This window comes from Podarcis gaigeae (assembly GCF_964106915.1).
Source record: "Podarcis gaigeae genome assembly, chromosome: 11".
Classification (NCBI taxonomy): Eukaryota; Metazoa; Chordata; class Lepidosauria; order Squamata; family Lacertidae; genus Podarcis; species Podarcis gaigeae.
In genome coordinates, this window is record NC_139687.1 from 4,924,645 (window position 1) to 5,213,002 (window position 288,358).

General features: G+C 42.6%; 2 protein-coding genes and 2 long non-coding RNA genes across 16 annotated transcripts in view; 3 read left to right on the forward strand and 1 right to left on the reverse strand.

Annotated features, from left to right (window-relative positions):
- The window catches only part of LOC310827262 (uncharacterized protein), a 7,855-nt gene extending 1,433 nt beyond the window's left edge, over positions 1–6,422 (forward strand). The window contains exons 1-9 of one of the 6 annotated variants that reach the window (XM_083703029.1): positions 1–843; positions 1,198–1,339; positions 1,415–1,524; positions 1,638–1,787; positions 4,730–4,834; positions 4,952–5,057; positions 5,302–5,364; positions 5,793–5,975; positions 6,065–6,422. The exon at positions 1–843 is cut by the window's left edge and continues 1,433 nt beyond it. In XM_083703029.1, coding sequence (XP_083559155.1) covers positions 766–843; positions 1,198–1,339; positions 1,415–1,524; positions 1,638–1,787; positions 4,730–4,834; positions 4,952–5,057; positions 5,302–5,364; positions 5,793–5,975; positions 6,065–6,189 — 1,062 coding nt within the window. In that variant the 5' untranslated portion in view covers positions 1–765 and the 3' untranslated portion in view covers positions 6,190–6,422. Of the gene's footprint in view, positions 844–1,197; positions 1,340–1,414; positions 1,525–1,637; positions 1,788–2,196; positions 2,340–2,492; positions 3,405–3,780; positions 3,916–4,067; positions 4,233–4,460; positions 4,620–4,729; positions 5,058–5,301; positions 5,365–5,792; positions 5,976–6,064 lie in introns of those variants that run through there. The other 5 variants (XM_083703030.1, XM_083703031.1, XR_014556263.1 and 2 more) reach the window with 5 other exon arrangements.
- Positions 6,423–7,518: 1,096 nt separating this feature from the next.
- Positions 7,519–9,911, forward strand: LOC310826836. Of its 2 annotated transcripts, none has more exons than XR_014556011.1 (2): positions 7,519–8,565; positions 9,551–9,911. It is a non-coding gene; the product is annotated as an uncharacterized lncRNA (long non-coding RNA). The 2 variants fall into 2 exon arrangements; XR_014556012.1 differs by having other exon boundaries at positions 7,519–7,835.
- A 17,013-nt stretch (positions 9,912–26,924) lies between these two features.
- Positions 26,925–157,756, forward strand: TLE4 (TLE family member 4, transcriptional corepressor). 7 transcript variants are annotated; one of them, XR_014555953.1, is made up of 21 exons: positions 26,925–28,077; positions 28,960–29,057; positions 30,327–30,390; positions 31,833–31,877; positions 67,261–67,323; positions 88,562–88,636; positions 103,882–104,086; positions 105,793–105,809; positions 141,864–141,983; positions 142,844–142,897; positions 143,180–143,332; positions 145,421–145,553; positions 146,483–146,676; positions 147,065–147,141; positions 148,624–148,873; positions 151,734–151,981; positions 153,539–153,686; positions 154,101–154,251; positions 154,506–154,582; positions 155,352–155,803; positions 156,928–157,756. XR_014555953.1 is itself a non-coding variant. In XM_083702011.1 (20 exons), exons 1-20 carry the CDS (start codon positions 28,033–28,035, stop codon positions 155,457–155,459), a joined length of 2,325 nt encoding a protein of 774 aa, XP_083558137.1. In that variant the 5' UTR covers positions 26,925–28,032; the 3' UTR covers positions 155,460–155,806. The 7 variants fall into 7 exon arrangements, 1 of the variants encoding a protein (XP_083558137.1); XR_014555954.1 differs by having other exon boundaries at positions 103,885–104,086; XR_014555955.1 differs by lacking the exon at positions 88,562–88,636.
- Positions 111,908–120,619, reverse strand: LOC310826874. Its single transcript, XR_014556055.1, has 2 exons — positions 113,727–120,619; positions 111,908–113,350 (listed from the first exon to the last, which is right to left on the reverse strand). It is a non-coding gene; the product is annotated as an uncharacterized lncRNA (long non-coding RNA).
- Positions 157,757–288,358: the final 130,602 nt, after the last annotated feature.

Below are 288,358 nucleotides of genomic sequence, written 5' to 3' on the forward strand. Positions count from 1 at the left end.
CTGCAGAGCTAATGCCCACCTGTCCCCCAACTGTCATGTGGCGGCAGCCATTTCATCAGGCTGCCTCAGTGGGAGATATGAGAACAGCATTCTAGACCCTGGGGCCTGAGCTTGTGAGTTGTCTTTTCCTCTGCCCTCCTTGCCCCCTTTCCTTGTGTGTTATATTTCTGTTGGTCAGATTGTTTATTACAATAGAAGTCTGCGATTAGGGAGTTTCTTACATTTGATTTCATGGAAGGCTCTCTTCGAGCCTTTTTGGCTTAGGAGAGGGGTACAAATGCTCTAAAGTAATGAATGGATGAATAAGGTCTCTAAGGAAATTGAGGACAGAGATTTTCAGTTTCTTTCCCAACCTACCTTGCCTGCACTTTCCTGATCAACACAAAAACATGAATGGGTCTGATCCACTCCTCACATTCTGACGTTCCTGTTTCTCTTTTCTTGTGGACAGGGAATTGATTTCGACGAGGATCAAATATCAGAAATCAGCCTGGAAGAAGGGGAGGATCTTCCTCCAAGGTAATGCTGTGCTAATCCCCTCCCACCAATCATCAATTGCTTTCAAAAGCCCCCCCCCATCCATTTCTATGGTGGTGGTGCTTGGGGTCTTTGAAGGATGGGAGGCAATAAAACTTTTTTACACAAGTGCTACTCCTCTCTCCCCTCAGGATCCCAACCACAGGTTCACCGGATGCGGCTGACGTTCCTCCCGAAGGCTTCAGCAAGGACCAGCTGAAGGCCAGACTTACAGATGTCGTCACCACGATGAAGAGTGGGAAAAAGATGGTCCGAAGGAAGGTGCTCCGAGAGCTTTCCAACCTCCTGCAGAAGATCCAGGAATATGTGAGTTACTGAAGCAAAGCACTGCAATCATGCAGGGCTGTCAAGGCCTTCAGGCTGCTCCTTCTAGGCCCACCCTGCAAGGTGCCCAAGGGACAATCAGGCATCCCAGCACATACCCAATTTTAAGAACAGAGCTGGGCCATAGCAGAATGAATCCTAGTGAGTAAAACAGCTGATAAAAGAAGTAAAAAGCAAACATCAGGAAAAGAGGGGTGGGAAGTCAAAAAGAAATTGATATTTTCTGTATAGGATGCTAAGTGTTTTGGAATGTTTTGAAGATTTAATAAAAATGTTTTATGAAAAATGGTGAAGGGTTGCTTCTCTTATCAGTCCCTTCTCTGGGTTTCTTCTCAGCCATTGGTAGTGCTTCCTGCATCCTCCCTTGGCCAACTGGTTGCGATTTCCTATCTGTGTGCATTGGATCCAGACCTGGAGTGCAGGCAGCGGGCAGCAGAGGCCCTCTGCCATCTTCTGCCCATCCTGCGGCGCAACGAAGGTAAGATTGGAAGAATGCATCACAGCATGGGGTGGGGTGAGCAAAACCCAAACTAACTTTGGCTTTCTTTTGCAGAGATGCTGGCACGAACGTCAAGGAACCAAACACTCATCATTAGAGCTCAGAATTCCACCGGAGGACCGGTTCCTGAATTGTTCGTGAATAATTGTTACTCTCTTGCCAGGGTAAGTCGCTGTCTCTCAAGCCACATGTTCTGGGTTCCTCAGAGAAAGCACCTGGGCTTTCTGCTCCCCAGCCCTGCCCTGTGGGCATCTCTGACCTTCCTCTCTTGCTTCAGGTCTTTGGCGCCTTTCTCCCTGCGGAGCAGCTCTTGGAGGCCATGTGCTTCCTGGCCAGCAACCTGGTTCTTGAGAACAGCTTTGACCCCTTGGATATCTCCCACCTGCTGCAAGAGTTCATCAAGCAGTTTAGCGGCAAAGCAGTAGAGGTAAGGTGTCTTCAAAGGTAGGAGAGAAGAATCTCCAATTTGGTGTAGGGGAGGCAACCTAATGCCATTGGGTAGCCAGGAGACATGTTTGTTGAGAGGGGCCTGGCAATGTCAGGACAAGAAGCTCAGCCAAGGGTCCTGAGAAACATGGGTTCAGGAATGGGGAATCCTCCTCCTCCTGGGAGCAGACTGGTAAGCTTTTCTCTTGACCCACAATGGAGAGGGGAACTGGTTCCCTGGAGCTGCCTGTGTGTAATACTCCCAAGGACCCTGATTGGTACCTTTGAAGGAAGATGGCTGTGGTGGCACAGGTCAAGGGTCCCTCTTTCTATGAGGGATGGAGGGATCCGCCTGCAGACAGCCCTGCTTCCTTGTACTCTCCAAGCAACCCTCTCCTTTTCTCTGACAGGTGGAGGTACTGTTGGAGGCCTTCTACAAAATCACCCAGGGGCCTACAGTGGAGGGCAGAAACATGGCCGTCTTCACTTTCTCCATCTTGTTACACCACCACCTGGTGAAAGTGGTTGAATACCTCCTCCAGTTTCCCTTCGGGTATGGAGCCCTCCAGGTTCTACTGGGCTAAGGGGAAGGTTGGCAAGCTGCAGGGCTTGTTCAGAAAGCCCTAGGTGCCATTTCCTCTCTCTGGAGCATGGCAGCAAGCAGAAGATTTGAATCTGACCATTGCTCTTGTTTTTGCATTCACAGAGACTGCGAGAGAGTATGGAAGGAGGTTTTGGCATCGGCCAACCAAGAACAACTGCTCCATCTCATGGCCGAGCAGCTTTACCAAAGCCCCTTGGCAGAAACTGCCACCCAAGTGGTAAGAACAAACCATTTGCTTTCTGGCTTCCTTCTTCCCAGGGTAATATCGAGGGGTTTCTGTATTCTGCAGAAAAGCATGGAAAGTGACTTGCACCTCTCTCTTCTACAACAACATCTCACCAGCCTGTTCCACGCCATCCTCAGGATAGAGGAATACAAGGCAGCTGTGCGCCAGAATTTCCCACAGCTGCTGATCGCTCTCCTGGGGATGGTTGTCAACTTCCACTACGACCAGGAATTCCTTTGGTGAGTAGTGTGTTGCAAAGGGGCCAATGGAGTTGTTTTCCCTTCAGCCTCTGGGGGCTTCCAGTCCAACTTGGTTTTTTAAGGGAGGCTCTCCTTCAGGCGGCTGTTAGGGAGGAAGGATGGGGAAGGAATGTGAGTGTGTGGCAATGACCCTCCTGGTAAAACTGGTCTTGCTCTTGTTACAGAGGGGCTAAGGAAGTTCTGTACCTCCTTCTCGGCACCACTGGAGAGGAAGTAGAGACAGCCACCATAGACCAACTTTTCTGACTGGAGAATTTCAGCCAGGGGTTGTCTGCCATGGTGAGGCAAGAGGAAGAACAGGGTGACCTTCCAATGGTCTGGCAAATGGAGTTGAAGGCACAGGATCGGACTGTGCCCGTTTGCTTCCTGCGGTGTCTCTCCCTTCCTTACCAATATCTGCTTCTCCATTTCAGAGCTGTCAGAAAGCGACGCTGGTGGATCCCTCTCATGGTAGAAAACATCACTGCTGCTCTTGAGGACCAGGAGTTTGCCGGAATGCCATAAGTAGCGGCAGCTATCTACATCGAGGTGAGGGGGACTGACGCGGGAGGAAATGGGTGCAGCAAGGAGGCCCTGGCTTGGTTTCTGCCAAGTGTTGGGCTTTGTGTTCCTTAGCTCCCTTTGTGTCATTGGTTCCCCAACCAGCCTTCATCAGAAATTGGACCTTGCAGTTGTCTTTAGCTTCCATATTCTGTGGCTTTTGTCAAGGCTACTTTGAGCCTAAGGACTGTTGCCTGTTTTAGTGTTCCTCGGAGTAGACCCATTGGATTTGATGTCCATGACAAACGTGGGTCCATTCACTTCAGTGGCTTTGCTCTGTGCAGAACTACAGATGGTGGATAAAAAGAGAACCTGCCTCAACCTTTCATCACTGAAGAGTTTCTTTCTCTTTGGGCCTCTTTAGCTGCTCAGCTGCCGTCTGCAGATCTATCCCTGTGAGGATACACTGGAGCAGCTCCTCACCTGGCTGGAACATGACCACCTGCAAGTCCGGAAGCTCAGCGTCAGAGGGATAGTCCTGCTTCTGGACTCTGACATGGCAAGTGATGCTCAGAGGGAGGGAGGGGGGTACAGATCCCATTTCTAATCATGGCCCAGCACTCTTTTGCTGACATAATGCTGAAGGGCCTGTGCTAAAAGAAAAAACGTGGGGCCTTTCAGACCTTTGAAAAGATGCTCTCTTTTGTGTAGGACCCTTCGCTTCTGCGGCTGTTGCTGCTGGATTCCCTCCCTTGTGCAGACGCCAATGTCCTCCCAGACTTGATGCACCTGGTAGACCAAGCTTACCTCTCCAGGGAGCTGGGAGAGGAAGAGATGAAGATGCTGGCAGCAACCTACTGCGGTCTGGCTGCCCATGTGAGTATTAGGGAAACATGACATCACACACTGTGGAGGAGGAATGCTTTGGAAGAGGGTGGTGTTTAGACTGGCATGCAGTGGAGATCTGGCTTCAGGAGGGTGTTCGTCTGGAAATCACACGGGGGAGGAGGATAGGGGGCTGAGCAGCCTCAAAACACCCGGGTGGGCAGGCGAAAGGAAACTGCTCTGATGAGAAACACAATCTCTGATGTTTTCTGCCTACAGGAGGAAGACTCTGTCCGGGCCTCAGCCATCCAACATCTGGGGCTGCTTCGGGGCTGGGTGAGAGACCAAAGGCTTCCCATAACAACAACAGAAGAAGAAGCCATTCATGAACTGGTCGTCATCCTCATTCACCTCGAAGACGAGGATGAGGTGGCCAAGGTGAGGGCCAAGGAGGTGGACTTACACAGTAGGAGGGAGGGATTGTTCTTAGGAGCTTCTGAGATTTCTTTTACGGCAATTTGTAACCCTCTTCTCTTCTTGTGTTGCAGGCCGCAAGGAGGGCTCTTTCCCATCTAGCCCCACAAGTCAAGTGGTGGGTGCATCCCAACAAATTTAGCCTCCACTTTGCTCTCCACCAGGCAGCCAAGCATCTGGTAAGGTCCCTCTGCTTCGTTGGCAACTTTGCCCAGGGATGTCCTTGGGGGTGCAAGGCTCTTCTGCTGCACTCTCAAGCCTGTCTGATGCCACTTCTCCTTTGTCTTTGCCAACAGAGCAAGACCTTCAGCAAGAACATCCTTCGGAGTGCTGCCTTGACATGTACAAAGCCGTCTGCCAACAGGCTGCCAGCAGTCTCCAGGGTGGCAGCTCTGCTTCTGGGTAAGTCAAGCAATGTCCTTCCCTGGTAGGGATGGACAGAAACGTCTTGGAAACAATGGCAGGGAGGATGGGCATGTCCCCAGGCCGCTTGCTAGATCCCTATCTGCGCCCAGATTTTGCTCTGAGTGCTCCATGAGGGTGGAGGCCTCTAGAGGCATCAGAGCATACCTGTCCCCGTCAAGCTGCCTCTGTCTCCACTGCTTTGCCCCAAGATGATGTCCCTTTTCTTGCCCTGTCTCTCTAGGTCATCTGGCTTTCCGGGATGCCAGTTTCATCCAGAGCCAAGACATGGCATCCTATGGCACATGTAAGTGAGATGTACGGAGGCCAGGGAGGGAAGCTTCTACTGAGAAAGGGCTTTAGGAGAAGGCAGATTCCCAGATGTATGTGCAGACAGAGGTGCCACAAGATGAACATGCAAAGAAGATTGGAATGCTCTCTCTCACACACAAATATTCCCCTACCCCATACCCTGGTCCTGGGAGGAGCTCTGGTGGGGGTGCTTTGCAAGTTTTTGCCTTGTGAAAAGCTGATTCCTCCTCCTCAAGGGGAACCACCACTGCTTGTGTCCTGGTTGGGGTGGATACCCTGTGGACTCCTTCATCCCCACCTACAACCAGCACACCTCCCCGCCCCGATTGCTGGGGCCACCCAACGGCTGTCTTAATATTTTTGATGGATGGCTCTTTTCCTATGCATCTCCACCTTGCTCAACCTTTCTCCCTTGCCACTCAGGGCTGGAAGAGATGCAGCAGCATGAGGAAGAAGGGCTCAGGAGGACAGGGAGGAGCTGCCTGAACATCATGCAGCGGGCCTGTAAACATCGGCAGAAAGGCAGGGTCCAGCGCCTTGTGAGGAGGCTGCTCCGCTGTGTTCACAGGGAACCTTACCCGCTGGACTTCCTGAACTGCATGCCAGGTGAATGAGGCATCTGGTGGGCTATTTGGACATCTGGTGGGCTGTTTGGATGTGATGCTTCTCAAGGAGCCCCTTTTTCCTCCTGGCAGAACATCCAGCGCTAGGCCAAGGCAACGTGGACATCAGAGTTGTGCTGCAGAGATTCCATCTTCTGCTCTCCGCGGGATCCAGTCTGGACCAGCACCAGGAACATCAACGCCATCAGGATGGATGAAGAGGAGTGGTGCTGCCCTCACGTACATAGCGGTAGGAAACCTTTTTGTTGTTGTTGTGTTTCTTGTTGATGTTGTTCTTGATTGTTGTTTTTACTGATGGATTTTGAATCTCAGGGTGGTTCACAACAGCAAGCTGCAGTATACAAAGCACAAAATACATAATAAAAATAATCACTGCACAAAATTAATGATAAAAATATCAGAACATAATAAAAATTAAAATAATAAAAAACATATGCACAACGAATAAACAATACAAAAGCCCCGAAAACAACACTCCAGCCCACAAATACAAAATCTAAATCAACATATCACATTTAACAACCGTTTAGAACAACCCCGCCCTGCAAATCAAACAGCACCCGCCCAATATAAAACCCCATCTTTGTTAAAACAGTCATGTTAACACAAGGGGGCTGGCCCACGATCTGGTCCCACCCCCTAAGTTTAGGGATGATTTATGTTTAGGCAGCCCTGTTTAGGGAAGCTTTTAATGTTTAATAGGTTACTGTATTTTAGTGTTTTGTTGGAACCTGCCCAGAGTGGCTGGGGAAACCCAGCCAGATGGGCGGGTATAATAAATTATTATTATTATTATTATTATTATTATTATTATTATTATTATGATTATTAGAGTGCTAGCATGGCAAGTTGTTTGACTTCTATAGGCCAGTGTGGTTAACATGAAGGAATATTCAACCATCTGAAGAAGTATCTGAAGAAGTGTGCATGCACACAAAAGCTCATACCAAGAACTAACTTAGTTGGTCTTTAAGGTGCTACTGGAAGGAATTTTTTTTGTTTTGACTATGGCAGACCAACACGGCTACCTATCTGTAACTGCAACATTATCAGAGATTCTAACCTTTGAACAAGGAGCCTCATAGCTAAGGGTTGGGATCTGGCCTAGCAAAGGACTTGGGAGTCCTCTTCAAGCTTGAAAAAGAAGTATGTTGGTTACTAGCAGGCCTGGCATTATGAAAGTGGCTTCGTCTGGGATAAATAACTTGCTTCCTTAATGCAAAATTTTCTTTTCAGGTATTGCTGGAGACCAACTCGGATAGGCCCAAGCCAGATGACGGGAGTCCTCTTTCCCACAATTCCTCACAGCTCCAGCCACAAACTTCAGGTACTTTGGACCCCGTGGGTGACGTGCAGCGGAAATTAATAATGCAGAGTTTTTAAGTGGAAGAAGAAGAGCTTTGCTGAGTTAAAATAAACTTCTCCATGGTTCCAAACAGCTTGGCTGAGATTGCATCCTGCCTCTGCTCATAGCTGAGGCAGACTGACTCTAACTGAAAACTTACTGAGAGAAAATGGCCGCCAAGTCCCATGTCAGAGTGACTCAGCAGTTAGCAGTTAGGCCTGGAGAACTTTAGTAGGCCCAAATGACTGGGCAGGCCCAGCACTTCCCAGCCTGCTTTGCTGCTTCTGCTCTCATGTGTCTTTGTCACATGACACTCCCCAAAGACCTAAAGAGCAGAAATATAAACAGGCTGGGAAGTGCTGGGCCTACTAAAGTTATTCAGGCCTAACGGCTAACTGACATGTGTCTCATTCTCCTTATAAGTGGCAGCCATTTTCTCTCTGTGTTCTCTGTAAGATTTCAGTCAGAGTCAGTCTGCCTCAGTTATGAGCAGAGTCAGTATGTAATCTCAGTCAATGTTGTTTATGGAGAAGTTTATTTTAACTCAGCAAAGCTCTTATTTTTTCACTTAAAAACTCTGCATTATAGTCATACCTTGGGTTAAAGGTGCTTCAGGTTAAGCGTTTTCAAGTTACACTCTGCAGCGACCCAGAAGTAATGGAGTGTGTTACTTCCGGGTTTCGCCACTCGCGCATGCGCAGACGCTCAAAATTACATCACGCGCATGTGCGGAAGCGGCAAAACGTGACATGCGCAGTCGTGTCTTACGTTCTACTCAGGATGCAAACGGGGCTCCGGAACGGATCCCGTTCGCATCCAGAGGTACCACTGTGTTAATTTACGCTGCGCGTCAGTGGGTTGTATGTTTGGCTCACTGAACTTAGCAGACATGGCTAACTTAGACCCAGTAATTTCATTGGGTCTACTCTGAGCAGGGCTTAGTTGGGTACAACCCTTTAGGCCTGAACTGGCCTGCACATTGCATTCAACCATAGGGTGGCCACATGCCCTACTTTACAGAGGACAGGTCTGTATCTGAAGGGCTGTCAGAGGACAGTCCTTTATTTGAAAAAGTGTTTTTATTGACTGACTTGTCCAAGCCTAGTTTAAATATAAGGAACCAAAAGCGGGGTGACCAGGGGTATTCAATTTGCCGATCAAGAGTGACCACCTTGACAGTAGACGGAGCAGGCACACAATTCAGCTGACCACAGTCTTCCCCACTATGGTGAGATGTGTTTAAATTTAAATTGTAGCAATCATTTGTATATTTGCGTTTATACATATATATATTAGCATATTTAAATTTTATTAAAGTAGTTCTCGTCCTTTTTTGGTGATGAATGTCCCCTTTTCTGGTGATTTGTAATGGAGCATCAGACTCCAAAATCAGGTCGATGTGTAGTGAATGTGAGGCAGAGGGAAGTTCTGCTTTCCTAGTCAAACTGCTCTATCGACGACAGGCATATCAGTGGACATACCAGCAGTGAGAAAGAAATACTTTCTGAGGTATGCACAACCAACAGAACAATCTTGGCATGTTTACTGCCATACTATTGCACACAATCTTAGTTCCAGGTAAGTGTGTGCAGGATTTCAGTCAAAATGACCATTTGTGCTATACCACCTCCAGTAGAAATACAATTTGTAACTTCAAATGTCATCCTGGAAAAATGCTGCTTTTTGTGACAATTGGCTAGCTGGTCTTTGGGAAGGAATTTATGTTCAGTCAGTGCTGTTCTCTCTAGAAAGGAGGATTTCTGAACAAAAACCTCCACCTCTTCATGCCCAAAGGCATATAATAAATTGAGTCTGATTTGCCAATATGGACAAGTGACCTGCAGCTGTACAGTACCAATTTTGTTATGATCCTTGCTGCTTTACCAGGAGGTGGGAGACACAATGTGGGCCTGGCTGAGCTTGCATTTGGATGTGGGTCAAAAGAATTTAATGCACAACCAGTGAATTTCTTAAGGCCTCGTTCAGGAAGAACTTGAGGCCACAAATGCTGTGAAAATGCTGTAAAAATATCTACCACTGTACTTCTTTACACCTACACAGACACAGACACATTTCTTATGAAGTTTCAAGCATTGCTTGTGTGTGTGTTCAGCAATACAAAATGCAAAGAAATAATACTATCACATAGCATCCAGTGACAGAAACGTTGGACAAAAACTTATTTATTCATTTATTTATTGCATATAATCTAGGACTGCCATACACCTGGATTTTCCTGGACATTGCTGGGATTTCAATGGGCGGAACTGATGTCCGAGCTCAACAACTCTGGCGTTTGTCAATAATGTAGGCGTCTCTCCTTTAAAAGCTCAACCATTTCGGTGGTTTCCTTTAAAAAAGCTCTGCAACTTTCAGGATGTTTTGGCAACTCTAATATAATCAGGGTGATGCTCTAACATGGAGGGTGGCGGAGATAGGTTGATTGTTGCAGTCCAGGATTTGAAATACCAGAAGCAGCTTCATGTTAAGAAGACAATTGGTTTAAACTTTGTGTGTGTAAGAAAATGTATTTTAATAGCTTGCTAAAACTTCTAATAAAATAAAATCCAAACATGTCTTTCTTCACAGAATCATAGAATCTTAGAGCTGGAAGGGACCCCGAGGGTCATCTAGTCCAACCCCCTGCGATGCAGGAATCTCAGCTAAAGTGTCCATGGCAGATGGCCATCCAACCTCTGCTTAACAACCCCCAAGGAAGGAGAGTCCATGAGCTCTCGTGGGAGTCTCTTGCACTGCTGAAGGCCTCTTACTATCAGAAAATTTTTTCGAATGTTTAGTCAGAGTCTTCTTTCTTGCAACCTGAAGCCATTGGTTCGAGTCCTACCCTCCAGAGCCGGAGAAAACAAGCTTGCTCCCTTCTCCATCCTTAAGATGGAGCCCTTAAGATATTTGAAGATGGCTATCATATCTCCTCTCAGTCTCCTCTCCCCAGGCTAAGCATACCCAGCTCCTTCAAAGGCTCCTCATAAGCCTTGGTTTCCAGACCCTTGATCATCTTGGTTGCCCTCCTCTGCACATGTTCCAGCTTGTAAATATCCATTTTAAATTGTGGTGCCTAGAATTGGACACAGTATTCCAGGTCTGACCAAGGCAGAATAGAGCGGGACTATTACTTCCCCTAATCCAAACACTAGACTTCTGTTGATGAAGCCTAGAGTAGCATTAGCTTTTTTTGCAGCTGCATCACACTGTTGACTCATGTTAAGCTTGTGGCCCGCCAAGACCCCAAGATCCTTTTCACATGTACTTCTAGTAAGCCAGGTGCCCCCCATCCTATATTTCTGCATCTGGTTCTTCCTGTCTAAGTGCAGAACCTTACATTTGTCCCTATTGAAATTCATTTTGTTAGCTTGGCCCCAGTTCTCCAATATGTTTATGTCATTTTGAATTCTGATTCTGTCTTCTACAGCATTAGTAACCCCTCCCAGTTTGATGTCATCTGCTAATTTGATGAGCATCCCCTCAATTCCTTCATCTAAGTCATTTATAAAGATATTGAACAACAAAGGGCCCAGGACAGAATCCTGCAGCACCCCACTTGTTCCTTTTTTCCAGGATGATGAGGAACCATTAATGGGTACTCTTTGGGTTCTGTCAGTCAACCAGCTACAAATCCACCTAACAGTTACCTTGTCCAAACCACATTTTACCAGCTTCCTCATGAGAATATCATGGGGGACTTTGTCAAAAGCCTTACTGCAACGGATGTTGAAAAGGATGTTGACTCAATTTATCTGACCAATCTCAAATTCTGAACACTAATTCATGTTTTTTCTAGAGTCTCTTTGCTACCTCATTTGGAGACAATATTGTTCCTAGCTGGAACTCTTAGATAGAATTACCTGGGCACTATTCAACAGCTGCTCCCTTTTGCTTCAATGACAGATATAAATAATTCTCAGATTTATTTAGTTTTTGTCTTATTCACATTCAGGAAACAAATTAGAATGGTACATTATTTGATCAGAATCTGCTCCTCCTGTATGTTAAGAAGTACAAGGCACCACTAATTTCATTGGTGAAACTGGCTTGTTTCAATGGTGAGACTATTAGCTGGTATATTTGCAAAAATAATCTCATTCCTGCTAGGAAACCGAACCCTTTCCCTTCCGCCCCCCTGTCATTTACCTCTGTGTAACCCCCTCCCCACAGGGATTTTTCTCCCAGTTTAATTTACTTCTGGTATCAGAGGAAAAAGGAGTTTAGATAATGAAGGCAAATCTTTCAGCTCTCTGTACCCATGCAATCCTTTTAAAAAGTCTAATTCCCCTTTTCTTAAAATTTGAATTTTTCCACTTTTCATCCTGACCTGTCTGACAATACCCATTGCCACCTACATTGTAGAGCTGGCAAAGAAAAAGGCCTTTCTAACACAGTCATTTCTTGCCAATGTGAACTGTTAGCAGAACTGCATATTGTGCTATAAAAATACTAAAACTGTTATTTATTTTCCAGTTTGTTTACCTATGGCGCAGGCAGGTTAATATGGCTAATCTAGGATTGTGCTTAGTTGGCTTCTTCAGAGATAACTTCAAGGAATGTTTAACATGTGCCCCTGGTTGTCAGTCACAAGCTTGGAAGGTAATGCAAAAGGGTACCTTTACATTCTGGTATAGTGCAGAATTCATATACTTTGCATTGCGCCTCATCCTTTACGCAGGATGAGATGCAATGCAAAGTAGCTGCATTCTGAACTATACCATTTCAGGTCATAGTTTTTGAATACTCCCCCAGTACCCTACAAGTACTTTAACAAAACTTCTCTTTAATGTTTTAGGATTTTTTTTCCTTAGGAAAACACTCAAAACTATGACCCCCCCCACCTCCACCAATTGCAATCTAAAATGGTACAGCCTAGAATTTTATCACCTAATTTGTGTAATGTGTCAGAGGAGCTCTTATCCCATTCATTGAGGGAGTGTCCAGCCAGGTTATTCCAAGAACGGCAAAGTTTCTTACACAGTTATCTCTTCTGCACATTATTTCTGCCAAATGGCCTTTATTACCTTGTCACGATCTCTGGGTCTCTCTTTCTATAGTGTTGTGGTGATTATTAATGTACAGCATCATAAATATCATTAGAAGGAAAGCTTAAACTATTCCTTTCGACCCACCGATCTCTTGATTACATCATTTGCAAATGTTTTCACTGAGCGCATTATGAATTTCTCTAAGGACTATAAAATGTGTTTTAAAGTAAGCACAAAATGCTCTGATAAATAAAAACACTTGAATGATCTTCCTATTGGGTAGGGATGTCTATTTTAAAAATTACACCCCTCTTTTAAAGAAGTAATTGTAATAAAAAACAGGTATCCCAAATGGCTAAGTTACATTCGATATTCCTTGTCCCTGTGGTATGCACACTTTCTGAAAAGCTAAACTGACATAAACATTACTTTAAAAACTAATCAGGGTATATGGAAATGACATAAAATATCAGCACTGGTACTTAGAGCTAATCAGAAAATATTGCTTTGAGCAATCCGAAATCATAATATTTTATTGTGATTATTACCCACTGTGGTATCTCAAGTCTATGTGATCCTGATTGACTAAGGCAGACAGAGGCAGCACCACAAGCCTCTCCAGATTGGCTGAGGGCTGCCTTGCCAAATAACTTGAGAGCCACCCTTCCTCATGGATATCAGCTTCCCTAGGGTCCTTACAGAGGGAATAGCCCCCTTCTTGCCAACTATGGCATTGCTGGACCGAGTTGTCAACATTGTGCGGCTGATATATTCATAAAGGCTTGATATATTCATAAAGGCTCCTATTGCTTTGTGATAGGAGTTCATTGTTTTCATGGGATAAATGAAGAACAGAGAACCAGATCAGATATTCCATTTTTCCCCTCATGTGTTTTGATAGCCCTGCAGGGTGCCTTCACATATTGGGCAGATTTTATAAGTTAAAATGTATAATCAAGCCATAAAGTGAGACAATTGTGTTATGCAGAAATCTTAAAGTTCCTCTTAGGAGTTAATTCACTGTAAAGAAGACATTTGATTTTATATTATTAGCATATGAGCCTGCAATGTAAATCTGCAATGTTTTCGGCAACCTGATATTTGTGATTTCTAACATTTACTGGAAACTCTTCTTACTCTGATAGGTCAATTATTATCCTCCTGAGGGGGAAGAGGGGAAGATGTAGAAATTTGACAATGCCGGAGAATGCTCCCTGTTATTTTTCACTACTTGTTCTGTTAGATAGTATCAGGGAAACACATTATTCCTTGCATCTAGAGTTTAAGGCTGTTAGGCTGATGCCAAAGATAAGTAAGAGAGATGAACTATAGCAAAAGTCTAAATGCCATCTGAAAGCAAGATGCCTCTGTTCAGTTACAGAATACCCCCCCCCCCTGCAATGGCTACTTGTAATGGGTTATTGTGTTAGGAGCCACAGAGCTGCCTCCAGTTTACTTTAATTTATTGTTGCAATAGCTCATGTGCTTCAACAGCCTAAAGAGCATTTCCCACAGATTAGTTAATAAGATGCAGCCCCGAGAAAGGCCCAGTGACTCTGTTTGTTACCGTCTGCTTAGCACTGCTCTGGCTACAATATGCCAGTGCTGAAGTCAGTGAAACGGCAAAGGCATCATCAGCACACCATCGTCCAAGGAGAAGGCAAGCTGATACAGCAGGAGAGATACTTTGTTTAGAGGCAGCAGAAGCTTCCAGCAAATGACCCAAGCGATTAGAAAAGAAAAATAGACAGGAATGCGATGAAAGGACAACCCCAAGCAGAGAATCATTATGAATGAACAGAAGGGCACTTTTTTTTTTAGTTTTCAAAAATGCACACACTTAAATGTAAAGGAAGGTCCTGACAAAGATAAAACACTATAAAAGAGTGGCACATTTGATGGATGTGTCATAAGCCTTGAAACAAACACACACACTCATCAATTGCTTCCTTGGCTTCAGTCCAGTGATTTTTATTTGGGAAAGCCACACGCTAGTGCGGTTTTGATTGCAGGAAGTGAGTGGTTGTGAAGATACTGTTTTATTGATGCGCTTAGTTCCCCCCCCCTTCCACCCCCGATAGGGATGCTGATATGATGGGAACTGTTCTGTTTCTTGGAAAGAAGGGCTAGCAAAGCTTCTCAGTTTGTTTTCAGTAATCTGTCATCCAGCCCAATAAACTTCCCCAATGCTTTTATTTTAAAATAACACACATACAACTCCCTGGCAATCCCACAACTGTGTGTGTATTTACGTGTGTGCATCTGCCAAAGCATCTGCGGGAAGCCTGTTGTGCTGCTATTAAAGCCAGTGATGGCCTTTTTAGACTGCCCCTTTCTTAAAACATTTGATTTGCACTAGCCATTTCCAAGTAATGAGAGGGAGTAGGCCTGGCCTTCCTTCAGTGGATACATGAGGATTATCCTGCTTCCCTATTTTAAGAGATGTGCTCTCCACTGCTGGAGAGAAGGAGTACAAAACATCCCAAGTGAAGAGAGACAAAGATTGCAAGGGCCAGATGAAACAGGCCAGAAAGTTAGTTGTGTTTATGCCTTATCTGATGCCAGTTACACATTGCCAAAAAAGAGGAATTCCATCAACAAAACAATTGACATGAATCTGCACAAATTTTGCATGCACTAATGTATTTGTATAGATGCAAATTTAGAAATGTTTACTACAATCTAAACAGAAATATGCAATGAATCTCACCTTAGTGGAAAAGACTGTGGCTGAGTAACTAACTATTGATGGGCAACTTCAAGGCTCTGGTCTCCCTTATTCTGGTTCTTTTAACTGGATTTGGACCAGACAACCCTTCAAAGAGAGGATGCCTTCAAACAGAGGACTGTAATTTGATAGTCTTTTAAGGAGAGGCCTTTTAAAACTTGGCCACATAGCCAGCCTATATCATTGGCACCATCCTGTAGGTGCTCAAAGCAAGTACTACTGTTTTTACTGTCCTAAAACAAACAAACAAATCACTGTGTTTCTTGCTTGGGCAACAATCACCATTTCTAAGCAATTGGAATACAGTTTTAGCAGTGGGAAATAGTGAGTTCACTCCTGATAAACCACCTGTTGATGGGATGTGATCTGAGCAATCACTGTTTAGTCTCTTCTCACCTTAATAAACTAACATCTGCAAGGTCCAGAGATACTTTTCGTATCTAAATGGATTAAGAGTCAAATATAGTTCAGATTCAATCATGTCTCCCTATCCATTTGATTCATTGGATTTCCCATGCCCCAATGTATTCCCATATAAATAGTGATGTAAGACCTGTGTTCACAAATAACCAAATGGTGTCATCCAAAATCAACACATTCAAAACTAGATAAGCACCAGCCAGGTACACAATGCTGACTCCTGCCCAAAGGGGCTTGCAGCATATCAGCATAAAACAAGTGAAAAGAAAAACAAAGGAGAATAAAAAGTCCCAGAAATCTATTTGGGAACAGGCGCTCACTTGTAACCTGAGAGTCCTTCTAAAGGGGCTTCATATTATCTCTGAAAACTCCATGCATCCACCCCGTATGTGCACATGCTTCACTTTCATGCTTCACTTTCAACCAGGATTTTGGGGATATGAAAAAAATATTTATAGAGAAAGCATTAAATTGTTCATTAGAACATGAAAAAATGTAGATGGATTGGAAGTCACACCACCTTTTGCACACAGCAGTAAATAAGAGTGGAGCAACCACTTTTCAAATCAGTCCTTGATAGCTAAACTCCTTTCATGAATAACTTTTCCATAACAAAGATACATATATATATATTCTTACTTATATATGATATTCTCACCAAAGGAAGCAATAAGGACAAAAAAACCCTCTCGCCTAATGCAGCTATCAACAGGAGCAAAACTTTTTAAAAAATACACAAACATTTTCCTAACTAGTGTCTTGAACTTCTTGCTGAGTTAGCAGACCCATAATAACATGTAAGTCAACTTCAATATGGAATTGAAGATTAAAAGAGAAATGGTGTCTTTACACTGTTAAGAGAAACCAGGAAATCTGCAGCAAGCGGCGTGAGCAAAAGAAGTTTGAAATCTTATCTATACTTTCAAAGTAAGTTCCATATCTTTCTTTTTTACAAAGAACATTTGTCCTAGTTTGGTGTCTATGTGTGTTTATGTTTTCTCCCCTTCTCGCTTCAGAATTAGAGAGCCAAAGCAAAAAATGGGTGGGGTGGGGGGAAGCATTCTTTTGTTTAAAAACCCCCGTTTTAGAACTGATTCTGATGCTTGGTTTTATGTGGTACTAATGCAGTCCTTACACAGAGTCAGTTTGGGGCATAAGGTAAAGGGACCCCTGATCATTAGGTCCAGTCGTGACCGACTCTGGGGTTGCGGCGCTCATCTCGCTTTATTGGCCGAGGGAGCCGGCGTACAGCTTCCGGGTCATGTGGCCAACAAGTTTGGGGCATACTTCCCTGGTAAAACTATAGAAACTTACTTCATTTGAGTCGTTACCAGTTTTAGAGAACATCCTGCTGTGTTTCTACATTGACTGTGCATATAGAGTCTCATTTCCTCATGTAGATCTATATTGCTAAGTTGAGGTGAGCACTTCTGAAGAATCTGGGTATGGCCAAATAACTATTACAATACTGTTATATAGAATATTTAATATACTGCCATTCCATCTTAGGTGGTAAGGCTAAATGGTCCATAATGGTAATTCAATTCTTTTTTGAACTTGTGACTCACTCCCTACTTTCCTCTGACTGTTCCTACCTCCTGGATAATATCTTTCAGAAGAAAGCAACAGGGTGAGAACAATATGGGTGAAACCAATTCTGCAAAGGTCAGATAGATTTGCTTAATTGATGTGACAAAGGGATTGCAGCTCTCAATATCCTTAACCATTGGCCAGGTTGCCTAGGGATGATGGGAGTTAGAGTCCAACAGCATCTGGAGTGACAGAAATCCACACTCTGAATCCCAAAATTATTTCCCACTTTTTCTTTCACAGTGGATGCCATGAAGGTGAAAATGGAATGGTAGCTGAATGAACATGCTGGTCTTGCAGTGTATGTTCAATACTGGCTGGCACCCTCACCGCAAGGTGGTGCTCAGAGTTCTATCCTCCCACCAGGTTCTTCTCAACTGCCTTGTTTCCAAGGTCTCCTGCTGCTCTGTTTTCTAGCTGCACTATTAATACAGATGAATGTTCACCTCTAAATGAGGTTGTTTAGTTCTCAGATAGTTAAATGTGAATTAGTATGGACCTATGGAGGCTGATTTCTATTACATTTCAAATCCATAGGGAATTCCTTGCATGGGTTTGCTCAAAGGCACCCATTAATACATGCTTCAAATGGTTTTATGTTTGGATGCAGAGTTCAACTGAATTCATACTGTCACTGCAAAAGCCAGGGGTGATTCCTATTCCCGACAGAGATGCAGTGGCAGCCCAGCTAGCTCTAATGATGAACGGATCACCATATTTCTGGTCCATGGTCCATATTCATGTCCATTCTGTCTTTTTTTTTTTGCATTTATCTGTTATTTGTTTTTAAAGAAAGACCAGCTACATGAGATTGTACATTTAAATATGTACCGGTAATTAAACAAAACTTTTGAAAGAATTTTCTGATAAAATATTGGAAGATGTTTTATTTTAAAAAGTATCTATGTGCCACAAATTCAATGTAACATGGTGATGTACAAAAGTAGAGATAATAGTACAAAATGCTTAGGTTCAGTGGTTGAACAAAAAATCCAAAGAGTTGTATAGACATAAAAAGGTCTTCAAGAGACACCTGCAAATCAAAAGCAAAGGTGCCTGCTGAATCTTTCCTAGAAGAGCATTACACAGCATGGGACCAGTGACACTAAATACCCAACTTCTAGTGGAGACCATTCAAGCCCCTGTAAACATAGGGGACAGTTAGCAACACTCGTCCAGATGATTTCAGTGATCAAGCTGGGATATAAGGTAGTCTGTAAGGCATCCTGGACCCAAGTGGTTCAGGGATTTGTATATTAATACAAGAGCCTGGAACCAGGCCCAGTAGCATATGGGCAACCAGGGGTTACCTGCTGTTGGCTACCTGCAGTCTAGTCACTCTAGCTAGAACTTGCAGCCAGGCCTACAGGCAGCCCCACCCAGAGCACACTGCAGTAATACAGTTCCAATATTACCAATGCATGGGCCACAGTGACTAGATTATTCCTGTCCACAGGTGGTGTATCAGATGAAACTGGCATCATCATCGTTGTTGTACCCCACCCATTTGACTGAGTTGTCCCAATCACTCTGGGCGGCTTCCAACAGAATATAAAAGAACACAATGAGACACCAGGCCTAAAAGCTTCCTGATACAGGACTGTACTCCTAGCCACAGAGTTATGACAAAGATCCGTCCAAAAGCACCAGCAGGCAAGACTATCTAAATAAATTGTATCTAAAAATATGCATTTTAAACACATTTTGATATGTGTCTTAGCCAACAGCTGCACCACAAAATTCAGAGATGTGCATGCAAAATCCATTCCAGCACTTGGTGAGGCGGATCGGTGACTTTGCCTCCGAATTCACAAAGAATTTGTAGTTCCTCAAGCTTCCCTAGCTAGAACAAGCTATCTATATTGATCTGTGCTTTAGAACTGATTCTTCCTTCAAGGTGCTGAAAGAGTGAAGCCTTTGTATCCTGATTTGTGTTCCAGCTGTGACAAATGTGAGGTAGTGCTAAAGAAGAGCAGGTCTCCGCACGGTGTGGTGTGCCTTTGTTGCCACTGAGTAACCACAGCTAAGTCTTCCCCATTTGAGATTATGAAAGGATGCTTTCTCCCCAGTGTGCATCTTCCAGGTACAAGGTTGATGCTGGACCAGTAGATTTCACTGCAGAAATGAACCACTCCCCTCTTTCCAAAGTTTGGCCCTGTATAAAAAGAGGAAGCTAGTGGGCAATTTGTTCAACAATACTGCTTCTGGTCACTTCCTAGACAGAAATTTTGGCGCTACCGCTGCTGCTCTTTCTCTGGAATGTGTGTATGGAAAGCCTCCAGCCACACTGCTCTGACTTTAGTATAATTGCTGACATTCCTCTTCATTATTAAAGGCTCACTCTTCTGAAAATGAGACCACAGCTGATAAAAATGGCCGTAATAAAATGACTCATTTTGCAGAATTGGGAAATCTCAGTGGTAAAGTCCTCGCTGTGCATGCAGAAGGTCTGAGGTTCAGTGTCTAGCATCTTCCGTTTCAAAGGACCAGGGGGATTGGGACATGGAAGCCCTCTGCCAGAGAACCTGGAGAACCAATGCCAGCAAGAGCCAACGGTATTGTGCTGGTGGACAAACAGTGTGTGTCCTGGCCTAAGGCAGCTTATACTAGAGTCTATGTTTGTGTGTGTGTGTGTTTATCCTGTTGGCAGTGCATTGCAGGGTTGGACTAGATGCCTCTATGGGCCCCTTCAAACTCTCTAATTATGTGATTCTATGATTCTACGCTACTCTTGCACAAGCAGCCTCTAATGCTCTGTGATTAGACAAAGGTTTCTTGGACAAGACAGCACTCTGATTTCCTTTCTTAGAGACACACTATGACTCCCATCTACACCTGAAGCCCCAATGCATGGAATGCAGTGCAAAGATATAAATATATATAATTATTTTGACTTTTAGAAAACATCTGAAGGCAGCCAAGTATAGGGAAGTTTTTAATGTTTGATGTTTTATTGTGGTTTTTGTTGGGAGCTGCCTAGAGTGGCTGGGACAACCAGTCAGATGGGCAGGATATAAAATAATAATAACTATCATCATCATCATCATCATCATTATTTTATTTTATTTATATCTCATACTTTCTCCCCGAGGAGCTCAGGGTTGTCTCACAGTTCCTCAATGAAAACAAGAGAAAGAGGTAGAAAACTATAGAGCGTGCACAGTTGTTGTTGCTATTGTTGTATTATTATTATTATTATTATTATTATTATTATTATTATCGTATTGACCTGAATATTATTATCGTATTGACCTACCTCACTTTTCCCCCAAATTCCGATCGTGAAAAGTTAAAGTGCAGCTTATATTCGTGACCTTAGCTATTTAAACACATTCAAAGTTCTGAAGAGATCATAGAATCATAGAATTGCAGAGTCGGAAGGGTCCCCAAGAATCATTCTAGTCAGGGGCGTCTTGCCCATAGAGGCAAGTGGCATGGGGCGCCGGGGCGCCAAGTTCTGGAGGGCGCCAGGGAAGAGGTGGAGGCTGGGCCCCGGCAGCGCTGTAAAAAGGTTGGTAACTCTGGGAAGGGGGGGGGGCGCCGGAGGGATGTTTACACCATGGCGCTGGATATACTTAAGACGGCCCAGATTCTACTCCAACTGATTCTCTTCTTCAGTTTCCCACCCCTCCCTCTGTATCTCCATAATTTCTTTCTCACACAGTAGCAAACCCACAGGGCATCCTATCTTCTGCTTCACTGGGGAGAGCCATGCAGCCTCTGCCACTCACTTTTTCATCTTTCTTCCAGGCTGGGAGCCTCAGTGGCGCCCCTCTGGAGGCTTCACCAGGGGCAGAAACCCTGGTTAGATGCCCCCTAGCTACAGCTCTGCCAAAGTTAAGCACTTCAGTACCAGAGGTTTCAATAGGAAAACAGTATTTACCTTACTTATGAGTGTTCTACTTGTGCACAACCACATATAGACATGGTGCTGGGAAATAATTAAATACGTAATTCAATTCATACCCGGAAATGGTGGAAGAGTGCTGGAGAGCCCTCATGGCTCATGAGGAGATCCTCTCTGGAGTCCAAAGAGAACATCAATGAGGGCGGAGGAAGCACAGTGAGGGTTTGTTTACGCTGCTCAGCCTCCCCGCCTAACAGCTGATGTGCTGATGTGCAGCAGCAACGAATTTTCCACTTGTCCTCCAACTTCCTGCAGGTCCCAGAGCTTCAGTTCCAACTGTGGACATATTTGGATAGAGTATTTTAGGTTTGGATTGAAGACAGTGGCAGAGAGGGCATTTTAAGGGCGTTTCCCACTTTATGCAATTTCGCTTGGGGGGAGAGGGCAGAACGTAACCCCTGTGTAAGTGGGAGTCACCTGTGGTTAAGCATATGATCAGATCTACATTCAACTCCCCTCCCCCTGGACCCATGTAGACTTTAGAGTTAAATATCATCTGAAATAGTTTGCTTATTATTTGCAATCACAAATTCTGGCTTTTCACTTTGCAATCTTTTAATTCCCAATTAATTAATTTGTGGCTTCTCAGTTTGCAGTTCTTGACTTCATAATTTGTACTTCAAAAATTGTGATGTGGTGGCTTATTATTTAGCAAATTAACCTTTATGGTGCGGATTTGAAATACGGAAATAAATTACTATCTAATATGTCATAAATAGCTGGTCATGAATTACAAAATGTCAACTAAATAATTAAACTGTGACTTCATGACATCACCAGCAGACCCCTGTTCATGACTACCATGTTTTTGCAGGATGTTACTACCTATGTTCAGTGAGAGAAAATGGGTGTCACATCTGAGCATGCACCATGTTTATTTTTGTTTCGCAAACATTTTGCACGGTGTATGTGTGTTGTTGCCTGGGACTGCTACCCAACAATTGCCTAATTACTACAAAAGTTATCTGGCTTGCAATTACTGCTTCTCCCTCTGCAACTTGGAATTCCTTCTGTGGTATTTTCATAACAACGTCAGTCATGAAAAGGCAGGAATGTTTGTAGGCAATTCTGTAATGATGCTCAGATTAGAAATCGAGTGCCCTGAATGAATTCCACAAATGCCACCCTAAACTCCTCAGAGTTTCAGCCAAATTATGACTTCCCCTATCCTATATACTCATAAGTGGTGAGGAACATTTTTCTGGCCAGCAGGCCAGATCCTTATCTCCTCAACCATGGCAGATCAAAGTTGACAAGTGGGCGAGACTGTTCATCTGCCAAGCACCTCATGTCATTACGACATCAGGTGATGCTGTTCTTTGAAGCCCTGGTTGTTGGTACTTCAAAGCACAACGCAGGGCTGCTTGCAAAAGGGCTTTCAAGCAGCCCTGGGCCGCTTTCTGAACTTCCTAGAAGTCTTACAGCAAACTCTGTTCTCTAAGTTCCAATCTTTATGCAGCCAAAATGAGACCATCTGCACAAAGTAAATTAGGTTTGGGGAGGACTGAGTAGGTTGACTGACCTTTCTGGCTGGCTTTACAATGTAGCATTATGTTAGAAGTCTCATATGTTCTAAAAAATGGAGGCTATCACTAAAGGTAACTTAGTTGCGGCCTCTCTGGCCACCTGTGAATGGAACACTCTCCTGCACAAGATGAACACCTTTCCCCCCCAATGCTGGCCAATGGATTTTTGATAAGGAAAACGAGGGTTACCTGATATGGGGAAGGATTTGCCCTGTCTTCCAGTGCAAAAGGGTGGAATACTCTCCCTGCTGGCTCTAGAATGTCTAATGAAATACCTGGAGGGGAACACTCCTCTGATGTTTAGGTGATGAAGGGAGTTGCCTCCTCAAAGGCATCATTTGGAGGTTTTAAATGTTTGCATTAATGGGAAGAGGCCTTTACTGTGGGAGTGTTACCGCTGCCAAAACTACTAATTACTCATACAGAAGACTCAAGAACACACCCTCAATTATTGTACTGCATGAAGTAACTGCTTACTTTGTATGTCTCGACTTGCCAAGGCCCAGTTGTGGGACACTGTAATTAGGATCAGTCGGTAGATAATAATGCAGGAGGCTTTCAGCGGTGTGGGATGGCTTTCTTTGTACTTGCTTGATAAACTCAGTTTCATGGCTTAGAAAGATTTCTCAGGTTAATGACTTACATTAAAAGTATATGATGCCTGGCTGAGAAGGCGTCTTTGGCAGAGGAGAGGTTTGTTCATGAGGCATCATTTCAGTACTGAAGAATCAGAAGTCTAATTTTATCTTGCTACAATGAGGGGGAAGATTCCCGGATGAACTTGTATTTAAGCTCTGTAGAATTTTGTGTGTCAATTTGAAATTCAGTTTCAAATTGCCATTACTTATGTAACACCGTCCCTAGAACAGAGCAGTGCAAGTGTGTATACAACAGAAAGCTCCAGATTGATCATGAAAGGGAGAAACTTGCAAAGGCTGTTCTAGATCCTGGGCACAATCCAAAAGAAAATTATGGGATAGTCACATAGAAAGGAATGGGAGTTGTACGAGGGTAGCTGTGTGCTTAGCCGTGTGCAATGGGGTGTGCTTGGGGATACTATTGAGAAATAAACCACAATGGTGATAATAATGACTAGTGTGCACAAGAGCATGGGTAGGCAAACTAAGGCCCAGGGGCCCAATTCAGCCCAATCACCTTCTAAATCCGGCCCGTGGACGGTCTGGGAATCAGTGTGTTTTTACATGAGTAGAATGTGTCCTTTTATTTAAAATGCATCTCTGGGTTATTTGTGGGGCCTGCCTGGTGTTTTTACATGAACAGAATGTGTCCTTTTATTTAAAATGCATCTCTGGGTTATTTGTGGGGCTTAGAAATTCATTCTCTTCCCCCCCCCCATATAGTCCAGTCCCCCACAAGGTCTGAGGGGCAGTGGACTGGCCCCCTGCTAAAAAAAAAAAAATGCTGACCCCTGCACAAGAGCATTTCCCTGATATAAATGCTCACACACCAATAGTGACAAAAGAAGACCACTGGTGTCTTATCTTAGAGCACAATTCTAACTATGTCTAATCAGAAATAACTCCTATTGAATTCAGTGTGATTACTCCCAGGTAAGTGGGGGTTACAACTGCAGTCTTAATCATCAGGGGTATTATTCTACTGGTAATATCTTTTCTGCCACCTCCTATAATTCACAAGTGCTTACTGGTACTCCTAAAAAGCTGAAATAGCTACTCAGGAGTGTTGGCTTGGCAAGAAAAAAAAGATCACCAGTGCTATTTAATTGTGCACATGCTCGCTGTGCAGTACTAACACCATTCTTGCTTTTTACTCGTGGTGTGTGGTGCTGGTGCCCGCTTGTATCTGCTCCACATGAGCTGTGCAGCCTTACAATGTTCTCTTTGTTCACATTCTGTTGTGTGCCTGCACATGGATACGGACAAGAAGTGTACCTACAGTGGGCTAGAGATGCTTTCTTTTTTTGGTTATGATTGTATTGATTTTTGAGGCCCAAATAAAGATGTATACTTCACCAGTAGCATTCGCTAGGTGGCCTGGGGTGCACATTGTCTGCAATATATTTTACTGTGGTGTTCTGGCCCCCTATTCTTCCTCCCATGTTATCACCCTTGATGGAGGAATCAGGAACAGTAATCTGGGCCTAGTTTTAAATCAGTCCTGTGAGCTTAGGTTATTCTGGACAAGGAGTGTTGGCGACTGAATAGCATCCTACCTCTGTCAGATGAAAGCAGGCACACTTGTTTTACACTAAATGGGATGATTATCGTGGTGGTGGGGAGCTGCCCCTCCCTGCCCTCCTTGGCTTCATCCATGCCTGGAAGTCTTCCTTGGGTCAGAGGGCATGGTCTGACATTACCTGAGGCCACCACCTTGTCAAAGTCAGGCTGATCCGGGTCTGGTAGGGGGACGACTTGTAAAGTAGTTGTAACGACAGAAGAACAGCAGAATATGAATGTGGCACAAGAGTGCCAAATCTGCTTTAACTGCACGACCTGAATTTGCTGGTACTGTATGTGCCATTACTTAAAATGGAGACATTGTGCGTAATACACATGGGAGTAATTGCATCGTCATAAACACTACATGCATTTAGGAATCACTTGGCATGTATATAAGGCATGTACATATGTTGTGAGCAGCCCTGGTGTTAACAGCTGTATGCATGCAGCAATCCTATGTGCTGCGTAAAGTTTGAAGCTGCACTAATTCCCTGCACCATTGCACTTCCTTAAGAAGCCGAATTATGTGCTCTTCTGCTTACTCCCATAGAACTGCAACCCTAAGGCTCTCAGAGCAATGCGTTTGCCGGCGGTACAGCTCAGAGTCCACTGCAGATGTACACTCGGCTCAGCCACGGCGTCTTGTCCCTGCTCTAGCACTTAAACTACAGCGTTTGCCAATATTCCCCTTACCCCGCAGTCTCCAAACAGTTTGTTTTTCACCGTAGCCTGCACAATGCAGTCGTGTTCCATCTGGGTTTTCTGTGCATATAAGCAAAACTACCAGGGTGTTGTTTTTTTTCGGGGAGGGGGGGCGTTGCTTGGTTGCTGTTGGAGTCAAGGCAAACCACCCTCACTTCACCCGCTTATCAGAAAGGGAGGGCGACCCGACTTCGTCGCAACGCCCTCGGATTTCGAAAGGAGCATCGGCGTTCGGGGTGATGGCGGCGAAGGAAAAGCGATGCAATGTGCGATGATTTCCCAATTAACCTCGCGCAAAGCCTCTCTGGCACGGGGGGGGGAGTCCCGGCCCGTTTCGCCCAGCCTAGGTATTTCTCTCCCTCTTCCCCGCCCCGAAATTACTGCTCGCCTGCGCCGCCGCCGCTCTGGACAGAGGTCAGGGGCGCAGAGTAAATCATCGCCGGATAAATTATCCGTTTGAACAGCCTTCATTTCCTTCTGCCGTCTCTCCCTCTCCGTGCCAGGCGTCTTGGTGCCCAATTAGCAGCCAGCCTTTTTATACCGAGGGAAATCCTGACATATCCCTAAATGGAAGAAAATGAAAAGATCGCAATCTCTCCCGCCCCCCCTCCTCCTCCCTTCCCTGGGCGTCTGTGTCCCCATCTCTCTCTCTCTCTCTCTGCAGCGTTTCAGTCCCGTTCACATGAAAATTATGCCAGCTCCAGTGGCGCGTAAAATTGATGTGAACTGAAAGAAGTGGGATCAGCGTGCTCTCCCCTCGCTCCTCGTCTCAACAGGGGTTTCGGCGCGTTGCACAAGGCCGAGCTTGTCTCTTTAAGGAGACATTGGCCCCTAATTAGTCCGCATTCCTCCCGGGGTGGGCGATCCGGCGGCGCTGAGTGGCACCGGGCGCGGGGGGGCGGCGGGGAGGTTCCGCGGATCCCCCGCTCCTCCAGCCGCGCACCTCCCTTGTTGTGCCACCACCCAGCGCACAAGAGCCGGCAGCGGCGGCGGCGGCGGCGGCAGCAGCAAGCACCCCACGTTACTTTGATTGACAGCTGAACAAATGTTTCCCCTGTTCGAACGCCGGCGCAATCGAACGTCAGCAATCTCAAAGCTCCACCTCGGGCAGAGCGGAGGAGGGAGGGGCGGGGGCGTGGCCTTTCAGACGGAGCCTCCCGGTTGGTCGCCGCGCCGGGCCACGTCGGGTCCCCACGTGGGGGAGACGGAGCGGAGCCGCCCCCCCACCTCAGAGCCGTGAGCCCATTTGTCAGCGGCGAAATGATGGGCATTAATACAGAACGGCGATTAATGAGTGGCCGTCGCTGATTGGTCGTTGGCGACGCCCTCCGTAGGAGGAGCTGTCGCGGCGGGGGAAATAGACAAGCGGCTAAAGAGGCTGCGCGGCGGCCGACGGGAGCGGTAGTTTATTTTCCCTACCTCGCGCGCGTAAAGGCGGGGGGATGGCTCCGCCAAGGACTCCACTTCCCAGGGTGCTTTGCAGCCACCTTGTCTTCCGATTGTTGTGAATATGTATCAGAATGTTAATGATTTGCTGCTGCTAAATTTGGTCAAAGGAGTCACCTCGCCAGAGCGCGTTGTTAGAGCTGCTCGGAGCGGTGGGTTTGGGTTGCCGCTGCGGTTTGGTGCGAGATTGTTCCGTCTTGCTCTCTGCAAGAGTTTGGAAGGCAAAGGAGAGGATAAAAAAGAGGGAAATAAACAACTCCATCAACCGAGATCGCATTTCTCCTTTTTTAATTTTTAATTTTTTTTTCATTCAAGGGGAGGGAGAACAAGAGCCATTTAAAGGGGAAGAAGAAAAACAAAACCACAACAAAAGGGTTCTTGCACTTAGACCTTGGAAGACGCGTGTAATTTACTCGGTGGGGAGAAAAGAGACGGGAGTGAAAACAACACGTTCTTTTCATCTCGGGAGTTCCTGGTGGCTTTCAAGAAAAAAGGATTCCTTCTCTTCCTCCCCCCCCCCCCGCCTCCTCCCTCCCTCTCCCTCCCTCTCTCTCATCTGCCTCGTCGCGAAGGGCCAACAACTAAGATCAATAAAAGTTTTCAAACGGAAGAGGCGGCTGCGAGAAGCGGCATCTGCTGCGGGAAGGATCGCGCTTGGTATGAGCGGAGTTTTCCTCTCCCTTGGCTTCGCTCGCCACCGAGGGGCACAGGCGGGTCAGCCGCGGTGAAGGCAGCGCAGCGTCGACCCTCGGACCGCCGGAGAGCGAGCGAGCGAGAGCCCGAGCCCGGAGGGAGCCGCGAATGAGCAGCCTGCCGCCCGCCGCCGGGACAGCATCGCAAGCGGCACTTGCTGCGCCTGGACCTTCGGAGTGCGCCTAGGGCCCTGGGCGTGGGAGCGGCGGGCAGTGGCCGCAGCCTCGCCGGCGCGGCTGGTCGTTGGCCAGGGACGCCCCCGGGGAATGTTGCACGGGTCCCCTTCTGCCGGGGACTCAGACGCCGCCGCCGCCGCCTCTCGCGTGTCCCCCCCGGGGTGGGAAGGTGCGGGCAGAGCCGGAGACGCTCCTGGCAGCGCCGGGCAGCCCCGTCCTCCTCCTCCGCCTCCATCCCCTCCTTTGCATCGCTGCCATTCAAATCCATGAACCGAGTTTTCTTCCTGGCCCAGAGCACCCACTAAATCGGTTTGGATGATTCGCGATCTGAGCAAGATGTACCCTCAAAGCAGACACCCGGTGAGTAGCGGGCTGGGGGCGAGGCTGGGGGTCCAGCAGCATCTCTCCCCCCCCCCCGCGACCCTCCTCCTCCTCCCCCGAAAGTCTTGTTTACCAAATGGGAGGGGCGGAACTGTGCGGTCGGTCCGGGGAGCGGGGGGGGGGAGGCTGGGGCCGGTGGACGAGAATAAAGACCGATCTCTCTCCCCCCCCCCCCGCTTTGCCTCCCGCTTGGAGAAGGCAAATGAGCGAGGGAGGAGGAGGAGGGTGAAGAGGTGGGAGGGAGAGTTGGGTGAAACAATTGAGTTGTAGCCATTTTCTTATTGTTGTCTTTGGCTTTCGAGGCTTGACGGTGTCGGGGGCTGGGTTCCTAGTACTTTCCGGCTTGCTTAGCCTTTGCAAGAGTCACAGGCAAATGAAGCGGAGAGGGAGCGGAGGAGCCGTCCTCTTAATTCGGTTTAGCTGCCCAGTGCCTTGCTGCTGCCCATTTGTACCTTGCGGTTCCCTTTCCCCGCCCTCTGCCCCCTTTCATCTCCCTCCGTGGGGCAACACAAGCCTCCCCCCCCCCCTCTGAGCCCTTGGTCCTGCTGTGGGTTGGCTATAATGCTGGAGCGGGGAGATGAGCCGAGGAGCCGCCGCCGCCGCCGCCTCCCTGGGAGGCTCCTGGAGGTGCGGACGAGGCTCCGCCGGGTGGGCGCGGGAGGCGAGCCGGACGGGCAGGATTGAAAGACAAAAACACTCGGCGTGTCCGTGCGCGCGCGCGCCCCGAGTGAGTTTTAATTGCTCTTTTCCTGACTGATGTCTGGGTGACCTCGGCAGGCATGTTTGCATGTGTTGTGCGCGCCAATGGCGAGGCTGGGCTGAGGAGTAATTAAAACATTTCCTTCTGATGACCGCTTCTAGGCACCGCATCAGCCTGCTCAACCCTTCAAATTCACCATTTCCGAATCCTGTGATCGGATTAAGGAGGAGTTTCAGTTTTTACAGGCTCAGTACCACAGGTAATGATGTTTACTTTCCCTGATCCTTGTGTTTGCTTATCTCTTGTCGCTACCCCTCCAGGCATGGGCATGTGTCTCTCTTCTCCTTTTAAAAAATCATACTCTTGTCTTCATTGCAAAGAGACGGCATCTTCCCCGCCACTCTGCCAAACAAAACAAAGCGCAGCCTTCCCGGGTCACAGCCCTGATAGAACGGTGTCATTTCATCTCCTTTATCTTGGCAAGGAGCTGTGCCCACTTGACTGAGGGAGGTTTCAAATGCTAGGAGTGTGCTTTTAAACATATCCCTGAATCTGTTCATAAACACTTCATCAAAGGAATTTTTTTTACAAGTTCTTCTGAATTAATCCAGGTGGAGGAAACACACCTTTAAAAGGTTAGTCTTGGCAAATCTAAAAGCAAAACGCAAATCAAAGTGCTCCTATGGATTGGGCAAAGCATCAGGAGCAAAGTGTTTGCGAATCAGGAGGTTTGGAAGCTGCTGGGCAAGGATTCCTCCCCCTCCCAGCCAGGGGTGTAAGCTAACAGGATTTGAAATCTTGCCCCCGCCCACCCATGCACATCTTTGCTTAAATTAAATGTTTTGACCCCCACTCCTTCGTATCTTGTGTGACAGTGTCAGGTGCTGATAGAATGGAATTGGAGCTGGAGTGTTCTCTCATTATCCTTAGGGTAGAAGTACTTTTATACTCTTCTTGACAAACAACTCTCAAGATTGTTGCAACCTTAAGTGTGTGTGTGTTGGGGGTGGGGGACTGCAAAGAAGGCTTTATTGCTCAGAAGATGTCACTTGTAGATGCTGTTGTGCTGCTTCCTTTAAAAGCCTAAAACCTTTCAACCCTTTATATCTTGAGTGGTTACTCAAAGTTATATTGCCCGTTTAAGGGCAAGCGAGATCACACGTAAAGGCAGCTTAAGTAGTGGTCTTTTTGAAAGAATTCTACAATAGCAGGTGATATTTATCCCTCGAAGACAGTCAAGCCGTCTGCCTAAGAATTCCATTTTCTGACCTGTTTCCCTACCACCACCTCACCCACGCAAGATGCATTTGCCTGAAAACTTTCCTGCCTTTTGTTTTGAGCAAAGGACAAGTGGATCTTATCGACAAGGGAAATCATAGATTTGCTCTAACTACTTGAATTTGGCTTCTTATTAATATTACAGAGGATAACCTGCAGGGACTTTTCATATATCGAGAGGCTATGCAGAGGGGCGTTATTAAATACTCATGGATGTGTGTGTGCCTGTTTCTTTTTTTTTCTTGAACAGTTTAAAGCTAGAATGTGAAAAACTGGCCAGTGAAAAGACAGAGATGCAGCGACATTATGTCATGGTAAGCAAGCGGCATAACGAATTCAAAATGTCTATTAGGCTGGTATACGAACAGAGAGGAACGCGAAGGTTGCTGGAGGCAGTCAGCTAGCTAGCGATAAGAGGCACTGTTGTGATGAAGGTTTCATTAGGAAACCTTGGCCCTGAAGGTTTTGCGCCTGCTTGTTATTAGGCGCTTTGACATAATTTTTCCTGCTCAGTGGAACAATCCACTTGGACTTTCTTATGTGAAATGAGTGTGTTCACTCCAGCACCCAATGGGTCCTGCATGGCAGAAGGTCCTTGAAGATTCTTGGTGCTTTAAGTATAAAGAATTCCTTACCCTTTGACATATTGATGAAAATATGATTAGCTGGTCAGAGGCGTATCTGAGTTTGCATGTAGTCTTCAAGACAAAAGCTTCCAATCTATGCTTCCACCTGCCATTGATTTGCAGAATAAATTTGTCCTTTCAGAGAAAGATATTTACATTTTAAGAGGCAAGACAAAGAGAACCAGCACTCTAATAAAAAGTCTTAGTTCTTAAACCTGTTGCTTAAGAGCTGCCAATTAAAGGCTTCATGGTTAATTGAGGACGTTGGTGACCAGAATTTTTGTAGAAAGGACCTCTCCCCTCCCCAGTATGTATTTGTGGACTCCCTGCAGCAATGATTGGCATATGATGAAGTCTCTAAACACCTAATTTTCTGATGGATTGTGATGACACCCAAAGAGCTGTTTTCTATCTGCTCATCTGTTTATATGAGGAAATAATTGCTTTCTTTATGTGATGGAGTGACTGTTTTAAGGAGGACAGTAACCTTGAGATATGCCGCCTTCTAGCCAGAGCAAAAGCTATCCATCAAAGCTTCTATTCTGGCCTTCACATGTTCTGGTGTTGCTTGTGCATATGGTACTAACTGGCGAAGCCGAGCTATCCTGCAATACAGGAACGCAGGGTTTTCCTTTTCTTTTTTTAACCACACACACAATTGTGTGTCTGCTTTGAATCTGAAACGCTCTGCTGTTTTATTTCTTTGCAAAGCCTATATTTGCTTGTAGTCATTTCATGTTTTTAATTTAAAATATCGAAGGAAAAGTCTCCTCTACATTGCTGATTTATGACCCTGTCTGCTTTCTAGCATTTCCAACATTTTACCATCTTAAATTGGTGCTGTGGAACAAAATGTATACTTGAGCTCTGTCTGATCTTTAATAATTGTATTTGTCATTTTTCCTTTCTGGTATGCATGTGTGTGATTTCCTTCACCCCCTCCTTTTTTTGAGTGGTAGTTTAAACAAATGTAGAATTAAAAGCAGACTAACACAAATTAGGAATGTGTATGATTTGAGGAGATTCAGCTTAGTTACATTATGCTGCATATGCTTTCAAAAGATTGCAAATTGTGTGTGTTTGTATGATTACATATTCTAAAATGAGTTCATTTTTTTCTTTCTTCTTAGTATTATGAAATGTCCTACGGGTTGAACATAGAAATGCATAAACAGGTAGGCAACACATTCCTTCTTTTTGTAAAGTTACAGTTTTTTCCAATTTTTAATCCACTTAAACTACAGCACTTCTTTCATTCAATTGTAGACAAGACTTTGATATTTTTTTTGCTCACCGGGACAAACTGTGATTCTTTGAACGTGCCATAAGAGCCTATGCAGGCAGGTGTAGGTGGTCTTAATATTTTGTGAACATTCCCTGCGTTGGATTTGTGTTGGATAAATGCTGTTGGATTTGGTAACAGTTGTGTGAATAATCTCTGCCTGCAAGTAGTCCAGTTGTTGCCTGTTGATGACAAAATCAGAATTTTAGGTTTGAGCTGTCTGAGTTGAAGCCTACTGCCTTGTAGATGAGCTGATGGGCAGTGGACCTGAGACCAGTCTGTGTATGGTGAAGGGGCCAGTTGTCTTTTAAAGTTGTTGGATGTGTAAGTTGGTGAACTTCTTGAGATCTGTAGAATGAAAAAAGGAAGTTGATGCGGAATGAGAAAGCATGCCTCTGGGTCCTTTTATGTGGACCACCTCAGGAAATCCTGCGCTTCAGTGCTAAACACTCCATGGCAGATGAGCTTATACTGAGGTGCCGCCCTGGTTGTAGACACCAGCAGTTAGGCTACTACTGGTAGGTTAATTTTTGTTTTTAGGTAAGTCACTGAATGAGGCTAACCTTTCCTGGTGAAGAAGTGTGATTAAACAAAGTTTTTTTAGAATTGTGTATTGCTGAAAGTTATGGCAAGGTGGTAATGGAAATCCTATAGCACTGCAGCATAATTCTGATCAAGTGTTGAATTCTGTACAGTATGTGAGAAAATTTGACTTCAGAATTTTGGTAACGGCTTCGTAGTTTGTTCCTGTATTTACACTTCTACGGGTTTGTCGCAATAGTCAACCTGCTAAACTGGGCATAATAGTAACACACTGTCTAGTGTCTACTAGCTTAAATTTCCTATTCTGTGGCATAACAGGTTTTGCCTGCAATTCAGTTCATTTTAATTGCGCCAATTCAGATGTTGAGGACATGTGCAAGTATCCATAGGATTAATGGTTAATATTAAAATTAATTAGTGCTGTGAGCTATTGGGAAGAATTGTTAGCGTCCATCGCGAGGAATTGTTCCAAACCTTTTGAAGTCGGAAAAACTTTGTTATGTCTTGAATTTGATATAAAAACTCATCCATCTACCTTTTTTAAGGACAATAGAGTATTTTTGTATCTAAACAAAATTGGTAACCAAAATCCTCATGGATTAGCTTATGTGGTTTCTGGTATGTGTACCGAAAGGGCCATTAGCCGTTTGTTCAGGAACACATTGAGAATAATTTAATATATGTATGTAATTTTTTTCTTCTTCTTCTGGGCATGGGGAACCTAGAAGGTGGAAAAGTCTAGATATAAAGTCTGTAATTGCACCGCCTCAGTTTAAAACAAAGAAAAGTGGGCTTTAATTTTATTTCAAATATTTCACATTGAAAACTGCTTGCATCAGGGTGCTCTGAGTAAATTTTATATTTAATTTGAAAATGTGCTGATCTTGAAGGATTGAGTTTAATTAGAGTATCATTTTTCCATCGCTGTCATTTCTGTTCAGATTAGTAGTGTCAACACTCCACCTTTGCAGAAAACACTTCTTTTAATACTTTTTATCACATGCTGCTGACTCTAATGAAATGCAACAAAGAAAGTTCTTTGCAGAATTATCATTCTGAAGAATCTTATTGTCTTATCTCTGTTCCTCTGCAGTGTAATATGTGGGCTTGGTAATGTGGATCATAGCATTTCCCCACCCGCCTACAACCCCGTCCAGTATAGTTCCCCATCTGAGATCATGGAAATATTGAAAGCCTCCCTTGCTTAAAGCCACCTTCTTCAAAGGGGACAAAGCCTTCAGACCTCCGCCTCTTTGTCCTGCCCTCCCCCACCGCCCAAATTTTACCCAGTTGAGGCAGAGTGATCTGCTTTGGGGATTATTTGTGGGTTTTGCTCTTATATTCAATCACACAAAAATCCTGAGGGCAGTTTATCACATTATGGAATACAGACAGCTCTGCAAGCCACCTACTTATTATATTTCCTTTATTCCTGCCCCTCCTCCATTTCTCCCCCCGCCCCAAAGAAAAAAGCACAGAGGCCTATCTATCTTTATTTGTTTTCCTAGGCAGACAGCCTTGGTTTCTCCTAGCTCCTTTTCCAGATGTAGTTGCTGGATGCCCTTGTAATGGAAAGCAGGCAATAATGGAGCGAAGTTGCCCTGCGGCATAATTGGGCCTAGTTCTCAAGATCAGGTTAGGCTTATTCGCTTATTAGATTTGTGTCTCGGCGGGTTCAAAAGTAGGGCTCCCTGGAGTCCCTGGAAGTACCCTAGTAATTGGTGGCCCTGGTATTTGAAACCTTTGTGTATTTTTCTGTTAAAACGTCTGTTCTTCTTGGTTGCTCCCAGCCACCAAGTATTTATTTTTAGAGAATTTTTTCATTGGAACAGAAAATGATGGCTGTGATGGAGTCATGACTCTGTGATTTAGCAAATTGATAAAAGGATAAATGCACATAGCTGGCTGGCGCTGTGTGTGTGCCTTGAGGGTGGGGGCGAAGAGGATGTGGCAGGGTCCCCCCCCTTCTTTCTCCTCCCCTTTCGCAAGGCTGATCATCAGTCATCCTGTGTTGATTTTGATAGAAGACTATTAAAGTGAAACCTATGGGGAATTTGTCATTCTGAAAGGAAAGCTAATGTAATTAGTACCAATTAAAGTACATTTAGCAAATTGGATTTAATCTTAATTAAGCCTGCATAATGTTGCCAATTTTTAACAATTATGTTTGAGAACATAATTAATTTAGATTTTGGTAACTGAGTAAATAGCATTAGACTGATAGAATTAGTTTTCTGAATTATTTAGGTTTATTAAAAAACAGACACCCAACACCAACAACCCTGGTGTGTGGCACAGAATTGTTGTTGTTTGTTGTTTTGCAATCTCTGCTAAAATCAAGAGAGTAGGGTAAGTGTGTTGGGAGATGCCAGATTAAAATGTGGTGTTCGCCCCCCTTTTGGTTTTGCCTTGGGATGTGAAAAAAAATGTAAGCATTGCTCTCTATGGTATGATGCTATTGATAAAGCTATGGTCCTGAATATTACTAAGAAGAAAATGCCTTGTATTCAGTAGGATTTATTTCCAATCAAGCATGCATGCAATTGTGTTGTTAACAGCATTAGTGTCCTGAAAAATGTTTGGATTTTTTAATGGGCCAAACCTTCTTAAAAGCACATACACACACTAGCACTTCTACATAAATTCAAAAACATATGGATGTGCTATTTCTCTGACTCTTTGGATTGTATTTTTGTTATTTTAATTAGTTGATAATGATAGGGTATAATGATCTCATCGTTTTAGTCAATCGGGAATTGAAGTGCTTTTACTCCAATATTCACTATTAAAATAAGAATTAGCCCTTGGCTGCAGATAAGACAGTTATGAATAGTACCAGTGGGAAGTTAAATAGGAGGCAAATATCATTCTCTGCATGTGTTTTTTCTGAGTTGAGATTACAGTGGCCCTTTTGTTTTTCAGCAAAGCTCTTCCTAGTTGAAAGCATTCTCAGATAAACTGACTCCTTTTCCTATGGATATTTTCAGGAGATCAGACCTTGGAGCTGGACACAGGGACATGAATGGCATGATTTGTTTTCGTGCGTGCGTTTTCAGAACCATCACTGTACTCCCCCCTTTCCTTCCTCCCTTACATTGTAATCCATGTAAATTTTATTACAAGTCTTAGGCAACAACCATTTGAGTGCTTCTAAAATATTAATTGAGTAGAAATGAAAGGGCTCTGGCCAGCTGATAGGATATCATAATCGTAGCTGCAGTAGTCGATGGTAAATGATGATAAATGGCATTAGGAACCTTTTAGCAAACTGTAATAACTACAAGGAGGGAAGCGGTATGGATTTGCATTATATCTGATACCCTCTGGTACCAAGTGGATTGCCAATACTGCTTGTTTAGCATTTTCTAAGGGCAATAGGATATTGATTTCTGACTTACAAGGAACAGCTCTATTTTCACCATTGAAAAGTATTGCAGGTTGTTAAGAAGAAATTGACTTGAAGAGGCCTGACTGCTGCCCATCATGGAGCAAATAAAGCAAAACTGCCGAAGCATGGTGGTGCAGTGAGATGGGGCCCTCAGCAATTTGTTGCTATTAATTTACCATGCTCGACAGCAAATCAATCGGCATCTACTTCATCTGCTGGAGAAAATGCTGTCCAGGGCAGATAAAAGGCCCCGCATAGTACAGGGAATAAGGCTGGATTGGCCAAACAGAGGCTGCAGTTAATGTGTAAATAAGTGAAATCAAGGCAGCTCTTGCAGAGGAAGCTGTTTTTAATTAGGTTGGGGCTTTATAGTGAGCTATTTAAGAAAGTAGCATAGAGCTTGGAGGGGAGGAGCGGATTTATTGCCGACTGGGTTGATATATGGTTCGTATGACATCCTAGCCTTGAGCCTGCTTACTGCTGGAGCTTCAGTAAATTACTTTGGTAAAAGACCAAAGATGGAAATCCATTTGTTTAATTTAGAGCTGGATTTTGACTGTTTTTCATCTCTGGGGCCACAGAATGCTCATATTGTTGAGAGCTGCTGGTATATTCTCTAATGTAATGAAGGGTCAGTGGGTTGCTGAGGTCTCTGACTTAAAGGAGGGCTCACGTCAACCCCTGTTATTGCCAGTTATTGTCTCGGTACCAGATCAGGGCTGCTCACCACCCCATCCTCAGGTATGCACATTTCCCTCTTTTTCCTAGAGGGGACAAAAGAGAGATCTGCCACCACATTCTGTGTGTCTGTCTGACAAGCAAACTGGAGCTGTTCCCAGCCATTCTTGGTGGCCTGTTGTCCTGAGTGGCAGAGTGTGTCTACCTGAGCAGGTGAGCGAAGCAGCTGCTGTTTGTTGGTTTGCAGCCTCTTCTTGCAAGTAGTAGCTGCCTCCACTTATACTCTGTACAGGCTTCCTTATTCACTTAAGTGTTGAGAACAGCTCGGTGTTCAGATTGGGACAGAACTCGCACGTGATCAAGGATCCTCTCTGTTGGGATGAGCGTATCTCTCTTTACATTCTGAACACACAACTCTGTGATCTGTGGAAATTAAGGAAAAGGAGTGTAACTGTTTAAATGACATTTCTCTCTGTTTATCTTTCTGATTACCTGAAATGTTTTTGGATTGCACAAGGTTGCACAATGTATGTGTACTATATTGATCCGTAGCTGGAGAGATGCTGCCCGCTATTCTGGAGGAAAGCTGGGGAACCCACTAGAATTGCACCTCTTGAGTTTTCTCTCCATTTATAGACAGTAGGAAAGATTTGATTGAGATACCAGCAATGTAGTAGGAGCTGGCAGAAGAACTGGGAGGTTTAACATCAGATACACTAGAAGTGAAAATGTAAAAGATTGTGGTGTCTCACAGTGTTAAGGTTCTAACCGTGTGATTTTTCTAACCTTGAATTCTAACCTTGAGATTTTCCATCAAGTTTTAAAATATAAAATGGGTTGACAAATCAGTATGAAGGCCAGACTTCATGCGTCCTAGTTTAAGATTATTAAGCATGTATTGTGAAACTGATTAAGCCAAAATAGCGCATTTTGGACCACACCTTCCTATCTGTGACATTTGGATCACAGAGCCCTCCTATGGCCATAGCTCTTTGGACATGGGAGGATGGGGGAAGCAAGGGTTTGTCAGCAGGAGGAGATTCTTGTAAACAGAGCCCATACACTTGGGAACAGGAGCAGAGAATTTGAGAATGGGATATTCTTATTTGGTTTTTTTTATGAAGTTGTATTGTTCCAAATTTAAAATAAAATGTACGTCTTTAATAAAATGAGGTTTGCTGTTGCAGGACCTCAGTTGCAGAGGCCTTAGTAGTTCCATAGTATCTTTCATTGCTGTAGCAGGAAAGGGATCAGTTACTCTTGGGATAGCTGCATTGAGGCTGATATGCTCTAAATACCAATTTGTTCTCCCCCTCCCCCCACTTTTTTGAAAGGCACTAATTTCCGCGCTGTATCACTCAGTTTAGCATAAGCCTCATTTACCTGCACTGCCTGGAAAGAACAGAATCATTTGTATAATTAGATTTTCATATATTTGAGAAATAATAAATAAATAATAGTTAAAAAAGACTGCTTATACAACGTTCCATTGCCCCACAGGTATGCATGGCGAATGGGATACCTATTTTGCCTTGATTCAGTTACCCTGACATTTTGCAAAGCAAAAACATATGACATGGGTTAACATGGCCACATCCTTAAACATCCACAATCCAGATGTCTAAAGATTTAGCTCTTTTATCCGCACTTCACATACCGTGAGGGAGAAAAACTGATGTGGCAGCAGCAGCGTACCAGTAGCAATTGGGCCCATTTGGTAAAAAGTTGGCTCATGCTACTTTTTAGGCTGCACGCAAGGCATTTTCCATAGTAAACACACAGAGTATGAACAGCAGCACACCTTGAAACAGCAATATGATGTTTGCCTCTGTCAAACGTGATGGCTATGTACAGTCTGGGATGTTCTTGATGATACGAGTGAGTTTTCCATCATGTTTACCTATGTTCTTATTAATTGCTGCGTATTCATAAATAGAAATATTAGGGCTGTTTGAGTTTGATTTCTTCTAATTATTCTGGTGCAATTAAACTCCATACTTGAAAAGTAAGAGAGACGAGTTTGTGTGACTATATGAGCTCAGTGCCCATTTGGAACTTAATAGTTCTGAGCGCACCATTTGCTTCAGAAAGTGTTTGGCTACACGTTGGGAGAAAGTCAGGCTATTGGCTCTCTGAAAAATTTGATGTCAGTGACGTGTAGTGAATGCCATTTATTCCATGCTTTTTTTTGCACTACAAAGCAGAACTGATCTCAGCAGGTCTGATGCTAATTGGCAAACATAGGTCAGCTTGTAATGGTGAGCCTCTAATCAACAAAGCCTCTAATATTCCTCTTAATTGAAGAGTGTAAACACTGGACCAATTGTCAGTCCATTGAAGTTAAGACCTAAATATTTATGCCAGCGTTGCAGCCTGTGAGTAACAGCCCATGAGGCTGGCATAATATCATATTACTATATTGCACTGTTGCAACAATTGGTGACCACCATTCATTCTTCTAAACATTTATTCTACTGTGTAGCAAGTCTTTGGATTTGGATGCTACATTTATAATCAACAGCTAGAAAAGCCATATTAAGAATCATTTTGTTTTTTGTTTACCTGGTGTCCTATGTTGTGATTTTTAACCAAGAAAAAGAAAATAGACTCTCTTCTAATATTTCTGAACAGTTAAGGCCCTCTCCCTACTTTTTTCTTTCTCTGATTTCCTTTGCAGACATGTGGGCTGGAGTCCTCCAGGTTAATATCCAGAGTGGTTTCGCCAGAGCAGCTGGTCATATTCCAGAGCAGGGTGGCCAATTAGGGATTTGTGGATCACAGTACAGATTTATCTGTCCTTCAGCAGTTCCTGTGAAATTTTTGATGAAGAAAACATACTGCATGCTATTTAACTCAGTGATCAGGAAATTTTTGTTTTTTGAAAGTATTCATGTGTACATTTCCCTCTTTTAGCTTATAGAACCATAGAAATCTGGAACTGGAAGGAACTCTGAGGGTCATTTAATCCAGTGTTTCCCAACCTTGTGCCTCCAGATGTTTTTGGCCTACAACTCCCATCATCCCTAGCTAGCAAGACCAGTGGTCAGGGATGATGGGAGTTGTAGGCCAAAAACATCTGGAGGCACAAGGTTGGGAAACACTGAATTTTAATCCAACCAGCTGCAATGCACACACTAGTCTCCCATCCAACAGGAAACCATACTGGACCCTGCTTAGCTTTGCAAATGTCATGGTCATTCATTTCAATTAGTCTGGTACAAATTAGAATGTGCTTGACTTCAACCCAAACTCAAGTTGTCCTTTCATAGTCCTTTTGTGTGGGGTTTGATGTATCACTAAAAATAAATGTAGGAAGTTTACTTTGTTTTCCTTTATAGACTCCAAATATTTACACATTTATTCCTACTAACTTAAACTATTTTGGAACATCTTCAGCTTATCATTCACTTGATAATTCAAATATTTATAGCCTGGACTGCTTTCAGTTTTTGGCTCTGTTAATGGTAAAAGACTAGAAATTAAGCCTTATGAGGAGCACTTGAAGGAGATTGGGTATGTTTTGCGTGGAAAAGAGGAGATTGAGTGGAGATATGATAGCCATATTTAAATATCTTAAGGACTGTCACATGGAAGAGGGAGCATGCTTGTTTTATTCTGCTCTGGAGGGGAGGACTCAGACCAATAGCTTCAAGTTATAAGGAGATTCTGACTAAACATTCAGAAAAAGCTTCTGGCATTAAGAGCTGTTCAACAGTGGAACAGACTCTCAATAGAGATGGTGGACTCTCCTTCCTTGGAGGTTTTTAAGCAGAGGCTGGATGGCCACCTGTCATGGATGCTTTAGCTGAGATTCCTGAATTGCAGGGGGCTGGACTAGATGACCCTTGGAGTCCATGATTGTTCCTCATAGCCATATCTAAAGTTACATTTCTGTTCTGACATTTTGAGAGATTTTAGGAAGTAGGTAGAATATGACTAACAATACTCATCTTGATAATGCAAAAGTAGCCAGATGTGATCTGAATTGTAGACTGTGGTAGATAAAATCTGGGGAGGTTAACCAGGCACTTTCTCAGGCTTCCATTTGACTGCTCATGTGTTCCCAAGTTGTGCATCTTTGGTCATTATCTGATTGGTTTGTGGTGCCCCAGTTGTGGAATCTCCCCTAGGAGATAAGGATTAAGGATCTCTGGACCGTTAAGTCCAGTCAAAGGTGATTATGGGGTTGCAGTGCTCATCTTGCTCATCTGGCGTTTGCAGAGAGATTTCCGGGTCATGTGGCCAGCATGACCAAACCGCTTGTGGTGCAACGGGACACTGTAACGAGCGCCAGAGTGCATGGAAACATAGTTTATCTTCCTGCCACAGCAGTACAGTGGTATCTCGGGTTAAGTACTTAATTTGTTCTGGAGGTCCGTTCTTAACCTGAAACTGTTCTTAACTTGAGGTACCACCTTAGCTAATGGGGCCTCCTGCTGCTGCCGTGTTGCAGGAGCACAATTTCTGTTCTCATCCTGAAGCAAAGTTCTTAACCTGAGGTACTATTTCTGGGTTGGCGGAGTCTGTAACCTGAAGCATACGTAAGCTGAGGTACCACTGTACCTATTTATCTACTCGCATTGGTATGCTTTTGAACTGCTAGGTTGGAGCTGGTACAGAGCCACGGGAGCTCTTTCCGATTGGTAAGTTCAAGAGGTTCAGTGGTTTGGACCACAGTGCCACCCACAACCCCAGGACATTTTGGCACCTACCAGGCCTTTCCAAGTTGCTTCTGGCATTAGTGTTTATTGTTTGGAAAGCATTGAGTTGGTCCCAGAAGATGGTTTCTATGATGGTTCTTTAATTTATTTTAGGCATGTTTCTTATTTGTTCTTGTTTGTCTGTTAGGTTTCTAGCATTTTTATTAATTTGTAGGCCGCCTTGAGATCCTAGGATGGATAAAAATAGATGAAATAAATAACTCAAAATCATGAAAGTGTTGCCTGCTAAAATGAAGTCTTTTCAGGTTCTAAAATCATTTCTGACATGAGTTTGGAAATACTTGATTCGTTTCAAGGTCCCCTATGGTGATTGTGTGTTAGTCTGAAGGGCTCTGATGATGAACAAAATGGAGCCTTCCTTCCTTCCTTCATTTCATTCTTGTTTTCAGTAGTTGCTTTAGCACTGAAGGCATGAATACTCTGAGTGTGTTTTGTGTATCTATATTCGCTCAAAAGCCTCTCCTTGTCTGTGGTTACCTGATGTGTGAATACACCCCATGCTTACATACCACAAAAGAAGTTCTCATGTAAGTTTTTTTTTCTAAATAGGGATTTTATTGCAGGTTTAAAAAACCCATAGAGATACTAGTTCTGATTTTGGTGATGCTTCTCCTTTTGAGGCCACATTTCCTGAACTTGTGTTCTCCCTTCCTGCTTTATACCAAAGGCAAGGTTGAGTTGGACCTGGTCAGCTGGGCTTGGCTACCCGCATCCTGGGCTGTAGTAATCACTGAACTTGATTGTCAAGGTCAGAAGCTTTTAGATAGATAGATAGATAGATAGATAGATAGATGGATGGATGGATGGATAGATAGATAGATAGTTTCATTTTGGGTTCTTTGACTTGTTGCAATCAGGTTTTCTCCATACATGAAAATTTGGAAGTATGCTGATGTAACCAAAAATGCAGTTTGGTGTCGTCTGTGTCAGGAGTGCTCATGTAAATTCTGGGCCAGGCTGTTCTTAGGTTTGGCGCAGTGGTGAACTGAATGAGGTTGGATCCTGTTAAGACAAAGACCTTGTGGGTGGTGGTGGGTTCCTGGGTCTGAGAATTGGGTAATTTGCTTGTTCTAGACAGGGTTGAAGGAACAAGTGATTTTCATTTCAAAGTCACCACTGGGGGCTGAAGTGACTCGGAACACCTTTCACCAGCTTTAGATGTGGTAGCTCTCACCATGCCTGTATTGCAATAGCCTTGCAACTCATGCATTAGTGCTTTATAAAGCCCTGGAGGCTGCAGCTAGAGTAGGATGCCATGGCTGGGTTGCTAAGTGCAGCCATTTACAGCAAGCATGAAACACTGCTTTTAAAAGAATTGCATTGGCTGCCAGCTGGCTACTGGGCCAGGTTTAGGGCAGTGATGTGTTTGCAGCACTTGTTGAAAACCAACTTCTTGACTCAGGCCTTGGAGCTCATTAGTATGCCTTGTTGCATTTTAGTTAATTATGTATGTGACTGTATTTATTGCTCTTGTTTTCAATGCACTGTTGTTAATGAACTTCTATTTTAGTTGGCTGTAAACTGCCTTACTGTTTTCAAATAATGGGTGGTGCCTGAATAGTTTTAAATAAATAAATAGGAACAAGGGTAAGAAGTATTTCCTCTCCAGTGAATACACTTGATAATAACCATCTCAAAATGCTTTCAATGCCTGCTTTTGCACTGAAGAATTGAGCCCTTCTTAGAAGGATGATAAAAGACTGCCACTATATTATACAACTATGCAGGGCTTTTTTTCAGCTGGAACTCACCGGAACTCAGTTCCACCACCTCTCATGTGGGTACTGGCACCTGTCAGGTGGGCGCCAATGCCATTCTAAGAGAATGAGGGAGAAGTTCATGGTGAGTTCTGGCACCTCTTTTTCTAGAAAAATAGCACTGCAAGAATCAGTACGCAGGCTTGCTCCTCATACAGATTTATGCATGTATGTTTAAATGGAACTTACTCACAGGTAAGTGTGAAAAAGCTTGGCGCCTTAACTCAATCAAACTAGATAATTTATTCAACTGCACGACTGCATTCTTATTACTTAACTCTCTACGGTTTCCACACTTGCCTTCTGGGGTAGCATGATGGGCCAACATACATTCTCCTTGGCTTTTTATACCATGACTGTTCTGTTTCCTCTTGGGGTGTGCAGTGTAGAATATCACACATGCCAGTTCTCTTTGTGGCTGTTAGGCCAGAGCCTCCACCCCACCGACCCCCCACGTATTACTGTGTGCAATGCATCCCTGTGTGCCATAAGCTTTACTGCAACCTTCTAGAGAAATGTTCTCCTTGGTGGTATGTTTCTCTTTTCAACTTGTATGCCTGAGTCTCCAAATCCCCATATTCATTTTAGCTTGCAATTCCCCTTGCCACTTTATTTAGGAAGGTATTGAACAAAAATGAAAGGCTAACTAGATGATGAGAAGCCACTAACCCACTACTGGCCTCTAGCATCACCAGTATAGAAACAGTAAATAAGGCATATGGTAATGCTGTGGTTAATCCATCAACTGTGCTTTCAATTGCATCCTCAGGCCAGGGATGCAGATTTACTGTCTTAGAAAAGCATTTCTGAAAGCTGAGGGACCCGTTTCCCCTTGCCTTTTCAGAGTTTGGACCCAGAATCAACAAATCAAAATACAACAAGAGCAGCATATGCTCTCTGCAAAGACTTAATAAAACATTTTGGTACTTGTAGGCACTGACAGAAAAAAGCTGTGTGGAAATTTAATACTGCAGAGGGATGGTGAAATAGAATGAAAAAAAGAGTAATAAAAAAAAAATCCACCAGCTATAGGTTGAGGCTGTGTGTTGATGATAGAAGTGCAATTGGGGGGTGTTATGAGTTGTGATTGCTACCTATTGAGGGGAGAGCAGATAGAGCTGAAGGCCACTGGGCCTTGTCAGTGTTTTTGTGTTGCACAGATAAAATGGGCCACAGAAGATTAATGTCATCACCGAGAGTCTGAGCCACTCAGTTTGATGACACTTGGCCTTCAGCCGTGCTTCAGTTCTTCCTCCTCTTCTTCCTTTTTTCAGGTGAGAAGTTCAGCGAGTGCAGTTTCTCCCGTAACGGTACTATTGTGTGAAATCCTGATGCTAGATGAAAGGAAGTCTGTAAAAATATTTATTTAGTGGCCAGACTTGTCACAGCTTGCGTCTATTAGGGAAGGGCCATGGCGTAGTGGTAGAGCATGATGTGCTTTGCATGCAGAAGGTGCCAGGTTCATTCCTTGGCATGCCCAGGTAGGGCGGGGGGAGACTCCTGTCTGAAATCCTGGAAAGCCATTCCTAGTGGGTGTGTTCTGTGCTGGGCCTTGGAGCCTGATTTGGCATAAGGCAGGTTCCTGTGTTCCTACGAATTAGCAACCTTTTGGAACTTAAATGAGCCCCACTTAATGCAGCTTTCTGAAGCCCAGTTTGTTTGGCTTAATTGCTTTTCTTCATTGGAAGTATCTTTTTTATACTGGTGAGGAGACGGTGTCTTAACATTGTAGGAAAAGAGAGTTTAGCTAAGAAGTGACTGAAGGTGTAGTTTCAGCACAGAAGAAGAGAGGAGCAACACCAAAAAATAAAAAAACTGCAAAGCTCAACAGTGAAATTTATTTGCATGGCTTAATGTTCAAACATGAAATCTTCACCAGAAGCATCTTGCATTCCCTGTAGACGTAGGCCAGTCAGTAACCACAGCAGTTTGCTCAGCCCCATTCAAGCATAAAACAAGTTGCAATCTCTTTGCCTCCGGTGAAAGACAACGGCTATGTTCAGATTACCATATTTCAACTTGTGCACAAGTCATTTTGCTTTGCATGTAGTCCCTTCTCTTCTTCCTTCATGTGTACTTGAATGAAATAAGTCTCCAGTTAGGGTCGTAAACCAAGGGGAACCTTGATGCCACAGATGTTGCTGGACTCCCATCGCCACTTGCCATTGGCCACACTGGCTGCGGTTGATGAGAGTTGTAGTCCAACAACATCTGGAGGTCCACTGTCTTAAAAAATCATTCAAACTATGATTTAAGATCCTGGCTAACCATAGTTTCCAAGTTTGCTTGAAATGGTTCGGTGGAGACTTCTCATTTCATATAGATGAGGAGAGAACATATTGTGCGTGTTGGCAAAAGACTCTAGCATATCTTGGTTTATTAAATTGAGATAGGATCTTTTGAACCCAACCCTATATGTTGAAATGCATTGAGTACATTAAGTATTGTAAGTCAGTGCTACTTTTGAGTCCTGGCTTGAGACTTTGCTGCTTCTGTGTTTGTTTTTTTAAAATGTAGTTTCTTGTTGGCCACAGAAAAAATATTTCAACATGCATAGTAGAATTCTAGTTCCAATGATGATGATTGTTCTCATCTCATGTATTAATCCTTTGAGGAACTACTTCTGTAGCCAGCAAAATACCTGAGAACACAATCATGGGGTATTCTTGTTTTTACTGTATTCTAGTTCAAAAAAACATAGAAATTGCAACTGGATTTAGAAAGTGTGGAGAAAAGCACTTGAGGGAATGGTTTGGCAAGAAAGGAGAATCTGATCAGGGAAGAATATTGTAGTTTGACGGTTGTGAATGAAAAGATAAAAATAACCCATCAGTTGAAATAACAAGGATGGAGGAGTCTAGGTTGATGTGAGGAGTAGGAGTGTTAAGTGATACTATTCAAGCTTAAAACAAGATCTGAAACAAATATTGGCAGAGATCTTTGATAAATTAGGAGTTTTTATTCAAGTAAATGAATATTTTGACTATGAGTGAAAAGCAGTGTTTGCTTTATCTCTACAATTAAAGTAGTATGTGTAGGACTTTTCTGCAATAAGTGATTCTGTGCAGATCACAGTGTTCCCAGGTACTTAAGTGCATTGTCTCTTTGTGTGTTTGCATATGTGAATTATGTTTAGTGCAATGTAATTATATATTTATGCCTTATTAGTCATGATAAAAGACAAAATGGGCCTTGTTAACTCACTGGGGTGGTGATTTGGTCCTTGCGCCATCAGCCTTTACCTGACACAGCTGTCTTGTAATTAACAATTGCTGCAGGGGGGGGGTGGGCTTTGTGCTTCCTTACTGCAGACACACACCCAACTTGTGGATGGCAACTGGGGAGGAGGCTAGCATGGGATGTGACTGCAGGGGTGGGGGCCAGTGGGGAATTGCTAATCCCTGGTGGTTCTCTAACTAAGCCATGGCAGGTTTCTACAAGTGTGAAATGCAGACCAGAAGACACTGTCAGAATGGACACTGAATAGCACAAGTGAGAAATCTGTGGCCCAAGGCAGCAATTTATAGGTTGGCAAATAGTAATAATTTTCAACCTGTTTCTCAAATGTTACTTTTTTGTTGCACACAAGCTCTACATGATTGGCACATAGGTAGCAATTTAACATGCTATTTCTAAATGCCCCCAAAGGCTTCTGTGAGCCGGTATTAGGGCCAAGTGGTTTTTCCTCTGTGCTTAACAGCCATGCCAGAACCGGCCAGTTGGAAGAAGCTTGGCTAGGAACTGGCCTAGCAGAAAAAAAGCAGAGCCCAAAGTTAGGAAATTGTGAATGTGGAAATGGATGCAGACACCAAACAGGGGGAAATGGGGGGGGGAGTCTCAGACAAATGGGAGGATCCTAATCTCACAGGAGTGACCAAAGAACTTTAGGATTTCTGTGAGGGGGGAGAGACAATGTGCTTAAGATGCATTACCTCCCTGCCTACCCACAACCCCAGTTTCTGGCGAACTGATGGAGGACGACTTGCTCCTCAAGTATTTGTAATCAGCAGTGCAAGATCTGGCAGCTGATGAGTCTCATTGCCCACTGAGATCCAGTGAGAAAGATGCAGCTGCGCTTGCATGCTCCCATTCAATGTATCAAAGCCATTTGAGGCATGGCTGTCGCTGTAGCAGGGATGCTGTGGCCTTCACCTTTCATTACTCTTACGCTGCGATTTGCACCTTCCCGATGTTTCATAGTGCTACTGCTGGTGAAATAAGTTGTGGGTAAGGATAGAGTAAATGGAGAGGAGGGGGAGGGAAAGAGAAAAGGGGGATAGATAGTGGGTGCAGGAGAGAGAGCCACATGCATTGTACAGGGGATGAGGGAACCTAGAAGAACAGGAGAAAGTAGGAGAGCGATTGGACGGATGCGGAAGAAGACCCACCCCTTTCTCTGTACCTGAAAGCGCTCTTTTCCCACCCCATTCTGTGTTCATGAGAATGCCATGGAGATAAGCAGCATGGTGGGTGGGTGGTCAAGAGAGAAATAAAACCTTCTATTTATTGATTTTGGGCCTGTGCGCTTCCTTGCGCCACTCTAAGCATTTTTGGCAAACTAGCCCCCATAGTTATGCAGGCACAAAAGGCAGCGCGCATCAGGCGTAAGTCAATCAAAGTCTACACTGGAGTTGTGGTCTGAGGGAGGCTTGCAGAGAACAAGGAACAATGGGGAGAAATTACTTAATTAGTTTTCTCTACACGTCTCCGATTTCCCCGCAGTACCATTCACTCTGTATGACAGCCTTCCCATTTCACAGTACTCCCTTTGAAAGATGGCAGTGTATTAGCATGTGAGACAACTGAGTGCAAGGGGGAGAGAGTTCACCACAGCAGTGACACTGTCTGCATTCTTCTTCTTCTTTTTAAAGAGAGAGGGGATATATCTACATATATATATATGTATACTAGATCTAGATCACATATGACGCGGCACAAAGTAAGACAGCTACTGTGAAGATAAAAGCTCGGAGCTGGACAAGGCCGCGGTGGCAGGCAAAAACAGTTCAAGCACATATATATCTATTTCAAATCTACCACATGCAGAGTTTAAAATGACTGTGTGCGTCTAAAGTTTAAGTCTACATCTTTGTCATGTTTATTAAGAGAGGCGTTGTATGCGTGGTTGACTTCCAATTTTGTGGCTTATTCACATGTTTTTGAAATAAATGATTAAGAGTCTCTCCAGGGAACTTGGCAATGACTCCACAGCCTTCCCAGGCTTGTTTTGTGGGAAATGTCAGCTTTGGCCATCTGCAAGTTGGGTTCAACTTATAGGTCTTGGCCATGTGTGTGGGCTTCAGGAAGTCTTCCTGTTCCAGTCACAGCACCCAGAGGGAGAGAGACTCGCTGGTGTCAATCTCTGGGCCACCCACACTATTGTCCTTCTGCGGCTGGATGAGCACCTTCCTGTCCTCCCAGGCCTTTGAATAGCAATCCACCAGGTGCCTCATTTCTTGCACCAAGTTCCCCCTTGCTGGCTTTTGTGGTTTCAGGTGGTGTAGATAGTTTTCATGGCTGGGTTTTATGCTTATTTTAAGTTGTATTTTATTTTGGTTCTGAATCATATTTTTTTCTGAATCACTTAACTTTATTGTTTGTGTGAACAGCCCAGTGAACTTGGTTGGATGGGCGGTGTGCAGATATAATTAAGAATAAGAATATAATTAAGAATAAGTTGGGGATCATAATGTGACTTGCCACATTGAGCTCTTGGGGACCAAACTGGTAAGGGAAGAATTATTATTACCCATCCTCTGTCCACCAGGTAACGTGGGAAGGAACTGAGAAACTTGAGAGCATTACACCTGCAGGTAATCTGAAGGTAGCAGGCCTCACAGGAAGGCCTGCAGTAAGTCTCAGTTTGCGTAGTAGCAGAAATCACAGCGGCAGTTAAAAACATTAAACAAGCAATAATGTGGTTTTCTGATTGCCTGTCTTCTCATCTCTGGATGCCTCATGGTTAGTGTGACCAAAGTCTGACGAAAGTGGTTCTTTCTTCCCCTCCCATACCTCCATCCATTTTGATGTTATGGTGAATTATAATGCTTCGAGCCCACATGCCCCTCCCTTTTATCTGTTTTTAAGTCATAAAGATAAATTTGTTTTTGACTTTTGGGAGGATCAGCAGAAGGAGACTCGTGCATGATCAGAGCTGCTTTTGTGTCTGCCTCGTTGACATGTAAAGAGATTTCGGTGTTATACTTGCAGCTGCTCTTGGGGCCGCAGTGGTTACGACAGGAAGGAAGTCTTCCCCATTCTAAGAAGAGGCAAGAAATTTTTCAACAAGGCGGTAGCAGAGGATCTGTGAGTGATGTGTACTTTAACTTGCAAAGGAGGAATTCACGTATCTCTGCTGCAGGTGGAGCAGAGATGCTAGTTTTCCTCCTTTCTGTGCCAGGCTGGAAAACACAGAGCAATTTGCCTATCCTGTCACCGCTTCTCTGCATATCTACGCTCGCCCTGAGTAAGTGACTGAAGTAAGTGATCTGCCATCTACTGTCACAAGAGAACTGGTGTGCTCCAGTGGTGAGAGCCAGTGTGGTGTAGTGGTTAAGAGCAGTGGACTCGTAATCTGGTGAACTGGGTTTGCGTCTCCGCTCCTCCACATGCAGCTGCCTGGGTGACCTTGGGCCAGTCACACTGCTTTGAAGTCTCTCAGCCTCCCTCACCTCACAGAGTGTTTGTTGTGGGGGAGGAAGGGAAAGGAGAATGTTAGCCGCTTTGAGACTCCTGAAGGGGGGAGTGAAAGGCGGGATATCAAATCCAAACTCTTCTTCTTCTCTTCTATTTGGAACTGGGAAGTTAAACCAGGGTTCAAGCAGGAAGTTCCCTGGATGGCCTTGAGTGGAACTGATTGCATTCCTATCCCACCTTCTTCTCCAAGGAACTCAAGGTGGCGAACCTGGTTCTCCCCATTGCTGTTTTTCTGGCAGTAGTAAACAGTACAGTCATACCTCGGGTTGAATGTGCTTCAGGTTAAGCACTTTCGTGTTGCGCTCTGTGGCGACCTGGAAGTAACGGAGCACATTACTTCTGGGTTTCGCCACTTGTGTATGCGCAGACGCTCAAAATGATGTCATGCTCGGAAGCGGCAAATCGCGACCCACGCAGACGCGGGTTGCATTCGCTTCGGGATGCGAACGGGGCTCTGGAACAGGTCTCATTCGCATCTAGAGGTACCACTGTACATAGAACTGGCACTTACCACCCCCCACCCCATCAAATCTTGTGATAAGGTAATGGAGGGTTGGGAGAGCATGCAAGCAACAGTGGCTGAAAGGAGGATTGTGAAAAGCAGGAGTGGTGGCTGTGGCGAGGAAAAGGAGGCCCTTGTTTGGGGCTGCGGTTTCCGCTCTCAGTCTCCCCCTCGTCTGCCTCGCAATGTACTCTTCTCCCCCTGGGCAAGTTGCTGTGGCGCTGCCTCACTTTCCTCACTGCTCTGTGAACAGCTGGGCAAGTGCAAGAGCTGGCTTTCCTTTCATCTCTACTTGCTCTTTCCATGTCTGTGGGGAGGAGAGACAGAGAAGTGGGAGAAGACAGGGGCCTCTGTTTCTAGCACTACCGCCCTCCACTCCAGTGGAGAGGGGCACGCAAAGTGGGGCAGAGGAGAGAGAGAGAGAGAGAGAGAGAGAGAGAGAGAGAGAGAGAGAGAAACGAGGGGGAAGAGTAGGCATGGCCAAACTTGGCTCGTCAGCTTTTTTGGGACTACAGTTCCCATCATTCCTGACCACTGGTCCCGTTAGCTAGGGATGATGGGAGTTGTAGTCCCAAAACAGCTGGAGGGCCAAGTTTGGTCATGCCTGGGGAAGAGGATCATGGTGAGTACTGGTACCCCCCAACTTAGTCCCCATGACAACACTGTGAAGCAGGTTAACCCAAGAGGCAGTAACTGGCCCAAGGTGAGCTTCACAGCTGAGTTCACTACACCACACACCTGTCTAGTGTGCAGGCAGGAGGGCCTTTTTAAAAATGTGGATGACCGTGACACCTGCTGGATATTCCTTGAATAAACTAGAGCTGAGCCAAAATGCGTCCTTTTGCGGAGGACTGGAGGAGCATCACTCTCCCCATCCCCTCCAATGGCCCAAATTACGTTAGGACTGGGGCAATAAATGAGTGCCACCTGAGAAATTGTTTGAGAATGTATTCTCCCCATTTAGCTGTGGTTTGCTGGGGCAGGTGAACTGGGCCAACGTTGACCAAAACGCCCTCATCCCTTTGTGACCTGAGGCAGTTCAGCCAGTCACTGCCAGTAACGTTATCACCGCCAGAAAGCCTTACGGTATATTGCTGCCTCTGCCCGGGCATATTCATGTTTATGGACATCTTATGCAAGGGAATTATGTAATGGGCCTCTGTCTTAAGTATTTCTTACGTGAACTTTGCTGTTGAGTCAGTTTCTCATCTGTGCATGAATGTGACCACTTTCCAGGAGCATGTACTCCTTAAGCCCTCCTCATTTCTTTGTGTGGCTGGCATCTGGTCATCATAACAGATATATTGTTGTCAATCCCTTGCTATCTTAAAGAGCAAGAAACAGCACCTTATGAGTAGATGGCAGTAATAGGATCCACGGCTGATACTGATAGAATAGGCTCTTCCCTCTCACACCTGTCAGCAAGCCTACTGTTTTTTAGTTAGTTCTAAGATACATAAAAGCTGTACACTCTTAACAGAGGCGGGACATGGTCTGTGTAGCCCATCTCACATGTTTAAGGAATCCCTGTGTGCTTGAAGGTGCATGACCCCCCTCCCCTATTAATGACTGCTACAGCCTTAGTTTGCCTCTGCTCCAATTGAAAATGAGTTATAAAAAAGGATAGTTAGAGCTATCTTACTCTCGGTTGCTTTGTTCAGGATAACAGTGTTGGGTATTCGTTGATCCTATAATGTTGACCCAAGTTTGTAGAGAGGTTTAGGGTACATATGCTCTGGCTGAGGGGGCCGTGGGCCTATCCCCAGGCACATTTTTGGGAGGGGGCGCAACCAGGCGTCCCCACAACCGGCTCCTGCACATGAGGCAGTTTCCTGGTACTGAGAGCCAGAGTATTATCTGCGTTTGTGATTCCCAGCAATTGGCGTTAAGAAGTATCCTGCCTCTCCTAAGTTATCCAAAATGTATAGAACAAGCACCAATATTTGTTGAAAGTGTAAAGAAAAGGAGGGTACCTTTTATTATATGTGGTGGTCATGTAGGATAACAAAGTCTTTTTGGGAACTGATATATAAAGAATTGGAAAAAAAATGTTTAAAATAACATTTGTTAAAAAACCCTAGAAGCATTTCCGTTAGGAATTATAGGTTCCGATATCCCAAAAGACCAGAAAAGACTATTTATGTATGTGACAACAGCTGCAAGGATGCTACTAGCCCAAAGATGGAAAGAACCAACAGTTCCAACCAAGGAAGAATGACAAGCCAAATTGCTGGACTATGCTGAAATGGCAAAACTGACTGGGAGACTCGGGAATCAAGAAGATAATGACTTTAAAAAATAATGGGGGAAATTTATAACTTACTTAGGAGACCATTGTAAACAAATAAAAACGATAGCTGGACTTTAAAAACAACTTGTAAAGAAACAAAAAATATGGATAATTTAGAGAGATGAAAACTGGAGAACGTAATGACATGTAGTTTTAGAAAAATTATGTTAAAGACCCATGCAGGGACTGGTGGGAAGTCATGAGATTCATAGATGGAAGTAATCTAATTAGACACAACAATACAGTAAGAGTAAATTTTTTGAGGTCTTAGAACAAAGGAAGGAAGTCAATATGTGTATATGTATGTAATGACTAGATTATAATGATGATATGGTTTTCTTCTGTAGATGTGTGCCTTTTCGTTTTTGTTTTGTTTCCTCTGCTTTTTTTTTTGTATGTTCCGTTTTTGTTTGTTTGTATAGTATTATTTTGGATTCAATGTTTGTGATTTTTGTTATCATTCTGCATTGAAAATAATTTTTTTTTTTAAAAAAAGAAGAGATTCAGAGAATCTCATATATGGATATGGTAAAAGTTTTTTCTTTTTATTAATTGGAATATGTTCTTGTAAAAGCCAATAAAAATATTTATATTAAAATAAAATAAAGGTGAGCTTTCACATAAAAAAGTCGTATCCTGCCTCCAACAGTGGAGGTAGAACATAAACATAATGGCTAGTAGCCACAGATGAAATTTCATCCCTTTTTTTCTGAATTTAAGCATGGTAGATTTCATCTTTGTGAGATGCATTTGATCGCCCATAGACCAGAGTATATATAGTCATACCTTCGGTTGAATGTGCTTCGGGTTGAGCATGTTTGAGTTGCGCTCCATGGCAACCCGGAAGTAATGGAGCGTGTTACTTCCGGGTTTTGCTGATCGTGCATGCGCGGACGCTCAAAATGATGTCACACGCATGCACGGAAGCGGCAAAACACGACTGTCACTTGTTACGTTCGCTTCAGGATGCAAACGGGGCACCGGAACAGATCCCGTTCACATCCCAGGTACCACTGTACTAACAAACTGGAGCAATGCTTGCACACCCTGTAACAGACGCAGATAACCTCCAAGCAATATAGTGAGTTATCAGCTGTCCAACCTTGTAGCAAGTATGTGAAATGATGTCCTGGTCAGTGTGTGCTGTCATGTCTTCTGCAGAATTTCAGTGCAAACCCTAACTTTCTGTAGTATTCTTCAGAGATTGCTGTGTAATGTAGGCTGCATTGTACAGAAGCTGCTTGTTCAGGTGGAAATTGTGTGTGGCACAGGTGATATAATCGTATAAGAAGGCTAAGAACCAAGACACTAAAGATCAGAGCATTACAGCTGGGAAGGTGTAGACATGCAAAGTTTGAATAGCAGCCCAACCAATAAAGAAAACCCTAATAAACATAATTTGTCCTTTGGAGAGAGATCTGTTTTTTCAAATTATAGTGTTTTAATTGTGGAACCTGAGCTTTTGGAATACTAAGGTGATCGTTGTGATTTCAAACTTCTTAAGTTGATTGTTTTGGCCAGATTTTACACATTTTGTCCATTGCCTCTATAATGCTGCAAAATGCAGGCATATGTTTTGAAATAAATTTATTTATATACGTAAGTATTTGATGCTGGGTGGGAAGGACCCTTTTAAAGACACACACAAAGGAAAGCATTCTAAAAAGTGAAATCAAATGTACTTGGAATATAAATACCACCCTGTTGTGAACTGCCAGGGTGCTTGGCTCATTTATTGAGCTGCATATTTGACGTGGGGGTTTTGGGTTTTCAACTGCTCAAGACAGACTGCTTCGCCTCCAAAAGGCTTATGCAGCCAAACTTGTCAGGGTTTGGTAAAAGCCCAAATAGATAGAAAATAGCCCAGAATTACATGAATAAACGAAAACATGCAGACTGTTTCCAAAACCTATTAACTAGATCTAGAGACTTCCTGCCTGCCTGCCTGCCTGCCTGCCCATAGCTGGTCACAATCCTTCAGCATATGTTCCAAAGATACCTTGCAAGAGACCATTGGCTCTTTGTAATGATGGAACCAGATTAGATAGTTCAGATCTGCACGCATGCCTTGTTCACTTTCAAAGTTTGCTGATTTTTGGTGCTGTTGCACCAGGATCCTAGAATGACTTAAACTTTGCTAACTAAATCTAGTTTTTAGATTATTGATTTTGTTTATGATTGCTTGCTGCCATCTGGGCCTGAAGAGAAAGAAAAGCATAGCAAATAATAGAGTCTTGGATAACAAGGTTTTGGGATGGGGTTACTGCATAACTTCATGTGACTGAAGAGTGTTTGCATATGCTGAGGAACAACCATTCTTCAGCCACCAGTTCATCTCCTTTTTGTCCTGTGGCCTAGCTTCTCTTATCCCACTGCTGGTGGGGTAGGATTAAAAACCATGAGAATAATAATTTCCTGGATAAAGAGGAGATTTATGTCTTTGGGATGGCTAGAACTGTGCTATAGTGGTTCAGGTTTCAGACAAGGACTGGGAAGCAGTGGCGTATTGTGGGTTGCCAGCACCCAAGGCAAGTTACAGGGAGGGGAACAGATGGAGTACGCATACACACTCAACTGCCTAATGGTGTCTGCATCACCCAGGAGATTGCAGCTGCAGGGGTAAGAAAAGGAGAGTCGCTACGTTGTCTGAAGAGGTCACTTCCTGGTTCGCATAGAAAAGCCGTTTTCAACGGAGCCCAGCGATGGAAGCACACAGCTATCTAAGGCAGCACCGTGTATTGAAATTATGCGGCCCTAAGAATTTTTTGCCTGGGGCAACTGCCCCGGGCCCCCCTTCCCATGCTATGCTACTGCTGGGGAGACCCTGGTTCATATCCTTACCCAGTCATGTAGATCACTGGTTACTGTGGATGACATCATATTTCCCAGTATTACCTGCCTCCCAGGGTTATAGTGAAGATAAAAGAGTGCACATGGTTCCTCTTCTATCTTGTTCTCTTTGGAGCAAAAGTGGTTTATATTTGGTATATGTATATATGTTGAGCTGGAACCAGCTTTGCCCTTCACAAACAGAATGGCTCTGAAATCCAGCAGAGGCTCCCATCGAAGGAAGGGATGGGGGCACTTTTCTCCTGTTCCTCCTGATGCCCCCAGAGCAACCTCCCTTGCACTGGACACAGTTCTGCTCATGGGTAGTCTGGCTCCATAATCAATAAGCAAGGCAATGCTGTAAATGCATAAATAATAATTATTTTTCTAGTGAACATATCAAAACCTTAGAATACATTGTTATGTAGCTGAATGGGGGAGGATGTTTCATGTTGTTGTTTTTTAAAGCAACACAAATGTACAACAATGTGCTTTGTTTAAATATACGAAAAAATGAATTATACTTGGACTCTGTGTTAGGCTGTATCATTTTAAGAAATGGAAATAGCCTGTCTTCTCTGGTGTGTTTTTATGCAAGGGGAATGCTTTTTCGTGTTAAGGAAGGAAGCGGTAGACACGTCAGTATTTATTAACATTTTTGACAAAGTATGGCAGCACAGGCTATCCTTTTTAGGTTTTGGCATGAACAATCGCCCTTTTATTGGGCCATTAATGCTCTTTCGGAACATCGTGCTTCATCCGCAGGCAATAATTTAGCAGCTGTTTATCAGAGGCTTTCATAAAGCCCTGAATAGTCTTCTAACATCCAGTCACCCTAACATCAGCGTTTTAGAATCCATGCCTGTTTTTAAATGGGAGATCTGTGAATGTGGTTGCTCAGGGATGCGTGACCCACATAACCTATAAATTTGATTGGAAGTTACATTGCTGGCATAGGCTGATGGATAGCAGATTAGAACCCTGATTAACCATGTGATTCGCAGGCTGGGAATATATTGTCTAAGCAAGATTCATCAGATGCAATCAGAATTTCAAGTGGTCAGATGAAATTCAAATGTGCCGTGTGGTTTTTCTCTCCCCCCCCCCCCGCTTTGTGCTTTTCTTCGTAGGTTGCCTTTTTTCTCTTGCCCCCCCCCCCCATTTCCAGTGCTGAAAAATACTTCTTTGATGAATCTGCTCCTCACCCTAAAGCTGTCTGACTGTTGTTCATCAGAAAGCAGGTCGCAGTTCAGTGAGCAGAAGAAAAGATTTTAATAGAAGCTGTGCCAAGGGCTGTAATGCATCATTTTAGGGCCCTAATTACATTACAATGACAAATATCAATGGTGACAACAGCAATAACCTACATCCTTTAATGGCTGTGCTGGAAAAGGAGTTTGGGCTCTGTGCCATTAGATTAGACTCGGTTTCAAAACAGAGGCCATTAGAAGTGTGTGTCCACAGTATTATTGGCCGATAACTGAAGCCCACTGGAAAGCCTTGTAAATAAATGCCTCTCTAAAGCATGGCCCCATGGGACAAAAGAAGCAAAATTAGAGGACCATGGAAGCAGCAGTGTTTCCGAGGCAACTTTAGCTTTCAAAGTGAAGAATTGGCTACTTAATTTTGTGAAATCCTGCTTCTCCCCCTCGCTTGGTCTCTTTCTCTGCTTCCTCTTGCCAATTAGGGGGATCATAAAAACTCTATTGGCAAAAGCATCTGAATGAAGAAAAAGAGCATCTTAAGCGAAAGTAGCTTCCTTAAATGTTTTGCAATATGGATTTTTTTAAAAAAAAGAATGAATAAATCAATGCAACTACTTTGTATACAGAGTTGAGCAAATGCTGGCAAGAAATTGTGTCATTCATATTAACCTAGTTGGGGGCCAGGGAGAAATATTCCAGATCTGGTGTAGCCAATGTGGCACCCGCCATATGATAGACAACACATCCCATCATCCGAGGGATGATTGTATGTACAGATAATTACAATAAAAACATATTCTAGGTCTTAAAGCTCTATATTATGGTATTTAGTGCAATGGTGGCTTGAAAGCAACTAATGCAGTTGATGCAGGAACATTCCCAGTAAGTGTTACTGGGTGCAAGTGTAGCACAAAATTTCTGGCACAAAGGAGGTGGAACCAATAAATAGGCCTTTAGTCATGGGCAAGTCCCTGTGCATAGGAAGATACTTGAGAGCCATGAAAACTACATGTGGCTCACTTCATCATTGTCTCGTTTGTGGCTTGAAAACCTGTACAGTGGTACCTCGGGTTAAGTACTTAATTTGTTCCAGAGGTCCGTACTTAACCTGAAACTGTTCTTAACCTGAAGCACCACTTTAGCTAATGGGGTCTCCTGCTGCTGCCGTGCTGTCGGAGCACGATTTCTGTTCTCATCCTGAAGCAAAGTTCTTAACCTGAAGCACTATTTCTGGGTTAGCAGAGTCTAACCTGAAGCGTATGTAACCTGAAGTGTATGTAACCCGAGGTACCACTGTACTGTACTAACTTCCCACACCCAAGACATACAATGGGAGGTTGTTGCTAGTGGTAGGCAGAGTTATTGAAAAAATTACAGTGAGGCCCAGGAGAGGTTGCCAGCCAACTAGAGGAACCCCCCAGGATTGGCTTTGCTTTGCTTGCTTGCTTTCTGGCCAGTTTCCAGGACAGCGCGGAGCAAGGCCCTTTTCTCTGCTCCCTGCTCCCTGCCACTTTTGTGTCTGTGTGTATCATGGATGAATAGATGGCTTGTGCTGCCAAACACCACTGGTGCTCCATACTTGGGCCCACTGTGGGCTCTGCCCTTTGGCTGTACCCCTGGGCCTGCCACCTGTCCCGGCTGGCTTTGTGCCCATGTCCCAGTATTTTATTAAATACTGTTTTTTTACGTTAAAAAGAAGGAGGTTTTATTTCAAGAGCTGGCAGCCCCAGGGGTGTGCATCTCCACCCACCGCTCACTGCCTCTGGATATATTGTCCTTCCTGTCTTAAAAATACAAACAGATGTAAAAATTCAGTCCCGAGTCAGTAGAATCTGCCACTGGCTGCAAAGGGGAACGTGTAGCAAACGCTTGGCATGTAAAAGGACTTGTTTGGAATTTTTGCCCGAGAGTTGAAGGCATGTTGCAACTGAGAATTGCCTTTATGTGTGATTACAGTACAACCAAACATCGCTTACCAGAAAGCCGTAGTTGTGTGCGGCGATTCTGTCATCTGCTTTAATGGGATGTGAAGAAACGATTGAAGAATGGTTTCAACAAGCCTGTGACCAAGAATAATTTGTATACCACTAATAATACCTTTGCACGGATAGTACACACAGAACAAAATGAAGGTTTCTGCTGTGCCCGGAGAGTTGTATAATCCTTTTGCTACACTTTTATAGTATAACAATGCCAGAGCATCTGGGTTTCAGGGGTTTTTTGTTTTATTCCTGGGGTGAGGCTCATATTTTCAGGGAGGGGAAATTACCTTGCGTTCTCCCTTTGTATGATTCTCATCCTCCTCATAATTACCTGGTTTAGCAGGTGGCAGGTTACAGCAGGTTTTGGGTGAACACATAGAGCAACCCGCTTATTTGCAATAAACTTTTATTTGATGGTTAAGATAAATCTTTGGCTTTGAGGGAAAGATTTACACAGGCTTCTGGGTGGCCAGCCCTAAGTATTGTAAAAACAATGAGTCAGCCACCCTGCATAATCACGAGAATTTTGAGAATAAAATAAAGCTTAGTTGCCGTTTTCATTATCTAACTTTCAGTGTTCTGTAGTGCTTCTGTCTGCATTTCTCCCACTCACCTAGGAGACACATAGGTTTTTCCTAAGGCCTGCCTAAGAACCACATTATCTTTTACTTCAAACTCCTTAGCTGTCATGTTTGTAGGTGATCTAAAATCTACAGCAGGGTTGGGAAACCTCTGGCCCTTCAGATGATGTTGGATTACAGCTCTCATCTTCCCTTAGCATTGGCCATGCTGATGATGGGAGTTGGAGTACAACAACACCTGGAAGGTTGAAGATCCTCGATCGCTGGGCTTGGAGTCTCTACTTTTATGATATTTTATATCTTTGCACAGCATAACAAAACCAGCTTCTGGTGTCACAAGCTGAACAGTAACAAGCCATAACCTTAGTTATTACCATCATGAGAAAGTGGCATTTTTAAATTTTATTTATGCCTTACTGGCAAAATGCATTTTGCTTGGAGCTACCAGGAACTTCAGTTGGCTCCAAATAGGGCAACAAGACTGCAAATGGGGACTGGACGATTTGACCATGTTATGCCAGTGCTCTGTCACCTGTTCTGACCTCAACTTCATTTTTTGACCCTATTCAATGTGCCGGCATTAACATTAAAAACTTGAAATGGCTTGGGGCCAAGTTACCTGAAGAATCACACCTGTTCTGCCACTAAATTATGCTATAGCCTCCCCCCCCCCCCCAAGGTGTGCTGGATGGGTAATAGGGAGAGAGGTTGTTTTTTTTAGCAGTGGCACTCCAGCTGTGGAATTCCCCCTCTCCACAATAGAACTTCCTTTAGCCTATGCTGGACTGTCTAGCTTTATTATTTTATTTGCTTGTTTGGTAGATCTAGCTTGCAGTGTAAGCCACGCACAGAACCTAATGCTGTTGGGCTCCCTATTAGCATTGTGAATTAAATAAATAAACGTTTTGCCCCGTGCAAATTGTGGATAGCAAGTGCATCCTCCCCTGAATCCCTTCTGGTTTTTTTTTGAGGGTTCCTTAGTCTCTTTTGAAGGTTTGTCACCAACATCATTTCTTGTATGGTCAGTTATAGGAACAAAATTTTGCTTAGCCAAAATGTGAGGCCTTCAGAATACACAGTGCAAGCACCCAGATGCCCTGCCATCGTGGAAGCAGAAGTAGACTTTTGTACAAATGGGTGTACCAAGTTTATTGTGGTCAGTATCTTGAAGTGTGTGTATTCTTTTTAAAAATTGGTTTTATTTGATTGTAGCTGTAAAGGTGCTCAGAATCATGTGCCCATGGTACTCCTCAGGTAGACTTCCATACAGGTACTGACCAGGCCTGCACAAAATTATCTTCATGATAGCCATTCTCTACACCCATACTGGATTTAAATTTTATATTGGAACCTTTAGTGGGGAAAACATAGCTAGTCTAGCCTAAAGGGGAATATCAAATTAGCCTTGAATTTAGATTCTGATGAAATGTCAGTAGTAACTTTATTGACAACTGTACCTCTATTTTCTTTTATCCCAGCTGGTCCAATAAGTCAATAATGATTTGCAATTAAAGGTGCACTTAAAAAAATGGGTCAGTCAAACAATGTTTTCTTTACGTAACGCCTACTATCTATTATAACTTGTTATTACTGTGGTCATCTTCTCCTAGTGGTTATAGATCTTAAAGATGCTGCAACTTCTACACAATGGAATAATGGTGAGCATTATGAGACCTACAGTTCTGCTGGTAGGCTGCATTTATAAAGGGTGTTTGTGGAGTTGCAGCATAAATTAAGAACATTCATTTAGTGGCTCTAAACATGTTATTATCTCAACATGCTCTGTTTGTTTTCTTAATTTTTTCTTCTTCTTGACCTTGGCCAACCTCTGTTCCTTTCACACATCTTCTTTTAGCTCAAGGGAAACCATATCTCAATGTTTTCCAGGAAGATGGCCTTAAATCCTTGTTTTCTTCTGTATGTTTCCATCTGATCTTTTATCCTTGCGGAAGGTACTGTCTTAACAAGTGCATGAAACCGGATTTTCCAGCCTAGGATCATGAAAGAGCTGGTAGTTTGGGAGTGGCATAGACAACTGTAATTAAAGCCACAAAACGTTTCCATTACTCCTGCTTGTCATCAAGCAGAATATTATGAAAGTTTTCACTTTTTTCAGGATGTTGATTTCAGGCGAAATCCTTGTAGCTGATGGCAGCACAGAAAATCTGGAAAGAAGTGCAAACAACAACAACAACAATTTTATTATTTGTACCCCACCCATCTGGCTGGGTTTCCCCAGCCACTCTGGGCTGCTTACAACATATCTAAAAACATAATAACAAAAGCAGAGGAACAAAACAAGGAGCATATCATGAAAATCTGATAAGTTATTTGGGCCAGGTTGTGAGGGGAGAGTACAGCCAACAGTAGAATGAAAGCAATGGGAAGCAGAGTGAGAAGGAATCTTGTTTTTTAAAATAAAATAGTTCAGTAGTTATTATTCAAGAAAATAGTTCACCAGCCAGGACTGCTGGATGAGAGAGAATGCTTTCCCCATCTTCGAGAAGTTTTCAACATCTGCTGAAGTCATATATGTTTTATCTGGGGACCAAAGAGATGATTGGACAGTTTGTATTGTATACAGAAGTACACTTCTGTACTACTGCTATTTTGTAATTCAACTGTGAGTTGGATAATTTTATGATTTTAGTGTTGGTTTTATGTTATACTTTACTGTATCCTTTCCATTCAGTCCTGAGAACTTGGGTTGAAGGGGTGGTATACATATATCTAGATATAGATACGCACACACACAAACACACATACACAGTGGTACCTCTGGATGCGAATGGGATCCGTTCCGGAGCCCCATTTGCATCCTGAGTAGAATGTAACATGCGTCTGCGGGTCACGTTTCTCCACTTCCGCGCATGTACGTGACGTCATTTTGAGCGTCTGCGCATGCGTGAGCGGCGAAACCCAGAAGTAACACGTTCTGTTACTTCCGGGTCGCCGCGGAGCATGACCTGAAAATGCTCAACCTGAAGCATATTTAACCCGAGGTATGACTGTATATATATAACACCATCTCTAAACAGGAACACAAGGTTCAGGAAGAAATAAGATGCAAACAAAGGTACAGTAAAGATGCAAACTCCATGCTATAGGTATAGCTCACCAGAAGTAGGGTTGGTCAAAGTCCACTACAATTTCATGTGGTCTGTCATCAACTTTGTGGGGTGCCTGGAGTGATGTGGACCCTACCTTGGGTCCCTAGGTGGTGTTGGACCACAAGTCCTGTCAGCCCCAGCCACACTCTTTTTTACAAAAATATTTTCCTCTCTTTATTGATGTATGCTGGTTTAAATTGTGCTTTGAATGCTTGACTATTAGTGACCAGTGTCTTGACTAGTCAATTTGTTTGGTGGTGTTTTATTTTGCCATTCAAATGCCAATCTTAATATGAAACATGTCACCGGCCTGATACATTTCCGAAATGGACCTTACTTTTGATATTTGGAGATTGCCGCATTTGGATTTCAATAATTATTGTACCTTGATAGAACCACACAGGTAAACCTGAAGATCATGGAGGTTGGGCAACAGGAGGACACAGCAACGTGGGGGTTATGGTAAGGTTACCAGACGTCCCCGTTTCCCGGGGACAGCTCCCGGATTTACAAATCAGTCCCTATACAAAATCCATTGAAGTTGAAAAGCTTCCCCGGATTCATTGAAAAAAATCTGGTAACCTTATGTTATTGTAGTCTCTACAGTTACAGTTACTGCTCATCCAGTGAGGGCAGGGCTATTGCACAAGGACCCTTTGAATTGTGCTGTAGGGTAGAGCTTAACAATCTGGTGTTCTTGAGCAGATGTGTAGACTGCTCAGTTTGAGCATTATTGTCAAGCGAGACTGCTGCCACTGGTGTGATCAAAATTCTAGCTTCACTTGTATAATTCTGTGTTTGTAACTTTGCACACATGTGCATATTGGAGTGTGCAAGAATGTGAATTGTGCTTGCAAATAGAACTTTTGGTGCTCCCTTCCAAGCAAATTCAAATTTTCCATGTACCGTACTAAGGGCTACATAGGGAGGGTATCATAGCTCAGTGGAGGAGGACATATTGTGATGCCAAAGATCCCGGGTTCAATTCTTGGCATCTAGAGTTAAAGGGTTCAGGTTGCAAGAAATATGAAAGAATCTTTGTCTTGAGGCCCTGGAGAGTTGCTCCTGTTCAGAGTAGTCAACACTGCTCTAAAGGGAAAAATAGTCTGATCCTGCAGTTTCGTAATGAAAAAAACAACTTTGCATTTCCTGGTTTTCGGCGACGTAGTTGGGGTTCCCTTAGTAAGGATCTTTCAGGAAGAACGGCTTCTTCTTGGTCACTCTGTATTCTTTTCTGTGTTAGACAGGTTTTTGAAGTATTTGCCTTTTAAAAGATTGCATAGTGAGAAGGTCGAAAGGGTTGCTGATGAAAGAAGGAAACCTAAATTAGACAAGTATGAGTGTATCTGTCCTTCGGGTAATGACTTTGCATGAAAGAACATTTTGTCACTGAATGTAATGACAAACTGACCCAAAGTAGAATGCAATTTTAAAATCTCCCTTTAGAGGTGGCCTGTCTTCCTTCCTTCTATTAAAGCAAAGCACGTAGAGTAGATTACAGAACAGAAGGGGCTGAATGTGCACCATGCGAGCTATTGGATCATATTTTGAGAACAGAAAGCGCTCAGTTTCATTTTGAGCTGCTCTGTTTTTATTCTGTGTTAACTAGCTAAAACGTTTTATTTACAGATCTGCTGGTATAAATTGTGGTGTTTAGGTGACACTTTATGCTCAGCAAAAACCTGTTGATGCATCCAAAGTACAGTAACAAATGCTAGAACTTAATGGGAGAGGAGGGTCCAGGACCCTTCACCACGTCCCCCCTTTAAGGGATTTACAGTATTTATGCAGTTAGAGATATGCAGCAGTGTTGACACTCTTGGTTAAGAAAACTCTTAGTCTTGAATAACCATTCTTTGTTTTCAAAAAGTCAGGGTGGGGGTGTTGAAGCCATGTCCCAGTTGCTCAGTACCTCTGAGACTTATGGCACAGTCCCAAGTCAGAAGGATTGAATCTCAATGTTCCCACTTATGGACAATGTTCCCACTTATGAAAAATGCTCCCCCCCAACCCCCCCCACACTTCCCTTCCCACTGCATCTCTCTTTGGCACATCCCATTTCATTCTGGAGGGTTCCTTGACCCTCAGGAGCAGCTTTTTGGAGGGCTGCATCAAGGAGTAGAGGGTGGGAAAGTTCTGTTTGAACTTCTTTGTATCCAGGTGAGAGCCAGTGTGGTGTAGTGGTTAAGAGCAGTGGACTTGTAATCTGGTGAACTGGGCTCGCTTCCCTGCTCCTCCACATGCAGCTGCTGGGTGACCTTGGGCTAGTCACACTTCTTTGAAATCTCTCAGCCCCACCCACTCACCTCACAGAGTGTTTGTTTTGGGAGGGAGGGAAAGGAGATTGGTGGCCGCTTTGAGACTCCTTCGGGTAGTGATAAAGCGGGATATCAAATCCAAACTACTACTGCTACTCTTCTTCTTCTTCTTCTTCTTCATTTGCTGTGGCAGGTGTCTTTGGCCCTCAAGATGTTACTGACTCTCATCAGCCTCATTGGCCAATGACTAGGAATGAGGGGAGTTGTAGTTCAGCATCACCTGGAGGGCCAAAGGTTCCCTGCACCTGTGCTATGGGACGAGCCTTTGTAGACACAAATGCCTGTCATCAGAATGTGTTGTAATCTGGTGAAGTGCCTGGAGAAGCTCATGTAACAATATACAGTATTATTCTTTAAACTACAATGGACTAATCCATCTGCCTCTGAACAAAAAGCAAGCTGAAGGGACTCTTATTTCAGGACAATATGTTAGTAGGACCAAGGGTTCTACTCCATCCTGGTCCATCCTTTGATGGGCTGCCGAGCGAGGGGTGTGAGTCCTGTTCAGCTAGGGATGCTGGTATGTGGACCGAGGTTCACGAGTCTGCTTTTATTAATGGTGAAGTTGGAAGTCTGCGGGAACAAGCCTTTGATCAAATCCACACTATTTACAGATCCCTAAGGGATGCTAGTTCACATGACCCTCGAGCTGATGTTAACTGCTTGAAATTCCTGTGCATTTTGGTTTCTTGCCATGGCCAGTTGCTTGTATGTGGTCACTACCATGTGCCGGGTTTAGGTCTTTTGCGCACTGTTACAAACACAACATCTCTCTCTCTCTCTCTCTCTCTCTCTCTCTCTCTCTCTCTGTAATTATGTCGAAGTTATAGTCCTGTGTGAAAGGACATGTATGCAGGAATGTCAAGCAAGTATCACAGCAGTTGTGTGGAGTGGCCCTGATAACAGGGCTCATTTCAGAGGCATTGGATGGGGGCTTTAGCAACCTTGTTGTGTTTTTGCAAGCAAGGTGGTCCAGGGTGTGGTGGGGCTAATGTTCACCCTGTGCTTGAGGCTAGAGTTTATCAAAAAGCAAGCACCCACACATCAGCACGTGTGCATCTTGTGGCCTGAAGTGGAGCCCAGGTGGTGCCCCCCCCCCACCAGGAACAACACTTTTATTAAAGTCTTCCTGAGGCATTCAGATACCAATTCCTGCCTTTGTTCATTTTTAACTGGAGCTGTGCCCATGTAGGGGGTGTTTTTAAAAATGGAGGTGTTATCTGTGGGGTGTGCAAACGTTTTGCTTTTAATGGATTATTCTGATGCTAGTTGATCAATCAAATGAAAACTTTTAATCGCCCAGTAGTTGTTTGTAAATAAAGTGCTCACTTCAGTGTGAAACTTCACTTAAAAAAAAAAAAGCAAAACACACACTTGATCCCATATGCAGTTGAAAGATAAGAGTTTTGCTTTTCACTTGTTTTTTTGGGGGGGGGGTTGCAGGGGTGTGAGGAATCTTATTTAAGAAGGGGAAAGTGTGTGCCAATCTCAGAGGTTGTTTTTTATATTTAAAAAAACCTGCTTATTGTGCTACAAAAGGCTCCCGAAATCTTTCAAGAAAGTCCGATTCACCAATGGAAATTCAATTCTCTGTTCTGCATTGAAGCTCAAGTGCTTGCTATTATGAGGAGCTCTCAGAGCAGCAAGTGGTTATTGTTGACCGTTATTCGCTTCCTAATTGCTGAACTGGGTCTGCCACTGTTGTTCCTTACGTTTGATTTCCTTTTGGAAGGATGAATACAACCAAGGAATCCAGAGTTCACTTAGGTCTAAAACATGCACATGAGTGATGCAAGATCCTCCAAACCTAACATGCCCCGTTGGACCATCCAGTACAATCCAGATGCTAGAATTGCACAGAGTTAGCTAAACCAGTACATCTCTATGCTTGGGTTGGCAGTGAGGTCCAGCCATAATCACAGGCAGCAGAAAGCACAAGAAGAGGTCTGGTGCATCAGACCAAAAGGCCCATCCAGGCCAGCATTCTGTTCCACCGTGATCAGCCAAGTGACTGTGGAAAACCCACAAGCAGGACATGAGTGCAACAGCCCCCCTCCACTGTAGTATTAAAGCACCGTTGTTTTGATTCTGGAGGGGGGTATTCAGCCATCATGGCTAGAGGCTGCTGAAAGCCTTGCTCATTAATTTGTCTAATCTCGATTAAAGCTGTCCAAGTTGGTAGCCGTCACTGCGTCTTGTGGTTGTGAATTTAATCATCTTATGCGCTGCATGAAAAAGTACTTTTGTCTGTCCTGACTCTCCTGTCTTGCAGCATCACCTAAGGTCCTGTTATTGTATGGGAAGGAAAAAAGCTTCTTTCTATCCACTTCCATCAGTGTTAGGTTGTGAAGGTGAGGGGACAGAAGCTGCAATTATCTTTCATCCCATGTTTTAAGAGTTGCTTATTGGTCTCGAGGATATGCACAACCGCATGCTACTGTCCTCCTGTAGTAAGGCTATTTTGTTAGAAAAAGGGGCAGCTCTATGTCTCAACCCACCAGAGGTTCCTGTTTTCCTGCTTATAGCTGCTTTGGTGCAGCACCTGAAGCCATTCCAGAGGACTGAGCTGCCCATCTGTCAAAACAGCTGTTTTAAAATGTGTTTTGCTCTTTATTTGTGATCACAATGGTATGTTTGCAGTATGTTGCTCACTAACTTTCCCTTTCTCATCCACAGGCAGAAATTGTCAAGAGGCTGAATGCCATATGTGCCCAGGTCATTCCTTTCTTATCCCAGGAGGTAAGGGGGGCTGTTTATACGTGCTGGCCTCAAATTGCAGGATAATTGCTTTAACTAAAGAGGAAATGAGGTGTCTCTCTGGCAGTGCAATGCTTTCAGTGTTTATGTTTCATTTTTCTGCCACTTCATTCCTTGTCCATCATCACTTGGGTTTAATATTCATGCAAGAGACAGTTTTAAATCAATGATCCTAAATATTGGTGCCTACAGCATCTCTGCCCTGGTGCCAATGTGAAATTGGAAGGACCTTAAGGTTAATCTGACATCCTGTTTCTTCCAGCCAGGTGCCTCTGGAAGTTTATAAAGGGGAAAGAGAATTATAGCATAGCCATCAAACTTTGCTTTGCTGCCCACCTCCACACTCCCCCAAATGTAGTAATTGGAGGCATATTGTCTCTGAACATGTAGGTTCTAGTTAGAGGTAATGGTAAAAGGTATTAATAGTCCTACCCTCCATGAATAAACCTAGTCTGTATATATCTAAGTTAGTTCCATCACCATGTTTTTGGAATAGTGAAATTCCATATTTGTGGTTTGCGGCATCAGCAGCTGGAAAGCCTGCGTCCTATTCTGCTTTCGTCCTGCTGCAGTGTAAGCATTAGGATCGGGCCGCTAGTTATATAAAAATGTTTGCCTGTCATTCCGATACATTGGTGTTTAAAAAAATGACTCTGTCAAGCTGGCATCTAATAGGATATATTGAAAAATTGCTGGAAAGGCATGATTTGTGCAGCATTCTTGACTATTGGTGTTAAACTTGGCAGAAAAAGAAGAAGAGCCATCAACTGCTGATGTACTAGAGAGTAAACAGTAAACAGGCTAATGCAGGTCTCTCCCTCCCCGCCATCTGGCCTTGGTTCCTCTTTCTTCAACCTGATTATTAACCGAGGATTTAAAAATAATAATCTATCTAGGCTTGGAGAGAGAAAATTCGTATTGACTTGGTGAGCTAGTTTTCCAAATCTCACGCTTTCCTTGAAATGAAAAATTATGCTTTCCTAATAGGCTGCTGGTAACTTTTTACCTTTGGCTAGTGAGGAAATAAATATGACTCTTAGGGCATGAAAAATATCATATGGCTTAATCGTAGATTAATGTTCATTGGGATTTGGGAGGAGAGAGTAGACTCAGTTTCTCCTGGAATAATGGAACCTTTCACATTCCATCCATTCCTTATTTTTGCATGGTTGTTTCTCTCTCACTTCTTCTCGGTAATCCTAAAAAAGGCAATCTGGATCTCGGGGACTTCTGTTTACAGCATAATCAGGATTTGCTTATGATTCATATTGAGTGACGGTTCCGTGCATCTTAACATAGCTAGGCTTGATGCCTTTGGGTCCAAACCTCTTTATACGTATTTTGAGTATGGCCAGGGATAGAAATGGAGTGTGACCTAGAAATGAAGTCTACTTTTTCAAAGGCAGAAAGCCCTCCTTCCCACCAAAAACAACAACCCTCACATCAGTGCTTTCCCCCTAGTAAAATAGGTGCTGGTATTCACCATGGTTATAGTAAGTGTCACACCCTTTTAGCCGCCCCCCCCCCAAAAAGAGGGATGCCAGTACTTGAGTACTGAGTAGCCCCTGAGAAGAAAGCACTGCCCCACATAGAGCAGAATGAAATGAAATACCATTGTGCAGTGATTTCCCTACTCTTAAGACAAGCCCAACTGAGTAGGCCTTACAGCGTTGTTTCATGGGATTTGGGTTTTGAGTCTATAGCGCTGAGGTGAGAAACTTTGGCCCTTCCAGATGTTGATGAATTACAACTCCTATCAGCCCTGCAAGCACCACCATTGGCCTGGAATAATGGGAGTTACAGTTCAGCAACATCTGGAAGGCCAAAGGTATCCACATGTGCAATAGTGGGAGGAAATTCCGTAACTGGAGTGGAGTAGCCTCTGAAAATACCACCCTTTCTATTCTACCGATGTATAAATCTGATGCAAGATGGCATTGTTAAGAGTCTTCTTGGGGACCCCAGAGATTGGAACAAGTACTGCACTGGGTAAGTTCCTCCAACCGTGTTAGAAGATGGGTTGCTGCAATGTACACTAGCAAAATAATATCAGCTTTTTTGGATTCTGAAGACAGTGTATGCTCTGTTACACAGCATGTGGTGTTACAAACCTAATCTGGTCATGACTTCCATCTCAGGAATCTGGAGATAATTTTTAGAACTGTTCGGGAATTTGCAGGGTTTCTTGTAGGAAACCTTGGCTCCTAAAATTGGTTCCTAAAATTGGAAAGTATTTGACATTTATAGTGCAAATGCCAGTAGCAGGCCTAATATCTGCTTTCAGGTGTGCTATGATACTTACCTTTCTTTGTGATTGTAGCTTAGATGTTTACCTTTGAAACACGGTCACAATATTTCCTTCTTCCATTTTCCATATAGCATTCCAGTTGACAAAAATAGTTTCTCTCTTTATTCACTGGCAGTGCAAATATGAAAATGTCTTTTTAAAAATGGAGTCACCCATTGGAATTACAAATGTGGTTGGGGCAGATGATCAACAGTATGGAATGAGTTATCCTGCTGTTTGTTTTATCATCTCATTGGTTACATAAGCAGATGTGTAAAGACAAATCCCTGGTACCCTAAACCCTTGTGATTATCCTGTTGGGTTGTAATTTTACAAACAGTGGTTTGTTCTGCTTCTAGTCTTACATATCCTCTTGCCATTTGTATCTGATAGGGAGCAACAGGATTCCAAAAGAAAAATAATTGTCAGAATTTCCATATAGAGTTTAAGTAGAATGCTAGAAGAAAGGGGTGTTCAGAGGAGATTTATCTCCCCACCCCCCAATTAGTTCCATTCCTCTGTATCGTGCATCGGGGAGGGCAGAAGATAGATTTGGATCTCTTGTCAGATCAGCAAGGGGCTTCTAACTTACAGCTGTTCATGAACAGTACAAATTTTCCACCAAAACTAGGCTTCTCACATGAAGAAAGTAACTAGGAGTAGAATTATTGGTTGAGGATTGCAAATTCAGTTCAGTTTTGGTACTGAAAACAATTTCCTGGGTTCAGAACGTATTCAGTGGACCTTGTACCTAGCGCATGTCTTCTTCACTTGGCTCTGGCTTGTAAATATTGGAGTTCTAATAAAAAAAAACACCAAAGTAGATCCTAGTGGCCTCAAATCTCCCCACTCTTGCCATGCACAAAGTAGCACATAAGCCAGATGTTGAGACAGACGTTTCATCTTTAATTCCACTTACCCTGTGTTCTCTTCTCACCACCTTACCATCTGCTTGGCCACAGGAAACAAGATTTAAAGGCCAGTAACCACATACTTTCGTTTAAGCAATGCCTTCCCAGAATTGTGCTCATTACAGTGGTACCTCGGGTTAAGTACTTAATTAGTTCCAGAGGTCCGTTCATAACCTGAAACTGTTCTTAACCTGAAGCACCACTTTAGCTAATGAAGCCTCCTGCTGCTGCTGCGCCGCCGGAGCACAATTTCTGTTCTTATCCTGAAGCAAAGTTCTTAACCCGAGGTACTGTTTCTGGGTTAGCGGAGTCTGTAACCTGAAGCGTATTTAACCCAAGGTACCACTGTATTGGACAATAATGTTGAAGTGTATCAGATTCTAAGAAGGTCATTTCTCTTTATCAATATTTTGAAATCACAGGTAGGATTACACAGTGTTGTGCAGCAGTCAGCTGAGATGCGCAGTGTTTGGTGGGGAGCACAGATCATTTGTATCTGTAATGTTAATTATTTCAGCTATTTACTGCCCCTGGTAGTAAATGTTTCATCTAGGGCTACCCAGTGAGTGAGTGGTGGATTGAGCTAGTGAGCCTAGGTCTGCCATGTCCATATGAGATATTATTTTTATTACACCACATCGGGCCTCTTGTATGGTAGATTACAGTTTTTAAAAAGTGGACCTTCATGAATTAAGAGACAAGAATGAAGTTCTCTGGCCCATGACTATAAACTTGGTATCAAAAATAATGAACCACTAAATAGAACTGGCACTGCCATGTGACAGACTAACCCACTGAAAGTGTGATAGGCAGAAATTTCTGTCTGAAAGCCCCAACCCCTTAAAAAGTGTTGCCATTCATTGAGGGACTATTTTGATGAGGGACTATTGGCGCTCTGCTCCAGATAGCAAAATGTTGTGGGGCAGCAGTGTCTGTGTGTCTTAGGGGGTGGGTCAGGAGTGCCAAATAGTTATAAAGGAGCGGCAGAAGGAGGAGTAAACTCACAAGGGTGAGAGAAAGGCTTGGTTAAATGTGGTGCCACACTCAATGTGTGAGTTCCCAGCACAATCATTCAGTTGGTGGAAATACGTCCTTGTGAAGAGTACTCCACAACTCCAAATTCTATCTACACCAAGGCAACTTGAAGCTTGCACCTATAAAAGCACATAAATATGGTATATTTCCAAGCATTCTCCTATTTTGCTAAAGTCTGAATATTTCTTATTTTACATAATCTATTTCAGCTTTTGTATTGATATGGAATACCACATTTTTTAATTCAGAAATTGAAAACCAGTCTCTGTAGATAAATCTATTAAAGCTTTAGTAGTTGATTCAGTTACAGGTCAAATTGCCATTCATTTTATATGGTGATTTTTTTCAGGGCTGGGAAAAATGATTTTTTTAAAAATTCAAGTGAGGAGGGAGATTGGGGGATTGATGATAAAAAGAGGGTTTTTAAAAGAAATGTGACATTACTTGAGAACATTTATAAAAACAGGCAACTTCTGGCTATGTTAGGTGGGATATAAATGCAATAAATAATAACAGTGACTGGGTGCTATTCTTAAAAAGGGGGGGATTGGGGTGGCACAAAAAGTCTTTAGCACCATGGCATTATAGCAGGAGATCTACAGGAACAGTCTTTAAAAATATCTTTAAAAATTTTCAAAATGCAAATTTTGGATGGCCATAACATATGTCTTGGGAGCTTATGTGGTATAAAATGGCACTATTTACACTATTTACAACCTCAGCTGACAACAGTTTAATCAGTCACCACCATTAAAACATTTAATAGTTTAGGTCATCAGCCTCTTACTTCTACACCTCAAAGACTTCCAAATAACTTGACTGAAGTGAGTGGTGGTCTGAGCAGTAACGTCACAATCAGTGCTATAAGATGCCTTTGGCAAAGTCTCAGTGAATCATGGGCGGCTAACCTGGGAGTCTTTAGATGTTGTTGTTGGACTCCCAGCTTCCATGAGCCTCAGCTAGCAAGATCAAGTATCAGAGATGATGGGAGTTGTAGACCAAATGACATCTATAGGGGTACAGGTTCCCCATCCCTATAGTAGATAAAGTTGGGTTTGGAGGTACAAGAATAGAAAGATGTCTGTTTCTACTAAATATCTCATGTTCCCTCAACAATATGATTTGGGTGTTCCATTTTTCCATGTACCATAGTTAGTGTTTGCCATGTCTTTTTTCCATCAAGTTTGATATAAGCTCACTCTCCTTGGTTCTCAATGTCATTGTTTTTGCACTGAGTTACACTAGTTATAAAAAGTGTATAACTTCTTTTAGCTTTGTAATCTGAAGAGGCAGTTTCTTTCAGGTCAGGCCATTTTGGAATGAGATTCTTCTCTGGAGTTAGAATGGATACTCTGATTTGTCTTTCCATTAGCAATTCTGCCGAGCTATATCCGGTGGCTATCAGTGATGTTGACCTGTAGCTTTAAAAGAGCAATATGTCAGTCATTCTGTCTCAATATTTTCTTTGCAGTCTGTACTGCTCTCTCTGTCTCGCTATTTACTTGAAGACAGTGAGATCTGTTGATAATATGGTAAAAGTGGTAAGTTGTTGAGAACAAGTAGGATTCTGCAATTTGGTAGCATTATTGGTTATGGGTGTTATTCAACTAAGTTTTATTCAGAGTAGACCCACTGAAATTAATGAACATGACCCAGTTAGGTTTATTAATTTCAGTAGGTCTCCTCTCAGTAAAACATTGTTTAATATCACTGTGAATCCATCTGGAATGCCAAAGCAAACCATGGTATTCAGTTATTAACAAAGCTTTGATGGGTAATAGGGAAGGGAAGGATATTGATATAATGGTAGTCCAAAACAACAAAAGTCCGTTGACTTCCCAGTTCACAGGCCATCTACTAGTTTTTCCCCAATATGTATTGCATAGGTCAGCAACATAGTGCCTTTCAGCATTTATTGGACTCCAGCCCCCATCAAGGTCCATCCAGCATGGCCAATGGTCAAGGATCCCAACAAGATCCGAAGGGCACAACATTGGCATGTAGTGACTAGCAGTTCCTTTTACTGTGCTGAACTATTTCTTTTGCAGTAGTCAAAGGATAAGAGTTTATGCTTTGTCGTTTCCAGTACTAAGCCACATTGCTCTCTGCTTGGCTCACTTGCAGCATTTGTCTAGGTAAATAAGGGCTTGGATATCTTCCATTAGTAGCCTGTTCAATTATTTCAGTTCCAGTCACTTTGACCCTGCTCCCCTCAGTTCAGTTATCCGTGTTGTCCTTGATGTCTCCAGGGTTCTGCTTCCCCCTCCTGCTCCTATGTCAACTGCTCAGTAATATTAGGCTGTCTCTGTTTGCTCTTTGGTAGTAAAGTATAAAAGTCTGATTCCTCATACTCTAATATGTCAGGAGGTAGTCAGGTGCACATGTAAACTTGGTGGTCAAACCATGGAATATGGTGCCTAGAGGTAGTGGCAGCATGGACTTCCAGGCAATAGAGCCCGCAAAGAGGGATGAGTTTGCCTGGTTGTCTGCTGTTCCTTCTGCATTGGTGGTGGTAGCATCAAGATGCAGATGGCACCAGAGAAAGGCCAAATATGGCCCAAAGGTGGTGGCGCTCTTGTGACGTAAGGAGTTCTGTCATCTTCCTTGAGATATCTGGAGGAATACTTGTGATTCCCAGTGCCATAGCCAGGGGGAGGGGAGGGTAGCTAGTTTTTTTGCCCTGGGTGAAGCTTCCAGAGGGGCGCCATTGAGGTTTCCAGCCTGTGTGTGTGTGTGTGTGTGTATACAAATGTGCATGGAGGGTGCCAAACTGGGTCTTTGATCCTGGCTAAATAATGCTTAACTTTGCCCCTGGGGTTTCCAAATGGCATAGACTTGAAAGAGAATCTTGCAAAAGTTGTGATTAATGTAGTCTGTTTTGCATTCTGATATGTCATGGATTGGGTGAGGAAGCTGATCTGGCTTATGGGCAAGATTTTTCCCTTCTCTGCTCCTTGCAAACCAAATTCGACAGGGACTGATACATCCACTTTCTGGTGAAGGTCGTCTAGTACTGGAAGTACATATTTTTCTATAAATGTGATAAACTTATTAATATCACATTCCCCAGTTGTCTGATTTGGATTTAGCTCAACCAAGTTTACTGGCTTGCAATTCCATTTCTATAACTTTGTGAAGGATTAGGTCTTCTTTTAGCTTCATTCTTATTGAAAGCCATTTGTTTGGAATTCCAAACACCAACTTATATATGGCTCCTCTTAACAAAATAAAAATAAAAATTAAGCCATTCATTTCATTCAGCCAGTTCATACAAGACTGAGCAGATTACTCAAACGTTTGTCCAGGTTTATGAGCTCTTTGATAGAAGGAACCCATCTCATAAACTACATTTATCTTGGGGATGAAATAAATAATTGGCCACCACTAAATTAGACTGGAATTTGATGATTAGACTGATGATAAGTGAGATCAAGGAAAAGACAAACCCTTCGGGAGAACTATTAGACTATATTTAAATGAGTGGATATAAGATTGTAAACAAGATGATAATTTGCTTGAAAAAACTTTTCAACAATGTAAGTGGGAGCAGGAGACACGAGGAAGTCTAAACAAGTTATGAAATTTTGTTATGATATAAGCAATGTTGTTTATTACTTATGTTTTTCTTTCACAAAAAATCTTAATAAATATTTATATAAAAAATATATATCTTGGGGATGAAATAGGCATCATACTTGACTAGAGCAATCTTAAGTTGTGCTTATGGTCCTCTTTGACAAGGTAAAGGAATTTTACAAAAATTGTTGGGTTTCTTTCTGTGTAGCAATAAAGAGTAGAGTTACATGTACAATTCCTTCACCTTTGTGGAGTTTTGTGATTGGGGAAATTGGAGAAAACTCAGTACATGCTAAAGTTTTGAAAAATCAAATCCTCTAGCACACACACAAAATTTGATATGAAATAACTGTTATGTTATGTGGGCCACTAGTATGATTCTAGTATGCTATCTCCTATGTTGCTTGATATTTTGGCGGGGCAGGTGGGCAGGGGATATACTTCTTAAAAAGAAGTAACTTGGTGTGTATGTGCTTATGATTTTCTTTGTCCTTATGTCTCCAAGAAAAAAATCTATATTTTGGATGCCATCAAGCGCACTCTTCCTTATAATTCATTGCAGGAAACCTCCCTGCACATCAGAACCTGAGCAGATCTTCTAACATTATCCAGACCATAATGTGCCAGCAGAGGAAATGAATGAAATTGTGCCTACTAAATGGAGTGCACTGTGGTCCATGAAAGCTGATACCATAATACATTTGTTACTCTTTAAGCTGCCACACATCTTCTTTTTAGTGAATGTAAAGCTCCCTTGTGACTTCTGTGAATAAGACCCACTAAGAGCTGGTGAAAAAGGCAACCTAGTCACTAGCCAATATAACCCAGGGGGAAAGAATCCTTTCTGACACTAGCTACGGTGATCAGTCATGTTGAGTTGTAGAAGAATAATTCATCAGATTTTTTCCATTTTCCATTTTATTGAGAAATAACTACATTAGAGCAGACTTCCTCAACCTCGGTCTTCCAGATGTTTTTGGTCTACAACTCCCATGATCCATAGCCAGCGGGACTAGTGGTCAGGGATGATGGGAATTGTAGTCTCAAAACATCTGGAGGGCCGAGGTTGATTGAGGAAGCCTGCATTAGACTCTACAACTCGTATCTAGTTGTGGTATTACTTTATACTCTGAGACCATGTGGCAATGAGAGTAGAACACCCTGACTGGAACACAAATATCAGAATCCAGAAATATAGCACATACATCAATGCTCATTGTAGGAGATGATGTTGATAAGCAGAAGAGTCAAAACTAGGAACCAGTTGGAAAGAGCATGGCAGCCCCTCTCTGTGGTCCAAACCAATCTACATCCCCTCGTTTTCTTTTGTTAAACTTTTTTTTTTCTAGCATAACGGCGCTGTACAGATCTGAACCTTGGCAAAAGATGGTAGACTTGGAGTAGTCTTCGAGCACCTGCAACAATCTACCTGATTTCTGACCTTTGCCTAGGGAACAATTGTTGCAACTGCCTATAATCATACTAGGGTGGGTAGTAACCGTATCTGTGAGCAGGATGCACTAGAGATCCTGGTGTTCTCTCAGAAGCAACAAGTAAGTGCTGCTTTTTCATATCCTGGGCCACTTCACTTCTCAGTGTAAAACAGAAACACCTAAAGAAGTTGTCTTTTGTTTCAGCCATGTGAAGGCATTGACACTTATAAACGCTTCAATCTGTATCCTTCCTTTTATGCGCATATGTAAAAAAGAAAGAAAAGGGAAGGCTGGAGAATGTCATCAGTCATTTATTTATTGTGCCTGTGGGGAAAATGAACAAAATGTGGTGGCTGCATGCACTGATGGCGGTGTTAGAGCCTGATAATCGTGCTAGGTTAACTCATCTGATTGCTTGTTAACTTCGTAAGAAATCAATGGCGTGCGCTAACATGGTTCGATGGAAGAGATCATCGTCTAAGTCACCAGAGATTTCTTACTAAGATTATCATTGTGGTGTGCCACCATTGTCTGAACGATATGCAGGGCACTTTAATCAGCATGCCTAAGAACATTCTGACCTTGCCCTATAAATGATCTCAGCAGCAAACCAGCTAAAGACCGTGGAAACTCTTGCTTCCTTATAATACTTAATATGGTGTGTTGCATATTTCTAGTAATCATGGCTATTAAGTGGGATAATCAGTTTGTATATTTATGCAGCGTAGGGTCAGACTAGATGTAATGCTAAGTACAGAACTGCCTCTGAAAATGGCAGCCACATAAAGAAAACCAGTTTAACCCTGTTTAGGCTTTCTTCCCCCGGTGTAGTCCTGGTGGTGTGAGTGTCAGAGCAGGGTGTGCTCTCTGGCCCCATTCTTTCTTTCTATTGCATTAACGTTACTGCTCCTGCAATCCTTTGCATTGGGAGCTGGACTTATGCAGCAATTATGTAGGATCCCGACACGATTTCGAGCCCTAGGAAAGGCATAGGCAAACTCGGCCCTCCAGATGGTTTGGGACTACAACTCCCATCATCCCTGACCAGTGGTCCTGCTAGCTAGGGATGATGGGAGTCCCAAAACATCTGGAGGGCCGGGTTTGCCTGTGCCTGCCCTAGGATATCATGAGGCAAAAACGGTCCCTGGTGCAGAAGTAAAACCCCAGCTTCTCACATGGGAGTGAGTTGTGGGAGTGTGTAGCCACAGAGGGGGTGGGGCTTAAACTAGACACACTCTATGGCACCCCCGGCCCCTGTGAGTCCTTCTGCTCTTCACCGCTTGGGCTCGCTTGTCAAGGAGAGAACTGGTCAGCAAGCAGATTGTAGCAACTGTTGCTCATTTTCCTCAGGACTATCACCACTCTCATCTTCATCTCTTCTGAGCTGGCCAGTAGTTGGGTGGGCAACAGTGGAGAAAAGCAGCAGCAGGTCCAGGGTGGGTCTGGGGCCAGTGCCCATGCCAGCCCTTGACAGATGCCAGGGGTTGGGTTAGGATATGGGTTGCCTAATTCCTTCTCTGCTACAAAGCATGTTGGGTATTTTCATGCAAGTCTTGTTCTCTTTTCCCTACCTAACCCATCTGTCAGTATTGTGGCAAGAGCCTCTTCTGAGATGACCTTCCAGTTGTTATTGGACTCCTATTCCCACTATCCCTGGCCACAACATGCAGGCCACTGTGTTGATTATATCTGCACTCGCTGGATCATCACCTTGCCGTGGTGAGTGGGCTTACATGTTCCTATGACCCTTGTGAATGAAGCTGTCAGGAGTCTCGTACTCCAAGCAGGGTCACCCAAGGCGGTAAGGTCAAAGGGGAGGAGCTAGACAAAGAATGACCCAAAAAGTCCTCAACGGCAGAACAGGCGGAAGATTACTTAAGTAGTTATAACTTTGCAGCAAAAATGTATGAAAAAAGCAATTGTGTGTTTGCAGGAAGCTGTGACATAATAACTCCTTGCTTGCTTCTTGTGCAACGTGTCAAATGGCCCCAATACTGAAAGACTTAGTTCCTTAGTTTACTGGTTGACCCATTTTATTTTCTGAGTATGTTTCCCAAAGGCTTAGACAAATGAACTAAGTTTCCTCATAATGTATGCTCATTCTAGCATCATCCAGTGCTAATGGCATGGTGCTCCATTGGCATATGATAGATGGAGCAATATAACTTTGCTCTATTGCTTTCCTGGAGCAGGAGGAGGGTGACCGTGCTATTCTACACATTTTGACTTTAAATTTAAAAAGTGCTGAGTTTTAGAAGACGGTAAAACATTTTTACAAGATGACCCAAGGACGTGGTGCGGGGAGATTGGTGTTGCTCCACATTTGAGGTGTTACAGGCATTCTTCAGTAGACGTCAGTGAATCTTGTTCAACTATTAAAATGCAACACTAGCAGTAACCATGCAGCTCTGGGGGTGAGGAGTAAGTTTCCCAGTCACTAAACACTGTTTGAGTGCTTGAAAAATGTGATATCCACTTTATAGAAGTTCTACCTTGAGGAACAACAAATGTACATTTGTTACTCTATACATTAGTACATTGTACGTTAGTACACTGCAAACTGATTTATCTGGGAGGACACTCAGTCTTCCTGTCTTTCCCCACTTTCTCTTTGCCTTTATTTTCCACCTCTACTCATGGTTTCTTATCAATAGAAGAACAATATGATACGAGAACTATCCATTTCCCTCCTGATAAAGGAAATGCATGCTGCTGCTTTTTTTTGAGGCACATGGAAATCCTGGAGACTTTGCATTCAGAACATTTGTGCTGTGTTCCTTTGCCAACTGTAACCTTCGAATGTGACTTACTGTCAATTTCCAGGGGACTAGCATCTTCTGTCTGGGAAATGGCCATCATTATTGTCTTTGAGACACTCATAGAGGTGAATGAGCATCATAAGCACTGATGTGCAAAGGCTAGTATTTGACTTGTACATTAATTTGTTGATGCCAGAAGGTCTCTGTTTCATGCTACACTCCCTATTTGCACAATTCTGTTCCACAGTGATTCTGCACAAGTGATTTTTCTTTTCATCAATAATCTCAGTAGAAAAATATTTTCTGAAAATTGTGTCCTAATGGTAATGTTATTGCAATTAGTTGACCTATGATGCAAATAGGGTAAAACTACTTGTTTAGCTTGCAGAACATATAATAGGTCCTAGAATAGACAATTCAATGGTAAGTCTGTGAGCTCTTAGAAAAGGATGCTGACATTACTAAGATTCAGCATAGGTTTTTAAAAAATAAGTTATGTCAGCTGACACTAATTTCTTTCTTTTTTGATGGAATACAAGCTTGGTGGATCAGGGGAATGCTGTGGAAATAGTGTATCTTGATTTCAGTAAGGCTTTTGACGAAGTCCCCCATGATATTCTTGCAAGGAAGCTGGTAAAATGTGGGTTGGACAAGGTAACTGTTAGGTGGCTTTGCAGATGGTTGACTGACAGAACCCAAAGAATACTCATTAATGGTTCCTCATCATCCTGGGGAAAAGCGTCAATTGGGGTGCTGCAGGATTCTGCCCTGGGCCCGTTGTTGTTCAACATATTTATAAAGGACTTGGATGAAGGAATTGAAGGGATGCTCATCAAATTTGCAGGTGACACCAAACTGGGAGGGGTTACTAATGCTGTAGAAGACAGAATCAGAATTCAAAATGACATTAACAGATTGGAGAACTGGGGCCAAGCTAACAAAATGAATTTCAATAGGGACAAATGTAAGGTTCTGCACTTAGGCAGGAAGAACCAGATGCACAAATATAGGGCCAGGGACACCTGGCTTACTAGGAGTACAAGTGAAGAGGATCTAGGGGTTTTGGTGGGCCACAAGCTTAACATGAGTCAACAGTGTGGGATGCAGCAGCAAAAAAATAGCTAATGCTATTCTAGGCTGCATCAACAGAAGTATAGTGTCCAGATCAAGGGAAGTAAGAGTACCACTCTATTCTGACTTGGTCATGCCACACATGGAATACTGGGTCCAGTTCTGGGCATCACAATTTAAGAAGGATGTTGTCAAGCTGGAAGGTGTGCAGAGGAGGGCAACCAAGATGATCAAGCATCAGAAACTAGACCCGAGGAGGGCGTGAAGGATTTGGGTATGTTTAGCCTGGAAAAGCGGAGACTGGGAGGAAATATGATAGCCATCTTCAAATATCTAAAGGACTGTCACACATAGAGGGAACAAGCTTGTTTTCTCCTGCTCTGGAGGGTAGGACCTGAACCAGTGGCTTCAAGTTACAGGAAAGGAGATTTCAACTAAACATACTGTCAGAAAGTGTTTCTGCAAGACCTGTTTGACACTGGAGCAGTCTCCCTCTGGAGGTTGTGGACTCTCCTTCCTTGGAAGCATTTAAGCAGAGGTTGGATGGCCATCTGTCATGGATGCTTTAGCTGAGATTCCTGCATTTCAGGGGGTTGTACTAGATGACCCTTGGATCCCTTCCAGCTCTACGATTTTATGCTAAAGAAAACGGGCGATTCAGCAATTTCTTACTGAACCATTAGTAAGATATACTAGATATTTCTCAAAAGAATGATCTGAACAATGGGCTATTTATGTGTATTAGGCTTGCCATACGTTAGGAAAATTCTGGTTTTCGCTTGTAAAAATGGCATTGGGGGAATTTTGCCAAATCAGCAAAATGTCGGGGGAAACCTGGATGTATGGCAACGCAATGGTAAAAGGAGTGGAAACAGCACCAAAAGCTTAAAAAAAGCTCAACAATTTGAGTGGGTTTCTTTAAGAAAAGCAATTCTACTCATTGAAATATGGCAACCCTAATGTGCACTAAAAACAACTATATACTGCCCTTCTTCCTACTTAGGATTTTCAGATGGTGTATAGCCAATTACAGAACCCACCCTGTTCCAAAGCCTATGTCACTAATGTGGTGCCCTTCAGTTGTTGTTAGACTACAACATCCATTATTTCTTACCATTTTTCAGGTTGGCTGGACTGATGGAAGTTGGACTCTACACTGGCCACTCCTGCTATAATGCAATAGAATGAAATATATTCTTAGTAAACCTGGGTTAACAAAGTGGATTATAGGAAGTAATAGCTACACAGATTTTATTTATGATGCCTGTTCTACACACTCATACAGAAATTGCCTCCGATATCCCCCACCGGTCATCTGCACCAGTATTAACTATGCTCTCTCTTTCACTACCCAACCTGAATTACTCGAGCTTGTAGTATTTGCCTGAATCTATATAAAACTTTACTTGCTATCTTGAGACATTCAAAAGCAAGTTGTTTTTCCTCCACTGAACTTGTGTGTGTTTGTGTGTGAATGTGTTTCTCTCCAAGGAAATGGTGCTGTGATAGTACATTACACCATGGAAGAAGCCGTGGGTATTTTATGTAGCAGTAGAGTAAGGAGATGCTTCAAGAAAACTCTGGCTTCCACCCAGTTTTGAATACAATGTCTTTGGTTTCTTTGTCCGGTCCTTTATAATGGCTAAAAAGCCTCTTACTGTAGTTAAGACCTGCTCTTCCCACCCACCCCTTCTCCCCAGTTCCCATCAATATAAAGAAAATCCTCCAGTTCTTAAACCTCTTTTCAGTTAGTGTGTACTACTAAGAGAGTTTTTAATGCTCTGCTAGTGCTCTGTGGGGTGGCACTGACTTTTTTTTTTTTGTTAAACCTACTTTTCTAAATCTTTTAAAAGTAAATGTTATCTCCAGAGCATTTGCAAATTCAGACTCTGTGCCCATCCTAAAGAGGATTAACTGAAATAAAGATACATTTAACAGCAAAAGAATATCTGGATGCCCTCCCCCTTTCTCTCTCTCTCTCTCTCTCTCTTTTTTTTTTACTAGGAAGGAGTGTGCACAGAAACATGTATTAATGCCTTGGAGTAAATGTTTAATATTGAAGCACTCGATTCCTTTCTTATGCTTTCTGGGCAGAATAGCAGATGGAAATTATTTGAAAAGAGGATTTTTAAAGGCTTCACGGCTCTTCTCAGATGTTGGGAAATAAAATAGGCCTGACCTACATTAGCAAAAAAACAATTTGGATGGCGTTGATAATGGCGTCACATGGAGCTTCCTATTGTCTGATGCACTGATTACTGATGAGCAGGATCATATTAGACTAATATATTGTATCTCCCCCCCCCCCAAAAAAAAAATTACTTAAGTTGTTGTTTTTGTAGAACCAGACAGAATCCCTTCACTTTGTACTTCATTCTGAATGATGGAGTGAATTGCCATACTCTTATGTTAGTCTGCATTTAAAGGTATTAGCTGGCTTCAGAAACTTTAGTCGTGTGTGTGAGAGTGATTTTATTAAGAAGGAAGTTTTTAAAATGTATTCTCTTGAGCTCATTCATGTGTAATCCAACTATAGCACTTACAACAAGGAATTGAAAGCATCTGAGCAGCTTCACAAGAGGCACCTTTGGTGAAGTGGTGGCATCCTTCTGGTTCGTGTTCAATCAAGAACCTTCCCTGCCTGGTGACCACCATATATTTTGAACTCTAGCACGGCCAGTGGTCAGGGATGGTGGGAGTTGCAGTCCAGCAACAACTGGAAGGCGTCAGGGTTGTCTGCGGACTTCCATATTAGCAGTGGCATAGCGTGGGTTGTCAGCATCAGGGGCATCCGGGGCAAGGCAAGTAATTTGCGCCCCCTAACCCGTGGATTTGTGCCCCCTAACCCAACCCCCCAGATGTTGCGCCCAGTGAGGCCAGCCCCACTGCACCCCCCATGCTACGCCACTGCATATTAGCAACTTTTAAGCTGATCAAATCCAAACTTCATCGGTTGTGGCCTTTATTTGTCAGCTGAAAACTGCTAGAAAGAAACCACCAGCAGCAAGATGCTTTCTCAACAAGAACCTCCCAGCAGAGATTGATGCAAATACTTCTTTCAGCATCTTTGTCTGTTTTGGTGTTCCTTGGACACACACCTTCTTATTAATTATTTTGCTTTTCAGACCTCCTGTCTTTCCTTCTGGTGAATTTGGGTTTGATTTATCCGAGTTTATGCTCTTTGTTCTTAGGGACAAAACTTCCATTTCTTAAAGTTTTATGTCTTGCATTTTGTTAGCCTCCTTGACTCACATACAGTCTGTGATAGACACTGTATTTAAGCCTCTATTACAAGTGTATGTGTATGTTTTGAAAATTAGGCTTCATGTTTGTTGAAGGTATGTGACACTCTAGCTTCATTCTTCAACTTCCCTTTTCACTCTTTTGCAAAATGTGATGCTGAAAAAGCATATTTGGGGTTTATTTTTTTTGGGGGGGGGGAGAGGGGTTGGAGTAATTTTCCACTTAAACATATTTCATTTTCAATGTTATGGTCACTGTTTCAACATTGTTTGTCTTGAATCAGTTCCTTGGCACCACTGGTGATTAAATCAACAGTCGCCTCTTTCCTTGTAGACTTATAAATAACTGCATCAGGGAAATTTGTCTAGTTCTGTAAAGCCCGAAATTACATTTTACCCTCATATATTTATGGCATTCATTATTATATTTTCTACCTTCTTCCACCTTCCTGATGCCTCCTCACATTTCAAGATCACCATCAGAATTTTGGTCAGGTAGCATAATATGTCCCTAATACTGTATTGCTTTTTTTTGGCTTGAACTTCTACCTGTAGTGATTCTGTGAATAAACTTGTTTCCTGCAAGAGCTATGTGCTTCCTTTGACATAGTGGTACTCCAATATGACCCACAGACTTTCTATCCAGGGATAAGAGTATCCTATTGATTATTTTCTGCTCTTCTACGCTTCTGATTCTGCCCCCTCCCCCCTGGCTTGTCCACATTTGATAATTACTTAGCTGTTAATCCATTTCCTCCACCACCACCATTTTGAATTGGTCTGGAGAAGTCCACAACCACACGTATTTGAATTTGTACTTGAGGAGCAATTTTGGTCTTTCATGTTCATCCCAGCAAGTGATCCCTGTTGTGTTTGTCGCCTCCTTCTATTTTGTTGATTCTATTATGCCAATTAAGTACGCACAGGGCATGCACTCAAATAGCTGAAGGCGCGCATGAGCACATGCATAGATCACCCTGGAGGGCTGCTGCCACCACGGTAGGCAGTAGTGAGTTAGATGGTGCCAACGACTTTAGGCAGCTTTCTGAGTGCCCTTCTTTTGCAGCTCAGAGCCTGGAGTTGGGAGCAGGGAGGAAAGTGAAAAGTCAAAGTCAATCCCAGATTTAATCAACATTTTGGACTGGGGAGAAGGCGGGGTTCATTCCCTATCCTCTGTGAAACCCTTGATCCCCTAGTGAGTGTGAGTAAGATCAGGCATTGGTAATCAGGCCCTGGTAATCCTGGTCTACATTCCCCAGAAGTTGGTTTGGATGCTACACATACACCCTTTGTGATCTTGGGTGCCAACAGTTGGTTCCATTATAGTTCATTCAGGTAAAAAGGCAAAGTTGGATAAGATGAAACTCAGTGAAGAAAGAAATTAAGGCCCCACTGCATACCTGGGGGGAAAGTAGTTGAGTGGGGAAGAGGATTGGGGTGGGGATTGATCAGGGTCTAAGAAGGACATGGGGAAGAATTCTAATAGTTGTGAAGAAAGAAAAGAACGAAGAAGAAAATGGCAGAGGGGAAAAGAAGGATTCCAGGATTAGAAAGTGAAGAGGAATGTGAAGAGGCGAATTGATGAGAAAGGAAGGGAGCAGGAATAAATTATGAAACAAAGGAAGGCTAAAAGATGGAAGAACAAAAGAAGAGGAGGAGGGTTAATTTTGACCATTCCCAGCCCACCAGCGTTCTTTCTTTGAGGCCCCACCGGATTCTTAGATGCCCCAGGTCACCTTTTGGATTGTCATCACCATAATCATCAAGTCGTTGGAGCCAAACTTAGCAGCTGCTGCTCACGGGACTCAGCTGGTTTATGAGTGACTTGAGGAGGGAAGGGAGGAGACAGTGACCAGCCCCTCTGCTCTTCCTGCTAATCCACCTTCACCTTAGGGAATAGAGTACCCAAGTGGCTGCGAGAGTCGGGGGGGGGGGGCGGGGGCAGGAAAGGAACAAAACAGAGAACAAGGGGAGGCAATAGCCAACTCCTGTGTTAGAAGACGTTTAAGGTCTTGTATATATAAAATAGATGTTCATAAATGTACCAAACACATGCAAATATATAAACCACCTGTCTGAAACCCACAGAAAAGTCCTGAAACCATTTTCTCTCTCCCAAAATGACCTCAAATATTTCTCTGCAATGTCTAAGGAAATGGGAAAGCTCCCCATTGTCTCTGTGCTCACAAATCCTGCCTTAAGGGCACATTTAAGGTGTGAATAGGGTGAGCCTGTGACCTGGATTCAGGAATTAAATAGTTATAATAACAAAAGAGTGGCCAAAACCCAGATAGTGCATTCAGGTAAATGGCAGACAGGAGATAAACAATGCACTCAGATTTCTGTTGTAGACCGCCTTTTCTGTGATGTAGGTATGATGTATCTGGGGTGGTGGTCTTGGGCTACACCCCTTCTGTGATGTATGTATGATGTTTCTGGGGGTGGTCTGGAGTTTGAGGGTGGGCAATTTAAAATGTCTATATAAGGGTGGGCACACCTTTGTTCTGGCTCCCTCCCCCCCTCCTGTATGTGAGGGGGAGCACCCTTTTGCCACAGCTTTAATAAAGATCAGGTTTACTAGCTGCTTTGCTTCTCAATATTCTCTGGTTGGTCTCTGTTGTTTTCTCCTACAACCTACAAAAGGACTCTATATGGACTCTTGGGTACCCCATAAGGGAAAAGGAGCAGTTTTTTTCTCATAGCACCTGTAAGCAGCAGCACACAAGAAGCATTGCCAGCAAACCTGGTGCCAGTCACCAGGCCCAGTTTTAAAACTACTGCTGATTTGGATTTTTGCAGCCCTCTGTTTTCCTGTTTTGCACTCACTGCACAAAGCTCTTCATGTTTGCAGTTGGTTTCCCCTTTTCTTTTAAAGCAGCTGAATGCTCAGCAACCCTAGTAAGAATTTTCTCTGTGCACAGAGGCAACAGGACAGCCCTGTGCGTGGGAGTTTTGAGTATGTTTATACTTCTTTGGTGGTGGTAGTATGGTGCTGGTGTCCTCCATCATTACGTCTAGAGCTGTGGTTTTCAGCCGGGGTGCCTTGAATGGTGGTCAGGGATGCCACGGGCAGCACCAGCCTCCATCCCTCCTTTCTTTCTTCCCTTCCTCCTTTGATGTCCTCCCACGTATCTGTCTCCAGAGGTTTGTGCAGCTGTTTGTTGCAGTGGGCCTGGCTACAAGCTCTCCAGTCGAATGGTGCCTCTGGGGTCAGTCGGGGTGCTGGTTGCCAGGAGCTGAGGTGGCCTCAGAGTAAGCAAGCAAGTGAGGGAGGGAGCCCAAGGGGAGAGGAGAGGAGGCTGAAGGAACACTCCACAAGGGAAGGTGAGGCTGCCAGCTTGGCAGGGAAGGGCGACATAACTGAGCTCCTGAGACTTGGGAGTGTGTTTCCCCGCAGGAGAGCCACAGAAAGAATGTAGTTGGTCAAGGGAGCCGTGGACTCAAAAAGGTTGAAAACCTCTGGTCTAGAGTAAGAAAAATCTTGATTCTTGAATCGATTCACCAACAGTCTATTTGGCAATTCATTGTCCAGTGTTCCTACAGTTAGAGTATCCTGCCCTTTGTCTTTCCCTAGAGCTCCATCTTACTTATTGGAGTGTCGTTTCCCCTAAACAGAAAAACTTTGTGGCGCTCCAGTCTAGAACATTTTTGATTCCGTTTTGTGCACCACTCTACTTTTCTAGAGGGCAAGCAAATTTCAAACCTGCTGAGCTGAACAGCATTGAGATTTTAACAATATGTTCAGTCTACCTGATCTTTATGAAACAAATTGCATTGAAACTACCATGGCTCTAAGCCAAGGGCTGCTGGGAATTATGGCTCTTTGGGAGGGGCCAGAGATATCTTTAAAAAAAAAAACCAAAAACATTTCAGCACCCTCACCCCAAACTACCCATTTTTGACTTCTTGGAGGCCCAGGGGAGTCATGATAGTTAAAGCTGTGTGATGATATAGCGCAGGTAAGCCAGCCCACCTCAGTTCAAGCCTCAGACATTTATCTGAGAGTTTCATGAAGGCTTTTTTCCCCTAGTGTAAGCATGTTTAGAATCTCAGCCTTAGCCTTAATCATGGCTCTGGTGATCGAAACAGCCAAAGGCTTTCACATTTTGATTGAAATATGAACAAAGATTCAACATGTATTTTTCCCTATAGCAAAGCTTCTTTAAAATGTGCCAACGCCTGTGTCTTCTGTCTCCAGACTTGTAATCCTAAATTAGCAAGCTTGTCTTTCCCTTGTTTACATACAGATGAAAGGCCAGGGTGTTTCAGCTTACTCTCTTGCTTTCCTCCTCTCCTCTTTCCCTATCCTCTCTTTCTTTCTCTCTCTCTCTCTCTCTCATTTAATTGCTTCAAGTCTGGATTAACCCCTTTATTGGAATAAATAAATTTAAAGCTGAAGCAAGTTAAGGGATATATTTATATCAAAGTAAGCAGTCAAGTGCACAAGTCAGGGAGAATTAGAACGAACGTTTGCTTTTCTGACAAGGAAATAGCGTGGCTAGTGGGTGGGTGGGTGCCTTGTTTTTCAAATGCATCACTTTGTTCACTACATTTTGCTGTCTTATTCCTAGAGAACGATTCTTGCAGTTGAGGACAGCACTGTCCTCTTAAGTCAAAGATTGGTATGCTGCTGTTGCCCATTTGGAGTAGAGAGTTCTCTCTGGGCAGAGAGATGAAAGCTGAATTCCAGTTAATTACTTGGTCTGGATAAAATAAACCCTCACCTCGAGCTATCTTACAAATCCACCCAGAATTCTTGCTCTGTAAGGCACATATTATTTCAGGCCTGCATGCAATCTAAAAGAGGGTTTTTTTTAAAGCTTATTTTTAAAGGAGAGAAGGAAATTCTGTGCTTAATTCACTAGAAAGCAAATAATTTTATTCTGTTTCTGATCTTCATTTATAGCACCAGCAACAAGTGGTGCAGGCTGTGGAACGGGCCAAACAAGTGACCATGGCAGAACTGAACGCAATCATTGGGGTATGTCGTCTTTCCATTTTAGCTTTCATAGTCTTTTTTAAAATTAGTTCACTTTCTTTCTTTTTTTCTCCAAACTCTGCTTTTTGTTGTGAAGTTTAGTTCTCTCAGCTGGTCAGAAATAAATTGGACAGCAGTGGATCCAAGCACTGGTTAATCTGTGCTTCTACAAATTGGTCAAGCTGTCCCTTTGTTGCAGCCCACCTAACAATATATACATATACGCTGTGCTTTTGAAACTTCGTAACAAGCCAGCTGGTAAACAAAAGAATTCTACTGACCATGTAGCTATTTCTCATTTTCATTTTTCCAACTCATTTCTTTTTAAATGTGCAGAAGCTCAAAAGACTGACAACCAAATTGACAGAAGCTGCTCCTATCTGGTGGAGAGCTTTGCTAGCCTTATATTTTAAGATCTTTCAGCCCCTCATTTACTCACTGGAAGTATCTATGGGCACCAAGATGTAATGTGTGAACTGAGACATCTGCTGTAGCAAGTTCCACAATCTGAAATGAACTTCTTTTGAGGATGTGGAAGCTGCCATTGTAGAAGAACAAGTAAGATAATGCAGAAGGTGTAGGATTTGCAGTGCAGTGGTAACTCGGAAGTCGAACAGAATCCATTCTAGAAGTTCGTTCGACTTCCAAAACATTCAGAAACCAAGGCACGGCTTCTGATTGGCTGCAGGAGCTTCCTGCAGCCAAATGAAAGCCACGTCTGACGTTTGGGTTCCAAAGAACGTTTGCAAACCGGAACACTCACTTCTGGGTTTGCAGCATTCAGGAGCCAAAACGTTTGACTTGCAAGGTATTTGGGATCCAAGGTATGACTGTAGTTTTTATCTCATGTGCTCCTGCAAAGCATGCATTTGGTTTTACTTATTTTTCAAAATTGTAACCCACCTCTCAAGCAGGCCAGAGTTCTCAAGGTGGTTGTAAAGAAATAGTGGGAAAAGGTTGTGTCTGTTTTTAAGTCATATCATTTACAAATTAAAAATTAATATCTAAAATATTAGTAAACATTCATTAAACATTAAACAAAATATAAGAAAACAACAAGAAGTCATCAGCCACAGGAAATAGGTATTTTCAAAATTGACCATCAGATCTGATTATTTTCTGAATGCACGTCTCATTGCTTAGGGTGGAGAATGGCTTCTGTGCATGAAGGAGGAGGCTAAAGGAACATCTGTGCAAACCTCAAGATGCATTTCAAAGCTATCCAAATATGATCAGTAAACTGCACACTGATTGTGTCTTGACTTTGCATAGTGTACACCCTTTGACCTTTTTTTGCTTGTTGTTTTTCGCACCTCTTTTTAAAACACCTCTAGAAGAAATGGTGCGATTGAATCCTGGAAACAAAGCGTGCGCCCCCCCCCCTCATGTGCCCTATTTTAGTTAGACAACTAAAAGGGCTACTTTGGCTGGTCAGCCATTATACCAGAGTAGAGCACCTTGTTTTCTCATGTTGCCTTTATTCTTTTTAACAATTCCAGCATGCCTTTGGGGCCTCTTTGCAAATATCATTCAGGTTGTTTTGACCTGAGATAATTGTATTTTGTAGCAAGGACTCAAAGTGCCACACACAGGGTTCTGTGTCCACACCTAGGAGATTTTCCCCACCAGCCCCTTGTACTCCAAAGAGCTCGAGGTTGATATTTTAGATCAAATTCAGTGTGGCACAGGAAGCAAAATCTGCTCATATGGAATCGCTTTCCACTTTTACTAGTTCCTTTGTTTGTAGCTAATTCCAAGTCTCTGCCATCCCAAATACATAACATAGTTTTATGGAAAGCCATAAGTGATATTCCAAGGCAAAGGTGGGTTGTTGGGGTTTTTTGCAGAATTATCTAGGAATAAGGGATTGGGTAATGTGACTCGTAGTGGCCATCTATCATTACATTTCAGTTGGCTTTTTACTCTTGAGAACCGGTGGGCTCCTCATTGGCATTAACTGGGACAAGATTTTGTCCCAGTAAATTTTGTCCTGAATTTCAAACATTGGGCACACAGTAGCAACATTTAATGGGCTCCCTTTAAACAAAGTAGGAGGAGGAGAAAACTTTTTATGATTCACTTCTAAAGGCTGATAAAACAGTTGGTTGTTCAGAAGTGCCATATAAAATAAAGGTGAGGAAAAATCACTAATAGCCCCATGATTCACATCTGTAATTATTCAGTTAGTTCAAGCAATTGTTTAAGTTATTCTAATGAAGACCTTACCCGTGTGCCTCTCCTTTCTCTGCCCACTCGCAAATGCTTTTTTCCCTTTTGTGTATAGAATATACATAAAAGTCTCCCTTTAAAAATGCACTGTATCAAACACGCTTTGAAATGCTAATTATTCCATTTACTTTCATTAAAATTCAAATTGCTGAGTGAAGATGTGGATAAGGGTTGCGGAATAATCAATCTGTAGTGAAGATATTCCTTCATTTATGCTTCTATCTTTTAACAAGGAAGTAGGGGCACTCTGATCCTGGCTGACAGTAGTGTAGAGCGTGGTCTGATTGTAGCTTGTTTTTCTTAATAGGCTATTTTGAGTGTTCTTTCCTATCCCTCTGACCACAAGAAAATACCAGCAGTCAATTAAAAAATATAAATGGGAAAGAGTAACCTTTATTTCCTCTGAAGTGCCCCTTAGAAAGGAGGAGATGAATCAGACAGAGTAGGTTGTGTCGAATCATGAATAACATTTGTTATATGTCTTTTACGCTCCAGTGGGGAGACTAGAAGATGAATAATTTCCCAATTAGTTTTCATTACCTAATAAAACTACTGCTATCTAAATATTCTTTGAATAAAATAAATTGCAAAAGGTCTGATTTTTTTTTAAAAAATGTAAGTGCTTTTTATGTAAAGTTATGAGAGTGTGAGCCTTGCTTTACTCTGATTGTTAGACATTTTTTAAAACCACTCAACATTGTTTTAGTTGATGGACATGCATCTTGTAGTCCAGTGTGTGTAGTTTTTGTTTTATTTCATTTTTTAACTGTTGTGTGGCGTTTCGGTGAAAATCTCCCTTTTAATTTTACTGTGAACTTCAAACTGCACCAAATGAATGCTTTCCCTCTGGCTGCTTGCTACCAGCTGGAGCTACAGCCATTCAAACTAATTTAGATACCCTACATGGTTATACGTATTTAAATGAAGAAATATGAGAATAACATTGTCTTGCAAAAGGCATTTAATTTCACTGAGCAGGTAGGAGAGTTTATCCTCGCTAGGTGGCTGTTTTAACTGAATTTGGACATTCACAGGGTTGCGGGGAAACTCCTTCTTCTCCCATGTGCCCACCCTCAGTCATTTTCATCACTTCTTTTAAAAAATAAATCTCTGTATACAAAATAATAGTGCTTCATTCATATCCATATTTTGGGGTTCCTCAACCGGTGCACTATCTTGAGTATATCTCAGTAGAAAAAGGCAGGGTGTAAATGATACACATACATATATAGAAATGTTAGGAAAGAAAGTGCAGTTCTTTGTAGAATAAAATATACATGGGAGATATATGGGGTCATCAAGGATTGATCTAAAGGAGTTCTGTGATGTAGTTCAGTATTTTGTGAACATGTATTTGTAGTACGTTGTAGATCCTTCATACCTTGATGCTAGGATTTTGTGAAACCTAATGAAACACCTTGTTAACTTTGCAATATTCTTCCTTCATTGGTAAATGAACCAAACCACTGATCCATGCCATTTAAATGTGGAATGCTGAAGTGAACTTGAAACACGGAGAGACGGGTTGTTCTCTTGACAGTAAACTAGTTGTGTTTAATGGAATGAAACACTTATAATGACTTCTTTCACAGGTCATGTTCCATTGAAAATTACTGACAGATTGTCACAAGTTAAATATTAGCCATCCTTCTTAAAATTTGTTTTTCAGAGGAAATGAAAGGGGGTGGAGAGAAGGATTTCTGGGGGAAACTTCACTATTATAACAGAACCCATTTGAGATGAAATTACTTTGTCACTGTTCACATTCCAGAGTTTTTATTCCAAGCTACACATATAGAAACATTTAATGCCCCCTCCATAAATACTGCTCTTCACTGAAATGTTTTGGCTGGAGTTCTCTGTGCAGCTAAATGCCATTGGTCTACGACTCTTTCCTTTTTTCTGGTATACTTTTACATAAAATAGGTTAGAGTCTACCTTGAGTATCCCGAGATCCCCTTCTCCTTCTGTTTGTGCCCTGCTTCTCCATCCTGGGGCTGGGGCTTCTTCAGTGGACCAGGGCCATCAACTCCTGAGTAAAGGTAGTCAGGAGGCAGAGAGGTTTGGCAGGGGGAGAGAAGGAAGGGGTCTTTCTTCTCTGAGGGCAGAGGACCAGAGAGAAGTTGTTGAAGAAAAGGAAAAGGTGAGGTGAAAGATTGGTATCTACCATCATCAGTAGTATTGATAGTACTACCTTAATGGTGATTATAATAATATAAACTGGGAATAGAAAGGAGAAGACATAGTGAGAAGTTGTTTGCTGTACCCCCCCTCAAGGAGGAAGGGGCAGCATCTTAAAAAAACACAATGTTAAATTCTAATTAAAGTAGCATTAGAATGAGAAATGGGCAGGTGAAGAAATGGATTTAGAGTAGGGGTCGGCATACTACAGCCCCCAGGCCGGATCAGGCCCACCCGGTCCTAAATCTGGCCCGCGCCATGAAGCTGGAACCTGCTAACCCGCTACAAAGCCGAGACTCCCAGCGATGGCAAAGGGAGGAAGAGGCCAAGCGGTGGCAGCTCTGCTAAACAAATGCCAATCAGTGGCGTTTGATTGGCAGAGACGTCCCCGTGCCGCGCTGGGGTAAACTAGGTGTGGCAGAGCTACCGCCGCTCAGCCTCTTCCTCCCGTTGCCGCCCTGGTGCTCCTGTGGGCCAGAGAGAAGAGCGGACGAGCTCGCTCTTTCTCTAGGCAGGAGGAAGCCTGTTTCGCGCCACCGCCGCCAGCCCTTCGGCGAATGAGGCAGGTGGCAAACCGAGAAGGCAGCTGGGGCTGGGGAAGAGCACTACTTGCCCCTCTCGCAGTGTGCATAGGAATCAGATGATAGATAGATGATAGATGATAGATGATAGATAGATAGATAGATAGATAGATAGATAGATAGATAGATATAGATAGATATAGATAGTCATACCTTGGGTTAGATGTGCTTCAGGTTGAGCACTTTTGAAACGCGTTACTTCCGGGTTTCACCACTTGTGCATGCGCAGACGGTCAAAATGACGTCACATGCATGCGCGGAAGCAGCGAATCGCGGCATGCGCAGGCACGGGTTGCGTTCGCTTCAGGATGTGAACAGGGATCCAGAACGGATCCCGTTCATATAGTCTGGCCCTCCACAAGGTCTGAGAAACAGTGGACCGGCCCCGTGCGGAAAAAGTTTGCTGACCCCTGATTTAGAGTAATAGAGATGGACAGAGAAGAATATGGAAGTAAGTGTGGAAGTCAGAGGGAAACAATTTAAAAGCTATTTGTACACATTGACCTGGATCAAAGAACTACCAAACTGTATTTCAAAAATGTCAGCTGCCCATCAGCTCCCTATTTCCCATTGTAAACTGCTTTTGACGTAGGGGTGTTTCAAAAGCAGTTTGTGAGAGGACATTGGGATCTGTTGCTGAAAGTGGGAAAGTGTTGCAAAATATCTCTCTGGATCACAGCCACTGTGATAAGCAGTTAGTATAGCTGACCCCAGCTGAAACTGAATGGCTGTAGTTTACGTAGAATCATAGAATTGGAAGGGCCCCAACGGTCATCTAGTCCAACCCCCTGCAATGCAAGAATCTCAGTGAAAGCATCCATGGCAGATGGATAGAGGTTTAACATACAAGGTTTAATTTACTGCATGTGAGCGACAGTGGCTGACCATTAATTACAGTCTTATGCTGAAATGTATGTAAAGCAGGAAATAAATCTGATGTTGGCTCCATAAAGACATGTAGAATAGATTGTGATGTCAGCAATCAAAGGTACAAACAAAATTTTGTAATAAATAATTTCTGTTTTAACATAAGGATTTCATTTTTACTTATTATGTAGACAGAACGCTTTTGGGGGCGGGCAGGGCTAGCAGAAATCCACTTGACACACTTTTACCTCAGTTCTGGAGGTAGTGATCATTTGTCTTTAAATGTGTTTGTGTATCCTCATATGCATACACACACACACATTTATGTGTGTGCATACCGCACACCGTTGCCACATACCCCTATTTATGTTGCATGCAAGTGGAGCCGTGCACTTGTGCTTGTTTATCACAGAGGGAAATGTGGCAAAAATGTAAGAACCAGGTATGCAGCGATGTTCCAAAAAATACAATTTAGCACAAGAAGTGCTGAACCTCAATTTTTAGCAGTGACACTTTAATGATAGGAAGCCTGCAAAATTATTTGCTATCAATTGTGAAGGCAATAACAAGCCTTGGTGGTTTTTCACACTCTCTGTGTTAAGTGCTTTCAGAATGACAGCGTAAACTGTGTTAGAGAACTCCAAGGAAGTAAAACTGATTAAAATGTTCATGCTTGAATGGTGCTGATGGAATAGTTCATTTGGACTTTCCATACCTCCTGCAGCTCAAGCTGAAATATTAAAATTCAGTGGATTTAAATCTCTCTCCCCTCAGCTCAGGGAAAAAAAACATTACATTTTAATAGGTTTTAAACTCATAATTCACTGGTTTGGAGCAGTACTATTAAATCTATTTAAATATTACTTGTATTACTAAGGAAATGATTTAAATGATTTTGCCTGTACTGTTTCTCTCATATATATATATATATGGTATACATATATGTGTATAATTTTTAAAACAGTCTGGTTTAACCTTTAAGCATTTTGTTTTATTTATAAAATTATATTAATTGCTTTGGAAAATTAAAAATGTGTTAAAAGTGAATGGCAAGCTTTAGAATAATAAACCTTTTAGATTGCATATAATTAGTAGATTTAAATTTTTTCTCATTAATGCTCTTGATGTAAAAACAATTATTCTGTGTTTGAGATTGAAATGTCTCTGCGTTCCTCATTTTCCAGTATTTTTCTTTATTATTTTTAAAGAGTGGGCAGCACGTTGGTTAAAGCTTTTTGGAATATAATGTTTATTCTTTTGATTAGTACTTAACGTGCCACCTCTTTTCTATGTTTTCTGAGATATTTGGGGTTTGAGAGGGAAGTGGAAATCTCTGGATAGCCATGTGGTACAGATAAGTGCATACAAGTTCCAATAAAAACTTAGCATCGGTGCATGCTATTATCCCCGTGGCGCCAGTGGTCCATGGCTCATGCTGCTAAATGCTAATGCATTTTTGCACTGGTGCTGAACGCAAGGAGGAATTTCTGACTGTGTGAAGGGGCTGCTTTTTGCCTTTCAAATGAGTTTACTCTTTGGGTCTTTGATCTGAAACAAAGGTTAAGAAATAAGGGCTAGGCTTTGGGATGGCATAATTTGGCGCAGCTCCACTGAATACCTTGATTTATGCCAGCTAAGAGTGCCTCCTCCTGAATCTACACAGGGAAGAGGATTTGACTGTCCCCGTTGATTCTGAACGTTTTGATTTAATGCGCAGGGAGGGGAAAGTCGCATTTTCTCTGTAAATTATGGATGGTTACAATTTCGGTTTGTTTAGTAAAGTCATTCCTACCGAATGTGTGCGTGTTCAGAGCTGCCAACCTCTGAGAGCCGGGGAGGGTGTTGTATAAATTAGTAATAGACTGTGACCTCTGTGCAGCAATCACTTATTTTTCTGGCTTTTTATTGTTTGATCAAAGGCTCTGCCTACATTAAGCTGTGCTCGGAGCTTAAAGGCTGTAAAACAAATTGGCCACCTGCTGTATACTGTATACAGATTGCTATGGCGGGAAGGCAGAAGAGAGGTTGACATAATGGTGTGTCTGTTTCATGTTGTCTTTTGTTTCATGTTTTAGGAAACGCTGAAATATGCCATATCTTATTTCATCACAGTGTGAAACAGGTGCAGTGGCATGGCTCAAAGTGTCTGCAGTTGGATATTATACTGTCCTATTTGGAGATTTTAAATTAAAGTATGAAAACTTCACTTGGTGCTGTAGTTTAGTACACTGCCTAAATAGGCTTAATAAATTCTTGGTGGATCATAGTACTTGTCATGAAGGGTTTTCCCCCTTCATCCTCTGCTTCAGTCTTGCCAAAATTACTGGGAATAAGACTTCTGAATAGGCTCTGCACATAGCGATGCTAATTCAGAAGAATTCTGGTTATCAGCCATTTCCCCAGGCAAGACAGTTCCAGGTCTTCTCATATTGGGGCGTGTTTTGCTGCATTTCAAAGGTAGTCTAAATGAACAATATAATACCTGCTTTGATGAAATTTCATCCACTGGGAAAGATCTTTATTATTTTTCCATGCCTTTCTCGCTCGTTGCCTTTGTTTTTGCCACTGCTCTTGTGCTGCTTTTGTACATTTTACAGTTTGTTTGTTTGTTTGTTTTGTTGTATACATTAGTTTTATTCATTTTTATTATTGTTGTAATCTAAACTCAGTTATAGGAGGGCAAAGTAATCCTGCAATGAACCTGTAGGGTGGATGGTTTGGGTCTGACGAATATTCCAAAGCCTAACGTTCAAAATGCAGAAATACTAAAAGAAAATGTGGGCACAGGATTATTCAATCCCTAGGCCATTTTGAAAGTTCGCAAGGGACGTGTGAAGGGAAGCAAAACTCTCTGGGGAAAATGGCAGACTGCTTAGTTGGTTTGTTGTTACAAGTTGAAGATGCATCCAGTAAGTTAATTTCCTTTCCTAGTCAATACATATGGGCACACCCTAGTTACTTGGGCATTGCAGAAGCTCTTAATTATCATTTTAATGTTGTTAGCCGCTCTGGGCCCGGCTTCGGCTGGGGAGGGTGGGATATAAATAAAATTTTATTATTATTATTAATTAACCCACATCTTGAGAGCCACTGGCAAAGTGACTATAGATGTGTTGTTCTCATATCTTGGGTAGTTTGGCCAGTTGTCCTTTGCACCATGCTAATTTAGACACATAGATGTAAAATTAGAAGTAATTACCATATTCTAAATAGAAGTATAATACATCTCACCACAGTGGGGAAGACTGTGGCCAGGTGACTGGTGTGCCTGCTTAATCTGCTGTCCAGTTGTTAACAGTTGATGGACATATTTAGGAGCTTCCAATACAGGACACATGTCCACTGGAATCCAAGCCATGGCAAATCCTCACATGAGGGATGGATTTGTCCTGCTGGCTCCAAAGGTGTGTTATATGTTTAAGGAAGACAAAATCTTAATGGATAACAAGTAAAATCCAGTCTGTATTGGGGGAGGGGAGGTTAATAGCCAGCATCATATGAAACCCATTATGTCTTGTTCAACGTCAATGGCTGCCTTCTAAACCTGTGATTTCCCTCTTGCTAATGTTCTCAGCATACTCTTTTTCCTGAAAAGAGACATGCTACTGACTTTTCCTCTTACATTTCTTATTTAATGATAAAGTCCAATAGGTCAATACTAGTATGGGAGGCAGGAGTAGTGGTTAGTCTATGTGTTTTAATCCTGCATATTTAACATACCAGCTCATGTTATAAGGAATATGATTTTTGAAGGGGTGTGTGTGTGTGTGTGTGTGTGTGAGTGTGTGTGTGAGAGAGAGAGAGAGAGAGAGAGAGAGAGAGAGAGAGGGAAGCAGGGCTTTGGGGTGAGTGAAATGGATATTGGCTGCTGATTTACTGTTAATTTAATATTAAGGATTTCTATGTCTTGATATTTTTAATTTATTTTTTCCCTTTCTAGGTTTTGTAACTTTCTAGGTTGCTTATTTCTCTTTCTCCTCTAATTCTATTTCCTCCACTTGGTAGCTGTTTTTGTATGCAGTGTGACTTGAATAGTAATACTAATGAGAATATTTTAATTGGATGTTGCCTCTATTTTCCAGGCAGCGTTGAAAGGATATACGTACAGCATGCATGTGGGCTGAGATATAAAGTGAGGTCTTTGAGAGATTAATTTGTCAGTTAACATTAGAAATGTCTCTGGGTTGGAGGAGGATGTTAGGGCTGTTTGGATAATGGCAATGAGCTTTCAGGGTCTGTAAGGGGAAAAGCACTAGATTACTCTGGCATGGCACTGCTTGGATGATATCCAGTAGAAACCTGAATCCTTTCCAGGAAAATAGGCTTCTGAATGTGCTGACTCTAACAAGAGAACATTAGAAGATAATTTGTCCATGGTTTATAAGCACATTGTGCTTTTAATTTGATCCTTTTTAGATATGTAGTTGGGAGATTTAAGCTTGCCATCAATATTTCATATCTTAGTTAGGAAATGGTAATGAAATCAATGGTAAACTTTTTCTGACTCCCTCCATGTTTTTCCACTTCCTCTTTAAAACACACCAAGTCAGGTTGATTCTCATTATGTACCTGGAGATTAATACCAATTACATGAAATGCCATAGATATTTATTAATAGACGATTTACCCGAGTTTCTGGTCAAGTGCTGTGTGTGAGAGAGAGCAACTCTACCTGCTTTTAAAAAACTTTCTGAAAGATTGGGCTCATGTTTCTGAGGTTTTTAAAGCCTCCTACATTCATATGATTTGTTTTAAGGAAAAGCTTGGGAGTTCCTTTCAGGTTACAAAATATGAAGTGAGAACTGGTCCTCAGCTCAGAAATCCTGATTAGGATATTTGATTCCAGAAAAACAATTAAAAAATGACTCCCTTAATTTCACTTGCCATCTAAATTACAATTAAATAATAAAGGTGATATATTGCTATCCCATGCTCAAGAGTTCACATATGCTTGTTGACGGGATATTATTTGAATACCTTTAAGATAACAGGGTTGGTATAAGTTTGTAGAGAAATAGTAGTGCCCAAAGGACTCTGCCCAATTTATGATGCCACACTCCATTACAGAATATATTTGCCTTGGTGACACTAGTTGCTTAATTTGTGTGTCCAGGGCAGCTGTTTATCAGCTCCATCTGGTATGCAGGCTGAGACCCTACCTGCCCACGGACTGCCTCGCCAGAGTGGTGCATGCTCTGGTTATCTCCCGCTTGGACTGCTGCAATGTGCACTATGTGGGGCTACCTTTGAAGGTGACCCAGAAACTGCAATTAATCCAGAATGCGGCAGCTAGACTGGTGACTGGGAGCAGCCGCCGAGACCATATAACACTGGTCTTGAAAGACCTACACTGGTTCCCAGTATGTTTCCAAGCACAATTCAAAGTGTTGGTGCTGACCTTTAAAGCCCTAAACGGCCTCGGTCCAGTATACCTGGAGGAGCGTCTCCAACCCCATTGTTCTGCCCAGACACTGATGTCCAGTGCTGAGGGCCTTCTGGCGGTTCCCTCGCTGCGAGAAGCCAAGTTACAGGGAACCAGGCAGAGGGCCTTCTCGGTAGTGGCACCCACCCTGTGGAATGTCCTCCCACCAGAGGTCAAAGAGAAAAATAACTACCAAACTTTTAGAAGACATCTGAAGGCAGACCTGTTTAGGGAAGCTTTTAATGTTTAATAGATTTTGTGTTTTAGTGTTTTGTCGGAAGCCGCCCAGAGTGGCTGGGGGGACCCAGCCAGATGGGCGGGGTATAAATAATTTATTTTTATTATTATTATTATTATTATTATTATTATTATTATTATTATTAGCTAGCCAGATAGTTGGAAGGTAGGATAGCATTGATTATATAATTCAAGTCAATGTTGCATTTCCTTGAAAAAGTTGGTGATTGCTAATTGTCAGGGAACTGCCATCAGTGCCGGAGGGAGAGAGCAAAAGCCAGAGGGATTCCAGAGAGCGTCCAGGGATCGGGAGGAGCAGCCCATCTTCTGGGGAAGAGAATCAGCGTAGCACCAGTGGAGAAGGGGGACAGATGGGGGAAGCGGCGAGGCGGTCCAATGACTCCTTGCTTGGGACCAGCGGGGAGAGTAGGGGTCCTCCGTTGCCCATGCCCTCCCTGCGCAGAAGGCTTCCGCGCAGAGAGGGTAGGCGGAGACTAGGCGTCAAAGAACTTCTTTGCTGGAAGAAGTTTAAGAAACGCCCACTCACGGATTCTACCAGCAATTGAGTTAGCCATGGGTGAGTGGCTGTCCGGACAGAAGAGGTTCACTTTGGCAGCCCAGCCAGGTGTTTGCACCCAGCCAGGGAGATAGGCACCTGCTTAAACACGAGCAACCCCTAGAACCATTACACTAATGATCCAATCATAAATGAATCTGGTTATTTCCCCAGATTTTTCTAAGAAAGAGTGAGGCCTCTAGAACCCATTGGGTGCCTTTTCAGAATAGATGCCTATCTAGAGCCTCTGCATCTCAACCTACTACAGTATCTCCCTTCCCTTTTTACAGATGATGTGCAGGACAGGAGGAGAGGATACTGCGACGCACAGGTTGAGAGCCTGAGGTCCTCCTCCTGTATGTGATGAATCCAAGGCATCTGGGCATTATGGGAAATGCAATTCTTAGATTATCTGAGATATCCTTGGTAGATTGAGAAGACAAATAACAAAGCCACAAAGAATAGATCTTTGTCCTGCCATGTTTTAAACTGCACACATTGGAAGTCGTGTTTGCATTGGCAGGCTACGATCAAGAGCCTTGCGCTTCCCTTGTTGCCAATGTCAAGGGGGAGGCACAGCTGACAGCAGGATGGGGCAGAATTATTGGATCACAATTTATTAAATATTTTCTTGGTTTAGAAAAGCTGTGCATTGTCTCTTTTTCAGGTTGTGGAGCCTTTTCTACAGATCAGTTACATTTGATATGTTGTATACAGTATGAGGTTGCTGAAGAAGGGGGGAGAGGAGAGGTGAGGTGGTGGAACTTAAATTCTTTTCCATAGTGTACGTGTGGGGTTTTGTGTCAGCATCAGCTGGGTAGGTTCTCTTCCTATTCGCTTAATATATTTCCTTAGTATTGAGAGGGATTGGGGGCCCCAGGATGTGGTTGGTTGCCTGTGTTTGGCTGCAGTGAGATTTGTTTGCGTTTGTGAGGGGGGGGGGGTGATTGTTGGGTCAAGTTAGCCATATTGATTTGTATGCTGTTGGTGGATTCTTCTTCTTGTCTTGATGGGCTGTGTACGTGATAAAGGGGAGCCATATTGGGGTGAAGGCGTCCTCTTCTATTTATCCCAGCGTCAGTTTCAGTTTATTGGTTAGCTTTTTTAGTATGGCTTTTTCCCATATGAGTTGGTACCACTGGTCCATGTTCACTCCTGACAGGTCTGGCTATGGTGCTTCTGGCTGCTGAGAGTAGGTGTGTCGTAAGCTCTTTATAATATGAGTGGGCATCATCATCTTGGAAAACGTTCAGTAGGGCCAGTTCTGGGGTGACTTCTAATACTTGCTTAGTTATTTTGCGTATTTCTTGTAGGACAGTTGATTGGATCACACTTCTCAAAGAAACATCTTTATTTTGAAATGTTCATCCTGTAACACTGATGTGGGCCTCATCTTGGGCAGGAACTGTTGGCTTATGTTTGCAACTTTGTCGCAGCACTCCTTCTGTAGCTAAAGTTCTAGTTTTAATCTGAGCAGAAGTTGAACTAGGATAATCTTTCCAACGGTTTAAAAGCAAAAGTTGCAGTAAAATAACTGATGCAGCTGGTTGTACATCTAATTTAAATCCAGGGTGAAACGGTGGGGGTGGGGTGGGGGGATGGTAGCTTAATATATACCTTTTTCAAATGATAAATTTAATTGAAAGGTAATAAGATTTGCACATAGTACAGTGTTGCCTATTTACATAATAGGCAGGGGTAAGTCTTGGAGTTTTGATGTGGTGTTTTGTTTCTGAAATTTGGTGGTGGTAATGCAAGTTGTTCCTGCCCCTTTGTAAGCATTATTACAGGCTTGAACACACACACACACACACACACACACACACACACACACAGAGAGAGAGAGAGAGAGAGAGAGAGAGAGAGAGAGATTGCTTAAAGAGCATAGTTTGTGAAAGTGAAAGCTGATTTCAGAGTCATTTTGTGAATCTCAAGTAAAGGGGTGGGGGGCAGGGGGAGTGGGCTATTGTCTGGGCAAGTGTGAACTGAAGCAGTTCCCTGTTAGGATAGATTGAGCATGACACATTTCTTCCCTTTACCACTGTATTCCCGCCCCCCCCTCCACGATTCTCACTCAGCAGCATCAACAAACCATCTACCCCACAATGGTTAGTATAGTAGAAAGCTTGATGCAGCCTTGGCTGAGGTCAAGCACTCCAATTCTAACCTCTCAAGGGCTTTCTCTATGTGTTGCCAGTGTACTGGTAAAAATGACTTTAAACTCTTGTCAGCGCAGTTACTGGTGCATGCATCACAGTCCCACTCAAATAAACCTGTCACAACACAGAGTCAGCAGCTAGAGAAGAGTACAAGGGCAGGCCTCTAGCTTTTCATTCGAGCATCACTAAACGTGCACAGAGTGCCCAATTATTTCAGCATTATTGAGCAAGCCTACAGGAGGACCCAAGCTTTGCTACATTAGATTTTCTTTAGTAATTTGCTCAAGTACCGCTGAGGACACTTAAAGGACTTAAAACGGTGGCTGCAACCAGTTTCCTTTTCTGGATTGTTAATTCAGGTTTCCTCTTTCAAATTAACTCTCACTGCACGCTGCGCAGCAGCTCTAAGAGAACTGTTTAACACTAATTTTCTCAATTTTCTCCCTTTTTTTGGTGCGTGCGCAAAACTTTATTGCTGCTTTCATTGTTAACTTGTGTGTTTTGATCAGACATGTGTATATATGTGTGTTACTGCTCCCGGAAGAGCTGCTCTTGAAAGGCCAGGCTTATCATTCTGGTTTTGTTCTTTCCAACACTACAGTTTAAAAATAGATTAATAAAGTTCATGATGTGCAGCCTTCATCACTGTCCTATCCCCTAATTTTCCAGACATTATAGGACGTAGTGCCACTCTAGATGTTTAATTTCCCATCATCCCTGGCCATTGGCTGTGCTGGCTGGAGATGATAGGAATTGGGAGTCCCAACAGCATATCGGAGGGTGGTCCGTTGGCTACTCTTGCAGCAAACAATTGTGTATTTCAGCCAATTTCATTTATCAAATGTCTCCACCTGCACCGAGATGCTGTACTGTCTTTAATTATTTTTTTGTGAAGCAAGGCCATTGACTGGTTGACAGCCCTTGAAGATACACGAGCGCAGTCCAGTGCACAGTTAACTGCATTTAAATCTCCCTTTCCTGGAACAAATTCAATATCTGTGTTTAATTTTTCACAGCAGCAGCAACTCCAGGCCCAGCATTTGTCACATGGACACGGTCTCCCAGTGCCTCTCACTCCACACCCTTCAGGATTGCAACCACCAGCCATCCCACCCATTGGCAGCAGCGCTGGCCTCTTAGCCTTGTCGAGTGCCCTTGGGGGTCAGTCCCATCTCCCCATCAAGGACGAAAAGAAGCATCATGATAACGACCACCAAAGAGGTAGGAGATGCATCACTGGCCTCCGGGAAAGAAGTTTTAAAATATACAGCCTGCCTCTTCGTGGAGAGGGAGGAGTGGGTAACAAAAGATTTGGTGAGCATGCAAGGGCAAGAGTCATCTTGGAACTCACAGAAGGTTTGGCATCCTTAAAGAATTGAACTCATTCTGTTTTCCTATTCATAGAATCCCCTCTGTGGAACATGTACATGGTGGCATGGTGGCATACATCTCCTTTCTTTGAAAGCCTTTATTAGAATCCACATTTTCCATATGCCCTTTGGCTTGTCTCCTAAAATTTATTCCCTACTGTAACCAATCCCGAAGCACATGTAACTGCATTTGCCCACATTATTCCCTCCCTCCCCTTCTTTTGTCCACCTCTCTATTATTTTCATACTCTCAGCTTCTTGGGGGCAGAGATCTATTTCTTTTGCACCCCAGGGAGGTCACTTCAGTGCTGCTAACACAGCAGTTTGACTTCACCCCCGGAGGTGCATTCCATTGTTTCTCGAGACAGGTGATGCCAATAATTCTGTAAGGCACCATGAATCAGGTGGCTTTCAAATTTCAAAGGGCCGTCCCACAGACGATGGAGCAGAATTCTGCCCTCTGGAAAAACAGGGAGCAACTAGAACCAGTGGATGGAAGTTGCAGGGAAGCAGATTTCTGATCAATATTAGGTGAAACCACCTAATAAGAGCTGTTCAGCAGTGGAAGGGATTCCCTCAGGAGGTAGTGGAAGGTTCGCGTTTGCAGGATGTATTTAAGGAGAGGATGGACTGTCATTGTCCAGGATGCTGTAGTTGCATCCTGCACCACAAATCCTGCATCTGCGCAGGGGTTTAGAGCACATGACCTCCAAGCTCCCTTCCAACACTTTGATTTTGTGATCTGCTGATAGCACTGGCCTGGTTCAGTTATATTGCTAAACCATGGTCTAGCATTGCAAGAACAAGCCTGTCTCAGTCTTGGGCGGCACACATCTCCTTTGCACAAGAAGGCTAAAGGCTTCAGCCTTTGATTTAGAACTATTAGTTCTGATTCTTGTTAGAAGAGTTAACTTGATCATCTTTGGTGTTAACTAGTAAAACAACAAGCCACCGCTCCATGAGTGTGAATATCACAGAGAATAGTGGTTAGTTCTTAAGTGGAAATATTCAGTCTCATTGTGTGTTCACAGTAGGATCGAGAGGGAGGGCTGTAAAGCCAGAGTTTAAGCATTATATTTGGGTAAATAAAAATAATATTCTGTGTATAACCCTTGATTTGGATGGTGTATGGATGGCAGTGTTGGAAGTGTACTCTTGTTGGACTTAAGAAATTTGCTGTGGGCGATAATGTTAAGAGATAAGGATTGAATACAGTGTGCTTTGCTCCTCTCTCTTCTCTTTGAAAAGCAAATATTTAGCTATACCTTGTAGTGTAGATTCCTACATTATTGCTATAATATTTATTGCTAGGAAGTGTCGGTAAGCCAATATATTCAGATGATAAATTCAGTTTATAAAATTAGTTGTACAATACAGGTGTCAATAAGAAACTGCACATATTAGATTATATGTGTGTTGTTTATTTATTTTAGCAGGGATTAGGTTTGGGGGGAGGGTAAAGAAATGCATAATTTGATGTAAGCTAACATTTTTCTCTCTCTCCCTCCCTCCCCCTTGTCTTTCTCGGCCATGTTGGTGCTTCTGTTGTGCATGAAGATAGAGACTCCATAAAGGTAAGACGCCATTTCACAATTGGAAGGATTAGCTTAGAAGAAATGCAGTACTTTTTATTGTAGTTGAAGTAAAGCATAGGAGGTGTTGTGATTGTAGCTAGATATAATCTGTATTGATTATCAGAGTCTTGGGTCAGCTATTCCAAAGGTGCTACATATACAGTAAAGACAACTTCAAACGGTCCCACGATAATGATCAGTAGCTGCTGTGAGAACTATTTATGTGTGCTTTGCTTGTTGGCTGATTCCTGAGAAATACATCCTCCTCTTCTTATCAGGAAGTTTTCAGGATGAATGAAGTGATGCATGCTGGCTCTTTGGAGAGGTTTTGGGTTGCAGGGGAGACAACACACAAGGGATCCTTCTTGCTTCCCCAACTCCTAAATCCCAAGAGGACCTTCGTTCCAATGTGCAGCTCTGTACCAGAGAGAGAATTCACTATGGGCTTGTCTCCCATCTGTTAAATGGTTGTCTGGAGTGACTCCCATAATTTTGAGCCTAGTAATGAATATTTTCACTGGAATTAGTGTTGGTGCCTAGAGGCTTTTTGATATTTTAACACAAATTAGCTGTACCGAAGCATGGCCTTTCAGATCTTTGGGTATGAAAAGCATCCTAAATGTGAGCACTAATCTGTTGTCAAGCAGAAACTAAGACAGATGTCTTTCTAATAGCATTCTCCAACTCAGGTTCTAAGTTGGTATGCTATGTAAAATAGAATATTAGAGCTGATGTAATAGCCCAGAATATAATATGCTTTGGGGTTTTTTTTTGGTATAACAAAATTATGCCAACTAGCAAAAAACAGTTTAATGGCTGCTTGTATGACACAGTACAAAACAGATTCAATTGATGATAGTAGAAAAACCAAATTAAAATAGACAATAGTCTTGTCTATAACATGATAAAATAACTTCAGCCAGAAAGTAAATTAAAAGCTATTCTAAACAAAAAAAGTGTATAAATTAATTCTCTAAAAGTCATCAGTGAACCAGCCAACTCCCACAGCATAAGGTTGGTCAGTACCTGACCACTCCAGAACATTTCTGGACACGTATGAAATGCATTTATTCCCTGCTGCCAAAACTCTGGAATAGACACACATCCTGAATGGATTTTTGCTATCCATGAGCTTCTCATGTATTTCTAGAAGGGGGTTGGAACAAGGCTGGCATCTTCACCATAGAAACTGCTCTGCCATCCTCGGATGCAGGAGTAGCCAATGGCCTACAGGTGCTGTTGGACTCTAGCTCCCATCAGCCTCAATCTTCAAGGCAGTCGGTCATGGATGATGGGACTTGTAGGCCAGCAACAGCTGAAGGGTGTCTGCTGAATACGACTAGCCTGAGGATTTCTCTCAACACTACAGAGTTGCAGGAGTGGTGGTGGCAGATGATCTCTTGCCTCTTTCCTACCCCAGATATGACTGGAAGCCTGCTGTGCTCAAGCAGAGTACCAAAACACTCCATATTCAAGGTGGAGGCATATCAGTTGATGCTCCAAGAACTTGGCAGGTGCTTATGGGGAAAGCCAGAATACCGCCACTTCTCAATGGCTTCAAGCTCTAGTCCCTCGTACCTACAGGGCCGCCTGTCCCGGTATGCCCCACGGAGAGCCTCAAGGTCCATAAATAGCTACACCCTAGTGGTCCCAGGCCCTAAGGAAGTTAGATTAGTTTCAACCAGAGCCAGGACCTTTTCAACACTGGCTCCAGCCTGGTGGAACGCTCTGCCTCATGAGACCAGGGCCCTGCAGGATCTGATTTCTTTCCGCAGGGCCTGTAAGACAGAGTCGTTCCTCCTGGCCTTTGGCTTGGAGCCAATTTGATTCCCTCCCCCTCCCTATTTGTAGTTGATGCATACTTTCAGTTAACCATGAAGCATGTAAGCAAGAGGGCATTTTCTAAAGTAGGGGTGGGAAACCTATGGCCCTCCAAACATAGTTGGACTCCTATATCCATCAGCTCCAGCCAGCAAAGCCAGTGGCGAGGGACAGCAGATGTTGTAATCCAACAGCATTTTGAAGAGCACAGGTTCCTCACCTCTGATCTAAAGTATATAGGACATAAGGTTTTATGCAAAAACAATCCTGAGCAATTGGAAGTGTTCCATACTCAAAGCCTTTTGTCTCCAGTGATGACAGTGAAGTGCCAGAGTGACTTCAGGTTTGCAGTTAATGGCTCTAAAGCTTTTTCCTATGTACATTTCATAGTAAGTTTTTTTTCCTGATGTGCACAGAGACACATTCCCAAGTGCAATGTTCCTACTACTAAAAACAGTTGATCTTGATGTGCTCTTAGATGTGATTTCCAGATATGCATCATTGGTGCAGACGCAATTTAGCATTAAAATAACAGGAAAGCATAAAACTGCATGTATGAAGTCCACCTTGGAGAGTGAAGGAAATGGCTTCATGTTAACAACTATTTTTCTCTCTTTCCTGAAATGGGAGAGGTCTGCAGTCTGAACCCTATCCCAGTCCTCTGCTGGTGCTGTTCACAGCTTTGTCATGTTGCAACAGAGTGAATTTGACCTTGTTCTTGTCACTTTCACAGTTACCCTCAGGGTTCTTAACAGCTGCAAACTGACAAGAACTGTCAGTTTTCCATCTGCAATAATTTTCAGTGTGTGCAGCAGTAGCAGGATAACTGCCTTTCTGCAGACTGAAGAAGCCAGCATTAAATCAGTTTACACATGGTTCAGTTTCCCAAATAATAAGTCCTAAAAACTTACCCCTCAGAGAGAAAGGAAGGAAGCCATGTGTGTGTATGATATATGTGTCCCACCTTTCTGCCCTAAAATACCCAACCAATTTACTTGTTAGCTGTTAAAATAAGTTCACCCCAAAAAACCCAGTCCCCAATAAAACAATCCATTTTGTTGTTTTTCTTATTTGAACTATAACAGTACAATAAAAAAGTAACCCAGAACAGTTGGTCCATAATGAATTTGATTTTGCCCTTTCTCATAAAACCCTGGGTTCCCTTTAAATGCATTTCCAGTCTCCAACAGAGTCTCTGTAAATCATGGGTTGGGAATAAGATTGAACTGGTGGGCTGCATCCTAAGCTGCCCCCCATCCCTGATGGCTCCCACCCTCAGCTGCATGCCATTGTTGCAGGTAGGCAAGGTCACCCCCCACCCAGCCAGTCACCCTCCTGACATCCCTATATGATGCCAGATGACTTAACGTGAAAGGAACAAATCAGGAGCACACACTGAGAGTGCACTCCTGATGCTTCCCCTTCTTCCTTTGAAGGCCTGGCTTGGATTCAAACAGGGGATGCAAAGGAAGAATGCAAGCAGGGATCAGCTCCACTCGAGAGATGTAGTGGTGAGGTGTCATGGCTGAAAGCTTTCTCGGCTTGCATTAGTGTTTCTGCTTTGCATATTTCTGTTGTGATCTTCGTGTGTGTGTGTGTGTGTGTGTTCCGTATGTTTTTAAGTTGGTTTTAATATGATTGTACACTGATTTTCAGATCTGCTTCAGTGGGAGGAAAGGCTAGGCATAAGCTGAAAAACAGAAATATACAACAAAGTCTATATGTGTTTCTCTTGTATTTGCAGCCAGTTTTCATTCAACTAGCAGTTATGGCTCTGTTAGTTTCTGTCTCTGCATGAACCTAAACAGAATGCATGGAAGCAACTTGTGATCTTTCCAAGAGGTGCAGTCTTCAGCCATGTATGGTGGCCTTGCGGGGGCAAACCTCCCATTTCTTGGGACTGCAAAACCAAAAGGGTTGCCCAAGCAAATATCAGGCAGTTTATGATACAGCTTATGGCTGGAAGGCTGCATGTGATTTAGGAAAATAAAAGTAAATAGGGCCTGCATACTAGTGGTTTAGGACTCTGGTGGCTCTGTGGTCTAAACCACAGAGCCTAGGGCTTGCTGATCAGAAGGTCAGCGGTTCGAATCCCCGCGACGGGGTGAGCTCCCGTTGCTCACTCCCTGCTCCTCGCAGCCTAGCAGTTCAAAAGCACGTCAAAGTGCAAGTAGATAAATAGGTACTGCTCTGGTGGGAAGGTAAATAGCCTTTCCGTGCGCTGCTCTGGTTCGCCAAAAGTGGCTTAGTCATGCTGGCCACATGACCCGGAAGCTGTACGCCAGCTCCCTCGGCCAATAAAGCGAGATGAGCGCCACAACCCCAGAGTCGTCTGCAACTGGACCTAACGGTCAGGGGTCCCTTTACCTTTACTAGTGGTTTGGAGTGTAAATAGTCATGGCTATCTCCATGAGTTTTTCCATAATTTGTGAAAGATTGCATCATTACCCAAAGCTTTTAAGTAATTTTCTTTTAAAAAATGTTACTGCTTTTACTTTACCCCTTCATATTAACACTTAATTGTTTGTTGGTTGCTTTTATGTTATTTAACTTATTCATCTCTTTATAACAAAGTTTTCCAGCAATTTAACACGGAGAATTTATGGTTAGACAGGGGTTTGGATCTGAATCGTAAACTGATGAATGGCATGTTAACAAATCCTGTGTGAACCATGAATGTGTGTAAACGATATTGCAGGATGGCCAGCGTTGCTCAAAACTGAAGAAAGGGCAATAGAGATTAACCAATGAGGTGTGTCATTGTTCAGTAGATGCGACTAATTCACCTGCAATTAATTTGGGGTTACTTTTTTTCTAAGCCATTAGGTAGACATCTGGAATGACAGCATGCAAGGGTGCAACTCCTTTTGCACTGATTTATTAGACAGCGATAGCTATAAATAAATGTTTGTCTTGTACAGCCATCAAATTGCAAGTTGGATTGTGTCAGCATCTAGGGCTTCTTGCCAGCTTTGCAAGGTGAAATAGTTTGCTAATTTCCTTAATGTGATCCGTGATGCCCAGAGTAGCAGTTAGTTGCTTGTTCTATTGATCTGCCCTCTCTTAAGTGGCTCCTGGTTAAGAGAGGCTTTTTATGATTGTCTGCTGTGTGACTTGAGATGGTTTTTATCAGCCAGAACGTGCCAGTTGCCAGCAGCTGGAGACTGTGTGCTTGTATGAAATAATTTATTCATGCAAGATAATGCTCCTTAACATTTAACAGGTAATGAACGTGACATAAATTTCCTCCTTGCTTTTAATTTTTCCCTTTCCTCTTCTAATGTGCAAACAGGCAGCTCTGGTGCTCTAAATAATAAGTAATTTTTGGCCATCTGTCAAAAGGAAATTTCAATACAAATTTAAATTAATGGTGCCTGAAATTTTTTATAGCTCCTCTAAAAGCCTCTAATGTGCAGAAAATTCTGAATCTGCTGGTAGTAATTAGTGTAGCATGTAATGAGGATGTGGGCAATGTTATGCAGCCCCAGTGTAACGTTTTGATATGGTAGCAAAAGTTTGATTTATACAAGGTTGTGGCTGGGTTTAATTGTGAGAGACGCTTTCAAGTGTTTTCTTGAAGATACAGATTATTAAGCAGGGCAGATTTTAGAATAGCTCATAAAATGTAAATTTAGGTGTTGCTGTAAGAATGAGATAATTAAGGTAGCCTACTCGCTGGTGTGAACAGGAAAGAAATATGTCCAATTGTATTTTTATTCCCATATTTTTTGAAAAGATGTGACCACCATTCCGTAAAGGGCTCACAAAATGTAGAGGACTAGATCAATGCATACAGGGGGATACACAGGCCAGAAGTAAAGAGCATCAGTGAGAAAGGGGTACAGCATTTCTTTGCACAGATGCGTAGAAGAAAAATAATTTACACAGGTTCAGATCCCTCCAAATGATGAAGATGCAACTGCAGACCACAACAAAAGAACTTAAATAGCCCTTGAGTAATCTGCTTTATGTTGCTCAGTGAAATTACATGTTTCTTTTAAAGTGCTAGCCAACCAAATGACTAATAGTAATTTAGGCTGGAATCCTAAGCACACTGAACTAGGGTTGTAAGCCCATTGGACACAGCGAACAGGAGGTTGCCATATGTCCTCTTTTTCATGAATATGTAAAATAAGAGCCGTCATAGCGATCCATAGTTAAAAGTAGAAGTCTGCAAATGTGTCCTCTTTTTTGCCCTTCAAAATATGGGAACCCTAATTCTGAATAAATATGCACAGAATTCACTGTTGGAATAGCCCCCTTCAGGCATATATTATTCAGACTCCAACCTTCTCAACTCAGCAACCTGTATCCATGCATTATGTGTAGGCCTTGAAACCTATGTGTTTTTGAACCCCATGAATTATTACTTACAGAGAGCTAAGCATAATGATTTTGGTTTGTTTTTTCAAATGCAAAAACTAACACATGGTTGGAAAGCAAAGAAGCTGTGTGACCTTCGTTGGTCCCACTAGCCTTTGAATGCCTAGATTATGAGTGCAACTATGGAAAATCTTTGTTTTTCTGTATTCTTTATACTTTTTAAAGTTTAGTGTAGATAATATGGTACTGTTGGCAACATTGTTGTTGATAGCAAATGTGCAGTCTGCCACTTCTATACTGACATGCCACAAGTAGTGATTGTTTTGCTGTGCTTCACAGACCTTTAATGTCACCAATAATAATAATGTTATTATTTATACCCTGCTCACCTGGCTGGGTTTCCCCAGCTACTCTGGGTGCCTTCCAGCAATATGTAAAAACATAATAAAATGCCAAACATTAACTTCCCAATACGGGGCTGTCTTCAGATGTCTTCTAAAAGTTGTGTAGTTCTTTATCTCCTTGACATCTGATGGGAGGGCGTTCCACAGGGTTGAGGCTGTTTGAAATGCAGCAGCAGAGATACTCCTTCAGGTATGCTGGGCTTAATGTTTGACGTGAAACACCAGAGATCATTCTGTGTACAGCTTAACAGTTAATTCTGTTAGCATTAAAGTCTACTAATAAAGAGGGGGATAGGTGGAGATATTGCTTAGCAGCTGGGCAGAATGGTATGATCTTTGCCGAAGTAACACATGCACTGATTGGCTGTGTAGTTTTCAGTGACTTTTTCCTCTGTATGTTTGGTTGAATGTTTACAAACGATGTACAAGGCCTGAAGGAAGAAAGACAAAAGCTCTCTGTTTCTTTCTCCTCAAACTGTACACTGGTTCATCTTGCTCACTAAAGTGCTATCAGGATTTCTTTCCTCTTTCCTCAACTCCGTCTGCGTTATTTAAGTGACTCTGCTAACAATGGGTAGTTCTGAGTTGCATTTTCCATCATAGGGAATAGTTCTGTTCTGTTTTTGTTTTTTTTAATGATAGAAACCATTTGTAGTGGTGATGTTCAAAGTAAGGGAAGTAAGGAAGAATCTACCAGACTGAGAGGTGCAGTCTGTCTTTAGTTTCCAGTAATATTGAATTATTAAGCCAGTGAAAATGGGGAATTTTGCTTATAGATGCCTTTTGCTTGCTTACTGGCAAGTCTCATAGTGAGGTGGGAATACACCTCCTCTTAAGACTTCTCCCTGCACTGTGGGTTGTGGTAGCTTTGTGGCGAGGGAATAAATTGTAGCAAATTTAGCAGTTTTAGTAAAGTGTCGGTAGCCTTATTTGGCAATGTAATATTAAGTTGTAATAGAAAAAATACTTTTGAAAGCAGCATTTTTAAGGCCACTGTAGATACAAAAGAGGGACGCGGGTGGCGCTGTGGGTAAAACCTCAGTGCCTAGGACTTGCTGATCGTAAGGTCGGCGGTTCGAATCCCTGCAGCGGGGTGAGCTCCCGTCGTTCGGTCCCAGCTCCTGCCCACCTAGCAGTTCGAAAGCACCCCTAAGTGCAAGTAGATAAATAGGTACCGCTTTATAGCGGGAAGGTAAACGGCGTTTCCGTGTGCAGCACTGGTACTGGCTCGCCAGTTGCAGCTTCGTCACGCTGACTACGTGACCCGGAAGTGTCTTCGGACAGCGCCAGCTCCCGGCCTCTTGAGCGAGATGAGCGCGCAACCCTAGAGTCGGACACGACTGGCCCGTACGGGCAGGGGTACCTTTACCTTTAGATACAAAAGAATAAGGAGAGACACCTGTAGCAGAGAACCTTGTTAGTTATTATGCAAACACTTGAAAGGTATATACATGTGCACATTTTGTTCTTTGTTTATGTGTGTTGATTTTTTCAATTGTTATAGTCATTTATAGTCATACCTCCAGTTGCTTTAGGTTCATGTTGTGGATTTTCAGGTTGCGAACACTGCAAACATGGAAGTGTATACTTACGGGTTTTGCCGCATGCACAGAAGTGTTCTGCGTGCTTCGCGCATGCGCAGGAGCACTCTGTTGCATCACGCACACATGCAGAAGCGGCACTCTACTTACGGACTTTCCGGGGTGCAAACATCACTCTGGAACGGATTGCTTCCATAAGTAGAGGTACCGCTGTATAGCGTTGTAGCACTTTTGTATTGAGAGGGGACCCAGTTTGCTTTCATAAAAAAGCACAACACGTTGCTGAAGGAGATGTACATTGTATGCCACTCATTTTATCAGGATTTTTTAAAAAAATTATCAGCTCATGCCAGCCTCTGACTTACTGAATGTGTGAACAAGCCTTGAGACTGATGATTTATTACAAGGCCAGCACTTCACAACTCTTCCCTCTCCCCACTCTCTGGATCTGTAGACTCGGTTTGCATGGTGAGTTGGGAGTCACGCCATCTTCCTTGCTACCAAGACTCAGGCGGGACTGAGGCAGGGGTAATCTTCCGAATCTCAACAGCAGGACTTTGAAAGCAGCAACTACCTATTTCCACTCCAAGAGGTTGACATGAGTTTCGATTAGCTTTTCCAGGATGATGTTTATAAAGAGATGCAGTGTGAGTTTTCCTTTGTTTCACAAGGGTGTATTCCCTGGAGACGCTTGGTATTTTATTTTATTTCCTCTTATTTTTTGTAGAAGGGAGGAAGGTCACCGCATTGTAGCATGACGAGAAAATTTTGTTGGTCTGGCAGTACAGCAATTTGTGCAGTATTAATTGATACCTGGCTTTGGACGTGTAAGCTGTGGGGAATGTAACAGGTGCTGTAATTCCAGAAAATGTGTTGCAATTGTGGAGCGGATGAATAAATATCTGTGGGGCAGAGCCAGTCCTCAGGTGGTGAAACATGAGTGGATTGATGATGTGATTGGATGAGACAGGCTTGCTTGTTTGCAATCTCATCCAGTGACTGCTGAAGCAAAGCAAATATTAATTAGCAAGGCCCTGTTTGTTGTCTTGGTCTGTCTTAAGTGGCTGGTTTTGCATTGTTCTTTATAATACCCTATATTGTTGTTGGCTCATGAACATTTTGCAACTATACATATACGTATTTAAATTGCATCATTAACCTGATACTTCAGAAGGGGACTTCTCCCTGCCTAAACTCTTCTTAGATTTCTACGTTTTTCTCCCACATTCAGTGTTTCCTTTCTAATGAAGTCGTATTGTGCTTTTTAATTCAGCATAGAACAGTCATTTGAGAATAACAGCATGTATTCTTGTTGCAAAAATTAGATTTTCCATCTCTCAGTGTCCTGTGTGGATGTGGATATAGATAGAGACATGTGTGTCCATATTTCAGTGCTGGAAGCAGTCTTATCTAGTATCTTCTCCCAGCTTTGCCTGCTGAAGAATTGCTTTATGTTTGTAAGGATAGCCACTATAAAGACACTTCAGACAAAATCCTTTGATGCCTACTTTGCTAGATCTCTGACTGATTAATGATTTAGAGAAACATGAATTTTCTTTCTCCAGATGTTCTAGTCTCCCAGAAGGCAAAAATCTTATGGACTTATTTATTTTTAACTATTTTTATGCCACCCAATAATAGAAAGTTATCTAGGTGGTTTACAAATAACACGATTAAATTCTAGGGTGATACACAACTAAGTGATACTTAGTGGACCCACTGAAAGCAGTGGACTTAAGTAGGTTGATACCACCTTTAAAGTCCAAATATATGATGAGGCAAAAACAAAACCCCCCAAAGCAGAATAAAATCAAGGTAAAATCAGCAACATGGGTTATATGTTCCAATGTTTAATGAGTTACTGGAAACAAAATGTGGTGTTTCATGTAGAGTGAACCTGTGACTCAACAGCTGGATGTTGGATGTAACAGAGATCTAGTCTAATCGACTCCCTGACATGCTAGCTTTCTATGGGCATAAAAATGTTTATTTTTGTATGGAGAAGCATTCAGTCATGCCAGCCCTTATCTGCATTTTGAAGTAATATGGCCCAGACATAGGTTTACCAAATTAGTGAAAACTAGGTAATTGGTTGAATGAAGTCCAAGTGGTGGTGTTTGTAAAAATGGACAAGGTCTTGCCCAGTCCACTTATCCTGCAGTTCAGTCTTATCAATCCCTAATACAGTTCAGAGAAAATGGAGAATAATAAATTACTGAATTATGTACTTTGAGATTTCCCAAGCTGTCATATAGTTTTACTATCACAATTAGCTTTTATATGATGGTATTAAGAAGCTCTACACTTTATTCATAGTTAACAGAAATGGCTCGAAAATAGCAGACTTGTATTTAAATTTCAAATAAATTATAGTATTATCGCAAGCGGAAATGGGTGCTAATCAAACATCACCAAAGCTGAACCTCAAAAAAAGCCTCACGGTCTTGCATGCTTTTTCTGGTAAATGCTTGAATTTAATTATAAATAGTTTTGTAATCTGTAATACATCTGTGCAGTCTGAAACCTACATATTTAAGGAACTCTATGATAACATATTTAAACAAAGGGTCTTATGCTACTAATTTATGCATGTATTTATCACAGTTGTATAACTGCATAACTAAGGAGTTCAAAATGACATATACAAGTTTATTTTTTTAATTTTATTTAAGAAAGCACAACTATCATGTAAGATAGGTTAGATAAGGTATTGTGACTTGCTCAAGCAAACCTGGCTTGCTTCGTGCCTGAATATATATTTAAACTGTCTTCCTGGTCCCTACTGCAACTATCACTCTACTCTTGTAAATGGCACTGAAGTAGCTGAAAATAGGCTTGGTCATCCATCTTCCCAATGAGTCTGGAAATTGTTAATATTCTAGGAAGAATGTAGGAAGCTACTTACACTGAAACATACTAATTGGTCCATCTCAATACTAGCAGCTGCCTTGGAACAAAACCCCTTCGTAAATGCGGAATTGCTTACACTGGCAGTGTTTCTTAGGGTGTTTCCCTGCACTGCCTGGAGGTGTGTTCCATCACTAAACTCTGGTTGTTAATGTAACACTTCCATAGTCTATTCAGGAGATCTGTGTTGCAGAGATCAACTAAAGTACAGTACCAGTGGTTCCCAATTGGTGATCTGCAGGGGTGGAGGGTAAACCACCCAGGGTGTCCATGGCACCATTCACATAACAAAAACCACCTTAGAGATAACAAAATTATGAAAAGTCGGGGGGCTATGACTTGGCTTTTGAAAAACGGGGGTCCGCAGTATTTAGCTAATTGCCAATTATGCTTCTATTCCTTGTGAAAATGGGCAGAACAAGAAGCTATTGCACTAGGGCAACAATTTTAGCTGCTTAAAATGTTTTGGAAAATATAAATGTTATAGTCCCCTAACACCCTGGAATGTTCTTCTGTGGCATTGGCTTCCAGATACGTGGCTGCACAACATTTAACAGCAGTTCTTAAAATTGCCAGTGTCTTAAGACTTTTCAATATTTACCACTAGATAATGAGTAGTAGATAATGAGTAGGTGGATCTGTGTGTCTGAAAGAGAGGACTTGATAGCCGTCTGCATATTTCTAGTCCTATTGCAAACACTATTCCAAAAATGTTTTTATGATGCCGTCAAATTTCATACTGCAGATACCCCATACTTTTAAGCTTTCAGAAAAGTTGGTGTGCATGTGTGCTCACTGTAAATAAATGCCAAGTGTTTGTTAAAATAATGTCAGGTAGAACACTGACTTTGATTAATGTAAGAAGTTTTAATTTCAATATTGGTATCATTTTGGAAAATTGATATATTAATCATAAATATGTTTTTTTAAAAAGAAAAGTAGTAGTGGGAAATGGAAAAATCTGACAATAAATTTAAGCTACTTCCTTTTCACCTTTTCATACCTGATTCATTTAATTAGATAAAACAAATACATCTTGGATGACCCATTGCATATAGCAATGTTTGAAGTTCTATGTTTTCTTAAGCTACATTTGGCCTTTGAAGAAGAAAATAAAATAGGAAATGCTAATGTTTTTTTCGGCCAACTAAGGGAAGAAAATAAAAATGTCACCATGGTAACAAAGCTGCTTTCTAGATGGCTTCCTAAGATATGCCTGAACTAGAAGCAGATGTCTGATTTGAGAATCTTGCCTCCTTCAATGTAAACAAATAACTTCTAGGCAGGTGCTAGAAATAATATGGAAATCCTATTAAGGGGCCCTGGGGTCCTGTCAGTCAGGAAGCCCCTGCCACAAAAGGGCTGGTTGTCTGAAGAAAAGAGACAGAGTAAATTCTCATTAGGCTTTAGCTTTCCCAGGAAATGATTGTCTCTGCATGTTATTTCTCCTGTGAATCTGAATGTAAGCCGTTACTTCTATTGATCTATTCTGCTCGCCCTCTCTTTTTCTCTGCCCCCCTCTTTTTCCTGGATTAACACTTGATATGTGCTGCTACTCTACGATTTGTGACATTTGTGATTTTAACCCTCAGCCCCTCAAAGAAGAAGGGAACAGACAAAACCTCTTTATCTTAAGCATGGGCTGGCCTGTTGAGCGTGAACAAATGCTGAGGTGTTGAACTCGAAAGTGTGATGGAGGAAGAGTAGAAAGCTTCTGAATAAAAGCATTGAGCCAGGTTATTTGTGTGACTGTTGAGTAGATTTGTTCTCTAAGCCTCGGTTAAATGGTTCCGTGTCGCAGGAACCAAAATTTCCTCCCTGCTATAGGACGGCAAGGCTGAAGAAGCTTGGCGAAAAGTCGCCTTATTTTGGACTAATTATTACCTGGTTTAGATCAGAGGCATTCTTTTTCTCCTAGAGAATTAGGAGGCGAGTGCCCAGTGCTATATATAAATGTCCAACTGGTAGGGAAAGTATGTTGCTTCACGATTCTGTAAACATGCCGAAGAGGTTTTTAAAAAATAGCTTGCAGCCGAATTTTACCACAGGCCTATCTGAGGCTAACCTCAGGAAATGCATATCTCAGATCTGGAAGCTGAGCATCTTTCCCACCCTGTTGCTATCTGTGTGTGGTGGGGGTGCCATGGCTGTGCATAGCAATGTGCTTAATAATACTCCGAGGGTTAAATGTGGATAAACACAAAACAAGCCTCCTGAAAAGCCTTGCTATTATCATGCAGCATTTCTCGGACTATAGTCCCCGAGACACACTTCATAAAGCCAATAAAGCGCACACTGGTGGTCTCCTGTTGCCCTAGCAACGGGCCATAGGGCACAGTGTATGTGAAATGCATGAACATCTGTGAATTAATCTTTTTTAAGTTTGTTCTTTTCTTGGCACTGATTGGGCCACTCTGGCTTGCGCTTGTGACATTGCGTGAGGAGGGATAAGCTGAAGAGTTCCCCTGGGCCCTGCCCTAAGTGGTTGGCAGAATGGAAAGTGAAGTGAGATTTATCCAGGCAGTGCTTTCAGTAGTTGAGGGATTTAGTCTGACAGCCCTCTCGGTGGGACGTTATTAGCTTACTTTCTGCTGCATTGGGGAAATGAATAAAAAATTTTCTAGTAAATCTAGGCATTATTGGGTTTATTGGTCTGCCACGAAAGCATAATCTGTGGAGAAAATTGAAATAATCGCTTGTGTTTATACTGCAGTTTACTGGACCTTAACACTCCCCAGCCTGGCTCTTATTGGGTTAGGGAGAGAAGGAAAATGGTTTAGAGCAAATCCGGATGTAAACACGGAAGACGGGTGATCCAGTTCTATAGTACCAGTATAATTTTCAGGCATCGGTTTTTTTAAAAAAATTGGGAGCCAAAATAGTGGAGATGGGTATAGTTCTGGTGCTGCTGAAATTTGAAGTGTGACACTTAATTATTACAAAGCATCTGAACATCAGCCCGCAGTTAGCTTCTCCGATGAGCCTGAGTGTTGATATGTAGTGCTTCTTTTCCTGTACCCCTTGGGCACACTACAGCGTAGATTTTGTGTTCAGCTCCTAATGTCAATACCAGATGCTCACTTGTAAACTGCTTGGCTTACCCTTGTTGTTTTCCACTGTGTCTCTGAGAGGACTGTAGGGGGAACACTGTGTACGTCATATAATCAGTTAATGCTGCATGCAGTCAGTATCTTAATGAAGTGAAATACTGCTTTAATCTGCTAATTGCATTAAGAGGGCAACAGATTGCTCCATATTTCTACTTCTTTTTGAGCTATGAGCTTATCAAAGAATACCGAGGTGCTTTTAAGTGAAGCATATTATATCCAGTCAGCCCAGAACCATTTGTTTTCAAATACTGGCTGATTGAAGCCGTACCTCCTGGCTTTTCTGTATCTCTTGAGAGGTTAGCAGCATATTTGCGCAAATATTCTTTTTATTTGCTTAATAAATGGAGGGGGAGGGATTGCAGCTACGCTAGGATTTGTGCCCATGCAGTGAATTTGCAGGCAAATTTACTTAGACGTCCGTCGCATTGTGTTCCATGGGGCTTGCTCCCTATGAAGTCTAGTTAGGATTTCAGGCATTGTTAGTTTTCCCGTCTGAAAGCTAAAGTTCAAAGACTACAGGGACTACATTTAAGGAATAAATATTTGGGGACAAATTTTGGGGGACAAATTTGGCTGATCCCTAACTCTAAGGCAGGCATGTCCAAAGTCTGTTTCAATTTGGTTTAATTTCCTGGGGTAAAAAACTTCAATTCTTAAAAAAAGCTCAACAAACTTTGGGGCAAAATCCTAAAGAAAAAAAGAAAGCTGAACAACTCCAATAATAAAAAAACGGTCAACAACTTTGGTCACTTCCTCAAATCTGGCCCTCTTTGAAAAAAGTTTGGACACCACTGCCTAAGGTAATATAAGTCACTTATAGAAGATGGAGGAAACAACCCCATATTGTAGACCAGGGAGTGATTCTGCCATGGCGATGCAGGGTGGAATTACATTGTGCACAGAGGAAGAGGAGTTAACAAACACAAGTTGGTAGTTGCCGCTTCTGATTCAACTGCCCCCACAGTTTAAACCATGGAGACAGGTGATTGGTGTGTCTTATTTCAGGAGGGCTTTGGGCATAATGCTTTGAAGCTTCTACACTGATTTGTGTCTTAACCCTCTGCACGGAATTGTTTTTATAATTACTTGAGAATGTGTTTTATTATTATTAGTTATAGTTTTATTTGTTTTTAACCTAAAATTAGCCACCTTAAGATTTTCAAAAGAAATCCAAAATGGAAAGGTTTCACATAAATGGAACTAGGACAATAATTTATCGCTTCAGATAAGATGTTAACTGGGTAGGATCTCGGCTATTAAAATTAATATCCTTCCAAAAATGTTATTCTTATTTCAAAATATCCCAATAATTAACAACACTTGATGCTTCAAACAGTGGCAGAAAAATATATCAAGGTTTATCTGGCAAGGAAGGAAGCCCAGAATAAAACATAAAGTCATGACTGGTATAAAAGAAAAAGGCAACGCTCTAGCGGACTTCCAAATCTAATTTGAGGCATCACATTTATGGTGGATAAGAGACTGGATATTGTTAGGTAATATCAGAGTGTTGAATTTGTACAATTTGGGGGGCATGTCTGCCTATGGTATGGGAAGGCAAAAAATTATAAAACCTTTACAAACCATGTCAACAGAAAAAAATTATACAGAATATGGAAAAGTACAAAAATCTATTAAAAAAGAAAACATCAATGTGAAGCCACTGCAAGGAAAAGAACCAATATGGATAAAAAAATGGTTAACATATAAAGAAACCCTAGATCTCACAGGACAGGAACCAAGGTGGGAAAATCTTGAGGAATTAAAAAATATATTAATGGATTGGTTACAGATAGATCAGATTAAGGAACTGTTTACAATAAATTAAAAATCGGATTTGCAGAACAAAAATCCCAGTTTACAAGAGATTTATTAGATACAAAAGTTAAAGTATTATAAAAAATGCACAAACTGCTTCTAGAGTGGTAAACAAAAGTGGAATTTGTGAAATCAAGTATGATTAAGTGGGCACAGGATGTGGGTCATAATATTAATTATGAGCTATGGGAGAATTTATGGGCAGTAAATATGAATTTTACAGTGTATTACGCATTAAAAGAAAATATGAAAATGACCCATAGATTGTACTTAGCACCTGCCAAACTAGCAAAAATGTTTAAAAAAGAAAAAGGCAAATGTTGGAAATCCAGTGAAGTAGAGGGATCTTTTTTTCCACATGTGGTGATCCTGTAAAGTAATCAGGGAATTCTGGAAAGTAATTTAAGGTAAAGGTAAAGGTACCCCTGCCTGTACGGGCCAGTCTTGACAGACTCTGGGGTTGTGCGCCCATCTCACTCAAGAGGCCAGGGGCCAGCGCTGTCCGGAGACACTTCCGGGTCACGTGGCTAGCGTGACATCGCTGCTCTGGCGAGCCAGAGCCGCACACGGAAACGCCGTTTACCTTCCCGCTGGTAAGCGGTCCCTATTTATCTACTTGCACCCGGAGGTGCTTTCGAACTGCTAGGTTGGCAGGCGCTGGGACCGAGCAGCGGGAGCGCACCCTGCCGCAGGGATTCGAACCGCCGACCTTTCGATTGGCAAGTCCTAGGCGCTGAGGCTTTAACCCACAGCGCCACCTGCGTCCCAGAAAGTAATTTACAATGAATTAAAAAAATATATTCAAAAAAAAACCTTCCCAAAAAAGCCCGAGACATGGGATATAAACTTCTGCTATATATTCTGCTTCAAAACTTTTAACCACAACTGAATAACTCTTAAATGATATATTTAAATTATCTAGGGCTATTCCACAAGCAGCAGTAAGATAACTATAAGCTGATTGGTAAATAGTGTGATTTTTTCTGTGCCTAAATGAGTACCACACCTTTTTACCACTTAGTCACCATCTTGTTGGATATTTATTCAAGATGTTAAATCTGTCCCCTACAGACTTTGGCTATGTAAAACTATTAAAGACCACCATTTGAATGTTTGTAGAGCCTTCAAGGGGTTAAGATAGATTCCAGAAGATCTGAGGTTCTGCCCCCCCTTAACAAAAATTCCTGGCCAATGTGCCCACCCCCACCATCATACGGTAGAAAGGTAGCTGCTTTAAATGCTTTGTTTGTAAAAAGAACATGTTTTATTTATAATTTTTATAATTTATACAAAATACAATTACATAAAGTGATAGGAACATAATGGAATATTGTTGAAGCTGAAATCCTGGAGCTGGAAGGGACCCGAGGGCCATCTTCCTAGTGCAACCCCCTGCAATGTAGGAAACTCCGCTAAAGCATCCATGACAGACAACCATCCAAGCTCTGCTTAGAAACCTCCAAGGAAGGAGAGTCCAGAACCTCCTGAGGGAGATCCATCTTCCATGTATTATAAAAAGTAAACAACACTTATTTGACACAGAGGGGAAAACCTACACATATTGTCCAAAACGCACACAGGTGGTTCTGTATATATGGGAGAATTTTTAAAAGCAAGTGGTCCTCACTGACCTGGTGCAAAAAGATCTTGTCATTTGGAGGAGCCCTGGCTGCCTAGATAAAACACTATGGGCCCCCCCCCCACCTGGGAGTAAGGCCCACTGAACTCACTGCGGCTTTCTTCTGAGTAGACAATTTACTAGATGCACATCAGCAGTAGCACCAGATGACCCTGCTTGGCTAGGTGCTGGGGTGGATTTCAGAGTCAGGCCCAGACTGCCACCAAGTCCAGCACTGGCAACAAGCAGCTCTGGCTCTCCCAGCCCTACCCATTGCTACCCTACCTCTGCCCTTACCTGACCTGGGGGTTCTGGACCGTGGACTCTACTGGTCAAAATGGGATGCTCAGCAATCGCCCTCTCCCTCCAGAAACAAACCAGGACTGCTCCAAGAAAATGCATGTGGCAAAAAGGAGCAATAGACCCTGGTGGGCCGCCCTCTTATCCACTTGTGATTGGTTAAGCAGATAGACACACACACACACACACACACTCACTCACTCACTCACTCACTTCCCTCTTTGGCCCCCTAGTCTCATGCTGTGGCCCCCATTTATGCATTTTTCACCTGTGGCCCCCTTGGAATATCCTGGGGGCCCCCATATAGCCCCTGGTTGGGAAACACTGCTGTAGAGGGAAGTGAGGGGCAGATGTGGCTTATTAACTGGGGAGGGTAGCCCATCTAGGAGAAGGATAACCCTGATCCTAAATATCTGCTTCCTTTCTTCTTTGGGAGAAGAAAAAGCTAGAGAATAAACCCTACACAAATCTGGAGTGGAGTCCCTTGTGTGCCTCCTTCCAGCAATTTCCGCAGCCAAGCTGGTATCAAATGTATTTCTCTGCTTTGCTTTGGACAACATCAAGGAGGCCGAGAGGCAGATCTTGTTGTCCGGGCAACCCAGGACCTCCATACACATTGCCCAGGCTTGTACACCAGGGACATCACTTCAGTCTCTCAAGACAGATGGATGCCAACATTGACCATGGTTATATCAAGCACTCATTTCAAACTTAAACAGAAAATTTTATTTGCATATTTTCTTTTCCAGAGTCACTAGGGATCAAATTAATTGAAAGGCAGTTATGGTGTGTTCAGTGTGCACAATACAAACACAATGAAATAGGAATACATCATTTAATAAATTGGATTAATTGATCTAAAACCTATTAATTGACTAAAAAGTTGCTCTGACTTTTTAAAAACTGGCAGGAGATTTTTAGAATATACAATTTTAAATTTAAGTACTAGTAAAAACCAAAATGCTGTGTTTTTTACTTCAGAAGTATTTAATTATGTTTGCATGTGAGTGAAAGCAATCAATCAATAATATTTTTTTCTGTAACATACCAGACAACCTCTTTCCAAAGGTAGACTACAATTAGTGCATGTATAAAAGTTTACATTCAGGATAGTCCATCAGTTTGAAGCTGCCTGCACTAACAAGGAAATGTTCTGAGTGATTGCACCCTAATATTTCCCACTTCCATTTTTTCTGAAATCTGTGGTTGTTTGAAGGGGGGGGGGTAGGGTGCACTATGCCAGTCCTCAGTCCTTGCCCATAATTAGCATTTGGACGCTGGAAGAATATGAAATAAATTGCATCTATCCATAATGCCTTTGTTACCAGGGCTTCTTTGTTGGAGTTTATGACATGAACTCTTAAAAAGCATCTTCATTCCTCTGTTCACACCTAAATTGTGATGCCCAACATCAAGCTATTTTGCAATTCACAGTTGTTTATTTTCCCTGCAACAAAATGAAAAGGTATTGTAATATTATAGCTACATGTTAAATTATACAGGGGAGGGGAATCACCTGTTCACAGGTGTGGGGGGCGGGGACCTGTGATGGTGATACGTGATCAGTTGGTAGATGGCGAACCAACATCAAGTCCACTTTTCCTGCCTTTGGCTACTCATAACAAATGTGCTTCGGTTTAGAGCCCCCAATTTTTAGTCCTTGGAGCTGCTTGGCATAAAAATTACCTTATGAAAGTGCCAAAAGATCGTGTGAGAGAGCATTCACATGTAATGCAAAGTCATGATGTAGCACTATGTGAACGAGCCCAAGCACCTCCCAGGCTCAAGTGATCTTCCTCCTCCCACCACCACTCGGCTTAAAGGAAGACTTCAGAATATTTTGCTTGGTTGTTTCTTGAAAACTGGGAATTGTGGTTTAACATTAACCGTTATCAGTTTCAAAGCATGCCACATTCAAACAATGAGTTATAAAGCTGGTTTGTTGAAACAATCTGATTAGGCTCTGTCATAATCTCCTCGTTGCCTCACCTTGGGCAGTATTCAACTAAGTTTTATTAAGAGTAAACCCACTGAAATTAGTGAATGTGAATAGGTGGTTCATTAGTTTTACTAGCTTTACTCTGAGTAGAACTTAGTTGAGTACCACCCCTTATGTTAATATTGATGGGCTGTCTTGTGAGCTTCCAGGTGGAGTGGAGGTTTGAACCTGCCTTTCCTACATCCAGACCCTCCAAACCTTTATACTGTACCCCTTTGTCACATTGGCTCTTGCCAACCATTCACTCCTGCAGGTTAACATGGATATGAAAGACTTCACTGTGTGTGTTCTCATCAAACTGGGGTGTGCAAATGTAACCTCAGAGGCACAAAAGTTCTTTATCACAGTAGTGCATACCTATCCCTCCTTCCTTTCTCTTGTAATGGTGCAAGAAGACTTTTTTTTGCGGGGGGGGGGGGTATAGAATCAATTATAAGCTATGGCATTAGGTTGTGGTTTTTTTAAAAAAGAAAAGTAAGGGCCTAAGTTTACTTCTGTCCTCTGTGTCAGGATTTGCCTAATGCGCCTTCCGTTTAACAAATTGGACAGCTGGCACTTCCTCTGTAATATTTGAGGAGCCTTCCTTTAAGCAGTTTATGTGACGAGCCTTGAATAATTCATGCACGACAAATGATTAGACAAGCCCTCGTCTATCTGGCTGAATTATTCTGCATGTTTGCTGAAGCAGTAAAGCGGGAGAAGAGCATTTCCTCCTCCAGAGGGTTTTACAGTGGTAGTATTGACCCACCCCTAGTTATTGGGTTTCAGCCTTTTGTTGACATTGTTGTAAATGAAAGCGGCTTGGACAGGCCTTGAGCAGCTGGGGTTGGATAATTGTGAAGGATTCGCTGCTTGTTGCTGTTACCCTCACTGTTTGTAGTGGGTTGTTTGCTTTGCCTTGTGTTGAACTGTTGACAAAAGCATTAGATACAAATGGGAACAAATAAAGTGGTGAGGTGCCAGGAGGGCTTGGCAGACATGGAGGTTTACAGGCTGACTGAAATGAGGGCTGTCGGCACTTAATCTGGATGGGAAAGTGTCTAGAAGGTGCCTACGATGTTTGACTTCTCTTTTCCCTGCTCCCTCTCTCTGTCTCTCCCCCTTCAATTGCTGTTTGCAAACAAAGGTGGTAACAAAGCAAAGAAGAATCGCTTCTACCACTTCTGAACTATATGTGTTTTACTTTGATGGAGTTCCTGCTCTGACTCTGGTTTCCCTTCTGAGAGAATCTGGTTTGTGGCAGGCAAGGGTTAAGCATTGAAGAGAGAGGAGGGGGAGTTGGGAAAGTGCAGGAGATGGAGGATGGGAGAGAAATGGGAGGTGCAGGATTAGACTAGTATCCACCAGAATGGTATAGCCAGCAAAATTGAAGTCATTTACTGGAACGCTTTTAATTTGGTTTAAACAAAATGCTCTTTTGTATATTCAAATGGGGAGTAGCTCAGCTGTTGTGGAGCCAGAAAATTAATGGTATTTTTTAGTGAAATAGCAGAAAACCATGTCAACAACATAGCTGTGGATGATAATGCTGGAATTTTTATTCATGAGGAATTATCAATGCAGGTTACTGGACAGCATAGTGTGACTGCGAATGACTAAGCATGCGGAAGCGGCTGTCCTGCAAAGACAGTTTCATTTAGCCTTCCGAAAGGAGGATGGGATTTTAATTCTCCCTCTTCCTTTCCTTCTATGCTCTGCAAAGTCAGAGGGGACTGGGACAACCACCCTGCACGATTAGTTGGGTTTTCCTTCTGGGAGTTATGGAAAAAGCTCAGAGTGGCAATTTCTTAGGAAAATCAGTAGACCTGGTAGATTTCAAACGGCGCTGGCTGGTGTGAATGGTGTGACAAAGGATCAAATGCACTTAGGGAGACTTATTTCCAGTAAAGGGGGACTTTCTCTGAGATCAAAGCACCATAGAATTGTAGAGCTCAAAGGGACCCCAAGGGTCATCTACTCCAACCCCCTGCAATGCAGGAATCTTAACTGAAAACGTCCAGTGAAGGAGAGTCCACCACCTTCTAAGGGAAACTGTTCCACCCTTGAACAAAGCTCTGACCGTCATAACATTCTTTCTGATGTTTAATTGGAATCTCCTTACTTGTAACTTGAATCAATTGGCTTGAGTCCTACCTTCCGGAGCCAGAGAAAGCAAGCTTGTTCCATCTTCCATGTGACAGCCCTTAACATACTGGAAAATGACTATCATAACTCCTCTCAGTCTCCTCATTACCAAGCTAAACATACCCAACTCCCTCAACTGTTCCTCATAAGGCTTAGTTTCCAGATACTTGATTATCTTGATTGCCCCTGTCACTTCATCACCCTCAACTTGTCAACATCCTTCTTAAATTGTGGTGCCCAGAACTGGACACAGTACTCCAGGTGTGGTCTGACTAAGGTAGACTAGAGTGGTGCCATGACTTCCCTTGATCAGGACACTATACTTCTGTTGATGCAGCCTAGAATAGCATTAGCTTTTTTGCTGCTGCATCACATTGTTGACTCATGTTAAGCTTGTGGTCCACCAAGACCCCAAGATCCTTTTCACACGTACTACTGGCAAACCAGGGGTCTCCCATCTTTTATTTGTGCAGCTGGTTCCTCACACCTAAGTGCAGAACCATACACTTGTCCCTGTTGAAATTCATTTTGTTACTTTTTGCCCAGTTCTCCAGTTTGTTAAGGTCATCTTGAATCCCAATTCTGTCTTCTGTGGCATTAGCTACCCCTCCAAGTTTGGGGTCATCTGCAAATTGGATGAGTAACCCCTCAATTCCTTCATCCAAGTTATTTATAAAGGTGTTGAACAACAATGGGCCCAAGACAGATGCAAGGGTTTTATCTGTGCTCTTGCTAGTGTATAGAAAGGGGTGGGATGTTGCTGGACTCCGACTCCTAGAATTCGGTACGTTTGAATGGCAAGTTGCAATAGCTTTTTACCTGCAGAGGGTCACATGGACTCGAGTTCAAGTTAGTTTCTTCCTTGACGTACAGTCAAGGGCAGTCTTAGCCGTGAGTCCTTAAGAAGCATAACTCTTGATCAAGGCCACTGTCTCCTGGTATTTAAAAGGGGGAAGTTGGGCCTTGCCTCGTAAATAGCAATCACCCTTGAATTGCCATTGTAGTAGCATCTCGAGAAGCATCCCAAACTAGGATACATACTGCTCACATTTGAAGATAGATATCTAAGGATGTGGTTTCCTAGACAACCTTGATGAAATGTTAGCTTTTGCAAAGATCTAAACCCACACCAGAGACATTGTTATCTCCGTCCCTGCTGGGTAATTTGTACACTGCAATAGTTTGTTTGGAAACATGCCTGTTGTTCCTTAAAATGGTACTTAATGTTAGATTAGAGAACAGAAGCATCTCCCCCCTTCTGTTTATATCATTTCATTTCTGAACCATTTAAAATGAAGAGCTTGAGCATGTATAGTGTTCAGAAACCTTTCAAATGATATTTTTTAAAATAGATAAATTTCAGCATGAAAATGTTAGGAATGGAGCCGGGGGGGGGGGGGAGCTTGGCTCATTCTATACAGCTATAATGATAATATATTATATCCCCTTTCCCTGAAAGTGATTCTAACAGCTGAGTTGAGTCTGGTGAATTTAGGAGTGCATGCCAGAACACTGTTTTAGAGGGATTACTGTAGTCTGTTTTTAACAAAAATGAAATATGGATTCCATTATGAAGTACTTACCCCGCCCCCCAAAATAGAGACTTCTCAATGTATCTAAAGAATAAAACAGAAGGTCGCATGTTTGAATAACAGTTATCACGCTTAACACGTTGGCAGAATGTGGGAGAGCACTAGACAACGAAACCTGTTTTTCAGCTGCTCTAGTTTGAATTAAAAATTTATTGGCCACTCGTTGCTGACACTAAAACATTTCTAGCCAGGCTTGATCATGCTTTTAACATCTAAAAATTTAACTGAGCACTCTTTCTCCTACCAAGAATAGAAAGCGAAAGAGACAAGAGCTGTTCACAGAGCTGCAAAAAAATTAGGTGTAGGAAATCATGACTTTTTTTTAAAAAAAAAAGGCAAAATGGATATTTTAATATTGAGTTCCTTTGCAAATGGGATATGCAGGGTTATAAATTATGCAGCACTCTTCCCCACCTGTGGTTTTCGGGTGGAACTGGTCCAATAGATTTCGTTGCCACTGCCACACTCCACATATGGGCAATGCCAAGTGATAAGCTTCCTTTTTTCTTTCAATCAACATTTCTAAAGCTACCTTAAAAGTGCCACCATTACCAGTATTTACAAATAAGGAGGCTTGTGTTGCAAATCTCTAGCATATTTTGAAGTAGGCATGAGGCTTGGCACCCTTTGAAAGTAAGCTTTCCGTTCCCTGTGAAAGATTTGAAAACTATCCTCAAAGAAGATCAGTAGTATCAACTGCAAGCTAAGCTATACAAGTAAATTTCTGTCAACTGCACATAATTCAAAGAAAATATCTGTAAATTCAACATATAATTGTTAGGAGATGTCAGGTTTTAAGAACCAGTTACTTGTACATTTGGTGGAATTGTAAAAAAATATATACCGAAAACAGGTATTAGAGTTAAAAAGTAGAGGATATCAACTAACTGTTAGGTTAAATACAAGGTGACGTTGAAAAATAAAGCATTAAAATGTATATCTGAATGTGCTAAAAGTGGTTAGAACAGACACAGAACAACAATGGGGAGAGGGGGAACCAATGTACTACAGGCCAGTCAAAATGGACCCTATTGCCAGAAGCTCCTCCTGCATTGATGATGTGTAGGGACTGAATTATACAAGACCTTTACTGGGTCCTCAGAATCTGATAAAGGTGCTTTTTAGCCCCATTCACAGAGTAGCTCCTCTGCTTTAATAAGGAGTGAGTCAAAAGAAATACAAACAAAAGCTGGGAGTCGTCTTTCTCTTTCTCTGGGCAGGTCCAGTGTGGTTTCCAGAACTGGTTCTGGAAGTGCAGCAGCCTCACACTGGTAGTCTTTCTCTCTGCCTTGGCCTGTAACCTCCCAGCCAGAGGTAAATTCACCATTCTTCTTGGCTTTTGTTGGCTTGTATCCCTGCCCAACAAGGGAAAGGATATGCTGGTTCTTTGAAGGTAGAAGCTGCACCCTCTGCAAACTCCCTTCTCCGAGGATGTATAGCCAACTCATCACAGCAGGTCTTTAAGAGTTACAGACCTTGCCTTCTCTAGTCTATGCCTTTCACCACATGAAATTGCTCCGTTGGATGAAATTGAGCGGATAAAATGATGGCGAAGATTTCTTTGTTGCTGCCACAGGAAAGACCAGCAGTGTGTTCTTACCTGAGCTGAGTCATATTCATTATGAATCTTCTCCCGTTTACATTCCAGTCATTGGCCCTGCCACTTCATTACCCTTAGCTTCCTGGAATCTGAAGAAGCCAACAAGGCTCTACAACTGGGTCAGGGGCATTGGACTTAGCAAGATCTGAGAGCAGTAGTGTTATACCCACCCACAGCTCTGTGGCTTATTCTGTGAATACTACAGTCATGCGTCGAGTTGAATGTGCTTCGGGTTGAGTGTGTTTGAGTTGCGCTCCGCGTCAACCCGTAAGTAATGGAGCACACTCAAAATGACGTCACACTCATGCGCAGAGGCGGCAAAACGCGACCCGCGCACGTGCAGATGCGCCATCACGTCTTATGTTCTGTTCGGGATGTGAACGGGGCTCTGGAACGGATCCCGTTCGCATCCTGAGGTACCACTGTATAGTCATTTGCTATAGCATGCCTATCCATGTAAAGCAGGCATAAGCAAAGTCCATTTGGGGGGCCTAATCCAGCCCTCTGGTTGGTGTAATCTGACCCTTGTGGCAGCTCATTTCCTGGGGTAAAATTCTAAAAAAAAACCTCAACAACTTCAATCCTAAAAAAAGGTCAACAACCTTTGGTTGGCCCTCACAGCCCTTCACTTCATCAAATCTGGCCCTCTTTGAAAAAAGCTTGGACACCATTGATGTAAACAGAACAATTCTCCATCCCAGTCTCTTGCGAGACGCATGATAACAACTGCCAGTTTAAAAGCATTATATGTAGGGTTCAGTTATGCTCAGGTGTGGTTTATACGATAGAGTTTGGTGATCCTTGTTACATAATACATATTTGGTCTCGTGACTGAGCCCATCCTTTTAAATTACTGACCTGGAAGAGAATTTTCCTTGGCTTCGTTTTGCTGCATTACCCTCTGCACTGCAGCCCTAGTGACCTCTCTCGCTGTGTTCTGGGGATCTACAGACAGGGCCTGACCTCATGCCGCATTAGCAGAAATTAGAAACAAGGAAGTAGATAATGGTTGTTTATATTGTCCTTTGCATGAATACAGTTGGTTCTGAATAGGCATTTTTACAGCCTAATCCTGTGCACGGGGACTGTGAAGGAAGTTCCATGAGACTTACACCCACTTCAGAGTAGATAAGATTGCAGCTTTAGTAAATGTTTTAGTAAGACCCGCCAGCCTTTCTTAATTTCTGCTTCCACTGATTTCCCCCCCTGCAGCTTCTAAGCAGCTCACAATCAGGCCCACTAGGGGGCTACTAAAATATGTAGCAAACATTTACTGTAGCTTTGGCTTTGTTTATTCACTTTTTTTTTTAAAGTATTATTGTCCTTTACTTCCTTTAAGCTGCAATCCAAACACACTTACTCTTTTGAGGAGTAAGTTCCACTGAATACAAAGGCACTTATTTCCAAGTGAACAAACAAAAGTTTACACTGTTACAATTTATAGGGATTGGTTTGGCATCCTATGAAAGCAGCCTGATGGTAAACCTAATCAAAATGTTACGCTTCTCACATTCTTGGGAACTTGACTATTGTTTATTGGTGGGGAGGGAGAGAATTAAAGTCTTGCTTTCAGGTGTGTTACACCCACACATAACTACTGGCCTTGAGTAGTGAGTTGTAAGGTTGCTCTAGACCAGGCATGGCCAAACTTGGCCCTCCAGATGTTTTGGGACTACAATTCCCATCATCCCTGACCACTGGTCCTGTTAGCTAGGGATGATGGGAGTTGTAGTCCCAAAACATCTGGAGGGCCAAGTTTGGCCATGCTTGCTCTAGACCGTCTTGTGAGATGTGTCATAAAAAAATAATTCTATTGTCAACTATAGTTGCTATTAAAAAACAACTGTGCCAGGGATTCGTTTCCTGTCTAGCATTATTAGCATTGTGGTGTCTGCCCTTTAGAAATAAGTCAGTGTTGACTGCCTGCCTCCATTCTAAAACCATAGAGGGAAAAGGGGCTGGATTGGCTCCACAAAAACAGCCATTCTGACTTCTGTACAAATTGCTCTGGTGGACAGTTCACACCTTCCTGAGCTATGTGCCATGTAAACTTCATATAAGTGTTTACTCTTATGTCATGAGTAGGATACGCACCAAGCTATCATGAAATCACTGAGGTGGAGAACAGGAGATTCAACGCCCCCCCAAAAAACCACAGGATACATGTTGCAATGAACAAAGCCATCACTTGAAAACTCAAGGTGGTCACAACCTTTAGACCTTGTGTTTTTTTCTCCTGAAAGATGTTCTGTACCTCCATTACATTAAAATAGGTGCCAGTTGCCAAAACACCTTGCAAAATGACTACTGAAAGTAGTCTGGGCAATTAGGTTTTTTAAAAAAGGAAAGTTGTTCTGTAGTTGTTCCTGTTTGATCTTGCTGATACAACACTTCACTCCCTCCTCCCTTCTGTGCTAGTGCTACTATCCCCTTCACAGTCCAAGTCCTTTTTTTCCTGGAATAATTAAATCAGACCAGCTACTCTGCCTGGTTTTTCCCTTTCAAATGCTAATATAAATTCTGATTCCATCCCAATATAAATTTTATAACTTTCTGTTGTTGTTTATCCAGTGTGTCTCTTGCGCCCAAATGTGCAGTGTTTATCTGAAAACATAAAGATGCATCCCAGCTCAGTTGTGAGCTTTCAGTCTCTGTCAAACTCAATTTATCATCTGTGAGTCTAGAATATTAACTTTCCTCTCTTAGTAGTTGTGGGGCAATATCCATCAGAAAATAAAGAAGATGCCCATAGCTAGTTCAAAATTGGTCACCAAAACCAAGACTAGATAGAAAATTTCAGCCCCATGGTTTATGGGCTGCATATTTATCCTAAACTTCTCTTGCTGCAATACAGCTGCTTTCATGCTTGCATGGAGACCCGTGTGTGCAATAGTGTACTGTATTATTAATTCTAATCAATTTTTGGTATTTTCTGCCTGGAACGAAAACTTCCTTCATTGCCAAGAAACAGAAGAGTCTATACATTTATTTTCTCTGTATGTATTCATCTTCCTGCTAAGAAATGCCTTTTATCATACCCTGCGCCTTTATTTTTATCAGCCTTCCCATGATGCTATTCCAGTGATCTTTCCCCTATGCGTTGCTGCTGTGCTCTTCATTTTCTTTCACTGACTGACTTCAGCATGGTTGGTTACTTTCACCCTCCGTTGACCCTTGTAGGTTCAGTAGCAGCTAGGCCTCACCTGTGTTAGATCCCCTTAGTCAATGATTGCAGAGGAAGCTGTATGTTAAAGGATTAATTTTAAACTTCCACCTGTGTAGCGCAAGGTAGCTGCCCTTGCTGTTGCTTTAAACACCTGTTAAGCTTGCCTTTGTGCACTTGTGAATCAGGAGGGGCCAGAGAATCAGCAGCCCATGCTGACAGAATTATGCTGCAAAATTGGCTGGTATTTTTTGACTTCCATTGTGTAACCTGATCTGTCTGTACAAATGCTGTGTGTGTTTGTGTGCGTGTTTAACTGCACACATTGAAGCGAACCTGCAGACAGCTTAGCAAGACCCTCCAAATTAGTTAAATGTTTATATATCGCCAGCCTTACAACTATGATTAAGCATTTACGCTTTCGGTTTTTCTTTTCACAGCACTCTGCTTTGTTTTAGGTAAGAATAGTCTAATTAGTTCAGTTTGCTGTTTATGGGTAAACAAAATGGCCTGCGTAACCTGGTATCTCATGTCTGGTGATAAATTGATAGCCAGGGGTTTTGTTTTTTAAGCGAGAGCATCAGATGTGATTCTGCGGGCAAGTTGTTCCAAGGGTGACTGAGTCAATAAGACTATATACTTCTATTAAATTTAAGGCAGCAATACAGAACCTGCAGTTCTTCAAATGGTGTTGGACTCCAGCTCCCATCACCCCTGACTATCAGCCATGCTGGCTGCAGCTGATGGTGCTGGAATCTGAGTCTGGACAAATCTGGAGGGCCACAGGCTCCCTCCCATGCTTATTGTCTCCTAAGCTCCATTCTGCTTCTACTGATTCCTCCCACCCCTTTTCTCTCTCTTCCTGGGGCCTAAAAACCCCATTGTTAGAAGACCTGTGTGAGGGCTTCTGCTTGTGCAGTGGGGCTTTCCTCCCTCCCTGCATCCCATGTACTCCCACAATTGGCTCTCAAGGGGTTGTGTGAACCCCCAGAATGGGATGCAGGCGCAAGGGAGGAACTGATCCATCTGGCAAGTTGATATGCTTGTGCAGATGGAACGTTTAACACAGCACAGTGTTGAATGTGACCCTCTGTGCTTCCACCCTCTATGTTTTAACTATTCAATTACTAGCTGAAGTATATGCTAATGGAAGTAGAGCTAATAGTGGGTTCCTGTTGTGCCTCAGCAAGGAGGCTGTTCCACAGAACAGGGACAGCCTTGGGGATCCCAGTGGATGAGGGTGCAGGGTGTACATTTAATCCATCAATTAATCATCCAGATTATATGGGCTAATCTAGGCATAGAGCATCCTTTCTTGATATAGCAGAAATACCATGGATCCTTGGGATTCCCCTCCCATTGTGTAGTATTGCCATTTTGTCAGTGATTTGCTTTATGTAGACTTCCGATCAAAAGAAAAAGGAACTTTATATGTTTTTTGCAAAAAAAAAATTACTTCTATTGTTAACTACCAGAACTAAACATTTGTATTCTGCTATATTATATAGGACACTGTTTTCTGTTAATTAACTTCATTTAATCAGCAATTAGTGAAATTAATTAGCGGGTAAAATGGCATATAAACATCAAACACTGCCTGTTTAAATCATAATTTTCATTAAAAGTAATGATTGAACCCTTGCATTACTAATATCAAACCAATTATCTTAAAGAGCCAATGTGAGACAAAGTGATTTGTGCTTGAATTTTGTAAAATGCACAACTCTTAAGGCTGCAATCCAGAAATGGGCAGTCTTAAAGCCTCATTGAAATCAATGAGATTTCTACACAAGTAATACGTTAAGCTACAGTCCTGCAACACTTTCCTGAGATTAAGCACAATTGAATGTAGTATGAGTTACTTCAAAGTAAACATGCATAGAAGTTTCATACAAGTCTGATTGAATTAACTGAGGCTTAAATGTGTCTACTTTCTCTGGAGAGAACCCAAAAGCTGCACTCTTAAGCACACTAGGAGGTCTGTTCCATTGGAGAAAGTGAGATTTACTTCTGAGTAAGCAGGTCTAGGCTTGTTCTGGAAGTCTTGTGGAAGATTGTGCTCTGGAGACTAGGACCCAAACCAATTCAAGTTACAAGAAAGGAGATTTCGACTAAACACCAGGAAGAACTTTCTGACAATGAGCTGTTGGACTGTCTCCTTCCTTGGAGGTTTTTAAGCAGAGGTTGGATGGCGATCTGTCCTGTATGATCCAGTGGAGAGTCCTGCAGTGCTTGGGGGGGGGGGGGGTTGGACTACATAACCTTCAGGATCCCTTCCAACTCTGATTCTATGATGACACACTGCAAGCATAAAAGGGACATTCAGTTTGAACTCCTTTACTGTATATATTATGAGTTCGCACTCTTTCTTTGTTGCTATTTAGACTCTTAAGCATGTGGCTTTGCATATGCTGAATGATTATACCCAAATGGCCCAGAATCCTCTTGTGCGGCAGCAGTTCCTAGAATATCTTCAGAGTGGAAATGAGAGGTAGCATAGTAGACTCAGCACAAGTGCATATTCAGCCAAGTCGCCTTTTCTTCTGAGGTCATTTTCCTGCCATGCATACTTTATCAATTTTTTATTGTTGCATTTGTACTTTGAGCAGACTTTATAACACCAATAATGTCATTCAGATAATTATATTATAATTGACCATCGCGATGAGCATCCTTGGCTTTTACTATGGTTTGTTTAATACCCCGGGATGGTCAATTATCTCATAATCCCCACTTTGTTGGGAATTGATGTTTTAATTATTGCACGCAAAATACATCATTGTCCCGGTGTTGTAAAGTTTCACAAGGGAATGTTCACATTTTGAGTCCTCAGCCTTATTGTGTGGGAGGGTTCTCAGTTGTCCTTAGTCATTATTTCCAGCTCTAATTTTCCTGAATTCCTCCCCACCCCCCAAACTTGGTCCGCCTGAGGTTAACTGTCTAAGACGCTTTGCCCAATGGTTGAACAGTATGGAAAGCTTGCTTTAACTGGAGCTTTATTTTGCTGTACAATGGTAAAAGGTAAAGGTAAAGGTACCCCTGCCCGTACGGGCCAGTCTTGACAGACTCTGGGGTTGTGCGCCCATCTCACTTAAGAGGCCAGGGGCCAGCGCTGTCCGGAGACACTTCCGGGTCACGTGGCCAGCGTGACATCGCTGCTCTGGCGAGCCAGAGCTGCACACGGAAACGCCGTTTACCTTCCCGCTAGAAAGCGGTCCCTATTTATCTACTTGCACCCGGAGGTGCTTTCGAACTGCTAGGTTGGCAGGCGCTGGGACCGAGCAGCGGGAGCGCACCCCGCCGCAGGGATTCGAACCGCCGACCTTTCGATCGGCAAGTCCTAGGCGCTGAGGCTTTAACCCACAGCGCCACCTGCGTCCCGCTGTACAATGGTACCTCGGGTTAAGTACTTAATTTGTTCCAGAGGTCCGTACTTAACCTGAAACTGTTCTTAACCTGAAGCACCACTTTAGCTAATGGGGCCTCCTGCTGCTGCTGCGCCACCGGAGCACAATTTCTGTTCTCATCCTGAAGCAAAGTTCTTAACCTGAAGCAATATTTCTGGGTTAACGGAGTCTGTAACCTGAAGCGTATGTAACCCGAGGTACCACTGTATTGCCTTCTCCTCCCTTGTTGCACTTTGACCCACATATGCTAATGTAAGTGGACATTGGGGGGTGGAAGGGTAATAATAATTCTTGGTTTGCAGTAATTTGAAGTACTAATTACTGCAGGCAGGCAGCATGCTGATGTTTGCCGTCTTGCTGGTGAGATATTTATGGCTTTCTAGGAGGGTTTCCACCCTTTGTGATCAGTAAATTTTAGGTTAGGCAGGCCATAGGTGGCCTCTGCTTCCAGCAGTGACTGACACCCCACAATTGCATTAAGGGACGTAGTGCAAACTCCCTGAAGTGTGTTCATCTGGTTGCTACTGTTTTTTCCAGCACACACCCCACTTTACCTCTGCACCACTTCCATTCCAGCTGGGGGCTGTGTGTAAAAGCTTCCATCCATATGATTCTCCCAAGAGTGTGCTTGGCATACCACCCAACTGAGGCCTGGGGGCCGTGTGTCACCTGAATGATATTCAAAGCATGTGGCTGAGATACCATGTTATATGGATGCAGGCAGGCATAGCAGCATATCCACAGAGGGGTGAGTTGGGGAGCTGCGCTATGAGGTTATGTGTTAAAGAGGTCTTAGTCATGTCAAATAAATCAATGAGAAAAAGCTCTAAATCAGTATGTAGAGACTGATCTAGTTTCCAGTGTCCATATTTTGTTCTAAAGATCCTCCTGATTTGATATTTATATTTAGTTTCAAATTTTATTTGATTTTCCTTAAATTATAATTACAAATAACAAAGTTAAACATCTTTTTTTCTTAATAACTACTCTGGATTCCATAAATGCAAAGTCATAATAAGTACAATCACATATTTAGTCGGTATATATTTTACAATATTTCAAATACCTTCGGTCTAGTATTCCAAATATTAATACAGATTTATCTGTTTTTATAAATTTGTTTTGCTTCTATTTACTTTTAATTTGTGTTGGGAATTTCTTTGCTTTCTTGCATTTCCACCATAAATGGGGGGAGGAGGGGATACCTTGAGTATTAGATTTACATTTTCATCTTCTGATGCTTAAATTTTACAAGCGGCCCCAACCTCACTACTGCTCTGCCTCACCCTTCTACCATCCTGTTTAGGGCAGTGATTCCAGCTTGGGAGGGCAGCTCCATTGCACTGACCCCCACTCCATTATTTTTGAAAGGCCTGCAAATGAACTGCCTTGCCAACACCAGCCATACCTTTTAAAAACATCAACTAGGGCAGAACCCAAAAATATGCACAACTGTTTGTGTGTACAGCCAGATGTCAAATGGTACTGACATTTCAAGGTCTTGTCCCAAGCTTGTCTTTTTTAAAAAAACAAAAACAAAACAACCTTTCTCCTTGAAATTGGAAGCAAGCAACATTCTGTATAGTTCTAAGGCAAAATTTATATTGTCCACTGGCACGTATTTATTATCAGACTTAGGGTATGATTAAGTGAAAATACTTTCTACTTCATCCACTTGGTCACACTAAAGTTTCTCCTTACACTTCTGTACCCAACTGCGTTGAATAATACTTGTTTATGTGAAGCAACCGTGTGCGCATGTAAAAAAATCAGTTTGATAACACTGTAATTGCCCTCACCCCCACTGAGAATTAGTCTTTTGCAGTAATTGATGTGGTGGATCATCACCACCCATGTTACCTCTAGTCGGTCACATTGCTTCTGTTTACCGGGATGCAGGCAAGGTAGTGCGGAGGTTGACATGAAGCACTGGATTGGTTTCACAGATGTGTTTGCACCACAGCAGCCTCATTCCTGCCTCATCCTCTACCTCCTGATAAGCAACAGCAACGTGACCAACTGGACACCAAGTGAGTGACAGTGTCCCGCCATGCCACCTGCCACTGGTTTTGTGTCGGTGCCAATGCTTAAGAGATCTCCAGCTCCCAATTCCATCCAAGACTAGCACTTTCCTGGGGAGACAGAGTGACTACTAAAGTAGTTTATGCTGTAGGTTTGCAGTGGTTCACTTTCTCTAAATCCATGTATTTAGGTTACACTCTAAAATTGGGATAAAGTGGGGTCATATAGAGCAATATTTTTAAGTGTATGTATGGACCATTTTTTAGGTCATGTATAGACAGATGCTAGGCAGTATACATTGTCCCAGTGTGTGGCTCACCCTTTAAAGAGCTAGCCATAATTTAGCTGCTTTATCGTGCTTCTAGGGTGCTCTAAATTATAACGTTATTAAGCACCAGAATCAAAGATTAAAAGGGTATTTGTAGCACTGAGGCTAACTAGATTGAGAAAAATTGAAACCATGTGGTTTCAAATTTATGAAAATAAATACTTTCGTTTAAATCAGTACCATGGTTTACTCCTCCCTCTTTAGCCATCATTCTAATTGTCATTCAGCAATTAGTTTTCTCCTTATTGCAGCCAATTACTTAGAGAGAAGGAGAGAGAGAGAGAGAGAGAGAGATATGAGTCATAGTAAATTGAATTCAAATTATAATCTGCCTTCTCTCCATTTGTGGAATGAAAATAAATGGAGCAGGGGTATTTTTAAGACATGCATAAGGGTATTTGCATAAAGCTGCGGGGAAAGCTCTAGGTTTCTAGTAGTATTAGGACAAAGGGGAAAGGATCTGCCCCTGAACCCTAAATATTGCTACTTAGAGATGAGAGGTAGTTAACAACTTCTTTATACTGATCCTAGCCCACTTCCCAACGCACCATGAATCTTTCATTAGATCCTTAACTAGATCCCTGTGTATTGCATCATAAGGTAACTAGGGGCATTTTCGTGGAGCAAAGAAACCTAGTGTGAGAATGGGATGCATAGATCCTGATTTGCAAGATTAGACCAGATTTGTGTGTTTCTTTCTGGTGTGGTTACTTTCCCTGCCCCTACCCATGTATTTTCTGTTTGCATACACTGCTGGTGCAGCATGGGACCGGGCAGTTAAGAAACTGCTCCTGTAGCATAGCAGTAACACACAAATGACTATATGATGCTTGTGAACATAACCACAGCTTCTGTATACAGCTTCTGTTTTCCTTGGGCAAAACAGCGCAACATAAGCCTTCTGTTTTTAATATGCAATAGGTGTTCACACATGATATTCTTCTTGACTCTGGGAAATAAAATCAAGCACTTGGTGTGTAAACATATAAATGAATAACTCTCTGAGGCTGTTTAGGTAAAACATGTATAAAATCCTGACTATTTTTAACTGCTAAGCAAGTTGTAGTGATTTCTGTGGGGCTTTCTGCAAGTGTGTTAAGCATCAGGGTACCAAGATGATCATTTGAGATTACAGTGTCATAGGAAAGAACACCCAGCATTCTTACACATTAAAAGAAGCATTAACATTGAAGGTGTAGTTTTCTTTTTAAGTAAAATAGTTCAGAGTAGTGCCCCCCTTTTTTTGTCTGATCTGGATTTTGTGTGACTTAACAAAATAAAATTCTTACTAGAGGGCTGCTTGCTTGAAGTCATAGCAAGCACTTGGATTACAGGCTGTGTTCCCTTTATTAGGACTCCACTTCTACCTTTCATTATGAGGTACTAACGTTCCTGCACCACTGAGATGGCAAGAAGGCTTATTCTCCCGTGTTTTCAATGTGAAATGACAGCAGGCGTACTAGCAAGAAGACCTGCTCATGGAGTTCTAACCCCAGCCTGCTCTTTCAAGTGGCACACTGGTGCAGCCACCCACAAACCTACCAGCTTGAGAGTAATCACCCCTGTTTTCCGCTTCCCTCCATCAGGATAGTAAAGTGCTCATCAAAGATTAGGTCCTCTGGGAGAGACCTGGTGTTTAGAAAGGTCGCCTGGCACTGTTCCCTATTCACAAGAGAATATGGGGTTGTTTTGCAAGTGAGCCCTCCAGCCCACTGCTTACAGTGGAAGACAGGCAGAGATCTGCTTGTGAATCAGTTCCACACAGCCTGATGCTTGACATGGCTGGTTAGATTATTTCCAAGTAGTTCATGTGCTGCTCTAATACTGTGCCAGGAGCGGAACCGTTTGCATCTATTTGTTGCGGAAGGAAATATGAGACCCTGTTTGTGGAGATAGAGCATTAGTTGTTGGTGATCTTCTCAAGGATGAGATATAAACACTTTCAGTCACCTTTCCTCCTCTTTTCTCTGATTTCAGAGCTCATCTGTGTCTCCATCAGCCAGTTTCAGAGCCTCTGAGAAGCACAGAAACTCAACAGACTACTCCTCTGAAAGCAAAAAACAGAAAACAGAAGAAAAAGAAATAGCAACTCGCTACGTGAGTGAAACTGTCTGTATTCTGAACATTCCCAAATGCACCAAGGCTTCTGCATCTACTGCCGCCTCCTTCTCATACCCCGAGAAGGGCGATAGGGCAGAGATGGCTCCAGCTCCTCAGTGAAGGATTGTGCTGGGGCATGCTTGGGCATGTGTTCCCAGTGAAGGCAGCTGTGCCATAGCTTCTGTTCTAGATCATCTGTAAGGGCCCTTCAGGAACCAGGGAAGGGAGATGGGTTGCAGTTGCAGAGGTGGCAGATGGTGTCATAGGCAGTAGACTATGAGCAGAGCCGTAAAGGCACTTCCTCGTAAGGGGGGGGTGTGGCTGTGCTTTTACAAACTTGCCTTTATGGAATTCTGACAACACCCCTAATTGTGAGCCCCTAATTTAAGTACTGAGTTTCAGACAACTGGTCAAAATTGTTTTATCTCAGGAGGTTTTTCCACCCTGAATGTTTCTCAGATTTCTACATTAAAAAATAATGAGATTTTATGTTCTTTGGATTTTAAATTTTGGAGGTTTAATATTTTAAATTTTCTATCTTTGTTGTAAGCTGCTTTGAGACCTATGGTGAAAAAACAGGATATATATATATATATATATATATATATGTATTTATATATGAGAGAAAGAATACATAATGTACATAGCTTTAGTAAATAGTCACCTTCTAAAAGAGGCCAAGAGCTATTTTTTCTGCTGTGACCCATGGGCATGTCATTCGTTCATCGTTACATTTTTGTTGTCATAATCGTTTTGGCTGTGCAGCACTACCAGTCTTCGTATTTGAATAAAATATATATTGGTTGTGCAAGAAGTTACAGACCTATAGAATACTTACTCATTCTTCTTCACTGCAGGACAGTGATGGTGAAAAGAGTGACGACAACTTAGTGGTTGATGTTTCCAATGAGGTATGTGCAGTATCACTTTTGCTACCATCATTTATTGGGCTTGCTTCTTGAATACTTAGGAATTTGTTTTTGTTTTGCTCTGCTTCTGTTTTGAGAAGGAAAGGATAAATTTCTTCTCTTCATCAGACCCAATGGGAAAGCACCATCACTGTCGTGTCCTCTGGCCTGGGAGTATGTTTCTTTGGCCATGTCTGCCAAAGGCAATAGTCCAAGGAGACATATGTCGCTCGTCCAACCTACAGCAAATAGGATGCCCTGATTATAATTACAGTTTGTTTTCAGGATCCTTCATCACCACGAGGAAGCCCAGCACATTCTCCAAGGGAAAATGGCTTGGACAAGACCCGTCTACTCAAGAAAGATGCACCAATTAGCCCAGCCTCAATAGCATCTTCCAGCAGCACTCCTTCCTCCAAATCCAAAGAACTTAGCCTTGTAAGTGACTATACAATCTATGCCCATGCTCGTATCCCTGTGTGCACTGCTGGGTGCCTAAATAGAGAGGGGGAAATAATGAGATGTGCCCCAGTTGCACATCTTGATACAAAACTGCCTTCAGTGCATTTCTACTTTAAAAAAAGAAAAAGCACATTGAAACCCAGGCTCTTTTTAGGTGATAGAGAGGGTTTGTTCTGCTAGCAGTGTCTGAAAATGATGTATATGCCTTTATTGTGATATATTTTTTTCATGCCAGGAAGCTTGCCATTCTGTGGATAAATAAGAGCACACAGGGGTTCTTTGAATATTTTTTTTCTATGGCAGTTTACAGTAAATTCAGCTTTCTACTTGGACGTGATTTGCTTCTTGGCTTTATTTGTATTACTGGGCTATGTTCAACTACAATCATTTTCTATCTAAAAAGTAATCTGTCATTTACAAGAGCCTTTCTTGACTTGCATAACAAGTCATAATTCAGAAAAGGGCTGCTTGCAAAGCCAGAATAATGTGTTTCTGTGTTCGTACATACATATGCACATATGTGCGCTGTGTGTAAGAGAGAGAGAGAGAGAGAGAGAAAGAGAGAGTAGAAAATGCCATGCCTTGCTCACATTTTTCTCAGAAAGACTGTTCTTGCTCTTCTCACACTATTGTCTAGAAGGTGCAGAGAATTGGAGGCAAATTTAGTAGTAGCCCTTAGTGCAAAATTGGTTGTGCAAAATCCCAGGCAGAATAAGGAGCTGGCATGTGACTAGTGACCTGAAACAGGGTATATGCATTTTTGCACCCCTGTTCCTTTGTTACAGTGCAAAGGTAGGGGAGGAGGGACTTAGGCAAGCACCATGTCTCATCCTCACCTCCTCCATGAGACATTACCATATATTACATTAAGTTCTGGGCTGAATAACCATTGAACATTGCATATGTCACTGATGCCTTGCAGAAAGGTAGATTCAGACAGCCAGATTCAGACTCCTCCACCCGTACTCCTTGACTTCTTTTGTCTGAGTGCTGTAGAAATGCTGTTCTGATGTTTTACTCTCTGATGTTTTAGCCAATGTTGTAAATTTTGTAGTTCATATTTTTATTTTTTTCTGTAAGCTGTTTTAAGACATGTGGCAAAAGGCAAGATAGAAATTTCTTAAATAAATAATTCAGACAGACTGAACTAGGTTTTGCAGTTTGGTCGCCATCCCTTTTGGGTTCGTTGGCACATTGGCAAAGCAGAGGAACTGTCTTGGGCCCCAGACACACTGCGGCCAAGTCTGTTGACTACAATATAATGCTACTTTCAAACCTGCTTTCATCGGGGTGACCCACAGGACCCCGTGGGCACCAAGGAGGGCTCCTATGGGCGTACCTGAATGTGCAGGCACCCCATTGGTAACCCCTATTGTAAAGTATTCACTGCATGATGGTATTGTAATTTGATAACAGGGGATTTTACACTTTGTTGAATGAGTGTTGGCAGTGGGCTCCATTAAATGTCAAATCCCTTCATTCAGTTATGCACATTTTGGGATACAGAAGGAACATACCATTGCCTGATCCATCCTATAAATGTGGAGACTGGAAATATAATAGCTGAGTTAAAATCCTTTCCCATCCCATCACTGGGCACCTATCTTAGAAGTTACAGTTCCTCAGCTTCATATTTCTGTCTGTGGGGGGATGACTTAGTGCTTCCAAAGTGATATGTACTGTAACTAAATAAATGATTATATAAGTAGGAGGGCCTAAAAATAACACCACTTAATGTCTGCCCTTTACCTTTCCTGGAAACACCTTAATGATCCAAACGAGGCTGGCTTTTAATGCTAATTACAGCAAGCAAGTACTTGATTTTTTGTAATACAGACTGCTGGGAAGTCTGCCTATGTAGATCCCACTGAAATGAACTTCTGCAAGTTGCATTCGTTGTTGTTTTTGCACAAGCTGTAGCTGGATGACTGCACCCTTAGATGCCAGGAAGAGCAGATAAAAACTGAAAGAGAAACCACACAAGTCAACCCGTTCTAGATTGCGCTTTTGTTGATTGCCTTTTGCTGAAAATGTAAATAATCTACTTGTCTCTTTCCTCATTAGAATGAGAAGTCCACCACCCCTGTGTCTAAATCGAGTACCCCCACTCCACGGACTGACGCTCCAACTCCCGGCAGTAATTCTACACCAGGATTGAGGCCTGTGCCTGGGAAGCCACCAGGAGTCGACCCATTAGGTTCGTAGACCACTTGAAGGAGGGGCTGCCCTCCTTTTTTTAAAGATCACATTGCTACTTTGCACTCTCTCGCCCATAAAGTGGTTGAGCTCAAGATCTGGGTTCAGATTCCACACCTGCCCTGGGTTTGCTAGATGATCGTAAGCAACTCATTTCATGGTACAGCAGCAAAGGTCAAGACAATGAAGCAGTTTGGCCTTTACAAGTGATCAGTCAAAATTTGCCTTCCGTTTTATGTCTGAGATTATTCACCTGTGCAGAAATGACGTTTGTTTGTTTGTTTGTTTGTTTGTTTGTTTATAAAAACATTTATGTAACACTGTAGCATAAAAACATATCACAGCAGTTTACAACAATATAAAACCAAGAAATGACATCATAAAAGTTATTTTAAAAAGTTAAAAGCAAGCAGAAATAATAAACAAACATCAACAGACCATTGTGGGGTGTACTCTCATTTGCCTACATAGGCCTGGCACAATGGAAAGGTTTTAAGCGGGTGTTTAATAGTGGGCACAGAAGGCTCCCACTGAGTTTATGGGCAGTGTTCCACAGGACTGGGCCAATGACACTAAAGTATTAATTTCTCATTGTATCTCAGTCGGTGGAGCATGAGACTCTTAATCTCAGGTTAATGGGTTTGAGACCCACATTGGGCAAAAAGATTGCAGGGCATTGGGCTAGATGAGCTTCGGGGTCCCTTCCAGCTCTACAGTTCTCTGATGCCATCAGCCTCACCAACTCTGGGAATGGCCAAAGATGCTGGGATACAAGGGTTCAGGTAGTCCCTCAGGTATCTTGGACCAAAGTTCTTCAGGGCTTTGGAAAGCAGTACAAGAACTTTCAGGCTCAGTAGCAGATGGGCAGCCGGTGCGGCTGTTAAAACAATGGTGTCACCTGTCCCCCCCCCCCACTTCTATGTTTTGTAGCTTCAGGCCTAAGAACGCCCATGGCAGTACCTTGTCCTTACCCTGCCCCGTTTGGAATAGTGCCCCACGCTGGGATGAATGGGGAGCTGACCAGCCCTGGTGCTGCCTATGCAGGTCTCCATAACATCTCTCCTCAAATGAGTGCAGCAGCAGCCGCTGCTGCCGCCGCCGCAGCATATGGGAGATCTCCAGTGGTGAGTTTCTTTCTTCCTGGTCTGTATCCCAGGCTCATTGTGCTCATTGTGTTCCTGAGTGGAAGGGGTTTGTTTTCAACCGAGGCACAAAAAGGGAGGTAGGCCTCCCTAGAGAAGCAAAATAAACCAGGAGAGGTTTAAAGGCAGTATACCTCTGAATATCACCTGGTGGGAATGACAGATGTCTGGCCGTGGCTGGAAACAGGGTTTGGGAATAAGGGTCCTCTGCTTAATCCAGCAGGGATTCTTCTTATGTTCTTAAACCTTAGGGAGGACTCTTTTAAAGAAATGTTTGTGAGCCCCTGAGATTTAAAACTAATGGCTAGAATTCTATCATTCCCCATTAATGCTTTGAACTTTCTTTGTTCTGTTTGTGGGAAAACTTCAGGTTGGTTTTGATCCACATCATCATATGCGAGTCCCAGGCATCCCTCCCAATCTGACAGGCATCCCAGGAGGAAAACCGTGAGTGTTAAACGTACAAACTCAATCATATTATTAAGCTTTTGTTCCTTTTGCTTCCTCTGTGATACTGAATTCGATGCGTGGCAGAGGGTGGTTAATCCTCCTCTTAATCTTAAAAGCCTATTTGGCAGTTTTTCCCATAGGTGAATATGCGCCAAGGGTATCGGATGCTGTGGATAAAAGAGGCCATGGGGTAGGGGTTATCCTTCTGCAATGGGACGTGCTGGACCACAGTAGCTCAACTTGGCACAGAAATGCAAATTGCAAAAGGGCTCTCTAGTGTGCATGTCTTCAGTGTCCTGCCTCTCCGTTTTAAAAATAATTCCTTTGTGCACAAAAGAAGCCCTGCAATCAATTGCAGACTTACTGGATTCCATAAACAGCACTTTGCAGAGAAAGAAACAGCAAAATGTTCTGTTTGATTGAAAATACTAAGAAGAATTATGGTATTGTAATGTACAAATGCATCCTTGATGGAACTGACCAGAAAAGGTGACCTACTCTAACAAGCCTGGTTCACTGGGAGCTGGGCATGAAAGAATTATATAATTAATACTGAGTTTCCACTCACATTCCTCTTCAATGAAGTGAAAATAGACACAGTGATCCCAGGGCATTCATTTGTGCATATATTTACGGCATTACAATCCTCTTTTGCAAGCAAAAAAGCAAAAAGTGGCAGAGCTCTTGACGATAAGTAGCCATTTTTCACATGTTTATTTGGGCTTTGTTTTTGTTTTTTTACAAAACCCAATCAGTTTATTTTTTGCACTTTCTAAGGAATAAATACTACATGAAAGAAAAACATTTAAAAGGCTTATGCTTCTTCACATGCCAGTATGTCTTAGAATAAAGCTACAGCAAATAAGGCAGCAGAATTTCTTCTTCAGGAAAGATTTGTGATCCATTTTCAGTGGCCTGTGTGAGTTTTCCATTTGCGCACTACCTCCATGAATCTGCTAGCCTCCCCCATCCCTTCCATTAGCCATATATTTCCATATAATGTACTCCAGCTGCGCCTTCAATAAAGTTGTGAGCAATGACAGAAGCGCTCCAACACGTTGCATCTTAGAACAAAGCTGTTTTGAGCAGTGGAGCGCTCTCCCTAGCAGAGCTTTTGAGATGAAGTTGTTGATAGGTTATTCACAGGTGGTGTAACTGGCAGTCATATAACATGTTGTTCCTGGTGAGATGTACTGTTTGCCATGTTGGCTCAGCATTTATTGGTCTGCCATTTTGGCATTTCTTTCTGAAGAAAAATATATATAAACTCCTTGGTATTTGTGTCCAAGAAAAAATATTGCAAGGGGCTAGAATGAGTTAAGCCCAAGTATGTTAAGCTATGTTTCACAAATTGTGCCTTAGCCTGGATCTTTTTTCTAAGTTAAGAGAGACGTTCTGCATCTATGTAAACCGTTTTTCTTCTGCATACCACACGTGTGGCTCATTGAAACATGTTTTTCTCTCTTCTTCTTTCCCTAGGGCATACTCATTTCATGTAAGTGCAGATGGCCAAATGCAGCCTGTACCTTTTCCTCCTGATGCCCTCATTGGGCCAGGAATCCCACGTCATGCTCGGCAGATTAACACCCTGAACCACGGGGAAGTGGTATGTGCAGTTACAATCAGCAATCCCACAAGGCATGTGTACACTGGTGGGAAAGGATGTGTCAAGGTCTGGGATATCAGTCATCCAGGGAACAAGAGCCCTGTCTCTCAGCTGGATTGCCTGGTGAGTAATGGCAGTCAAAATGTCTTTAGAGAGTTGGTGCTGGCAGTGGTGAGGTGGCCATGGAGGCATAGAGACCATTGTTGGGTGGTTGGGGCATCTGTAAATTAGTCATCCAATTTGATGTTTCTGCATATAGTTTAAGTAGTATTAAAACCCAGTAATTTTGCCAGCTGCTTAATTCATCAATCACATATTTTAAACTCTGGGATTTAATTGAATTTCAAAGGAACCTGTCAACTTTTAATAGAGGTTTGTGTTTGTGTACCTCTTAATTTAGGCTATGCATTTTCTATAGAGCATAATTCTTCAGTTTTGGGTGCTTAACCAAGAAAAAACATAAACATTAGATATTTTTCAAATTATTACCTGCATTTGTTAAAAGAGACATTTACTGTGGCTGCAATCCAGTTAAATTTTAACTGGCTAATCATGATGTTAGGAGATTACCTAGTTCATCATTTTATTAGGTTAACATGAATTTTCATGTGAGTAAAAGCAATAATTGTGAAGCAAGAAGCATATTTTGTTTTTTTTAAGATGATGCACACAATAACACCTATAATCTTACCAGATTAATAAATAAGAGAAAAAGTGCCAGATTTAAGACCATGCTTGCTACCTGAAGCTTTTATAAACACTTGAATTAAAATCTTTTTTTTAAAAAAAATTGCCTGATTAATTGGGACTTTTTAAAGTCAATTTAAAAACAACTGATAATTTAAACCAGGGGTCAGCAAACTTTTTCAGCAGGGGGCCGGTCCACTGTCCCTCAGACCTTGTGGGGGGGGGGCGGACTATATTTTTTTGGGGGGGGACGAATTCCTATGCCCCACAAATAACCCAGAGATGCATTTTAAATAAAAGGGCACATTCTACTCATGTAAAAACATGCTCACCACCCGCAAGCCAGATTTAGAAGGCGATTGAGCCAGATACGGCCCCAGGGCCTTAGTTTGCCTACCCATGATTTAAACAGTCCAAAAAATGTCATTCATTGGCTTAAAGGCAGGCTAGCATTTTACCAAAGTTGTCATTAATGAGGAGCAATTGGACTTAACAGCATTTCATGATAATTCTCTTCCGTTTTACAAATTCATGGAGGATAAAGCTGAGTGCTAGAAGGCATATGCTCTGAATCTCAGCTGCTCAGGAGTACAAGTGAGGAGAGCGGTCTTGAGCTCATGTCCTTTTTGCACGCTTCCCATAAGCATCTGCTTGGGCGCTGTGAGAACAGGATGCTGGAAGAAAGAGGTTTTTGACCTGATCAGACGGGTTTGTGTTATGTTCTTAACTTCAGTGAGGTGACCTTTACATAAATTTTGGTGAACTTAGCCGGTTTGTTGACAACCTACTACTGCCTCATGAAGAATGCTTCTCTGAACTAGAGGTCCTCATGGTCTCTCTCTACAGTATCCTGACATCTGAATAATCATATAGCCACCTTTTAAGCTGATGGTAGGAGGGAAAGGTACAACAGTAATCTGCATACGCATATGTAGTTACAAGCATTCATTGGTGTAGTTGTGTGTGATGATACGATTTATAAAGCTCCTTTTTGTGATCAAAGATCACAACACATTGAAATGCTAGCTCTGTCAGGCCCCTGAGCTGTTTCCATCCCAGCAGGTCTTTATAAGAACTACTACTTAACTGACACTTGAGTTTGCTTTCCCTCCATTTCTTCATGTCTTTTTTTCCTTCTGAGTTGACTTTTAGATTGCAAGTCTGTAGGCAGGAACTATCTTGTTTTAATTGATTGTATGTTTTAATTGATTTTATGTAAGCTGAAATAAACCATAGTTAATAGCTTACCGTGAACACACAGAAGGCTCCAATTTGTTCCTTTCCTCTTACTAGTGGGAACAACAAACCACAATCCAGTCTTGCATCTGAACTGAGATCTTGGGTTGTTTTGCTCCAAACAAACCACAGTGTTAAGAAACTTTTGTTCTAGGATTACAAGCATGGTTTATTTGAACCAAAAAAATAATAATGCAGTCCCTTGTTGAGACATAACACCCAAGTTAGAGATCCTTGCTTGTTGCTCTTGCTGGCTAGAGAAGGAAAAGTAAAATGGGAGCAATCTCTGCATTCATGGTGAACTTTGGTTTAGCATGTTGTGTGAGCTGGACGAGATTATCTCGACAATCTTTGCAAAAACCTGTAAGTCTTTATTCCCATATTGGGGATAGGAATGCTGAGGCTTGAGGGGTAATGGCTTCCTTAGCCATGCTAGTCAGAGTTCAGATTTAAACCGTGGTCTGATGGCACATGAGGCCATCAACTTGCTAAAGCTAGATGATAGACCTTCAGGAGAACTGTGTTCCATGATGGAAGAGAGCCAGAACATAAATGTAAGAAGATGATGATAAATAAATCTTTGAGAAGCATTGTTGTTCTAGCTTTTGGTTCGTTATCTTTTCCCCATTCTTGACCTGATACTTTCTTCCCCTGTTTTGCTACTATTACTACCAACTATCAGTCTGCTGAGAGTGACGTTGGTCTCCTTCAAGGGGTTAAAATAACAGAAACACAAACTTCCTCCCAAAAAAATGTAGGCTTCCGTAAGCACTCAAAAGGCTCACAGACTCTGAACTGTTTGGGGCTGGGCGCAGGCCTGCATGTGCGTTTTGATACTAATTAAGATTAAATATCTCTCACTGCTGAATTTTGTAGATCAAGTTTAAGTACTTCCCTAATGTCGTGTAATTTTCTGGCATTAATCCACTTTATCATTGTCATAAGTATAAATGGCTCATTAAAACCAAGAGGGAATACAATACTTTTATGGATTCCTGCTCTCGTGTTAATGCTGTTTTCCTTTCCTCATGAGTAATCTCTTGATGGCTTGTCTCTACAGAACAGAGATAACTACATCCGCTCCTGCAGATTGCTCCCCGACGGCCGCACCCTGATTGTTGGCGGGGAAGCCAGCACGTTATCCATTTGGGACCTGGCAGCCCCAACTCCGCGTATAAAAGCAGAGTTGACGTCCTCGGCTCCTGCCTGCTATGCTCTGGCAATCAGCCCTGATTCCAAGGTCTGCTTCTCCTGCTGTAGCGATGGGAACATTGCAGTCTGGGATCTGCACAATCAGACTCTGGTCAGGTAGGTCAGCTTAAGCCGGATTGTCACGCCAACTCTAAATGTGTTCACCATACTCTGTGTTTGCACTGGGGGTGTCATGTTGGAGCTATAGCAAATGAAGCAGCCATAAACTTGAAAGGTCAATAGTTGTTTGCACATTAGGCTTCCAGAATCATGAATTATTACCTTTAATGCTGGATTATTTGGATGGGAAGAGTCCTAGGGGCTATTTCAGCCTTCCACTACCCATTCTGCCAGTGTTTCCCCGTTCTGTCAAAGGAGACATTTCTAGGCAATTGCTACCTGTGAAGCAGCAGCCATTGCAGACTGTGTGTGTGTGTCAAAACAAAACAAAAGTATCTGAAGTACGAAAGTATCTGAAGAAGTGTGCATGCACACGAAAGCTCATACCAAGAACTAACTTAGTTGGTCTTTAAGGTGCTACTGGAAGGAAATTTTTTTGTTTTGACTATGACAGACCAACACGGCTACCTATCTGTAACTGTGTGTGTGTGTGTGTGTGTGTGTGTGTGTGTGTACTCCAAAGGTTAGAATTAGATTTTTGATTGGTGCTGGAACGAAGAGTATTAGTATTAAAATACACAGTATGGCTCAAGTGGCCTTCTAATTTGTTATTTTTGTGCAGACATAGTGGTAGCTCAGGGTTGGGGAAGAGACCTGTCTTGGAATCCTGGAAAACTACTTCCAGTCAGACCATACTGAGCTAGATGGGTAAATTGTCTGATTCTGTTTAAAACAGCTTCCTGTCAAGATTATGTATATTCATTAATGGCTGAATAAAAGACCCTGGTGTTTGTAGTCTCTGCAATTAGATTGTGTGAACATGTATACTTGATTTTGAGTGGCTGTCAGAAAGGACCAGTCATGTGAATTCCTATACTTTCTTTTTTCCTTTGTTTCTTCTTCATTGGCTCATTATGAGTCCTTTGGGGCTTGGGTGGAAAAATTGATTTTTTTTTTAAAAAAAAATGAATTAATTTTGCTCCTGAGATCTGAGGACAGGGCAGGCAGTAAACCTAATTAAATACAGATGAGAGTTTAAGTACCTCCAAGCTGGGAATTCTTTGAGATGCATTGGTTTGCAGTTACCTCCAGTGGAAAAGAAGGCTAAACAAAAACTAATAGCCTTTGCAAAATCTGAAGAGTAATAATACATGGAAAACATGGGTTGTCCTCAGCTAATAATCATGTTCTGTGTTGAAGCCACTCTACGGGGTGGGGGGGGGGGGTGTACAGGAAATGCAATGATAGGGTTGCCAGAAAGAGAGAGATCTTTTGTTGGATCTTTTAAAACGGATTTTCTTGAAACTGCATCGTTTTTTTAATGGGTTCCTCACCAACCACCATCATACCGCAGATCACATCTATCTCTACTAACTAAAGAGCACAAATTGTGGATCTGGTGCTTTCTCGCATTAACTTGATGCAAAACCATGGATCGTGTAATTTGTTTTCAGGATACACCAAAATTTAAAATTGTGTGTGTGTGAAATTCCTGCCTCAATTCATACTCCTTTTGAAAGTGATGGCACTTTTGCCTTATTTTGACATTTCCAGGCAATTCCAGGGCCACACAGACGGAGCCAGTTGTATTGATATTTCAAATGACGGCACAAAGCTCTGGACAGGAGGCCTGGACAACACAGTGAGATCCTGGGACCTAAGAGAAGGCAGGCAGCTACAGCAACATGACTTCACATCACAGGTGAAGAATTCACGACATGTTAGAAGTGATGTTTTTATATTTTAAAAATCAAGGTTCTTAAAGCAGGCTTGAAGAACAGCCACAGAAAAATCTTTTCCTTTGGCTTTTGCATCCTTTAACTGATCAGCTATCTATAGGTCCTATTCCAAGATAACTTGTATGAAAATACTATTTCAGCCCATCTCAGAATTAAGATGTAGGTCTCGATTAGTGCCGTAAGTTACACAGTTAATTGAGTTTTGTTTATATGAGCTGCTGTCTCTTGAACTAGTGCTGTCACTTCATTAGCATCTCTTTGAAAAATAAAAAACTGTGTTAGACCAAATTATCTTCCCAACAGCAGTAAATTCCGTCACCGAGACAGGTGTGTAAAGCTTTCATTAAGCATCAACCTGTGTACTATTTTAATTGCAGATCTTCTCACTGGGTTATTGCCCAACTGGAGAATGGTTGGCAGTCGGAATGGAGAACAGCAATGTTGAAGTGCTGCATGTCACAAAACCAGACAAGTATCAACTTCATCTTCATGAGAGCTGTGTGTTATCCCTGAAGTTCGCTCACTGCGGTAAGCAGTTCAGTATACAGTCGCGCCGTCTTCCAAACCTGCTTCCCGTAAAAACCAAGAAGGGAGAATCAAATGGCAGATATTTAATTGTACATGTGTGGTTGACTTTTGTTTTGGTCAGCCATTCACCTGCAGATCATTGTTTCAACCAGGGATAAAGAATGTGTGGGAAGGGGGGAAGAGAATAGATTTTGTTGATGTGCAGGTTAATCAATTGGAAAACTGCTTCTAATTATTTTTAAATCTGATTTCAGGCAAATGGTTTGTAAGCACTGGAAAAGACAACCTTCTGAATGCTTGGAGAACACCTTATGGAGCCAGCATATTCCAGGTAAAAATCATAGAGGTGGGATGTTAACCACATACGAAGCGGCCTTATACCAATGGTTTGTCGTAGGACCTTGTAGAGCTTCTGTCAGGAAACATTCAGCAACCTCCCTTTGCATAGCAACATTTTACCACCCTTTTTCCATAACCCCACCTTAGTCTTTCTTTCTGCTGCAGACCTTGGCAGTTCTCAATGTTTCTTTCAGTGTTCTCCTTAGATACACAGTTTTCCTTTCTTTGCCATTTTGGCACGGCATGCCTTCATTTGCCACAAAGGCTATTTTTCACAACCAGTCAGAAAAATAGTGTTTGGGTAACATGATTGTCTGGAATACGTGTAAGACAAGCTTGCACATTGTTCAAGTCTATGGCTAATTTTTGTGCTGTGTTCTGCTCGTTCCTTCCTAAATTGCCTGCTTTGGGGCTAATTTTTAGCCTGTTGGTTAACTTGATGACAACACATTAGCTGTTTCTGTTTCCCCATTAACTACTGAAGGAATTAATTGGGTGCTGTGTAACAAAGTAGGTTCTTAACTTATCTTGGTTTTAATCTCTAGAGGACAGTTCATGTAAACAATAACATGATCAATGTCTCAGGTCTGCAGAGTTTACTGAACTTAAGTTTAAGAATGCAGAAACAAAATGACGTTAGGAAGGAAGCAAAAATGGCTAGACCATTCTGAAAAAGTCTTGTTTGAAGGGAAGAGTTTAATATTGCAATTTTTTTGTGCAAATGATGGTTAACTCTCTTTCTCTCTCTTTTCTTTTTTCAGTCCAAAGAGTCATCTTCTGTGCTTAGCTGTGATATCTCTGTGGATGACAAATACATTGTTACCGGTTCTGGAGACAAGAAGGCTACAGTCTATGAAGTTATTTATTAGAGACAAATCTGAATGAGAACTGTACTCCTCCTTGTAGCACTTTGCTGTATATTTTTCTTCTCTCTCTTTCTCTCTTTCCTTCCCAAAGTGAGGACAGAAACTGTTCATCACAATTGTGGACTTTCCCCACCAGACTTGCTATTTAATATCAGGCACCCATTAAGGACTTGTAATACCAAATCTCCAGCTATCTACTTGGAAGAAGATGGAATAAGCATACCTAACAGGGAACTGGCTCTTTCAATTATGTATCATAGCTGTAATGTATTTATTTTGTTTAAAGAAAATCTTTTTAACAAGGGACTGACTAAATAAAGTAGTCTGCTTCTGCCTTGGATTTAAAGGTATGTTGCATTCTCAATGTTTGTATTGTTTGTGAGGGATGAGGCTTTTTGGGAAAGAATGGGAAACTACCATTTATTGCCTAGTGTACACATCTGCACCAATTCTGATCTCAAATGAGTGCTTCATTAAATTCTATTGTTTAACAAATAATGCATAATTTATTATAAGGGGTGATAAACTTGTTCAGATGAAAGTCTAGGAAAACAGGGACTGCAGAAGATCTCACCCGACTTGCCTCGCCATTGGCCTTGCCAGACAGCCATGGATGGCTTTGATATTTGAAAGGTCTGCTACGTGTTAAAACAGACAATGGTCCAGTTTGCACTATAACTAAACTAGGATTTATCATTGCAGCCCTGAGGGCTTCTTTGTTCTCCCTCACTCTCCACCTCTGGTGGAAACTTTCGCTTCTGTTTTTACCAAATTGCAGTTGTCCCTCCCAGTCCAAATCCAGATAAACTGATCAATGTTGACTATGGATTAGGGAAGAAAGCCAACTTCAAAGCACGGTGCATGATCCGGGCTTATTTCCCTATATGTTGGTGCTGTGCTCCTTTGATTTTATATGCATAGGCCTTATGCAAACCTTGCGCCTGTGTGGGGGCATAGCAAGTCCAGAGGCAAGTCAGAGCCAGACACAAAATGATCAAGGCACCTCCCCACCAAGCATAGACTAGATGCTTCTCCAGACCCAGGCCAATCCATACATAATCAATCTTAAGTTTTTCTGGCTGTCTTGAAATTTTATACAGACAAACATGCTGCCTGGAAATTTGAATGGGGAAAAAATTGGTAGTTCTATATCAAAACTGGGTTATATTATTACCACTTCTGAACTCAAATGGGTGTTGGTTTAATCTCAGGAGGCTACACACGGTGGGGTCTTGCCTGCTGCACCTACTGTATTTTGGGGCCCATTCAGTAACTCTGATTTATCATCAACGGAAAGTTCAAGTGACATATGACGAGGGTATCCAAAAAATATGCCCAAAATAGAATTGCTATATTAATCTGCCATTTTACAGTGTTTTGTAAACAGTGCTGTGTATGTTGTTGTTCTTTTGAAACAACTGCAGTGTGTTGCCCAAAATGATGAATATCACTTCTCTTTTGTATGTTTCAGAGAGAAGTACAATAATGTGTCTCCAAGAATGACCTTCATCCCTTCTGGACATTTTTGCCACATTTCTTTGAAAGGGGAGATGTGAGTCTTTGGGCAATTCTGCAGTTACAAAGATTACAGAAACATATTTGATATATTCATTGGAAATGGCACTGAGAAGGGAAAGGATTCTACAAGTGTACAAACTATAAAAGCGAGGACCTCAGAGGTAGGATTTAGAAGAGCACTCATTCTGAAGTGCAGAACAGAATGGATTTTCACTCGGGAGAAGGACTTGCGTTATTTACCGCCAGTTTTACCCAAGTCTTAGTTGAACGTCCCTGAAATGGACGCAGGCTGAGCCATTGTGCCAGAAACATTGTGTTATCTTTTTATGTTGTTGTTGTTGCTGTTAAACTATGACCTGTGACTCTTTTTTTTTTTTTTTGAATGCTTAAAAAAAAAATCTTTTAAGTCTGTGGATCTGCTGATGTACAGTGCCTTTGCTGCTATGGATCAAAATCAAAAGAACTGTGTAGATAAATCTTTATTGTGTAAGTAGAAATTTACTTAATTTCATACTAGAAATGGGTTGATGCTGCAAGTTGAAATGGACTGTTCATTGAAGTTCCAAATGTGGTAGCAAAAAAAAGATAATAATTGTGTTAAGTGCTCAGTGTTTGATGTCATTAACAGTTTCGTAATACTCTACAGTGTAGAAAGATTTTGATACTAAACTGTGTCATTGTACATAGTTCTAATGCATTGTATTGACCACAAGTACTTCTATAATGGTAGATTATCGTTTGTGCATTCAAACTTTTAAGCATTAAACATAAGTAACTTGTAAGATGTGGTTTTTCTAATTTCCCTCCCTGTGTGTGTGACAAAAATGAACCCAACCGACAGGCATAAAAGCTTTTTAAAGCCTACACGATGAACAGTGTGTGTGTTAGAAAGAACTTCTCACCCATGTGTTTCTGTTTTCCCATTTATGAACAGAAGAGAGATGTGAAATGCAGTTTTTGCCAACTTCATGAGCATTGCAAGATTCAGCTCCCATTTATGTGCCCTTTTTCAGGGAGTTTCTATACTGCAAACGTAAAGTGTTCAGTAGTCATTCCCTGGGGAAAATTAGGAATTGCCGTTTTGTAAGAGGGAGTTAGAAGTGTCTGTTAGAAAATTCTCAGCATTCTCACCAAATTAACAATTCTGTACATTTGTCATCATTTGCGGGAAGGCACAACAGTAAAACCAGTTGTATAAAATGGATAGAGGTTTGTGGTGTAAATCCACCCTTCCTTTCTATCTCTTTCTTGTAATTTTGTCGATTGGGTGTGGAAGCAGGTAAAGTTCCACACCCAAAGAACAATCCTCCCCCTTCTCTCCTCAGGAACTCTGATATAATTTTGTATTGAGCAGAATGCAATCTTCTTTCCTTTGGTTCTATGGCATTATGTGTAATTGACATGATCACATGTGTGGGGAACTTAAAAAAAAAAATCTGGGTTGACAGCCTAGATTGAAGCTTGCTTGGGACAAAGTGATTTGTATGAGTGCTCTAATTCACTTTGCAACTGGTCAGACTGTTCTAGGGCTGTTTAAGGTGGCACATTCAATGGCAAGATGATCTTGGTAGCATACTCTTACCATCTCTATGCATTTGCACTCTTCAAGGCTGACTTGTGATCAGAACGAACAGAAAGTAGCCTATTGCACATTTAAGGGTTGTGCTAATCAGCTCTCAATGATAGTTGTGTGATAGTTGTCCCATCTTGCCCTGTTGCTGCCATTGAATTTAAAGCCTTGACCATAAAGCAATCCTTCAAACTGCTTTATTCCGAACATCGATGAGGCCGCTCTGCTTTGCATGGCCTTCCCTTGTGAATATCCTTTGTCATTGTTCAGATGGTGGATCTGATTATTGCTTATCAGCTCACATATGTCCTTGTTTGAGGTGTACTTAATTTCTTATATTCTGTTAACTGGGATGCTTTGAAAAGCAAAATCCAGTTAAATCCAGGCCTCTGAATCACAAGTAGCAAACAGTGCCTGATAGCCTTCTGCAAGGATAGCACACGGTATATTACCTTGATTGCACTCCCTATGTTACATTAAGTCTGCAACACATCACAGGGTGTGGAGGGTCAGATCAGAGCCATACCTTTGAAGGTTGTGGATTAGTTGTCATGTGACAAGGTCATGTGAACTAAGATTCCAATGGGTTGCTCATTTATGTAATGTATGTAATATGGTTTGGGCCAGGGGGTGGTAGTACTGAAAAGAGAGTAGAGGCGAAGTCCTAAGTCCCACATTTTCCACCGTGTGCCCCCTTCACAATCAGTGGGAGAGATGAAGCTTGAAGAAATATGCTGTAGAAGATCATATTTGACAAGCTCTTAAATAATGCACCTGCCGCATCTGCTTTTGAACCAAGAGTTACTGAACATAACCCTTGAGACTTCACGTTTCTTCCGGTATTTGGAGTACAGCATCTCTACCCTACACAGCAAGTTTTTTTTTAATGTCAAAACCAATAAATGTTTTTACTTTTACCAAAAGATTTTCTGTCCTGGTTACAAGGAAACAGTATTATGGTGTCTTTTTTATTATTAAAAAAGGCGTAGCCTGACATTTACAATGTGTCCATAAAACTGCTGTTGACTGCAGTGAAGAATGCCTGTGGGTCACTTGACTTCACGGGGATTCAGTCAAAAACATTGCCTCTATTTTTCATTTCTTATACAGCTATGATGCTTTGTAGTGGCCAATAGAGTTATCTTGTTAGTCAAGTCAGGATTTATTTATTTCTCTTAAAAGTATAAATGTGTGGGGTCAGAGAGACTATTAAAATATCCTCATATTGTTCTACTAGACAACTGAATAGTGTTCAGAACTTGAAGCGAAATTTAAAGTGCAGAAATCAAGGTTTGCAGAGCAAATGTGATGAGGTGTTTTTAGAAGTAGAATTTCTTAACTCAGGCAGAAGTCCTAAGGTGTCAGAACAGACAGTCCAACTCAGTATACGACAGTTTCCCATGTTTCTTAGGATCCCTTGAATCACCTAATGCCAAATTTGACATCACAGCTGTAAATCCAATCCATCCTATGACCACTTGGACACCCAACCAAGGGATGTACAATCACACACTTAAAGCATAGCATGTGATATAATTTGTTGAGTTGTAGATCTTAAAGGTAAAGGGACCTCTGACAGTTAAGTCCAGTCATGAACAACTCTGGGGTTGCAGCGCTCATCTCGCTTTAGAGGCCGAAAGAGCCAGTGTTTGTCCGCTTCCACAGACAGTTTTTCCAGGTCATGTGGCCAGCATGACTAAGCCACTTCTAGCGAACCAGAGCAGCGCACAGAAACACCATTTACCTTCCCACCTATTTATCTGCTTGCACTTTGACGTGCTTTTGAACTGCTAGGTGGACAGGAGCAGGGACCGAGCAACGGGAGCTCACCCCGTCGCGGGGATTCGAACCGCTGACCTTCTGATCGGCAGGTCCAAGCAGCACAGTGGTTTAAATCACAGCACCATATCTATATTTTCAAACGTATGTCGTGGGACAACACTAATCTTAGAAAATGTTTTTCCTTCTCAGCAGTGTGGTGGCGTTTCATGCAAATGTATTTAGCTGGGGAAATGAAGCTAAAAATTTGTCAAGTAAATGAATCTCCAGCATTGGGGATGCAGCTCAACTAAGGTTTTTCAGTGAATAGAAAAAAGTTTTTTTAAAGAAAATTAAAGTAAGCAATAAGACTTAAAAATATATCATTGATGAAAATCAGTAGTTGTTTAAAAGCATATTGAGAGAACTGTGCAGCGTCTCGAGAGTGCTGCGTAACTATGTAATTTCACAGTCTCTAAATAAATCTTCTGAAGTATGCTCAATTGCCTCACATTGGCTCCTCTGGGGGTGGGTAACATCTCAACCCAGCTACTAAAAGAAAGCCTTGTTGTTGTTTTTCTAAGGATGGATCCCTATACTTTTGGAAAACTGCTGCCTTAATGCTTCTCTTCTATTGAGCACCCCAAATCATGGGTTGCTTTTGAAAAATTAGGTATGTAGTGCACTTTTGACTCCTAAAATACATTGAACAATAGTGCAGGAGTATGTAGAGTCATTCTACTAATGGGTAATATGCTGAGAGAGACTCCTTCAGAATCAAGCTTCCCTTCCCGTGGAGAGCAGGGTTTTGTATAATTAAAATCAAGCCACACTATATGATTCTCCATCCTAAATAGACTTCCTGGGTAGGCTGCCATTGCATTTAGGTGATTGGAACTGAAGTGGAAAGCTCTTTGCCAAGCTGATGGACAAGTGGAAAGTGGAGGCAGGTAAAAGGATTTTTTTTTTTAACTTAGTGGAGAAGCAGGCAAATAATTCTTAATGCATATTGCTCATGTTATGCGCAACAGATGCATTTAACAGTAGAGATCATAGAGGGCGCAAGCTTGTGTTTGGCAGCTGCTATATTTTTGCCAAAGAGCTCTTGGGCTCCATGTCAATAGCCTTCCAGTGCTTTCACATTTGATGGGGTTGGACAGACTTGATGAATTTGGTCAGAACAAGCACTATAATCTCTTGCCCTCTTTCAGTTTATACAGTCCTGAGCCACTAACCATGTCACTATGACAGCTCTCTCTCTCTCTCTCTCTCTCTCTCTCACACACACACACACACACACACACACACACACTCTCTCTCTCACACACACATGTACGTCATCTACAATAAAAAAATGACATTTATCCAGCCCCATTTTGTCCAAAGACCTTGACAAGGGGAAAAAAGAGGTGGGAAGGGGAATATTTCCATGTTTGCTCTGTTTGAACTCCAGCCAATGCTAACTTTTAGAGCGGAAGTAAAGGGTTATTTGGAAGTGCAAGAAAATGTGAAAAATGGAGGAAAGGTTGCTGCTTTCTTTGAGCTCAGCTTCTGAGAAGATGCAAAGTTGTGGAGACCAAACTCTCATGTTAGCATGCAGAGATACTCAGAATATAAGAGACTTTATGAGAGTTGAACATTGGTGTCTGCTGAGTTGCTGACTCCTTCTTCCAAATCTCATCTGTCCCTTGCCTTCTGCTGTTGCTAGACTACAACTCCCATCATCCCTGACCACTGGCTATGCAAGTGGGGCTGATGGGAGTCCCAAGAACACCAGGAGGGCCACAGGTTCTCCACTCCAGTAAGACTTCTAAGGGAGCAGGACATGGAGATTCAAGAACTGAAGGCCCTTCAGTTTCCTTTCATGGCTGCCTATTCTTGCCTCAGTATTTTGTCTACCCAGATTATTTATTTGTTCATCAATTGTAGAAAGAAAGAAACACACACAACACCTCTAAGCAGTTTACAAAAATATACAGTTTTAAGATTATGGATGATAAACAGTTAAAAACAACTATTTAAAATATTTATTATGATTAAACAGTACCTAAAATAATAATAATGACGCATATATCTTCTATACATCTGGATAGGCTTGCCTGAACAAGTAGGCATCAAAAAGAGTTTGGTGCAGGCATCTTCCTTATGTCATAGGCAGGGAGTTTCAAAGTCTATTGCGCTGCTCGTTGAAGCTGTTTGTATTTTGGGTCCGATCCTACTTGCAATGCTGAATTCTAGTATTGTTCCTTCAACAAAAATCTCATGGGAGCTACTTCACTTTAGAGGGGTAGCAATGTTGGTTTTCTGCAGCAAAAACCATCATAGAGCCTTGTGGTCCTTAAAGACTAACAGCATAAGCTTTTGGAGACAAAGCAACACTGTGTAACTGACCTGAAAATTGTCACTGTGGAGCAAAGCAGCTTAAATGAGAAATACAATGTGAAGCAGCTAAATTGCAATTCAAGAAAGCTAATGTCACTTGGGTCAAATTGAAACAAATGATTTTTTAATCATAGTATCTGTGTTAGTTAGTTCACCAATGCCAGGATATCTGTGCCATCTATGACTGTCCCTTGCAAGTGGTTCCCTGCCCCATAAATACCATTAGCTGGCCAATTGTTACCATTCAGCTTCTGTAAAAGATTATAGGTGTGCCTATTTAGCATACAATTAAGCTCTAATTATTATGGACTGTAATGCTTGCATCTTACTTTTATTCAACCCCCATCTCACACATTTCTCCATTATTATGTTAGCCAACTTAGATTTCATGTCATGAGTCCATAAGAAGTTTTCTTCAGGTATCCCCATGTAAATTAATTCCAAAATTATCCTCATTCCATTAATTTTATTTATTTCAGCATGTGTATGTCACCTTTCAGGGCAAGTTCTCCGAGAGCAGCTCATAATATATTAAAAGCACAAAATTTCAACAGAATAAAACATGGGGATTTTCTTCAAAAGACACAAAATGGTGACGGAACTACTTAAAGGCTCCATTTTAGTGTCAGTAATTGCTGCAACTTAGGCAGGTTTAGATATACGTAACAGGAACTGAAATTTCCATTCCACTCTTCCATGGGGAGCTAGTTAAGGGGCAACCTATAGGTCCTATCTGGCCATAGACAAATTACATAGAAGACCATCATTGCCATGGCCCAGTGCGGCCCTCTTGCATGTTTTTTGGGAGCAGATGAGAGAGCTAGCTGTGAACCACCTAGCCTGGTGAGAAGACCACAGAGTTTTAGAGTTCAGAAACCGAAAGAAGTATTCCAACATTGTTTCCTTTTCATGAAGTGCTTTACCAGTGTCCAGGAGCACATATGTCCATCAGCCAAATAAAGCTCAAAAAGAACATTGCTGTTGTAATTTGTGGTTAGTTGCTCTGCCTTTAAACGATAATAACACCCTGAGTGCTGTAAAAAAAAAACCTAGCATCCAGTTCAGTGGTGCCTCGCAAGACGAAATTAATCCGTTCCGCGAGTCTCTTCATCTTGCGGTTTTTTCGTCTTGCGAAGCACGGCTATTAGCGGCTTAGCGGCTATTAACAGCTTAGCGGCTTTAAGAAAAAGGAAACAAACTCGCAAGAACTCGCAAGACATTTCGTCTTGCGAAGCAAGCCCATAGGGAAATTCGTCTTGCGGAACGACTCAAAAAATGGAAAACTCTTTGGTCCTGCGCGTTTTTCGTCTTGCGAGGCATTCCTCTTGCAAGGTACCACTGTAGTCCTATTCCTGATGCCCTCATCCTTCATGTAGGCAAAAATGATTTGAACGCAGTGGTCTGCATTGGATTGGACTTGGAGTCAAACAACCCTTTGCAATCTTAGACAAATCAAAGTTCAGGCCCCTAACCTGGTCATAGGTCAAAGATAACGGAGCACTGAGCTTTCCATGGGGCTTTGCATCTCAAGAAGATCGATAGGGCCCACCGCCAAGTCACCCGAGGTAAAGAGGTGTTTCCTGCATCAGGCGTGTGGTTGCATTCCTCACCATCTTCTGCAACTTTAAAGGGGAGATGGAGTTCAGCTGTCTGTTGCAGACAGTGCCCTTTTTGCCATGAGGCTTCTCTGATTTGTTGGGATGGCTTCTCACTATTGATATGCCTTATAGGGTGGTGGTGGTTACTGGCAGAATATATGTGGAGCTATGGACACTCAAAAGTGCTACCGAAATGCTAAAAAATTATTAAGTCCGTCTCAGTGAGATCAGCCACATTTACTGCCACGTAATTGTGCATCGGATTGCAGCCTTAGTCACAGATGGACTATCACTAGAATAATTTCATTACAACTGAATTACAAGGATTTGCTCTTTAGGTATTTCTGCTCTGGTTCATGAAGTTCACACTTGCTACGAACACAAGGGCAGTGGGTGTAAAGCAAATTTATAATCATGTCTTTTTTCCAGTCCAGTCTGCATTCATCACTTAAAGTAATGGGTTTTGTTAACTCTGGATTTCTGCTGGTCATATGACTTTTGCAGTCCATTAAAATTCCAGCTCAGTGAATTAATGTAAGAACAGCACTTGACTGAAAACATTCTGGCACAGGAGACACAGGTATCAGATGATGCTTTCCTTATTATAATCCATACCCTTGGCTAGCTTCCTTGCTCCAGCCCCTGATAGTTGTTTTTTACGTGGGTCACTGAAATATGCTAGGGCTTATTGCAGGCTTTGTTTATGTATGGAGTTGAGTCTCAGACAGTGTCAATTAGGTAAATAGGCAAATATGAGAGAGTTAAGGCTTCAAAGTTGAAATCAATGTATAATGGAGCAGGTTTGCCGGTGGGAATCCAGCTGTGAGATTAACTTGATAAGGGATCCAGTGTGATTCTCTACTGCTTACAAAGGGTGTCAAACAGCCTTTTAGCGACACCAGGAAGAAAAGCTATGATTTGTTTACATGAAAGTGGTTCAAGCTCTTCATCTGTGACAAATTGTGTATGTCACGTCAGTACATTAAAGTTTACCATAAATCACTTACTCTTGCCAAGATAAAAGGAAAGTTTATCATTTCTCGTCACACATACACAGGTTTAACTTTATGTAGCTATCTCCACCCTAAGAAGGCCTGATAGTCTGTGGTGCCTATAAGCATTGCAGCTGTCTCTTTTCGTAGATAAATTGTCTGTCATCTCATGCAGAAGCCTCTGGGTGACACACAATAAAACAGATTCAAGAATTTGAACAGCCAAATGCAGCTTATTAATAAAGAAAACAAAACAACTTACAAGAAGCTTCAGTTCCAGCGAGGGACTGTGGCATCAGCTGTAATCCAGTGGGAAGGTTAACATTCAAGCAGTCCAGTGCTGCCTGCCCCTAATTCACCTTTTGCCACCCTGCAGGGTCAACAAGTAGGCACATCAGACATGGGTCCAGTTCTTAGCTGCCAATCAAAATGGAAAAGCCCATCTATTCAAGCGGGTATCCATTAACGCCAGTTTCAAGAGATGATGAAGTTAATACTGGTTAACTGATGTTAAAAATATGTACACAGTGTTAAAAGACCTAGAAAAAGAAAAGGATGATTACCCTGGGTGAGCCTCTTTAGGCAATATAATAATAATAATTTACTTATACCCCGCCCACTCTGGGAGGCTCCTAGTCGAGTGTTAAAAACAATACAGCATTAAATATTAGAAACTTCCCTAAACAGGGCTGCCTTCAGATGTCTTTTTAAAATAGGATAGCTGCTTATTTCCTTGACATCTGATGGGAGGGCATTCCACAGGGCAGGCGCCACTACCGAGAATGCCCTCTGCCTGGTTCCCTGTAACCTCATTTCTTGCAGGAAGGGAACCACCAGAAGGCCCTTGGAGCTGGATGATTGGGGGGGGGGGGGGAGATTCTCCTTCAGGTAACTGGACTGAGGCCGTTTAGGGCTTTAAAGGTCAGCACCAACACTTTCAGTTGTGTTTGGAAACATAGGCAAAGCATCCCAGATTGGGATCTACCATTGAAAGGTGCCTCTCATTTGTCGCCACCTTGCATAATTCAGAATGAGAGGCCTCTATGGTTGGTGAAAGCCAGCACTTTGAATTAGGCCCAGTGGACATGGGCAAGGATCAGTGTGAATGTGTTCATAACACCTGGTCCAAATTAGCAATCTTAACATCATATCCTGTGCCAGGCCATATTCAAGGGCAACCACTTACAATTTATATTGTGTTTGCTCTCTATACTTTGGGACGCCACATTTTGAAACCCCCTTTTCTTCATTGCCCCTTTCTCAGCAAAGCCACAATTAAGTAAGTTGTAATCCCAGCAGCAGAAGCATCTGTGCAGACACTTATAATGTAATGAATGCATTTATAAAATAATTCAATCACATTTAATGCTTCCTATAAAACATTCTTGTTTGAGCTAGGAAAATGGTGGTTTTAATTACTGACACTACTTGTTCTACAGCCTGGACAGGGTGTGATTCATAATCTTCCTGTTCTAATGGAATGTGTTTAAATGCGAAAGAAAAATGAAGAAAATTACAGCCAGTCCTAACTAGAGTTGTCATATTTGAAGACGAATCTGTTTTGTCCCTTTGCATTGTACCTCCAATTTCATGCATGTAAGTCCTCTTGAAGTCACTCTGTGTGTGTTAAATCAATGGAATGTACATGTGTGTTAGGAGAGCAGCCATTCTGTTTTGGAAATGACTGGGGAAAGGCCGTAGCTCAGTCCTAGAGAGTCTGCTTTGCATGCAGAAAGTCCCGGGTTCAGATATCCAGGTAGGCATGGGGAAGACTCTGGAAAACTGCTGTCAATCAGTGTAGATAAGACTGAACAAGGTGGAGCAGTAGGCTCAGGCTAACAAAATGAATTTCTATAGAGACAAATGTAAAGTTCTGCACTTAGGCAGGAAAAACCAGATGCAGAAATATAGGATGGGGGACACCTGGCTTACCAGCAGTACATGTGAAAAGGATCTGAGGGTCTTGGTAGACCACAAGCTTAACATGAGTCAACAGTGGGATGCAGCAGCAAAAAAAGCTAACACTATTCTAAGCTGCATCAACAGAAGTCTAGTGTCCAGAGCAAGGGAAGTAATAGTACTGTATCACTCTATTCTGCCTTGGTCAGACCAGACCTGGAATACTGTGTCCAATTCTGGACTCCACAGTTTAAGAAGGATATTGACAAGCTGGAACATGTGCAGAGGAGGGCAACCAAGATGAGTCTGGAAACTAAGCCTTATGAGGAACGCTTGAAGGAGCTGAGTATGCTTAGCCTGGGGAAGAGGAGACTGAAAGGGGGTATGATAGCCATCTTCAAATATCTGAAAGGTTGTCACATGGAAGAGGGAGCATTCTTGTTTTCTCCTGCTCTGGAGGGTAGGTCTCAAACCAATGGCTTCAAGTTACAAGAAAGGAGATTCTGACTAAACATCAGAAACAATTTTCTGAGAGTAAGATCTGACAGTTGAATGGATTCTCTCAATGGGTTGTGTACTCTCTCATGGATGCTTTAGCTGAGATTCCTGCATTGCAGTGGGCTGGACTAGATGGCTGTTGGGTCCCTTCCAACTCTAAGATTTTCTGATTCTATGGACTTGGTATTCTATTTTCTGACTTGGTAGAAGGCAGCTTCTATGATGATTCATGAAAGAAACTGAAAACCAAATGATCCCTCTTCTTTATAGCTGGATTAGAGAGAGATGTTGAATTTGGCAACATTCCCCTCCATCTTTACGCCCTTCTGTCAATCTGCTGGTGAGCATAGGATCTCCTCTTTTGTGTATCACCAAGAGCTCTGGCGACATCAACTTCCAGGCATCATAAAATCTGGCTTATGGAGAAATGAGCCAGACTTCAGACCCTTCCACAGCTCATCCCGTCCCTAATCAAAACATGCTATGCAAACTTGCAATAGCTAAGTGCAGTAATATTCGCTGCAGCTGTGCAGGGAGAACACCTTTCAATTTGCCTCTCCGCCTAAGCAAGCAGCCGCATTAGAGAGCAACCTCTCACAATGGGCCTAATATCTGTGCTGGCTGCTTGCCAGGGGACAAACGTTTCTTGGCAGCTCTGAAAAAGAGATCCACAAAAGAAAGTCTGTTACCACAAGACACGTAAGACTAGCCTTGGGAAATATAAATCCTGCTGTGTGGAAACCCAATTAAACACAATCACTGATCCCGTCTGCTTTTTTTTTTTTTAAGCATTAATTGCATTAGCAACATTTCTAAGAGTAACACAAAAACAAAAACAAAAAAAGAATTGTAGCCAGGATGAACTAATCCTCTTCTACAACACACCGTGCACGAAATGTTCAAAAGCTGTAAATACTGAAGGGGTATTGGAGTAATGAATGCACAGGTGTTGCAGCGTTTGGGATGCTGTGTTCTTAATACTAGTATTTTATTATTTTCAAGACAGGTGTACTAGGGAAGAGATACAGCTCAATAGCAGAATATAGTTTTGCAGGGGTCAGTCTCTGTCACCCAAATGAGCAAGTTTAGTGCTCATTTCTGTGGTATTTGCCTTCAGAAAAAAATCCATTTGCAAATAATATGAGGAAATGAGGGCTAAACTTGCACTACATTTCACTATAGCACCAGAAGTGGTTTTTACATCACGGGAAAGCTCGTGCATAATGTGGAAATTAACATACCCTCCAACACTCATCAGATGAAAATAGGGTCATTTTAATCTACATCAGTATGCAATTGTGGGTGAATTTCATTGGGGGGAGGGAGCGGCTGACCCTTCTCCTCAGATGATGGGATGCCTCCTCTTGCTGCTGCAACCCCTTCCCCCACTCAAGGGGACACCATGACACCTTGGGAATCAGTGGTGGCTAGAGGGCTTTCAGGATGGTACTGGCATTTTTGAGGCATCTAGAGGATATGAATCAACAGTTAGGGAAAAGTTGTGAAAATGGAATAAACTGTCATGTGAATACAGCCATACTCAGCTGCCACCATTCATTTTGAACCACTTTAGGCGAGATGGCCCAATGTTTTGGTACTGTATAATATGCCTGTTTCTATAATTCTTCTGATTTCTTTTTAAAAAACCTGTCTATTTTTTCTTTTACTTTCACCAGCACCTTTGGAAAACTTCCCATGTGTGCCAGTTTTGCTTGTTTGCTTGCTTCTTTTCCCAGGAGAGGCGACACTGAGGTAGTTGAGAAAGGAGAAGAAAATAAACGGTGTTTGTAGAACGTGGTATTTCACCTGGAAGAGAGTTCCCCAAATGTCCCTTTATCCCTGACAACTACAGAGCAGAAATTCTTCAATGCTTTTGTGACACTATCAGTCAATACACCAATCCCAGCTATCTTCTCACAGCTGTTTGAAAATAGGATGGTGGACTAGATGGCCCTTTGTTCTGATCAAGCAAAGCTCTTATGATTTCATGTCTGTATGCTTCTTTCTGTCTGATTTTAGATTGTAAGCTCTTTGGTATAATAGTACAGAAGTGGTAAAATAAAATAGCAACAGGGGCACCACAAATTAGTAAAAAGGTAAAGGACCCCTGGATGGTTAAGTCCAGTCAAAGGCGACTATGGGGTGTGATGCTCATCTCGCTTTTTAGGCCAAGGGAGCCGGCGTTTGTCCACAGACAGCTTTCCAAGTCATGTGGCCAGCAGGACTAAACCGCCACTGGCTCACAGAGGACCATGATCATGATGAGTGCCAGAGCGCTCATGTACCTTCCCACCACAGTGGTACCTGTTTGTCTACTTGTACTGGCACACTTTGAACTGCTAGGTTGGCAGGAGCTGGGACAGAGCAACGGGAGCTCACTCCGTCACGGGGGATTCAAACCACAGACTTTCCAGTCGGCAAGCCCAAGAGGCTCAGTGGTGTAGACAGCAGTGCCACCCGTGTCCCTTCCACAAATTAGCTGTGACCTTTCAATATGGGCTGAGTCAGTCCCCATAATCACCCAAGGAATCAGCAGTTCTCTATGACTTAGGCAGAGTATGGATGATGCTATCACCGTTTTCCTATTTATATGATGACATGTGAAGGCTCCAGTTTCCTGGGCAAGTTGTCAACAACTGTTCCTGCCATATTTATTTTAGGAATTCAAACTGGAGGAGGTGCCTACACTTCCTCACATCTGACACCCAGTCTGGGAAATGCTGGCAAATCATGCGTATAGAGTCTTGTCATCATTGCTCATTAGCTTACTTTTTAATACATCTTTTCACCTACCATTAGAGGAACTCAGCAAGGTCGGGAATCTATTCCTTTCTTGGGGCCACAAAACAGCATTGTATGCATTGACTGCAACGCTTGCTGCAGTCATACTTCCATTAGTAGGTGTACACATAAAACTGTTTTGTGTGTGTGCAGACCTCAAAATGTGATGTATGATGCAGCCCTCATGTTCTCCCCTGTGCCATCTTTCTGAGCTGGATTAGATTAGCTTTGTTTGTAGTAGTGAATCTGAGGTCAAAGTGTGCAATAATTCCTATCAAGGTTAGAGGTTCCTGACCTAGTGCTCTCTGATCCTGAAATAAGCATTCATGTAAACAAAAGCAGCACTGTTATCTCTGGGTTCACTATTCCACAGTGCAACATCATTCCTGTGGGTGGTCCAAGGAAATTGTGAGTGGAATTTCCTATTAATGCAAGATAACATCCTTCAGGTTGAAAATGTGGGAAACTTGGTTGTGTAAAGTGGCCCTGAAACATTGAGCAGTGACAGGCAGCTGCTTTCATGACCAGATAAGGATAATAACCTGGACGTAGGCACACAAACCCCACAAACTCCCCCCCCACTCTCTCAAATTAGCCCTTGCTTTCTTTTTGATAGTCACAGTCTTCCCATCCCCCAAATAAAGTTTACTCTTCCTTTTACAGATGTTGGAAATGGAAATGAGCATGGAAATTGCTCTGTTTGTCTGAGGTCAGGAACAGAAATTATGTTACATTCTCCATAGTTTTTGACATTATCTTTACATTGAGATTAATTATGTCATTAGCACCAGCAGATAGCTAGAGAAATAACAGTTTTCAGCAGAAGCTGAACTGCAGTGGAATAGACAAAGCCCTGATTGCCATGAGCACAGGATGGGATGGAAATGGATGTCTCATTTCATCCCCACTGCCAAGTAAAATCAACAAATGGTCTTGTGGTGCCTTTAAAGGCTAATGCTGCTGTCTTTAAAAAATGAAAATAAATTCTAGTTTAGTTTGATTAAATCTCCTGGAACACCATAGATGCAAGAGGCATCATCATTATTAATAATATGGATTGCTGTGGCAAAAACGCTGAGATTGTGGTAATCAAAAAGATGCAAAATGTGGTAAAGTTGGGGGTTGTGAGAGAGGCCTAAATATATACAGAACAGGGACCAAAGGGACTGGGAGAAGCGACCTCCTCCCACTTCCATTGAATGTTGCAGTGCATGCTCTGAACTAGAAGAATGGAGAGGTGCAGACAAGCTAATCTAAAAAGAGAAAGTGGATACTTAACAAACCCCTGAAACTGATGCTGAGAGGAAGTGATCAGGAGGCAACATGTCTGCTTTGATCTGCTCTCCTTCAATTGCATAGATATACAATACCTTCAGGTCTGAGGGCATGAACTTCATGCAATCTATTCCAACTTCTTTCCTTTGACTTTCGGGAGTTACCTGAGTGTGTGTCAGATGGTTACTAGTATCCAACTGTGACAGATAGTAAAGATACACCAAGGCCATTTTTCAGCTTAACTGATGATACCCAGTTCCTAGTCTCATTTAGCAAATCCATTTTGGTCCACTGGTATACCTGTACTGATTTGATCTCAAGGCACAGAGCATTCATAAATAAATTTATCCCGTGTGCGTACAGAAAAAGTATTATGGTTACTTTCTTTCTATCATGATTAGGGGAACAGAGTATGACTTTACTGTGTACATGATTAGAGGAACACTGTCACCTGGGCTCAGGTGGCCTTGAGAGCCAGGAGTACCTTTCCCCGGCTCTGGCTGGTTTGCCAGCTACAGACCCTTATGACAGAAATGATGTGCTCCATGATCTATTAACTTGCAGCCTGGATTGCTGCAATGCACTCCTTGTGGGGCTGCTGTTGAAGATGACTTGGAAACTTCAATTGGCAGAAAATGCAATGGTCAGGTTACTGTCTGGGGTTCCATCTAGATCTTGTATAACAGCTGCAATAGTTCTTTTCCGGGCACAATTCCGGGTGCTTGTGTTAGGGTTTAAAGCCCTAATGACTCAAGACCCAAATATCTCTACAAACCCTCTTGGGTGTTAAGATCAGCGGGGGGGGGGGGGCTCTTGGGAGTTCCTATGCCCTCAAGAGCTTACTGGAGGTGGGTAGGTCAGGAGATGACATTCTCTGTCATAGCTTCTAAGTTGCATAATTCCCACCCCCACCTCCCGAGGTGTGTTTGGCACCTTCAGGGTGCAGTTTTCATCCTCTGCTGAAGGCATACCACTTTGACACTTGAGTTGCATGTTTTAGGACTCTCTATTCTTGTAATAGTAATTTGTTTTCAAGTGATTTTAATGCATTGCTTGGACCTACTCTGGGACCTTAGGGTGATTGTTGACCTGTTGACAGTGCAAAAGCAATCTTCAACTGTCAGTCAACTGCAGTTCACTTTTGTGCATGTAAAGGCAAAGGGCACCAGCTTGTCCTTTGCTTCAGGCAACAAAATGTATTGGGCGAAATTCAGCAAAAGGTGTGTGCAGAACAAAGCCTGCATGTGCAATGGGACTTCCTCGCTCTCTTCCATGCCTGTGCACCCAACACTTCCTAAATCTGTTCTGGAAGGTTGTGGGGGATGAAACACAGAACAAGTTTAGAGGGGGCAGAGGAGAGGAAGAAAGTTCTGTTGTGTGAGCAGACCTTTCACCTCCCCATGCATACCCCAATCAGTGCTACATTGAATTCCACCCCTTGGGCTGCCCCAAACTCATTAACCCTGAAGGAGCATCTCCGCCCCCATCGTCCAGCCCAGACAATGAGGTTCTGCTCCAAGGGTCTTCTGGTGGTTCACCCACTGCAAGAACCGAAGTTACAGTGAACCAGGCAGAAGGCCTTCTTTTTAGTGGCACCCTCCCTTCAGATGTCAAGGAGAACTAGATAACTTTTAGAAGAACTAGATAACTTTTAGAAGACATCTGAAGGCAGTCCTGTATTGGGAAGTTTTTTATGTTGGATGTTTTATTATGTTTTATATATGCTGTAAGCTGCCCAGAGTTTCTGGGGAAACCCAGCAGGATGGACAGGGTATAAATAATAAATGATTATTATTATTATTATTATTATTATTATTAACCCTGACGGAATGTGGCCAGCAACAGAAAACAGTTTGCCCATGCTTTCCTCAATGTATGGAGCATAATCCAATGGAAAACTAAACACATTTTAAGTCATTGAATAATTCTGTTTGATCCTTGTGCCAAGAATAGGGTTAATACCTGATGAGATTAGCAACCAACAACCCAATGACAAACAAATGCAATTGAACAGTGTCTTTGTACATGCATGTTCACAATTTAGTGACCGTGACATCAAAACTTTGTTCAGGCATCCCAATATGCAAGTACAGTAGGGGAGTTGGACTGCACATATTCAGTCTCCGCAGGTTCATTAACATGCCACCCCCCCCCAATAAAAATATGCATGTGCAGGCAGAGGGACATCCCCCCCCCCCAGGAGCCACACAACTGAATTGAATTTCAGTTACAAAGTCAGTTAATCTTGTCTATCACGGTCTAGTTTAATTTCTTGCAGTGACGAAGCTAGAGGCGGATGGTATGTCACTCCTAGAATTTCTCTTTGGAAGCAAGGCTTGTTCTGGTGACATTCTAAGCCTGGCAAACCACGATGCCCTCTGTTTTAAAAAAGAACGTGGGCTCACTAATGCCTTGGAATGATACTCTTAAACTTCCATTAGCCTTCAACTCCACACCGGAGGGAAGTGTAAAGTTACAGCAAGATGTCAGACTGTACTAACTGGGAACTTGGTATACAATGTAAGGTGAAAGTGATTCTAATATAAACCCCTTTGAACTATTTGCTTTTAAAGCACTTTACACTGCAAAGAGCGAGGGAGTGCTGTTGCCATGCGGAAAGTCAGATACTGAACTCATTTCCAATAAGAATGTGCCAGTGATAGTGGGAAGTGTTAATTTAGTGGAAAATGACAGAGATACGAATGCCCAGTAAGGCAGTGCTCTGAATGACGTGGTATATGAGCCTGCTCAGATCATGCTTAAAAACAGAGGCATTGGATGAAAGAACTCACTTCCTCTTTGGACAGAGCGAAGCTGTCGTTGACTAGAAGCACTTCTGAGTACAAAGGAATAGGTGTGTGTGTGTGTGTGTGTGTGTATGCACGCACACCATTTACATGCTTTGCCTGCCTTTGTGACTTGAGGGGACATGTGGTGCCATTGCCTGGAACAGAAGGCAGGGATTTGTGGATGATAGTTCTCTGATAAAATGGGGAAGGAGGAAAGCGTGCATGTCACCTCAAACTCTTTTGCAGAAAGATGGGATATAAATATACAAAGATGCAGGAACTGAGGCCTTCCAGGCCTCATTCATTCCTGTATCTCATTAGAAGCATGGCAAGAATCCAGCACCAAAACTACTGCCCTGATACTTTCCCAGGTCATTACGAACTGCTTCTTCCTGCCTCTGACAACAGCAACCTCCTCTCCCAATTTTATGCAAATTTAGCCGATGGCATGAGGGAAGTTACAGTGACAAGCCAATTCCTCCTTATGCAAACAGTGTAAGTGACTTTCCCAGACTTGTTCGCCAGAAACCTTAGGCATAATTGCAAGGCAGACATGTGCCCTACTTTACAGAAGGCAGATCTCTATTTAAAAAGGCTTTTTGGTCCAAGTCCAGTTAAGCAACACAAGGATAGTGTAGGCCTCTCTAGATGCTATTCTAGCCCTATGGTCTACCTTGCGTTCACTGTGGTTTGGCCTATTGTGATAGACAGCAAGATAAAGGAGTCGCTGAGCTTAGATAGTAAGACAGTGTTTAGTAGTTGTGAAACTACAGTAGAACCTCTACTCATGACGTGTATGCAACAACAGCAGCACGGACACTCGTCGCTAGGCATTGGAAAACACAAGATCTACCCATACCGGAAGAGTGGCAGATGCAACTGATAGACTACATGGAACTGGCCGAGATGACCAGCAGAATCCGAGACCTGGGAGAGGAGAGGGTGGAAGAAGATTGGAAGAAATTTAAATTTAAAAATATTGTAAATTGTATGAATGTTAAGAAGGATGCTAGAGTATAAACAACTTGGCACTATTGAGTTTAAGGAAGTGAATTATGAAGATAAGATAAATTTAAGAAATGATAAAAATTTTGGAATATATTGGTTATGTCTAAACTTTTTAAGACTTGAATAAAAGGATAGCCAAAACTAGAGATATAACATTGGAAAATTAACTATGAAGATTAAAAATAAGGGGATAAATTTGCTGAATAAAATTATAACCAGGAATGCAGGAGCGGGAGATGTGAGGGAGTCCGAAGAAGTGAAAAGATCTATGTTAAAAGAGGTGATATTGTATTGCTTTATTGGCATTGTGATTTAAACAAAAAATTGTTAATAATTTTTTTTTTTATAAAAAAGAACCTCTACTCATGACCACAATCCGTTCCGGAGGCCCATCCTTATGGTGAAACGGTTCGCTGGTAGAAGCGCCGTTGTGCGCAGGTGCATTTGCCAGCAGCCTGCTTCTGCGCATGTGCAGACAGCAGCAGCCGCTTCTGCGCATGCTCGAATCACGGCAAACCCAGTGTTTACTTCCGGGTTTGCTGCAGTTGCAACTTGGAGTGTGTGTGTGTGTATCAATATATTCACACATACACACTTGCTGTATATCTTACCTTTGGGGCTCAGTTGTTGCCTACATTGCTGATCGTAGAGGTTCCCGTATGTTTGTTTATTATGACTTGCTTTTCTTCCCTTGAAACATTCCCTTACTAATGTGATCCTTCCAGGTATATAACATAGATGACAGCTATTTATTAGAAGAGCCTGGAACTTACTTTCTCATCAGACTTTCCAGGGCTAGAACAGCCAAAGAATTAGCAAATCCATCAGCACCATTGTGGGCTTCAAAGAGAGAGAAAAACAACAAGCCATGTTCAGCGTGAAATGTGTTTTGTTTTGATTGGGTATGTGTATCCAAATGCACTTTGCAAGAAATCTTACCTTGTCTGAATTGCAGCCCTGTTCTTTTTCAGCTTTAGGAAGTGTTTATGACTGTTAAAATAAGAATGAGAAATAGAGATGTGAAACAGATGCTATTTTCTCCTGCCAGACGGAACATTTTTTGTTACAATCCACCATCGTCTGCCTGTCTCCTATGGACAGAGCTGTGTCCTGTCCCGCCCACCCCCAAAAAGTGTATGGAATTGATGTATCTTACAGGTGGGTTTGACACAAAGAGTCACTGTAGTGGGACAGCTCATGACATCCTACTGCAATTAATTTATTAAAACTTAATTTCCTCGCTCCCAGAAACTACAGAATTTACAACAAATATATAGTCAGTCCAAGCAAACGAAATGGCACGTGAATTGTGGGCTAACCCAGGCTGTTTTGTCAGTGTAGCAGCTTCAGTTGATGTGACTGTGAGAGCAACGGTGACCATTGCTGTTGATGGTGGTATGTGAGTTTGGAGCTTAGCCCTCTGAAGTTCACAAAGAATCCCACATGCCCTAGAGCTTTCTGTGCATGCACTGCTTAGGCACAAAGGATTAGACTGAAGGGTCACAGTTCAGTGCCTGAGTGCAGCCAGTGCAACGAGACTTCACCATTATTAGTTATGGAATAATTTGAACTTGCAGATCTTTGCTTTCCAAAGCCAGATGCAGTTGTGTGCACAGTTTTCTTCTTTCGTGGCACTCACACTTATATCTTTCCTATGCTTAAATATGGGCAGTTGAAATGCATGCATTTGGAACCAGTGTGGTGACAGTGGACAGAGTATCATGCTTGGGACCAAGGAGATCACTTGTGTTCAATCTGAGTGACACAAGTGACTTTATACCAGGTCAGATATGTGCCCATCTATCTCAATAGATAGTCTTTTTATCTGGCGATGCCAGAGACCTTTAGACACATGCTCTGCAACTGAACTATGGTCTTACCCAAGCAGTATATCTCAGTCCAGCCTACTTTGCAAGGTTGTTCAGATAAAATGGAATATTCCCAACTACAGTATATTGAAAGGTATTGTTATGTCTGCATTCTACCCTAACATTTGGTATGCTTAACCCTACATTCTTAATTTTACCCTGTGATTCTGGAAGCTCACAATCCTACATTTTCAATTGCCCTTCTTTACACTGAATACCCATATTCACTTAAATTATCAAATGCTTCAAATTTCCTTCCCTGCCATGCTTTCTTTTCTTTGTTTGCTATAGATTTAGATGTGACATGAAACTGTGCAGCACATTTGTTATTCTTGAATGCTCACTGAGAGCATTTTATAACCCAGGAGAATACACATAATTTTCTGCTTTAAAGTCATAAGAAGTTATTTGTCACTCAATCAAAATAAAAATGTCATTTCAGTATGGATTTGCAGAAATGACAGAATTTTATTTTCCTGAGCAAAACAGACAAATCCCTATTCCTAGCTCAGTAATATTTGCAGCTTTGCTAACTCTTTCCTTCTACTGCTTGCCAGCAAACATCACTTAATGGAAGTTTTTGAAACAGATGTTGCAGTACTAAGTTCACACAAATTATAACACTCCATGTAAAAGGCTTGGGACTTTGAATGATATTTGTAAAGCACCTTCTCCTTTCAGTTCACAAGCCTGACCATCTCACAGCTTTCACCCACAGCTCTTTTGGGACCCTTCTCATGCATCTCAACAAACCATGTCCCATTAAGTGTGTTGAAATGACCCTTTTGAATATGTCGGTCACCCAAAAGTGAAGTACATGTTCAAAGGATTTCCTTCACACATACAAAACATATCTGTATCATATTTTTTTGTGTTCCTTTATCTGGCAATTGTTTTAATTAGACTGCATATCCCTTTATGAAGAGTTATATTGGCCAAGAGTAAATAATATTTAGATTCACAAGACCACTGCCATCCATGACTTGATAATGGATGGAGGAATTGATCTGGCATTTGTAACAGAGACTTGGTTGGACATGGCAGATGTACCTGTTCCTGCTGCTGCTTGTGGGTTACGCGCAGCAGCCCAGGTCATGTGGTCTTCCCCTGCCATTTAATGGATCCAAATGGTTTCCAGAGAGTGGTAGGGTATGTCTTATCCCATGAAGATGGCCTCTCAGCTGACATGAATGCGGAGTTAACCAGGGCTATTGACTGGCTCTGAAGCACCCTCTCCGACTGCATGGAGCCCAGACAGCCCCATGGGTTTCCTTAGAGCTGAGGGTGATAAACAAGATGGCTGGAGCACCAGTGGTGGAAAACTCATTCTGAATAGGACTGAACACGGATTAGAGCTCAACGTTGAGCCTACCAAGTGGCAATAGCAATGGTGAAGAGGGCCTTCTTCACCGCTGCTATTGCATCTACAGAAAACAGCACCAGGAGACTCTTGCAGGTGGTTCATAATCTAACAGAACCACCTTCACCGTTGGGGCCTATTGAGGACCCCATGATCTCCTGCAAGTTCATTCCAATTTTCTATAACAATGTGCAAACTGAAATGCAGGTATACTTTTAAATTGGCAGTTCTCTGAATTTTGCAGTACAGCTCTACAACATGAGAAAGTATACAAATGTGCATAATAGAGGGAAGTGTACAAAAATGCATATATATTGGAGAAAATAACACATAAATACAGCACAGTAGGAAAGGTTGCATGCAAAAATATGTATAATTGCATAAACATTTTGTAGTAGGAGAAATGCATACTAAAATGCTGGACAATGTTTGTGAAGATTTAAAATAAATGAATTCCAAAGTGATGAAAATTTGTGATCTGAATTTTGGATTGGAAAATTGAGAAACAGAGAGAAACTGACAGATTTGTCCATCCCTAGACCAAAGGGATTTCATCAGCAAGCCAAATTAGGTATGATTATGTGCTGCTGATTAATGAGTGGAGTGATCCGTTCGCATAGCAGTCAAAGCAGAAAACAGTTGCATTCTACATGACTAATAAATACAGCTTATACATGCATACCATGACCTTTCTGACATCTCTTCCTGTACAACTGGGGATCAGACTGGCCTGCACTACTTTTCTCAGCCCATCTGTTTCTTAACTCTTAGGGTGAGAAAGGCCCTTGGATGTACCTCCAGGAAGACCTACTTGAAAAACCATCTCAGATGAATTGATTGCAACATGCTTTCTCCTACTCTTTTATTCAGGTTTTGGGGTGTCTGCATGGTCCTCAACTTTCCTTTGTTCTCTTCATTTCTCCATGCATCTTGTTTTGCTGGAAAGTGTTTTTACCTTGAATGCTGGGAGCCAACTTTCTCTCCAACTTTACTTTGCCACCCCACTCCACTTCTTCTTTTTTCTTCTTTTGGATCACCACAGCATTCTCTCTTCCTTGGTGTGTGCTACCCATAATCCCTTCTCCAATACAGCCCTTCAACCCAGCCATGAAACCCTGCCTTATTCCTTCCCCTTTGATATGTCTTCTCAGTAGCTGGATGAGAAGTGAGCTCATAGCAGCAGCTTCTCATTCAATTCAAAGAAGACCCTATTTAAAAAGGAGATTTAGGCTGCAGCCCTATAAACCAGCAGTGATGAACCTCCAGCTTGTGAGACTAATTAGGCCTGGTAGGCTTCCCTGTTTCACCCATGGGGCCATTTTGGACAAGCCGCACCCACTTGCCCTACAGCTCACATTACGTAACTTACACAGAGATCTTGGCAGAATGTAATGATGTAAGGGAAAGGGTTTTGAATTCTCTGGGAAATCCAAAGTTTCAAGGTTTCAGAAACAACTCAGTTTTGTTTGAGAGACCTTGAAGGATGACTCAGTTCATCTCAGAAGATCCTCAAATTTCTCTGAATCTGTCTGATTTGGTTCAGGATTTGTCAGGCAAGGGTTTTAACATCACTGCCTAGGACAGATGGGTTAAAGCAGACCTCTGGATTGGCCAAGTCTGGTATAAATTCGGGGAGCTTTGTTTTGTCTTTGCCCCACTAAAGGTTGAGAGTCACGGCCTGCTGCATTTTAGCACTCTATCTGCCATTTGCACCATGTCAGGAGGGCTGCCCACTATCCCAGCATGGCTTGATACCATGGCACTTCTCTGTTGTGCACAATTTCTAGCACATTGTGGGCATTAATTGAACTGAGCTGCACAATCTCTTATTCTCCCTCCTCCAATCAGGCATTTCAGCTCAGTTTAATTTGGGTTAAGAGACTGCTGAGACTGTTTATGTCTTTTATGGGTGTAATCAAGTGCACTTCTTCTTGCATAGTAGGGAAGGCCTTCGAAAAACAAGGTATTGTGGTTTTAATAGTCTACCTTAAATACTTTCTAAGACCAACTGTTCCTCCCTCCTCTCCCAAATACAGAATATATATATATATATATATATATATAGAGAGAGAGAGAGAGAGAGAGAGAGTGTTATAGCAGAGAGTTATAGGTTACCAGTAGGATAAAAAAAAAGTCTTAACTTTTGCAATTTTGTAACATAGTCTTATGTGAGCATTGGAAAAGGACATCTGTCAATAAATGTCCAAATATCAAACCTGGCAGTTTAAGCAAGCCCCAGCCTTTTGGACCATGGCCATATTCATTTCTAAGTTGGTGCTATTGCAGCACCTGGTCTTCCATACTTGCTAAAATACCTCTTTTTATTCATTCTTTGTCCCACAGTCTTTGTTTTGTTGTGTTGAGAGGTGCCCCTCCCCTTTTACCCTTTTGGCTATGTAGAAACCTGAGATTTTTCTTGTCAATGTACATTTTCTTTAACTTCGAGTTGTCAGCGTTCTCTTTCAAGCTCTTTACCCTTGCACTATATTTTATTTCTTTTGTGCAATCTGTCATTTTTTATAAGTCTACAGCTCTTCACCAGATGTGGCATATGCAGGCTTCAGATCCATTAACTGCTGTACTTCATCCCAGTTGATTCTGAAGCACTTTGCAAGTTCTCCACTTCACAGCACTTAATCAATGGCGACACCAAACAATAGATGCGGATGGCAGACATTAACACAAATTGAGTACAAGCTGCTTTTCTTCCATCCGTTCAGATGCCTATCTCTTGAAAGTCACTTACTTTCTCTTAGTGATGACTATATGCTGGGCCATTTTGAATTGGTGAGAATAAAGCATCCATCTTCCCATTTTTCATCTGTGCTCATGCTTCCTGTTCATCATGCAAATAACTTCATTTTTAATAAATGTTTAGGTAGGGCAAGGTCTTCACCTGAAGTATAGCCATGTTGTTGTTGTTGTTTAGTCGTTTAGTCGTGTCCGACTCTTCGTGACCCCATGGACCAGAGAACGCCAGGCACCTCTGTCCTCCACTGCCTCCCGCAGTTTGGTCAAACTCATGCTGGTAACCTCGAAAACACTATCCAACCATCTCGTCCTCTGCCGTCCCCTTCTCCTTGTGCCCTCCATCTTTCCCAACATCAGGGTCTTCTCCAGGGAGTCTTCTCTTCTCATGAGGTGGCCAAAGTACTGGAGCCTCAGCTTCACAATCTGTCCTTCCAGTGAGCACTCAGGGTTGATTTCCTTCAGTATGGAGAGGTTTGATCTTCTTGCAGTCCATGGGACTCTCAAGAGTCTCCTCCAGCACCATAATTCAAAAGCATCAATTCTTCGGCGATCAGCCTTCTTTATGGTCCAGCTCTCACTTCCATACATCACTACTGGGAAAACCATAGCTTTAACTATACGAACCTTTGTTGGCAAGGTGATGTCTCTACTTCTCAAGATGCTGTCTAGGCCTGTCATTGCCCTTCTCCCAAGAAGCAGGTGTCTTTTAATTTCGTGGCTGCTGTCACCATCTGCAGTGATCATTGAGCCCAAGAAAGTAAAATCTCTCACTACCTCCATTTCTTCCCCTTCTATTTGCCAGGAGGTGATGGGACCAGTGGCCATGATCTTCGTTTTTTTGATGTTGAGCTTCAGACCATATTTTGCGCTCTCCTCTTTCACCCTCGTTAAAAGGTTCTTTAATTCCTCCTCACTTTCTGCCATCAAGGTTGTGTCATCTGCATATCTGAGGTTGTTGATATTTCTTCCGGCAATCTTAATTCCGGCTAGGGATTCATCCAGCCCAGCCTTTCGCATGATGAATTCTGCATATAAGTTAAATAAGCAGGGAGACAAAATACAGCCTTGTCGTACTCCTTTCCCAATTTTGAACCAATCAGTTGTTCCATATCCAGTTCTAACTGTAGCTTCTTGTCCCACATAGAGATTTCTCAGGAGACAGATGAGGTGATCTGGCACTCCCATTTCTTTAAGAACTTGCCATAGTTTGCCGTGGTCGACACAGTCAAAGGCTTTTGCATAGTCAATGAAGCAGAAGTAGGTGTCTTTCTGGAACTCTCTAGCTTTCTCCATAATCCAGCGCATGTTTGCAATTTGGTCTCTGGTTCCTCTGCCTCTTCTAAATCCAGCTTGCACTTCTGGGAGTTCTCGGACCACATACTGCTTGAGCCTTCCTTGTAGAATTTTAAGCATAACCTTGCTAGCGTGTTAAATGAGTGCAATTGTGCGGTAGTTGGAGCATTCTTTGGCACTGCCCTTCTTTGGGATTGGGATGTAGACTGATCTTCTCCAATCTTCTGGCCACTGCTGAGTTTTCCAAACTTGCTGGCATATTGAGTGTAGCACCTTAACAGCATCATCTTTTAAAATTTTAAATAGTTCAGCTGGAATACCATCACTTCCACTGGCCTTGTTATTTGCAGTGCTTTCTAAGGCCCATTTGACTTCACTTTCCAGGATGTCTGGCTCAAGGTCAGCAACCACACTACCTGGGGTATACGAGACATCCATTTCTTTCTGGTATAATTCCTCTGTGTATTCTTGCCACCTCTTCTTGATGTCTTCTGCTTCTGTTAGGTCCTTTCCACTTTTGTCCTTTATTATGGAAATCTTTGTACGAAATGTTCCTTTCATATCTCCAATTTTCTTGAACAGATCTCTGGTTCTTCCCATTCTATTGCTTTCCTCTATTTCTTTGCATTGCTCGTTTAAGAAGGTCTTCTTGTCTCTCCTTGCTATTCTTTGGAAATCTGCATTCAATTTCCTGTATCTTTCACCATCTCCCTCGCATTTTGCTTGCCTTCTCTCCCCCGCTATTTGTAAGGCCTCATTGGACAGCCACTTTGCTTTCTTGCATTTCCTTTTCATTGGGATGGTTTTCGTTGCTGCCTCCTGTATAATGTTACGAGCCTCCATCCATAGTTCTTCAGGCACTCTGTCCACCAAATCTAAATCCTTAAACCTGTTCCTCACTTCCACTGTGTATTCATAAGGGGTTTTACTTAGATTGTATCTGTCAGGACTGCCGCTAGGTCCCAGCTCACAGAGGACCAACGCCCAGTGGATATTATATACAAAAGTCTTTATTGAAGTTTAGTTTCCATTTCCAAGCTCTGGGCGCGCAGGCCCACGTCTTAACGCTAGACCGGCTAAGTCCCCTCTGACTCACTGCTCCACCCACACCAGTTTAAGATTCTAGCCCGGCTCCACCTCTTGCGCTGCTCTTTCCTGCGTTGGGTCCTTCTGCCCTCTGGGGTTCCCTCCTTCCTGGACTCCTCTGACGCGGAGCCTCCTGAGTCTTGCCCCTCCCTCCGGCGGGCTTTAGGACCTGGCTCCCTTCCCGGGCTCCCCGCTGTGCCGCGCTCCTGTACATTTGAACTTGGCGCGCGCGCCCAGCCGGTGACTTTCCTTCTGACCGTTTCCCCGCTTCCTGATGTGGGTGTTGCCAAACCTGACTCCTCTCCTCCCTCTGGTGGTGAGGACACTGGTCCCGACTCCTGGGACTCCCCCTCCCCACTGCGCTCTGGTGGAGACGCTGGCCCTGATCTCCAGCTGCTGTTCAGAGACTCCCCGCTGGCCCCTCCCTCTTGAGGTTTCTCCCTTGGAATCTCCCTTGCTCTGGCCACCGGCGCTCCCTTCTGTGAGTCCTCCGATTCGCTAGAGAGGCTTGTGGAATAACTCTGGCCACTGTCACTGCCTGCGCCCCCCTCGTACTCCTCCTCCTCACTCTCCATTTGCTCCCCCTCCTGTGTCTCTCCTTCTGAACCCCTGACAGTATCTTACCGGCCCAGTGGTTTTTCCTATTTTCTTCAGTTTAAGCTTGAATTTTGCTATAAGAAGCTGATGATCTGAGCCACAGTCAGCTCCAGGTCTTGTTTTTGCTGACTGTATAGAGCTTCTCCATCTTTGGCTGCAGAGAATATAATCAATCTGATTTCGATGCTGCCCATCTGGTGATGTCCATGTGTAGAGTCGTCTCTTGTGTTGTTGGAAAAGCGTGTTTATGATGACCAGCTTGTTCTCTTGACAGAACTCTATTAGCCTTTGCCCTGCTTCGTTTTGATCTCCAAGGCCAAACTTGCCAGTTGTTCCTTTTATCTCTTGACTCCCTACTTTAGCATTCCAATCCCCTATAATGAGAAGAACATCCTTCTTTGGTGTCACTTCTATAAGGTCTTGTAAGTCTTCATAGAATTGGTCAATTTCAGTTTCTTCAGCACACGTAGTTGGTGCATAAACTTGGATTACTGTGATGTTAAAAGGTCTGCCTTGGATTCGTATCGAGATCATTCTATCATTTTTGAGATTGCATCCCAGTACAGCTTTCGCCACTCTTTTGTTGACTATGAGGGCCAATCCATTTCTTTTGCGGGTTTCTTGCCCACAGTAGTAGATATGATGGTCATCCGAACTGAATTCACCCATTCCCGTCCATTTTAGTTCACTGATGCCCAGGATGTCAATATTTATTCTTGCCATCTCATTTTTGACCACCTCCAACTTACCCAGGTTCATGGTTCTTACATTCCAGGTTCCTATGCAATATTTTTCTTTACAGCATTGGACTTTCCTTTCGCTTCCAGGCATATCCGCAACTGAGCGTCCTTTCGGCTTTGGCCCAGCCGCTTCATCAGCTCTGGATCTACTTGTACTTGCCCTCCGCTCTTCCCCAGTAGCATGTTGGACGCCTTCCGACCTGAGGGGCTCATCTTCCAGCGTCATATCTTTTATATGCCTGTTGTCTTTGTCCATGGAGTTTTCTTGGCAGGGATACTGGAGTGGCTTGCCGGTTCCTCCTCCAGGTGGATCACGTTTGGTCAAAACTCTCCACTATGACCTGTCCATCTTGGGTGGCCCTGCACGGCATAGCTCATAGCTTTTCTGAGTTATTCAAGCCCCTTCGCCACGGCAAGGCAGTGATCCATGAAGGGGATGGCCATGTTGCTTGGAACCAATCATCACAATACAATCAGTATAATTAGTCCACATTTTGCAATCCCATGGGATAAGTCTGCTGTTGATCTGCACATCTCGTGCTGCTCCCCCAAACCAACCCAAGTTCATACCTAAAGTGAGAAGATGTACTTCTGGTTGCTATGCATATTCCCCCCCCCCCAAATAAATATTTACAATTCAACACATAGCACCATAGTCACACATTAAGCAGTCAGTGGACTTTTTGTAACAAATTAAGAGTGTACAAATAGATTCAGTTGATGCTGCTCAATGTATGTAGTCCCATGGTGCTTTGCTTACACAGGTAATCAAATCCGCATCGGAGTCTGAATCTACTTCAATTCTATTTGAACATGTAGGAAGAAATCAAATATAGAAATCCTAGAACTGTAGAACTGGAAGGGACCACAAGGCTCATCTAGTCCACCCCTTGCAATGCTGACATGTAAAAGCATAGCACTCCCCCCCCCTTTAAAAAAGTTATTAAAGATTTTATTGGTTTGCAAAAGTACATGCCTCATCTCTTTTTTCAGGTTGTGCAGTCCTTTATACAAATCAGTTACATTTGTTGTGAGACATTAGTGTTGAGTACAGTAAAGGTTGGGGAGGAAGAGGAGGGGTGGGGTGGTGAGGCTTATATTCTTTTCCATAGTGTACGGTACGTGTGGGGTTTTGTGTCAGCGTCAACTGGGTAGGTTCTCTTTCTATTCGTTTATTACATTTCCTTGGTAGTGAGAGGAATTGGGGGCCCAGGGTGTGGTTGTTTATTTGTTTGTGGGTGGTTGCAGTGGGGTTTGATTGCATTTGGGAGGCGTGGTAGGACTTGTTGGGACAGGTAAGCCAGATTGATTTGCATGTTGTTGGTGGATTCTTCTTGTCATTGGGCTGTGTATGTAAGGGGAGCCATACTTCTGTTTGTCCCTGTGTCAGTTTCAGTTTATTAGTTAGCTTTTCTAGCAAGGCCATTTCCCATACAACTTGAGACCATAGGTCCATGTTTACTCCTGACAGGTTTCTCCAGCATCTGACTACGAGGCTTCTGTCCGCTGGGAGTAGGTGGGTTATATGTTCTGTATAATGTGAGTGTCTTTATGATCTTGGAAGATATTCAGTTGGGCCAGTTCTGCGAAGAGTTCTAACACCTGTTTAGTTATTTTGCATATCTCTTGTAGGACTGCTTTCCAGAAGGGTTGGGTTTAGGGCATTCACACCACAGGTGGAGGTATGTGCCTGTGGAGGTGCAGCCTCTCCAACATCTTGTGAGGTTCCTGGGTGTATCAGCACCAGTTTCTGTGGTGCTAAGTACTACCTGTAGGTGAGTTTCAGAGTGATTTCCCTTCTTTTGGCTGATACGGACTTAAAGGGAGGTTTTGACCACATTCTAGTCCATTGGGTGGGGTTAATTTCATAGCCTTTGTCATGCTCCCATTGTTCTTTTGATTGCATCAAGGGGATTTGTGGGATTTTGGAGCAGTATTTTGTATATTGTGGATGCCATCCCTTTGCCATGTCCCTCTGCTGTCAGGAGAAGGTTTTCGAAGGTGATCAAGGGCCTAGCGGCTGTTGATTTTATTCTTTGATTTTTTAAAAAAGCATGTAGTTGATGGTGTGTTAGCCAAGGCATTTGGGTGCCCCCTAGTTTGTCTTGTATTTCTTGTGTTGGTATGGGTTTGCTGTTTTTGTATAAGTCTTTTAGACAGTGCAGGCCTTTGGTTTGCCAGGTTTTTTGCTGCGTGTTGTAATAGTGGGTGATGGGCCGGGGGGGGGGGTAGTGGGGATAGGGATGAGGATAGTTTGCCTACTTTTCCTTTGTGTGAACCTGTTCAGTGTTGTGGGGATTTTCTTTGGTTTGTTTTGGAGAAATGTGTATGCAATTGTGGGGATATTTTCGATGGTGTCTCTGTCCAAGTGGACCCATTGTTCCGTCTCATCTGAGGATGGTGGAGGGTGGGTGTGCTGTGCCCAGTGGCATAGCGTGGGTTGTCAGCACCCAGGGCAAGGCAAGTAATTTGCGCCCCCTAACCCGTGGATTAGCGCCCCCTAACCCATGGATTTTTGCCCCCTAACCCTAACCCCCAGATGTTGCGCCCGGTGCAGCCGGCCCTCCTGCACCCCCCACGCTACGCCACTGGCTGTGCCCCACTGGTGTAGCGGTAGTGACACTTGCCCTTCTTCTGATAGGAAATGCTCTGTGATGGGGGGTGGGGTCAAAAATGAGGGATCAAGGAGGGTCAGTTGAGGGGAGTGAGAAATGTCCCTGTTTTCATTTGAGGAATGTAGGAGGTGCATCAGGTGATAGTCCAGGTGGCTGTGATTTGTTCCAAGTGGCTTTGCAGGCCAAATAGGAAGTCATGGTGGGCCTATTTAAGTCCATGAGCTAGAGGTTCCCCACCACTGTTAATGAATATGTTAACGAGGCTCCATGATTACAGACATCATGCAGAGATGTTAACGAAGTTCCATGATTACAGACAACTTCCGGTTAAGAGCTCCTAGTGGATGATAATAATAGCAACAGAACATCCCTCCCCCCCCCAAATCAACTGCAGTCAGGTTAGGATTTGCCTTATATAAATAACTGAAAGATGTCAATTTAGGGAAGACAAAACAATCCTCCTATGAAACTGAACACTTTCAGCCTGAAAAACAATGTGACAAACATCAAAAAAGAAACCTGACACTGGTAAACAATAATCAATTATTTAAAACTATTCTAAGAAAAAGTGCTTCAATTTATCCTTTTCAAATGGGAAGAGCAAGAAAATTAGGTTGAAGCTGTCATCATATTAAATTGGCTATACTGCATCTTAAAATGAACCAGTGTTGAGATTATTCTTTGCTCTGTAACAATTTACTTTTCCAACACAATCCTTTACTTGCCACAGACTTGGACAAAGCATGCTTCTGCTGTTCAGTCTTCCCCACTGTCCATGAGTTGCTCATGCAGCCAGTTCCTGAAGCTTCCTCACACAGTGTCCAACCATTAGCCCATGTACCTACGTACACTGGTCTACTCTGGCTGGTAGCAGCTCCTCAAGATCTTGGCCAGAGCCCTGCTACCCAAGACCTTTGAAACGGGAGGTGCTACTGAGGACCATCTCCATACAAAACATGGACACTAAGCCTTAGCTACATATGAGTAAGTTCAGCATTTGTCAGTATTGTAGCCACCAGTCATCTAAATTATTGTTCTGTACAGCTTTTAATGGTTTTTATATTGTTTTATATTGTTGTACACAATCATGATATTTTATGATGGTATTTAAATATTTTTATAATTACATAAATTAAATATTGCTAGTTGGAGAGTGGCAATTGGCAATGAATTCTAGGAGTGCACACACACTATACCTTTAAAGCACGTACAGAGCACATTATTTTTCTCTGATAATTCTGGGGAGTGTAGTTAAAGTGAAGGACTTTATTTGTTCTACTGGTGAAAGAGAACACTCCACTCTCCACCTTGAAGTCAAAACCTTCCATTTGACTTGAGGAACTGGTCCGACATTTCTTCACTGGTCTGAACTTAGCTTTGAATGAGAAGAGATTTGAATGTGTTCTTCAAAGGATGTGCTTCAGAAGATTGTAAAAGGCTCTGGTTGTCATAGTCCTCTGCTGCCAGCCACAGCAGAGCTCAGGGGAGGGAGAAGTCAGCCAATCAGACGAGTTTCAGGGGGGTACTTGCCTGGAGGTGGAGTCCGTATACAAGGTCCAGTCCAGTCCTAAGGCCAGGGGTATCTCAGTTCATGTAGTCAGATGTTCCAGGGATCAAGAAAGCTGATGGTCCAAGGTTGCAAGAAGCATCAAGGTCTTTTCTAGAATGACGAATGTTGTTTCCAGAAACTGGCTGAGGCTGGAAGCTCCTGTTTCTCACCAGGAGCAAGAAGACTGATGAGCAGCAGGTGGAGTCACTTCTTCTTCTGTTTCTTCAGGCTGCTGCTCAGCAGGTGAAGCCGACTCCTGGCCCCAACACCGGTAGAAATATATGTGATGTGGCACCTTATTACAGATTGTGTACCTCATGAATGAATGTAGCTGCAAAAATGAAAGCACTTTCAAAATGTGTCTCTTTGTCGCAATGCAACACAAAATTAAATGCACTTAAACGTGCTGAAAGTAATGCGCACTAGAATACAGCCATCAACAACACCACAGCTCCCTAAATTTGAAACGTATGTGGATTAACTCAAAGGCTTTTCGGGAAAGCATTTGTTGTACTGCTTGAGCCCAGTCACTTGCACCCTGCTAGTTAGAGAATATTTAGAATATTTTTTTTTCTAATTCACTAGATTTAAAGTTAGCAGAGTTAGATGTTTAGGATCAAATTGCCAACAAGGCTGTCAGGGCTGGACCTGTTTTAAAAAGTAGGAAAGGGGAACAGGACTCGACTTGATTGCCAATTGTTTGAATGGCAATGTCGTATCAGAGGTGATTTTAGAACTTAAAATCAGTCAGGTATGTAATCTGAAAGTTTCTCAGTAATGCACTTTGGCTTAAGAAGAAAACAATACAAAAACACCCCCCATGGCTCATCTGTGACCCTTCTATGTTTTAAGAAATCATTATTATATCATGAGGGGGGCGGGGTTATTAGTTCGCTTTGTTTTTGTTCTGGCTTTTATTACGTATTTTGTGTTTTTATCTTGTGTTTGTATGCTGTGAACGACCCTGAGAGCTTTGGATGAAAGGCAATATTCTAATTTAATAAATAATAAATAAATTGAAAAAGAATACAGTGGTACCTCGCGTTACAGATGCTTCAGGTTATAGACTCCGCTAACCCAGAAATAGTACCTCGGGTTAAGAACTTCGCTTCAGGATGAGAACAGAAATTGTGCTCCGGCAGCGCGGCAGCAGCAGGAGGCCCCATTAGCTAAAGTGGTGCTTCAGGTTAAGAACAGTTTCAGGTTAAGAATGGACCTCCAGATCGAATTAAGTTCTTAATCTGAGGTACCACTGTAGTTAGAGAAAATGCAGCAAAATATTAACTATATTCCCAGGAGAGGTCCTATTCCCCACCCCCCACCCCCAAAAAAGAGTGGTACGCAAAATAATGATTTGAGCTTTTTCTTCTTTCTTTTAAAAGCAAATAAACTTATTAGTACATGTTTCTTAAAAAACCCACCTCTGTTAAAACTTTTCTTTTAAAAAAATAAAATTCAAAGGAAATAACTCCATTTTCTTTAGCATATTTTTAATGTTTTTACATGCCAGAAAGCACACTGAGACATTAGTAGGTCTCAGATCAGAACTACTGAAATGGACAGACTTAAGTAACTTATGTTCATTGATTTTTATGAGTCTTCACTGAGTATGACTTGGCTGGATATAGCCTATTGTAAAGATGTTGCCAGCTGCTTATGGGCTAAGTGACCCTTTCTCTTCTTGCAATAGATACAGTTATATTTACTTTATGACGATTTCAGATCATGCATTTCCCCATGCCCTTTTCACATCCTTGGCTGCTCTTAGAGGGGGCGGGTAATGCCAAAATGCCACAGGGAATCACACATTATGGGGAGAGAAGTGAAAACATGACATGGGAGTGCCATCTAGGATGTGTCTTTTGTATACACTTTTCACACTCAGTCTATGCCAGAGTTTTATTATGTAGAGTAACATGGTGGAGTATTATTATGCTTCTATTCCTTGTGAAAAAGGGCAGAACAAGAAGCTGTGGCATTACGGCAACAATTTTAGCTGCTTAAAATGTTTTGGAAAATATAAACGTTATAGTCCCCTAACACCCTGGAATGTTCTGTGGCATTGGCTTCCAGATACGTGGCTGCACAACATTTAACAGCAGTTCTTAAAATTGCCAGCGTCTTAAGACTTTTTAATATTTACCACTTTGCTTATAAGGCAATCATTTCTGACAAGCTAAGAACTTGCATGAAAGCCCAGTAGAAAACAGTTACTAATCCTCTTACATTTGTCACCCATATTGCTGGGGTCAAAGATGATGTCATTTTTTTTCAATGGTTGCTACCAGCAATAGGCTCAGAAATCACAAATATTATTAGCATAAGCCTTTCTTTTTAAAAACCGTCCACAGTTTATGTGTAAGCACTTTCATGGTGTGAACTGTCGGAATTCCAGTGTGCCAAGAAAAATAAGTACTAACGCTAGTAATCCTTTTAGAGTTATTAACCATCTTAGATCCCGTGAGTACTAATATTACAATCCTCACTCAATAGTTTCACGGACTCATAGGACATGCTGATTTTTTAAATAAAAACATTTGTTTTAGCAGAACAGCTTAACTCAACCATACGTTAATATATTACATACACAGTTTCAAAATTCTTTGCCCTCTGTTCTTCATCTTCCTGTGAATATAGCTGACCTATCTGGCAGCCATGTTAAAAAAATGTCACTCTCCATATTCCATAAAGAAAACAATAGCATTGGAGGGGTTCAAAAAATTGAGGGAAGGGGAGGTGAGTAGCTTTCTTTGTATGTGTGTTTTTAAAAACGGGACACAGGTGGCGCTGTGGGTTAAACCACAGAGTCTAGGATTTGCCGATCAGAAGGTTGGCGGTTCGAATCCCCGCAACGGGGTGAGCTCCCATTGCTCGGTCCCTGCTCCTGCCAACCTAGCAGTTCGAAAGCATGCCAGTGCAAGTAGATAAATAGGTACTGCTCCAGCGGGAAGGTAAATGGCATTTCCGTGCGCTGCTCTGGTTCACCAGAAGCAGCTTAGTCATGCTGGCCACATGACACGGAAGCTGTACGCCGGCTCCCTTGGCCAATAAAGCGAGATGAGCGCCGCAACCCCAGAGTCGGCCACGACTGGACCTGTTGGTCAGGGGTACCTTTACCTTTACTTTTTAAAAGACATCTCTCTGGGCTAGCATAGTGCTGAAGTAGGAAGTGATACATCAACATGGGGCTTCAAATGGAAGACCTAGCATGGTGCAAGCTCATACAGAAGACCAAAGATGGTGGGCGTTGAAGTCCACAATATCTTCAGTGCACCATGGATTAAAGTGTATTTATTCCAACTCCTTATGGCTACTCCTAGATTATAATGTACTTCCAGTTATAGAGCTTCAAATGATATGTAGGCATGCATGCAGTACTTCTGGAGACCATCTTGGCCCTGCGTCCTGGAATACCCTGCTCCTTGCATTGCTGGCTTTTCCCATCTGGCCTGAGGGGGCGTGGCCCAGACTGACTCCAGCTACAGAAGCTGAATGGATTCTTCAGTTGGGGGCATTGTTTGGTGGGTTTTGTTGTGAGGGGTTGTTTGTTGTAGATGTTGGGGGGGGGGTTGTATCTTTCTTTAGATATTGTGATTTATGTGGAAATTGTTCAGTTTGGTTCTGTATTCTTAATGTTTTATTTATTATTTATAACTATTTTTATGTTGTAGTTAGGGTTTTTTTTAATGTTGTAAGCCACCTTGAGTGGTTTGCACTGTGGAATGGCGGCATACAAATAAAATCATGCATGTATGTATATATGTATTGGGGCAGATACCAATGATAGAGAGAATAGTATCCAGGCACACAGAAAGTTGGAGTCATGTTACATCTTGCAACTCTAATTGGTGAGCAATTGCCTTGGCTACCAGTAAATCCCAAACTCTGTCCTGCCATTCCAAAAAAAATTAGGCTCTTGTGGTTCTGCAGGATTGTTAGCTGCATCTTGCCTACTACTAGCAACTAATGAACTTATTACATCCTCTCAAAAATATTACACTTATTAATATAATGCAGAAGCACGAGAGCAACTTCCATTGCACTGCTGATGCTTATAATTTTGTAATAATGAATTACTTCTCCTGCTGCTGATTCAGCTAGTAGCCCCACTACATATGAAATAATGTTCCTGTAGTTTTACAGCAACAAATCTGAGAAAGAAAGCAACTTCTTTGTCCTTTGTCTTGAGCCTACTACATGGAACTGTATGCAAGATATGTTGCCTTGGGTAGTGGCTGGATTTTATTTTTGGACACAGTTGCTGCATGCTGTGGTGCTTTTGTGTCCCACTCTGTGAAAGATGCTTCACAGCTATTCTGGGTGGCGTAATTTTGACATGCAGCAGCTTATTATGACAGCATCAGTTGATGGCAGCTTTACTGATCCACTGTTATACACACCCACACCCAGACTCACACACTCAATTTATTGGAATTGGCATAACTGGAATCCTAGGCCTGGTCTCCTGAATATTATCTGAACTCAGCGGTGCTTGCTTCTGACTGTATTGGTTCAACTTGTAAAACATATTGAGATTTAACAAAAGATCTTCAGCCAGTTCAAATGCACCCTTTCGTTGTTAATCAGAACTGCAAATCAGTTTGCAAAGATGCTCTACCAGCTGTTTATATGCAGCAGGAATCCCATCCGAGGACAAGAAAGAAGTTTCCAGCTTCTGCCTGCCATTCCCAACATTCAAATATACCCAAATACCAGAAGCCTAATAATTAGACTACACATACAGTAAGAAGGAAAATAAAAATTAAACCAAGACAGGTGGAAGCCATTAAGAGTTCATATTTTCTCACATCCTACCATTAAAAACAAATATTTGTTTTTCAGCTGCAGGGTCCTGCTTCCGCCTTACCATGTCAGCCTAAGGATCACACTTTTATGGCTGGCAGTGCAAACCTCTGGAAACAAGTTTCACTTTAAAAATGCTTACAAATCCTTACTTAGCATGACTTCTGAGGCTAGTGCCCTAATTAATTTTCTATACCCTACAGTATTTTTAACAGTTAACACATTGCCATGCTTATACAAGATCGATAAGAGAGTTAATTTACATCCCGTAAAGGTGGGCAAAGGGCCCCCCCCCGTATTAATCTTTCCGGTCAGCTGCTAATTGCCGCAGACTTTAAGCATGTATTTATAGCAATGCGTGTTAACACCAAAGTCGTTAACGCTTTGGCAATGTTCCCTTTATATTTACTACTGTTCTCCAGGATATAAAAGTTCATAATAAAAATTAATTTACTCAAGGCTGAAATTTGGCACAATACTTATCTATACGTAAAATATCGTTTAAATAACATAGAGCAGGCATGTTATTTCTCTCCCCCCCACACTGTGAAAACAAAAAAGAAAGAAAGAAAGAAAGAGAAAAAAGCTTGATCATGGACATTTGTGAGGCAACGAAGATGTTGACTGCTTAAAGGTTTTACATTTTTACAGTAGTCTCTAGAGAGAAGAGCTCAATAATGGCATGACCTCTAATAGTCCAGTTCTCATAAAGTACCCAGCCAAACCTTTCACAGGTTTCCTCCCTGGCACTTTGAGGGTGTGTTGTGTGGGAATCCCTTGTTGTTATTTAGTTGTTTAGTCGTGTCCGACTCTTCGTGACCCCATGGACCAGAGCACGCCGGGCACTCCTGTCTTCCACTGCCTCCCGCAGTTTGGTCAGACTCATGCTGGTAGCTTCGAGAACACTGTCCAACCATCTCGTCTTCTGTCGTCCCCTTCTCCTTGTGCCCTCAATCTTTCCCAACATCAGGGTCTTTTCCAGGGAGTCTTCTCATGAGGTGGCCAAAGTATTGGAGCCTCAGCTTCACGATCTGTCCTTCCAGTGAGCACTGAGGGCTGATTTCCTTCAGAATGGATAGGTTTGATCTTCTTGCAGTCCATGGGACTCTCAAGAGTCTCCTCCAGACCATAATTCAAAAGCATCAATTATTCAGCGATCAGCTTTCTTTATGGTCCAGCTCTCACTTCCATACATCACTACTGGGAAAACCATAGCTTTAACTATACGGACCTTTGTCAGCAAGGTGATGTCTCTGCTTTTTAAGATGCTGTCTAGGTTTGTCATCACTTTTCTCCCAAGAAGCAGGTGTCTTCTAATTTCGTGACTGCTGTCACCATCTGCAGTGATCATGGAACCCAAGAGGTAAAATCTCTCACTGCCTCCATTTCTTCCCCTTCTATTTGCCAGGAGGTGATGGGACCAGTGGCCATGAGCTTAGTTTTTTTGATATTGAGCTTCAGACCATATTTTGCGCTCTCCTCTTTCACCCTCATTAAAAGGTTCTTTAATTCCTCCTCACTTTCTGCCATCAGGGTTAAATAAACAGGGAGACAATATACAGCCTTGCCGTACTCCTTTCCCAATTTTGAACCAATCAGTTGTTCCATATCCAGTTCCAACTGTAGCTTCTTGTTCCACATAGCGATTTCTCAGGAGACAGATAAGGTGATCAGGCACTCCCATTTCTTTAAGAACTTGCCATAGTTTGCTGTGGTCAACACAATCAAATGCTAACAAATGTGGCTAACAGATTGAGGCTGAATCCTGACAAGACAGAAGTATACTGTTTTTGGTGGGACAGGAGGCGGGAGGACTCCCTGGTCCTGAATGGGGTAACTGTGCCCCTGAAGGACCAGGTGCGCAGCCTGGGAGTCATTCTGGACTCAGCTGTCCAAGGAGGCACAGGTCAGTTCTGTGTCCAGGGCAGCTGTTTATCAGCTCCATGTGGTACGCAGCTCCATCTGGTACCTGCCCGTGGACTTTATCGCCAGAGTGGTACATGCTCTGGTCATCTCTCGCTTGGACTACTGCAATGCGCTCTATGTGGGGCTAGCTCACCCGGAAACTACAACTAATCCAGAATACGGCAGCTCGGCTGAGACCATATAACTGCTGGACCTCAGTGTCCGGGCAGAACGATGGGGGCAGAGACACTCCTTCAGGTATACTGGACCAAGGCCATATAAGCTTTCATGTGCATGCACACTTCTTTCACACGAAAGCTTATACCCAGAACAAACTTAGTTGGTCGCTAAGGGGCTACTGGACATTTTAAAAATTTTTAAAATTGATTTCAAGCTCTTGACTGTTTAGAATGTCCTGTGCCAGAGCTGTGGTGTTCATTGCTTTGCTTCAATGTTTATCGACAGTGTTCATATTTCTGTCAGATGAAAAGGTAGCTTGCTCTTTGGGGTGAGACATGAAGGGAAAATATACTTTATAACGTACCTGTCACACAGGATTCTGATTCTACAACCTAAGCAGTTCTTGAACTTGATAACTACATTAGTCCAATGATAAGCAGTTTGGCAGAATGTTGTCATTTCTGCTAGAGGCAGCAAAGCTCTTGTGAAAATGATTGATGGATGTGGAACTTCCTTGGCAATGTGGGACAAATGGAAACTGAAGATGGAATCCTAACCCCACTGGCCCATTGAATTCAGCAGGACTTATCTCTCAATACTCATGGCTAGGCATGTGTTGCTAATCAGGATGGTGGCTTAGTAGTAAGTGACAAATAAATGTAATAAATAATAATAATATTTCTATTGATATTTTTATTATAATATTTCCATAGTCTATGGATACAACCAAGCATATTTCTGATTTTTAGCATTTTACCTTGGTTATTTGTCTATTTATGTTGTAAGCCACCGAATTTGAAGGGGGGGGGGAGCTAAATAACAGATATAAATTATGTGGCATTTTGGAAGGTTCTGTGCACAGATTCAGCTTAATACACCACTGAAGATGAGGTCAATGAGTTGACCAGGAAGGAAGGTCAATTATACCTGGAACTTCAAGAGGTGAACAGAGGGAGTTTAACCATTCCCCTCACCAGATGGAAATTGTCACTTAGCCCAACCTTCTACTTTTCATTGGAGGATCAGTCCCCAATTCAAAGCCACTAATGGGAGCTTTCCTCCTCAAGCATTTAGTTGGCCAGGGCGGAGATTTCAATGGGACTGCTGCAGGCCCCCTTCCTCACCCATTTAAGTCCCAAGCCCAATCATGACTCCTGCTTGCATGTGGACTAAGATCTATTTAGTATAATATGTAGTCAGACAGACCCTGTCCTCTCTTCATACTCTGCAATCCTATAGTCCCTGTGAGGGCATTCCTATCATAAGGTAGAATGTGATCTCCCTTGCTAATGATGGGCAGAAAGAGGTGTGCCCCAGAGAGAGAGAGAGAGAGAGAGAGAGAGAGAGAGAGAGAGAGACCCAAACTCTCCATGCTGTGTCACATAAACCTCCCCAGTCCTGGCAACAGAGTATAGATGTTGCTGTTAGGAAGGAAAATGGAAAAGGGGGGAAGGAAATACATGGTAAAGGACAGAAGAGCACACTGCTCTGCTCTTACTTTCAGCCTGCCAACATGGCCTGGCCACGTTGGATGATACAATTATCTTCACCTTTAGCTCTCCCTCTCTCTTCCCTGTCTAAGAACTGCATCCTTAGCCTCTTGCTCTAGATTCTCAGTAAACATGATCAATGTCTGTTGGCAACATAATGGAAATGGTATGAAATAATAATAATAACAACAACAACAACAACAACAACAACAACAATAATAATTAATACCCAGCCCACTAAAGGGAATATATTAAAAGGAAATGAATTAAAGGGAATGTAGTGCTCTAACCTTCACTGTCATGGCATGATAGTTGGGATTGTAAAAACTTCCATGGACAATTTTGCAGCCTGAGATTTTTGCTCTAATTCACTTGGTCTCAACCCCTGCCAGTCATGTATATGGATTATAAATTTAATACTTCCATTCTTTATATTTGTCTGAATCAGCCCTAGAACATGTAACCCACAAAGTCCCACAGAGAGTAAATTCTTCACTGCAAGGTCCTTCATTGGGAAGTGAAGTTCTGGTAGATGACTCAATATAATCAAGATGGAAGCTAGATGAGATCATCTTTACAACACTGAGGAATTTCTGATTAAAACACCATGAGAACATATTCTAAATGTCCCCTTTAATTTGAATCTCTTACTGGGTACATAAATCTGAGAAAAGGCCATGACAAATGCAGTTGGGGGGCGGGTGGGAGCAAGAGGCACATTTAATTCCTCTGAAAAGGCCAGATTTCGAAGAGTACATGTTGCATGACTGCTAATAGCACATAGTAAGAAGCAGAAAAGGGACATTCTGTTAATGCATCATCAAGAAATCAAACAAGCATAGAAGAAATTGACACTGGAAGAGAACAATAGATCACATAACTTAAGAACTACTCTTTTGTGAATGCTGAGTAGAAGTGAGAGCAAGACACTAAGAATGACACTTGTCAATGTTGGATAATATTTCTTCCTGGGTTCACTTTTGGGATGGGCAAAACTGTCGTTTTTGGTTTCCCTTCCCATTTTCCCCATCTTAAGTTCCGTTTTCCACATTTACACAACAGTTTGTGATTTTTTGTAAGAAAAAAGTCCTCATGAAATCCATCTGCATTTTAGTGTGAATTTTATATTTTCACAGAGCAATTTCCCTTAACATTGCATTTGTGTAAGTTATTTTTATGCATTTTTGTGCTCACTTCATCCCATTTCATGCATTTTTGTGTACATTACTTGGCTGGAGAACTAACTGCACTGCAAAAGTGGGAACTCTGAAGGATGCCTGTCTTCCAGTTTGCGTATTGTTTCAAAAAGTGCACATTAGGTAGGTTCACCTTTAAATGTGAAATGAATCAAATTACTCTCCGAACTTCACAATATTTAAAATGGTCCCTTTTTGCTGTTGCTTTTTAAAAAGATATAGATTGATTTGGTTTGATTTCTGATGCTAAACTGCTGAAGTCAAGATAGATACATCTTAGCTTGGAAACGGTTATAATACCCCACTCCCCTTCATTTTGTCAAATGAAGGACAAAAGGAGTACCATTGACCTTCTTGCAATTGAAGAAGTACTTGATGATGAATACTGTAGCACATAAGAGAACCTTTCTTTATTGCATACATGCAAATCACTAAGCAGAAAGTAAAGAGTGTAAACAGGCCAATTAAAGTGAAGGCTAAAGTAGGTAACATTGAATTTCAGAGCCTGGAAAGAGGCTATACAAGACAGATTACATTCTGAACAATGGCAGCCATTCTCTGAGGCCTGCTGTTAAGGCCTGTTTGAACAGACGAAGGAGCAGAAAGGCTATGCCACTCCACCTGGGGAGGTCAAGCACTGGACTTTGGGCTATAATAAAATGTGGATTTTGAGCCAACTGTAATGTAAACAAACCAGTTACAGACAATGGATGGGTAGACCTCATGAAGCAGAAGTACATTCCTTTAACAGAAAATCCTACCCCAAAGACACGGAGCCATTAATCCTAATGGAACAAAAAGAGCACTGTGCTCATTCACGTCCACAGGAAAATATGAAAGCTTGTCACATCAACAGCGCTTTTAGTTTGGAAGTATAATAGCAAATACTTTATGATGCAGTTAAATATTATGGCAGTAACAAGCTTTTCGTTCATGATCTTAATTCATTCTAAAGTTCACAGCAAGCAATAACAATGAAAATAATAAGCTAGATCTGAAAGTCCATAGTGAATACTGTTGTGTACCTCAAGAATTAAAACAGTCAGTTTTCTGACATAAAATGTGTTAGCTCATTGATTATTATTGTATTCTTTGACTACATTATTAGGGCACTCTAATTCAGATTTGAATTTTTTTTTCTGATTGGTACCTTCAAGGAGAAGGAGGAGGCAGTAGCTCAGGTATACCTGATGCCTCCATTGTTAACCCGAGACTGCAGCCAAAATAACAGAAGAAAACAAGTGGAACCTGCAACAAAGTGTGACGTAGAGAGCCCTCTTCCCACCAGGATTTCTATTCACCCACCCCAACAGTCAGTTGGCATTCTTTGGCTACTGAATAGGCTCAGTCCTCCCTAGTGTATTTTTAGGTCCTCCCCCCATTGATTGATTTTTTTTTTACCTTTGGAAACCCCAGGGTTCCTTCGAGCTTGCTGACATTACAATGGCTACTAACCCTAATGGCTTTGACCTACCTCCGCTGTCAGACAGTATGCTTCTGAATACTAGATGCTGAGAACCGTAGGAGTGGGGATGCTGTTGTGCTCAAGTCCTGCTTGAGAGCTTCCCATAGGCATCTGGTTGGCCACTGTGAGAACAGGATGCTGCCTTTAGATGGGCCACTAATTCAGCAGGGATCTCCTTGTGTTCTCCTTCTGGAATGTAGATGGTGCCGTTTTACCTACATAAGTAATACTGCTCACCTCTGACCATCCAAAATAGATGAAATGCTGAAATGATGGTCTTACCAGTACAGATGGGGGCAAGTAGTGGTGTCACAGGTTTGTTTGTTTTTCTTCAAACCTGCTTTCAGGCTGCATTGGACAAGATCCAAAGTGGAACCTCACTTATGAAACTTCTTGTGTCTGCTCACTAGACTATATGGGGAAATCAACAAAGAGATATAACTCTCTCTTTTTGTAGAAATTTGTAGATACGGCAACCTACATGAGGGGATGAAGCCTACCAAATGTCACACCGATTGGGTTTTGCTTTCGGTGTCTTGTGGGGGGAAGTCACCTCTGCCTTGAGTAAGGGCCAAACTGGAGCAAACTTCAGTCCAGAGAAAACTCAAATTGCCATTTGCTCCAACTGAACACTGAAGAACAGTTTCCCCAGGGAAAAGGAGCAGGACAAGAGGAAGCAGGGATAAATTCTAATTTGATGCCTGTGAATTTCCATGTCAACAGACCTGATCCTCATCTCCCAGATTAATGTATGGATTGGAATGTACTCATCCTTTGAGTCTCTCAGTTTTCCAAAATATGTGATATGGTTCATGACTCAAAAACTGTAACACAAAGTAATTGCAAGAGAAGTATTTTAGGACAAAATATATTTAGAAATTACTACTTTGAGATAACGTATTGATGAAAATGTGTATTTTCTGACAAAATAAGTACTTAAACCTGTTTTTGTGCACTTTCTATTTTTAAAAAAATTGTAAACTAAAGCAGAAACCAGATGGAAAAGATTTATGAATGAATACATGCAAAACTGGCAGGGACCAAAAATAGACTGATCTCTGTATCCCTCGGGTCCAGAAACTGCCTTGGGTAACATAAGCTTAGACATACTTCTGCTTCAACCTTAATGGATATTTAAGTGAAATCTGAAAGTGTACACTGATGTAGTGAATGTGCACACTAGAACATCATGCATGCTCTTCCCCTATCTATCTGTGCACAACACAGTTTCACTCAGCATCATCACACCAAAGAACACAGACAAAACCTGACATTTACACAGACCTTCAAATTTTGAACACTGAAGTTAGAGGGAAGTGAACTAAATAACAGTTAAAGGCATAAACAAACGGTAAGAGTATATAATAATTAGGATGCAAGGCACTGGGTTTTAGGAAATGATTCATCTGGAATAGAATAAGAGGAGCTCACACAAAGCAAAAGAGAACTAAAAACACCAGAACTTCTGTTGTTTTCAAACACCCTCCCATTTTCCTCTCTAGTCTGAGAGCAACCCACCTCTCTTTGGACCAATTCAGAAAAGACCCTTTTTGCTTTGGAGGAGGTTCACGTACTTCCTAATCAGCCTGCTTCAGTTGGGTATTTATCTAAGATGGATGCACATTGCCAGTAACAACCAGCAAACTTCCTATCTGTTGAACCCTAGTGCTGAAACAAATGTATAGTGCGATAGGAAAGGCAAGCTTTAAGCCCTGAACAGAAGTTTCTTGGCTGACAAATACCTCTGTGCAAACCTAGTAATACTTCTCTGCAAGTAAACACATTACTTTGTTTCTCTTCATAGTGCCTCCTCGCCCCAATAAAATTGGTATTATGGTGCATAGCTTCCTTAGCTTGGGTTTTGATGAAGAATACATTATGTTAAATCATATATAATTTAACAGTCACAAAAGTACCGACATCAGGAACGGGAAACCTCAGGCTGAGTTATCTGGCCCTCAGGACCCTCTCTTGGCCACACCCCCAACTGGCCGGCTGCTTACCTCCCCAGGAGCTTTTGCCTGCCTGAAATGTGTCCTTAAATTGTGATAATGCCTCTAGCTTGCCAAGATGGCGGATGGAGAAATATGTGTGGGGAAGATATAGAAATAACTGGTTTTTGCTTCGCAAAAGGTAAAAATCATATCCGTTGCTCCATACACACTTGCCTATGACGCTACCTTCCATTGGAATGTGGTCCCTGGAAGGTTCTTAATCAGGCCCTTGAGAAAAAAAAATGTTTCCCACACCTGATCTCCATAGTATTATGCACTTTCCATAAGTAAAAATAAATGGGTCTTAGTTCACTAGTGGCATGGGGATTGTTGTCACATTTGAGTTGGCATTTCTTCTTCCCCTTGTCTGCCTGCTCCCACCTGATAGCAATTTTGTAAGATCCTCATGAATTGTCCCAATTTTTGTAATGAAGTATGCTCACATTATAGGGACGCGGGTGGCGCTCTGGGTAAAACCTCAGCGCCTAGGACTTGCCGATTGCATGGTTGGCGGTTCGAATCCCCGTGGCGGGGTGCGCGCCCGTCGTTCGGTCCCAGCGCCTGCCAACCTAGCAGTTCGAAAGCACCCTCGGGTGCAAGTAGATAAATAGGGGCCGCTTACTAGCGGGAAGGTAAACGGCGTTTCTGTGTGCTGCGCTGGCTCGCCAGATGCAGCTTGTCACGCTGGCCACGTGACCCGGAAGTGTCTGCGGACAGCGCTGGCTCCTGGCCTCTAGAGTGAGATGAGCGCACAACCCTAGAGTCTGGCAAGACTGGCCCGTACGGGCAGGGGTACCTTTACCTTTACCTTTATGCTCACATTGTATTTTGTTATCAAAACCCATTCCACTTACAACAGAAAGTTGTGTCCCCGAACATTAACATCTTCCAACTGTATGTGATCATGCCTATAGTGAGACAGAGATTATTTGATGTGGCATCATTTAAATCTCACTAGATGGGCAATTACCAGCAGGAAGTAAATTAAGCAGGGACATGCTGTATCTAATGAGTTATTGTACACTAGTTCTGCAGTTCATACACTTCTAGAAACAGTAGTAGAGAACTATGGCATTATTTCACTGAATACTCTACAATTCAGTTTATGTACTTAAACCAATGGCCATTACAAAATAAGCAAATATATGCATCCTTTGCCTCAATTCTCAACAGGATCTTAAAGCAAATAGTCTCCTGAGCAAGGCACGGCTTCAGCCTGCACAAGTTTCAACTTCTTTTGTTTTGTTCTCCTATTGCAAACAGTGCTAGATTATATATCGTCTGCTCCAGTTGTCTTACTATGACTAACTTCTGTCAATGTCAGGGGAACTATAGCAGCACCACAAACAGCTACAACCATTTTACACAGTGTCTGACAAAAATAGCATATGTCCATGGTTTTTATTTTAAGCCTAAACTGAAGCGCTATTCATTTTCCTTGGGCAGTTCTAAGACTGTGTGAAAAAGAGTTCTAATGTTGTTCATGCTCCTCAATCCATTCTTAAGAATTCTCTCAGCTTCTAATGTGGTAAAGCTGCCACTCTGCTAAGTGTAAACAGTTTGTTGCTCTGCTTGTAGTTGACTACTTCCTGCTATGAGACCCAGGGAGGTACTTACTATAGAGCTCAGAGGGCATGTGTAAAAACACAGACTCTCTGTTTGATCACTGATCCAGACTAGACGTCTCTGCAGTTGATCTAAAGCAGGGCACTGGACAAGGTGAATACACTGCTTTGAAGGTTTATGAGTCCAAAGGTCAAAGGGCTAGGAGATTTCTTGGGAATAAAGCAACTGGAGCATGCTCAGAAGGGGATTACTACAGCTAGAAGACCAACTAAGTCAGTTCTTGGTATGAGCTTTCGTGTGCATGCACACTTCTTCAGATACACTGAAACTGGAAGGAATTTTTTTTGTTTTGACTATGGCAGACCAACACGGCTACCTATCTGTAACTACAGCTAGAAGGTATAGCACACACATCTTCTTAGTGTCAGTTCACTCATTGCTTTCAGACAAATGGACAGGATGTATGTGCTTCGATCTCAGAAGCTCCAAACTGTACATTCCAAGCTGCAAAAGTTGCCATAACAGGGATTCAGGTGTGCCATGCTTATATGCCACATTAGTTCCATGAAGGAGTAACTCCTGGGTACAAGGAAAATTGCTTTTAGTTGAGCTGGATGAAAGCCTTTCCTTTTATCAGTCCTGTCCCTTCCCATAGTCCCACCAGTTCCATTTTGTAGCCTCAGGTGTTGCTATAGCCCTAACTTTTCACCATCTGGAAAATTAGGGCAATAGTGACTGACCTCTTAGGCAAAACAAAAAAATTCCTTCCAGTAGCACCTTAAAGACCAACTAAGTCAGTTCTTGGTATGAGCTTTCGTGTGCATGCACACTTCTTCAGATACCAGCTGCTTACCTTCCCAGGAGCTTTTGCCTGCCTGAAATGTGTCCTTAAATTGTGATAATGCCTCTAGCTTGCCAAGATCGCGGATGGAGAAATATGTGTGGGGAAGATATAGAAATAACTGGTTTTTGCTTCGCAAAAGGTAAAAATCATATCCATTGCTCCATACACACTTGCCTATGACGCTACCTTCCATTGGAATGTGGTCCCTGGAAGGTTCTTAATCAGGCCCTTGAGAAAAAAAAATGTTTCCCACACCTGATCTCCATAATATTATGCACTTTCCATAAGTAAAAATAAATGGGTCTTAGTTCACTAGTGGCATGGGGATTGTTGTCACATTTGAGTTGGCATTTCTTCTTCCCCTTGTCTGCCTGCTCCCACCCGATAGCAATTTTGTAAGATCCTCATGAATTGTCCCAATTTTGGTATCTGAAGAAGTGTGCATGTACACGAAAGCTCATACCAAGAACTGACTTAGTTGGTCTTTAAGGTGCTACTGGAAGGATTTTTTTTGTTTTGACTATGGCAGACCAACATGGCTTCCTATCTGTAACTGACCTCTTAGGAATATTGTGGGATCAAAGCATACACGTGGGCAGCTGGCCCTTGACAGAGAAGGGAAGGATGGAGGGTTGCCCCTTACCTTAAATGCGCAAGGTGAGTGCATGTTATTTGCTGTTTTTTAACCTTTAAAGGAGGGGCCGTATGAGTCCCTCTATGCCTTCCCCCTCCACTAGTCCTTATACTTTCCAAAAGGTCTTCAGAGCAATGAGATGCAATTGAGCATTATGTCACCCTGGAGCCACTACAACAAGTGTAGCTGGCTTGTCGCACTTCCTGGCTTCAGAGTGATGTGATGCTGTATTGTGCTGTGTTGCTCTGAAGGCCTTCTAGAATTTCAGCAGCGCCCTATGAGACGCTAAAATTGGTGCTCTGTTCTACAGCATTGTTGTGGTGACCCCTACAGCACGGTGCCCAGTGCAGCCAAACTGGTCATGCTACCCTAAAACCACTTCTGGTGAGCAGCTCAAGTCCCTTCTTTTAAAGGTTAAAAAACAACAAAATAACTCTAGACCCCCTTATGCTTTATATACCCAATCAATTATTTTACCTCCATCAGGAAGTCCATTCCACATCATATAGGAAGGGGGCCTTTATTGTCATGGCACCTACCCTTTGGAATTCCTTCCCATAAGACGTCATACAGACATCATCTGTTGCCTTTTAATCACCTACTGAATGCATTCTTCTTTCAGCAAGCCTTTTAAATAGAGGTCTTTCCCAGCCTGTGTTTCTGAATCGGAATTGCTCTGAGATGTTTTAATTGTTTCATCACTTATGTGTTTGCTGCCCTGGACTCCTTTGGGAGGAAGACAAAGACGACACCAATAAAGAAGATGATGATATGCATTTAAGGTGAGAGATGAGCAGAGCGGCCAGAGAAAGGGGCCCTCAGAGCAATCAGAGCTGGAAGTTCCCTTAGAAGGCAGGTGCCTGGTCTGCATCCCTACTCAAATCTAGGAACATCTCTGAAAGCATGGTAAGACTGGAAGTCAAGTTGGAAGTGCATTTGAACAGTGAGTTTCATAGGTCACCAATCGGCTGTTTTTTGACTCAGTCCCCAAGTGAACTTGGCTTCAATTTAGAGAATCCTCTGTTTCATTTTACTCAAACATGATAAGTGCTCAAATAAGATATTTCCTTCAAGTTGCTATTTTGCTTGGCTTCATCTTCTCTTCCTCCCAATTTTTTATGTTTGTTTCTTGGCTTTGCTTTTGATGACATTCATTGCTATTCAATTTCCTGAAGCCTGAAATGTATCTTTTTCTTTATTAGAGCCACTTTTTTAAAATGCGGGGGTTGGAAATATATATTTTCTTTCTTGGAACAGAAATGTGTGTAAAGCTATTCAAAAGATAAATTTCTAGCCAGAACAATATAGGAGGAAAAAATATACATGTTAAGGAAAGACCCTTTTAAATCGGCATAGGTGGCTAGCCTATTCTTCATGCCACCATAATCTTATTTATTAATTTTATTTCTTTACAATATTTATATACAGTACTGCCAAATAAGCAAGTTTCCCTGATCAGTTTAGAAGCGGGGGCGGGGTGAGAAATAGTTTTTCCGTCTTGTTGAAAATATCTTAAAGGCATTGTTAGTAGAAAAGTTACTTCCCCTGAATACGTTTTAGCTTCAAAAGGATGCCAGCAAAATTGTTCCTTGGAAAGCTTGGAGTTTGGTGGTGAATGCTGCTTTCCCTTCTGGTGATTCATCATCAGCATCTTTCAAAAAGCAGGCCCTGTTAATGCCTATGAAACGAAGCCAAGTAAAAGCTTCCTACTGTTTCTTCATTAATGTGTGCTTTGTAATGAGTTGCACTCTCCCACTTAACACAGTTGAATTCCTAAGGAAGACCAGGTTCAGAAAGCTATTTAAACATCTCTCTATCTCTCAGCAAAACATTATTCCATTGTAGTCAGTTGGGGAGGGGATGTGGATGAATACAGCTAGCTTTCTTAATAAGTGCTTTGCTGAATCGTCGGCTGCAATTGCACCACTTTCCTAATCCACATTAAACTTACAATTTTTTAATGAGGGAGGTAGTAAGAGTGTTTTCAGATGTACTCAGTTCAAATTGGATTGAGCTTGATTTACTCTTCTGCCTTGACACAATGATCCACCCAAACAGAACTCCTTGAGTGTGCCAGCAATCTGTCATTATGGCTGGCCCCATTTTGTTCTTGGTTGGGCAGATGGTAATGCAAGACCTGGAATGGACTGGAGTTATCCAACTAGTGTGCTGAGAAGTTGTGGCCTGGTGGCGTTCCAGTCAGCAAGAGTCTTGTGCCAGATAGAAATATCTCACATGCTAAGCAGGCTGCATACGAAAATTCAATATAATTCCAATTTACATCAATTTCAGTATAATTAAGAACTTTCCTTCATGAATTTTTGCAACTGTTATTCATGTTATTGTTCAGTCCCTTGCATCATTTTATCTTGCAATCCATTTCTCTATGTCTCTTAAGGATCTCTAAGGAAGATATTCAGACTGCTTCTTTGCCACTAATCAGGGTAATAAAGCCATTCAATTATTTCCTGCCATTACCTGAAGAATAAACTGGGGAGGGGCGCTCAATTTTTTTCAGCTTCAGTTGCATAAACACACTCCTTCACTGATCTCGTGCGCTGAGCCTGGACTCCCAGGTATACATAAGTCACCTCTATTGATGACCTATTCCTAGGAAACATTTTCAGATGTGCTAAGCGAAATTTTGAGGAGGTGTAAGATCCTTTCAAACTTGGTATCCTGAGGAATGTACTTGGGGATACATGCATGCAGGGCACTATGCAATTTCTATAGTTCATAACTGACTCACTGTACAGCCAGTCAGAAGTTTCACCTTATGGATCGTCTTATAAATACACATCTCTTTCTCTTTGACAGAAGACACAACCTGAAATTTGGAACTGGTAATGTATGACTTGAAACAGCAGGATAACTTCTTAAATGACCTAGATCAAGCGTAAACACTAGAGTAGTCTGAAAGGTTTCAAAAGTGGGGGAGAAAGTCACATTCTGTGGAAATGTGCTCCCTCCATTTGATCTGTCACTAAAATTTTCAAAACATGACACTCCTTGAACGTAATATACTTTGATGATAAACTAGATTAACTTTCCTCAGTACAAGCGAAAGGGCACCTGTTGCCAGAATGCCCATATTCCTCGTTGGCTGTCTTGTAGCTGTCATCACTTCAATGCAATCTGCGCCCAACATGCTGGAATATAATGAATATGTCAGGAGTTGGAGGTCAGCCATCCAACTACATGAAAACTTGGCTTGCGTACAGTGTCAGCATGGAGGCCTCGCCTATCATCTTGTGCAAAGGATTTCTGCACCACTTGATTTGTTTGCACAGGGTTTGTTTTTGTTGGATGGAAGCGCATTTACCGAGAGGCTTTTTGACAGCCCATCCAAACATTTGCAATTTGGAAAATGGTGCTTCCTCTTTCAAGCCTCTTAACTAATGGGGGGTGTGAAATGCCACTGCTGCTGATTGCACTCTGTGTTTATTGTTATTATATTATCATGGAAGAGACTAAATGAGGACTGAGTGTTTAGACAAGGTAGAATAATCTGTCAATGTAAGAAGGCTCTTGGCTTTTAAATGAAACTCTTCCAAACTGTGTGTCCTTCCTTTTAGGCTTTATACATTCAGTGGTGATTTTATTATATTTTTAAAAAAATTATCTAAACTCTGAGGGTGAGCCGCCATGTTGCCCAAGCATCATTTTCCTTTCCCCTCGCAGCCTCTGCAGCCTCCCCAAATCTGTTCGGGGGAGGGCGTGCCCTCCCAGTCTCTGGAGTAGATTGACGGGGGCGGGGGGGCGGGCGGGGAGAGACCTTGAAGGTCCTAAGTTCACTTCTCAGCATCTCCGGTTGGGCTGCCAAAGACTCCTGCTTGAACTGCTGCCCGCCATTGTAGACAATACTGAACTAGCTGGACGACTAGTATTGCTTTTTATTGATTACCTGCCCTTTGCCTTCTAAAGTCCCAGGACAGATTACAACATTAAAACACGATCTTAAAAACAGTTTAAAGCAGCTTATAATCACAAAAATAGTACTCAGTGCAAGGCAGCTTCATATGTTCTTACCTTTGTCTTCTCCAGTTAAAGTGGGCAAAACTGGACTAGATGGGCAAACTGCCTCACCTCGTATAAGGCAGTTGTCTACCTTTTTGGAAAACACAAACGTGCAATTGCTTTTCCTGAGCTATGCATTTCCCTACTGCATCAGTACAGTACGTATTTCCTGATGGAAGGGGGCACAGGCCTCGCTGCCAGGAGTTCAGATATGTTTTCTGTCGCTTAGCTGAGTTATGTGCACTGTGGAGGGGATGGGCATAGCTTTACAATTAAAGTCTTTTCCTAAATTGCTACAACATGGATAGACTATATAGGCTGTGGTTGGCTTTCTATGCTACAGGGAGGGACAACAAATGCAAGTTGCTGGTGTTCCCAGGCCACAATCCCCACACAGAGTTAGGCACACTTAAGCCCAAATTCATGGAAAATAGTGTTGCCAACGGATGTTAACTATGATGGTTAGGGAAAACATCTGTTTGCTTGAAGTTTCCCAATATGTGACTCAGCTGGAAGTAATTACCAGATTCTGGAGTGCTAACTGACGCAGGTTCCAACACCATTCCCCCGATTTGGAGGGCCCTTCCCAAGGGTTTTATCCCATGAGGAATACATTGGATGGGACCCAGACTCAGTTGCCCTAAGTCTCACTGAAGTCAATGGGACTAGTTATCCATCCCTTAAGTTGGACTCTCCTTCCTTGAAAGTTTTTAAGCAGAGGTTGGATGGACACCTGTCATGGATGCTCTAGCTGAGATTCCTGAATTGCAGGGGGCTGGACTAGATGGCCCTTGGGGTCCCTTCTATCTCTAAGATTCTATGGTTCTATGAAGTTCTGTGGTTTTCAGTTGGAGCTATGTGTAGGTCATTTGTTCTGTATTTTATAATTTTATATTTTTACGATGTTTAAATTATATTATTGTATGCCAGCATGGTATCCCCCCCCAACAAACTGGTAGTTTAGAAAGAAAGCTAAAGATAAATAAATAAAAACCTTCATCTGGATCCAACCAATTGTTTTAACTTAATGCTTCTCCAGATTATAGCAATGCACTGAGGTGGGATCTAAAATTTCACCTCTGTTTGAATAATACACCATATAAATCAATGAATCATGTATAGAGAGATGTATGAACTGTCCTGTATCTGAACACATGGGATATCAGAGACTGAGGCATTTCTTCCATTCATTCTTCTTCTTCGGCTATCACCCGTAGCCAAGAAAGATTGTCTTCCATAAACACGGTTGTCAGGGGTTCAGGAGCAGAGGCACAGGGAAGAGAAGAGATGGAGAGCGAGGGGGAGGAATCCGAGGGGAGCGCAGGAGATGAAAGTGGTCCGAGGGATTCCATGAGCCTCTCCAGCGAATCGGAAGATTCACAGAAGGGGGCGCCAGCGGCCAAGGGCAGGGGGTTCCCAAGGGGAATGCTCCAGGAGCAAGGGGGCAGCAGGGACTCCCAGAGCAGTAGTTGAAAATCAGGACCAGCTTCCCCACCAGAGCGGAGTGGGGGGGAAGAGTCCCAAGCATCGGGGCCAGTGCATTCCCCACCAGGGAGAGAAGACGAGACAGGGCTGACCACGCCTCCATCGGAGAGTCTGACAACGGGGGGAAGGTCAGATCCGGCCAGTGTCCCGGAAGGGGGAAGCAGTGACACAAGCAGTGTGACGGTTAGGAGAAAGGTCACTGGGTTGGCGCGAGAGGCAAGTTCAAATGTACAGGAGCGCGGGACAGCAGAGAATGAGGATTGGGAACCTGGTCCTGAAGCCCGCCGGAGGGAGGGGGAGGAGCTGAGCGACTCAGCGTCGGAAGAGTCCAGAAAGGGCAATGCCCCAGCGGGCAGGAGGACCCAGAGGAGGAGAGAACAGCGCAGAAGGTGGAGCAGGGCTAGGATCTTAAACTGGTGCGGAAGGGGAGGTGATTCAGACGGGACTTCGCCGATCTAAGGTCTAAGACGTAGGGCTGCACGCTCTGGCGTTGAAATGGAAACTAAACTTCAATAAAGACTTTTGTACATTACATCAACCTGGCGTTGGTCCTCTGTGAGCTGGGATCTAGAGGCAGCTCTGACAACGGTTTTAAAAATGAGTCCAGAAGTAACTGTGGAGGCTAATTCTGGACCCACACGTCCTTCCACAGTGGGGACATTGGTTTCTGGGTGGGAGTTGATCATGGTGTGGATTTGCCAAGTGTGCCTTCCTCTTAGCACGTTTCTCCCTTGCGTCCTGAGTTCGAGTGTCTTCAAAGCCCATGACACCTTTGGTAAAGGCTGTTCTCCAAGTGGAGCGCTCGCAGGCCAGTGTTTCCCAGTTGTCAGTGTTTATACTATGTTTTTTAAAACCCTAAATCTGCTCCACAGGGTTGAAGGAGCCTTACGTGGGAGATAGTGGAGAGGATGGCAGCAGGGCAGGAAAATGAGCAAAGATGACCTCCAAGTTTCCGCACAAAGAGGGATCAAATAGCAGTTTCTGTCAACCATTAATAATTTTAACATCATTGATCAACTAATGCTGTCAACGCAATCTCCTGCTTTTGATCAGTCCAACATTGGTTGTGCTTGTGCTTCTAGGGGTGGCGGATTTGTAGCTCTTTTTCTTCTTTTTATGTTTGCTCTTATTGGCTCTTTTGTATTTATTTTGTAGTTTGTAGTTGATTGTATTGGATGTTTTAAGCTCATTTTCATTGTACATCACACAGAAGCTTTGGTGTAATGTGACTAGAGAAGTCCAATTACGACCACTACTAATAATATGCAACACTTTATGTGAAAAACCACTCCCTGTTCCCATCCTGTTGGGAATCATGGTTTCTCCCAGTGCTTTTTTCAACAACCACAACAACAATAACAACAAGTTTAGGGGGACTCTCATTTTCCTACTCATACTGAAATACTGCCCCTCAATGAAGCCAAACTTAGATTCACAAAATGTATAGGGGTATGCGTACCCCGGCGCCCCCCAGAAAAAAGCACTGCTTTCTCCCAATTATTGCTCCTTCATCACATTTCCCTTCCTTTAACTGCTTCTTTTTCCTTCTGAGATTCTTCACACAAATGCTCCCACCCAAACAGGGACAACACAGGAAAAGGAACACTGTCACAAGGTAATGTGGCCACTCAAATTTTCCCAGTGAGAACAAAATATTGAAAAGTGGAGACTTTTTCATGCTTACTGAAAATGTTCATGAAAAACAAAGTACTTTCAGCACAGTTGTAGTGAAAATAAAAGTGTGAGCCAGTACTCTGCTATTTGCAATAGCAAAAACTGCTCTGGGTGTTACAGCAGCAGGACCATTCTGTTTTAGGAAATTATTTATTATATATATAAACATCTGGACATGCCCTGATTCCACAGCTTTGTAGTCCCATTAGTATAGATACCTGCAGGTTGGTATGAGATCTGGAAGTTGGTGCCACTAATTGTTACAAATGAATAATCCTTTTTTGGAAATGGGTCTCACTGATTCCTGAAGGAAACTTGCCATAGAGCTAATCATAAATGAGTCCTAACAGAGAAGCTCTGTGGTCCACTTCAGCAGTGCCAACAACAACTTATTTATCAATATTGCATTCCAGTTTTTCTAGGAAGAGCTCAGGGCAACCCATACCCAATGATCTCATTTTATCTTGACAACAGTGAGATAGGATAGGCTGGGACATAGTTTCTTGACAAATTCAAGTGAGCTTCATGGCCAAGCAGAGATTTGAATCCGAGGCACTCTGGTCCAAATCTAACACATATATCTCCACATCTACAGCTCCACATTGGCTCGTATACTTTAGCGTAATCTGCCACGCTCTTTTTCAGTTTTATATGTATTGTCTTGCTGATAAGAGAGACAAGGAATCTGTTTTATCTTTAATTCATGCCATAGTGATTTCTGAATCCCACTCCAGCACTTTTGACTACAAATAGGTGTATAAAATCAGAGGAGATTGTACAAAATTATCTTTAATGAATTGGCCAGGATTAAGATTATCTTTGTGACAATCAGAAATAAAATTAAAACATAAGTAGTTGGAAGAAGGAAAGGCCTCCTGGGAATATCTGCCACAGATGGGATCACGGAAACTTGGACATAAGTCTTATCAAAATCTTTCAGTGAAAAATAATGTCTGTGGATCTGGAAATTAATAATGGAATTGAGTTGAAGTTAATTGGCTAGGGAAGTATGTTCTTGCTCAGATGGTAGATTGCAGTAATAATTCCTTCCCTAGGGTGAGAGAGGCAGGATTTTCTTTATGAACATTTAAGAAATGAACTGTCTGATTGACTCAGACGTCCCCTCAAAATGCTGTAAAAGTCATCTGTGTGACATGTGCATGCATGTGTAGCCTGTGTTCATGCACACAATCCTAATTTGTGGTTGAAAGAGCTTTAAATGACTCAGGCACAGTGAAGGTAACATTTAAATAACGCAACCACAAAAATGAGTGATCAATGAGTATTTCACATAGAATTGTCATTTCCCTCCCCTTGGCTGGGCAGCAGTTCTTTAGAAAAGATCCCTATGATTAGCCCTCACTTGTGTGATTGGACCATTTAAACCAGCCTTCCTCAGCCTCAGATGTCTTGGACTGCAATTCCCATCAGCCCTGCGGCTGATTATGTTTTCTCAGTCACGTTGGGTAGAATCCTAGCCTTCAAGTGTGCATCACCTAATACTGTACCAGCGGCATATTCACGGTGGAAGTCCCTGTCCAGAAGACAAGCGTAGGGCAGATAGGCAATAGGGTGTCCACCAATGGCCTTAGGATGGCCACCTCAGTAGATCGACATCTTGGGGGGCCATAAACTGTGGCATTGCCCTGCAGCAGTTCCAGCCCTCTGGTAGGAGGATGGAATTGATATACACCCAATGCCTGAGCCAAAGTTCCACCTATACCTGTAATCAATAAAGTTGTGACCATTTTTAACCCAGATAGTTGTCTGCTTGTGTTTGTACTGTCACACCTCACATAGTATTAGGCCAGGGAGGGGAGGCACTGGGACTGGGACCGCAATGACCTTCGTTTACTGAAGGGTAAGGCCCTATTTCTGCAGGCCTGACATGACTTCCAAATCATCAGGAAGCCTTTGCCTGCCATCCAGTTGGTCTGGTCTGACATCTTTCCTTGGAGGGTGTGATATAGTGAAGGGGACCCCAGACTAATACATAGGGTCTGCAAAATGATCAGCTGGGAGATTTGGCTGGCACTACTTGGCTCTGGTTGGATGGTCTTGCATTGCTCAGAAGTGCAGCAAGTTGTTGTTGTTGTTGTTTAGTTGTTTAGTCGTGTCCGACTCTTCATGACCCCCTGGACCAGAGCACGCCAGGCACTCCTGTCTTCCACTGCCTCCCGCCGTTTGGTCAGACTCATGCTGGTAGTTTCGAGAACACTGTCCAACCATCTCGTCCTCTGATGTCCCCTTCTCCTTGTGCCCTCCATCTTTCCCAACATCAGGGTCTTCTCCAGGGAGTCTTCTCTTCTCATGAGGTGGCCAAAGTATTGGAACCTCAACTTCACGATCTGTCCTTCCAATGAGCACTCAGGGCTGATTTCCTTAAGAAATACGTTTGATCTTCTTGCAGTCCATGGGACTCTCAAGAGTCTCCTCCAGCACCATAATTCAAAAGCATCAATTCTTCAGCAATCAGCCTTCTTTATGGTCCAGCTCTCACTTCCATACATCACTACTGGGAAAACCATGGCTTTAACTATACGGACCTTTGTTGGCAAGGTGATGTCTCTGCTTTTTAAGATGCTGGCAGCAAGTTAGGGTTGAACTATTCCAGCCCAATGACATTCTTCTTTCTGACCTGTAGAGGCATCTGCTGAGAACAACAGAGACACAGATGCCCTGTCTTCTGGGAACTGGTCTTATAACCTAAGACACTACTGAACTATATTTACTGCACCAAGCCATTTAAATTGAGTGTTTGAGATCAGAGAGTGTAGTCAAAGTGGTTTGGGCATGCAAAGTAATTTTTAACTGATGCAAACTTTCATAAAAGAAACCTCCTCAAGTAAACAACAATATTGTCAACTTAGGGAAGAGCAGGGGTTAGCAAATCTCATTTCTGCACATTATGGCCTATGTTTCTGCTTGCGTGATAAAGGCTCAACACAAATGAATAAGGTTCAGCCATAGGATCTTTACATTTTTGTGTATATACTAGGGGGTGGGGAGACGCAGCTCTGCTAAATATTTAATACAGCAAAGGATTGGTTTTTGGAGCAATTCAGAAAGTATCAGTGAAAATGTCAGCTTCCACAATAGCATTTGTATTCATTTACAGTACAAATGGGAAGTAATAACACTTTTTACTTCTCTAGCATTTTTATTAAAGGTTCTTGGTGTGCTTTGAAAGCAGCCATTAATTAAGCCATGAAGTCTCTGGGAAGCAGGCATAGTTTCCTATAACCCTCTTAACAATCCAACACAGCAATATGTGGGATGAGATTTTCAATATGTCTAATTGGACTTAGCTGCTATCAAAGGAACAGTAGAGTAGAACACTTAAATTGTTTCATAGCTTTTCGAAATCCCATTCTTAGGGTCATGTCTTCACTCAGATTTTACTGGTGCTTTATTGAAAGGACAATAACTGCAATTTCCTCGTTCACGAGGATTCACATTTTTATTAGTAGCATTTTGAGGTTAAATCAGATTTTAGGCATGCCTGGAAGATACAGCAGTAGCTCAAATTGTCTAGATGCAACCAGCATCAAAGGGACATTGCAGATGGTTCCAGAAGGCCAGAAATAGTTTGCTAGAGCATTTATTAAAAGCAGTATGTTCCATAATCCTCCTTCTTAATGCAATGGGACTATGAGACAAGCCCCAGCATAAAGTGAGAGGAACAAGAGAGAGAGAGAGAGAGAGAGAGAGAGAGAGAGAGAGAGAGAGAGCGCTGATGGAAAATAATAGCATCTCTAGTAGCTGCAATACGTGGATGGAACAGATAAAGGTGAAATCAGTACTATGACAGGAGCATATTAGCTTACTGGAGAACGAACACACATTTGTTTCGGGGGACACTCACATTGGGTCAGAATCACTGTATTACACAGGAATGCAAAGTGCAGATAACAAAGCATATCAGGAGTGAGGTAAGGCAGAATGGCATACAAAACATGACCTGGATGCCTGAGCAATGCATTATGATGGACCTCCTCACTCCAGCTTTGACCACAGCAGTATCAACCTTTCATATGAGCAGAGGCCAGAATACTATTTAAATGGACACTTATGCACAGAGGCAAGCATTGTTAGCAGGATCAATTCATCGGGTCTCCAGTAGACTCCTGCAACTAACCATCCACAGTCTTTGATGCTTCAACAAAAGAAAGGATGAGAAATTCCATCACGGACACTCAGGAAATAACTACTTGACTAGGACACTCAGATCCATGACCCATGTCCAAATGCTTTCATTCAACACAAATTGCTTCCACATCTTTAGTAATCAATTTTGCAAAGGACAAAAGTTAAATGTGCCCTGGATATCGACAGCTTCATTCTTGTGTTGTCTAAATCGCATAAGCACTTGTCTGCTTGAGAAGCTGGAGACAGGTTCGTCAATCCACTCTCCATATTTTAAAATTGCTCTGCTCTTGTAGCTGCCAAATCAGCCACAATGTCCTGATTCTATTAATGTCATCATTTCTAACTGCTACTCAAAAATCTGCTAAATAGATTTACTCTTATGAGTCTCAGCATAGTGGAACAACAGTGTTATCGTGCATTAAGCGGCAACTGCCCAGGCCTCCTCCTCCACTCCCTCTTTTTCTTCTTTTTTCTTTGGTGAATAAATACGACTCCCTGACTATTTTGTTTAATTGTCCTTTGCAAATAGTGGGGCTGATACAGCCAGATGCTCAATATATCCTCTCACAACAGATCTGAGAGCTCCCACTGATCTTTTTTTTATTTTTGAAATCTACTGCCCATTGATTTTTAACCTTGACATTCACTCTCATGAACAATCAGGGCACTTATTTCTATAGAATCTAAAGAAATGGGAGTGTTATATTTTAAAGCTCTGAATTACACATGCAGTTTATCCACCAGGCTGTCACACATATGGCAGAAATTAGGCACCCTCTTCTCAGCAGTATGTAGACCAGTTTCCAATATGCACCATTCAGTCACAAGCACACAGTTTAGGTCTGCCTAAAATTAGGGAATATTTTGCTTTGCAACTGGATTCAATATGCAAAAGAAATTATGAGCTGCCATTTTGATGATTACAACATCATATGGATGCTGCAAGAATGTTGTGGTCACAAGGTGTACCAGATCTACAATAAACTCCCATCTGGAAGCACCCTTAATGCAGGGGTGAAATTAGGCTTTATTTCAATCAGGTCAAAGATGCAGTGTGGCCCACAGCCTAAATGGCACCCTTCTGGAGGCTTCACTCGGGGCAAAAAATCTGGTTAGGTCCCGCAACTACAGCCACATGAACAGAAACCCACAAAACTGGGAGCCGACTTGTCTTCTTGCAGTGAATATTTGTGAAGAGACGCCAGTAAGGGAATTCAGAGAACTGTCGGGCATCGTCGTTTCATGGATGGGGAACCTGTGACCATCCAAGTATTGTTGGATTCCAACTCTCACCTGCCCTAGCCAGCATAGCCAGTGGTCAGGGATGAGAGGAGATGTCCTCTTTCCCCCCTCTCTGGGAGGCGTTCTGAGGTCAAAGACACCATTGCTGCCTGGTCATCAGAGGTAGCATCATTCAGTTGGTTGGTGGCCTTTCACAATGAGAGCCATTTGAGGGCAGGGAGGCAGAATGTCTCAAACAATTCTGTTTTTTATTGCCAGCCTTGCCAATTTATATTACCAAGTGTTGAAAATGACCAGATGGAGGACAGCTTCCGAGTGGCTGCATTGAAAATAAGATATAAAATTAAAAGTTCTTGTGTGATCTTGGGAGATCTACTTAAAAACTGTCGGTCTTTCAGCACACATACCAGATGGTTGGAAAGTTCTTTAAAAATAAAACTAATTCATATTCATTTGATAAATGGAAGCCACTACATGCAAAATCATAATTGTTTGGGTAGCAAAAACTGCTGCAAGTTATATTCAATATCTCTAATTAGGCAGAGAGAATTAAAAACTGCCAAACAGATGTTCCACACACAACAGTTAATCTCTTAGATCATAGAAGTCTTTAATGTTCATTTGGTATTTATTAAGTCAACAAGCCCTTTAAAAAAAATCTCAGTTAATTACTTAATTGATGACCTTTGGCTTAAAAGACAGTTGTTGGTTCTCTATAGAAAAACGTGGGCCCTATCCATTAATAATGTGTAGTTCAATAATGCATAGAATTGACCCTGAAAGGAAAATGTATACAATGTATGTGTGAGTTGCTAAGACAAATACTGTAGGTGAATTGCAGAGAATGAAGGTCGGTCCTGTGTCTTTATGTTTGAGGTTTTTCTATGTACTGTAAGCAGCCCAGAGTGGTTTGGGAAACCCAGCCAGATGGGCAAGGTAGAAAAAGAATAAGATATGAATAAGAGAATAAGAATAAGAATGTTTGTTCTCCTCTAAATTTTGCTTTCTTTACATAAAGTATAGTTTCTGGAAGTTTGGTTCAGCCCTACAAAGCAAGAAAATTTTGATTGTACTTGTGACAGCAAAGCTTCACCCCACAAGTGCATGAAGTCAGAGAGGAAGGGGATGGAAGGAGATGAGAGCTCCTGAGACAGGAGAGGACTGCATCTATGGAGGGAAGTGGAATCAAAGGACCATTTTGCTTGTATTGCCACTGCCACTATCCTCCATTCTGTAAGGAGAAAAATATGCAAAGCTGGGAGTTAAATGACAATTGAATATAAAAGTACAGGCTGTGACAATAAAATCCAATCTTAAATGTATGCTAAATGACCTTAATTGAGAAGCAGCTAGGAGTCGTTTAGTGCCTATTTCCGTGTTTTCAGAAAAAATCTGTTTGCAACCCCATTGAGTTGGAAAATTGTGGAAGTTTTTTGATATAATTTTTTGTTGTGGTTTTGTGATGAAATTTGGGGTGATGCACAGGCATAAAGTTCTTTCCCACTATTTAAAACTTAGAATGACATGGAGATATATCAGTTTAAATCAGTGGCGTAGCGTGGGTTGTCAGCACCCGGGGCAAGGCAAGTAATTTGTGTCCCCTAACCCGTGGATTTTAGTAGGGGCAGAGAGCTGCGAGTGCGAGCGTCCCCCCCAGATGTTGCGCCCGGTGCGGCCGGCCCCCTCTGCACCCCCCACGCTACGCCACTGGTTTAAATGTCCAATTTCATAATGCAACAAGGTATTGCAGTGTAAATGGAATGCTATAAATCAGGACAGAAGAGCTAACATTACAACTATTATTATTATTATTATTATTATTATACCACCTTTTCCCCAGACTGGGACTCTAGGTGGCTTTCACAAATTAAAACAACACAGATCAAATACAAAACATATAAAAGCTAATCATTAAAAAGTAATTAAACTCTAATACAACTAAAACAAAATGAAAATCAGATCTATTAAAATACAGACAATAAAAACACCACAGTACTATTAAAGGCTGTTTCTTAAAAACACAGTCAGTTCCAAAAGGCCTGTAGGAATAAAACATTCTTCGCCTGTCAGTGGAGGGACAACAAGGAGGGAGCCCTGAAGAAACCAGAGGCCTTTCTCCTGGGCATGGTCGGCCAATTGGTGTCAAAGAAGGACAGAACTTTTTTTATGTATGCAACAAAAGCAGCAAAAATACTCATTGTGAAGTATTGGAAGACACAAGATTTACCCACCCGGGAAGAATGGCAGATGAAGTTGATGGACTATATGGAACTGGCGGAAATGACTGGCAGAATCCGAGACCAGGGAGAGGAGTCGGTGGAAGAAGACTGGAAAAAATTTAAAGATTATTTACAGAGATACTGTAAAATTAATGAATGTTAGAAAAATGTTGGAATGAAGTTATATGGCTTTAGCAGAAATGTTATAAGGAATTAAGTACAAATAGATTTTTAATGTATTAAAGGGAAAAAATAAGGTTAGAATAAGTTAAGATAAATTACAGGACAGAAAACAGAGGAAGATGGAAAGGAATTGCTGAAACAGTTAATTGAAGTGGAATACAAAAAGGGAGGTGTGAGGAGGTCGTGGAAACAAGTGAATTAAAGATAAGATACTGAAATTATTGGATGTGTTTTAAATTGTGTTTGTTTTGTGTTGTTAATTCAATGTTTTAGTGTTGGTGTAATGTAGTGTTTTTGTTTTTGTATTGTATTGTTTTGTTGAATTCTTTTTCTTTCTTTTATAGTCTTTAAACTGTTAATAAATATTATTTAAAAAAAAACAAAAAAAGGAAGGAGCCCATCTAGCTAGCTTTGGTCAGGCAAAAGAAGGGACAGATTGGGCGAGGGTGGAGGGAATTGGGGGCTAAAAATTCCTTTACCTGATGCAGAAATTACTTCAAAGCAATCCATTACCATGATCAAATGGAAGCTCTCAATAACTGCAAACAACAACATTGAACGGAAATGCACCCCACCTGCTGAATTTCTGCCTGCCAGAGGGGTGGTGAAATGTAGAAAGCCAGCCAAAAAAGAACAAAGAAAGGGGGGGGGGGGGAGATAGCAAGAAATTCTGCTTCTCTTCCTCACAGAGCTTTGCCTCCAACATCCTAACAGGGTTCACATGACCCCTCATCCCCTGAGGGCTCCAATATATGAAGGTTATGATGCTTTAATGCCAAGAGATGGATTATTATTTATTAAATTTTTCTACCACCCTTCATCCGGGCAATTTCAGCAACAGAACTCTAAATGCAAGAAGCCCTTTGTTTGCAGCCTCCACGCTATCTATTCTAGAGGTGGAAATAAGCCAAGAGACCCTTAAACACACAGCGAGAGGCAAAGTGAGGCTGAGCTTTGCAAGCAGGGGCTGCTGCTCCAAGAAAGGTCTTGCTGGTTCTCTTGGAGCCATTGGCAAGAGCTCCACCCAACCCAGAAGCTCTATTGGCCAGCCTGGAGCGTCCATCAGCCAGTTTTGGAGGGCGGGCTCAACTTCTGAAGGGCCTAGCAAGCTAGGCTGTGCAAGACAAGAGTGAGTACACAAACTTTAATCTTTTTATTTCTTATGACTTCAAAAACGTAAAAAAGGCATCTGAAACAGAGCAGGGGACTCTGCGCCCCCAAAGCAGAACAAATACGTATTTTAAAGGACAGGTGGCAACCCTAGTCTAGCTTCTCTAGGAAGGGAGTTCCAAAGTCTGGGAGCAGCCACCAAGAAGGCCCTGTCCTGCATCCCTGTGAGGTTGGCAGGACTGAGACATGAGCATCCGCCAAAGATCTCAGAGCCTGGGCAAGTTCGATGGGAGAATACGGTCCTTCAGATGGCCTGGGACTAAGTAATGCAACAAACCCCGTGACTGAATGCAGGCATAGAGTAGACTTACTGAAACAAATTAAGTGGGTCTGCTCTGCGTATGAATTAACACTGGCTATCACCCCCAGTGTTTAGGGAAAAAATGATCAGGACTTGATTAATGAAAATGGTCAATATTTCTTTCTGCCAGGCTCCTTCACAGGGGCTTCCTGTACTTTCAGTTTGGTGCTTTTCGAAATCTAGGAAATTTAAGGAGCAAACACCTTTGGAGGGAAGGATCCCTGTAGGGACATTGCAGATGTGGTTTACAAACCTTGGGACATATTAATATACAGAACAGTTCTATTGTGTATATTAATCATATGCACATTTATTCTGTTTGAGGTTTGAATACATTTGTAAATATGTTAGTCTAAAGCTATGGGCATACATGTACAAGAAATAATTTATTTCCCTTTAGGGAAAACACTGATTGCTGCCTAAAGGCGGGAGAGCAGAAATCATTTATCATTTATTGTCTCATGCCTTTATGTTCTTGGGTTGCTTTGCTTATGATAATGTCCTCTGTTAGGCAGAGAGCCATGTTTCCTATCCCTCCCTTCCCTCTTCACATACTGGGTTTTTTATTATTATTACTTTTTACTCTTTTTTTATAAAAAAAGAGAGCATTTCTACTCTAAACTAATACTGCAGGATGAAAATAGCAAGCATAAATCAGTACATCAAAGTCCCACCATGCCTACAGTGTACAAATAGCTGTTGATGAGTTTGCCATGCTTACTGAACTGAATAAATATAAAAGTGTTTCACGCGCCTTCCTATTTTCAGTCCCAATGCAATGCGTTAACCTCAGAATATCAAATTGAATCAAGGGTTCTGAGGAGAGCTGCCTGCAAAGCAGTTAGGATGACACTCTTCATTACCCTATCTAGATACAGGTTTCAGACAACCATAACCAGTGCTTTCACAACCTCTCACCTAAAGTCAGATAATGGAACAGCCACCCAAATAAGCAACCGTCTCCCTCCCTCCCCGACAAGCGTTTCAGAACCTCTTGAAATGTGAAGCCCATGGAGGCCATGAAAGCTGAAACTGAAATTGTTATGAAGAGACTTTTACTGGATGAATTTTTTCCTTGCCAGGCACAAATAAACAGCTCTCAATAGGGTGCTCACCACACAGTGTGTCAGCACATATTATGCAGTCTGGTGCTGAGTGGATGTGTCAGCTGCCCATTAGACCACACTAAAATAGAATTGCCAGAAGCCTGAAGCATGAAGCATGATATTAGATAAAGTGATGAAATTTCACTCGATTAAAGAGCCAGGTCAAGGACAGTTACCTCAGGAAATTCCTTTTTCTCCTCTCGAATATTTCTTGCACTTTGATGAATTTATCCCTTTTCTGCTTATTTCTTTATTATCATATTTCAAACTATCTGGGTGATGAATTTTATGCTCTCCAGCCTCTGACAGATTGAGAATGCTGGAACCTTTTTTCTTTTTTTAAAGTTTTAAAAAAGCCTCTTGCAGACAAACGGACTCCACCTAGGTTGGAACAAACATTGGATTGACTTGTTAAAGATGTGTGATCTTATATTTATTTTTTTACAAGGGAAAATAAATCAGAGCAGGCTTTTTTTTTTTTTTTTTAGGTTTCTTGAGCACTAAGGTAGAATAGTACCTACAGGCACAGCAAATCTCCCTGTTTACCTCACAAAACAATATAGACCGAAGGCAAGAAAAAGTGGGATTTGTTTCAGGAGCCTAACAGAATCCTGGGGCCTCACATAGACTCCCCCTGGACTATGCTTTTATACCACACCACTTTAAAGCATGGATCCGGCCCAATCGTCTTCTAAATCTGGCCCACGGATGGTCCGGGAATCAGCATGTTTTTATATGAGTAGAATGTGTCCTTTTATTTAAAATGCATCTCTGGGTTATTTGTTGGGCATAGGAAATCATTCTTTTTTCTTCTTCTTTCAAAATATAGTCCGGCCCCCCACAAGGTCTGAAGGACAGTGTTTCTGAAGGAACTGTATGGTTTCTTGGGAACTGTACTTTGGTAAGGGTGCAGAGCTGTTAGAAGACCACTATCCCCCCCGAATAACAATTCCCAGAATTCTCCGGGCAGAGGAATTGATTGCTAAACCACTCTAAGAACTGTAATTCTGAGTGGAGACTAGGGATCTCCTAATAACAAAGAGACAAAATATGTTTGTCTCTTTCTGATTCTCTCAGGGCAGTCTAAGTAGAAGTTAACACAAACATTGTAACTTTGATGATTTTTGAATAATGTATTACATGGTAGCAGTAGCACACAGGCTGGAGATAACAAACATCTCACAATCTCTCTTGGAGACCAGGCTGCTTTATACAACCGAAAATTGTGATTGTCTTTGATCCAGGACAGGCAGCATTGTCCTTCAGTCCTGTATTTGAATACCTCCTCCCCAGGGTCCCATACTGAACAGTGTGAATTTTCTTACATCAGCCATTGAATCTTTTCACAATCACACTATATGCATATTTAGGGTTTTCTGAGAGATAATATATTATGAGTCCTTCAAAGTATGCAACTCCTCTTCTAAACTCATATCCTACCATTATTTCTGGGAAGCGTGTTAGAAAAACTCTAGAATCAGACTAGTGATCCTGTCCTCTGGGTTTCCCACATATGGGCATAATGCCTTGGAATTCATCGAGTTCTCTGGTGGATGCTTTAGACTTTTTCAGTCTGAAGGCCATATTTCCTTCTGGGCAACCTTCTGAGGACCACCTGCCACTGGTGGGTGGAGCCAGGATCAAAAGTTGGCAGAGCAACAAATGTAAATTTAACCTTTGTACAGGAGTCTTGTTTCTTCACACCCTACACACTCCTCTCTATGCACACCTGCAAGAGACATTACCAGCCGGGCAGAAACACTTGAAGAGTGAAGGCAGGCATGGAGGGAGTTTTGAGAGGCCTGGAGGACTGAATCTTCTCCCTTGACCTGAACTCCCCACCCCCTGCATAAGCAGCTGGATTGGCGGCTTAGTCATGAAAGGAGGGGTCAAAAATGCTTTGAGTTACTATCAATGAATTAAAATACATTTGCTCTACCATTCAGGCTGAAAGTCATCAAACAATGAAGAAACAGTAATCGATATAACACTTGACAACAATAATGGAAAGCACTAAAATGAAATGTAGTCAAAATAAAAATACACTAGGTGTTTAAAGCCCAGGAAAATAGATAGCACTTTGCTTGGTAGCATGTATGGACTAATCCGTTTAATTCTTTTCCATTTCTGTTTCACTGACATTCGATCATGGGTCTGTCCCATCTCATTTTGTGCAGATTTTTTTTATTAAAAAAAATAACACATTGAAAACTCACATTTAAATTGGACACACTATTAGCATGGAATTCACAGTTTTTATATAGAAATACTTATTTTTCAGTGTTTTGCAATGTATTTTCCACAAAAAATTGTGTGCATTTTAAAGCAAAAGAACAATAGTGTGCATGAAAAATACAATACGAAGACCAAATAAATGTGCAATCTGGCTGAAAATTGTGTTCTGATCTGAAAGCAAATGTGAGAGTGTCAGATTGGGACAGTCCACTGGAAAAAGCAGATTGCATGACTTTTCCTCCATTCCTAGATGGAGGCTCAGAAAACAGTAGCATGAGGGCCTTGTCTTCACCCATTTCCCTCAGCTCTGGGGGCCTTAAATGTTAGAGACTTCAGAATCTAGACCAGAATGGAAAAATCCAGGCAGCAATATTTTTAAAACACAAGTTTTATTGACTTTGGTTTAATTCGTCAGACAAATAAAGCGAAGGGGTGCATTCAGGAAAAATGAGAGAATGCCCCCGAACACCAGGGGCAGACAGTTTTTATCCCCTTAGGCAAAGCAAAGTTCAGCCCCCCCCCCAGACATTCCCCTTTATGCATATTCATTGAAGCTCAACCAATTAAAGAATTGATGGTGGCCCTTCGGTTCCAAGCTGCATTATCCACTAGGTGGCGCTGTGAGCTTATAATCCTCTTGACCTATTTGCAATTCCTTGTAAAACCACATCCTGACCATCTGTGTTCTCACCTTATTTTGTGGTGGGCTACATCTTTCCTGTTGTTCGCTCTATTCTCGGTCTGTTTACCAGAATTTTGGTCAGCAGCTAGCTACAGGTGTGAAATGTTCTGACCACATTTGCTGCATTTACAAAGAATGCTTTTGCTTTTAGCCTTTTTAGCTTGCTCCTTTTAAAATGGCTTCAGTCTATAAAATGGCTCCAGCCTGGCTCTCCAAAGTGGACCTCTGGTCTCCACTCCTTCATTCCCCCCTTTCCATCACGAAAATGCCGACCAGTTACGGTTTCCATTTTCGTTTTGATGGATCTATAGGTCATAGAGAGCCAGGATATGGGAGAAGTGGTAGTCCACTCGTGGCATCTGTTGGGGCCAAGGTGCATACCAGACATTCTGACTTATTGGCAGAATGGGCTACCATCTCAGCCATTTGTAACCTCCTATTGTAGGGGTTATGGACGCCCCATTTGTTGGCATGGGAGGCCAGGGGACTCTTTCCCGCTTTGGCCAATACACAGGTAGGTTCTCCCATTCTCCAACCAGATACGATATTGTTCATGCCAGCAAGAATACATGACCATCCAAAGAAATAGGGCAATACATACCACTCCTACCCACCAACCCCAATATTTCCATAGTTCCTCCCACCAATACTCGGGGCCATTCCTAATATTCTTTTACTGCTGAAGGGCCCACTGATATTCGTATTCAATTATTCGCTGGGCCTCAGGGGTGACTCTCCACCTTATTTCGGAAGCTCCTACCACTTGGCTCAACTTCCCAACTATTCCCGGTGGGTGGAGACCCCTGTGGTTTCCTGGGAGAGTACTATATCCAATAGGGGCTTCTTCTTCCACGTAAATGATGTTGCACCCACAAGAATATATCCACCCCTGCAATGGCCTGACACACGGGGTGACTATATCAAGGGGTTCTGGTCCCAATACCAAAAGTCCTAGTGGTGCTTCTAAATTTGCTGGAGAGCAAGTTTCTACGTTGGGGATGCTGCCCTTGGGCACCCCTCCCATCCAATTCTTCTGGAACTAGGTGCCCTGTCTGTCTACTGGGTGGCAACTCTTATGCAGCCACAAGAATACCCTGCCACATTCAAGGGTATTAAGTATGGAGTTACCAGGCCCAGTAGTTCAGGCAGTATTCTGGGATTTTGGGAGACTCGAGCCACCACGATAGTCACAGGTGGGACTGCAGAATTTACAGGCACCTGTTCAGCAATTTTAATGTGCACCTGATTCAGACACCCTCCCATGCAACACCCGGAGTAAGATTTGGGCCTGGTTTATCAAATGGGGTTGATATATCGCTTTACCATGCAACCAGCGGGCTATTCTCCCACAACCACAAGAGCAGTCTAGAACTCGATAGATTTCGACCGATCCTGCAGCTCTCCGGAGGAGCCACATCCAAGTGCGCTGGGCAATGCAGTGAATAAAGAGCCACAGTGGGAGAGTGGGATGCTGTACTGTGGCCGCCCTATTGAACCCTCGTTCCCAAGAGCCAACGAGTATGCCGTCTCTTACCACCGGCAAGACGAACCAGTCATAGCAGAGATCAGCAGACCAATAGGGTTGGTATGGCTCGGTAGGGTCAGGGCAATAAGACATAGAGCAAGTCAATAAAGAAAATAAGAGAGAAAAGAGAAAGTCTTTGTGACTGTCCTTGTGATGAGTAGTCGCAGGATCTCGTTGCCCGTGGCCCAACGCTTTTCCTGGTAGCTTCAGACACAAGGTGATGATCAGCTTCAGAGGGTCAGCAGGATTTCAGACGCGTGTGATGTACCCAGGGGATCACCTCGGCTACTTTCACTGCAGTAGGGGATGAGGGGGTCGCCAGACGCTGTCACCCAGAGGAACTGGTGAACCGGCTCAGCGAGACTGCCGCGGGACTGCACGATGTACGCTCGAGGGAATACCTGGAAAGGAAGCAAACACACACACGACAAACAAAGGGATTGTACTTGTCCTTGAGTGATGTGATTTTTTCATCTGCCCCAAACTGGCGGGGATGTCTTGGACGAAAGGGGGTGGCCTGCCATACAAAAGTTCAAAGGGTGATAGTCTCAGTCTCTTGGTTGGCGCACAGGACACAGTTTTGGGATGTAGCAGCAGTTAGTTATAGCAGCAGTTAGTTGAGATAGGTTGGTGATGTAGAGTATTCTCCCAAGGTGTGCTTTAGCAGCTGGGCTTCCCAAATGGGTGGATTCGTGGCAATTCTTCACAATCACGCTGGCCAGATGCTGGGGCACCAAAAACACGGCTGTCTGGTCCTTCCTGGAGCGTTGCTCCTTCTTGACATGCCCACTGATGTTCATCAAGGGTGTAACGCTGTTCCACATCATCTGGAGTGAGTTTTGGGATTATTCTTTTGGCATAGCAGGCATTTCCTGGAAATCTGGGCTGCCAGTTGATAAAGGTTGGCTATATAGACATACTTTTCCAGCTGCTTGGTTGTGGCATCTGGCCCCATGTGGGTGGACTCATAGTATCTGGTTTGTCAGCAGTACTTAAGATCACTTCTGGGACCACTGCTCCAATAACTGAGGCGGGGGCCGGTTCCCGGGCTGCTTCCTTGGCCACTCTGTCTGCCAATCGATTTCCTCTGGCCACTTCTCCTGGTCCAGTCTTGTGTCCATAACCTCAATGCAATCGTGCGTCTGCTCCTCACCTTCTCCTACCGGCAACAGGGTAGCTGGGTTGAGGGCGGTGGTGCCCACTGGTGGAGGTCTCAGAGCTGCCTCACAAGCTGCATTATCTACTTTCCGGTTGCCTCTAGTGACCATGTCCCGACCTCTGCTATGGCCTTTGCAGTGCATCACATCAATCTCTTTGGGGGCCCATACAGCTTCTAGTAACGTCTCAACTTCTGGACCATATTTCAGAGCTTTCCCGTGGGCTCCAATCAAGCCCCGCTCTTTCCATAGGGCGCCATGCGCATGCAGGGTTAAGAAGGCATATTTAGAATCAGTATAGATGTTAGCCTTGCATCCAGCTGCCAATTGCATGGCAATGCCTTTCGCTGTTGGGCTTCACCTCAAAGGACAAATAACTCTTGGAGACTTTGGCCTCCTCAGAACTCTTGGAATGCTTGCCTGGCCTGCACCCCCACTTTTGGGTGCTCTATTGCCTGAGGAACAGCTTGCAACTGCCTTTTCAGCCTTTCTCCAACACACAGTCCATCACACAGATGCGTTGAACCGTAGAAACAACTTCCCAAAGCAGCCTCAGCCCCCTCTGGGCTTGGTACTCTTTCTGGGCATCCTCTAGGCCCCTCTGGGCTTTCTGGGCGTCCCACAGACCCTTCTGGGCTTCCAGGTCCCTCTGGTCTGGCTTCTACTGCGGCCTGACATGCCGTCTTCAGTCCCTGCCACGCAACCCAGGGCTTCTCTAGAGCATCAGCCACGTCTGCTTCACAAGCCTCCACTGTGCCTGTAAACTTCTTAATGGGCTGGGCAAAGCCTGTTTCAGCCTGTGTACTTTCCCATAGCTGCTTTTCTGCCAGCCAGTAATACATGCGTTTTGACCAGGCTTCCCAATTGGCTCCATGTAGCCTTTTACAGGGGTAATTCTTATGGCCTTGCTGTTGCTGAGCAGGCATCTTCCTCCCCCTTGGCTGCGGGTCTCTGAATGGCTACGGCGGACCCCTCGGATCCCTGGGCTGTGAGCCATTGCCGTGCCTAACACTGCTGCCTTTTCTTTCCTCCACTGCTTTTTTCCCCTCTTCTCAGCCTCTCCTCTTTGTTCAAACACCTTCTGGGCGATGGCCATGATCTGAGATCTGGACATGCCCTGGAACCCAGGCTGTTTTTGGATTTTGGTTCTAATGTCCTTTGCACATTGTCCTATGATAGGTACTTAGAGCATTGCGATTGTCCACATTATTTGGGTCCCACTGTGGGTTGGTTAAGGGATATCGGTGAGGCCACTCTGCCTCCTGAACCTGCTGTTCTTTTAGGTGTTCTAGAGCCTGTGTATTAATTCTCCTCCTTTCCTCTGAAGTAAAGAGAGTGTTCAGCAATTGCTGACAGTCTGTCCAGGTAGGCTCATGTGCTGCAAATATAGAGGACAGCAAGTCCACCACTGCCTGGGGCTTCTCAGCAAACGCAGGGGTGTGGGTCTGGTCTTCCAATTCATCAAATCAATGGTGGTGAAGGGGACATATTGAAGGGTGAATGTCCTAGGCTGCGGTGGCGGGGCAGGTGGGGCAGGGACATTTTGAGCACCGTCTTGCCCTGCCGGAGGTGCAGGGGGTGGAGGTGGTGGATTGTCAAAAACCACGCGAAGGGGGGTCAGGACTGCTGTCCCTGCCTCTACACTGGACGTGGGCTGATTGGATCTGCACTGTTTTAGGTACTTTCCAAAGGCTTTTTCTCGACCCCTGTGATAAGCGTCTGCAGCATCTCGATACATAGTGGTCAAACTTCTGTATTTGCTCATCTTTTTCCTCAATTCTTTAAGACTGGGGTATAATTCATCCAGGACCTGGTCACTGGGCTCTGCCTTGTGTACTTCTGGGCTGGCTGGCAGCCCCCCCCTTTCCTGCTTTGGCTCCTGGGGCTGCATATCGGGGCAGCGGTGGAGCTTTGAGGATATGGGGCTGTCCCTGTCCTCCCAAGGGGGGCCACCACGGCACTTGGATCATATGGGGGTGGGGCCAGGACTTTTGCCTCGGATCCCTGGTAAATGGGCTTCTTGAGGCGTTTTCCTGCCTGTGCTCCTTAATTTTGCATTGATCAGTCTTATATTTCTTCAGCCAGGGGGTTGGGGGGGGGTTCTCTATTATCACGTGAACCTCTAGAACTTCATCCATGTTCACAAACTCATCCAAGTTAAATGGAGAAAGCTCTTCTTCCTCTTTTGGTTCTGTGCAGTTTTTTTTGTTTGTTTTTTAACTTCTAATATTTCTTCCAACAGACACCTGCCACATGGCTGCTCACACCCTGTGTCAGCTTCAGGTATCCGGCTTGTTTCTTCATGCCTTCCTTCATCTTTTTTCTGTGGCAACTAACTTGTCAACTGTGGTGGCCACAAAGATGCAGGTCCTCTCTTGAGGCTCCTCTGCCTGAGCCTCAAACTAGGGGTCTATTGCAGTGTTCTCTGAGACACACCTAAACACTGAGCCATCCAGCTGGTGCCTGGTTAAGGACACCAATTAAATTGCCCTCCCTGTCTCAACTGTAACTGCTATAGGTCTGAAACCATTTCGTATTTCCTAGCCATAGACCACCTCTCACTGGTCATCAGAGAAGCTAGGGGGCTGCTGGTGGTTTCCCTGATGTGTTCCAAACTGCCGCTGGTCACAGAGGTACCCAGCTCTCCCTGGTCAAGCTGTAGTTACTATAGGGATCAAAACTATTGGAGGTCTGCAAGGCTCATGTGCTTCCCAGTTCAGTAATGGGCTTTGGAGAAACTAGGAGGCTTGCCTTACTACCAAAGCCACAGCTCAGCAGAGAATTCTCCAGCTCTGCCTGGCTGAACTCTTGCCTTCATTGAGGTACAGAGATCTGAAACCTTTGTATACACTCTAGTTCTGTATACTAACTTGGATAACCTAAGGGATCTCTGGAGCGATCCCCTCCATCGCTCCCAAAGCTGAATCTGAGTCTGAAACTCTTCCCTAAATAGATACTCAGCCTCAAAGATACCCCTTGTTGCCCTGTCCCAGTTAGGGCCCCTATGTTACTTCCCAGTTCACACAGAGTGCGCAAGCATTCTGGCGTCATCACAACGCCATAGTCTCCGCTGAATCCTTTCTTGAAATTGTTCAGCATACACTGTAGGGGAGTTACCGGACCTTTTGAGCCACCCCTCCCATATTTAATATGGCCCTTGTGCAGCGTCCCCAAACACCAAACACACAGACACGCAGTTCCCAACTTTCCTCGCCCAGTCGAGCTCGCGCTGCTGGGAAACGAAGTACTTATTGGTTCTACCCCAGGGGAATACCCTGGGGTTGCACACACACACGCACCAAGTGCCTCTTTCACTGGACGCTGTACCACACACTAGCCTCCCGGTCCCCCCCCCTTTTTCCTTCTGCCTTCCTTTAAATCCTTAAGCGTGGGTGGGTATTAGGGGCCAATCCTTCCCTTACTGCCACCAAGCACGCTTGGACATGTGATCAAGATGTCCCTTCTCCTTAGAAAAGGAGGTTTCCTATGTCCTCAGGGCCCTTTGCCATGTACTCACCCCAGCCGGCTGGTTCCTCCTGCCCTGTCAACCTCGGTCCTTCAATCCGTTGTCTCCTCTCACAGGATCCAGCAGAAGGGTCAAATTGGCTTCGCCCTCCTCCGAAGAAAAACCTCGGTGGCGCCAGGAAAGCGGCCTATTGGCTCTTCCCCTGCGTCCTGCCTAGAAAAGGACAAGGGAGCTGCCTTCTGGTCTTTTTGAGGACTTAAGGTCCTTGATCCGAGTCACCTGTGGCACCAGAAATGTTAGAGACTTCAGAATCTAGACCAGAATGGAAAAATCCAGGCAGCAATATTTTTAAAACACAAGTTTTATTGACTTTGGTTTAACTTGTCAGACAAATAAAGCAAAGGGGTGCATTCAGGAAAAATGAGAGAATGCCCCCGAACACCAGGGGCAGACAGTTTTTATCCCCTTAGGCAAAGCAAAGTTCAGGGCCCCCCCCCCCGACATTCCCCTTTATGCATATTCATTGAAGCTCAACCAATTAAAGAATTGATGGTGGCCCTTCGGTTCCAAGCTGCATTATCCACTAGGTGGCACTGCGAGCTTATAATCCTCTTGACCTATTTGCAATTCCTTGTAAAACCACATCCTGACCATCTGTGTTCTCACCTTATTTTGTGGTGGGCTACATCTTTCCTGTTGTTCGCTCTATTCTCGGTCTGTTTACCAGAATTTTGGTCAGCAGCTAGCTACAGGTGTGAAATGTTCTGACCACATTTGCTGCATTTACAAAGAATGCTTTTGCAAACAGAAGAGAGATAGCTTTTAGCCTTTTTAGCTTGCTCCTTTTAAAATGGCTTCAGTCTATAAAATGGCTCCAGCCTGGCTCTCCAAAGTGGACCTCTGGTCTCCACTCCTTCATGAAGAAGCGCCTTAACAGAAAATCTTAGTGTATGAGGAGGTTGCAGTGGGACATAGTTACTTACTCTTATCTGTCACATATTTTATCTCAGTCCTGCAGCACTGTTATCAACCCATTTTGTGCTGGTACCAATGAAGCTTTTCTCAATATATGAGTACCCACACCTCATTTTTCACAAACCCTAAAGCACTAATAATCTGTTTGTGTGTGTGTATTGTATGTATTTCAGTCATTTGAAATAAGAGCTGCAGTTTAAAAGGAAATGCAACACATTGAATCATAGCAGAGAAGCTTGTCTCCCTGCTCGGTCTGCTGTCCAGCTGCAAACTATTGATGAGCAACTTCAAGGCCTCGACTCTCCATACTTCTCATTTGTCTCTGTTGGTACGGCATAGTGGGAGATTCAGAACTGTTAAAGAAAGTTCATTGCTAAAGTATGGAATTTGGTACCACAATACAGTATGTAGTGAATACTATCAAATGGCTCTAAAAGGAGGGTTAGGCAGATTCATGGAGAATAAGGCTAGCCTAGATAATGGCTACTAGTCATGATGACTGTACCCAGGATCAGAGACAGAATGCCACAGAACACCAACTGATGGAGGGCAAACAGCATCAAAGGGTTTTGTCCATAGACATCTGGTTGACCGCAATGGTCTTGGGATTCTGGATTAGATAGGCCTGATCCAGTTCTCATAAAACTCACGCTGGTATGATGTACCACCATGTGGTGTACAGAAAGGGGGGGAGCAATACAAGCAAACTTGTATAGGATTGTGATCCATTATGCAACAAAAGAAAATATCCATGTGGCCATTATATTGGTGCTTCACAAGAATGTTTATGTTTATTATGAGTCTAGAGAAACTTGTCTTTCAGATGATTAGTAGCATTTTTTAAAGCTCTTAATAGACACAAATAAGACATTCTAGCAGCCTTTAAGCCATTTGGCTTATTTATACGTTGAGAGAGGATAAGTTCTATTTTGTAAACAATGCAATAAGAATAAAGAACACAATATATAATAAGGTGTGACAGACAAAGAAATAGTGAAACCGGAGAGCACTGCAGAGCAACCAGGAACCAGCAGTAGGAAAACTGTGTTTTGATGGGCAAAAATAAGGTAAGGAACATTTTTATTTTGCCAAATAAAATAAATAATAATAATAAAAGTTCCTCCCAGTAGCACCAGTAGACCAACTAAGTTAGTTATTGGTTACAGATAGGTAGCCATGTTGGTCTGCCATAGTCAAAACAAAAAAAATTCCTTCCAGTAGCACCTTAAAGACCAACTAAGTTAGTTCTTGGTATGAGCTTTCGTGTGCATGCACACTTTTTTATTTTACCAGCATACCCTATGACTTTTAAGAACAATATATCTAATATCATTCTAATAATGTTTAAAAGGTCAATGTAGATCCAGCCCTTGGTCTTTCCTGATGTTCTTTAAGAATGCATGCAGAGACCCTGAGATTTTCTAGAAAACCTTGGGAAGATGAGCTACTTAACAGGTGACATAGGGCTGGAGTTCCTGGTTTTCATCATCATCCTCAAAAGTAACTGAATCAGCCCACAAGGCCTACTATATTTATTCAGATGGCTTATATATTTTGCAGGTGTATTTCAAGCCTCAGTCGGGTGAAGCTGATCTCATCTACAACACATACACGTCTGCCAACCCTGTGTGAAGATGATGCATTTGTTACTTTTCATCTGCATGAGGTTAAGATAAAAGGAACATAATCCTTCAGCAGACAGTATATAGCACCATTTGAGAAGGGAGGATCTTTTTTTTTAAGCCTCTCTTTTCACATACTCATTGAACTATGTTCCTCAAAGCCTGTCTGTCATCACATACAGCCAGAGCAACCTGAGAGACCCTTGGTTGATATTCTCACTGTGGTTTGCACTCTGCGCAGAAAGGATGCCTGCAGCAAAGTGCTTGTCTTTCTTCTCTTTTGTTTTCATTTGGTTATTTCCTTCATCTCAGATCCTTTGTGTAGCGGACCCACCACTTAATACCACCAATTAATAATGTGGTGGATCCACTCCCGCTAACTGCCCCCAATTAAATATAGTGCACCACCTCACAGTATACCAATTACACATTATTCTACAATTTACCACATATTATCTAGTGGGGGACTTGTGTGAGGGAAAACTTGATGATTTAGAGTCTCAGGCAGAAAACAAGCAAGCAAGCAAGCAAGCAAACAAACAAACAAACAAACAAACAAACAAACAAACAAACAAACAAGAAAAGTTCATTAAACAAAAAGAAGGTTATGAAACAAAGTGGGTCCAGAAATACAATCTTTCAGGTAGAAGTTAACTTATTTACTTTAACTATAGGATGTCTCAGGCTTAAACACAATGTTATAGTGACAGCTTCTCTTAACCTCTCTTCACTCAAAACCAGTTGTACCAGTTGTTACCAGTTGTAACCAGTTTCTGTTACTTTGTTCTGACAGGTGGTTCCTTTAAATACTTTTATTACAACACAGCTTCCTTCACAGCTTAATGCTTTGGTTCATGTGGGGGGGGGCACATCTTCTCAGTTGCCCACTCTCTTGACCATCCTCACCCCTTGTCACTGGGTTCGGGAGTCTTCAGTACCTAGAAGACCTCCCCCTTCCTGGCTAGGGAGCCTGAATTCCCACAGGATCTATCTCTCCCAGCTCAGACTCAACCCTCCCAGGACACTCCTGTCTGTATTCCTTTCCCAGACCCTCAACCTGGTCTCCCTCTCCAAGCTGTGAGGCTCTGTCCTCTCGCTATGGATAGACTCCTCAGTGGGTATCTTTAACTTCACTCAGAACCAGTTCTCCTCCTTATCTCACTCCCCATTTCCCAACTCCAATCAAACCCTATCTCTTAAGCTGAACCTTAGCCCTATCTCAAAACCAAACCCTATCTAACCAACTCCCTCAGAAACGGCTCCTTTTATATCTCCCTCAAAGTGCTGGCTCCGCCCCCTCTGTGGCCAACTGACTCTGTAGCCAATCAGAGAGAGGCTCCAGCCCTCGGGTGGAGTTTCAGAGGAACTGCATCACCAGACTCTGGTCTGGCTCTGCTGTCCGTCACATTTTGCTTAAATTATTTTAACTATATAAGGTCCTTCATAGTGCTATCAAAATCATAGTGTTGATAGCTGACAACACAAGGATGTGGCTGTTCATTAACAGATCTGCAGTGAACTGCTGCCCTGCTGCCTTGTTCCTGTCAAAGGGCCAGTTTTCCAAGCCCCATAATGACCATGCTGGTTTGATCGTTGCTTTCCAAAAGGTGGCCCCATGTCTTACTTTACAGAACTCTCTTTGAAGGTTGTCAAAGGACCATCCTCTGTTCTTAAGGGCTGTCTAGTCCAAGTCTCGTGGGTGGCTCTGTGGTCTAAACTACTCAGCCTAGGACTTGCCGATCAGAAGGTTGGCGGTTCGAATTCCCGCAATGGGGTAAGCTCCTGTTGCTCTGTCCCAGCTCCTGCCAACCTAGCAGTTTGAAAGCACGTCAAAGTTCAAGTAGATAAATAGGTACTGCTCTGGCGAGAAGGTAAACAGTGTTTCTGTGCACTGCACTGGTTTGCTAGAAGCGGCTTAGTCATGCTGACAACATGACCCAGAAAAACTCTTTACGGAGAAACGAGTTGAGCGCCGCAACCCCAGAATCGTTCACGACTGGACTTAATTGTCAGGGGTCCTTTACCTTCTTTTAAGTCCAAGTCTGGTTTTAAGTAAAGAACTATAAGAAGTAGAAGCAAGGGCCTTGAAGTTGGCCATCAGCAGACAGCTGACTATGCAGGCGCACAGGTCATTGTGTCACAGTCCCCACAAGTATAGTGTGATGTGTTGTTATGATTTATAAGTTTGCACCTACACATGTAAATGAACAAATAATATATGTGCCCTCTTTTGCCCTTGTTTTTTTAAGTTGGCTTTGGGTGAGGTAGATTGTTAAGCCTCATGAGGCTCCAGTACTTTGTTTTTTTTTAGAAGATATTTATTAAAGTTTCAAAAGTTATACAAAAAAAACAGTAATAAAAACAAAACACAAACACAAAAAATAACATATATAAAAAACAAAATACAAAACTAAAAACTATTTAAAAACAAGAAAAGTTTCATTCCCTTATTTTCTTATAACTTACTTCCCCGACCTCCTCATACCTCCCATTTCTGTATTCCAATTTCTAATTATTAATTCAACAAATCCTCTCCCTTAATTTTCATTTAGTTTTTAACCTTTCTTTTCTTTTTACTTAATCATTACAGCTGATAAACCCCTTAATTTTCTAAACCATCATCATTCTAACATTCATTAATCTTGCAATATTTTCCAAGATAGTCCTTAAATTTCTTCCAATCTTCTTCTGCCGTCTCTCTTCCCTGGTCTCGGATTCTGCCAGTCATTTCTGCCAGTCCCATATAGTCTATCACCTTCATCTGCCATTCTTCCAAGGTGGGTAGTACTTCCAGTACTTTGCGATGAGTATTCTTGCTGCTGTTGTAGCATACATAAAGAATGTTCTATCCTTCTTTGGCACCAATTGGCCGACCATGCCCAGGAGAAAGGCCTCTGGTTTCTTCAGGAAGGTATATTTAAATACCTTTTTCATTTCATTATATATCATTTCCCAGAAAGCCTTAATCCTTGGGCACGTCCACCAAAGGTGAAAGAATGTACCTTCATTTTCTTTACATTTCCAACATTTATTATCAGGCAAGTGGTAAATTTTTGCAAGCTTGACTGGGGTCATGTACCACCTATAAATCATTTTCATAATATTCTCTCTTAGGGCATTACATGCCGTAAATTTCATACCGGTGGTCCACAACTGTTCCCAGTCAGCAAACATAATGTTATGACCAATATCTTGTGTCCACTTGATCATGGCTGATTTAACCGTTTCATCCTGCGTATTTCATTTCAACAGCAAGTTATAAATTTTTGACAAATTCTTAATTTTGGGTTCTAACAATTCTGTTTCCAATTTTGATTTTTCCACCTGGAAGCCAATTTTCCTGTCCAACTTGTAAGCCTCCATTATTTGGTAATAATGAAGCCAGTCTCGCACTTTATCTCTTAATTTCTCAAAACCCTGCAATTTCAGTTTATCCCCTTCTTGTTCCAGAATTTCCCAATATTTCGGCCATTTGGACTCCATATTGAGTCTTTTCACAGCCTTTGCCTCCATTGAGGACAACCACCTTGGGGTTTTATTTTCCAGCAAGTCTTTATATTTAATCCAAACATTATACAATGCTTACCTGACAATATGATTTTTAAAAGATTTATGGGCTTTAACCTTGTCATACCACAAATATGCATGCCACCCAAAAATATTGTTAAAACCTTCTAAATCCAAAATGTCTGTATTCTCAAGAAGCAGCCACTCTTTCAACCAGCAGAAAGCTGCTGATTCATAATAAAGTTTAAAGTCTGGCAGGGCAAATCCCCCCTTTTCCTTTGCATCATTTAAAATCTTAAATTTTATTCTGGGTTTCTTGCCCTGCCAGACAAATTTAGAAATATCTTTCTGCCACTTCTTGAAACAGTCCATCTTGTCCACAATTTGCAATGTTTGAAACAAAAACAACATTCTAGGCAATACATTCATCTTTATAACTGTAATTCGACCAGACAAGGAAAGCTTCAAATTTGACCAGATTTCTAAATCTTTTTTCACTTCTGTCCAACATTTCTCATAATTATCTTTAAATAAATTCACATTTTTAGCTGTCATGTTAATCCCCAAATATTTCACTTTCTTGACCACAGTTAGACCTGTCTCATTCTGAAACCTCTTTTTCGATAGCTGTTAAATTTTTCTCTAATACCTTAGTTTTTTACTTATTCAGTTTAAATCCTGTTACTTGACCAAACTCTTGAATTAATTCTAAAACCCTTTTAGTACTAGATTCTGGCTCTTGTAATGTAAGTACAAGATCATCTGCAAATGCTCTCAATTTGTACTGTTTGGCTCCGACCTGTACACCTTTAACCAACTGGTCTCTTCTGATCATGTTCAGCAGAACCTCCAGGACTAATATAAAAAGTAGTGGGGAGATTGGGCACCCCTGACATGTCCCTTTTTCTATCTTAAATTCTTCCGTAACCACATTGTTTACAATTAGTTTAGCTTTTTGCTCAGAATATATTGCACCTATACCATTTTCAAACCCTTGGCCTACCCCCATACCCTGAAGATTCTTCCTCATAAAGCTCCAAGAAATATTGTCGAAGGCTTGAGGCTCCAATACTTTGGCCACCTCATGAGAAGAGAAGACTCCCTGGAAAAGACCCTGATCTTGGGAAAGATGGAGGGCACAAGGAGAAGGGGACGACAGAGGACGAGATGGTTGGACAGTGTTCTCGAAGCTACCAGCATGAGTTTGACCAAACTGCGGGAGGCAGTGGAAGACAGGAGTGCCTGGCGTGCTCTGGTCCAGGGGGTCACGAAGAGTTGGACACAACTAAACGACTAAACAACAACAACATTCCCTGTGTTTTGGTAATGCATAAGTGGTCAGGGTAGTTTTAGATAGAGGTCCTTTACAGTTCTGCCAACTCTAAGTGTAAACACTAAGGAGCCTTAGTGGGGCAAACAGCATATGTTACCACCAGGCCACAGACTCCTTAACATGTATTGTGATATGTGGCACCTGAAGCATAGTGTATGTGGGTGAAGAGAGAAAGGGACTAGACTGATTATTTTTTTAGTGTGTAATGTTGGTACGTAATGATTCCCCTCTGTAGGTGTCTACTGACTTCTCTCTACAAGGAACCCTATTTCATCCTTGAGAGTGGTGTTGGGAACTGTAAAGCAGAGTTCTCACATACCACCCCCAAAGTTGTGTGGCAGAAGCTGTGACAACTAAGCTGACAGTTAAGCAGTATATGTTTTCAGTAGAATTATACCCTTAGGCTGTACCTGAACCTGCAGCCATGCAGCTGCTGCTTCAGGAGAAAGGGGGGGGGGGAGAGGTAAAGGAAAGACATGATTGTTCAATGCACCCAGTTTGGTTCAGTTTCTCATATACAACTGACCCAGGGCACAGAACAGATCCTGTTCAATCCTTGCATACATGATAGGCTGAGAAAGAAACTTCCAAAAATCTGACACCACCCTTCTCACACATAGGTCCACACAGCAATTTCTGGTAGCACTGGCTCTCCAATATAATGTCTGAAGGAACCAAAAGAATGTAGGCACAAACTTTCTGAGCTGACCTTACAATAGTTCAAAAAGCATCTGTTGCTCCAATGAGAAAATAACACTGGGGGATGTACACATGCTATCCTTGCTCCTCCAGTTTGTTTTGCCTAATCCACATGTAGTTTTGAAATAAGAAGGATTTAAACAGTAGTTACAGTTTCTGGGAATGGGGAATACATACCTTCTGAAACAGCTACATCAACAGAGCCAGTTCAAGACATTCAGCTGCCTGAGGCAATGGACAAGAATTCTGGTTAGCCTAAAAGCTAACCAGACTGGCAGCGGCATTTCAGCACTGGGGACAGGACAGCATGCTCTACTGTGTCACAGGGCAGCAGACTAATTCAGCTCTGTTGGCTTCCTACCCCTCTGTATCTGCCTCACAAGGAACATGGGATGCTACTGAGTCAGACCATTGGTTCACCTAGCTCAGTACTGTCTACTATTGTTCACTGGCAGAGCTCTCCATGGTTTCTCTCTCAGCACCACCTAGGAATGCCAGGGGTTGAACTTGGGACCTTCTGCATGCAAAGCATATTCTCTGCTGCTGAGTTAGGGCCCTTTCCTGCTCTGCTTTATGGTAGGGCCACTATTATAAACCAACATATCAGGAAACTGTCTCCTCTCACCACCTTGTGGCATTACAAACTTTACCAAAATATATTCTCTTGCTTACCTGGGTTGCCAACATGGCACCCATGGATACATCTGCACCCACAGAGGCCTTTGCGGGTGTCCTCTGCCCTCCCTATGAAGTAGGCTTAAAAGAAGCATTCTGTAATAGCTAATAGAACAGGTTGTGGTGTGTGCTTGGCTGGGGTATGTGGGTGGTGCCCATGGCAGTTTATTTGGTTTGCAAATGTGCAAATAGGTCCAAAGAAATTCACAACCTGTGATCTAAGTATCTTTACTCAGAAGTAAGTCCCACTGAGTTAAATGATAATTAAATAAGTGTGCATTAAAAAGGAAATGAGTGATTCCACCCTTGTTTGCCTCATTTTAGGTACTTTTATCTTGATAATGCTTGTGACCAATTTCAAAACATTCTCTTTGTTGGGTAAGAAAAAAAAATATTTACCCCATATTATCAGAACCAACTGCCTGTAAAATGTTTGTTATTATAATCATTCTTGGTCTAGTCTCTAGGGCCTGGCAAAGGAGGTAACTGATATCATCAGAATATTATGTTTTGTTTTGCACTGTTTTCATTCTACAAATGATGAATGTTTATATTCAGTACTTGTTTAAAACATGTATTACAAGTCTCTCATGATGATCCCACCCCCTAAGCTTTTTCTATCTTGCCAGATTCACTGCTGGTGAAAACAGAAATTACAGATTCTGAGTAAATTTTACAAAATTGTTTTAGCTGAGACAGATATCTACTTACCTGTGTAGGTCTTAAACCCTTAGCTTATGAAAATTCATGTTTCATGTTTCCCTATTGTCTTGGGGTGCTCCCTATTTCCTTGCCCCTGTCCTTGTTATTAGGACACACACACACACACACACACACACACACACAGAGAGAGAGAGAGAGAGAGAGAGAGAGAGAGAGAAACAGAGGGACGTGTGTGTGTGTGTGTGTGTGTATGAATGACAAGGGATATAATAAACCATCATTATCTGTTCTACCCTCTATTCTTCACATATAACACTGTTTCTGTTCTTCTGCAGTTCATCTTCCACCAAAGACCTATGTTAATAATTCATTGTTCACCCTGCTGAAATTATCTAGTTTATGCACTTATCATAGTTATATTACAATATCATTACATTATTCCATCCCATTCATTTCAGTGCAAAGGAAAACACAATGCAAATAGGGGGAAATGTAATCACTTATTTATCATTCACAGACTGAAAGCAAAAACAACCGCAAACACCAGTTGTGGACATGGGATGAATAAACAAACACCATCAGAATTCTCCAACATCCCTAATGACAATATCCCTTGCTGGGGTGTCAAAACACATGCTTCTTAATAGATATGCATATGATAGCACTGTAAATTTGTAGTCCTTTTGAGTGTGAGTTCAAAGGCAAAAAATACTTCAATTTATGTGGGAGTTAACATTCAAAACATATTGGGTGCAATGGTGGGTGGTGTTGGCAAACACTTTTTTCCTGAATGCTCCTTCTTATTTTTTTATTTTTTTGCTAAGTTCATAAAGCTGACTGCACACAAGTTAAATGTGCTCAAGTTGTGGGTCGACTGTATTACAGACGATGGACAGTATGAGGAGGAGAGTTCTTACTTGAGGCTATTGCCTTCATTCATGCCCTACTTTGGGCTTACCAGAGGAATCTAGTTGACTTCATTGGAGAATAGGATGCTGGGCTAGACGAACCCTTGGCTTTATCCAGAAAGGTTCATCTGATATTGGTGTAATTATGGGGGGGGGGGGGAATGGGACCTGATTAATTTTCTCCAGTACATCAGGAGAAACCCATGGCTCATCTCAAGCAAGTTCCCACCTATATTCTATTTATAACTGATTACTGATTTGTTATGTATATTACAATAAATTTTGATGATATGCAAAGTAGCAGAGTAGCTTACAGTTGGGAAGCTAAATAACTCTTCTAGGTGATTGATAGCTTCTTTGTAAAGGCTATACAATGTCCAGATTTTTTATATTCAAAAGAACTTTACTTTCATAAACATATAACTAAGAAGAATATATTTACAATCTCATGCTTATTCAAACATGGGTACATTGTCCCCAAAAAGGGGGGGGGGAGACCCAGGTAACTACTGAGCTTGACATTGATACCAGGGAAGTCATGCCAGACCAATCCGATTTCTTTTTTTGATCGAATTACAAACATGGTAGATCAGAGAAATGTAGTGTATCTTGATTTCAGTAAGGCATTTGGCAAAATCCCCCATCATATTCTTGTGAGGAAGCTGATGAAATGTGGGTTGAATGAAATAACTGTTCAGTGGATTTGTAGCTGGTTGACTGACAGAACCCAAAGAGTATTCATTAATGGTTCCTCATCATCCTGGAAAAAAGTGACAAGTGGGGTGGTGCAGGGATCTGTCCTGGGCCCGTTGTTGTTCAATGTCTTTTATAAATGATTTGGATGAAGGAATTGAGGGGATGCTCATCAAATTTGCAGATGACACCAAACTGAGAGGGGTAGCCTATACTGCTGACAACAGAACCAGAATTCAAAATGACCTTAACAGATTGGAGAACTGGGCACAAGCTAACAAATTTATTTGCAATAGGGACAAATGTAAAGTTCTGCGCTTAGGCAGGAAGAACCAGATGGACAAATATAGGATGGGGGGCACCTGGCTTACTAGCAGTACATGTGAAAGAGATCTAGGGGTCTTGGTGGACCACAAGGTTAACATAAGTCAATAGTGTGATGCAGCAGCTAAAAAAGGCTAACACTATTGTAGGCTGCATCAACAGAAGTATAGTGTCCAGATCAAGGGAAGTAATAGTCCTACTCTATTCTGCCTTGGTCAGACCACACCTGGAATACTGTTTCCAATTCTGGGCTCCACAGCTTAAGAAGGATGTTGACAAGCTGTAACATGTGCAGAGGAGGGTAACCAAGATGATGCCTTTGAGCAGGGGCCTGGTAGGAATTTTTCCACCTGGCAAATTGGCTGGCTGGGTGGTTTTTGCCTACTGCGTAGGAAATCGTCACAACTTGTAAGGTTGTGGTTAGGCATTGGTTATAAATCTGGTGGAGGAGGGGTTAGGATAGGCTGGGCCTACCCCTCCATGGAGGGGTTCAGGATAGGCTGGGCCTGCCCCTCCATGGTTGCTGCGGAAAGGGAATTCCGTTAAAGGAATCCTGGGGCTTGCCATCTTTTCGTCCAATCCCTGGAATGGGACTAGGGCCGGCAAGACTTCGGGGAGCAGGCGGGTGAGAGTTGAGGGTCTGTGTCTCAGCTCCAATTCTTCCCCGACTTGCTTTCCCCCGCACTGTCTTTCGGTGGTGCCCGGAAGTCAGTTCTGTCCCCAGGCGGGGGGACAGATAGTCTTAACCAATGCCTAAACAACCACTCACAGTTTGTATTTTAATAAAGTTGTGGCCAAAATCATGCCAAAAATCTTAAACAAAAATTACGTGTCCGTTGTGAGTTATTTTGGGGGGTGGATTGGGGACCTCAACACGCAAAGGAGATTCCGACTAACCACTTAGAAAAACTTTCCGGCAGTCAGAGCTGTTCAGCAGTGGAACAGACTCCCACAAATGGTGGTGGACTCTCCTTCCTTGAAGGGTTTTAAGCAGAGGTCAGATGGCCATCTGCCATGGATGCATTGCAGGGGTTGGACTAGATGACCTTGGGGGTCCCTTCCAACTCTAAGATTCTGTGATTCTATGATAGACTACAATTTTTCTGTGTTCTGTCAAATAGGGCCAAATGTCTTATTCCTTTTATAATGAACATGATACTCAGGTTAAAAATATGTCTACAGCATTGAACTTGAAAGTGTAATTCAGGCCTCTCTACAGAATAGGCCTGGCTATTTCAAGTTTGATCATATTTTACTAACTCATGCCCACTAACTCCTGCTTCAAACCACTTGAAGCTTACAAATGAGGTCTGGTAGAAAGGGATACCTTGGAGAGAGAGAAAATCATGAGGACCCAGGCTCAGCAATTTGCTGAACTGCTCTCTAAAGTGGGATCAACAGGAAAAATAAGAGAAATTCGCTGGGTTTTAGACATGTGGTGATCAATTTATGCATCTCCAATTGTGCTGCTGTTTTCTTGCTGTGATGACCTATTTGGGAAATAATTCAAAAATGTTATTTGTGGTTTCTACCATTTCAGCAGCATCTGCCTTCTTCTTTATCGTACTTAGCTCAGAGATCATTTTTGAAAGCACAAGGAGGCCCTTTTATTTTAATTTCGTAACTTATTTCCCTGCACTTTCTTATATATTTGTGCTACATCTAAACTTCTAGAATAAAATGGGGTGGTGGGAAAGGTAAAGCAGGACAGGAACCTTTTGGCTATTTGCTGCAAAGAGTCATCCCATTTATCTGCTTCTATGTATTTTAATGCAGGAGATGTCTCTGATGGGGAGAAAATGGAATAATGCTGATAATAATGATTATTTTTTTTATATACCCTGCCCATCTGATGATCAGAATGATGCATACATTGCACATTTCAAGGGCACAGAACCACACATGGAGGATTCCAGGAAGGTGAAGTTTTGTTCAAACAACAGAACTGAGACAACCCATGCCTCAGCGGAACAGCTTCATGAGCTCCCCCCATGACTCTCTGATTCCCGTGAGCCAGAGCACTGTGGGGGCTTGCTCAGCTGAGGCGCATCTTTTCCACACATCAGCTGTTAGCTGGGAGGCTGAAGAGCCTCAGCAAAGCCCTGCTGCGCCTCCAGCTCGCCTATGCCTCTCTGGAGTCCGTAGAGCAGGGGTCAGCAAACTTACTGCACCTCGGGCCAGTGTCTCCAGCGCCGATCGTGTGGTGGGCTGGAGGGCAGGGGAGTGCGTGCCCATATGTGTGCACACATGCTATTTACGATGCACTTCCAAGTCGGTGCAGCGTCTTGGTAAGAGTGGGCAGTGGGTGTCGCCATGGGCCGGATAAACAAGTCCCTCGGGCCTTATCCGGCCTGCGAGCCTTAGTTTGGGGACCCCTGCTGTAGAGGATATCCCCTTCATGCTCTGGGAGGGTCTCTTCCCCCACTTTCGGGGCCTAGCTGAGAGGTGCTGGAATACAATTCTGGTGAGTTCTGGCTGAAAAACCCCCTGGCCATGCATACATGTGCTTATTCCACCCCAGATTAAAAGGTAAAGGTACCCCTGCCCGTACGGGCCAGTCTTGACAGACTCTGGGGTTGTGCGCCCATCTCACTTAAGAGGCCAGGGGCCAGCGCTGTCCGGAGACACTTCCGGGTCACGTGGCCAGCGTGACATTGCTGCTCTGGCGAGTCAGAGCCGCACACGGAAACGCCGTTTACCTTCCCGCTGGTAAGCGGTCCCTATTTATCTACTTGCACCCGGAGGTGCTTTTGAACTGCTAGGTTGGCAGGCGCTGGGACCGAGCAGCGGGAGCGCACCCCGCCGCAGGGATTCGAACCGCCGACCTTTCAATCAGCAAGTCCCTCCTCCACCCCAGATTGCTCGTGGCCTATTTTTTGTGGCCTTATGTCCAGAGAGGAGCAGGTTATAGTACACCACATATGGCCCTAATTTCCAATGTCTTCTGCAAGCAATGGGCTCCAGCCTCTGGTTAGAGCAATCAATCTCCATTCTCCACAGCAGGAGTGTTCATGATGGTCTTCTGCAGGGCTTTAGCTGGAGCCTGAAGAGTGCAGACCCCGGTGAGATTATTTTCAGAGTGAAGGAAAGAACACTCAAAAACACCTCTTGACTTGAAAGTACAGTGGTACCTTGGGTTACAGACGCTTCAGGTTACAGACGCTTCAGGTTACAGACTCCGCTAACCCAGAAATAGTACCTTGGGTTAAGAACTTTGCTTCAGGATGAGAATAGAAATCGTGCTCCGGCAGCGCAGCAGCAGTGGGAGGCCCCATTAGCTAAAGTGCTGCTTCAGGTTAAGAACAGTTTCAGGTTAAGAACACACCTCCAGAATGAATTAAGTTCTTAACCCGAGGTACCACTGTAATGTAAACAATAGCAGAATGGCAGGATAGAGTGGTAGAATTTACCTGACCTCCCATTGGCAGAGTCAATGCCAGGGCCAGCCCATCCACAAGGCAAGGTGAGGCAACTACCTCAGGCGGCAGAATCCACCAGGGTAGCATACCCGGCCTCCAAAGTATGCACCACCCTCTGCTGCCACCCCTGTAGATCTTCACTCACACCCCTTCTACCCTGGCCAGGGGATGGACAGCATTTTGTGGTTTGCCTCAGGTGCCAAAATGTATTGGGCCAGCCCTGGTCACTGCAGCTTACTGGGGGGAAGAGTGAGAAGGACAAGGAGGGGTATCAGCAGTGTGCAAAAGTGCCCGCAGGGACACCGTATTAGCACCACTGCGTTTGCACAGCAGCAGCAACCCCATCACCTTGTCTCTTCCACTCTCCATCCCGGTAAGCAGCAGGGTCTCTGCGGCTAGGAGGTCAGGTAATTGTCCCCAAATTTTTCTCTTCCTTTTCATAAATTTTGAAAGCGACCTTCTTCATAAATGAATACAGAATGCTCAAGAAAAAATACAGAAGGCATTTCAGCACATCACTAATAATAAATAAAATAAACACTCCAAGCTGTTGTAAACCATTGTGCAATCTCAGACCAAAACACATCACAGAGTTAGACATGCTTAACTCCATGGATTTAAGCATGTCTAAATGTGTTGGATTTCAATTTTGTATTATTGATTGATTTATTTTTTTAAAAGTGAAATCTCAAGTAGATTTTTAGTCTCAGATAAGCTTGGTTCCGTTTTTAGATTCCAGCTATTTAAAACTGTAAACATTGTAGCCGGCTCAAGACCGAAACATTGAGTAAAGGGGGAAATAAACGATGGAGCAAAATATCTGTCATTTTGAGATATTCAGGACTCTGATGTGACTCTAGCTCCATCAATGGCAATACATGTCCATTAGTACTCCCCATGTGTTAAAATAACACATTAGCATTTAACCTGGAAAAAATGAAGTTATTTGGAATTTACATAAAATTATGGAGTAAACTCCAAACAGGTTGTCTCAGAAATGTATTATTATGCTCAGCGGTCCTGTCAGCATACATAGAAACAATTTTACTTCTAATCATCTTCTGCTTTTATTCACTCAGGGATATATCATTAAAATTTCCACAGAACAATGAAGCTTAATAGGTGCTAATGCAATTGTGAATTGTGGTAATTGTTACCTAAATTAATCTCTGTACTTTCAATTCCCCGTTGCCTTATGCAAAGTGAGTGTGAAAAAGCTAATATAGAAATTGAAAATTGTATAAATTACTGAGATGTTTTCTTCTACCATGGCTCTTTAACAGAAATTGCAATCATAGAAGGCAGTGTCTGTTGTTGAACCTATTGTGTTTCTTAAAACAGATAATATACAACATTAACCGATGCTAATTTCTTAAAGTATTTTCTTCTAATTTGTGGGCTTGTACAGAATGTTTGAATATATGTATACGATGAGTGTGTATGTGTGCGCACATGTACATTCCTGTGCATGGGCTCCTTTGGGAGGAAGAGTGGGATATAAATTAAACAAACAAAAATACAATACAATACAATACCTAAGCATCTTCTGCTACAAATGTAACAAATATGAATGAAATATTAGTTATGTTTTAATACTATATATGTGTTTATTTTCATGTATGTGTGTGTATGTGTGTATGAAGATTGTCTTACTCATACAGGAAAAAAATGAGTAAGCTAGTGCTAGTGCTTACTCATAGAGGAACAAATTCCATTCTCCAAACCAGGAAGATGAAAGCATTATAGGCTTCCCACAATTATAAATGAAACACCAGAATGTTGAATTCTGAGGTAGACAGCTACCCTGGTTTCACCTGGTGGATCATGAAATCGATGCCAACAAAAACAAATGTGGCAGAAAAGTCTGGACTGTCCAAAACTTGAGACTAACACATCCTTGGAAGTCTTTGACCAAATCTAAAAGCCACCTACTAACTGAAGAAGTATCCCAAATAATTCAACCTAACCAGGAGCCAGCTTGGCCAATGAGGAATATAAATTTCTAACTTTCCTTAGGTCTAACTCCAAGCAAATCTCTCAGAGATATTTTTAAGAGCCTCTGTCATACTGTTCTTGGCCTATTTAGGCAGTGGGGAACCTTCACACAATGATTCAGCTCTTTGGATCCTCTACAGGCCACACCCCACATCTACTTCATACCCTTTTTGGGTGCTTCCTTTTGTGGGCTAGAATGTGTCCTTTTTGGCAGGAAAGTAAATACATTTCCTTCACTTAAGCTTCTAGTTAATGCATGTGTTGCTTTAAACCACCTGAAGACACTGTTTTGGTAGCAATCTAGACAGCACTTGCTTGTAACTCCCGTGAGTTAACTCCACCACTAAAAAGTGGAGCCATTTTTGTTTGCTGTTTTCTCCAGGCAAGTATCCATTATTTCTCTCCTATTTCCACTCATCCTTTAAAAAAATATTGCATGAATAAAGCCTTTGAACTCCACAACTGTAAGCAATCCTTTCAGTCCAATTCAATCCAATTCATTCAAGCTGCAAGGTCTGCTAACACCTTAAACTCTGATAGCACCTTTTGATTGCCTGGATAGAAGATAGGGTTGTGTGACAAACTAGCTTACTGCACAGAGATAAAACTTATGTTTGTTGCTTTACTTTCCATTTAACTCTCATTGATTTTGTCTTAAACAGAATGCATTATTATTGCTATTATTATTATTTTGTTTTGTTTTATAATAAAATATATGTAAACAGTTACTTATATAAAAACTAGCAGTTGTGTATATCAAAATAACTAAAAGCATGCACACGCACATAAACATACATATCCACTCACAGTTCAAAACAACAACAATACATACAAAAATCAATTCAAATTCAATACCAACTGGGATAAAGATCTCCATTTAGAAGGTTTCTTTTAGGCACAAATCATGTTCCTATATGTTTTGGGTGAGCGTATCAAATATAGACAGGACTCCCAGACCCTCCCAGTGCCCCTATTTTCCAGGGACATCCCTGATTTAGAGAAGCTGTCCCAGTTTCTGATTTGATCCCAGAATGTCACGCTTTTCCTTATGACGTCTCTATTTTTATCGGAGAAATGTTGGAGGGTATGGAGTTATCCGACTCCCGAGCCATCTGAAGGCAATCCCGTATAGGGAAGGTTTTTTTTTTTTTAAAAAAAATGTTTAATGTTTTATTATGTTTTTATATATGTTGGAAGCCGCCCAGAGTAGCTGGGGCAACCCAGTAAGATGTGTGGGGTATAAATAGTAAAATTGCCATTATGGAATGGGACGTCCCTATTTTCATTAGAGAAATGTTGGAGGGTATGGACTCCAGCTGCCATACGATCATCTGTTTCAGTTAACATAAACAGAAGCAATTAGGATGGTGTTATTTGTTGGTTTCTGGCATGCCAGCAAAAGGAAAAATAGAAAAGAAAACTTTTAAGGAGATCTAAAATTGATTACTTGTGCTTCCCCTGTTTGCAATAGGTCAAAACTGCATTTGCTATCTTTAACTTCCATCTTTAACCTGAACATAACTCTTGTGCTATCAGTAGCCCACACACTGACGCCACATTTCCTCCCCTCCCACCTACCAATTTATTTGCTTTCTGATCACACTATATTGCATAGAGAGCGTGTAGGAGATATTCAAATTTCGTCACCATGTTTGGATGACAATGATTGTAATGAGAATCGAGAGTGGTAACTGGCACAACATGAATATCTTGTGGTGACAAGGCCTGTAAACGCAAGACTGTAAAATTGACACCCTTCCTAAACCTATCCTTTTTGCTTCATCTTCTTCTTGTTTTCAAATCTTAAAAGCTGATTCCTTGGGGGCTTCGTCCCTCCCTTGCCAAGCGTACAAAAAATATTTATATATTCCGGCTCAGATAAAAATTACAAATATTTCAGTGAAAGCTCTCTGGCAGCTTTAACGAACTTTAAAGGTTAGCCCTCACGCTAGTTAGCATATCTATTCATGTCTCTATCATTCTATTGAATTACTCAGCTGAGCACACGCACAAAAGCCAAACCTAAAAAAAAAGAAAGAAAAAATAGAAAAGAAAAACCCAGAAAGGCAACATTAATAATTCATAAATACTAGAGGCTTCTGATTTTTTAAAAAAACCCGTATTGGAAGTCTGTTCAAAACTGAAGCCTGATAGCTCCTAAGTTACTTCAGAAGCTCACCAATCACCCCTGCCTGAGAATGTTAATGCTCTCATAAGTTGTTAGCTACCAAAACACATCGTGGGATATTCATACCCTCTAGCTCTTGCTCCTGTTTCTGTGGATTAGCATAAGGTAGGACTTTTCTTGACAATGTTTAACTGACAGTTTTTACATTTGAATTTCACAAGCTTCTGTGGACCATAAAGAACTCCAAATGCAACCCTAATCCTCTGTTACAAAGTAAATCGGAATTTTTGAACAGATTCCAGATGCCAATTATGGAATTAACGAGGATATACAATCTTCTTGGCTCCTTCAGCTGGATCAAAAGTGATGCCCTTGTCAGGCTAACCTGTCTTAAATGCAGGCGTATTATATAGTCAAATATATATCTATCTATATGGCAAATTAAAATGTTGATTATTAAATCTTTCCATTGAAAAGCTGAGGCTATTAGCATATCTTAGAATTAACCATTTTCTAGGGAATGAGCCATGATGAATGCTGCAGCTGTTGCCTGACAACGAATTGATTTTAGGTGGTATTTATGAAGGATCAAAATGCAAGCTTTAGTAATTAAGAAGGTTTAGAGAAGTACTCCAGCAGAGCACATACTACTTGAGGAAATGATAGTGTGGGGCTAACCCATTCACTCTGCAGCTTCAAAGCAAATATTCTTCATTGCTGCATTTGTACTCATTCAAGAAGAGGCACAACCATATCGTCCCTTCTCTCTCTCTGTGTATCTTTCCCCCCCTTTTTTACCTCAATCCAGAGAATTCAGTCTGTATTAAAAAAAACTTGGATCAACTATTTCTGGTATAAGGAAGCAGGGGAGAGAAAAACATGACGTCAGATAATGCTTACAGAATTGCATGTCTGTTTTAGTGCAGAAGTCTCTATGCGTGGTCTAAGCCCTGTGTTGTCACAGGTACACCAGTGTTATTCCAGACTTCTGTTGACTTTTCATAGTCCTCTGGCTTACAATAGGAATGGATGAATCTGCCATTTTGGTTTCTCTCACCTTCACATTTTCCCAAACTTGAATTCAATTCACCATATCACTTTGCAATTTACTTTGGGGGGGGAGGGGGGGTAATCCTCACAAAAATGTGCATTTTAGTGCACATTTTTGTTAATGTACACATTTTTTTCAAACAGCACCCCCTAATAGAATGCATTTTTTGGGGTTATTTTCACTAATATATGCATATGCTTAGTACAACAATCGATCACTTAAGCCCTCCATTCATGTGCAGGACGAGATTCACGTAAAGGTAAAAGGTAAAGGACCCCTGGATGGTTAAGTCCAGTCAAAGGCGACTATGGGGTGCGGCGCTCATCTCGTTTCAGGCCAAGGAAGTCAGTGTTTGTCCGCAGACAGCTTTCCAAGTCATGTGGCCAGCAGGACTAAACTGCTTCTTGGTGCAATGGGACACCGTGGCGAGTGCCAGAGCACATGGAAACGCCATTTACCTACCCTCCGCAGCGGTACTTATTTATCTACTCGCACTGATATGCTTTCAAACTGCTAGGTTGGCAAACTGCATAGTGCAATGGGAGATCACCCCAGTTGCAGGGATTCTAACCACTCTTGACATCACACATAATTCCCTGTACTCTCTTGGTGGCCACCTGTTGATGTTGACAACCACAAAGGCAGGGAGAAACCCCCTTTGCAAATCTCCACATCAATACACAGACACCTGGGGACATCCAGGGCCAAGAGACATGGTCTTCCTTCCAATCCATGCACGTAAATTCTATGGACAGGTGGGAACAGCTTCTGGCCGACGCATTTCAACATTGGAATGAGTGGTATGCAAATGATAGCTAGGGAATATCCCAAGGTCCCATCTCTTTTTAAAACTTAAAGCTTTTGGGATTGGTAAAGCTGACGGATGACTGGCTGGGAAACCACATGAATTCTATGGTGCAAAAAAGCTGGGATATAAATGCAGTGTAAGGAAAATTAACCCTCTCTGATGGGAACCAAGCAACATTATCAACTTTGGTTTCTCTCAAAATTGAGTTTGAGCACCATAAAATGGCAGTCAAACAAACTCAGAGCCAATCCATTATGTTAAATGCATTGTTATAGTTAAGTGTAACTTTTTAAAAAGCCAGATGTGGGGCAATGGATGAGAATCATTGCAAGCAGGGAGGAATGTACTCTTTCCTTCCTGCTAAGAATGCAGAACCCCGAGATCATATTCTGAAGCCCTTCTTAGTGTGCCTCCTCCACACAAGGACTGGAGATGCAACACGAGAACGGGCCTTTTCTGCAGTATTTCTCCATTTGTGGAATGTTCTCCCCAAGGAGACTTGCCTGGCCCCTTCATTACATATCTTTAGGTGCCAATTGAAAATGTTTCTCTTTAACCAGGCCTTTGACTGATTAACATTTTATGTCCTTTAAAATGTGTTGGGGGAGGGGCTATTGGTTGTTTTTGTTTTTGCTCTTTTTATTATGGATTTTATGTTGTGAACCACACTATCTTTGGGTGAAGGATGATATGCAATTTCTAGCAACAATTTTAACAAAAACAACTCAGTGAAAATCCACCCCCCACTCACAGCTGCTGCTATTATATTGGGCTTGAAACTCCCATTAGCATCCATGGGAGCTTATCTTCCAATGCAAGTAGCAGCTTTCAGGATGTCATTTTCATCTGGATGGAGCAGGTAGGAAAGAGTCAAAGCCCCCCCGTCCGAAATAGTTTTCTCTCCCCAATTTTCCATTTTAGCTTAAGAAAGTCAGTTACATTAACAGTTGTACTTTGGAAGTCGAACAGAATCTGTTCCCGAAGTCCGTTCAACTTCCAAAATCAAAGCACGGCTTCTAATTGGCTGCAGAAAGCTCCTACAGCCAATCAGAAGCTGCAGAAGCCCCATTGGATGTTTGGTTTCCAAAACCATTAGAAAACCGGAACAGTCACTTTTGGGTTTCGATCGTTCGGGAGCCAATTTGTTCAGGAGCCAAGGCATTCAAGCTCCAAGTTACAACTGTAATGCATTTATGTAGCACACATCTTGCCAGTCAAAATAATCACAATGATATTGACCAAGAGTTACATAGGATATGGAATGAAATACCTGGAATTTAAATTATGCTATTAGAACATTTGAGAAGATTGGAAGTTCTACTACAGTATATGCTATCGCATTTAAAAAAGGAGATCTTCCTTACTCTTTCTTATTAGACTCCATAAAAAGACATATCCTGGCTGCCTTATTTCCTGGATTTTGAGACACAATCTAAGAAGATAATGCAAATGATACTTCAGAACAAGCAAAGAATATGTTGTTTATGCAACAGTAAAGCTTGCTTAGTGTTACGAAACTCTGGATGGAGAAATTTATATCATGTTGTAGAGGAAATGTCAATATTCTATATGAATTAGAATTATGGAATTATAGGATCATTATGTAAGCCTCGGAAATAGTTGGTGTTCTTTTGAACCCCATCCATAAATTAATGGAAACTGTAAAATATTTGCAGGAACAATGATGGGAACTATCAACAAACCCCCATTTTCTTCTACTTTGCTTCTTTAAAGAGCTTTACACCCAGCTTAATTGCAACAGACTTGGGCCCCTATTTGACACTTGCATTAACTTGCTCTTCATGCTTGTTAAAAGCCAATGGGGGCAAACAACTGTGAAAGCCTATAGCTGTGAATCTCTGAGGCATAACTTTTATACTCTGTCTGATATCAATACGCTTGTTGTGTCGCACCAGATGTATATGCATGAGTTCTTTTAGCATGATGAGTCAGAAGAAATTACAAGAATCAGGATGTCTGATCTTATGAATTATTAACCGAGCTTTTGTTCCAGCATCAGCGGAAATACTTTTGGAACAAAAGCAAATGGTGTTGCATCTGTTGGTTAAAGGTCAACTCTTTGTTCAATAAAAGGGGCAAAACAGTTTTCTGTTAAAGGGTACTTTAGATAAAAAGTGTGTAAGTATCTTCTCTGTCACCTATCAAGGTGTAGAGGATCAAGTCAGGGGAGGTACTTAGGAGTAGACCTGGCACTATTATTGATAATCAAAGATAACCCAAACCATATATCACAGATTCAAATGCTGATCTTGGCAATTTAGCCATCTCCTCCTCTCATAATCAGGCATCAAATCAGTCATTTAAAAAGTCTCTTGGAATCGGTTAATATATATTATTCAGACCCTCCCCCCACCAACCCGGACTTTGGTGAGTCCACAACAGTCTTCCTGTTAAAAAAGGGAAAAGCCCAATGTAGTTTAAGTGTGGTAGTTATGTCTAGTTTGAGGACGAAGCTGGATTGGTGTTTGCCTTCGCTGATGCAGACAACCATCAGGCTTTGGCTAGGGAGCTTCCTGCTGAGATTTACTTACCTTTCCTCATTTCATCATAACCTGGGTCTCTACATTAGTCTCCCTTCTTAATTATTAGCTTCTAGTTATATTCCCCTAAGCTCATTGAGTCCAAACTTTGTGTATGGGTTTGAAAATTTTAAATAAAAAGATGGCCATAGATCAGGAGTAGTTACTCAGTACTCCTCCAGCTGTCCAACTACAGCTTTCATCTTCCTGACCATCATGTTGGCTGGGACACCTGACATCACAGGTGACCTGTTTTTACCTTGTGTGGCATGTGGCTCTTTGATGCTCCAATGATCAGCTGACAGAGCTTCAAGGAGCCACACACAGGTCTCTGCAAGAGTTAGGCATCAGCTGATAGTTGGTGTTTTCAGAGAGTCCTGCACAGCCCTATGCACAGGATTTTGTTGATAACTGGCAGTGCCTGGATGTCCCCTTTTAGCTCAGCCCCATCCTTACTTGCTGTTAGAATATAGGATTTGTGATAACCTCAGGAGTTAAGTCACTACTGGCTTTCACATCTGGCCAGGACACTATTTTGTATGTATGTACTTTTTTCTTCTTGCTGTTACCTGGAATTTTTCTACTGAAGATAGAAAAGTACACACACACACACACACACACACACACACACACCATTTGCTTTTCCCCACCCCAGCATATGTTAGATCAAAGCGCACACCTCTCTGTGATAGGTCACCAGGCAAAATTTGCTGAATGGGATTGCAGAGGATTTTCATCAGTCATAAGAATCAAGGCCTACATTTTCTCCCGGCGAATGTGTCAACATGAGTGTAACTCACTTTCAAAAACATATTAGCTAATCTTAAATTTATGTGGTTAAGAGGATGTTCAGTTGCTGAACCTGCTCTAGGATGGATTAATGTTGAAAAGTCAGTTTTAAACTGTGGTTTCTAGGCCATGTAAGAGGTTATACTGATTTAATTCTTCTCATTTGAGGAAAGAAGTGCAAAGCAGAGAAAACGTCACCTTTGAGAAACTTAATGCAAGAGGCTTCCCACATGAAAAAGGTCAAAAGACATCTGTGCTCCCAGCTGAGTATAATTTAAAAGGAACTGGTTTATCCTGTGGTCTCCTGAATAGGGAAATAGATGCTGCAGAAGAATCTGGTGTAAGAACTGATAACAAATTGCTAAGCCTTCCATGACTCCCGTGGATATTAAGAGAAAATATGTGGTTAGTTTCCTGCCCGCAACTCCAAGAATGTTCTTTCCACTCTTGTGGGCAGGTTCATAAATGCTTCAGTTGCACTTGTTTAAAAAGGGGTTGGGGAACCTGTGGCTCTCTAGATGTTGTTAAACTGCAACTCCCATCATCCTTGATAACTGCCCATGCTTGGACTTAGTCCAACAATATCTTGGGGTGCAGTTGTCCTGCTCATGAACAGTTGGCCTTTATCCACACCTCAACTTGCCTCTGACAGGGCAATTTGAACTTGGGATGGTGGCCAGCTGGGGAGGCTGCCACAATCATCTGACCAGGTAAGCGACCGTTCTCTGAAAACATTGAGTAGCATTATTTATTGTCTCTCCTGTCCTCAGAGTGCATTATGGATTTGGCACTTATTTATAATTCACGTTGTTATTTAAAGTAAAATAAGGGAGCTACCTTCTGTTTTCAGAAGTCTTGGTTCCATGGTTTCCACTTTTCTACTTTTGAATCAGTTACTCAATGTTGTATATTGAAGATTAAGGTAGCTGTTGCTAAGGGCTGCAGGTTGGACATAGGACTTAAGTCCCAGGCCTCTTGGCCAGGCCCTAAATCTTCTACCCCTTCTCTTTAGCATTTTTAGAGTACAAAGCAAAGTACTGTTGAGATCCAAGCACCTGCCATGCAGTTAGCATATGCAACCTTATGAAAATTTGTGCCATGGACAGAGGCCAACTTGGGCCCCAGACTGTGGATGCCCCATAACGTCATGGCATCATGTTGTGCATGTGCATGCTGCTGGTGGTCTCTGGTGTTGTGGCAGTGGCAACTGGGTTGGGCCTCTGTCTTTGCTGTGGGGCCTTTGTTAGCATGGTGCTAGAAAGGCAGGGGAGGTAGGGCAGCGGAGGGCAGCAGGCCGAGGCTGAGCAGTGTGTGCACAACATGGTGGCCAGGCATCCACAACAGAAATTGTGTTAGTGCCCAGGCACCCAAGAGTCCCCAGGGATACCGCCAGTGGCCATGGGCCTCTGCTCCAAGTCCTTCAAGTATCTAACAGTCACCCTGCCTGACACAGTTGGAATTTGTTCTTTCTTTATTGGGCACTGCACCCAATAACAAGATGGGACTATGCAGACTACCCGTACATTCTTCTTGGCCATTTCTACTACAGTGGTACCTCGGGTTAAGAACTTAATTTGTTCTGGAGGTCTGTTCTTAACCTGAAGCACCACTTTCACTAATGGGGCCTCCCACTGCCACCATGCGATTTCTGTTCTCATCCTGAAGCAAAGTTCTTAACCCGAGGTACTATTTCTGGGTTAGTGGAGTCTGTAACCTGAAGCGTATGTAACCCGAGGTACCACTGTATAGGACTTGAGGCTTCTGCTGTGATTCACCCTCCCGTCTGCTTTCCTTGGTTAGAAATTAGTGGTGAACAGCACAGGGAGATTACCCAGGTGGTATGAGACACAAGGTAGGTGTTTTTCCTCCTCTTATATATAGACCGTCCAAAGATAGCGTGCTTCATGTTTCTGCCACACCTGATCTGTGAAGGTGAAGTGTAATGCAAATTCTGTTGATTTCACTGCCCTTGAAACTGGGTGCACTCTGCATAGGGAAATCCTTTCAAAAATCAAGGGTTCAATTGGCCAAACCTTGAATTCAGTGACAGCATTCCTGTTAAACTGGATGCCAAAATCAGACATGGACAAAATGTTTCTTCCATTTTTCTGGCCCCTTTTGCAGGATGGGTGTGTGTGTGTGTGTGGAGGCATTTTGGCTATATTTACAAGGGGAACTTACTGGACCTCCTTTTCTCTGATTGGTTGGCAGCTGTCACCTTTCCTCTCCCCATTCTGAAGTGCACTTTTTCTTGAGTGTGTGCGGAAGCAGCCCTGGGGGCGGGGGGAGACTAAAAAAAATGCTGAGGGAAACCCCACACATTTTCCTTACCCCATTTGTTTTTCTGGCAGTGGTCTGAAACCCAAAAGAAAGGCTAGATCATTTTGTTCTGGTCAGTTGGTGACCCTATTCTCTTCCCCCTGAAAGTGTCATCTCAGAATTCAGAAACCCTCAAATAAGATAACATTTCAGAACCTTAGATAGTTTACCACCAAATGTTACTCCCCAGTATGCAAAATTTACAGCATGCTTTTTTAAAGGAAGGTTCTGTTTATACGGCTTTCCATAGACATCTGAAGGCAGCCCTGTATTGGGAAGCTTTTAATGTCTGGTGTTTTGCTGTGTTATTTTATATTCTATTGGAAGCCACCCAGAGTGGCTGGGGCAACCCAGTCAATAGGCAGGATACAAGAAATAAAGTGTTGTTGTTGTTCAGGAGGGCTTTCTCCCAAGTAAGTACGCACAGAATTGCAACCTTAGGATACTGTAATCCTGTGAATGCTGCTTTGAGACTCAGACCCACTAAAACCAAATGGATTTTCTTTGTAAACATGGATAGCATCAGCCTATTAGTCTTAGAAATAGTTGGAAATCCCAGTGTGTTGAGAAGCAGAAATGTAAAATGAGAGATATTAAATATATATTTGTCCACACTATAGATTACAATTAATCCTCTTTCCCCTTTTCATTTTGTCTTAGTGCTTTGCCATTCCCTTCATTGTGTTGTTCCTATTGGCATTTCCATTAGACTTGTATAGATTTTTGTGTATAAATCCATAGCCTGCACGGGAATAATAAACCTCTTTCTCTCTCTCCTTTCCATATATTTCTCTCTTGCCTTTTTGCTTTTCAGATTTGGCCTGATATAGAACTCTTAGCACTGCCAATCAATTGATTACAGGTTGGAGTCACTCTTCTTGCCTTCCTTAGCCTAAATTATCAGCATGGTCTTTAGGGAAGAGAGTTTTTACAATCCTACTGTGAATAAAACTGCTTTAACTTTTCCCCCCTGGTGTTCTGTTTCAGAGGCAACGCCTCCATGATTCCACAATTCCTCTAAGCATATACATCTGTGTAATGCAAACAGCTCAATTGGCAGATACTTGATTACTCCAAAGGGTAGGCTATTAGCAGAGTAAGAGGGAATAGAAAAGAAAACATATGAGATTAAGGCCAGCGACATGGCTTCCTATATGACACCTACAGGAAATTTCTTTTTCCCTAGTTGCTTCCAATAGAGTAGAGCAAGGGAAGGAGGGGACCTCAGCCTTGGAGACCACATGTGACCTTCGAGAGCTCTGTATCCTATGTCACACTCCTGACTAGCACTCTCCTCCTCAAGTGCTTCTGCCTCTTGGTTGCTTGGATACAGACTGGAAGGTTGTGTGTAGAAACTTCTGGCTTTTAAAATGGGTGGAATACAAACTACCAAGCAAGGATAAGAGTTAAACCTATTGCTCCATTTGCTTATTGCCTCTATCCCTGCCCGCATGTGCCTCCCAGACCCATGAAGAAATGCTGCTCTTGGGCTGAAAGAGAGCAGTGGCCAGATAAGCTATCCCAAGGGGAGGGAGGCTTGAAGAAACACCAAGTTTGAAGTCAATGGCAAGGTTCCAAAGTTGTTCCAGAGAGGAAGGAACTGATCTTTGCTTCTTCTGCCCCTGCAGCCTCTGCAAACCTGGAGGGTTTGGGAGACATTTCAGAACAGTGAAGGTGGCATGTGCGCTTGTCAGGGCAGAATCAGTCAGTGGAAATTGCCGTCCCACTTCTGCCAGCAGAAGGCTCCACTGACTCATGGGCCCTTCCGAAAATGGAAGGGAGATTTGGGATCCAAACACTGATTGGTAACAGATATCAGCAGGCTTTGGAAAGATTACTGGGATGTGCGCGTGGATGTCCATTGCTGTGAAGGATACTGGCATCTGCTATTGAAAGAGCATCACAATTTGATGAGATGTTACACATGGTCTTCATTTCTCTGCTTCTGTAGCAAGTAATGGAAATTCATTACTTCTGATAGCCTAGCAGTCAGGGGGGTTAAGATCGAGCAATGTGCCTAAAAGCCACCCAATGATCTAAGCGTAGAGATGTGCTCTGAACCCAGAACTCTTCAGGTTCAAGTCGTACACTGCACCACATTCAGCCACGGGTATAATAGTCACCTATGGCTAAAGGGCATTGGCTGTAGTTCAGTGCTTTGCATGCAGAAGGTCCGAAGTTCCTGACATCTCTTAGGAAGTGCTTGGAAAGGCCTTGTCTGAAAACCTGGAGAGCTGTTGCCACTCAGTACAGAAAATACTGAGCTAAATGGACCAACGTTCTGAGAAGCCACACAGCAGCTTCATGTGTTCTGTGTTCTTATGCACCTGGAAAAGTGAATGCAAGTGTTTAGATCCACACGTGGTTCCAGGTGATATTTTACTGTAGGTTCCCAGATCTCAAAGGGCTTGTAATAGTGTGGTGAACATGGCTAGAACCACATGGGCAACGTCTTCACCAGAATAGTTTCAGTTACAGATAGGTAGCCGTGTTGGTCTGCCATAGTCAAAACAAAAAAAATTCCTTCCAGTAGCACCTTAAATACCAACTAAGTCAGTTCTTGGTATGAGCTTTCGTGTGCATGCACACTTCTTCAGATACACGTTGCACATGGAACAACTTCCACATCTTCAAGCAGCAACCTTGATTGCAAGTGTACATTAGGCCACAGTGACTTTCAGTGAGACACAAAGTGTGCATATTTTGGTGTGGCTAGAGTTGAAAAAAGGAGGAGGATGCATTTAACTCTCTTGGTTTCCTCCTAATCTCTTATTCTGATATTGCTCTTCCTGCAACATGCAAATAAAAATAGGGATGGATTTTTCCCCATCTGTAAAATTATGCAGTCATAATTCATGCTGCCGAATGATGGTGAGCAGGCATATTTTTGTTCATAGAATGCATTTCTGTGACAGTAACAGATGCCAATGTACAAAATGAGTCCAGCAGCATCTTGGCTCTGGAAGATTTTCATAAATTCTCTCTTGTTTCAGTCCCTCTAATTAAATGATATATTCTTTGTAAGACTGGGGGGTGGGGATTTAGGAGGCCTTCTGCTTCAACTTGTTGCCATAAAAGCAGGACCCTTTGTATATCAACCCCTTGCATGTTAACACGCAGTAGAACCAGTATTAGGCTTGCCACAAGTTTGGTTTTCCCCAGACACGTTCTCCATTTCAGGGTTAAATTTCTGTCTGCTTTTAACTTGCAAGATCGAGTTGTGACAGAGGATGGACGCTGGATCCCAATGTACAATAACACAGCCTCAAGCCCCTTGTGAGTGAGTGAGTGAGTGAGTGGGTGGGGTGCTGGGTGGTCGTGAAGCATAATAGCCACTGGCTGTGAGGAGGGGCGGGAAGTAACAAGTAAATAAAGGGGGTGATTGTGTGTGTGTGTGTCCTCTTTTTTGCTCTCCAAAGTATGACATTGTTGGCAAGAGAGTAGTTTGCCAGTTAATTCATTTAACCGCATTCCACAGGTTCAGGGTCATTACACACAAGACTTTTTTCAGGTGAGAAATAAGCAAATAAAATATACATATGAAAGTGCCGACATTAAACTGTCCAGCCCAATCAATCCACTCACAGTTCTCCACCCAAGAAGTGAAAACAACATTAAGCTGTCAGGGACTCAGGAAAAGATGCCAATTTCCATAACTGTTTCAGTGTGTGGAAAGTGTGGGAAATGGCTTAGCCTGCGCCGATTTCCAGTTGGTTCCGTGTGTGTCACGTGGAATGAATTCACTCCCAGTTCAGCACATCTAGAATGGTTTGCTGTGGTGTGCCAAAAATAAAAAATAAAAATGAAGGCAGCTCATGGGGGTGCAAGGTGGGATTTCCCTGTATTTTCCACACACTGCAACAATTGCTTGTCCTCAAGCATGTAGAACTTTCTGAAGCTTGCATAACTCTTAGAGACAAATTATTGGACAAGATGGGCTGTGGTTGATCCAGCAAGACTTATCTTATGTATTTCATGTAAACTAACAGCATGCAGTTTGATTGGTGCTTTGGGTAGCTGGCTGGACTCTTCTTCAGGAGGAAAGGCACACAACTTTTCCCCCCTGTGTGACCTCTCTTTCCCTTGCTTTTCCTCTGGCACCTTCACACTTCACAGCTGCAGAAAGTGGATCTTCTCCATTTCATTTTGGCTTCTGTGACGGGTCATTCTGTCCTTTACTTAGCTCAGCTTGCATGGCTGTCCACAGCTTTCCCAGCTCAAGAGCTGCTGGGTATTTTCAGCTGGATTGCGGCATAAGTGACAATCCTACTGTTTTCACTCCTAGTGACCTGTTGGAGCCAAGAAAGTTACAAAGGTCCTGAACTCTACTAATGCCTAGGGGAGCACCAATATGTCTTATATTGAATACAGTGGTACTTTGCGTTACATACGCTTCAGGTTACAGACTCTGTTAACCCAGAAATATTACCTCGGGTTAAGGACTTTGCTTCAGGATGAGAACAGAAATCGTGCTCCGGCGGCGTGGCCGCAGTGGGAGGCCCCATTAGCTAAAATGGTGCTTCAGGTTAAGAACAGTTTCAGGTTAAGAACAGACGTCCAGAACGAATTAAGTACGTAACCAGAGGTACCACTGTAAAAGGTATTCAAATGTACTTCATGCGTTTTGAGTTCTACAACAGGGGTTGGGAACCTCAGGCCTGGGGGCAGGTTGTAGCCCTTTTGGCCTCTCCGCCTGCTCCTTGGGATTCTCCCCAGACCACCCTCCTCACTGGTCCTTCTCTGAGCCCTCTTCGTACTTTGGCCTGACTGGGGTGTGTCCCTGAATTATAATGATGCTTCTAGCTTGGATGGGCAGAGGATGGAGAGGTGCGTTGGTGCAGAAACCTGCACAGAGTGCAGTCGACTGTACACAGGTACAAGTCACATCTGTCACTCCACCCACTTTGCCTCTGTCCCTGCCCATGTGGCCCCCAGAAGATTGCTTCTGGGAGAGTTCTGCCCTTTGGCTAAAAAGAGTACCTCCCCTCAGAATCAAAATGCAATGAACACTTACATGTGTACTGAAATCCATCAAGCACAAAGGCAGCTTGTTGAGAACTGAGCAGGGCATGTTCATTTCTGGGTGTCTGCACTTGCCTAGATTTCTGGCATGTGTTGCAACGCAAGTGCAATTCTCTTCTGAATCAAGGTGGCCTCATAAATGTGCAAATCATGCATCTTATTTGTTTTTTAAAAAACTGTTAGGTGGTGAAACTATCAGTATTTTATTGGCATGAAATTAAAATGCTGAAGAGCCATCTGGGCTCAGATATGTGGGACTGAGTGGGCTCTGGTTAGGGATGGGAGAGAAAGTCAAACCAGTTCACCTTGGGAGGTGAATGTTGCAAAGTCACATTCTGTGGAATTCAAATAGCAATACAATAACATACAGTATATATATTATAAAAGAAGCAATAAAAACAGTTAAAAATCATACAGCATCTAGCTTCTTCTTTGGCAATCACTCGTAGCTGAGTAAGATTGTCTTCCATAAACATGGTTTTAACAATGAGTCCGTAAGTGACTGTGGAGGCCAATTCTGGATCCACACATCCTTCCACAGTGGGGACATTGGTTTCTGGGCGGGAGTTTATCACGGTGTGGATTTGCCAAGCATGCCTTCCTCTTAGCACGTTTCTTCCTTGCGTCCTGAGTTTGAGTGTCTTCAAAGTCCATGACAACTTTGGTAAAGGCTGTTCTCCAACTGGAGCGCTCGCAGGCCAGTGTTTCCCAGTTGTCGGTGTTTATACGACATTTTTAAAGATTTGCCTTGAGACAGTCTTTAATTAACCTCTTTTGTTGACCACCAGCATTACACTTTCCATTATTAAGTTCAGAATAGAGTGGTTGCTTTGAAAGACAATAATCAGGCATCTGCACAACATGGCCAGTCCAACGAAGTTGATGTTAAAGAATCATTGCTTCAACACTGGTGATCTTTGCTTTATCCAGTACATTGATATTAGTTTGCCTGTCTTCCCAAGTGATGTGTAAGATAGCACATTACACCAGGCAGAAAACTAATCCACCAAGACCTTTAGCAATTTTCAAGTGGTCCATGGAAAAATTTATTAGGAGCCACTGGAATAGGCCACAAATGGCAAGAAGCTTATTGGCTGGTTTTTGTTCTTGTTTTATTATGTATTTTGTGTTCTCATTTTGTATCCTTTGATATTCGGATGAAGGACAGTATACAGATCTAATAAATAGTAATAATCCAGTGATCAAAGAAATACAAGAAAAACGGTGTCAGTGGACAATGAAGCAGCCTGCTCTTCCTGTGCCCACCAGTCATATTCCTGCTTCAATGTTTAATCTATGGGACTAATTTTATATAAATGTGCTTCTCTGACTTATGTGATCAGATCCCAGCCTGTGCCGCAATTCATATGCTATCTTTGCAAGCAACACAACAATAGCATGTGAAGTAATCACATGGATCCTGCATTTGCGTTACTGGAGATATGTGAGAATTCATTGTGCTAAAATGGCTCGTATTGCAAAAATAATGTAAGACACAAGTCAGTGGTAAAATAGATGTGAGCCCTATACTGAACTGCATTGTGTGGATCTCATGCACCAGAAAGCATTAAGACATGCTCTGCCAGCATTCATGCAGGGGAACTCTCCCCCTGCCCCACCCTTCATGACAATTGTGCATCTAATGCTGTCGCCGTTCCATATTGCATTTTAGAGAGCTGCCTCGATAACTGTCTGGGTGTTACAGATGTTCAAGAATGCTGCAAAGTGGTTATTTGTCCAGAGATGGCCAAAGCAAGTACTATAACAGCAGCACTGAGGCAACTGCAATGGCTGTCTTTAGGTTTGGGGGCATCTTTGCAGGATCACTTTGAGTAGGAAATAAGAAAGATTTCTAGTTTGCATATCATGACCAACCTCACACCGTTGCATTGTAAACCTGCTGACAATCCTGAGGAACATCCTACTGATGCTGTGAAGCTGTGGAATTATGTCCTGGTGGGCACGGCCTTGCAGAGCCAGGCAGAGGCCCGGGCCAGGTAGATAATGTGCCCCCCTTTTTTTACCATGGGGATAACTGAGGTCTTATAAATAAGTAAGTATATAAATAATTTTCACAAAGGTTATGCTGACAAATAATTTTATTTCAAGGCTTGAACCGTATCTGCATATAAATCTGAGATTGTGAATATGCTGATCGAGGCCCCCTTTGGAATCGGAGGCCTGGGCCAAGTGGCCCATATGGTTCCCCCTCTGTCTGGGCCTGCTGGTGGGGGACAAGTTTTCCCCTCCAATCTACAACGTTTCTGTCCTGCCATCTCAGATAGTGAGAAACATATACACACAATCCTGCTAAGGAGCTGTGCAATCCTACAGAGATGCCAGAAAGTCGCAAAATTAACTACAACCCTGTTGTGCCACAGCTGGTGTGTTTGGGTGGCACATCAGTGAAAGGCTAACTAATACTTGGTAAGAAGTCAACATCAATAACTCTCAAGGATAACCAATAACCATACTCCAGATGCCTGCTGGAGCCTTATCTTAAAAATCAAAATCCTCACATGGCGCCCTGTCGATAAATTCCTGACTGTGAGAAACTAATACTTAATAAAAGGAGTAGAGCTGACTCTTGAGCATCACCCATATCTCCTTGAGATAACAATGGACTTTTGTAATACGGAAAATACATTGCTTAGTCAAACATAAAGCACCATAAAGAGGGAGTTAGGGACCTTGAAGTTGTCCATAAATAGTTAGCATCAAGATAGAGTAGACACACAGATCACACTCTTCCCTACTGTTATGAAACGTGTTGCCTTGCTTTTTAAATTATACCGATTATATCCAATTTTGCATTTATACGTATGTGCAATTTTTGTGCAAAGCTGTGCACTCTTTTTTGGATTATGCATTTTCTCTCTTTTTTTGACAATGCATCTTGGTTCAACTGGTAGAAGATAAGGCTAAGTCACGAGGAGGAGCGACTTGGTGTTCTAACACCCTCCTCTCCATTTCTGAAATCAAGGGAAGGGGAATCCAAGTGGGGCGAATGGCAATTCAGGAGGGAAGTGCTGTTTAAACCTCCCAGACATGACAGGAGTAGCCCTAGGCTGCTGCAGTGGAACAACATGGAATTAGATCCCTCTTCTGCCATGGAGGGGGGCAGTTTGATAATCTATATCAGGAACAGATAACTTGTGGCCCTCCAGACGTTGTTGGACTCCAACCAACTCCCAGCATGCCTGGGACATGCTGGTTTGGTCAGATGGGAGTTGGAGTTCAAGAACATCTGGGGATCTCCAGTTTCTCATTCCTGTTCTATATTAAAGCAGTTAGGCCACAACTGCACCATCCATTTAAGGCATTATTCTGCAATTTAATAGTCATGGCTTCCTCCACAGAATCCTGGAAACTGTAGCTTATTAAGGGAGCTGAGAGTTGTTAAAGGTAAAGGTACCCCTGCCCGTACGGGCCAGTCTTGCCAGACTCTAGGGTTGTGCGCTCATCTCACTCTATAGGCCGGGAGCCAGCGCTGTCCGAAGACACTTCCGGGTCATGTGGCCAGCGTGACAAGCTGCATCTGGCGAGCCAGCGCAGCACACGGAACGCCGTTTACCTTCCCGCTGGTAAGCGGCCCCTATTTATCTACTTGCACCCCGGGGTGCTTTCGCACTGCTAGGTTGGCAGGCACTGGGACCGAACGACGGGGGCGCACCCCGCCGCGGGGATTCGAACCGCCGACCATGCGATCGGCAAGTTCTAGGTGCTGAGGTTTTACCCACAGCGCCACCCACGTCCCCTGAGTTGTTAGGAGAGTTGTTAGGAGAACCAAATTCCATGCACTGAGCTACAGTTCTCTGAGTAGTTTAACAACAAATCCTTCCCAGGGAAGTCTGGGGACAGTAGCTCTGGGAGGGGGACTGGATTCCCTCGGCTCCCTTAACAAACTACAGTTCCTAGGATCATTTGTGGCAGGCCATGGCTGTTAATGTGGTGTAGCAGCACTTTAAATGGATGGCACCGATGTGACTTTAGGTTCTCTGAGTAGATTTCTTAGCATGGTGGCATGAGCAGGCAGAACTTCACAAAGCAAACAAGGTCAGGGGTATCTTTGCAAAATGAAAACTACCATATTTTCTTGCTCACCGAGGGATGTGGGTGGTGCTGTGGATTACATCACAAAGCCTAGAACTTGCCGATCGAAAGGTTGGTGGTTCGCATCCCCGCGATGGGGTGAGCTCCCGTTGCTCGGTCCCTGCTCCTGCCAACCTAGCAGTTCAAAAGCACGTCAAAGTGCAAGTAGATCAATAAGGTACCGCTCCAGCGGGAAGGTAAATGGTGTTTCCGTGCGCTGCTCTGGTTCGCCAGAAGTGGCTTAGTCATGCTGGCCACATGACCCGGAAGCTGTACACCAGCTCCCTCAGCCAATAAAGCAAGATGAGCGCCGCAACCTCAGAGTCGATCACAACTGGACCTAATGGTCAGGGGTCCCTTTACCTTTACCTATATGGGACTATGAGAGGCAGGACTGTAAGGATGTATATATGCTTGTTTGCATGCATGTGTGTGCAGTGCCTGATTTACGTAGAAGCTAAACAAGCTATAGCTTAGGGCCCCACTCTCTTGCCCCCTCCAATTTCACTATTAATATACTTCTTAATTGCATTTCAATTCAACAATTACTTTGATGAAATACATATTTTGTTATGTGCAAATGGCTTTAGATACCTATTAGGCCCATAAATTACCATATAGCATATATTCAACACAAAAAAACAGTGACAATTTGTTGTTGACAAAGGACAGCTGGACATATAAAGGGCTCCATTACCTTCAGTAGCTGAGGGCCTCATCAAACCTTAATCCAGCCCTGTGTATGTGTATATGTGTGTGTGTATGTGTGTGTGTGTGCACGCACCTGTTTGTGCGTCTTGGGATAAGCTTTGTGTTGATGTTGTAGTCATTTAAATAAGCTTTTAAAATTTCACATTGTTTTGTCATAGGAGTAATATGCAACACAAAAAATTAACACAGCATGCAAAAGTGAAATAAATGTTTTCACCCTTGGCTTAATTTGCTCCATCAGATTAGTATTTAGCACAGTGCTTAAAGAGATGAATTCTGATCACCAAAAATATGTCATCAATCAGTAAACAGTTTCTGTTTGACTTTCAGGGGCTGCTTTTCTGAGAGAGGTCTGCCACCTTTATTTGGATTTTTTCCTACTGTATTTTTTAAAAAAGTGTTTGTTGATTCCCCTCTATGTCTTTATAAAGCAGTAAACTCATTTGAATAATTGTACAGTCATTTAGCTAGCATGCTCTTTTTTTCAACATGCCTAACTACAGTGAATGTAGTTTTGATGGCAAAATAGCCTCTTTTATGTAACAGCACGTTTCCCTCCCCCACCCCCTGCTTCCCTTCCACGTTCCTGCAAAATAAGTGCAACATAATTATTTTACTGTGGAGAAATTAGCTCATTTGCAAATGCCACCTTGGAACACAAAACGAATGGCATTTATTGAAGCACTAATAAAGGCACCATGTTAGAATAATTTTATGCTGACGGGCCCACAATCACTCAATATTTTAAGAGCTGTCATCACACCAGCATGAGCAGCATGCACAAGTACAAATTTATGCTGTGACATCATGGCACTAAGAGTATAATTGGAATAAAATTACAGCGCTTCACTCTGGCATTCAGCAGTGAAGCAGAACACTTTAGATGCCCACCCCAGGCGGAGACTTTGCTATGCCTCTGTGTGCCCACACATTCTGTTAACACATGAAGTATCATGACATGGATTTCTGGAGAGCTCAATGTGTCCTTCAGGTATTTCCAGGCTGAGCTTTCAGTAGGTACTCAGTGGTCCATACTGTTCATATACACTACGCTGCACACCAGCAGCAAGCGTAAAGAATCACAAATCAGCAAAACCCACCAATCCAACACTTTAGACATGGCTAATTAAGCATGCAATCACTACACAATGGCAGAAGACCAACCAGCCACCCTTTTCATTTTACATGCTTCTTCTCCTTCTTTATACTGTATCACTATCATCTTTCCAGAGATGCCTTCTTCTTAAACGATTAAGTTTTAACAAACAAGCACAGATGCATACGAGTGGTGGCTTTAAAAATGCTACCTTTATTATTTTTACTTTCACCTCCATTGTCCTTCTTTGTTGTAGACGAAAATGCACCTGACATCAGAGTTGGAGGGAAGAGATACAGGAAAGTGCAATGAAATTACATGTCATGTTTAGACATCATATTTTTGCAATCTAGCATCGCCTTGCTGGCTTACAAGCCCTCTGTGCATAATCAGATATGCTTTGTGAAGCAGTGAAGAAGGGGAGCCTTGATTCTGATCTGATTTATTAGCCGTGATACATGGGTATTGTGTTGTGGCTTGCAGCTGATAATCATATTCATGTAACAAACACACACACAAACCCAAAGGCACACAATCCCCTGCTCCCAGTTTGGAGCATTTTGCCATTCTCTGGTGGGTTTTTGTGCTCAGATAGACTGTTTTGGAGTATATCCAGTGGGTGTAGGAATGGGAAACTCTCCCAGACTTGGAAGGTTGGCAAACAGAGTGAGGTAGATCTCTCACTGTAACTGCCGTTTTATATACTCTTGCTTGATCCGCCCACTCCCATTTCATTCTAAACACATATGTTCATTATTTTTAAATACATATGTTTGCCTATTTACTGTGGAAATAAACAAGCCAAATTAATTTCTGGCTTACGTTTAAAATAAAAGAGGAAATATCAATAGCCCAGAGATGAAGTATTGTTCCACCGCTGTGTGTTGCTGGTTTCCTTCGCTAAGCCTGATTAAATTGTCACATTGCTCTCTAAACCTCATATTGAAATTTTGACATGGTTCACTTTGAAATTTGGATTCATTAAATGTATCAGTTCTAAAGCTGACTTTAGAATACTGGAATGCAAGCCAGTTGTTCTTCATTGAATTAACACAACATTCGCCAGTGATCCCTCCGACGGCAAAGCAAGTCAGAATTAAGACTTACACTCATGACCGCAATGCTAAGGGACAGTGCTCTTTTCAAGAAAAATAGGTGCCAGAACTCACCATGAAGTTGTTACAGTAAGTCGCCAGGCAACTCGGGGCAGCCCTGAACAGATGACAGTTTGACAACAACCGCAATCACTACCGGCAGGCATGCTATAAACTATGGAAAGCTCTCTCCCTAGCTGGTTTGGGGGTCACCCCTGGTGGTGGTGCAGGTCAAATAAATACGCCCCGCCTCCCTCATTCTCTTAGATTCAGGCGGATGGCCAGGGCAGCTCGGAATGTGCAATGTGCAATGGTAGAGTATGTTCTCCTTCATGGAGAGCACGTGTTGCGGTGGGGGCTAACAAGACACCCACTGTTGCTGGGCAGGAAAGGAGTTTGGCAACCATTATCATTGAGCTTCCTGTTGCTGGCGAGATTTAAATTTTGCCATTTTGTGATTGACAGCCATAGTCTTTAAATACCCTGCGAGCAGCGTTGAGCTTCCTCTTTTCGCTGCGCGCATTGGATCACCCGCCCTCCCTATTTTCAGGTTGTTCGCTTGACCTTGCTATGTCTGTCATGGGGTCGTCTGCCATTGGGGCAGGGGCCTGGTAGGAAATTTGTCCATTTGGCTGATTGGCTGGTGCCATTTGTTTTTTGCCTACTGCGTAGCAAATTGTCACAACTTGTAAGGCTGCGGTTAGGCATTGTTTTATGAATTGGTTGGTGGAGGGGTATGGATTGGCTGTGCCTGCCCCTCCAAAATGCTGCTGCTGCTGCTGCAAGGGTTTTCCGTTAAAGGAACCCAGGGGGTCGCCATTCTTTGGTGCGAACTCCTGTCAAGGGCCTAGGGCCATGCAAGAGCCCGTGGGAGCATTTGGGGAAAAGCGAGGCATGGTTCCCAGTCCCGTCTCTCTCCCCAAAATGTTTTCCCATTCTGACTTTGCAGGTGTGCGAATGTCAGTCTCTCCCTGTGCGGTGTCAGATAGTCACAACCAATGCCTAAGCAACCACTCACATGGCTTGTAATTTTAATAAAGTTGTGGCCAAAATTATGCCAAAAACCTTAAACTAAAAAATCATGTGTCAATTGTGTTTTATTGGGGGGTGTCTTGGGGACCTCAACACGCAAAGGCCTAGCTGGAAAGCTTAAAGCCACTACATGGGAGACAGACTGAAGAAAAGGCCCCCAATGTCCCAATGTTGGGACTTTGGCAGGGTCCCATAACCTGTTGGGCTCTTCCAGAACCTGTAGGAGTCAGTGCCCCCAAATCTGCGTATTTTGAAAAATATGATAGAACCGGTAGCTCAGGATTGTCGTTCTGTGCAAACCCATTGTGTAAATTTGGTAGGTATCTTGTATTCATTGATTTGAGCCCCTTTCACACGTGTCTTGTTTCTCTTTCGCCGGATATGTAGACATTCTAGGAATTACAGAACCATAGAGTTGGAAAGTTCCTCCTAAATGGTCATCTAGGCCAGGGTTTTTCAACCACTGTTCCGCGGCACACTAGTGTGCCGCGAGATGTTGCCTGGTGTGCCGTGGGAAAAATTGAAAAATTCGAAAGATTTAAAAATAAAGTATTTTATATTTTTTCATATTTCTGTTTACTTACTATTTCATAATAAAGTAATTATAAAATACTTTCTTTGTGTTTATTTGATTCCTATTCAAGAGAATTACTTTATATATAGTCAATATAGGCACAGAGTTAATTTTTTTAACATTTTCTAATGGTGGTGTGCCTCGTGATTTTTTTTTCATGAAACAAGTGTGCCTTTGCCCCAAAAAGGTTGAAAAACACTGATCTAGGCACTAAGAAAAGTGCCCCACCTTTTGAGGAAGAAGATTCAGGACAGAAAAGAAGCTGCATATACTACAAGGTGTAGTTCATGAAATGGAATAAAGAAATTCATTTTGGAATAGGGAAATTCTTGGAATAAAGAAATTCATAGAAGATAGGTCTATTTTCATACCTTTATGTTTAGAGATAGGATGCTCCCTTTCTTATGGTGACGGGTACAGATTTATTTCCTGAATATGATTCAGCACGGGGATGCCATGTTCTTCAAACCAGCAACATATCCATAGTAATAAACTCCTTCTACTTGAGTGTTCAGTCTGATAAAAGGAAACCCAACAACAACAAATACATAGACACCATAAGTCAGTAGTACAGCATTGTGTGCCCTCTCCCTGAGAGGTCCCGAGGGTGGCAACATGAGAATGGGCATTTCCGCAGTGGCTCCCCATCTCAGGAATGCTCTCCCCATTAAATATCTTTAAGCACCAGGCAAAAACATTTCTCTTCCACCAGCCCTTTGGCTGATTAAAATCCTATAACCTTTTAAAGGTGTTTGTGGGAACGGGGTGAGGGGGTATTGTTTTGTTCTTGTTCTTGTTCTTATTATGTATTTTGTGTTTTATCTTGTGTGTTTATACTGTGAACCACCTTGAGATTTACGGATGAAGGGCAGTGTTTAATAAATAATTAATAATCATAATTTGTGCCCTTAGATCGAGGCTGTGTTCACATTACTGCTTCCTCTGCACCTAGCGATCGCTCACTATGAGTTGTTGAGGCCTCATTCACACATTACTTACATTCTATATTGATTGACTTTTCACATTTTTTAGTGTGTGTGTGTGTGTGTGTGTGTGTGTGTGTATTTGTTGCAAACTGCTTTGATTTTTTTACAATGAAGGGTGGCATATAAATAAATAAATTGTTGTAGTTTATTGACAAATACTGCTTGTTTGATGTCCTTCCCCTCAATCCAGCTCCAATCAGATTAGAAAATTGAAGGCACCATCACTTTGTGGTTCAGAATGGCGTGCAGTGCTGTGCATGCGCCAATAACAAGTTCATGAATAGGAATTACCAGAGTGTGGGGAGGTGTTTCATTGGCACGGTGCACATAAGTCCTTGCCAGGGGAAAAGGTGGGAAACAAACAAACAAACAAACAAACAAACAAACAAACAAACAAACAAACAAACAGGTGAATACACCCCTGCCCACTCTGTGATGTCAACAAAACTGTGCAAATGCGACTTAAAACGCAATGACTTTTTAATGACATTTAAGCTGCTAATGTGGACACACCTTTAGTCTGTCCAGTGCAAACCATCTGACCATCTGCTGATCCTGAGCACTGCTCCCTGTGCTGACATTTACATAGAGAATATAACAAGCCATGTAGTTGTTTACAATTGGAGTTTACAAGTATGGAATGAGCTGAGACCAATTTGCAATGCCTTTATTCAAGGGTAAAGAAACTGTGTTGGTCTCTGCGATTTAATGTTCTGTGGCTGTTAACAAATTGCTTCTGTGAGATCTGTTTTCATACATTTGTCTATTATTTGTAGGGCACAGTTCTCCCCCCGAAAAACCCCCTATATAGCTCTGTAATTCAGTGTGTTTTCCAGCATGAGGCTATACAAATGAGCCTTGATTGATTTGAGTGTACAGGTGCATTTTTACTCCTTGAGAATGTCAAAAAAAGAGAGAAAGCGGGGGGGGGGGGGAGCTTGATTTTGAACTTGAAAGCCTGATGCCTGTAAGGCTATAATGTGATCTAGGTCTGTCTGTGATTAACAAAAATAAATGAACACCTCTTAACAATGTTTGAAAAGCAATAGCTCATCATGCATAGTTATCCTTTTCATTGCATATTATTTTTCTGCTCATTTATTCACTATTATAGCTCCATAATAAATCTGTACCCTTGTTAATATCCATTCATTGTGGTTTTTAAAGGTCCCTTTGTTCAAACAGGTTTGAGAAGTAAAGCAGCTGAAGGAGCCATCGTGGGCTACCGGCTAAATAATGCACATTTGAAAAATTAGAGTACAATCAAAATGCCATTAGTTTTCTACTTGGCTTGAAGTCTCTTATCCAACCTTAACAAAATGAATTCACAGTGAGAATCTCTTCAACTAGCAATATGTAGAGGCTAGACTTATATTTTCCATTTTATCACAGAGTGCCAGAGAAACGGTTCTCTGAAGTTCACGGCAAACTGGGTGGTGAAATAAATGCCACCTTTTGGCTTTTACTTTGTGAACTTTCTGGCAAACCAGTGAGTTGGGTGGATAATGGTTTTGTCAAATTATTAGTACGGAGTGAGCCAGGGCTGGCCCAATTCATTTTGCTGGCTGACGCAGAGAAGCAAATGCCACCCCCCACCCCCATTCAAGGCCAGCCAAATCCCACAAGCACCTTGTAGGAAAGAAACAACAATAAATTAAATAACTCAACAATTCCCTGCCCTTTCGTCACATCCCAAATTGGATGCCTGATGTGGCTTCTTCACTCTGCCTCAATGGTAGGCAGAGTTTCCCTCTGTGAAACAGGGAAAGGGCGGCTGGCTGTCGGGAGCAGCTGAAAACTTTGAGAGAAGAGGAGGAGGAGGAAGGCTTGGAGTTCATTACAGAATCACAAATATTTTAAAGTGACTGCTAATCCCGACAAGAGAACATGCATTGGGCGGCAAAGAGCCTTTAGAAATGTGAAATGAGAATGGGAAGGGGTATGCTTGTGGCGTCAAGCCACTCTTGACAGGTGTGCTTTGTGTGGATTCTGTACTCCACCTACATAAAGGTCAAGGTCAAGGGACCCCTGACCATTAGGTCCAGTCATGGCCGACTCTGGGGTTGCGGCACTCATCTCGCTTTATTGGCCAAGGGAGCCGGTGTACAGCTTCCGGGTCATGTGGCCAGCATGACTAAGCCGCTTCTAGCGAACCAGAGCAGCACACAGAAATGCCATTTACCTTCCCGCCGGAGCGGTACCTATTTATCTACTTGCACTTTGAGGTGCTTTCGAACTGCTAGGTTGGCAGGAGCAGGGACCGAGCAACGGGAGCTCACCCCGTCATGGGGATTCGAACCGCCAACCTTCTGATCAGCAAGTCCTAGGCTCTGTGGTTTAACCCACAGCGCCACCCGCATCCCGGCACTCCACCTACATACTTTGCCCAATAATCCTGATATCGGGTTGAGATGGTACCTAACCCTGCTTTGGGATGCTCGGTACCTTTGGTGAGTAGGACTTTCTGGACAGAGGAGGGGGACCTTTTTTCGCTTGGGAGCTGCATTTCCTTCTGGTAAAGCATATGGGGGACACATTCCAGTGGCGGGTGGGACCAGAGGCCAAAGTGCCTGTAGAGCCCGTGCTGAAAGGGAGGGAGACAGACACTTTCCCTGTCGCTGAGGAGCCTAACTAACAAGGCCCACAGGCTTTCTTTACCTGAGAATCCACGGGGAGGAAAGTGTGAGGTTTTTGTCTTATCTACTAAAACTAATGGACTAATGTGGAGTGAGTTTGTCCACAGATGACCCAATAAGCAATCAGAGATTCTGTGGCAGCAGAAAAGGCACCGTTGCACACTTTATAGCTGTGGGGTTTTGCAGGCTGCAACTTTGTAGAAAACGCCTATCTGTGTGACAGGAAACAAAAAGGGGTCAGCAGGATTTTCTCAGTGGTCTTTAACAAAAGGGTTGATTTTCTCTGACCTTAATAGATTAAGCCTGGGTGTTTATTTTTGAATCAATTCTTATTGATTCAGAAGACATGGCATTTTAATTGTGTGTTCGCTCTTCCTCCTCCTCTTCTACTCCCCCCGCCGCTGGCTGTTGGAAGCCGCTGTTTGGTATGCTAACTGTATCGCAGCCTAAAGGGCTACGTTTTCAAAGCAGGGCGCACAAATCCCATTAGCAACAACAGGGGCTGGTTGTTAATGTGTAACTCCCCATGAACTTGCTTTGAAGAGAAGGAGGGGGAAACCTTAGCGTCAATGCCTGTTTCTAAGCTGAATTATGATTCTACTGGTATTCGGGATGTGATTGTTATGGATTGCGAATTATTTTATGGCTCCCCTTTTCAATTTTTGTTTCTTTTGTTTTTAACCACTCAAATTTCTTAAAGCTGGCTGTGTTATCTACTAATAATTCAGGCTCGAACTGGTGGAAAGCTAAACCAGTTGACTGGCAACACCCCTGCTGTGTCTTCAGCCCCTAACAGGTCACTTGTGATTTCAGCAGAGACTGATTTAACATGAATGAGACCTTTGTGGGCCATTTTGTTCTGTATTTCTGAGGAGCAAAATGCCAGCAAGGCGATGATCTAGAAACTTGTGCATTTAAATGAGAAGACATAGCAAATCAAAGGACAACTGTATTTGCATAGGGTTTCTTGGGTCACAGGAGCCTCCTTGACTTGTTGGGGTTTAACAGGCTAGACTCATATCTGGCAAAACATGTCATATAAATCCTGTTATTTTTCTCTTTTTTTCCCTTGTCTAGCCTATTATTTCCAGAAATATAATCAAACCAAGATGTTATTTCCAAACTTTTGATTTAAGCTTAGCATTGCTTCAATGACATCTGTCTTAATGTTGTGTTTCGGGAATCTTTTTGTGTGTGTGCAATCTCTAATAATAAATAAAAATCAGGGTTTTTAAGTGTAATTTGGCTCTTACAATAATACTTGAATATAATTCAGTCAATTTTCTACACTTTGCTGTCTCATTGGTTTCAAGGGAGAGTTAAGCACAGCATTTAATCTCTCTCATGGGAACCACTGGAACTCAACTTGGGCACTTAACTTTGGCTGGATGGTGCCCTGGCTGTTTAATTTTTGTGCTTCAGTTTTTAAAGGAGCTTTCCATATAATTTAGTGCAGCATATCTCTGAATGCCCATTCCTGGGAATCAAAATTGGGGAGAGTGCAGCTGTGCTCAGGTCCTGTTTTTGGACTGCCCACAGGCATCTGGTTGGCCATTGCCGGAACGTGATGTTGAGCTAGATGGGCCTTTGGCCTGAGGCAGCAGGTTCTTCTTGCATTAATGCCTAGCTTCAGAATATCTCTGTAAGGCCAGAGTACCCATAGCAAACTACAGCTCCCAGGATTCTTTTTTGAGGTGGGGGGAGTTAATGTGCCTTAACTGTGCATTAAAGGTAAAGGGACCCCCACATTAGGTCCAGTTGTGACTGACTCTGGGGTTGCGGCGTTCATCTCGCTCTATAGGCCGAAGGAGCCAGCGTTTGTCCGCAGACAGCTTCTGGGTCATCTGGTCAGCATGACTAAGCCGCTTCTGGCGAACCAGAGCAGTGCACAGAAACACCGTTTATCTTCCCGCCAGAGTGGTACCTTTTTATCTTCTTGCACTTCGATGTGCTTTCGAACTGCTAGGTTGGCAGGAGCAGGGACCGAGAAACGGGAGCTCACCCCATTGCAGGGATTCAAACTGCCGACCTTCTGATCAGCAAGTCCTAGGCTCTGTGGTTTAACCCACAGCGCCACCCACGTCCCTTAATGTGCATTGGATGTGCTTTAAATGCATGCTGTGGGTCTGCCCTAATGTTCAGCCTGGCCAGCCATTCCTGAGGGCCCACACCCCATCATGGGCTTCACTGACAAGACCCCTCCGGACGTGCTCCTTCCCTTCACCATTACAACTTGCCAGCTTCTTCACCTGCCCCTCACTTTGATCCAGACTACTGCGATGGTCAGATTGAGGAACAACAGACACCACTGTCTCATAGTCTCCAATTGCCATGAAAATGCTGGGACCTTCACGAAAACCCTTAAACCATCACGGTTTCTCACTTTGTCATGCAGAGCGCTGAATTCCCAATTGCAAGCCTTTCCTTCCCCCTGCTAAAAGCAAAACAAAAACAAAACTCAAATCTTTCTCCACCTTTTCATTCAATTTGTGTGTTTCCTTTAATAACTTTTGCACTTGACCAGGAGGAAACGCTCAAGCAGTGATACTGATGTAGAATAGAATGTCCCTATTTTCATCTGAGGAAAGCTGGAGGGTGTTCTGTCTGTTTGCTGATTGGCTCTCTGCCCGTCAAACAAGCAGAATGAGGAGGAAGAGGAGCAGCAGCAGGTCGTGAGTACCCTCCATAACCCGGAGCTTGCACAGGGTGTGGAGATAAACCCCTGGATTAAAAAGCTGTAAACATGTTCACCCCCCCCCCCCCGCAAACAAATGCTTGAAACAGTTAAACTGCTGCTTAAAGAAAAGGAGTTAGAGAGCAAAATGAATGCATGGTTTGTTGAAACTGTAAGTAAACTGTCAAATGCCTTGGGGTTGGAGCACGATGGAAGGCATTCCACAAGTACAAGTAGGATTAGATTACTGTCAAGGAAAACCCTCAAATATTTATGTTAAAGTAATGGCTTGCTCATTGGTTGCTAGACACAGCCTCTTAGAAATGAATGGAAACTGATAAAAAGAGAGGTGCATTTGACAAAGTAGCTGAGATATACGTTCTAATCATGTGTTATGATGAAGTGCTCAGGGAACGGATGACATGAGGGGGAAGGGGGGCAGCTGTACCCCCCCATTCCTGCCACCCTTCCACTCACCTTCTGAAGGTGGAAGCCTTCTGTACTTGTAGATGCTCCCTGCATGTTTTAAAATTTCCAGGGCTCTGAAATGCACATGGAACTTCCATAAAAACTGGAAACTCCCCACAGGAATGTGAGGTGTGTGTGTTGAGGGGGGGGGGAGCTTGTTCATTTCCTTCCTGCCTTCTTCACATGTTCACTCATGTCTTCATGCTTCATACACAAAAAGTCCACCATACTGAACAGAATAGGTTCCTATACGACACAGGCTGCAATCCTGACCCCACTTACCTGGGAGCTAGCCCCATTAAATTCAGTGGGACTCTCTTCTGAGTTGCTTAACAAGTGATTGTAGACAGACAGCTGCTGACCATCTGTGTGGACAATGCGGTACTAGATGCTTCAGTGGTCTGATGTAATACGGCAGCTTCCTTATCTACCTAGGCTTATGGAGGTATGGGCTTGTACAGTTGCTCCCTCTACACAATTCTAAGCGGGTTGCAAGTCTATTATCAGAATGCGCACAGAATGACCACATTTTGTGGTCCTCGTTGACAGGTTGCATAAATTGGCCCTGTAAGTTCTGTACTTTTCAAACAGAAAGCACATTTGGAAAGATCCTGTGAAAAGCATGTATTGCTGTTATATAGCATCATATGACCCTAAGAGAACGATCAGGAAGGAGGAAACTTGGAAATGGTTTCACTTGAAGCAATTGCAGGATTTTCCTTGAAAACATGTGCTTTCACTCTGACAAAGACGCATGCAAGGAAGCCCTAGGTTCAGGCCTGAGCGCTCTTGATGCTGCAATTCCATGCCCCACTGCCACACACGTCAAGAAGGATACTTGATGAGGGTGGGTGGGTGGAATGGGATGACAGAAGAAGCAATTATGAGGGTTTATCATAGATGATCAAATTTGAAAGCAACTAATTAACAGATCCACATGGCATGCATTCCGATCCAAGTCTCTGCAAAGGAAATGAGCCCTCAAATTTGATTTGTGAAGTTGAAAAGCATGATTATTCATTTCCATTGACTCATTTCTTTTGATAAAATTCTAGCCTGACTCTTAGGCAAAATACCTCAATCAGGAAGCAGCATGTTCTTGAGCCCTTGCATACAAGGACCATCAGTGTCTCAGGCACCAAGAGCAATTTTTTTGTATATAGTCAAAAAAAAAAAAGGAAGCCTAGGGAGACATTCCATTCATCTCCTGCTCACTGTTTTTGAATACATGTGGTCCCCCATCCTCTGCTCTCTGCCTCACCCCATTTGGATTAATCTTAAAGAAAGCTCTAGGTGAGTTTAGGCCAATTTGTTATTTATTATGTCCTGAAGGTGAATGAATGATTGAAGTGACCCTGAGTGTTATTTTGCTTCATATGCTCCGGTAGATCAGGCAATTGAGATTGTAAGGTCTTGTGTGGCAAGGACACCCTCAAGGCAAAGGCAGGCGTGGAATTTGCTTTTCATTTTAGATTCTGCAACCCTCTTCCCTTGGCTAGCAAAGAAGCAGCAAGGGACTTTATGGGTCAGTGTGAACGTGTGTTACTTGATATGCTTCTTTGTATTAACTATCAACAGCCATGCGGTTTGTGACAATCAGTACATGTTTGTTTGCAATAGTCTAACCACCCCCACCCCGGTATTAATTCTGAAAAACAAACCTGAAGTATTTCAGAATAGAAAAACAAAAGATAAATAAGGTCAATGCTTTTTTTCCCTTCTAAAAAATGTTTAGGTGTACTCTCATTTTGACTCAAGAAAACCACCATTTTATAGTTCAAATCGGGAAAAATAAATACAGTGGTACCTCGGATTAAGTACTTAATTCATTCTGGAGGTCTGTTTTTAACCTGAAACTGTTCTTAACCTGAGGTACCACTTTAGCTAATGGGGCCTCCCACTGCCGGAGCACGATTTCTGTTCTCATCCTGAAGCAAAATTCTTAACCTGAAGCACTATTTCTGGGTTAGTGGAGTCTGTAACCTGAAGGGTATGTAACCTGAAGCGTATGTAACCCGAGGTACCACTGTACAGTAAATGGACAGAAGTACAAAGATTCACAAAATGTTTAGAGGTTTGTGTACTCCTGCATCCCCCCAGAAAAAAGCACCGAATAAGGTCATCTATTGCCCAACTTATCTTTTTAACATGTTTCTTGATTTTAATAATTTATGTTGTTCATAAAATAATGATGTAGAATTTATGTTGCATACCTATGCCCATTTATCTGGGAGGAAACCCCATGGAACATGATGGAACTTGCGACCAGGTGAAAGTGAAAGTGCATAGGATTGAACAGCAAATGCCAATGTTCCTTTCCATGAGACAGAGAATTCAGAGTTCCTCATGCATGAGACACAGCTGTTTTGATGTATTCCAGTTTAAAAAATACAGTGCTTTTTCAGAGCTAAGCACATTGTTAATTCTCTTTCTTGTTTCAAGTTTCCTGTGACAGAAGTGGAGGAATATCCAAGTCAGCCTCAAAATCTGCTATGTGTGGACTCACACATATAGATTATTATTATTTTCTGAATTAATTTCTATCTGGCAGAGGAGGATTTGGATAATTTATAATTGAGCTCTTTGGAGTATGCAGGCTTTCCCCCCTCCTGTGACGAAGATGTAAGCCCCTCTTTTAAGTAGAGTTAGATTAGTATGATGGAGTATTTATACCCAAACAGGTGAAATTGTTTGAGAATTCTCTAATTTACTAATGGCTTCAATATTTGGCTCTTTAAAACTGCTTTCATAGGAGCATAGGGCGAGCCTGATGGATCAAGCCAAGGGCCTATCTAATTCTCACTGTGGCCAACCGGATGCCTGGGGGGAGCCTGCAAGCTGGACAGGAGCACAACAGCCCTCTGCCCGACTGGGATTCCCAACGACGGATATTCGGAGGCATAATGCTCTGCAGGAACAAGCAAATATTTTCCAGCCTCTATTTCATGCTGATGGTGGTGATTTCCATGTCGATTCTGTTTATGTTTTGTGTTATAGGATTGTGCAAATCTGCCTCTCTGCAAGTTGAGAGAGCAGCAGCAAGGTCCACTGATGCTGTTTATCGACTGTCATTTAAAGGTTTTGCATCTTTTGTGGAGGAGCAGCTGATCTGCAGAACTGACCACACAGCGTCCATTCTGTGTTTCTGAGGAGTCATTCCCTTGGAACTTCATGCTTATGAGGAGTCATCATTGTACTCCTTTAGAGGCCTGTTGAAAACTTTTCTGTTTCAGCCTCTTCAGATACATGATTTGGTTGTATTATTATTATTATTATTATTATTATTATTATTATTATTATTTATTATTTATACCCCACCCATCTGGCTGAGTTTCCCCAGCCACTCTGGGCGGCTCCCAATCAAGTATTAAAAACAATACAGCATTAAATATTAAAAACTTCCCTAAACTGGGCTGCCTTCAGATGTCTTTTAAAAATAGGATAGTTGCTTATTTCCTTGACATCTGATGGGAGGGCGTTCCACAGGGCGGGCGCCACTACCGAGAAGGCCCTTTGCCTGGTTCCCTGTAACCTCACTTCTCGCAATGAGGGAACCGCCAGAAGGCCCTCGGCGCTGGACCTCAGTGTCCGGGCTGAACGATGGGGGTGGAGACGAGGCCGTTTAGGGCTTTAAAGGTCAGCACCAACACTTTGAATTGTGCTCGGAAATGTACTGGTCCAGATGTTTTATTGTGCTTTAGATGTTTTTACAGCTTTTAAATATTTTAAATATGATTTTAATTGTATTTTTGTTAATGAACTCTTTGTCACCCTGGGTTCCTTTGTGAGGAAGGGTGGGATATAAATTTAAATTTAATATAAATTTAATAAATAAAAATAAAGAAATGCATGCAATCATCTATGTTGAATGTGTGTTGTTGTTGTTGTTATCATAGGAATTAGAAATGTGGGGCATTACAGTTTTGCTGCCTTGTTCCCTGGGAGCCATTCTGTGAGCAGTAGGCCAAAGAATTCACACTGAACCATCCTGAGGTCTTTTTCCTGACAACTAGACTGGAAGAGCTAGTGATGCTCTGTTAATTAGGCCCTGAACAGTTTGAAGGAAGGTAGTGTTAACAAAGCTGAGGCTGTTGAATATGAGTGTAAATGAGAAGAGAGACATGTTGAGGAAAATTTTTGTGTGTGAGAGAGGCTGTGTGTTCCATCACATTGTGTAGGGTTGTTTATAATGGTGCCTGAGGCAGCCAAATAACTCCTAGATCTTTTCTGGCTGTTAGCAAATATAGCTTTAAAAACACCACAGGCTTTTTTGCATGTGAAACCTGCACGCAAAAAGGCATTAACAGATTTATATGTCATCCCTCCCAAAATGTAGCAAACATATCCTTTTTATTTTTCATTTATTCCTCCCTGCCTCCTGGACTGATTAGCTTTCAGTTGACCAGAATGCCTCTAGCCCAGCACTGCCTAGTGCTGGGCTGAAAATTTCTTCTCCATTTTATTTTTACCTCCGCTCCCCACTATTTAATGAGAAAAGAAATTTCATATGAAAATTATCAAAAAGGGAGGTTACAAGTATCTGAAATTCTCATGGGTGCAGAGTTTTCTCCTGCTTCCTTTAATTTCAAAGTGGCCAAGGGGTGTTTGTGAAAGTCCTTTCATTCCACGGTTCATCTCTTCAGTGCTATGCTCTCTGCAGCCTTCCTAGGTGTCCACTTTTCCTGAAATCCCATGACATCTTCAGTTGGGCTTTCCTATAAGCACAGAAAAGTGGAGAGGTTGCTTATTGTGAAGCTGACAGCCCTTCATCGTTACTATTTTATTACTTTGAGCAAAATCCTTTTACTTTTGAAGAAATCAATGTGGAAATATTTTTTTCTCCTAAAGGCAAAAGAAAGCACTTCCCTTGAGAACAAAATCAGCCCCAAACTCAGCCATTCAAGAGTCAACCTCCTTGGCTTCCACTGTCTGAATTAAAGCTCAGGGGAAGGTGTCTGAGGTAACTTCTCCCATAAGGTCCCCCCCCCCCATATCTGGCAGCCTGGGAGGCTGCACAGTGCTACAGAAATGTTTACTGGAAAGCAAAACACACACACCGCCCATTGCAACCTCACTGCGATAAAGCTCAGCACCCAAATCACCAAAATTCTGAAGAGATTCAGAGAAATTCTAAAGCAACTTTGGAACACCTTTCTAATTTCACTAATATGGAAATAAGAGGGACTGAACATATACTCTGTAAATGAGTAGTGGCTTTTCCCTTGCACTCCCAGTGGCATGCTATAGAAGGGCAAGATGCTGCCACCCATATTTGTCACTAGGAACTCTTCCAAAATGTCAGCAGTTTGTGGTGGGATTCAGTCACCTATTGACAAATGCAGGTTGCACAATTAAAATTGATTTGGCACTCTTGAACAACAAACATACTCCCAACCACGACCAAACCGAAATTTTTGTAACAAGGAAAGTGACAGAAAATGCACTGGAAAGTGTGGAATTACAGTCTTTGACACAATATTGTGTAACCTTCCTGCAAACAAATCAGAAAGGTTGCTCATTCAATAGCTGATGTCACCTTACCTTTGTAAACCTTTTTTTTTTAATTAAAAAAGTAATCTGAAAGCAACTTAGGTTCCCTCACAACTTCAGGAATGGTGATTTTGTTTGGATCATCATAGTTCATTCTTTGTTTGGAATTGGACTCAACAGTGGTAGCTTATAGGGCAAAGGATTAGCTATGGCTAGGAGGCTTGGGGGTAATGACAACCAAATTTGGGAAAAGTAGAAGCCAGAAATGGAACATTCTGGTAAACAGTGTACTTTTCTGAGTAGCAATTTCCATAAGCCTCTTGGAGATTTCTCATTTGTGCAGCGTTTATTTTGCTTATATAGAGTAGGCAAGAGTGCCTGGCTAAGGTAATTAGTGTGTATTTCTAGTTTACTTCAAATTTTGATTCAGTCAGAATCCCTAAATCTGACAACCTATAATCAAACAAAGGGAGTACTCTACTAGGTGGGGATTAGCGGAAGGGAACAGCTTAGACCAATATGAAAAGCCCATTTATGAATCTCTCAATAAATAAGCCTTTTGTTTTGTCTAATTGCTGGTTTGAATATATCAGCCTCATCAATGGGATTAGGGTTAATAGATGTTTGGTCATGCAGAACATGCAGAGAAGGAATCTGATACACACACAAAAAAATTGCACTTAATGAGCTTAGCAAATGTTTGCCATATTTTTAATGAACCCGGGGGCTGTCATTTAGAAATGCTTAGCAACTGCTTTTCCATCCTTGAAAATAGAGCAACCGAAGGACATTAACACTATGCGCCCCGTAAATAAAGCAAGCTATTTAAAGAGGCCGCCCACGAGGTGGAGATAGTGACATTTTATGGGGAAGAGCCCCTGACACTTAACACGTCGCCTATGACAGTTCAGGGGGCATCTTAAATTTCCCGAATGGGATAGCTGCAACTTTCTGAGGGGTCTCAGGTAACCGCTGTCACTCTCACTTTAAAGTTAAGCCTGTTTATGAGGCAGCCTCTAAAATTATTCACTTCCCTCCTCCTTGATTCCTTTATCTCTTTGCCAAACACTTGCAAGAGAGGATATGAAAAGAACAAATTATTTGTGTGCAGCGTCTTCTGAACCTCCTATCCTTTGCCCTTAAGCAGGCTTGCTTAAATCAGTGATGTAGCCGACGACGCAGGCAAGGGGGATTGATTGAGCAGTGGATTTAATGATCCATCCTTTTAGCCTGTGGGACTTCTAGCCTGAAAGCAGCGCGGGCTAGAGTAATGGGGAATTAGTGGAGCAAACTATGTGTTATGTGGCTAGGGATATTTTTAACTGGACCTAACAGAATCACGTTTGCCTCTAGGGAGGGTCTGGGCTGACACGCAAATGGAAGATAATAGGCCATTCATATGAGTTCTGGAGCAAACACATGATTTTTAAAGCATTTGGTTGGCAGTGAGGCAGCAGCTCTGAGGTATTCTGTCTGTTCACAACAATTGCTAGGCATCAGTTCTTAATGCCTGGAAATCCGCCGCCCCCCACACTCAGCCCCCCTTCTAGCTTTTTGCAGGCTATATTCCTGCTGGAATCAGCAGGCCCTGCTGTGTCATGTGAGTAATACATTTTAATCTGGAAAGCTAGAAAGAAACAGTATCATTAGCCTAGGGAATTCACAGATGTCATCTGATGATAAAGCTGTAGGGTTTTTTTTTTATTTGTTTTTTCCCCCAAAAATTCATTTTACAGTACCTCATTTTCAGTTAATCCAATAATAAAGCCCTATGTTATGGTCTCTGCTATGCTAAAAGTGCATGCCAATTTAGTATATGTGGGAGATTACACTCGTTTAAAAGCAATGGTGGTAAAATAAACAAGATTTCTTCCAACGGTTTCACTCCCTCTGTAAATGCATGGCTGAATATGGTTGGTATTCCACCACCATCTCTGCTGCTGCCATCGCCTTATTTGTCTGATGCAGCATACCTGGGACAGATGAATTAGGTTATATTTCTCTTGACCTGCTTTTCACTAGACTTTCATACCTCTTGATGCTTGGTGACAGATTATAATTTTTTTTCCTACTGTTCATTGTGATTTCTCAGCACACGTTTTCCAAAGCTGGGAAAGGAAATTAGGTCTCCTTACCTTTTTAAATGGTATTGGAGGGCTGATGAGGTACTGAGCCTTTGACCTCCAGGATGAAACCTGTGAAAGGTCACCCGTGCTAGAAAGTCTTTCGCTTCTAATGGCTGGTCAAATTGCTCGGTTTTGGTCTCAATCTTGTTCGTTGTCGAAAAGTGTCCCTATCCCAAATGACATTTTGGGGACCGTTGTTAGATTTTTCAATGTCAGTATCTGGAGACTATATAAATTTAAATGAAGGAAGAAATACATCTTGAATTTAGTTGCTTCAAAATATCAGGAAGGCTGTGTTCCCGAAGCCACACTTTTTATTGAAAATCTCTTTCTGCTCCCCTCTCACTTTTCCTCCCGTAGTTTTGCCTGAGATTAGAGTGTGCTAGCCAGACATAATGAGTGATAAAGCAATTTGGCAATAGGATAGAGATGAATTCTGGGGATAGATGAATTCTTCTACCTTTTCGGATCTGATGAAGGTATTGCTTAAAAGAGAACCACTTGGGAGTTATGTTTTCAAATTCATAATCTCCATGAAAATATATTCAAATGTATCAATGAAGGGCTTACTCTGAGTAAGCCTCAGAATGTTGTGTTCATTGGCAGGATTGAGAAATGGAGCATATGAAGTAATGTTAATAAAAATAGAATCACAGAATTGTAGAGTTGGAAGAGACCCTGAATATGCAGCTGTCCCATGCAGGGATCGAACTTGCAACCTTGTTGTTAGCACCACGCTCTAAAATATTGTCTTTAATTATGGAAATACCTTTCTCTGTCACCCCTGGGTAACCCAAACTAGCGCACACCCCTCTGCCCCATGGAGCTTCACACTCTCATGCTCTAATAAGAGCACTTTTTACTTATGCCTTGCACTGGACCAGATCTAATGTTTGTGATCCTCCAGATCAAGGGGTCAGATGATTAGGGTCCAGTGTTGTGTGCTCCTTTCCACTCTTCTGTGCTCAGTTTGATGAAAATGTATTTGACAGGCCATAAATTGCTGTTACATCAAACATGACAAACTATACCACCTGCAAGCACCTGTTTACAATTCCAGTTTGTAGAATTTTTTGCAAACCATTATGGTTTGCACCAGGGGTGGATGGAGGGGCAGGGTGCTGCTGAAGAGTCAGCCTCTCAGCTGTGGTGTGACTGCCACTTACTGGAAAGGGACAGGAATGGGGCAGGGCAATGCTGAGGTCAGGGTAGTGTGGGTGCACCAGCCAATCTAATACAGCACTCCTACGGCTGCATCCATGTGGTCCTGCATGGTCCTAGTGACAGGTAAACTTCTTCCAGGAGTCAGGTGCTGCAGCACTGCCCTGTCCTCGATCCTGTTGCAAACCACATTTTTGTAAGTTCAAATATAACAGCAAACTTTGAAGTTACTCATCAACCGGCAGGGACACAAAGAATGTAGGGGGAAAGATTGGGTATCAAGGCTAGGCCACAACATCTTGTTGCCTGATGTGAGGGACAGTGTGGCACCCCACCAATTCCACATACAATCCCCCCTCCCAAAACCCCCCAAATTGGTAGTTGATTGTTACTTCAACACCAGAAATGAGACAGAGTCCTTCATCATACCTGATGGCAGTAGGCTAGCTTAGGGGCCCCAGTACAGATCTTCTGGTTTTGGCCAGCCTCCATCACTCAGCAGCTGCCCCCTGAGGTTGCCGCCTTGTTTTGCCTAATGGTGGAGCCAGCCCACTGAGTATCAGCCCCCTCTTCCCCTCTTTCTGTCACTGTTGGAGCGCATCAGAATATAGGAGAGAGTGGGGCATGGGACAGGTCATCTAGCACAGTTTCCAAGAAATTTGGTTGCCATTTCCTGA

What these genes read in the sequence shown, in the direction of transcription:
- TLE4 (XM_083702011.1), top strand. Translation starts at nt 28,033, where the DNA reads ATGATTCGCGATCTGAGCAAGATGTACCCTCAAAGCAGACACCCG. An exon ending in GGCATCCCAGGAGGAAAACC is followed by an intron (nt 147,142 to 148,623) that starts GTGAGTGTTAAA and finishes TTCTTTCCCTAG; the next exon opens with GGCATACTCATTTCATGTAA. An exon ending in ATGGAGCCAGCATATTCCAG is followed by an intron (nt 154,583 to 155,351) that starts GTAAAAATCATA and finishes TTCTTTTTTCAG; the next exon opens with TCCAAAGAGTCATCTTCTGT.